This window comes from Rousettus aegyptiacus, unplaced genomic scaffold (assembly GCF_014176215.1).
Source record: "Rousettus aegyptiacus isolate mRouAeg1 unplaced genomic scaffold, mRouAeg1.p scaffold_m13_p_3, whole genome shotgun sequence".
NCBI classification, from domain to species: Eukaryota; Metazoa; Chordata; class Mammalia; order Chiroptera; family Pteropodidae; genus Rousettus; species Rousettus aegyptiacus.
In genome coordinates this window covers 82,804,872-83,093,229 of record NW_023416306.1, presented here as the reverse complement: position 1 = coordinate 83,093,229, position 288,358 = coordinate 82,804,872, and the positions used below count along the sequence as shown (strand labels likewise).

The following is a 288,358-nucleotide window of genomic DNA, read 5'->3' as shown; positions in this document are numbered from 1 at the left end:
AGATGGCCCAGGGGTAGACTTGGCTCACAGCCTCCCCCGTCTCCCAACTCTGGGCCCTCTACGAGCTTGGCTCATGCTTTCCTCTCTGCCATGCCCTTCTTCCTCTACATTTCCCCCATTCTCCCCCATTCCTCTACATTTCCTTCTTCCCCCAATTTCACATCATTCCTTTTGTTTGTTCATTCACCCCTTTATTTATCTAGCCAACTTGTGGAGTACCTACTGTTTGATGCTGTGCGTTCAAGCCCCTAAACTCCAGGCTCCTCAGCTTATGGCAACAATAAGACAGATACAGAAACTCTCATAAGGAAGCCAGGGACAAGGGTCGTGTCATGTGGACAAGTGGCTGGAGAGCAAAGGAGGGACGAGGAAAAGCAGAGAAGCAAGGAGTAAGGGAGACAGTCATGTTTGAATTGACCTTCGAAGAAGGCATGCGTGATTTGGAAAAGTGGAGGCAGAGAAGAGGGGAATGCCAGGAGAAGGGGAGAGGGCGAGCAGAGGACAGGCACAGGGGAATTCGTGCGCTGGGATGAGTGAGCCGTCTGGGAGACTGCAGCCCTGGTGGGTTGGTTCTGGAGGAAATGGGGAGTGACTGGAACCCACTTAAGGCAAACCAGGACTTTGGGGGACAACAATCAGATTGTGCCCTGTGCTCAGCTCTGCGGTGAGTGAGCAAGAAAAAAATAAGACACAGTCCCGGCTCTTGGAAGTTCACAGCAGGGTCAAAGAGATTAAAGTAATGTCACGAAAGCATTCAGTCATTCTGCCAGAGGCAGGGACCTGGACCCCTGACCCCCATGGGCATATAGAGTGAGCCACAGCCAGAGTCTGTTGGCTGGTTTCTTTTGTACAAGACCCATGGCCCAGCCTCCCTCCCACAAGCCCTGAACATCAGGATAACCTGCTATTACATGAGCCTTCTGCTGGATGCCTTCCAGAGAGAGACAGTTCCGCTGTGTAATGAGAGCTGTGCCCTGCAGAGTCCAGAGCAGAGGCAGAGGCAGGGAGAGAGTGATAGAGTCTGTGACAGAGGCTGTGACAGGGTCTGTGACAGAGACTGTGATAGAGTGTGTGAAAGGTGCTATGACAGGGACTGTGATAGAGTCTCTGAAAGGAGCTGTCACAGGACCTATGATAGAGGCTGTGATAGAGACTAATGGGACTGTGACAGACACTGACAGGTGTTGTGACAGGGGCTATTACTGGGACTGTGAAGGGGCTGTGCAGGGGCTGGGAGAGCGATTGGGATAAAAATGTGACTAAGTCTGGAACCACAATCAGAGTTGGGACAACAGCTCCTGGATCCCAGGCCCACACTCCCACGGTTGACAGAGCAGTTGGCGGTGACAGCAGCAACACAGCAAACACACGGGCCCAGCCAGGCCCAGGCATTTGTGGAACCGCCAGCAGGCTGAAGCTGCCACACAGGAAAAGAGCGAGAGGGAGGTGAGCGAGGCTGGTTCCTGACGGGCTCTGACATACGTTCCTGTCTGTCCACAGGCAAGTTTCTGGGCCGCGGTTTCCTCGATCATGCCTGCTTTGGGGAGAGGTCAGATGGCAGAGTGAGACAGGTGTAAATGTGGACTGACCGAGGGCCCCTATAAGACTCCAAGGCATTACAGGGGTCCCTAAATCTCCAGCCTCCCCAAGCACAGCCTGCTGACTGAATAAGGAAAGCACCTCCCATATACACAAACAACCATTTCCCTTGCGTGTGGGTGCTAGTGTGATGAATAAAACAAGACGTTGTTTTAAAGTATAACTGAATTCACAGTCATGATAACGAACGTCTAGCTTTGTGCCAGGCACCATGCCAGGTGCTTAGCATGGCTGAGCTCATGTAATCCTTGCTAGAACCCTGTCAGGTAAGTGGTATTATCCCCATTTTACAGATGCTTACGTTGAGGCTATGGAGGTTGCCTAACTTGCCCAAGCTCCCATAGCTGGCAGGCAGTTACGTCTGACCCAGTCTCTGATCCTCCCCTACCCTGGCAACTTTCTCAATCACAACTGCTATTGTGTCAGTTATATTCTGAAAGTTTTGAAGTTAGAAATTTTTCCAGTAGAAAAGGTCCTCATACTTGAATTGGCTAAGGCCTACTGGGAATCCTTCAGTCCATGGGAATTTTTGGAACTCATCCCTTCTAGCCCCAAGTACCAGGCTGGGCGCTAGGAATCGGGGACAAACAGGACATGATTTTCTGCCTAAGGAGAACACAGAATAACGGTAACAATTTAGAGGGCATGGTTGTCTTTGCTCCTGTCACCTGTGCCCTCTCTGACCACCATGCGCTGTAAACAGTTCTGACTGAGCAGTCCTCCTAGCTTGCTGTGCTAACTCTGCAGGCTATTCTGATGAACTCGCCCCGTTGTCTCAATACCTTTCTCAAGTCACGTTCAGGAAGGAAATTCTCTGCCAGGCTCCTTGAGAGGACAGGGGTCCTTGGCCTCTACACAGAAGGCAGCCTCCTCTTCTGTTCCTGAGGGATGAACTCTCATGCTTGAAGACACCCCCATGGTCAGGAAGTGAGGTAGCTGCCTCCTGTGGCTTCTTGCAGACCATTGCTCCTCTACCACCTGTAAAACTCCACCTGCCTCCTCCCCTGGGGTTCCCACTGTGGTCATCTCATGACTGTCACCCAGAGATTGTTCCTACTTGGTGTCTTGCCCATCAAAGTCCTAGAGAGGGCTCCATATGAACCTTCGCTCTGACTCTGGTTTTCAGAAACCTTCTTTTCAACTTTAGTCACCACTTCCATGGCCGCCACCTAGAACTGCTTCACCTCTACAAGCTGAAATTTAGGCTCAGTCTGACCCCAACTCCCTTTCCTTTACGCCTGCTCTCCCAGGGTAGATCAGGCTCTGTCCACCTGCCTGCCTCCTGCTTCAATCTCTTCCTTCTCTGGCTTAGACTCCAAGATCCACAACCTCAACCATTGTCTCCAGTGTCCTCTATTCCTTTGTCTCAGATTCATGGTCTTTTTTGTTTGTCAACCCGGAAACTCTCGCCCTGAATCAATGCAACCACCGACCCTCTCTGAGGTTCACAGGTGACAGCTGCTCTGCAGAGGCAGTCAGAGAAAATTGCACAGCTGCACAGGTTTGTGCTTCCTCGAGTTCATCATCTCTATCGTGCCTCAGTGCTGCCTGGCAATTTCATTGTATTTGTCTATCTGCTTTGTCTTCATCCCATTCCATCAGTTACCACTTCTCCTAAATTTACAACCTCTTCCTACAGGATCCTTCCCAGGAGCTTTATGCCTGATCAAATCTCCCCTATCCAAAAAGGTCCTCCTTGAACCCACTGTCCCTTTCTCCCTTTCCCATCACATCTAATCTTCTTAGATGGGTCTTACTTGCCTTCCTTTCTCAACTCCCACTCATTCCTTAGCCCAGAGCCATCAGGCTTCACTTCTCATCATTTCTTCAGCAAGACTAAGTCCACCTTTTATTATTTTCTTGCTTGGCCTAGGAGTACCATGTGACACTGCTGACCACTTCCCCTTTCTTGAAACATCCTCTTTCCTCGAATTCAGGGACACACACCCTTCTGATTTTCTTTCTACATCTCTGGCCAGTCCTGTTTCCTTTGTGTGAGAAAGAAGGCCTCCTCACCTGTTGGCATCATTCCTGACTCTGTTGTGTGGCCTTTTTTCTCTCATGTGATCTTTACCCTGGCATATGCTCAGCCAGGCCCTTAGCTTCAGTTCCTATCCATACCTTCAGCCCAGACCTCTCCTCTGGGCTCCAGAACCTTTTATGTAACGGCCTCTTACAAGCACCTCACATTCCCCACACTTTTCTACAACCCCCTCCTTCCCCCGCCGCCGCCCCATTATTCCCACACGGTGAATAACACCACCACCCTAACAATGGCTAAAGCCAGAAACATGGGCATCGTTCCTGACTCCTTCCTCCACTCCTAACCCCACATCCAATCTTTTCAAAAGTCTTGCTATTTCTCTTTCATAAATATCTCTCAAATATATCTACTTTTTACCATGTCCACCAACACAACTCCAGATTATTTTTTTGCCTTAACTATGGCCCCTTGAACAAACCCGATTCTGTCTGATCTTGGAAGCTAAGCAGGGTTGGGCCTGGTTAGTACTTGGATGGGAGACCACCTAGAAAAACCAGGTGCTGTAGGTGTAAAAAATTTAAAAAATAAGAGATTGTAAGCTGACAAGGTTTTTGCAATCTGTGAGGTCAACCAAGGGTCACCTTGCCTAAAAAATTAACTAATTAATTAATTAAGTTAAACTACAGCTTCTGCCTCCAACTTTGCCTTACAAGAATTCATTTTCCATGACACTGCCAGAGTGGTTTCCCAAAATGTAAGTCTGGCAGTGTCTGTTTAAGACTTTTCAATGATTTCCATTGGCCTTAGGATAAAGCTCGAACTCCCTAACCTGGCAAATAAGCTACTTTATGGCCTGGCCACCCTTACTTCTTCAGCCTTTTCTCTCACAGGTACCCTCCTTACCTATATTCAGGCACTTTCATAGGTTTTCTACTCATGGCTATATTCCCATGTTGACTCTTGGATATCAGCCTAAACCTACCTATGTTCAATGTTCATCTCTTGCCAGTCTGGACTGAGCCCAGCATCTTGATGAGGAAGCAACAGTGGTGATCATGGAAGAGGGGCAAGGTGATGAATGTGAAGATGATGCTGCTGTCAGCATTTGGTAAAGAGACAGGCGAGTTTAGCCATGGGACCAAAGAAGAGGAGCTCCGATCATTTGGTGGCCCAAACTTTCTTTTTCTTGCTGACTCTCTCATGGTCACCTGGTGGGACTGCTTTGACCTTCTCAGAGGCTTAGCTCTGTAGCACTAATCTGCCACTCACTCTCCGTGTACGCTGGGGACTGGTTTCCTGACTCCCATTACATGGTACCTGGTTTATCAGGCTGGGGCTCTGACACTCCTGATACGGGCAAAATCTCTCCCCAATATCAGCATGTATTTGCATCTATAAATGTGCATAGAGGCTATTTACCTAAACTGGAAAGGTAATTAGAGGCCAGGAAGAAAGGAGATGAGCAATCTGGAAGATAGTGAAAAGGCATCAGCCTAGGTGGCAGTCTGAGTAATTGCCCCAAAGATAATCAAGTCTTAATCCCTGGAATCTGTGAATGCTACTTCACGTGACAAAAAACACCACAGATATGATTAAAGATCTTGAAAATGGGGAGATTATTTTGGATTATCTGGCTAGGCCCTAAAGGCAATCATTAGGGTCCTTATAAGAGGTAAGTAGAGGGAGATTTAACACAGGACAAAAAGGCAAAGTGACCACTGAAGCATGATGCTATGCTGTTGGCTTGGAAGTTGGAGAAAGAGACCATGAGCCAAGAAACACAAAGAATGCAACACTAGAAGCTAAAAAAGGCAAGGAAAATGATTCTTCCCTAGTGCCTCAGGAGGAACACAGCCTACCAATACCTTGACTTCAGCCCAGTGAGACTGATTTCAAACTTCTGGCCTCAAGAACTGTATGAGAATAAATGTGCAGTTTTAAGCCAACAGGTTTGTGGTAATTTGTTATAGCAGCAATAGGAAACTAATACTCTCTTTTTGTGCCATCCCTCTCTGTCTTCTCTGTCTTCCTCTTGAGTTGGGTTAACCCCTGTGGTATTAACAGGTATGCTGGACACCGGACATTGGAGAAATCACCTCTACTTGAGGTTCAGTGCTCTCTGGTTCCACGGAGTACTGGCTTTGGGAACATTGGAAAAGGCATCTTTTTGGAGCAGTAGTCACACATGGGTCACTGTCAGAGTGGCTTTGCTGGTAGCATGTACTGAAGTAGGACAGAAGAGAAATTCCAGAGAAGCCATATGGGGATTGTGGCTGACAGGGTAATGCTTCAGCATATGTAGGCTGCCTTTTTGGAACTCCCAGAAATACTTGTGGCAGAGGAGGAAGAGGGCAGAGGTCCCGGAGGTGCAAGAAGAGAAACAGCAGGAACTTTGGGTGATGGATGTTAATGGAACTTTATTTATAGGTCCAGACTGGAAGGGCCTGATAACATTTGTGTTACATTGCTCTTCTAACTGACTACTCCCTTCCTGTCTCAACACAAGGTGGTTGATTAAACAAATAATGATTCTCGAACTCTTTTCATCCCTTTTCTCCACTTCCATTCATTTTTTATCTTTTCTTATGGAGTCGAAGGAGTGCTCTCTGTGTTGGGGAGAATATTCCCTTTTCTATCATTTGTTGCTACGAATACTCAATCCCCGTTCCCCTGTTTGTTATTAACTTTTAGAGTGTTTGCTGTGCAGAAATTTTCGTTTTTATTCAGCGAAGCATATCAACCTTTCTTTTTACGATCTCTGACCTAGATATAGGTCATCTTCCCCTCAAGAGGAAGGTCTGTCTCTATTTAAATCCCTTGCATCTGAAGAGAATCTTGCCATGGTTTCAGCTGTGGCACAGCCTTTTCTCTCATTTTTGTTTCTTTTGTTCAATTCTGTCAAGTTTGGGGAAGGCATTTTGTAAACCTGCATTTAAACCACCATGATTCCCAGTCTTTAGATTTTCATTGAATTGAGGGTGAAGGCAGGATGATGAGCTGAAGCCGTGGGTGTTGGTGAAATTTAGAAGGAGAGTAAATGCTAAATGAGAAGAACAGAACCTTGCAAAGCTCGAACATTCCTGAGCAAAATGAATGTGGTGGCTGTGGATGAGAGAGTACATGGAAAGGAGAGGTGAAACCAGCAGAGAGGTGCCCAGGGAGCTGGAGGAGGAAGAAAGTCCAAGAATGGCAGAGTCAGTGGAGCCCAATATTGCCGGGGGTTTATGGAGAATGACTGTGATGGAGCCATAGGTTGTATAGGTTGTGATGAGTTAGTGGCAAGGTGACTATATCATGTAATGTTTAAATTAAAGAAGGCTTTGGAACAGGGGAGATAAACCAGGGTTATTTTTGACAAACTGGGACACATGGTGACCATGATTAGTGGTGACCTCTGAGAAAGTAGTCATGGTGGATGATGGCCAAGGTGCCCGTGCTCTGTGGATTGAGGAGTCAAGATAGTGAGAGTAGAATGTTCTTTTTAGAGGTCTGGCTAGAAAGGGAAGAAGAGAGTTGGGTCATAGCTGGAGGGAAATTAATATTGGAAGAGAGTTCATTTGCTTGTTTGTTTTCTAGTCTTGAGAGATTTGTCTATCAAGGGAGGAAAAGAACTTAGTAAAAAGGAAAAAATTGAAGATGCAGGATACAGAGGAGATAATAAAGATAGGAGATATAAGAGGGGGAAGGAAGCACAACCAGCAGCTTATGGAAGACAGGAGATTAGCAGAAGGTGGGCATCTGTAAGGGGCAAAAAGCCTTCAGAAAGAAACACTTGACACTCCTCCCCTCCTCCTTTGGGGGATCAATGTGGTTATACTCTGATGGATTGAGATGGTTCTGAATGAGGTCCATTGGTGGTAGAAAACTAGATTGATTTTCCAAGCTCCTAAGCTGGCAGGGTTCTGGCTGCTGTGTGTTTGGGGCTGGAAGCCCCTCCCATCCTAGGCACTTTGGCACATTAGGGTCTTCCCCTCCATTGGACAACTAACTACCTTAGAAATCCCTTTGGAATCTGGACCAGTGAGGACATCATTGCTTTGGTGGACAAACCTGTAGGGCCAGGTTCTAGAGGGACACCTTGGGGTGGCAGCAGAAGCCACAGCTAATCAAAGGCTCTGGTGCTCTTGTCACCTAGTTTTAGATGAACCAGCCCTTTTGAGGAAGTTCTTGATGTTCATAAACAATTCAGGGTGAAGAAGAAACCCAAGAAGAGAAATACTATAGCCCTTGTTACTTCAGATGGGCTTCAGTGGTTGATATGAATATTTATCTTATTTATATCCCAACTTGATAAAGCAGGTTTATATCATAGAATGGTATGCAGCCATTCAAAATGACATTAGGAAATAAGATAAATAAACTTGATGATGTAAAAAAAATCAGGATTTATTAATTGAAAAACTAGTATAATCACAACAATCTGATTTTTGGAAAGAATATGTAATATTCTTTATGTATGGACAAACATAAGACCGTAAAAATGTATATCAGCCAGCAGTGGCTGTTTCTGGATGGTGGAATTTGAAATTAAGGGTGACTTTTCTTTTTACTTACCTTTGTTTTCTAAAATTTCTATGTTATGTTTGTATTGCTTTTTTTCAGTAGGCTATTTTTAAAAAGGATTGCCAAGCAGCCATGGGACCCCACCTGAGCCTGACGGAGGAATCTGTCAAGAGGCCAGTGCATGAGGCTGGGTGTATTCTCTCCAGCTGCACTCAGCAGCAGCTTCCTTTTATGAAGGGAAAATAACCTGGCCAGATTTAACAATGCACCTACCTTGTGCTACTCTCAGGTCGCTCATGGGATACGGCCAGGCAGAGCTGCCCTACATCCCCCATTTAGGGCTCCACAGACAGCCTACCATCCTCGAGCTGGTGCCTTCAATGCAGATGACATAAATGGAACTTCCCCCCTTCTCTTGACCCTGTGAACAACTGCCTGGAGCCTATATCAACCTAAGACCAAAGGGAGAGAAGAGAGTTTAGGAAAGCTGAAATATTCAAGGGATTCTTGGAAGAAATGGATTACTGTTTGCTGTGGCCATGATTCTGGTTATATGAATGCCATGTTTACCATGCTGCATGAAGCTGTGGTTGAACCAACAGATGGTGGGCAAAGGAGTGAGGACACTGCTATAGTCAGATGGTTTCCACAGCTATGTGGGGGGAAGGCACATTGCCAAACCAGAACCTAACATTCAGGGGGAAGGCCCTTTCGGTGTTACCCAGAGTCCTTGCTGAGTCCTGTACAGCATCCAACCTTGAGTTGGATGGTGAGCACACACATCCTAGCCTGGGATGTTGGTCCATCTTCCATTCATCAGTTAGCCTGACTCAGCAGAAGCCCTTGGGGGCAGTTGGGATCTTGCTCCAGGTCAGCCCCATTAGAGAGGATCCCTATGATGCTTCCTACCTACATTGGGCTGGTGTGTGTCAGGCTGTAGTTAGTGGATATGAGTGGGTCTCTGCTGGGCCATGTGGAAAGGTATGGGGGCTACCTGGCCCTCTGCTCTTTCCAGACCCCTGAGCTTTTGATCCCTGAATCACGTGTCACCACCTGTCCCATTAGGCAGCCAGACTTCTCTGCTCTGTGCATCAGGGCCATCTCTTCCAAGAGCAGCCCCTTTGCTAAACAGCAGGAGGAGTGAAGTGGGGCAGATGATGAGAGAGGGACCTCCCCTGACCCACCTCCATGCCCATGTGAAGATTCCATGCCGTTTCTGGTACCTACTAGCTCTCTCTGTGCTTCCCACAAAAACAGTGACGGGAACACACAATTTGTCTCTGACTCATGATAGGCACTCCATAAATATTTGTTGAATGAAAAAATAAATGAGGGAGTGAATTAATCAGTTAACTTAATTTGTGGGCACAGAGGCCTTATATGGATGAAGGAGGGAATAGACTCTTTTTAAACTAGGGACATGCAGATAAAAATACCTATGGTGCTTGGCCATGAGTAAAAAAGAAAGGCTAAGATGCCAAGTTTTGTGACTGGGATTCAAAAATTTTAAATATTAATCATGATACTTTAAAAAGTCTGTCCTTGGCACTGAAACCACAGATTATCAAGTCCAAGTTTCAAATAAGAAAACTGAGGTTCAGAAAGAACGAAGAGTATCCAAATTCCACCACGCTGGTAGAGTTAAAGCAGGATTCAGATGTCTTGGCATCCAGCCCTGCAGGGTCCTTTCTACCCCTCCATGCCAGTGTGGTTGGGGACCTGCTCTGGGGTGGGTTTGGGCAGTTTTTCTTATAAATAAATATTAGTTGGGCACCTACTAGATGCCACATACCTACTATGTTCCAAGCAAGTTGCTGGGTGCTTGTGATATAATTATGAGGTAGATAGTACTCTGACAAGACAGGAGACAGGTTATTACAATAAGGAAAGAGCACCCAGCTTTGGGAACCCAGATTGGGACGAAGAGTCTGATGGAAGAGCTTATGATCCAGAGCAGACACTCCATATATTCCTCTTAGAGCCTTTCCAGGGGCATTCCCCCAGCATTCCCACACCACTCTGTCTCCTGCCCGCCTGCAAGCACTCACACAGGCACCCAGCCCAGGCACCCAGATAAGAGTCACACCTCAGAGGCTAAGGGGACAGATAAGCAGGACAGGCTGCTCAGACAGAGAGGGCCTCAGGCAGTGATTTCGGATTCCAGGGGAGGCCCTGAGAAGGAAAAGAATTGCCATCCTATTTGAGGGGGTGTGGGGGGGGGATGGTGTGGACCGTGTGGCAGAGGCCTGAGCTCCAGAACTTTCCAAGAAAGCCCTTGCACCCAGGCAGTCAAACTAAATCCTGCTCCCCAGCCCAAAATCTGTCTTGTTTTAAGGTCACAGCTTCCTCATCTCTGCTCTGCTTCCACCTCCCTCCTCCCTTTGGCTGACTCTCCATCTAACTAACAACTCATCCCTCTGCCTCATCAGCCTGCCTGCACCATTTCTTCCTCTTTCACTTGGATAGCTCCTGAAATTCAATCTCTTCTGTAGAAGATTGGGGGCAGAGGCAGAAATGGAGAGGGAGGAATATCTATGCTCTTCCTCTCCTCCTCTGCTCCCTAGTACTAGTGGTGGGGCTAACCTAGACAGGGGCCTCTGTACCATTCAAGGGTGCTGCAGGACAGGAAAGGCATATTCACACTAGGTCATGGGGAGAGCTTAATAAAGAGTATCTATAAAAGGAAACCAACAAGTGACCATGCAGCACCCCCCCGAGAAACAATAAGAAGTGGCTTCTACCTTTGGCCTTAAAGGGGCAAATAAAAGGAACAGTTACTGGAACCTGGAGTGAGCAGCTCTCCAGAGAGGGCAACCTGACAGAAGCTGTGGCCCTTCTCAGAGGGACAGAGACCACCTTCAGTAGCCAGGCAGCCAGAGGACCACAGAACAAATACTCTGACCTCTCTCTGCCTGCCTCTGGTCTATTGTGTTGCCCTCAATGGCCAAATTCAACCAGAGGACAGAGGGCAAGGAAACTCATTGATATTATCTGTAAAGTTCAGCTTCCAGGCACAGAGTAGGATGGAGAAGCATGAAGAGTGGGTCTGGAGGGGCAAATTGAAGTTATCCAGCTCATCCAACTATAAGTGGGACACTGTGCGGAAGTAATAACCATGACAACCCCAGGAGGCAGGCATTATTATTATCCTCTTTTAGAGAGAAGAAACCTGAAGCTCAGAGAGAACCAAGACATCCTTCTTTCTCAATTTATCTAGACCAGTGCTGTCTGATAAAACTTTCCATAGTGATGAGAATATTTTATATAGACACTGGCCAAGGCAGTAGCCACTACCACATATGGCTACTGAGCATGTGAAATATGATGAGTGTGACTGACTGAGGAACTGATTTTAAAATTTTCTTTAACTTTAATTCACCTAAATTTAAATGGCCACATGTGCCTACCCTATTGGACCACAGTGGTCTAGATCTTACTTTGTGGGTCTTTAAGCTGTTGGATCTGGGAATGCAGAATTGCTGCCTGTCTCACTCTGCAACTCACAAAACTTTGAGGAAGGTGGATTGAATGACAAGGTCATGGGGATGCAGGTTGGGATAGACACAGCCTGAGAAAAGATGTAGAGGCATTCAGCTGCCCTCCTCCATCTCAGACTGAAGAAGCTCGTTAGATATATCCTTCCACTCTCACCTGGGTAGGAATATGGTTATGGTTAGAGGTAGGAAATCAAGATGCTGGTGGCAGGGTCCTAAGGGAAAGGAGACAAAAGACACTTGGTCACCTTCCCCAGCTAGACATGCTGATTAAAATAATAGGCTGTGAATGGTCCACTTCTCTGAGATTTTATTGCTATTGCTACTTGGCCTGGGGCAGGCCCTGAGCACTTTTCATGCTTCTTGATCAGGAGTTCTTGACTGGGCTACTGCACTTCTGTGCATTGCTGTTGAGGAGCTCTCCAAATCCCCTGTAATTGTGTGCAAAACATTGCCTATATGAACCGTGGCTTTGTTTCTAGGAGAAGGCCCACAGGCTCCATTAGATGCCCAAAAGCATCTATAACACTAAGGACCCTCATCCAAGTCTTTGAAAGAAGAAGCACCTCCTGCTCTCCTGCTCTCCTGCTCTCCCCCAAGGCCACCCTTCCACCTCTGGGTTTCTTCCACTCCTGTGGTTCTTGCAGGCAGCTTGTCCCCAGAGCCAACTGGGGCCATGTGCCTCTCTGCTCACCTGGACACAGTGCTGTGCCTCTATCGACTGCCCTAATTAGGAGTGCTGAGCCGACTGCAAAAAAGCAGGTCTGCATCTGCCCTTCCAGAGGTGGCCAGGCTTATAGGAAGGAGCATGAGTCCTGGAGCTAAAAAAGACTTGCTCTCCATTCTGGATCTGAGCAACCTTGACAAGTTAATGAACCCCCCTGAGACTCTGTTTCCTCATCTATAAAATGGGGATAATGATGCTTCCCAACAGGGGTTTTGTGGGGATTAAGTGAGGTAATGGTTGTAAAGTGCCAAGTCCTCGATAAACTGTTATCTGGCACAAATGGATCCAAAGATTTTCTCTACAGTGTCCCTGGCAGGAGATCATCTGGTTCTGCCTGGGAAGCTGCCACCTTCTGAGGCAGCCCAGCCCCCATTTGGACATCTCTGGCTGTGAGAAAATCTTTACGTCATTTAGGAAATCTTTGAGTTGAAGTGGCAGAAATTCAACTCAAATGGCTCACCAAAAAAGGGAATTTATTGGCTTAAGAAATTAGGAAGGGTAGGAGCAGAGGTGACCTCACGGGCTCTAGAGAGCCAAACAACATCATTAGGGCCTTCCTTCTCTTCCTCTGCAACTATTGGCTCTGTTTCTACATCCAACTGGGGAGAAGGCAGCCAACAACTCTCAGCATATCTTATCACCAGATAAAAACCAGAGAGAGCTTTTTTTTTCCTACCGACCACACAGATTCCCAGGGAAGGATAGGGACCGGCCAGCCTTGGGTCATGCACCCACCCTGAGCCAATCACTATGGGCAGAGCCATGGGCAATTATGACTGGCCAGGCTTTGTTACATGATCTGAGGATGGGAGACAGTGTACTCTGAATGGTAGCCATATCGAAACCACATAGAGTGTCCCCAAATGGGGGAATGCTGTTTCTAGAAGCCTATGGAAAACCACTGGATGTTCACTACCCTTTTTCCTTACATTGGGCCTGATTCTCTGTCTCTTTGACAACCTCTGGTCCAGCATCAGTCCTAGCTCTGTCCTCCTGTTTAGGTTCCCACCCCAACTCCTCCTCCTACTTCTGGGAAGAAGGCAGCAATCTGGATCTGGTGAAAGTTGGAATGGGGCCCAGACTGGAAAAGCATCCATTGGAATGCTGGTGAGAATAATGGGGGCTTTAGTGTCCCTTGGTGCTGGTCGGTGACCTGGTATTTCCTTTAGCTACACAAAGGAAGGAAAGACAAGGAAGGAGAAGAATGTGGATGGAAAGAGGAGGCAAAAAGGAGGAAGAGAAGATGGGAGAGTGGAAGAAAGAAGAAAGGCAGAGGAAGTAGAAGGAAAGATGATGAGAATAATGGGAAGAAAGCTTCAGTTCTGTAGAAGCTCTCAGGCTGGGAAGCACAATCACATACTTTAAAAGGTAGCCAGCTTGTATGGTGCAGACTGCACATGTGGAAGAAACGCTAGGCTGAGGATCATTTCTCTGGCTGTCCAAGACAGGCTTCCTGGAAAAGGAGGCCTTGAATGAAGAAGAGGATTACAAAGGCTGGCTCTGGAAGCTTGCTGCTAGAAATGCAAAACCACTTCTGATTGTCCATCTGGAGAGTAGGGGCAGGCTGGCAAAGGAAGGGGCTTCTGCTTTCCTTCCCCGTATTTTTCCTTTCCCAAATGGGTTGCTCTGCAGAGGTCACCCCTAGGCTAATGAGAAATCTTCCTAAAGTTAAAACCAATTAAGCAACAAATAGCTTCTGATTAGTTATTTCTCTTGATGTGAATTTTAATGAACAGCCTCCTCACCCCTCACTACCTCCCTACCACCCTGGGGGTGAAACAGCTTTTGGTCTACTTGTAAGAGCCCTCAAGGGAGTCTGGAAAGGCTAGAGAAGAAGGCGAAGGTGAATGGGGTAGGGTCCAAGCAGATTTTCATGGTATAGCCAGCCCTGTCAGTAAGCCTTCATTGCCTCTAACATTTCAGAGGTGGGGACAGGGCTATAGGAGAAGGCAGAATGGTGCAGTGGGCAGAAATCAGTTTTATGGGCATGTGTTGAACAACTCAATTCTAAACAACTGAGCCCTCCACTCTTGCTGCTTGTCTTTCCAAGAATGTAGAGATGCTGGCTATTGCTTGGCCTTTCTCTGAGGACTCTTATGTCCCTCTCATGAGATGACACAGGGGTGGTAAATGTAAACTCTGGGCACACAGTAGGCAGTCAGTAAGTGATAACCTGAGAAAAGCCAAGGTATAGAGTCTTCTCAGCTCCATTTCAAACAGTAAGATCATCGTATTAGAGAAGGAGCCCTTTTAGGCAGGTGGGGGAAGGGTGGTGGGGATTGTATCCCCGTCCCAGGCTCCTGGGTGCAGGTTGAGGGAGACAATTTTGGTTTCCTGTCCCCAGCTAAGCCCACACACATCTCTTCAGGCCAACTCTTGGGAGCCTCTGTTTCCTGGACAAATGTCAAGACCCTGTAAGCCAAAGGGAAACTGTGGGTAGGGTAGTGAGTGTGTGAAGATAGTAGGGCACTGCCTTCTGTATTGCCCTGAACCCTCAACAGGAGAACCCTAGCACAATCGCTGTTGGATCCTATTCAGTTACATACCATCCTCATTTCACAGGCAGCAAACTGATGCCAACATTCTCAACTGAGTCTCCAGTATGGATAGGAGGACACACTATAGAGTCTTAGAGTTTGGCTGTCTCTATCTTAAAATAGTCATCCTCTAAAATCCTTTCCCAGGACCTAGAAAGCCTATCTGGGGTACCTGAGACCCAGTGGGCCCCTCAAGAGCTTTCCAGAGCCTGCTCTTCAGCCGGACGTTGTTGACTACTTCTTCTAGTTGAGAAGAAAGGCTCTTCCTTGAAAGGAGAATAAAGACCATGATGCTGGCTGGAAGAAGGAAAAGGGGGAAGCACCTCTTGGGACCTACTGACAAAAGAAATAAAGATGGATTTTTCTGCAGGTTCCTCATACTGTCTCCCCACCCTCATCTCCTCTCCCAGAGAATCCCACTCTCCTCTCCCTTACCTCCTCTATCCCTCTCTTGTCCATCCTTTTGTCCATTCCCAATCTATGTTGGCTCTGAGGTAAGTCTGGCTGAGGGTTCCAGAGGGACCCCACCAGAGCCTGGCCCTTCAGGGAAAACCCAGTAAGTTTCATAGTGATTCCCTGAAAGGCAGACCTGCTGACCAGGTCAGAGGAAAGGCATCATTTCTGGCTCAGGCATCTGAGTGATGACAAATTTAGAGCAGCCACCTCTAAGCCCAACCTCTTTGGCTTCTGTTTTGGGTAGCAGGAGCCAGCCTGGCTCTAAAGATTGGCTTCCAACCAGGGCTCTGCAGCCCAGAGCTGGGGCCAGCTGTTTCAGGCCTGAGATTCCCTGGCACTTGGCCCTATGTCATCATCAGCCACCTGGGCCCCTCTGGTTGGCTTCTCTGCCCCAACTCTTTGGAACATGCTGGCCGTGTCCTTCTCATGTAGCAATGAAGAGCAAGTGAATAGATTGATCAAATCTCTGAGCGGCAAGGAACAGAGCCCATGTCATACTAACTTGGGCATCAAAACGTGGATGTGGTGGTATCAGGTTGTCCCTTTTGAGGAGCCAGCCAGAGTCTGGTGTGGGTTATTAGCAAATGTATTCCAACCAAAAGAAGAGTTGAACTATCAGCCTAGGAAAAGTGAGGATACTAGTGGCCCTCAGGAATATCTGAACCCATGTCTTGGGTGCTGTCAGGAATCTGTCTTCGTCCTTACATCTTCATCCCTGTCTCTACCTTTTCTTATACCTCTCAAGCTTCACCTCACCCAACCTTGGCTCCTGGAGAGAAATGGGATCTATCTTAGTACCTGTTCAAAAAATACCAGGGAAGTCTGACTGGCTTAGCCTGAGTTGAAGTCCACCCCTAAAGCACTTAACTGTGGCTGGAGGACAGAGTGACAAAACTGCTGCTCCCATGAGAACCCTATAGGTGGAAAGGAGGAGGGAGCAGTTTACTAGAAGAAGACGGTCTCTCCCCAGAAATTGAAAGGGGAGGGATGGAGAGACAAAGCAGTAGGCATTTCTTTCACCTGCTCTCTCACCATGAGGACTGCATAATATTTTTGCAGGTCCTATTATAGAAGCTTAGTGAATATTACTTTCACCAACTCTCATTTTCTAGGGCCACTGGAAAGACAACTGGATGTACTTCCTTTCCTTAGCCACAGCTCCTGACTTGTCATCCTGACCGATAGTCTGCTCTTACCTGTCACCTCAGATGATGGCCCCGTTGACCCACACCTGCCATCTTGTCCTGGCATCCTCTTATCTTGGTCAGCTTCACTTAGCAGTTGGAATAGAGCCCAAAGATAGGAGCCCAGGATCTGGGATTAGATATACCTGAGTTTGGATTAAGTACCACCATTTACTGCCTGTTGGGTCTTAGACAACTTCTCTGAGGTTCTGTTTTTTTTTTTTTCACCTGTAAAGTGGAGAAGATGATAATACCTAACCAACAGTATAGTATAGATTAAAAGAGGTGGTAATAAGCTCTTGGCACACAGCAGGCACTCAGTAAGTGACAGCCTGAAAAAAAAGTCAAGGCTCCCTTTCAAACAGTAAGATCATTGTATTAGAGAAAGAGCCCTTTTTGGCAGGTGCAGGAAGGGTGGTGGGGATTGTCTTCCAGTCCCAGGCTCCTGGGTACAGGCTGAGGGAAAGAATTTCAGTCCCCCATCCCCAGCTAAGCCCAAACACATCTCTTCAGGCCAACTCTTGTGAGCCTCCATTTTCTGGGCAAATACCAAGGCCCTGGTGAAAGCCCTTGGCCTGCCATTGGCCTCAGGGAAATGACTGTTTCCTCAGAGCTTGTCCTGAGAACAGAGTGAATCAGGAGAGAGGGACGCTGCATGGGACCCTGGACATATCCCTCTTGAGGAAGCTCCAGCTTCTAAATGGTTTAGGCCACAGGGAAAACCCTGAACACAGTGTCCCACAGGGCCATGGTCAACACTGATGTTCAAATCAGCCTTGTGTATCAGCACAGGCTGTCTTTTCTGAAGAGCTGGCTGTGACTGAGTATGGGATATTAGCAAACACATCCCATCTTAACCTGCTTTGTTTGGGTCAGCATCCCCGAGCTCCTGGCTGGTAGGTGTAACAGTGATGGAAGTGGGGTGCAACGAAGATGTGGGTACACACATGTAAGCAGAGTCTCATACGTACACGTACTCCCACATATGCAGGCCCTGTGTGCACAGGGAAACAGATGCCCGGGACCAGAAGCCGTACCTGAAGTCTCCCGGATGACTAACAATAGTAATTGAGCCTGCATTTACAGAGCACTTACCGTGTGCTGGCACGGGGCTAACCTCTTTGAGTTTATTATTTCATTGAATCCTTTCTAAGACCCCAGGAAGTGGGCATTAGTATTTCTGTTTCAGAGATGAGGGAATGGAAGCTCCAGGATTAAGTAATTTGCCCAAGGTCATACAGAATGTGACAGAACCAGCATTCAATCCCACATCTGTATGATTTCAAAGCCCTATTACCTTGTTGCTCACTTGAGTACTACAAAAAACAGTTTTCTAAAGGAGAGATTTAAAGATAATGGAAGATTCTCTAGGAAAACTCACTGGTTCTTGGAGGGAAGCCTGAAGAGGACCAACCTCAAAATTACCTGGGAAGTCACTGAAAATACAAATTCTTTGGTCTTACCCCCTTTCTCCGTGCATCCCCTTCCTCCATGTATTAATTCAATGGGTTTGGGAGCCTAGAAATATGCATTTTAACAAGCTGTCTGACTCCAATGAAAATAGCCACCTTCCACATTATAAAATAATAATATGGTTTATTGTGAGATCTTTGAATTCATGTGTAGCTCAGAACTCTTCATTTGAATACATCCTCAAGAAGAGATCTATTTTCATTAAAGTTTGAAAACACTTGCTCAGCATTTTGAACACATGGCCTTCCTTAGGTAAGTCCTGGGGATCTGCTCAGAGGACACTAGAGACTCCACAGTCTGAAGTTTAAGAGAAAGGTGCACCCCACTCCAGCTCACAAAAAGCTCTAGGACCCAGCCTTACATGGAGGGTGGAGGGGGCAGTGAGCTGGGAATGCATCAACAGCTTCAGCAAGAGCCCATCCTCCCTCTGCTGCTCTGCTCAGAGCCTGGGAAGCCTTGGGCCACCCCTTGTCTCCCTACTCTCTGAGATCCTCCCACATCATTCTGCCAGACTTAACAAAGCTCCTTTTCCAAGAAGGTCCTCCCCTGGGTAATTGGACCCTCAGGCCATTGACATTTAAAGAAATGTTCTTGACCTTTTCAGCAGTTCCATAAAATCACAAAATAGAACTCTAAATATTACTGCAGACTCCTACTTCCTCAGACCCTGGCAGAGACTCATTTTCCAGGCTAACTAAGGAATGAGAGCAAAATAGCAAAATTGTTAGCAAAAAAGGGGCTCTTCTCAAACATTTCCCTTTTGGTGATCATTCCCTTATGGAGGGCTATTACTTGCTTCAGGATTCAGCCCTCCATCAACACCATCACCACCAACAAACACATCCTCCCTAGGACCATCATCACACAGTTCATCATCACCACCTTAATTACATCATTACATGAAACATGCAAGATTTAAGCTCTTGAATCTTCAGAGTGTGAAAGGCCTCCTTGTGTTTTGCATATTTGATCCAGGACATCTCTCCACTTCTCTTCCTCACCCATTGGTATAGAACCAGACAAAACAATGAGAAGGAAACAATAGAAAAGAACTAACTACTGTCTCTGGAGGGTGACATAAGAGAGGACATTCTCTCTCTTGGGAAGAAAGAATGAATGTGTTAAAGGCATTTTGGGAAAATCAGGAAAATTTGAAAATAGATTAAATATTAGATCAAGACTGTCTTTAACATTTACAAAGCTTGGGTTAAGATTAGAAATTTAAATTATTTTTCTCATATGTTTCAAAAAAATTGTTATTTTAAGCAAGACTCTACCACTCCAATCTGCAGGTCAAATCCAGCTATTGGCTGCTTTGTGTATAGTCCTTGAGCTAAAAATGATTTTTACATTTTTAAATAACAGCTTTGTTGAAATATATTCAAATATCATAAGGTTCACTTTTTGGGAGTATACAGTTCAGTAGTTTTCAGTACATTCACAGAATAGTACAACCATCACCACTTTTTAATTCCAGAATACAGAAGAATTCTGTACCCATTAGCAGTCACTAGCAATTCCCTTATCCCCCCAGTTCTTAGCAACCAGTAATCAACTTTCTGTCTCTATGAATTTATCTGTTCTGAACATTTCATATAAATGGAATCATACAATATGTGGCCTGTCTTATCTGAATTCTTTTACGTAGAATGATGTTTTCAAGGTTCACCTATGTTGTATCATGTACCATGTATGTAGCATATATGAATAATATTCCATTGTATCAATATATGTGTGGTCTAAACTCAGGTGTGTTCTAAAGGGGCTCTAATCAACGACAAAAGACATTCCTATCACTCAGTACATTCTATTTGAAGAACTAGAGACAAAGACCAAATGTATTTTTTAATTATGCCATATACCACATTCTGTTTATCCATTCATCAGCTGATGGACTTTGGATCGTTTCCACTTTTTGGCTATTATAAATAATACTGCTATGAATATTTGTGTAGAAGTTTTTGCATTAATATGTTTTTTCAGTTCTTTTAGGTATCCACCTAAGAGTAGTATTGCTGGGTCATATTTCACTTTTTGAAGAACCACCAAATTGTTTTCCAAAGAGGTTATACCTTTTACATTTCTACCACCAGCAATATGTGATGGTTTCTCCACATGCTTGTCAACATTTATTATTGTCTATCTTTCTTCTTTTAGCTATCCTAATGGTTACAAAGTGATATCTCATTGTGGTTGATTCCTACATTTTTAAAGCATTATAAAAACAAACAAAAACAAAGAAGAATATGGGATAGAGGCTGTACGTTATATGTAGCTTGTTAAACCTCGAATATTTAAAATCTGGATCTTTAACAAAAAACTATGCAATCTTGGTTTAAAAAATTCTAAATTATCTATTGAATTAAAAAAGAAAGTACAGATCATAATTAGTGAATTAAAATTCAAGTTATTTAATTAAAGCTGAAATTTTTAAAATTTAATTATATTTAAGTATTTTTTTAAAATTCACATTTTTAGCATTCATTGTCTTTCTAGTTGCCAAAGTTAAGAATCACCATCATACATCAGGGATATTACACCTAGATCTAGCATATGCAAATTTACAAAGAACACGAATTGTTTAATTTTTCCAAAAATAGTTGCCATATACAACTATTGCAAATACCATGCTAGTTTGCGAGTGCCTCCAACCCTAACTTTAACCCTAACCCTAACCCCAACTGGAATTTAAAGAGAAACAAGAAATGATGTCTCAGCATTACTGAGACAGACACTTCATTATGCAAGAATCTACTGCATTCACCTCTCTAAGAGGGAGGATTTGACAAGTTAATTAATTTGTCTTTTCTCTACTTTTAGTGCTTCTGCACTAGAATCCTGCAGACTTTCAGCAGTGGACCTAGCTCCGATCCTGGGAGCAGCACAGCTCAGATGCCTCCTGAGTTTTTGAATGCAGGCACCTCTACCTAGAGGCCCAGGGACAAGAAAGGCGGAGGAGCAATTCCCTGGGGCCTCAATTGTCTTAGTTACAAGAGTGATGTAAGGGCTGTGGGTCACTTGTGCCAGGCCTCAGTGCTGTATCAGAGTGGTAGATGTGCACATGCATTCCATAATTAAATTCTTTTTGTGTATTTGAAATATGTGGCACCTCTAAAGAACAGGGTCTTGCTCAGGTCTGAAAGTAATACTGTGTTATTTTTATTGAAAGATGCTGAGGAATTATTACTTTTGCTAGTGTAATAAAGGTATTACGGTAATTTTTAAGTCATCTGCTAACACTGAAGTGATTATGGATGAAATGAAATGATGTCTAGGATTTGATTTATAGTACTCCAGCAAAAAAAAAAAAATCATAGAGGTAGGTAAAAATATTGTCAAAGTATTAATATTAATTGTTGGGGGATCTTTGGAAACATGGCAGAGTGAGAGATGTCCCCAGATCTCTCTCCTTGAAACAACAATAAGCTGAACATCTAAAACTCAACAAAAAACACCCAAACTGCACACCAGCACATCCCAGTGTGGGATCTGTGCATAAGAGCTACCATAGGTCAGAACTCTTGGTGTCGGGTGCTGGTCTGGGAGAAACAAAAAAAGCTGTCTCTCGCAGCCACTGGAGCTACCTGTAGGAGGAAAGGGAGGGGAGAAGGAGAGGCAAGTTCCTGAACAGCCCTGCCTGAGAAACCTGTGAACTCTCCATGGCCAGGTGGCGGCAGGGCCCAGTCATCAGGGCAGAAGGCAGAGAAACGGGGACAGCAGAAAAACAACAGTTGATTTTTACCAGCCGCGGATGCAAAACTGAGGCTGAGCCACAGTCCCCAACCCCAAACCCAAGAGCCCCTCCCCTCATACCCTCTGAGATGGAACACCACAGAGTCCCAGGGGAATCTGAGCAAACACTACTGAAACTGTTGCTAACACTGACAGTTTCTGAAACTGAGGGTAGCGAATGTGATTAAATACCTATAAGAAAATAAAAAGGTATTTTTAAGGCTTTTTATAAAACAGGGATCCAAGAGGCTTAGATGCCACCTACTGGAAACCAAAAGAAAAGCACCTTCTTAGCAGCAGGCTAAAGAGAGACCTTTGTATAATAATTCTTTCTGGGAAAAAAAAAGAAGGCAGAATACATTTCCATTAATGCCCATTTGGAGAAATAGTCCATTAAACACCACAAACAAGGCGACAAGTCATCTTAGAAATAAAGAGAAAAATCTCCAGAAAATAAGCTTACAGACATAGAAATATGCAATTTAAATGACAGAGAATTCAAGATGGTACTTCTGAAAAAACTCAGTGGGTTCCAAAATGAGTCATAACAACAATTTCAAGAATTTAAAAAACAAATAGATGAGCAGAGTGAGGAGATTGAAACCCTCAAAAAGAACCAAATAGAACTTCTGGAGATGAAGAACACAGTGCAAGAGTTGAAAAATGAAATAGCAAGCTTGGAAAATAGAGTCAATCAAATGGAAGAAAGAATCAGTGATATTGAAGGCAGAAATCTAGAAATAAATCAGAAGGAAGAAGAGAGAAACCAATGAATGAAAAATAATGAAAGAGAAATACAAGAACTAGATGATACCATCAGGAGAGGAAACATGAGAATAATGGGCATTACTGAAGGTGAGAAAAAGGAGAAGGGTCTAGAAAGCACTTTCAGACAAATAGTTAACGAGAATTTCACAAATCTAAGGAATGAGCTAGAGCTTGGAATTCAAGAAGTCAACAGAACACCCAGTTATCTGAACCCAAAAAGACCTTCACCAAGACAAATTGTATTAAAATTATCAAAAAGCAATGACAAAGACACAATTCTCCAGGCAACCAGGGAGAAGAAAACAGTAACTTATAAAGGAAAACCCATTAGATTATCTCAGACTTTTCAGCGCAAACTGTACTAGCCAGGAAAGAATGGAATCAAATATTTAAACTATTAAGTGAAAGGAACTACCAGCCAATAATGTATCCAGCCAAGCTCTCCTTTAGATATGAAGGAGAAGTTAAGGCTTTTCCAGATATATAAAAATTGAGGGAATTCTCCACTATGAGGCCTGTGCTGCAGGAAATACTGAAAGGGGTCAGAAAACTTAAAACAAAATGACAAAACAAACAAACAAACAAACAAACCATAATTAGGAGCAAAGTGACTATAGAAGCAGAAGAGTACCACCCTGTCTAAGAACAGGGCACTGTAAGCTTAAATAACAAGAAGAGAATTGCTGTAGTAAGATAGTAATGAACGTTAAGCATACATAGGGACAAATTGAGACAACAATGATTGAAAAGAGGAGGATCAAAAGATCTAAATTCGCAAAGGGGAATGGAGATAAGGTACACGCAGAAGAAGAGGGATGACTGTATATAAATATCCTTTACATATTTGTTATGGTAACCACACACCAAAGATTCAGAACTGAAGTATATATCAAAAAAAGAACCAAAGGCAAAACCCACAAAAGCCAACCAAAATAAAGAAAACAAACACAAGGATAGGGAAGCAATGGAAACACCAAGCTCCCAGAAAGCAAAACATAAAATGATTATAGGAAGACCTCATATTTCAATAATCACCCTAAATGTAAATGGACTGAATTCACCAATAAAAAGGTGTAGAGTTGCAGAATGGATCAAAAAACAGAACCCGACCATATGTTGCCTTCAGGAGACACATCTCAGCTCCAAAGACAAATATAGACTTAAAGTGAAAGGGTGGAAAATGATATTTCAAGCAAATGGCATTCAGAGAAAAGCAGGAGTAGCGATACTAATATTGGGCAAAATAGACTTCAAAATAAAAAAGGGTAAAGAAAGATACTGAGGGACACTTCATAATGATAAAGGGAATCATGCACCAAGAAGACATATCTATGCTCCCAATCAGGGAGCTGTGAATAAAGCAATTACTAACAGAACTAAAGAGAGAAATAGACCAAAACAACTACCGCAGTAGGGGACCTAAATACCTCACTATCAGATATGGACATATTATTCAACAGAAAATCAATAAAAAAATAACATCCTTAAATGATACATTAGACCTACTGGACATAATTGACATTTACAGAGCCTTTCATCCTAAAACAGCTGCTTATACATTCTTCTCTAGTGCACATGGAACATTCTTAAGGATTGACCACATACTGGGACACAGAGATTGCCTCAACAAATATAACTGCAAAAAAAAAAAAAGCAGGAAGAGCCATAAATACATGCAGATAAACAACATGCTACTGAAGAGTAACTGTGTCAGAGAAGAAATAAAAAGAAAATCAAGAGATAGATAGAAACACATGATAATGATAGTACAACATATCAAAACTTTTAGGACATGGCAAAAGCGGTCATAAGAATAAAGTTCATATTATTACAGGCCTATCTCCAAAAACAAGAATGAGCCCAAATAAACAACCTAATACTTCATCTTAAAAACTAGCAAAGGAAGAAAAAATGAAGCCTCAAGTCAGCAGAAGAAATAATCAAAATTAGAGCAGAAATAAATGAAATTGAAAACAAAACAAAACAAGTAGAAAAAAGAAATTCAACAAAGAGCTTGTTCTTTGTGAAGGTTAATAAAATAGACAACCCTCGGCTAGACTCACTACAGAAAAAAGAGAAAGGACACAAATAAACAAAATCAGGGATGTAAGGGGAAATTAAGACTGACATCACAGAAATACAAAGGATCATACAAGAATGCTATGAAAAAGTATACAACACCAAATTTAATAACCTAGAAGAAATGGACCAGTACTTAGAAAAATTCAACCTTCCTAGGCAGAATCAAGAAGAACTGGAAAATCTAAATAGACCGATTAGCAGCATGGAAATTGAAGCAATCATCAAAAACTTACCAAAAAGTAAAAGTCCAGGACCAGATGGCTTCACCAGTGAATTATACCAAACATTCAAAGATGATTTAATACCTATTCTCCTCAAACTCTTCCAAAATATTGAAGAGGAGGCAATACTTCCCACTACATTTTATGAGGCCAATATTACTCTGACACCAAAACTTACCAAAGAGAAGATAACACAAAAAAAGAAAACTGCAGACTAATATCTCTCAGGAACACAGATGCAAAAATTCTAAATAAGACGTTAGCAAACCGAATACAGCAACATATTAAAAAGATTATACACCATGATCAAGTGGGCTTCATCCCAGAGGCACAGGAGTCGTTCAACATATGTAAATCAAGTAATATGGTACACCACATAAACAAATTGAAAAAATAAGAATCATATCAATGGATACCAAAAAGGCCTTTGACAGGATACAGCATGAGCACCATTTATGAGCACCATTTATGAGCAAAACACTTAACAAAATCGGTATAGAAGGAAAGTACCTTAACATAATAAAGGCCATCTATGACAAATCCTAGGCCAACATTATACTTAATGGTGAAAAACTAAAAACCTTCCCTCTAAGATCATGAACAAGGCAAGGCTGTCCACAATCGCCGCCATTATTCAATATAACATTGGAGGTCCTAGAGAGTGCAATCAGGCAAGAGAAAGATATAAAAGGCATCTGAATAGGAAATGAAGAAGTAAAACTTTCACTATTTTTGGGTGACATGATTCTGTACGTAGAAAACCCTAAAGATTCCACAAGAACAATACTAGAAACAATAACAAAATACAGTAAAGTCTCTAGATACAAAATCAATGTTCAAAAATCCATAGCATTCCTATAATAATGAATTGTCAGAAAAAGAATTGAAAAAAATAATTCCTTTTGCAATTGCAACAAAAAGAATAAAATACTTAGAAATAAATTTAACAAAACATGTGAAGGACCTATATAATGAAAACTATAACACCTTAGTAAAAGAAATCAAAGAAGATACAAAGAAATGGAAAGATATTCCGTGTTCTTGGATTGGAAGACTCAACATAGTTAAAATGACCTTATTACCTAAAGCATTATACAGATTTAATGCTATCCTCATCAAAATCCCATTGTCATTTTTTAAAGAAACAGAACAAAAAATCAACAGATTTATATGGAAGCACAAAAGACCCCGAATCGCCAAAGCCATCCTGAGAAAAAAGAACGAGGCTGGAGGCATCACTCTGCTCGACTTCAAATTATACTATAAAGTGATAGAAATCAAAATGGCATGGTATTGGCAGAAAAACAGACACATAGACCAGTGGAACAGAATCTAGAGTCCAGAAGAAAACCCATATTTATATCAATAAATAAGTTTTGACAAAAAAGCCAAAAACATACAGTGGAGAAAGGAAAATCTCTTCAATAAATGGTGCTGGGAAAACTGGAAAGCCACCTGCAAAAGAATGAAACTAGACTGTTGTCTATCATCGCACACCAAAATTAACTCAAAATGGATTAAGGACCAGAATATAAGATGTGAAACAATAAAGTGCATAGAAGAAAACATAGGAACTAAACTCAAGGACTTAAAGAGAATTTTATCAATTTGACCTCAAAGGCAAGGGAAGTAAAAGCAAAAATAAATGAATGGGACTGTATCAAACTAAAAAGCTTATGCTCAGCAAAAGCAGTCATCAATAAGTTAAAGAGACAGCCATCTAAATGGGAAAATATATTTGCAAGCAACACTTCCAATAAGAGCCTAATATCCAAAATATACAAAGGACTCACAGAACTCAATAACAACAACAACAACAACAACAACCAAATGGTCCAACCAAAAAATAGGCAGAGGATCTGAACAAACACTTCTCCCTAGAGGACATGGAAAATTGCAAACAAATATTTGAAAAGATGCTCAACATCACTAGCTATTAGGGAAATGTAAATCAAAATCACAGTGAGATACCATCTCACACCTGTTAGAATAGCTATAATTAACAGGACAAGTAACAACAAATGTTCAAGAGGATGTGGAGAAAAAGAAACCCTCATACACTGCTGGTGGGACTGCAAATTGGTACAGCCACTATGGAAAACAGTATGGAGGTTCCTCAAAAAACTAAGAATTGATCTACCATATGATCCAGCAATTCCTTTACTGGATATTTACCCCAAAGACTTGAAAACCCATATTTGAAAAGATATTTGCAAACCAATATTCAGAGCAGCATTATTCGCAGTAGCCAGGACATGGAAGCAAACAAAGTGTCCTACAATAGATGACTGGCTAAAGAAGCTGTGGTACATATATACAATAGAATATTACTCAGCCAGAAGAAGAGATGAAATACTACCGTTTGCAATAACATGGATGGACCTCAAGATAATCGTGCAAAGCAAAATAAGCCAGACAGAAAAAGTTGAAAATCACATATCACTTATATGTGGGGTATAAACCTAAAAGCAACAAAGGAATAGAACAAACAGAGACTCATGAACTAGTGGTTACCAACAGGTAGGGCGTAGTGGAGGAAGGGGGAGGTAGAGGGTTATAGGGAGTCAAATATAGGTGGGTAGGGGAGGGTAAAGTGGGTAAAGGGGATCAAATATACAGTAGCTGAAGGAAACTTGACTTTAGGTGATAAACACACAATAGAATATACAGATGTCAAATTTAATATACACCTGAAAATTATGTAAATGTATTAACCAATGCTATCTCAATAAACCTAATAAAAAAATAAAAATATAAAATAATAATTGTTGACATTGAGTTCATTTTACCATTCTCTCTACTTTTTACATGTTTGAAGTTTTTCACAATGCAAAGTTAAAAATAATAAAATGAAATGAAAAGGACAGGACAATTTTAGGGGAGAGCAAAAGGTATAGATAAGATGTTTTCTGTCTCCTGGGAGGGCAGCAGTATGCTTCTCCCCAAGAGTGGAGGAGGAAGGCAGCAAAGACACCTATGAAGGGAGCTGGGACCCAGATGCCAGAACCTTTAGAACCAACAAACTCCATTAAAAATGGATGATAGCACTTGGACTTGAAGTAAAGGACTAAGTAAAACTTTTCAGGACTCTAGTTGTATATGTACCCAGCTGATAGTATGGCTACTCTGAGATGGCTTGTTACAAATCCCCTTTTCACCAAGAGGGGTCAGATTACACTAGGAAGACTGAGTGTGAGGAAAAGATCAAGTATGCCTGGGATGATAGAAGAATTCCTGATAACTCATCTGACTCCCATAGTAGTTAACAAAAACAAAAGCAAAACAACTACTTAGCGCAATAAGAAGTGGAGGAACCATCCTCAACCCAATAAAGGGTAATAATAAAAAGCCTACGGCAAATGAGTCAGAACCATTCTCTGTAAAGTCAAGAATAGACAAGGATATCCATTAATACCACTCCTTTTCAATAAGGTAATAGAGATCCTAGCCAGCACAGAAGGAAAAAAAAAGATGTTGGAAAAAAAAATCTCTAATAAAGCATAGGCAGTTGGTACAGAGCTATTACAATTTTTTTGAAAATAAAGAAGCAAAATCATCATTATATACAGAATATTACTTGCAAAAAAAATCCAAGACAATCTACAGTAAAATTATTAGAACGAAGAGTAGAGAAGGTGAAAATAGTCAAATAGCAATTTCATTCATATACAGAAGTATTAAATACTTATAAGTTATAATTTAAAATACAAGCAAAATAGGAAAACAAAGTCAAAACTAATAATTAAGAATAAACCTAATGAAAATATTTATGGACTGTAATGGAGAAAAATTATAAAGCAGTATTGAAATATTTAAAAGCAGACCTAAATAAATGTAGATAAGTAGAGATACATATCATACTTAAATAAGGGAAAACCCAAAATTATGAAGATGCCAATTATCCCCAAATTAATATCTACAATCAATATAGCTGCAGGAAAATATCAAGAGGGTTTTCTGTGGAACTGACCGATTTCATACTAACATTTATATGGAATAGCGAAGATTAAAAATAGCCAAGAAAATGTGGAAGGAGAGATATTCAGATTTCTAAGATTTAGTGTAAAGCTATGGTAACTAAGAGAGTGTGTTGCTGGAATAAACCCCAAAGAATTACAAATCCTGCATAAAAGAGAGTCCACTGACGTGTCTATGTATATATGGATTTTTGATATATGATAGAGGTAGAATTTTGAATCAGAAGTAAGTGGTGCTGAAAACATTGGTTATCTACATATAAAAAATTAGAACTGTAGCTCATCCCATAATCCAGATGGATTAAAGACCTAATCATGAAAGGTAAAACTTTAAATCTTTAGAGGACAATATAAAAGAATATTTATCTGACCTTGGAAGGATGTAATAGCACAAGAGTGGTGGTCAGTAGATAGGTCAGTCAGTATCCACCAATGGCAGTGTAAAGGAAGATCTGAGAAGAACCATGATAACCACATGGGGCGAAGGACCATGCCCTGGGTAACCTTTGGGATCCAAGTATGACCCATTAGTGGGGAAAAGGAGTCAAAGCACTGGGATAGACATGGGAAGCACTTCTTTATATGTTAAAGTGTTTAGGTAGTCAGAGACTGATTTATTTTGGCCTACAAAAATAAATAAATGTGAGATTTCTCACATGTGAGGGCCGTGGCTCTCATATCTATTATAAGAGCAGATCTTTTTGTTTCCTTTGTTTACCTAGATCAGAGCCTACTACACAAACAGCATTCTACATTTCCAATGTTTGTTAAATAAGTGTTTGTTGACTGTTGAATAAAGCTCATACACAAAGCAATTTGCACAGGACCTGGCACAGAGTGATGAGGAAGCCATAAGGGTGGCTCTGGGTGTTGGTGGGAAGGATGCTAGAGTAGAAGACGTCACAGACTTTCCAGCCGAGCCTCAGACAGTTAGTGTCCCCCTGACCAAGTCCAGATGAGAGAGCAGGATGAAAGCATAGCTCCAGCCTCTCTCCTTTCCCTTGACTTCTCTTATGCACACTCTCTAAAGTGCACTGAAGCCAGACAAAAGAAAAGTGACAGGAGCATGTCAATTCACAGAGGCTGCTCCCTGTGGTATGGCTTCCCTCAGCTCATCCATATTTGCTTCTATTTCACTAAGAGAATGAGACACATATGAACATGTGGTCTGCTTTACTCCTTCCCCAGGAGCTGTCAGCTTGTCTGTCAGAATTTATTCTTGCAAAACCGTTGGTGATCAGAAAATATTGTGGATGGTCCCCTTTCCTTGCTGCCTCCCACAGAACTGCAAGAAAAACATTGATCGCATCTCTTCCTCCCTCCCTACATGTTACCCGTCTCCTCTCTTCTCCATGTCCCTACTGTGGAAGATTGGCCTCTCAACTTCTAGTTAGGGAGATAGAAAAGCTAAAAACAATGTCTCTGAGACCTTTTTTTTTTGGCAGCTAAAGTCCTGGATTCAAGGTAACTTTCACCAATAAAAGTACTCAAATTGTATTTGGAAGAAGTGATGGGACGCCATCTTACTGCTACTAGTAGTAAGCAAGTTTGAGAGTATTTAGAGGCTATGGCGGCAGCTGGACTCAGAGTTCCAGTGTCCAGGTCCAGCTTCGTGGGATAAAAGTCCAGTTGTGGTATCTGTAGAGGTAACAGCAGCAGTGGATTCCTGATAGCTTTAGTGGTGTGTTAATTTATTCGATAGCCCGGTGGCAGAACTCTGACTTCCATACCACAAATCTCTTCCCAAAAGATACTTAATTTCTTGTGTTAAATCTCTTTCTGCATAAAATACTTACGAGTGACTTCCATTTATTACAATAAACTGATCAATGCATCCAATCTCTGCTAGAACTCCTAATATTTCGGTTCAGTTCAACTCCGTCCATACTGACCTCCACTGTATACCCAGTCCATTTTCTTGGGCCTTGTCTCTGAGAAGTTCCTAGTCTGTCTAGAACAGACATATTCACAGACAGGGTTCTATAATTATAGCTGCAATTTGTTGAGTAACCACCAAATACAAGGTACTGTTGGGGTTTTACAAATACCACCTTTCATCCTTATTAAAACCCACAACATAAGTGTATAAGGATGATTTTGGCCATGAGCATTAAAAAATTCTACCACTTACGCAGAAAAGTAAAGGGCTTATTTTTTTTTCCCACATTAGTAGGTGTTCAAGTTAGAAAGTTCAGGACTATATGGCTGGTCAAGGCCATTATGAAGAACTAGGTTTCTTCTGTCTACCCGTTCTACCACAATTAGTGCATTTTTTATCCTTGACTATAATAGAATAGATGCTGAACCCCTAAATATCCCATCCAAATTCTGGGCAGAAAAAAGGGGGATTGAAGGAGGCCAAAAGCAAATGGTGAAAAACAATAGCCTCCTTCTTGTCAGGCATTGCCTTTTATTCTGGAAGGGAAGGCTGCCCTGGAATTTCCTTACTGTATCTCATTACTGGAGCTAATGTCACATCATGGCAACATTTACCTGAAAAAGAAACTGAGCTGTAAGTATTTCAATTGCCAGCTTCTGTAGTAGAGTAAAGCAGGAAATAATATGTTTGAAATGGATACTGAGTCAGCTAATTTTCAGTATCTGCCAAGACAAGTAATCCCAATTTTGCAGATGAAGAATGTAAAGCTAAGAGAAGTCACATAATATGCTTCCTAAGGAATAGTAATTAGAAAATGTGGAATATGTCAATCTGTCCTTGTGGAGAATCCATCTGTGCATTGCACTGAGAGATGTGAAGGGGTACATTTCATCAACGTCCACTCCAGCCTCCTTGACCTCAAGGCCTCCTGAAGGTATCCTTAGACCTTAGACAGGAAGTGTAAACTTATAGAATTCTTAGGGCTATGAAATGTAAAGGTTGAGAAACCAACCTTTCTGATGTTTGAGCATTATCATGAGGATGTGCAGCCAAGTAATATGGAATTAAGGACTCAAGTGAAGTTTCCACAGCAAGTACTACCACATCAGGGCCACTTGCCAGCAACTTTGTGCATCATCAGCAGGAAGCATGAGAACTAATAGAGAATTATGCTCATTATTGAGTTGGTGTAGATAGAGGTAGGCTACTGCATTTGGGATAGCTTAAAAGAGAAATGGTAAACAGGTAAATGGCTTGGGAAGGTAGAGGTGGAAGAGTGAGTCTTTGTCTTTGTTGGATTGGCTGAGGAGAGAGAGGAACTGTGGATGGAAAGACCTGAGGTGAATGGTGGTACCAGGAAGGAGTATGGGGATGGTTCTGAGGTCAGTAGCTATTGTGGATAGTCCACTACAAGACCTCAATTAAGATAACTATAAAATTTTGAGAGATTTATAGAAGGCATAAATAAATAGAGAGACATACCATTTCAGCGATTAGAAAGCAATATTGTAAATATATCAATTTTCCCTGAGTTGATCAATAAGTTCAGTGCAATATCAATTAAAATGACAAGATTCTTTTATGAAACACAATGAGCTGATTCTAAAATTTATATGACAGTATAAAATGTAAAGGTAATTCTTTACATTAAAGATAATTCAAGATATTCTTCTTTTTTATAAGTACACTCAAAGTATGTTATCATTTTATTATTAGATTCTGAGCAATGGTTTTCTTATATACACAGTTAAACTACTTTGAAGCTGAATGTTTATATATTTTTTTTATTTTAATAATTTTTAAATTAAAGTTGGCAGACTATGTTATATTAGTTTCAATTATATAACATAGTGATTGGACATTTATATAACTTACAAAGTAATTGCCCTGATAAATCTAGTACCCATATGACACTATACATAATTATTATAATATTGAGCATACTCCTTATTCTATACTTTACATTCCCATAACTATTTTGTAACCACCAATTTTTACTTCTTAATTCCTTGTCCTTTTTCACTCATCCCCCCCAACCTTCCTCCCATCTGGTAAACCTAAAATGTTCTCTGTATCTATGAGTTTGTTTCTGTTTATTCATTTTGTTCTTTAAATTCCACATGTAAGTGAAATCATGTGGCATTTGTCTTTCTCTGTCTGACTTACTGCACTCAGCAAAATACTCTCTAGGTCCATCCATGTTATTGTAGATGGCAAGATTTCATTCTTTTTTATGACTGAGTAATATTCCATTGTATATATGTGCCACCTCTTCTTTATTCGTTCATTCATTGATGGACACTCAGATACCTCTATATCTTGAGTATTGTACATAATGCTTCAATGGACATATGGATTCTCATGTCCCTTCAAAGTAGTATTTTCGGTTTCTTTGATAAATACCCAGAAGTGGGATAACTGGGTCCTTCTTTGTCTCTTCATGTGGCCTCTAAGGTCTATTTTGTCAGCCATAATTATTGTTAACCCAGCTTTTTGTTTGTTTTCATTTTCATGAAATATCTTTTTTTATCTCTTTACTTTCAGTTTGTGTGTGTCTTTTGATTTGAAGTGAGGCTCTTGTAGACAGCATGTGTAAGGATCTTATCTATTCAGCCACCCAGTGGAGAATTTAATCCATTTACATTTAAAATATTTTTTGATAGATATGTAGCTTTGCCATTGTATTATTTACATATTTTAGCTTTTTTTTTGTTTTCTCTTCTTGAAGTCCCTTCAACATTTCCTGTAATACCAAGTTGGTGTCGATGAACTCCTTTAGCTTTTTCTTGTCTGGCAAGCTCTTTATTTGTCCTTCAATTCTAAACGATAGCTTTGCTGGGTAGAGTAATCTTGGTTGTAGGTGCCCGCTTTTTATCACTTTGAACATTTCTTGGCAAGCTCTTCTGGCCTGCAAAATTTCTGTTGAGAAATTGGTTGACAATGTTATGAGAGCTTCCTTGTAAGTAACTAATTGCTTTTCTCTTGCTGCTTTTAAAATTCTCTCTTTGTCTATAACTTTTTACACTTTAAATATGATGTGTCTTAGTGTAGGCCTCTTTGGGCTCATGTTATTTGTGGCTATCTATGTTTCCTGAGTTTGTAATTCTATGTCCTTCACCAGGTTAAGGAAGTTTTCTGTCATTATTTCTTCAAATAGGTTTTAATTCCTTACACTTTCTTTTCTCCTTCTGGTATCTCTATGATGTGAATGTCAACATTCTTGATATTGTCCCAGAGGTTCCTTAAACTCTTCTCATTTTTTTTGCATTTTTTTTTTTTGCTTGTCGCTGTTCTGATTGGTTGTGCTCTGTTACCTTATCTTCCCAATCACTGATTCAATCCTCTGCTTCATCTAATCTACTGTTGATTCCCTCTAATGTAGTATTCATTTCAGTTATTGTGTTTTTCATTTTCGATTGGTTCTTTTTTATGCTTTCTATCTCTGTTTTTATGTTTCCTATCTCTTTGTCGAAGTTCTCACTGAAATTATTGAGTATCCTTATAACCAGTGTTTTGAAATCTGCTTCTGGGGGCTGGGGGAGATTGTTTTCTCCATTTTGTTTAGTTTTTTTTTTTCTGGAGCTTTGTTCTGTTCTTTCATTTAGGACATATTTCTTTGTCTACTCATTTTGGTTTGTTTCCCTTGTGTTTTTTTCTAGGTATTTGGTAAGCTTCTATCTCTCCTGGTCTTAGTAGAGTGGCCTTATGTAGTAGGTGTGCTGTGGGGCCCAGTGGTGCAGTTTCTTTGGACACCTGAGTAGGTGCTGCAGGTGTGTCCCTTGTATGGGCTGTGTGTGCCCTCCTATTGTAGTTGAGCCTTGGTTGCTGTTGGTTTGCACATCAATGGAAAGGATTGACCCAGAGGCTGATTTGCTGTGAAGACTGGCTAGTGACTATAGTGGAGGGGCTGACCCTATGGAGCAGGATTTGCTTTAGCCTGTATAGTCTGCCCTTTGTGTCATCCTTGGATGTGGCCCTGAAAGTGCAGGCTAGGGCCTCCTAGGAGAAGTCCACCACAGGCAAAGTTTAGTGGTAGACTGTACCTTTCCTGGGGCCACCTGGCATGAGCCACCAATAATCCTGCATAATCCACAGATGGTGACTACCCACACCAAGCTTCAATGTGCCTTGAGAGACCAAAGCACAAACTGAGGCTGGCTACCACTAGTGCTGGGCTTGGGGCTGCTCAGCAGAGGTATGTGGCACACCAAGGCCAGATGCTGCTTGTTTAGGTTTTGTAAATCTTTGAGATTTACAAAAAAATCTTTGAGAGATTTTAGAAAAGTCCACAGCATGAGCCAAGACAGGTAATTTGTATTGAAAATCCACTGGAAGCAGCTTGGGTAAGCCCACAAGTTGGGTGGAGCAGGGTCTCAGGAAATCACCAGGGCAGGGCGACTAGTGTTAGCCAGGTTGAAAGAGACTCAGATATGGTGCCTGCCTGTGTCTGTATGCTGAGAAGCAGGAGGGTTCATAAAGGAACAATGCCCTCTGCCAGCACTTCTGTCTGGGAGAATGCTGCCTCTCTAGCCCTTGCCCTGAAGCCAGGCAACTCACTTCTTCCCTGTATGTCCCCAGCACCTTTCAATCTGATACCCCAGCTCTGGTACTCAGGGTAAGTGAGTCTGGCAGCGAGTAAATCTGCCCACAGGCCCCTTATGATGAATGTCTGTGACTCCAGCAGTCCTCTTTCTTACTCAACCACAATCTCCGTGGCTTTTTACAACCCGAAGTTGTGAGGGCTTCTCTTCCTGGCACCAGTAAATTTGTTTGGGGAGCCTGGTGTGGGGCTGGGATCCCTTACTTCTCCAGGGGACTGTTCACAGCCAAGATATTTCTCCTGATTCTCAACTGCCCCACTTGTGTGGGACAAGCTTGTTCTGTATCTCCGCCCCTCCTACCAGTCTCAAGATGTCCTCTTCTGTGTATTCCCAGTTGTAGGACTTCTGTTCAGTTAGACTTCAGGTGATTCTCAATTATGGCTGTTCTGTAGTTTAGTTGTAATTTTGATGTGGTAATGAGAGGCAGCAAGCACAGCATTTACCTACTCTATCATCTTGACTGAAAGCTCTATATTTTTTTGGATTTTAAATTTTTGATGATTTTACTCTAAGATAAGAATTGCTAAACTAAGTAGGGGGCTGTTTTTTAAAATTAATTAATTAATTTTTATGGTGACATTGGTTAATGAAATCCAATAAGTTTCAGCTGTACACTTTAACAGCAAGGCATATATATCTATATCTATATATCTATCTCTCTCTCTCTCTCTCTCTCTCTCTCTCTCTCTCTCTCTCTCTCTATATATATATATATATATATTTACACTGTGTGTTCACCTCCCATAGTTAGATTTCTTTCTTTCACCACATATTTGACCCCAATTATTCCATCTACCTCCCCTGCCCCCCATCCCATACTCTCTGTTAGCCACTAGTCCATGTCCATGAATCTCTGTTTGTCCTGTTCATTTGTTGCTTTTAGGTTTATATTCTACATATAAGTGATATCATGTAGTTTTCAACTTTTTCTGTCTGGCTTATTTTGTTTAACATGATTATTTTGAGATCCATCCATGTTGTCGCAAATGACAGTATTTCATCTCTTCTTATGGCTGAGTAATAGTCCATTGTATATATGTACCACAGCTTCTTTATTCAATCATTGATCATAGGACACTTCAGTTGCTTCCCTTTTCTGGCCACTGAATAATGCTGCTATGAACATTGGTGTGCAAATATCTTTTTAGATATGGGTTTTCAAGTCTTTGGGATAAATACCCAGTAGAGGGATTGCTGGATCATATGGGTAGATCAATTCTTAATTTTTTGAAGAACCTCCATACTGTTTTCCACAGTGGCTGTACCAGTTTGCAGTCCCACCAGCAACATATGAGGGTTTCTTTTTCTCCGCAACCTCTCCAACATTTCCTATTACTTGTCCCGTTGATTATAGCTATTCTGACAAGTGTGAAATGGTATCTCATTGTGGTTTAGATTTGCATTTCCCTAATAGCTAGTGATGTTGAGCATCTTTTCAAATATTTGTTGGCCATTTCTATGTCCTCTAGGGAGAAGTGTGTGTTCAGAACCTCTGCCCATTTTTTGATTGGATTGTTTGTTTTTTGCTGTTATTGAGTTGTATGAGTTCTTTGTATATTTTGGATATCAGGCCCTTTTTATATTTTCCCATTCAGATGGCTGTTTCTTTACCTTGCTGACAATTCCTTTTGCTGAGCAGAAGCTTTTTAGTTTGATATAGTCCCATTCATTTATTTTATGTTTTACTTTCCTTGCCTTTGAGGTCAAATTCATAAAATCCTCTTTAAGTTCAAGGTCCTTAAGTTTAGCTCCTATGTTTTCTTCTGTGCAGTTTATTGTTTCAAGTCTTATATTCAAATCCTTGGTAGGGGGCTGTTTTATTATGGTCTTCATCTGATCATTATTAAGCCTTAAGCTCCTGTCATGTTCCAATGCATTATGTGAATGTTCAATCAAAGAAGTTAGGTTGTTCTTCAGAACCTGTTCTCTCCTAAAGGTCAAAACCACTAAGTTGTCTGAGTAAATACTTTCCAGGAGGAGAACATCAATATTACTTTACAGATTACTTTTTCCCTTGTGACATGTTTCAAAGAGGACTGCGCCAACCCTGGCGAAACTCCATGACTGCCCTTTGCTCGAGGTAATTTTTGGAAATTATTCTAGTGATTTTTCGGTGGAGTCCTAGTGGCAATATGCTCTTGGACAGGTTATCCTATGTCTCTTGCTAGATTGATGAGATCAGGTATGACTTGAAAATGGCCCAAGACATTTTTATAAAAGAACAAGATATGAGAACTTGTTCTAGCAGATATCAAGATTTACTATGAAGTTACAGCAATAAGACCATGTAGTATTTGGTGCAAAGAAAGAAAGTTGAACCAATGGAATAGAATAGAGAACTCAGAAATAGATTTTGTATACATAGACATTTGACATATGACAAAAATAATATTGCAGAGAGCAGGGGAAAAGATAGCCTTTCCAATAAGAGGTGATCATACAATTGGGTTATCCATGTTGAAACAAAAGAAAATATGACCCTTATCCCAACACTATCTATAAAAATAAATTTTGGATGGGTTGGAAAATTCTGCATAGATTAGGTTCCTAAAAACTAAAGATGTAATAATAAAGCCTTTAAACGATAATATACAGAAATACCTCTATGACCTTAGAGTATGAAAAAATTTCATGAGACACACAAAAACTACTAACCATAAAAGAGAAAATTGTTCTATATTTAAGATATTTGTTTATCAAATGCACTATTAAGAGAGTAAATAAGCAAGGCACACAATGGAGTCAGTTATTTTCCGCACATATAACTGACAACAAAGAATGCCTACACATCAGTTAGAAAAAGACAATATAATTTTAAAAATGGTAAAGTATTCGAATGAGCACATCACAATAAAGGAAGTCAAGATGGTGAATATACTTAAGAAAAGGGAGTCAATCTTATTAGTAATCAAAGAAATGCAAATTAAAGCCACAATGAGATTCTATTATAAACCCATCAGTAAGGTAAAAAAGTTTTTTGTTTTTTTTTTTTAAGTCTGGCAGGACTAGGCACTGGCTAGGGTGTAGTGCAAGGAACTCTCTTACATTGTTGATGGGAGTATAAATTGCCACAACTCCTTTGGAAAACTGGCATTTTCTAAGTTAAAGATATGGGTACCCTATGACTTAGAAATTCCTGTACAAGAATGCACATGGGCAAGAATGTTCATAGCAGCATTGACTACAGAAGCCTCAAACTAGAAATAACCCAAATATCCACCAATAGTAGAATGGATAAACTGTAGTATATTCAGATAGTAGAACATTATAGCAACAAAAACAAACCCAGCTACACTCAACAACATAGGCGAATCTCACAAACACAATTTTGATCAAAAGAAGCCAGATACAAAGGAATAAATCCTATGTGATTCCATCCATATGACGTTAAAAAATTAGCAATACTGAACTACCTCATCTAGTTTTGCTTATTTAGATAGGATGTGATTACTGTAAGTATCAGGATAGTTCACATATCTTGGGGAGAAAAGGGTTTGTGATTAGGAAGGAGCATATTGCAGTGGTACTAGAAATATACTTTGTTGACCTGTGTTAATTATCTGGGTGGTCAGTGCATAAGAATAATGAAACTTTACATTCATGTTTTTTGTTCCTTTCTGGGTATTCTATTTCAGAATAAAAAGTTGAAAAAAATAAATATTACCTTTGGAAAGAACTTCAAGGGACCCTTGGGTTTAGGCCCATTCCATCAAGCAGATTAGATGAATCCGAGGCCATTCATTGGTAATCATCAGAACCAGGAAAAGAACCCAGACCTCCTGTCTCTGAAGTAAAGACTCTTATCAATCTACTTTACATTTTTCTCAGCCCAAACATCAATAGTTCAGTTTAGGAAGGGTTAAGCAACACAACTGAGAGAAGAATATTTCTGGGTGGCCTGAGTCATCACTAAGGCAGGTGCAAAAGCTTCATCTTTTCCCCAAGCCAGCCCATGCAGATGGTCCAGGTGGTGTTAGGAAATGGGACTGGAGAGTCGACCTTGATGTTCTTTAGGAATGAGTTCCTCTTATTTCCCTGCTCTGCTCCACGTTCCCTGGATGGCACTTCTGTACCTAAAGGCCCTGACTGGTATGACCAGCTCTTGTGATTTGAATGTTATATTACCTCTCAGTCAAGAAGAGAACAACTAAAAGATATGGAGTATAAGCTCTAAGAGGTTGGGAACTATGTCGGTCTTGTCCACTAGGCAGTGTATTCCCAATATCTAGTACAGGGCCTGGCACAAAGAAAAATCTCAAGCAATACTGATTGGTCTTTTATTGAATGAGGGTTGGGTTAATGACCAGCCTACAAGGGCTGTTGGGGGTGATGGAACTGAGAGTGAGATGGGAGGGATGGATCTGAATAAGGGTTCCGTTCTTCACCCTAGGCAGTCCATGATCACTACATGGATTTTGTAAGCCACCAATGCTTGGGGAAGGAAGAGATCAATATGAGCTATAAGATCCAAAAAACTTACATTTGAACTGAGTTTTGAATAATAAGCAGGAATTGATACACGGAAAAAAATGGAGCTATTACAGCATGATCGATGGCAGTGGTGTGGGGAAACTCTAACCTATTTTGGGGATAAGGTCAGTTTGACACAGTAAAGCAAAGCATTCATGTTGGAGTTCATCAGTTAGAGGTCAGTCAGTGTGTCTCTCTGCCCTTTCTGATATGGCATTCTGCAGGGTTTTGCCCACTGCTCTTTCATCACAGCAGAAGCTTCTGCAGGGCAAATCAAATCTCCTCCATGGGGCCCAGCCCAGAGTGCTGCACTTAGTGGCTTTGTCGAATACCCCTCTGATCATCAGTCTCTCTGTCAGCAATGTTCTTCCCCATGACCATCTGGTTTCCAGATGACAGTTATCCAAGACATTCTGGTTGCATTTTTAACAAGTCAAAGTACAGTATTCCATTCTAACTATCCCAAAGGTCCCAACTCTTCTGCATTTGGTCCCCCTGCCGCCCCTCTGCCTCCAATATTTTCAGCAACCAATGTAATTAATGTGCTATCTAATTTTTTTTCTGGAACTGTGATTATGCTCAAGGTATTGTAAAGCTTTTTACAGTAATTACTGGGAAAAAGCTTGCAGTGTATGAACCGTGTACGTGGAGTGAGATGCAATCTGGCCCTTGGACACTTAGATATTAAAAAATCTCTCCAACTGTGCCTACCTTCATTTGCATTTCCAAATTTTAAGGTTAGAGGGCCTTTCAGTTGATTGAATAATGGGTTAATGGCATCCACTCTTTAATCAAGTCCAGATTGTGTCTTTGTGAAAGTGCGTACTTGATAGTCTCTATCTGGATCATTCTAATTGCATTTTGAGGGTGCCATGGGGGCAGCTCTAAAGAAGCGGCTGTCCTGTATGAGGGTAGAAACTCTGTACAAGAGGTAGAGAAGTGGGCCCAGGAACACTTAGAGGCTGTCCAGTTCTGTGTATTGCCATAACATACCATAACAATGGCTGCCACTGTTCTCAGTGCTGGCCCTTAGTGTCCAATAACTAATTATTGAAGAATGAATGCATGAATAAATATTTGTAGCTATGTTGTTTTACTGACAACCCTGTGGGGTAATCTAAATGGTCACTTGGATATAGTTTTAATCCCATAGGATAAATGGAACTGAGAGCATAAGAAGGTTCTGGACAGAGAGAAGCTAGGCTTGAGCAGCTCCTATATATATCTTCAAATATATGCTCTTATAATGAGCTTTCTGTTGTGACTGGATAAACTATCTCTCAATAAATTCGTGCCTTCCTAATAGCCCTCTCATTTTTGTACCAGTTATTCCATTTGTCAAACACTTTTATGTGAAATCCTCTCCTAATACCAATTCTAGCTAAGTTGAAACATACTGTTTCCTCTAGCCCTGCACCCCTATGCTTAACTCTACTCTAATAATAATCTTTGAATTCGGAAAAAGTCTCTGTATAGTGATGGGAAAAGTATTCTGGGTATGTCCACTCCAAACATTTAGACATAAAATATAATGAACATTATTTTTTAAAATGCATGGTCGAGCTTACAAGACAGAAGAGGGCTCTTGCATTAGCCATCAGGGGAATTTGAATCAAAACTACAATGAAATACTATGTCATACCTACTAGGATAACTATAATTTTATAATAGGTGTTGGTGAGGATGTGGAGGAATCAGAACCCGTATATATTTCTGTTAAGAATGTAAAATGGTGCAGCTGCTGTGGGAACGTTTGGCAGTTTCTTGAAGAGTTAAACATAGAATTACTATATGGTTCAGCAATTGCACACAAGAGAATTAATTGTAAAACACATATTTACACAAAAATTTGTACACAAATGTTCATAAGAGCATTGTTCATAATTGTCAAAAAGTATAAACAACCTAAAAGTTCATCAACTCATGAGTGGATAAACAAAAGGTAGTATAGTCGTGAAATAGAATATTAATACTTTTATCTCAGGCCACTTTTCCCTCCACAAAAGTTGATGAACAGGTATACTGCACAGAGCTCTGTCTTCTAGGAGGTTTATGGCCTTGAGTGGAGTCGTATGTGTCAGCAGTCCATTTTTGGCTCATAGTAACAAATCAAGACTTTCTATTCATGAACTACATGCAATTTTTCCTGCCCGTATTAGCTGATTATATGAAACTCCCCATGAGGTCTTAGGTCTGAACTGAGGAAGAGATTTTAGTGCCACAGAAGGAGGAGGAACAGAGCTGTGGAACACCTAATAATGTAAATTATTTGAATTCTCCAGTTTTGTTTAAGCTCTGTTCCACCATACAATTGATTGCTGCTATGCCTCTCAAGCTTATGACTTGGTGGATGTGACAGGATCTGAATTATGAAGGTCAGATCTGGTTACAGTCACCTGATGCCCCCTGGTCATACACTCAGTGACATGCTAGGAGCTGTTGCTTGAATTATGAATATCTCTCTGCTGCAGATAGCATGGCCTTGCTCCAGAAGTTTAAGGGTCTGTGCTGCTACTCTCCTAATAGAACTTGCCAGAGATCTCATCCCACACAGCATCCTTATCTACCACAGATACATCTAGCCCCATTGAGTCTGTTGGATTACATGACCCCAAGCATTTTTGCTGCAGCCTGGACCTGCTAAAGAGCCCTGTCTTACTCTAGGCCCCACTGAGAGCTAGCAGCCTTTTGATTAATTTGATTTTTAGGTCCTTTAGAGTGGCACTAATCTCTGCTATTCCACCCAGGATGCAGTATTACTTTTAATTTACTATCTTGGTTGGGAGGCAGTAGTTTATGGGCTTCTCTTTGGTCTTCCATACCACAATAACTCTTATCCCACAGGCTAGAGAATGAGTTGCTAAACATATCCATCTCAATTATGCATTCAGGGCTGAGAAAATAGACTTGGGCCAGGACTCCATGTAATACCTGGCCTCCATATAACCTACCCCATCCCTAAGCCTGGGGAACTTGATGGTATTTTGGGGTCCACATGTATTAGTGTCAGCTCAGATCTTATCTCCAAGGGCCTTCAAAGATCTGGATATTCCCCTGCACTCAGTTTAGAATTACTCTGATAAATGTCTGTAAGTTTCTTTGGAGGAAGGATTAGGAGAATATCTGCTGGATACACTCGATGCGACATTGCAGGGTTTTTCTTTAAGGGAGTCTAGGCCCCTTTTATCAAGTGCTCTGAAACTTGGCTCAAATTTGAAAAACAGGTGAGAAATTATGACCCATTGCAATCAACTTTCTGCTTACCCTCTCTGGGTCTATTTTGGTCATGTAGTTAAGCAACATTCTCATTGGTTGTCCATTTATCTCACCCCTAGAAAGATTGTTGTCAGTTAGCCATTGCCCTGATCCCCACAGTTCAAGGCCCTTGATTCCCATATGACCTTGCTGTTCATTACGGTAATTATACCCACATTGTCTCTGACAGTTAAATGCTCCTTCTTAACCTCTCTATTTCAGAATTCTATCATCGTATGGACACTAGGGATCCCAGTACACTAGCACCATCTCTTACCATCAACCCTGGCCTACAAAAGGCAGACATTACTGAACCCCCTCACTAGCATATTCCTCATTACCTTAATGAAGGAAGGGTCTGCTGGGCTTACTAAGGAAACAGTCAGCTGGGGAGCTCTGTGGTATTACATAATAAATAACATGTTTATCTCTCTGAGGTTTTTGACCTCCTCCTTAATACTCTGCTTAGGTATCTCCACCTTTTCCCTATAGACCATCATTGATTCCAAGCTGAAGGAGCTGCAGCATATTAGGACCAGCTCCAGGCTTTCTTGCTAGTATGTTAAATTTGAAGTCATAGAAGTATCATTAAATCTTCCATACCAACCTTATATTTCAACCTCTTTCTCCAGAAATCCTGAGATCTATCCTCACGTATGTTTTTTCATATATTTGCTGTGTCCTGCAGTTCTTTTGGGGGATAATCCTTTTTATTCCATCGCAAGAATAACACCCTTCCACTGGATCCATGCTGAGACCTGAACTAGGGGAGACAATGGGAGGCTGCTCTCCTAGTAAGTGGTGGGGGTCACCTCTGCTGGCACAGAGGATTCCAGATTCTCGAAAGCATCTACTCAAATATCCTTATTCATATATCAGCATCCTGATCTCACCTTACTAGGTCTCTGATTTTAGCACAGACTTATTAGGGCTGTAAATTCATCTTGTTTTGCAATCAAACCTTGGCCTAATTTTTAGTACAATCTGTCCTCTAGCTGAAGGGTCATGTGAAACATTGCCATGCAGGCCCTTTGGCCTTCACAATGAATCTTGATTTGATAATAGGCTGACAAGCTTGCTATTTTCTTCCTTCCAGGTTTTTACGGCAGTTAACAGTAGCCAACCAACTTTACTTTCAGCTGCAAGAATTAGAAAACCCAGTTCAAACTGTCTTGAAAAGTAAAGGAGATTTATTGGCTCACATAACTGGAAAGGTCAGAGGTGGGATGAGCTTCTGGGCAGATTTGGTTCAAAGGTTCAGCAATGCCAGCAGAGCCCTGTGCCCTTCCCTCTCTCTGATCTGCCTTTTAAAGCTCCAGGTTTTCCCCAAGGTTGGTTTTCCTCATTATGCCAAAATGGCTACAGAAGTTCCACACTTTGCATCTATACATCATGCTATCTCAAAGAGAGGACCACCTTCCTGGTAGCTCTTTCAGAAGAAGTAATTTCTTTCTTATATATTTATGCCTTAGGCAATGAGTCTCCTTGGGCATATTGTGTCACATCTCCATCTTGGGATCCATACCCTGATTATTTCAGAATAAGCAGGGTACACTATGGGCTACAGTAGGAAGGGGTAGATGCCTTTAAAAAATGCCTGGGTATTGCTGGCTAGGCAGCTAGTAAATAATGTATTTGAGCATATATCAAATTTTTACAACAAACTTGTGTTTCTTTGGGAAGTTTAGAAACCATAAAAGTAAATGTATAAATAAATGTATTATATACCAATGTATATGTGTATAATACATAACTATGTTATTATGAGCTCTTTAATGCTCATAATAATAATGTTTTATATGCAGGAAAAAGTAACAAACCCTTTTCATTAGGCTTTACCATAATAATATATAGAATGAGCCTAGAAATTTGAAATCAGCCTTAACCTGTTAGTACAATTAGAAGTGATATTTAAAATATTTAGTAACCAGAAAGGCACAATTATCAATCAGTCTGAGTGGTCAGCCAAGTAACCAGGGAGTCACTGGCCATTATACTGCATTGGTGGCCTCAGCCGCAATTTCAGTTATGACTTAAGAGTAACCATCAACTCAGAGTCTCACATCTGTCCAGTCTACCATCGGTCACAAGTTCTGGGCACCCCACAGCCAGAGAATCCTTACTTACACCCAGACCATCACTATGCTAGGCCAAAGAGATCTCCCCTACCACGTAACTTCAAGGGAGGTCAGAACTGTCATTGTCAAACACCAAGGGAGGTACAGCCTAAAGAGAACAAAAATAAAACTCAGCAGAAGCTTTTTGAGTCTTCTGTTTCATTTAGGTAAGAGAGACAGCATCAAAATCAAGACAAACCAATGTCAAAATGAGCTGGATCATTTATAGCTGTGTCATCTTGGGCAAGCTACTCCATCCACCTCACCAAGCTTTGATGTTCACATCCATAAAATAAGTAATATAAGAATTGCCTCAAAATTGGTTAGGAACGTTTAGAGATAGTGTAAATTAAGTGTCTAGCTCTGTGTTTGGCATATAATAGGGAATTAATCAATAAGTATCTCTTATTACTGTCTCAAGAAACTGGTTAAAGAAACTCAGGCAACCGGGAGCTTATAGATGTCCTTGTAGGAAGATTAGCTCTCTGATTTCTGAAGTAAGAAAACTCAGCCACTGGCCCCTCCATAATTTCACTCCCATTTGGGGGCTCGAACTATCCATTCATCCACGCTGCCCCTGTCTCTATAAATATAATGAGTTGACAGCCACGAGTGCTGGAAACAGCACTTCCTGAGCTGAAATTTCTGACAGCTCAACTTCCACAAGCTGTTCATGAGTTATTTCAAGGGGTATTTTACTGTCAATCACTTACCCATACTGTCGACTGCCCAGGCCTGCTCTGCATCCAGGATCATAAGAAGGGCAGGGGCAACATTTGTTTCTTAGAAATTAGCACACTAGTTCATGACTCATAAAAGGAAGGCGAGAAAAAGACTGTGATGCTAAACAAGGAAAGGGAACTATTTTCACCACTACCCTATATGTTAGGCACTGAAATACCTTGCTAAATCCACAAAAGAACCCTAGGAGGCAGGTAATGGATTCTCATTTTACAGGTGAAAAAGCTGAGGTTCAAAAATGCTGACTAACTTGCTCCATCTGACAAGGGGAGGAGCTGAGTTTCAAACCTAGGGTTTTTTTGACTACAAGTTTCTTCCAGTATTTTTCAGAGATGGAGCTGTTGGTATTTGAGGCAAGACATTTTTTTTTTTTTTTTTTTTTTGCTCAATGATTAGCAACTCTGGTCCCTGGGCATTAAAGGTGAGTAGCATGCCCCGATCATGTAACAACTAAAATTGCCTCTGCATATTTTCAAACCTCCCATTCTAGATGGGTGGGATAATCCAGGCTGAGAGCTACTTAGAAAGATAGATCTATAATAAATTTATCTATAGTAGATAGCACAGAAAACACCCTATTTGAGAATGAGATTCTGATAGAAGGTAAGTTGAGAAAGGGAGCTTTGCAGATGTGGCTGTGAGTGCTCTCACCTAGTAGGAAAATGCATTTGTGAATCTGAGTGTGTGTATTAATAATTCTCCTCAATGCATAGTGGGTCCTGGGATCACTTATATGAGGTGTGCCTTTGAGAATGTACAGAAGTGCTCAGGTCCCAGTCACCTGAGCCCCCTACTCTCTTCCTCTGTATTCAGTCACTCTCTTCTGGTGTCTCCTAAGTGTATCTCACACCCATTCCTACTACATTGCTCTACATCAAACCTCTTCATCTCTCACCTAGACCACTGCAACAGCTCTGCTTCAGTCACAGACACCACCAAATGATTCTTCACACCGCTGCCAGCAAACTCTTTTTAAAAGGCAAATAAGATAATATCTCCTTCTAGCTCAGAATTCCTCAGTCATTGCCATTGCTTACAGTTTTAGAAGCAGACCTTGTATCTAAACAAAATCTTCAAAAAGAAGTGCAATAAGCAAAGCAGATAAATGAAGAACTGCTCTTTGGAATTATGTAGACTCCTTAGCAAGGCACAAGGTCTTCATGATCTGTCCCCAGCCTACTTCTCCAGGAACATCTTTTAACTCTACAGAATCAGTGTGGCTTGGTGGCTAAGTTCGAGGACTTTAAAACCAATCTGCCTGCTTTACAGTTTTCTCTACTTACTCATTGTGCAAACCTGGGCACGTTGTTTTACTTCTCTGTGCTTGGGTTTCCTTATTGATAAAATGAGGCCAATAGTACTTCATGGGGTGGTTTTTAAGGATTAGATTACATTTGTGAAGCACTTAAAAAAGTTCCTGGTACATAGGAAGCACTCAGTAAAATAAGTTAACTCTTATGACCTTTCTTACATCTTACACCAAGTTGCCCTAAACTTCTCCAAGTTCCCTGAAATGGTACCCAACACTCCATTACTTTACACACCATGTATGTTTGTGGGCAGGTGTGCAGGGCTTGGCTGCAAGACCTAGAGTCATGAGGCTATTTGAGAAAGAAAGGAGCGTTATTGTAAGGACACATGTGGACTGCATCTGGCGTCAAAAGCTATCTCACTTCAAAGGCCATGGAAGCAAAAGCAAAAATAAATGAATGGAACTATATCATACTAAAAAGCTTCACAGCAAAAAGAAACCAACAACAAGGCAAAGAGGGAACCATCTGAATGGGAGAATATATTTGCAAACAGTGCCTCTGATAAGAGCCTAATATCCAAAATATATAAAGAACTCACACAACTCAAGAATAAAAAACTAAGACTTGAATAACCATATGATCCAGCAATCCCTCTTCCAGGGATTTACCCCCCCCCAAAACTGAAAACATTTATTTGCAAAGATATATGCACCTTGATGTTCATAACAGCATTATTCGCAGTGGCTAGAACATGGAAGCAACTGAAATGTCCTATGATAGAGAATTCAATAAAAAAAGATGTGATACATATATACAATGGACTATTCCTCAGCCATAAGAAAAGATGAAGTACTGCCACTTGCAAAAACATTGATGGATCTTGAGATAATCATGCTAAGCAAAATAAGTCAGACAGGAAAAGTTGAAAACCATATGATTTCACTCATATGTGGGATATAAACCTGAAAGCAATAAACAAACATTACAAACAAAGACTCATGGACACAGACTGTGGATTAGTAGTTACCAGAGGGAAGCAGGAAGGGAGGAGATAGATAGAGGTAAAGAGGGTCAAATATTTGGTGACAGAAGGAAGTCTATCATTGGGTGGTAGACATACAATGCAATATACATACAACAAACTGTTGAATTGTATACTTGAAACTTATTTGATTTTATTAATCAATGTCACCCCAATAATTTTTAATTTAAAATAAGCTATCTAGGAGCAAAGGAGCATCTAGGTAGGTTCCCTCTTCTGTCTTAGTACTGGCTTCATGTCCTTCTTCTCTGACTGACTGGTCCAATCTGCATTCTCTAAATTCTTAAGGGGTCCAGACTGATGGATGAAATTCAGTTTCCAGTGCCTCCTAATTGCGTAAAGATCTTTGTGTTCAAGACACAGTCTACCTGCAGAACGCCACCTCTGGTCCAATTAGTGGCCACTGTTTTATCAAAGGATGACTTTGCTTCTCTCCTCTGAGCCAGGTGCTGTGGATGAGACAATATAGCTGGAAGAGGCATCATGATCATGATTCTAGCAAAACTTCCTGACTTCCACTGAAATGGCCCCCTTCCTACCTTTCCAGTAAACTTTTTAGTGACTTATCAGCTTTCAACTCAAGGACTAGTTCCTTGGTCTCTCTTCCCTTGATTCTTCCATGCAGAACTGGGCACTGTCTTTACATGTGTAGGACCTGGGTACAACCCTTCATTGAAAGACCTGTCTTATTAGCATCTATGTTTCTGTCTGGTCATTTTTTTAAAAAATTGAGATATAATTTATACATGACATTGTATAAGTTTTAGATTTACAACACACCTTTATTTTTCCCTCCTCTTTAATTCCTCTCACCCCGCCCCCCACTTCCACCCCTGACCTATGTATGTTGTATCTTCTTTTTTTTAAAGAACTGGATCTCTGAAGGCGGGGCATCTCCTCCCATGTACTCACAGCGCACACCAGGGCCTGGTGCACCTGGGGTATGATCCATGGCTCCACCTGGGACAGAAGCCCAGGACCTTCCGCATGTAAAGCAGAGGTGCTAACCACTATACTATGGAGTCACCCACAACATACCTATCGTTTCACAGGGGTTCTTCATGTATCTCTAGCACCTGGCACACAGTCGTTGCTCAACCAAAAATTAATTAGGTGAATGAAAGAATATATATATATATATATGCAAAAAAAATTACTGCCCTTTTTTTGCTGAAATTGTGCCTTTTTTTCAGAACTAAGACAAGTTCAAATCAAAGAGGAGAAATAGAAAATTGGGAGAAATAAATGTTTCTGTGACATTTCCAAACTCCCCTACTACCCAGAGGCACGGTTGCCTCTCATGTCTATTTTCGCTGCTTTCTCCATTTGGAATGTCCTTCAAATGCTCCTTATGCCCACCCTTATCTGCCTAGTGAACTACTCTCTACCTTGAAATAGTTCCTCACAGTTAGTTTCTTCAGGAACCTGTCCTTGACTGCTACCGCCTTTCCAACCTAGATACCTCATTTCTCCCTGCTCTGTGCTAAGTTTGCATGGTGTCCTGTAGCTGCTTTAATTATATTTATTACATAGAATGGAGATTTATTTCCTAATATTTGTCTTGTTGCTTAGAAAGGAGCTTGTTGAGAGCAGGAAGAGGGATTTATTCATTTGTACAGCTCCCACACACCCAGGATAGTTCTTGTAATGAAGTAGGTTCTCAATACATGTTTGTTGAATAAATGAATAAATGGACTGTGTAGCTGTTCCAAAATAGCAAAAAATAATAATCCAAATCCTTTAGTCTTTGAAATGTGATTTTCATGTTGCAAACCTCCTTCCTTCATTGTGCTTAGTTCAGCCTGAAGCTATTTCTTTTCTCTTATAGTTTTCACAGTTTTCCTGAGCACATTTCAACTAAATAGTCACTGATGTGCCACTATAGACAACTTAGACCCATCATAAAACTTTTCAAAGTGGTTTTTGTATGATTGCTTTGCCAAAACAGGGTCTCAGAACTCACATTTAAATGAAATGTGAAATTCCCCCACTATCTCTGATTTCTTCATGCTTCCTCCCTTCTTTTCTACCTTTCTGCCATTTCTAGGTGTGACAAATGTGCATCATGCAAATTGACAGGAGGTCTCTGTAAAGAGCATTTAAAAACAAATAAAAGCTTATTCTCAATGCTTGTTAGTTCAAAAACACTGATTCCTCATACCCGCATGAAAATAAATTCCAGATATATTAAAGACCTAACTGTGAAACAAAACTATAAAACTATGAGAAGGGAAAAATAAGTAAATATCATGATGAACTTCCACAAAAACAAGAATTTCTTAAATAAGGCATAAAAAACAAAAACAATAAAGAAAAATAGATTCGATTACATTAAAATAAAAAGTAATTATCATAGGCAAAATTAGAAAATAAGTTAAACATTGGGAGAAAAATATTCAAAACATATTTAACAGATAAAGAATTAACATCTAAAATGTATAAAGAACTACTGAAATCAATAACAAAAAGACAAACGAACAAAACAGAAAATGGGCAAAGGATATGGATAAGCAATTCTATAAGAGGAAAACAAAATAAGCAATTGCTTTGTTAATTTTATTGGTTAATTTTATTGGTAATTAAAGAAATGGATATCAAAACAATATTGAGGTTCTAGGTTATTGGCAAAAATTAAAATCTGAAAACATCAATATTGAAGAATGTGAGAAAATGGGAATTTTCAACAGTGTGGGCAACAATGTAAATTAGCACAACTGAGTGGGAAAGTAACTTGGCAATTTCTAATAAAATTGGAAATGCACACATTATGTGACTCAACCATTCTTCCTTCCTTTAGGTTTACACCCTAGAGAGTAACTTACACATTGTTATGGAAACATATAAAAGAGTAAAGCAGGATTTTTTGTAATCATGAAAAATCTAGGAACCTTTTATGTAATAGCCTAGATTCCCCCAAAAGCAGAGGTCAAGACAATGTCTTACATGCAAGTAGTTTATTTTGGAAAGTTATCCCAGGAAACAGAGGTGGGGGACTAAGAAGAGTGAGAGCAAGAAGGAGGAGAAGGCAATTCAAGGATATGTATCTAGCTGGTCACCCCATAAGCAACTCTAGTGAGGCACCATCACACTAGAGAGTTCTTTAGGAAACACATAGAAAGCACCAGAGTTGTTTGCTCTAGCTATAGAAGATGAGCATATTTACCCAGGAGCTTCCAGCTTTCACTGGTCAAGGATTGCACCATGGATTAACTCTCCCACATGTCCAGGTTGTACAGGAGCCAGAATGGCTAAGTGGGATCCCACTGGAGCTCCTAGACTCTTCTTACCTTTTGTTTCATATGCTTTGTCTCTTCGCCTTTTTCTTCTGCTTTCTGGGAGTTCCTCGACTTTAATTTTCAACTCTTCTATTTTCTCCCCTCCCCCACCCATCTTTATTGAAATATATAGACAATTAGTTGCTTGTATTTATATTGTGTAATTTGATGATTTTTTTCAATTATAGTTGGCATATAATAATACATCAGTTTCAGTTGTATAGCACAGTGATCAGAGATCCACATAACCCGCAAAGTGATCACTATACTAAATCTATTACCCCCTTCCCCTTTACATATTACAATATTAACCACCATTCTACACTCGACATCTCCATGTCTAGTCTGCAACTATCCTTGTACCTCCTAATCTCTTTGCCATTTTTTGTCCCCCCCCAATACTCCTCCAATCTAGTAGCCCTCAAAATATTCTCTGTATCCATGAGTTTATTTCTGCTTTTGCTGTTGATGATTATTTTGTTGTTTAGATTCCACATGTACATGAAATCTTGCATTATTTGTCTTTCTCTCTCCAACTCATTTCATTCAGGGCAATACCCTCTAGGTCCATCATGGCAATATCTATTTCCATCACTTTTCTTTTAGCATGTGTGTGTCTTTTAATCTGAAGTGAGTCTCTTATAGGAAACATGTAGGGGTCTTGTTTTCCTTTCCATTCAGCCACTCTATCTTTTGGTTGGAGTACTTAATTCTTTTCCGTTTGAGGTTCTTGTTGATAGGAATGTAGTTGTTACAATTCTTTATTCCTATTTTGACACATGCTTTTTTCTTTTTAAAGAAATCCCTCCAACATTTCTTGTAATACTGGCTTGGTGTTGATAAATTCCTTTAGCTTATTTTTGTCTGGGAAACTCTTTATCTGTCCTTTGACTCTAAATGATAGCTTTACTGGATAAATTATTCTTGGTTGTAGATCCTGGGTTTTCATCACATTGAATATTTTGTATCAAGCCCTTCTGTTCTGCATAGTTTCTTTTGAGAAATCAGCTGCCAGTTTTATGGGTGCTTCCTTGTAGGTAATAACTGCTTTTCTTTTGCTGTTTTTAAGATTCTCTCTTTGTAATTAACCTTTGGCATTTTAATTATGATGAGTCTTGGTGTGGGCCTCATTGAGTTACTGGTTTTGGGGACTCTCTGGGGTTCCAGGGGTTGTATGTCTATTTCCTTCACCAGGTTAGGGAAGTTTTCCATCATTATTTCTTCAAATAGCTCTTTAATGTCTCGTTGTTGTTGTTTTTCACCAGTACCCCTATGACATGAATATTTTTACACTGAATAGTGTCCCATAGGCTCCTTAAATTATTATTATAGTCTTGGCTTCTTTTTTCTTGCCATTCTGATTGAGTGTCCTTGGTTTTCCCATCCTTTATATAGATCATTTGATTATTTGATACTCTTCTTTATCCACTCTGTTGATTCCTTCTAATACACATTTCATCTCAGATAATGTGTTTTTCATTTCTGACTGGTTCCCTTTTATAACTTCCATTTCCATTTTTATGTTTTTTATCTTCTTGTTAAAGTTCTCACTGAATTCATCTACATTTTCCTGAAGTTCCTTGAGCATCTTTATAATCAGTGTTTTGAACTCTGCATCTGTTAGATAGCTCGACTCCATTATTCCTGGATTGCTGTTCTATTCTCTCCTATGGTTTCTGCTTCTTTGTCTTTTCATTTTGGCCGCCTTTCTGCAACTGTTTCTATGTACTAAGCAAAGCTCTTAAGTCTCCCAGTCTTATTAGCATGTCTTTGTGTAGTAGGTGTCCAGGGCACAGTCCTGAGAGGGGTTCTGCTGCAGACCAAGTTTAGCCCCAGCCCATGCCCCTCCAGGGCCACCTGTTGAGATTCAGCAAGCAATCCACAGATGCTGTGCTTATAGTTGCCTCAAAAGGCCACACCAGAAACCGTGTTCAGCTGCCACCAATGTGAGTCTAGGCGCTGCTCAGCAAGTGGCAGAAAACTCGCTGAGGGCACAACTGGATGTGGTTTGGGTAGGGCCTAGAGTGAAGGAGGCAGAGTTTCAGGGAATCTTATGGGCAGAAGAACCTCTGTTACCAGTTTGATGTCTCCCCTGTGGTGGCACTGAGACCGCGCACTGGGAACGGGGAGGGCTCAACAGGGGTATAACGGATACCACCGGCACTTGTGTACAGAGCAAGTCTTGCCTCGGACTTCACTCTGACATCTCAGTGACCCCTGGTGCCCTTCATGTAGCCAATCCAGAGCTGATGTTAAGGGCAAGCAGGTCCATCATCACAAAATTTCGCTTGTGGGCACGGCCCCTTTAAGAGACATCTGCAGCTGCTGGCTTCTGCTGTTATGGCCTCTGTCCCACTCAGCCCCTTGAGAGCTGGCAACCTCCCATCCCCCACTCCATCCTACCTCTTCCTGTTGCAGGGTGATTTCTTATTTCTCTCCCTAGTTGTATGGCTTGTTCATCTAGATCCCAGGTGATTTTCCTCTCCATTTGCTCTTTGTTTATGTCACAACTTTGATTTGGTTGCCAGAGGGATAAACGAAGCCTCTATCATCTACCATTTTTTCCTCTCTCTCTTCTATTTTCTTTTGTATTTGTCCAACGTATCTTTTATTTTCTGAGACTATTTTCTTTTTTCTAATTGCTGCTTTTTTCGTAGCAACCTATTCTTGTTTTACAGATACAATAGCTTTTTCATGTCTTTCTGAAGGTTTTAATTATCTTTTTATTTTCCCTCTCTGTTATCTCTGTTCTCTGGGGTCACTTATCCTTTCTTTTAGTCTCTTCATTATGGTGGAGATTTTTTTTCAAATGTCTGATAATATTAATTGTTGGTTATTATTAAAGAATGAGCCATTAAAATTCCAATTGGAGCTATGTAATGGGTTGGGCTTTAGGATTGGTGAACTTTGCTGTAGATTATCAGATAGGGAATTTGCTTATACTGTGGGTGGCCCCAAATGCCAGATAAATAGAATTTATTCAATTTATCCATGAAAGAATCCTCTGCCTGGGAAGAATTGCCCTGCATTTTATGCTCAATTTGTGAGAAGATATTTCATTCATAAACTTTCAATTAATCCATCTGTCTTCAGTCCTACATCTTACTCTTGCCCCTTGGGGATACATGCCATCTCTGCTGGGGCTGTTTGCTTTCCTCTAGATTATATTATCCTCCATGTCTCAGGCTGCAGCTTTCCTTGCCCTACTCTATCAGTTACCCTACCTCATGAAATTTTCTCTTTGAAAACTTTTTGAAACCTCTCTTTCACTTTGGTTTGTGACCATAGTCTTTTTTTTCTTCTTGGTGAGTTGACAGCTACACTTATTAATATGACATTTGGTCTTTTAAGTTATTCCTTTGTTTTTAATTTTTTTTGATATTTTACTATATTGATGTTTCACTTTATAATCTGTGATTACATTTTTGGAATATGTATGTATACTGTCTATGTGGGATTTTCATCTGATAATTTGAATGTTTTTTAGTGTAGTGTTCTTCTAGTTGATAACTTTATAACTTTAATTTTATGTAATATAATTAATTCTAGCATTTGGCTAGATTTTGAAACTCCAATATGTTAATTTATGTTTTTAACAGGTAAGTACAATCTATTTACATTTTTATGAATATGCGTATATTTGAATTTTTAGTACCAGCTTATACATCATTTCTGTTTACCATTTTTTCTTTATTCTTTCTTTCTATTGATAGATATATATTTACTCCAATCCTATTTTTTCAGTCTACTCATTTGAAAGGTATAGATTGTTCTTCCATTTTTTAGTACATATACACACTTAAGTCCTCACTTTTCTAAGATGAATGTTATTTAATATTTTTAATCTTACCTTCAGACCTTGTCATACTTTTACTACTCTTTGAATACTCTCAGCCTCCATCATTTAACATTTCTTTAGAGTTTCCATTTTACATTTTTAACACAAATAGTATTCTTTTTACTGTCAATAGTTATATTTCTCTACATTTTAAACAAATTTCTATGTTATCATTACATATATGTCATCTAATAATTATTTTAGTGAGTGTCTAGGAGTATAAATTCTCTTAGTTATTATATTAAAATTTTATTTATTTTTAAAATTGAGCACTGAATTAGTAAATACTGAGCTATTGTTCCTAGGGGAAATACAAGGTTAGGCTCCTGCGAGGTTTTGGTCATAACATTTTCATTGACCAATAAATACATAACCTCATATTATGTGTGTTTCTGTTTAAAGACATCTGGTTTATTTTATATTTTTGATTCATTAACATAGAACTCATGGCTAACAGCACTATGACTCATGTCTAAAGGAAGCTTATATAAAATACAAATTTTCTCCAATAAGGCACATCTCAACTTCTTGAGTTTAAGAACACTTAAGCATTATGCTTGGGGCCATTTTGAACAGTGAAATCACCAACAAAGATCACACACTTGCAAAAAATGTGGCCTTACGTAGAGTACCAAAAGGACATTTGTTTACAATGTGAGAGCTGAAACAATAAGGCAAGGGCAGCACCTTGTTCGAATTCAGCTGGGAATTCCATATTGGAATTCAAGTTTCCATAAGCATCTGATGACTCAAATTTTCTCCCTCAATGCATATGTCCTCCACAAAGGGGTACATATACTGATTTGTGGATTACAAATAAATTTTAGTGAGAAGGCAAATTCACAAATACAGGATCTCCAAATAATGAGGATTAACTGTGTGTATAACACAATGACTTCACAAAGTTAAGGCATCCATGTAACAAACACCCAAGTCAAGAAATAAAACATTTCCAACATCTCTTTGGGTCCTCTTCCAAGGGCAACTACTGATTGTCTTGACTTCAACATCATAGATTAGTTTATATTTTTTTCACATTATATCAGTGTAAGCATGTGTTGTGTACTCTTGTGTCTGCTTTCTTCATTCAATATTATATTATTCACCTATGTTGTTGCAAATCATAGTAGTATTAATCATTTTTAAGCATTTTTGTCAGTCTGCTATATATGATTAATTTTGTCAGAAGTGAATTTGTATTCCAATTGTTTCTTTGGTTGTCTTTCCTAGAATTCTATTTCCTCATGTGTTTTGGACTTCTGATTTTCAAGGTCATTTTAAGTGAGACTCTTTCTGCTTCTTTATTTTTCTCGTACTTTCTAGTAGTGCAGCGGGTGTGCTATAGCTCTCCTCTAAGCTCCCGGACTCTGGTCCAGAACCAAGTCTTACAGGGGTGTTTCAGTATACCTCTTCTGCCAAGAAGTTGGGGATATCTAGTCTCAGAGTCTGCAGGCGACTTGGTTCAGATCCTGCTCATGAGTCTTTGGATGACCACCTGCCTCCTTAGGTCTCTATTTTTCTGGAAACAGTTACACAAAGCAACAAGGTGGCAGTCTTCCTAAGCCCCTTGAAAGGACGGCCACCCCACTCCAACTCCTGGCTTAATGCAGGGTGCCTGACTCTTTTCTGTACCTTGTGTGGAGCTGTTTGTTTCCTATTTCTCTGCTGGAGTCAGTCTTGTGTCTCCACTATCTGGGTCCAGACCTGGAGCCCAGTATGCCTATGGCTTCATCCATGCTCACAATTGTGGATTTCTGGTCCCAGAGATATTTGCCTTGTCTTTCATTCCAACTTTCTGGCTATCTCTTTTTATATTAGACCTGTTGTTATTATGTATCCAGAAATGGGAAAAATTGAGAAGTAAACTTAACACTATCCTGCTTGGACATCTACATTGCTTTGTTTTATCAGAAGATAGAAAAGCTATTTTTATTCTGAAATAAGTAAAGCACTGTTCAAGAGTCCCCACTTAGGTAGAAACAACCGAATGTCCATCAACTGATGAATGGTAAGCAAAATGTGGTATATCTATACAATGGGATATTTATAATTCCATTAAATAACTATTTAACCATTAAAAGAATTACTGATACATGCTATTACATAAATGAACCCTGAAAACATAATGCCAAGTAAAAGAAGCCAAATATGGGGCAGGAGGTGGGGGTGGCAATGGTGTAGATGATAGAGCATCTGCACATCCCTCTGGTGACCAAATCAAAGTTGCGATGGAAACAAGGAGCAAGCTGCAAGGAAAAATTGCCTAGGATCTAGATGAACAAGCCATACAACTAGGGAGAAATCCAAGAAACCACCCTGCAACAGCAGAAGGTAGGACGTGGCGAGGACGTGGGGCTGCCAGGTCTTGAGCGGCTGAGCGAGACAGAGTGAGACGGAGGCTATGGCAGTAGCAGCGGCAAAAGCCTCTTAAAGGGGCCGTGTCCGTGAGTGGATTTTCGTGGTGATGGACCTGCTTGCTCTGATCACCAGAGCCGATTTGGCTGCGTTCAGTGGGCACCAGGGACTTACAGGGAGATACTGTTGGAGTGAAGGTCGAGGCAAGATTCGCTCTGTACAGAAGTGCCGGAGATATCCATTGTTCCCTGTTGAGCCCTCCCCTCTCCAAGTGCGCAGACACAGTGCCACCGAAGCCATGATGTCATCAAACTGGTGGCTCTGCCCAGAGGATTTCCTTAAACCCTGCCTCCCCCAACTCACGGCCCCACCCAAGCCTCGTTCAGCTATATCCTCAGAGAGTCAGGTGCCCTTTGCTGAATAGCACCTAGACTCACACTGGAGGCAGCTGGCCTTGGTTTCTGGTGTGGCCTTCTGAGGCAATTATAAGCACAGTATCTGTGGATCACTTGCTGAATTTTAACAGGTGGCCCCAGAGGGGTAGGGGTGTGGGCTAAGTTTGGCCTGCAGCAGAACCCCTCTCAGGACTGTGCCACTGGACACCTACTTCACAAATCCACTAATAAGACCGGGAGACTTAGGAGCTTTGTTTAGTACATAGAAATAGGCACAGAAAGGCAGCCAAAGTGGGAAGACGAAGAAGTAGAAACCATAGGAGAGAATAGAACAACGATCCAGAAATAATGGAGTCAAACCATCTAATAGATGTAGAGTTCAAAACACTGGTTATAAAGATGCTCAAGGAACTTCGGGGAAGGGTAGATGATTCACTGAGAACTTTAACAAAGAGATAGAAAACATAAAAATGGAAATGGAAGTTATAAAAGGGAACCAGTCAGAAATGAAGAACACATTATCTAAGATGAAGAGTATATTAGATGGAATCAACAGAATGGATAAAGAAGAGGATTGAACCACTGATATAGAGGACAGGGAAGCCAAGGATACTCATCAGAATGGCAAGAAAAAAGAAGCCAAGACTATGATAATAATTTAAGGAGCCCATGGGACACTATTAAATGTAAAAATATCCATGCCATAGGGATACCTAAAGGAAAACAAACATTGAAGAGCTATTTGAAGAAATAATGATGGAAACTTCCCTCATCTGGTGAAGGAAATAGACATAAAAACCAAGGAAGCTCAGAGAATCCAAAAACAAAAACAAGAACAGGGATTCAAAGAGGCCCACACCAAGACACATCATAATTAAAATGCCAAAGATTAAATTCAAAGAGAGAATCTTAAAATCAGCAAGAGAAAAGCAGTTATTACCTACAAGGGAGCACTTGTAAGACTGGCAGCTGATTTCTCAAAAGAAACTATGTAGGACAGAAGGGTTTGGCACAAAATACTCGACATGATGAAGACCCAGGATCAACAACCAGGGATACTTTATCCAGCAAAGCTATCATTTAGAGTCAAAGGACAGAAAAAGAGCTTCCCAGACAAAAATAAACTAAAGGAATTTATCCACACCAAGCCAGTATTACAAGAATGTTGGAGGGACTTCTTTAAGAAGAAAAAACATGTATCAAAAACAGGAATAAAGAATGGTAACAACTACATTCCCATTAATAAGTACCTCGAGTGGAAAAGAATTAAGTGCTCCAACTATAAGATAGAGTGGCTGAATGGAAAGGAAAACAAGACCCCTACATATTATAAGAGACTCACTTCAGATTAAAAGACACACACATGCTAAAAGGAAGGAGATGGAAAAAGAAATACCTAGAAAGTATTTAAGTCAGACAGAGAAAGACAAACACTGTATGATTTCACTTATATGTGGAATCTAAGGAATAAAAAGAACAAACTAATCAAAACAGACTCACAAATATAGTAAACAATTTGATGATGGACAGAGGGGAGGGGGTTTGGGAGGACGGGAGAATGGGGTGAAGGGTTAAAGAAATGCAAATTAGTAGCTGATGAATGGTCACAGGGATGGGGAGCACGGCATAGGGAATGCAGTTGGCATTAATATGTTGGCTAGGTGGAGGGTCGGGGGAGGGACAGAGCAATTGGGGGGATTATTTTCTGAACTATATAGATGTCTATATATTTGAAACTAATTAAAATAAATTAATTTTTTTTTAAAAAAAAGAAGCCAAATACAAAGGGCCATATATTGTGATTCCATTTATATGAAATATCCAGAATAGGCAAATCCACAAAGACAGATAGCAGATTGGTGGTTTCCAGGAGCAGGAGGGTGGGAGAAATATGAAGTGACTGCTAATAGGTATGGAATTTCCTTTTAGGGTGATGAAAATGCGCCGGCATTAGACACCGACGATGATTGCACAACATCGAAAATGTAGGAAATACCACTGAATTGTACATTTTAAGCTGGCTAAAATCATGAATTTTATGTTATGTGAATTTTAACACAAGGTAAAATAGTCTCCACCCCTGCCGCTGTTTGAATGGACCACTTCTTCTTTGCACCAGCACAATGCTAAGTTCGTACCTTTATTGAGCATCTTTCACATTATACCGCAAACTATATATCCTTGTGTCTGTCTCTCTACCAAAATATAAGCATTTTCAAGAGAAAAAGCTGTATCTTATTCAGATTTGTTTCTCTATTACCTTGTTTTGTGTCTGGCACAGAATAAACCCCAAAAATACTTGCTGAATAAATAAATGAACAAATTAGTTGAAGTCAAATGACCATTCGAAAAAAGATTTGCTCTTCCTCTGGGTCTCCCAATTTATTGTTAAAATTATCCCCTGGGGAAATTTATTTTCATTTGCAAATACATTGTGATGCGCTCAGGGCTGAAGCCTTTAGTGTGAGAAAACAACACTTGCAGTTCTGACAGCTCCCTGGGGGTCCCCCTAAAACTTTGATCTTCCAGCTTTTGCCAGTCTTAACCTAACATTTGCTGGAAGTGCAGTTGCGATTGCTTCAGGCTTGATTATTCAAAATCTTCTCAACAGCCAAGCTCAAAAATGCTTCTGCCGAGTCACCCTCCATCCAGCACAAAGCACTTTTTAATGATGTTTTCATCTGCCTTCTGTGGCGTAAATTGCAAATATTGCAGCCTAGCTCTATGGAGGTGGGTTAAATGACTTCACCTGGGTCAGGCAGCAAATGATGGAATAAGCGATGCATCAAATTGGAAGAGACTTCAAGGGGGTCTTCCTCTCTATGCTCCTATGTTTAACTGCTACGTATTTGCGGGCTTCGGGGTTATAAATTTCCCCAAAACACCAGCTATCAGATAAAGATTTTGAGATATGAAAATGTCTTTCTTGGCTTTAGCTCCAATTCTTTATGATATGACTGGAGATGTTTTTTCTTGTTCTAGTTTGTGCGGAGATGAGGTTAGGAGTTATTAACCATTTCCCCAATATTAGCCCTATATACCCTCGAAGAGATTTTTAAATTATCCTCTTCATTCTTCTATATTAAAATTTATAAATCCTTTCATTTAAAAAAATTTGGAACCTATCATATGCCAGGAACTCTGGGTTCCAACATAAATAAAGTATAATCCCTCTCTTCAAGGTGTTAGTTCATAGTTTTTCTTTAGGGTTTAAGCGAAGTTCCTATTTCTGACTCTAATCCGGGTTTGTAAATTTACCAGCTGGCAAATGTTTCTTTACTAGCTTATTATTCTGTGTGCTTTTAATAAATGAAAAAAATCAGTGGTAATCTCTATGTTGTGCCAATAATCAGCAGTCTGTAGACAGGTTGGGATTGTCTGTGCCCAGTCACATGGAAATCCCTTCAATTACCTGAAATGGAGATACAGAGTAGAAACTTGAAAATAATTGCTTTCTAGCAGTGAGTGTAGAATTCCATGGAAATATCCCCTTCTGACACACAGCATCCCCAGGTTTGACATTACGCAGACACCTCGTCTGGCTTGACTATTGCAAACAGGGCTTTTCTGAGAAACTCTACAGCCACCAACAGTGTCCTGAACTTCTAGTCACTCTGTATGGTTCCCAGAACTGTATCTGAGGGATATGGCAGGCAGCATTAGTACATATTTCTCTATTATCTAAAACAGAGGTCCCCAACCTTTTTGGCTCCAGGGGCCAGTGCTCCTATGAGAATCTAATGCTAGATGATCTGAGGTGGAGCTGAAGCGGTGATGCTACTAGCACTGGCAAGCGGCTGTGAATACAGATGAAGATTCGCTCACTTGCCTGCCGCTCACTTCCTGCTGTGTGGCCCGGTTCCTAACGTGTCACTGACTGTTAAGGTCCACGGCCTGGGAGATCTCTAGGAGACCCAAGGAGACTGAAGCCATCACTTCCTTTGCTGACTCAATATCCTAGGGAGAAGGGATGTATGGGGTCCCTGGTCTGCTTTGAAAGGGATGTGATAGGATTCTAAAAGATGCAGCCTGCCTCCAACAGTAATGCTGACTACTCAAGCAGCCAGCATATCTCTGTTATTTAAGCCACCTGCAGAACAGAGTTACACCGTAGAAGAATTTGGGAACAAAAGATGTTCTTTGAAGTAAACGACCATTTTTTTTTTAACTTTAGGGGCTAGTTTTTTTTTTTTTTTAACTGGTAATAGCCTACTAAGAGAGAGATCTATTGGTTCGTAGTTACCTGTCATTCATTAGTTCTGATTGCAAATGCTATTAATCTGCTATGGCTGGTCAGCAAGGCATTCGAGGGTCTGCTTTGGATGTAAAAGTGTCTTCTTCCTCTTAATGCCTTTTGTACCATTTTCTTGTATGTAACTATATCATAGCTAAATATCTGCCTTGTTTGTCACTCTTAGTTTGGGTTTCCCCAGAAGCTGACCCTGTGACAAAGATTCAAGTGCAAGGAATTTATTTGAAAGGTGATCCCAGGAGACACTGGTAAGAAAGATAGGGAAGGAAAGTTAGTCAAAAAAGAATGATTACCAAGCAAGTTACCTAACGAGTAACCAGATCCTGATCTGATGGGTTAACTCTGGGAAACAGGGTGTTACACAAATCTCAGAGTTATCAGACCTGAGGAGTGAGTAAATTAGGGTATTTATATGCCAATTCCCATCAGTCATTGATTGTTTCTGCGTGACATTAATTCTATAACCATATAGGGAAAATGAACCTTAATTCCTTCTTCACTTCACGTGAACAATTTAATGCAAGAAAGAACACATGCCTAGATGTAAAGTCAGAACTTTAAAGTATCTAGAAGAAAACAGGAGGATAAGTGTACGACCTTAGGGTAGGTAAAGATTTCTTAGGCAGGACACAAAAAGCACTAATAAAATGCACCTGAAAAATTAATAAATTGGACTTCATTCAGAATGAAATACTTCTGTTACTTGAAAAACATTGTTAAGAAAATGAAAAGGCAAGTCATAGAATAGGAAATATACACAATATACATATCTCACCAAAGACTTGTATCAGAATATGTAAAGAATTCATACAAATCAACGATGGCAAAATATTTGAACAGACACTTCATAGAATAAGGTATACAAATGGCCAGTAAGCCCTTTGAATGGGGTTCGACATTATTCATTATCAGGGAAATGCAAATTAAAACCACGATGAGATACCATTATACATCCACTAGAGTTGCTAAAATTAAAATGATCTGACAATGCAAATGTCGGCAAGGGCAACTGGAACTCTCATATTTTGCTGATGGGAGTGTAAAATGGAATAACAACAGTATGGAGATTGCTTTGGCAGTTTTTTAAAATAGGGTTAAACATACATCTCTGAAGAACCCAGCAATACAACTTCTAGGTATATATTGAAGATAAACAATAGCACATATATACAAAAAAGACAAAAATATACACAAAGATGTTCATAGCAGCTTTAAAAACAGCTAAACAAACAAAAAAGCAGAAAACCCAGATGTCCATCAACAGATGAAGAATGAACAAATTGTGATACAATAGGATGTTATTCAGCAGTAAATAAAGATGAACTACTAATACACATAACAACATGAGTAAAGCTAAAATTACACTGAGCAAAAGAAGCAGAAATAAAAGAGTACATCTTGTATGGTTTCATATATATTAAATCCAGGAACAGGAAATCTAAGCTATAGTAGTGATAAAAATCAGACCAGTGGTTGCTTTTGGAAGTTGGTGATTGGCTGGAAGGAGAAACTCTTAAGGGAATTTGGGGGTTTTGAAAATGTTCTACATTTTGTTTTGGATGGTGGTTACATGAGTGTATACAAACATCAAATCTTACCTAATTGAACATGTAAGATCTGTGCTTATTGCTGTATAAAATTTTATCTAAATAAAGATTACAGATTTATCTATAAAAAAACACAATGGCATTAAAAATATGAGGTAATTTGCTCCATGTTCTGTCTTTCCATTAGACTGTAAGCTTCAGGAGGGCAGAAGCCACACGTCTTGTTCGCTATTGTATCCCCAGCACCTAGTACAGTTTCTGGGATCTCTTGAATAGTCAAGTCACATTTGTTAATATCAAAGTTTTTTCTTTTTAAAGGGCCTCTGTCATAAGCTGTGGCTTTCTATCTCCCTTTGCAGATATGATCTGTTCTTGGCAGATGCTGGTAACCCCAGAAGCTCAAGCACAGGTGCAATGTCTAGGAAGGGAGCTTGCAGGTGGGAACCCAGCAGGGCCCTGGGTGTCCTTGGACACTGACAGAGTCCCAACTGTGAGCACCATCTGCTCCTGTGAAGGGTGTTTGACAGAATCCACAGCCCTGGACCTGGAAGGTGAGTGCCTCTGAGACCGAATGTCAGAATCTCACTCTCATCCTCCTGCCTGTAGGGAGCTATGGAAAGTCACTTTAACCCTGAAAAAAGAAAGTACCAATATGTGTGCCACTTTGTAATTTACCAAGTATATTCCCCATACGTTATGTTATTTTATTCTCCTTATGACCCTGTAAAGTGGTATTTACTAACCCTGTTTTATAGAGAGGTTAAGTGACTTTCCCAAGGTCACACAGCTGGAAAGTGGCAGAACCGGAATTGAAACCGAGTTTCTGACCATTTACTACTATATTAAATGCAGTGCTGATGTGTCATTTAAGGATCTTCAGAAGTAGTTTCTGAAATCTGACCACTTCAAGCTCTACTGGACTAATGGAAAGATAAGTAACAAATATCCCTTGCCTTGAATGCCTGCCTGGACAACCATTATGATAGTGTCACTGTCCTGTGCAAATTTTCCATGCCCCTTACCACCTACCAGGTAAAATTCACTCTCTTTAGCTGTTGTTCAGTGCTCTTCTGCCCAACTCATCTTTGTGGCCACATGTTTCTTTAAAAACCTTACATTCTAGCTATATGTCACTATCCTCATCTCTGCAACTTTCACTTCTCAACTTGCCCTCCTTCCTCCCTTGGAACATCTTTTCTCACCCTTCAAGTTAGGACTGAAATGTCATTGCCATTCCCATTCATAGATGTTTACTTTATCTGAATCCTTTGAGCACGTAATTTATACCTTTCACTTGGTATTAACTGTCAGGTATGACAAGTATCTCCCTGTTTCATTAAATCCTGAGGTCAGGGAAGACTAGATACATGCCTTACCCATTTCTGTAAATCCTACGGTGACTAGGATAGGTACACATTGTAGATATGTAATCAGTACTGTGTAGAGTGAATGAATTACTGCCTTCCCAAACACCATCCTTACATTTAATACCTTTTGACATGTATAGTTTTTAAAAATGCTTGCATTATAACTTTTTGAATTTGATTAATATAATCTGTATGCATTGCTTCTGATTTGACACAGACTGGGTGAGTGCCTAAATTCTTTGCAAGTGGGGTGGGCACATGGAGAGATTGTGGAGTCCATAGTTCTCTGGCTGTGTAACCTTGGACAGACTGCTTCTACTCTCAGGAGGACCTTATTTTGCCTCCATCTACTCAATGGGGGAAATAGTCTGCTTTTTTATTTGGCACACGGTAATTGGGAGGACAAATAATATAACAGATTTATAAGTGCTTTGTCAACCATAAATCACCCAGACCTGTCATTTAGTTGGACCTGCTGTTCGACTGAGACACACCTATTATTGCTGGCAGCATTCCACCCATTTTCTTCTTTCTTTTGGACAGAACTTGACCATCTGGAGGCAGTATGTCTAGGGGGCTGCAGGATGATTGAGGAAGTAACCCTATTTCCTGAATAGCCAGTGGAATTAGGGCTGTGTTGTGGTTTGTTAGAGGTAGGCAGGGACATTGTCTTCTGAGAGGCTGCTGTGAGGAAGGAGCACACACTTGTCCAGGCAGCCCGGGAGAGCAGCCTAGTCCAGCGCGTAGGAGTTACAAGGAGTCAGCCAATTTTTGGAAATGTCTTAGAGCACTGGATGGTGGCATTGGCTGCCTAAAGTAAAGGAACAGCCCAAATGCTGCAGAGGCGAGACCACGACCCCACTTGAAGGTGGTAGTTACCACCTCCATTTTGTCCACCAAGAAAAGGTATGCCAGCACCAATGTGATGCCCACAACCCGAGAGCCCCCTACAGGAGTCTCTGGAGCCTGCCCATTGGCTTGCACCGAGGGGAGGGTGGGCCTTGGGTCACTGTGCTTTTTGATTGGTTAGCCGCGACGATTGGCAGGTGCCCACTGGCTGGGCGCGCCAGGAGGCCAGACATGGCGGAGGGCGGAAAAGAGCAAGCGGCCCTTGGGCTTCCAGGCGGAGACGCGGCACAGTGGCCTCTGCAGCGATATGGCCGCTTCATGCCGTCAGGCACGGGAGAGTCGCCTGGGCCTGGCCTGGAAGCTGGCACGGCCTCTTCCCCCACGTGGAAGGTGAGGCCTGAGGGCAGGAAAGGCCTCGAAGCACTCACCCCCGCAGGAAGGGAAAACTGCGGCTGTCGCCAGCTAGTCCCTGAATGCCAGGCGGACAGGAGGAGGGGACACCGAGGGACTGGCAGAAATGGTTAACCGATAGCTAATATAGGAGATACATAGATAGATAAGATGAAGTAAGATAAAATAAATAAGATGATTGAAACCCAGTATATTCTCAAGTAATTATGCAAGGGAGCAGTTAACATTCATATGTTCAATAGATATTTATAATGAGCATAAATTATGTCGTAGAATTTGTTAAGGAGACTGGAGATACATCAGTGAACAAGATATAAATGGTCCCATTTCTCGTTTATGTTTTCAGTCTGGTGGAGAATTAGTATTTATCCAAATGTAACTGTATAATTGTGTAAACCAGTTCCACATCCCTTAGGAAAGGTTAAATAGTCGGTAACCAAGTTGTCATGCTACAGGCAGTCAAGCATTCACACAGAGTCAATTTGAATCCTAACTTTGCCACTGAATTCTTGTGACCTTGGTGAAGTTAACATCCTCTCTGTACCTTATTTATCTTGAAATACAAGTAATAATAGTACCTATTTCAGAAGATTATGAGTATTGAATATGTTAATATATATATAAGTCACCTGAAACAGTACCTCGTATAAAATTATTTAAGGGTTTGCTGTTATTTTTTTTGTCTTGATGTTATGTTTTAATGTAACAGGTTGCTAGGCATTCAGTTCCCTTTGGCCTATTTTGACTACTGCATGTGGACTCTAGAGTTTTGGATTATGTATGTTGGTGTGGTTTGGGCAACAGTGGGTAAAAGTGCAAAAGAAACAACAGATATTCAAGGTAGAGGACACAACATGTGCAAAGGCCCGGCACCTGGAGAAACCACAGCATGGGTAATGTACAGAAAAAAAGAGTAGGGCTGGTGCTTAAGGAGAACATGGTGAATGATAGCATGCAATGAGGTTGTCTGGGGTAGTAGGCAGGTGCCTTATGAATATTATCCTAAAACCAATAGGAAGCTACTGAAAAGTTTAAAGTAGGAGCATCTTCATCTGTGAAATATCAGTCTGCCGAAGTGTGGAGATTAAATTGGAAGGAGATATGAGTAGATTCAGAAAAGATCACTTAGCGTGCTACTGCAGTGTGATAGGTAAGAGATGATAATGACTTAAGCTGAAGAGTTGGTGAAAGGGGATGATGGCAGTAGAGGTAGGAAACTGGACATATTAAAGCTATATTTTGGAGGCCAAAAGAGTAGGAGTTGGAGACTGATTGAATATGATTGGCGGGAGTAAAGGACTTCTGAGTTTCAAGCAGGAGCAGCTAGATAGGTGGTTTGGGTATGGGAAACATTAGAGGAAGAACAGAGAGGGAAAGATCTAAGACTTCAATTTTGGTTGTATTGAGTTTAAATATGTTTTTGAAGCATCCATATTGAGATGTTCCGTAGGTAGTTGGGTGTACTGGTCTAGTCTCAGAAGAAAGATCTGTTCTGGAGATATAAATGTGTTCTTGGCATGAATGTGTCATCAGCATAAAGGGGGTGTTTATAGTCACGAAATTATATGAGATTCCAGGACCAAGCCCGAAGGTAGCACCTGTAGGTCAGGTAGAGGGGACAAAGTCTGTAAAGAAGATTAACAAGGGACAGAGTTGGGAGGCACCCAGGAGAATGCAGGTCCATCAAAGCTACAGAAATATCTCAAAAGAGAGAGATTAACTGTTGAATGATGCTGCAAAGTGAAGAAAAATGATGACTAAGGCACGTCCATTAGATTTAGCAACATGAAGTGAAGGGGGTAGAAGCCAGATAGGGGTGGGCTGAAGAGTAAACTAATAGGTGAGAAAGTGAAGCCAATGTGCATAGACAATTCTTCTGAGAGACTTGGCTGTGGATGTGAGTAAAGAGGGAGTTTAATGAATTGTTCACCACATTCTAGAATATTAGAGCTAGTGACACTACTTAAACCTTGAAATCAGTATGCCTAGGACCATTAAGAAAGCATTAAATACCTAGTTGTGCTCTTGTGGAATGCTGTATCCTGGGAAATTATATAGGCTACAGATGCAAAATGAGGTTAATAAAGAGTTAAATTCAAATGTGACTGACCTAGAGGATCTTATTTAAAAAACTGGTAATGTTTGAGGACATTTAATTTTTGAGACTACCCAACAGATTCCTTGATACCTTTTCTTAACATCCTCTAAACGCTGTTTCCTAAGGCATCTGGGTTGGGTACATTGGCTCAGATGCAGGTGGTAACCTTTAGATTCTTATCCTGCAACCCAGAGGCTGTGGGCATTCAACCATGCTAAGGAGTTGATTGTTATTAGAATTTCCTCCCTTCTTTTTGCAGAGCTCTTCATAATTGCTTATACAGAACAGCACTTTTCAACAATTTTCAAATGTTTGGCATAAAGCCATGGCTACAGTGAAAAGAGATGAGGTTGGCTTTTGCAGTGCTTTTGAAAAGTGAACATTTGTACCTTCCTTTGAATCTGTGCCGAACTATCTTACCTGCTGTGATCAGTTTCAGCCTAGGTCTGTCATATTTTTTTGGCAAAATGAAAGAGAAAACAGGATTTGTTCTATTTTATGTGCACTGTGACTATTGTGCAATAGTAATAATAAAAGATGAGCCATCTAAAGAACTGCACTAAGTCCCATGTGAATTTCTTATTTTAAGAATTTATGCTGCCTGCAGTAAAAAAAAAATATTAGGTAAAGCATAAAAATATATTATTGTGGAGGATAGAGTCATTCTGGTCTTTTTTTGTCTAGGGAACTTTGAAGTTCAACTTTAATTGAACCTATTTTGAGTTTTTTCACTTTTTAAATTATGCAGAAAATCTGATCACCTAGTATTTTAGTTGTTTGATTACAGAGACTTTCATCACATGGCCATATGCTAAGGCAAAAATGTTGACTCAAGAAAAAAATGAATAGTACAAGATGTCTAAGACTTGAAGTCCTAGTTGAGAGGTAAGATCAAGTCTGAGACACAAATATTGTATATAGAATATCTAATATATATGTATATTTTTTATTTATTTGTCTGAATTGAATTATTCTTATTTAAAGTTACTATCTAGAGATAAATGAACTACAATTTGGAAGCAAATAAACTCTTGTAATACTGTGAAAAAAATAAAGTTTAGCACTATGCTACTCAGACTTCAGTGTATATAGAAATCATTTGGAGATTTTTTTAAAATGCAAATTCTGACTCAGCAGGGCTGGATTGGGGTATAAAATTCTGTAGTTCTTTCTAACAAGCTTCCAAGTGATGCTGATGCTGTTGATTCTAGGATCACACTCTGTGAGGTAAGAGTTTAAGACCTTAAATGGGTAGCCATGTAGTAAAACTAATAAAATTAATAAAATGAACAAGGTAAGGAAAACAGCTTCATAATGAATATGTAGATGTTTTATTAATAGGATTAATATTTAAACCATCTGTCATTTAAATAGAATAAGCAAATGAAATACAAACTTGAACTTGATTTTAATTCCTTACATCTGTTAGCCTAGCCCTTCTGAAAAAGATTATCATAATGACAGATTAGTCCATTTTATGTTCTTTATATCTGAACATCATTTAGTCTACTAATATGAGAATGATTTTGAAAGGTAATGTTAATTGCAGGTTGCTTTTAAGTTAAAGTTTTAACACATTTTTAAAATTCCAAATATTTCTTAGACATGCCCTAATTAATTGAACCTGAAAACTTATTTTTTCCTTTCAGTAGGAAAAAATCATTTTTTAATTTTTGTAGGAGGAACTTAAATTATTGCCCTACTTAGAAATTAGGAAATAGAATACAAAGTTTGTACTTGAACTTTTAAGTGTGAACTCAACATAAGATATACTTTGGGTCCTCTTAACTGGCCTTTTTTCCTTTTTATTCCTAGTGCTTACATATTTCCTAGCATATGATAGGTGCTCAGTAAATGTTTGAATTAAACAGTGACTTCACTGAACTTTCCTTATGAAATTTATATAACTTATGAAGTGATCCCCCTGATAAGTCTAGTACTTACCTGACACCATATATGTTTATTACATTATAATCGACTATATGTCCTGTGCTGTACTTTACATCCCTGTGAGTATTTTTATAATTAGCAATTTGTACTTTTTAATCCCTCCCAGTGGCAACCATCAATTTGCTCTCTGTATCTGTGAATTAGTTTTTATTTTGCTTGTTCATTTATTTTGTTTTTGTTTTTCTTAGATTCCACATGTAAGTGACATCATATGGTATTTGTCCTTCTCTGTCTTATTTCGCTTAGCATAATACACTCTTGGTTCATCCGCGTTGTTGGAAATGGTAAGATTTTGTTCTTTTTTGTGGCCAAGTAATATTCCATTGTATATATGTACCATATCATCTTTATCCAGTCTATTGATGGACAGTATGGGCTATTGTATGTGAAATGTCCTTTGTTTTCTCCCATTATAGCCTTTGTTTCAAAGTCTATTTTGTGTAATATAAGTATTGCTATCCTAGCTTTTTCTTTTTTTTCATTTCCAACTGCACGAAATATCTTTTCCCATCCCTTTACTTTCAGTTTGTGTGTCTTTTGCTCTGAAGTGGGTCTCTTGTAGACAACATACGCATGTGTCTTGTTTTCTTCTCCATTCAGCCATCCTATGTCTTTTGATTAGAGCATTTAATTTATATTTAAAGTAATTATTGATAGGAATGTCATTATTGCCATTTTATTATTGATAATTTTGATTTTTTTTTTTTTTACCTTCTTTAAAGTTCTTTTAACAATTCCTGTGATATTGGCTTGGTGATGATGAACTCCTTTTGCTTTTTCTAGTCTGGGAAGCTCATGATTCTAAATGATAGCCTTATTGAGTAGAGTAATCTTGATTGTAGGTCCTTGCTTTTTATTATATTTCTTGCAAATCCTTTCTGGCCTGCAGAGTTTCTGTTAAGAAATCAGCTGACAGTCTTATGGGTCCTCCCTTCTGTATAACTAACTGCTTTTTTCTTGCTACTCTTAAGACTCTTTCTTTGTCTTTAACCTTTGGTATTAATTATGCTATATCTTGGTGTAGGCCTCTTTGGGTTTATCTTATTTGGGACTCTGCGTAGCCTGGGCTTGTATGTTTATTTCCTTCACCGAATTAGGGAAGTTTTCAGTCATTTCTTGAAATAGGTTTTCAATTCCTTGCTCGCTCTCTTCTTCTGGTACCCCTGTAATGCAAATGTTGGTACACCTGATGTTGTCCCAGTGTTCTCTTAATCTGTCTTCATTTAAAAGTTTTTTTTTTTCTTTTTGGTCTTTTAATTGGATATTTTCTGCTACCTTGTCTTCCAGATTGCTGATTGAATCTTCTGATTCATCTAATCTGCTGTTGATTTTGTCTAATGTATTTTTCATTTCTGATTGGTTCTTTTTTTAATGGTTTATAGCTCTTTGTGTAAGTTCTTAGTGAGTTCATCTGCTCTTCCCCTAAGTTCGTTGAGCATCCTTATAACCAATGTTTTGAACTCTGTATCTCATAGGTTACTTGCCTCCATTTTGTTTAGTTCTTTTTCTAGAGTTTTACCCTCTTGTTTTATTTGGGAAATGTTTCTTTGTTTCCTCATTTTGGCTGCCTCCCTGTATGTGTTTCTGTGTATTTGGTGGATCTGCTGCATCTGCCAGTCTTGGCAGGGTGTCCTTATATAGGAGGTGTCCTGTTGGGCCCAGTGGTGCAGACTCCCTGTCACCTAAGCCGGGTGCTCCAGGGGTATCTGTTGTGTGGGTTCTGTGTGCCCTCTCGTTGTAGTTTATCCCTGATTGCTATTGATACATCAATGGATAGCACTGGCCCCCAGGATGACGAACCATGACTACAGAGGAAGAGCTCTTTAGTTGGGGCTGATCCCACAGAGTAGAATTTTCTGTAGTGGGGCCCTGGTGCCTACTGAATTCACCTTTTGGCTATTCTGTTTTGTGGAGTTAATTGGATGGTACTTTGGTGTGGTCTGAAGCCAGCCACTGGGTGTGTAGATTCTGAGGCCTCTTGGGAGGGGTTCTGGTGCAGGTCAAGGTCAGCTGCTGCCAGTGCCCAGCCTGGGGCCACCTGATAGGAGCTGCTGGTAGCTCAGCTGGTAGCTGCCTGTGCTGGACTTGGAGGTATCTGGGTGAGGCCATGTTATGAATTGAGGCCAATTTCCACTAGTGCTGAGGGCTGCGAGGAAGAGGTATAGGGCACACCAAAGCCAGCCACTGCTTGTTTGGGGTTTTCAGACCTTTGAAAGATTCTGGGAAAGTTTGTAACATGGGCTGAGGCCAGTGACTTGTAAAAAACAGCCGCTGAAAGAGGTTCAGGCTGGTGTGTGGGTTGGGTAGAGCAGGTTCTTGGAATCACCAGGATAGAGACTCAGATTTTGTGCCTGCCTGCACCTGCAGGCTGGGTGGTGGATGGTCTCAGTAAAGGAACAATGGCGCCTGCCAGCAGGTTAGTCTCATAGAGAACTGAAGCCAGACAATTCAGTTTCCCCCCTACATATCCATAACCTGGAGCTTAGAGCAAGTGAGTCCATCAGTGAGTTCATGCCTGGGCTCTTTAAGAGGAATGCCTGTGACTCTAACAGCCTTCCATCTCACCTGGAAGGTATCCTTGCTGATTTTCACAGTCAGATGTTTTGGGAACTCTTCTTCCTGGCACTGGCAGGTTGGGGAGCCCAGTATGAGACTGGGATCCTCTTGCTCCTCATGGAGGCCTCTGCAGCCAAGGTATCCCTCCTGATTCTTAACCACCACACATGGGTGTGGGACTAACCTGTCTTGTGTCTCTACCCCTCCTTCCAGTCTCGGTGTGACTTCTTTATATCCCTAGTTATAGCAGTTCTGTTCAGCTAGTTTGCAGATGGTTCTAGTTTAGTTGTAATTTTGATATGGTCATGGGATAAAGCGAGCACAGTATTTACCTACTCTGCCATCTTGACTGGAAGTCCAAAAGTTATTTTTAAAATTAGTAATATAGTAATTCTTTGCATGATAGGTAATTTTCAATTAGATGCCTGATGTTGTGAACTTTACCCTGTTGGGTGCAGGATATTTTTATACTTCTATGAATATACTTGCGCTTTTTCTGGGATAAGTTATCTGAAAACAGTTTGATCCCTTTAAGTCTTATTTTTAAGCTTTGTCAGGTGGGACCAGAGCAGCATTTGATCTCGAGCTCATTTTTTTCCCATTCCTAAGGCAAAACTCTTTTGAGTACTCTACCCAAAGCCCCTTAAATTATGAGGTTTTTCACTCTGCCTGCTGAGAACAGGCACTATTCCCTGTCACGTGTGAGCTCTTGGGATTGTTCCCTTAAGTCATTTTAAGTGGTTCTTTGCCCAGCCTCCGGTAGTTGCTCACACATATATATGCTGAAGATTTGAAGAATCTCTGCAGTTATCAGTTCTCTCTGTGTGCAGCTCTCTTCTCTCTGGTATTCTGAACTGCAATCTTTAGCCACACTGACCTTGCTGGACCCATAGTTCTATGTCCTCAACTCAGGAGCATCTTTGCCAGCGTCTGCCTGGGCTCCTCCTCCTCCTCCTCCTCCACTTCCTCCTCCACGTGCCCCACCCCCATCCTAGCACTTTAGCCTGAAAACTATCTCAAGAAGTAACCTGGGGCAATGGTAAGATTCAACTCCTTTGTTTCCTGTTATTTCTCAGGAATCATGTCCTTTATTACCTGATTCCTAGAGTCTTAAAACTTGTTTACTATCGTTTGTCCAATTTTTCAGTTGAGTCAGGAAGGAGGGTAAATTTGGTCTCTATTTATGTTGGCCAAAAGTGGAAGCCTTTAGGGGTCGTTCGATTCATTTCCACTGTCTTTTTCCACTTCAGTTAATAAGTTCAACAGAATTTATTAAGTATCTGCTGGGCACTTGGCATTTAGGCAGTGGAGAGGCTTTGGAAGTATCCTGGTGTTTTATCATAATCTTAAAATAGTGAGGCACTCAAGCACAGGATTGCAAAATAGGTAGGTCCTGATCATTAGAGCAGGGTTTCTCAAGGTGTTTTGGGCAGACTACTTTAAACAGAGTCTCTGGGGCTGCTTGTTAAAAATGCAAATTCATGGGTCCTGCACTACACCTACTGACTCAATCTCAGGGGTGACTCACTAGGTGTTGGATGTATGGCAATGCTCGAATTCTAAAAGAGGGCTGGGGAAGGGAACAATTGACAAAGTAATACTGATAGTATATAGCACTTTACAATTTAGAAAGTATTATTATAAACCTCTTCCCATTTAATTCTCACAACTCTTTAGATCTTATTACCACTTTAGAGACAAGAAGCTAAGGGCTACCTATGTTAAGTAACTTACTGAAGGTTTACATAGGAAGTGGAAGAGCTGATTCTAAAATTCAGGTGTTCCTCAAGCCAGTTCCCACTCTGCTGTACAGTGCTGCTTCTCTTATGATGATATAAGGGTATCATCAAGAGATAGTCTTTCATGCAGCTTGTTTTTTTGGATAAATTATTAGGTTATATTTTATATTAGAATTATGATGGGTTCTGAATGACAGAAAATGTAAAATAACAGTGGATTAAATAAGATGAAAGTTTATTCTCCACATAAAAGTATGGGGCTGGTATGACATTTCACAGTGTCAGGAACTGAGGATTCTTCTGATTTTATTCCTCTGCTGTCCGTGGCCATATTATAGTCACAGAATTGATGTTCTAGATGGTTTTGTGGAGGAAGGGATGAAGAAGTGGATGAAGGATACACACCTGCTTTCTCTTATGGAAGTTTCCCTTAAGTTGCCACATGATACTTCCTTCTATAGCACAGTGGCCAGAAATGAGACTTGTGGCCATCTTAGCTGCATGAACAGCTGGGCACAAGTAGTCTGTTTTCCATGAGCTCATGTGTACAGCTAAAAAATAGGGGTTCTATTACTGTATAAGAAGGAAAATGGAATTCGGAGACCAACTACAAGTCTGCCACACACTTTTCTCTTCTGAATTTGGAGACTGCTGAGAAATGAAGGCTTATTCCTGGGGTTCCTGGTTGGACCTCAAAAGACATTTTTTGATAACAATAGCAACAAACGAAAAACTGCTATTTAGTGTGTAATTATTATATGTTAATACCTAGAACAGTGCTTGGTAGATGTCCCAAAATATTTATTGAATGGGTAAATCAAGGCCAGTCGTGCTGCTAAGCATCTGATCTTGTATTATATCACTTAATTTTTCTGATGAATTTATAAGGTAGTTATTATTAATTTTATAGATGAAGAAATTAAGTATATTTCTAAGTTGCAAAGCTAGGATTTGATCTGACAACAGTAGTGTCTTTTATAAAATACTAGTTTATTTGTGTTGTTTATCAAGTATACTAAGATTGTATATTCTGGTCTCTTGAAGTTGTATGTTACATGACTGGTTTTGGCTGATGACATGTGAGCAGAACTGAAACTGACTTATGTCATGAGCAGAAGGTGTAAGAACAAGTGCATGATTTATGATCTTTCCCTTTGCTATGGTGCTGCAGATATCAGCTGCCCTGTCAGCATAGGTCTTGAGAATGATAGGCAGTGTTGAGACAGGTAGAGTGAGAATGAATCGGTAGCATGAATGAGAAATAAACCTTTGTGTTTGGGGATTGTTAATTTCTATAGAATACTCCAGCCTACACCTAACCGACATAAAATATTTTCTTATAATTGTGTCTGTTTAATTGAATTATATATCACATACATTGGATGTCTATATAGTGAAATATAGCAAAAACTTTTTTTCTAGCTTAGTGTTTGAAGGAGTCTAAAAAGTTGCAGTTTAAAATGAGGCCCAAGAGTATTAAAATTCATTCATGTTTAGAATTTATTCCCTGCCTACTATGTGCTACACACTATTCAGGGCTCTGTTTAGAGGTAATTAAGGCATCACCACTGGAAGAGCTAGTCAATTAAGCTCAAGTACCTGCTCATTTGGAATATAGGGTGCCATTCACCTCACAAATGACAACATGGCATTTGAGAAATAAATTTAAGTATTTCTTTTAACTCAGATTTAGAAATGCAGTTTGGATACTGGAACTATTATGAGCTTAAATGAACCTTGTTTGAATGAATAGAAGATAGTGTCTATGAAGATAGTAAAGATAAGTGTGAAAGTGGCAGAGGCTTAGAATAGATATGTCAGTGGGAGGTACCACTTTCTGGTATACTTGGTGATTTTTATAGGATTTATTAGTTTGAGAAATTTTTCAAATATTTTTAAAATATATTGGAGAAATGTCCTAAGGCTGTGTTTTATAGAAAGAGCAATAACCAGAGGGGCCTTGGTTGATATTTTCAAAGACATAAAGAACTTATTTCACTGTTCATAGGAGGTGTTTTGAGTAAATGTATTCTGCTTATGGCTACTAATCAAAATGATCAAGTTAATTCTAGTAGCTAGGTTTAAAAGGACTAGTTAATTTCATGACCAGTCTTATTTCTGTGTATCAAAGAAGGGGAATCACATCTCCTGCTTTGATACATGGAAATGACTTTTTAGGTTCTAAAGAAAAAATTGATTTTCCAGGTATATATTATTACTCTTTTTTTTTGGTCTGGTTGTTATACTCTTGTAATTTTGTTTGTTATTGTTACTGTTAACACTTTCCATTTCTGTGAAACATCAAAAATACTGACTTTTAGAGTTGGTAATGGGTATGTAGCAGAACCACTTTTGTTAGCATAATATACTCTACAAATTTGTTGAAATAATTTATGAGGTTCTTTAGCTATCAAAAGTAAGTGGGGAGGCAGCTGATAGCCTATTAGCTATTTTGCACATTTTTGCTATTTTGTAATGCATATCAACAGTTTGGGCCAATATATAGAACTGTCACACTTTCTCTGGGATCTTAAAAAGCACAAAAACTCCTTAATCAAGTACAAACGAGTTCTCAGTTAACGTCATTGAGAGGCTCTATGACTAAGCAAAATGACATATAACAAAACCAATTTTACCATAGATAATTTATATAAACAAGAGTTAAGTTCCTACAGTGTCTCTTCTATGTTATAATGAAATGATATTGAATGAAATGACATTATTTGAGGACCTGCTGGACATAATTTAATATGTCACACCTGAGGAATAATGTTATTTTAGCCTTTTATTTAGATATAGTTTACTTTAAAGTAAGTATAATTGAAATACTTTTCTATATTTTCATATATTTTAACTTTTTTTCTGTTAATTTTAAATTAGTTTTATAATACAGTCTTGTACAAGTACATGGATATAAAATATGAGAAGACTCTTTGATGATTTGATGATTTAACCAATAAACAAGCTGTGCAAAAAACCAGCTTGTGATTAGGCAGGCTCTGTATCTCAATGTGTGTTACTGTGTTGATGGCAAAATATCACAATAGACAGAAGTCAGGTTGATGTAAATCTTTTTCTTCCCAGTTTTATCAAGATATGATTAACATACAAACTGTATAAGTCTAATATGCACAAAATAATTCGATATAGGTATATATTGCAAAATGATTACGATAAGTATAACATCCATCATGTCACATAGTTACAGTTGTTTTCCTTGTTATGAGAACTTTTGAGATCTATCCCATCATCTTTCAAATATACAACAGAGTATTCTTACTCACAGTCATCATGGTGTACATTACATCCCAGCACTTGATCTTATAACCGGGAGTTTGTACCGTATGACCCTCTGCACTCATTTTGTGCTGCCGTTCCCTCTCCCTGCCTCTGTTCTCCACTAATCTTTTTTGTTTCTATGAGCTCAGTTTTTCTAGATTTCACATATGAGACCATCTAGGATTTGTCTTTTTCTTTCTAACTTATTTTACTTAATACCCTCAGATTTCATCTATGTTGTTACAAATGGCAGGATTTCCTTCTCTTTATGGCTAATATTTTTATATATGAATATCATTTATATATTATTTATTTATATATCGCATTTTCTATATCCATTCATCCGTTGGTGGACACTTAGGTTGTTTCCATGTCTTGGTTATTGTAAGTAGTGCTGCAGTGAACATGAGGGTACAGATATCTCTTTGAAACAGTGATTTTATTTCCTTAGGATATATACCCATAAGTGGAATTGCTGGATCATATGGTAGTTCTACTTTTAAATTTTTTTTTTAGGAACTTCTGCACTGTTTTCCATAGTGGCTGTATCACTTTTCATTCCATTCAACAGCATACGAGGGTTCCCTTTTCCCCACATCTTTGCCAGCACTTATTATTTCTTATCTTTTTGATAATACCCATTCTAACAGATGTGAATCGATGTCACATTGTAGTTTTGGTTTCTATTACACTGATGATTGAGCACCATATCATGTAACTATTGATCATTTAAACATCTTTTGTCTTTTTAGGTCCTTTGCCCATTTCAAAATTGGATTGCTTTTTGCTGTTGAGTTGTATGAGTTCCTTATATATTTTGGATATTAACCCCTTGTCAGATATGTGGCTTGCAAATATTTTCTCCCTTTCCATAGGTTTTTTTTTCTTTTCTTTTTGGATCATTATATAGATGTGACAAAGCTTATTAGTTTGAGGCAGTCCCATTTGATTTAATGTTTTCAGATCTTACATTTAAGTCTAACCCATTCTGAGTTAATTTTTGTGAGTGATGTAAGATATTCTTTTACATGTGAATATCCAGTTTTCACAGTACCATTTATCTCTTTAAATCTATTTATTTATTTATTTATCTATCTATCTATCTATCTATTTATTTATTTATTTTGGTGATGTCGATTAACAAAATCCAGTAAGATTCAGGTATACAATTTAACAGTAAGGCTTATATATATTCCTTTGTGTGATCCCCACCCATAGTTACATTTTCTTCTGTCACTACATATTTGACCCCTTTAACCCATCCACCTCTCTCCTCCCTCAATGGCCCCTACTATCTGGTAACCACTAGTCCATTGTTCATGTCCATGAGTCTCTGTTTGTCCTGTTCGTTTGTTACTTTTAGGTTTATATCTTACATATAAGTGATATCATCTGGTTTTCATCTTTTTCTGTCTAGGTTATATCACTTAGCGTGATTATTTTGAGATCCATCCATGTTGTTGCAAATGGCAGTATTTCATCTCTTCTTATGGCTGAGTAATATTCCATTCTATATGTGTACCACAGCTTCTTTATTCAATCATCGATCATAGGACTCTTAGGTAGCTTCCCTGCCCTGGCCACTGAATAATGCTGCTATGAACATTGGTGTGCAAATATCTTTTTGGATATGAGTTTTCAAGTCTTTAGGGTAAATACCCAGTAGAGGGATTGCTGGATCCATTCTTAGTCTTTTGAGAAACCTCCATGCTGTTTTCTATAGTGGCTGTACCAATTTGAAGTCCCACCAGCAATGTATGGTGGTTCCCTTTTCTCTGCATCCTCTTCAACATTTGTTATTGTCCTGTTGATTACAGCTATTCTAACAGGTGAGAGGTGGTATCTCATTGTGGTTTTGATTTGCATTTCCCCAATAGTGATGATGAGCATCTTTTCATATGTTTGTTGGCCATTTGTATGTCTTCTTGAGAGAAATATCTGGTCAGGTCCTCTGCCCATTTTTTTGATTTGGTTGTTTGTTTTTTTGTTGTTATTGAGTTGTATGAGTTCTTCATGTATTTTGGACATTAGGCCCTTATCGAAGGTGTTGTTTACAAATATATTTTCCCATTCAGATGGTTGTCTCTTTATCTTGTTGATAGTTTCTTTTACTGTACAGAAGCTTTTTATTTTGATGTAGTCCCATTCATTTATTTTTGCTTTTAATTCCCTTGCCTTCGAGGTCAAATTCATAAAATCCTCTTTAAGTCCAAGGCCCTTGAGTTTAGTTCCTATGTTTTCCTCTGTGCATTTTATTGTTTCAGGTCTTATATTCAGGTCTTTAATCCATTTTGAGTTAATTTTGGTGTGTGATGATAGTAGTCTAGTTTCATTCTTTGCAGGTGGCTTTCCAGTTTTCCCAGCACCATTTATTGAAGAGGCTTTCCTTTCTCCAATGTATGATTTTTGGCCTTTTTGTCAAAAATTTTTTGCCCATGTAAACATGGGTTTATTTCTGGGCTCTCAATTCTGTTCCACTGGTCTGTGTGTCTGTTTTTCTGTCAGTGCCGTGCCATTATGAGTATTGTCACATTGTAGTATAATTTGAAGTTGATCCAGCAATTCCACTTCTGGGTATATATCCTAAAGAAATAAAATCACTATTATCAAATTTTTTGGCCAGATAGCTTTGACAATTCAGGGTCTTTTGTGCTTCCATACAAATCTGATGGGGTTTTTTGTTCTGTTTCTTTAAGAAAAGCCAATAGGATTTTTATGGGGATTGCATTAAATCTGTATAATGCTTTAGGTAATAAGGTCATTTTAACTATGTTGATTCTTCCAGTCCGAGAACATGGAATATCTTTCCATTTCTTTGTATCTTCTTCAGTTTATTTTAATCAGGTCTTAGAGTTTTCATTATATAGGTCCTTCATATGTTTCATTAAATTTATTCCTAGATATTTTATTCTTTTTGTTGCAATTGCAAAAGGAATTATTTTTTCCACTTCTTTTTCTGACAATTTATTATTAGAGTGTAGGGACGCTATGGATTTTTGAAGATTGCTTTTGTATGCAGAAACTATATTGTATTTGCTTATTGTTTCTAGTAGTGTTCTTGTGGAGTCTTTAGGGTTTTCTGTATACAGAATCATGTCATCTGCAAATAGTGACAGTTTGATTTCTTCGTTTCTTATTTGGATGCCTTTTATATCTTTCTCTTGTCTGATTGCCCTCACTAGGACCTTCAATGTTATATCGAATAACAGTGGCGATAGTGGACAGCGTTTTCTTGTTCTTGATCTTAGAGGGAAGAATTTTAGCTTCTCACCATTAAGTATAATGTTGGCAGAGGGTTTGTCACATATGGCCTTTATTATGTTAAGGTACTTCTATACCAATTTTGTTAGGTGTTTTGATTGTAAATGTATGCTGTATCTTGTCAAAGGCCTTTTCCACATCTATTGGTATGATCATGTGATTCTTATTTTTTAATTTATTTATGTGATATATCACATTAATTGATACGCGTATGCTGAACCATCCCTGTGCCCGTAGGATGAAGTCCACCTTGATTGTGGTGTATAATCTTTTTAATATGTTGCTGTACTCGGTTTACTAGCATCTTATTTTGGGATTTTTGCATGTGTGTTCGTGAGAGATATTGGTCTGTAGTTTTCTTTTTTTGAGTTATCTTTACCAGGATTTGCTATCAGGATAAAATTGGTCTCATAAAATGAGTTAGGAAGTATTACCTCCTCTTCGATTTTTTGGAAGATTTTGAGGAGAGTAGGTATTAAATCTTCCTAGAATGTTTGGTAGTATTCACTGGTGAAACCATCTTGTCCTGGACTTTTACTTTTTGATAGGCTTTTAATGGTTGTTTCAATTTTCCTACTGCTGGTCGGTCTATTTATATTTTCCAGTTCTTGATTCAATCTAGGAAGGCTGGATCTTTCTAAGTACTTGTTCATGTCTTCTAGGTTATTTAATTAGGTGTTACCTACTTTTTCATAGTATTCTTGTATGATCCTTTGTATTTCTGCAGTGTCTGTCATAATTTCTCCTCTTTCATCCCTGACTTTGTTTATTTGTGTTCTTTCTCTTTTTTCATGAGTGAGTCTAGCCAGGAGTTTGTCAATTTTATTAATCTTCTCAAAGAACCAGCTCTTTGTTGCATTTATTTTCTTCTATTATTTTGTTTTGTTTTGTTTTCAATTTCATTTAATTTTGCTCTAATTTTGGTCATTTCTTTGCTTCATTTTAGGCTTCATTTTTTTCTTCCTTTTTTAGTTTTTAAAGATGAAACATTAGGTTGTTTGCGTTCATTCTTGTTTTCCAAGATAGGCATGTAATGATATCTTTCCTCTTATGACTGCTTTTGTCATGTCCCAAAAGTTTTGATATATTGTCTTATCATTATCTTTCATTTCTATGTATCTCTTGATCTCTTTTTATTTCTTCTCTGACCAAGTTATTCTTCAGTAACATGTTGTTTAATCTCTATGTATTTGTGGCTCTTCCTGATTTCTTTTTGCAGTTGATCTCTTCTTTCAAAGAATTATGATCAGAGAATATGGTTGGTATAATTTCAGTCCTCTTATATTTGTTGAGGCTATCTCTGTATCCCAGTATGTGGTTGATTCTTGAGAATGTTCCATGTGCACTAGAGAAGAATGTTTAAGCAGTTGTTTGGGAATGGAAGGCTCTGTAAATGTCAAGTATGTCTAGTAGGTCTAATGTGTCATTTAAGAATATTATTTCCTTATTGATTTTCTGTTTGGATGATCTGTCCATATCTGATAGTGGGGTATTTAGGTCCCCTACTACAGTAGTTGTTTTGGTCTGTTTCTAACTTTAGTTCTGTTAGTAATTGCTTTATGTATTTCATGGCTCCCTGATTGGGAGCATAGATATGTTATATCTTCTTGGTGCATGATTCCCTTTATCATTATGAAGTGTTCCTCAGTATTCTTCTTTACCTTTTTTTATTTTGAAGTGTATTTCGTCTGACATCAGTACTGCTACACCTGCTTTTCTCTGAATGCCATTTGCTTGAAATATCATTTTCTACCCTTTCACTTTGAGTCTATATTTGTCTTTGGAACTGAGATGTGTCTCCTGAAGGCAACATATGGTTGGGTTTTGTTTTCTGATCCAGTTTGCAACTCTGTCCCTTTTTATTGGTGAATTCGGTCCATTTACATTTAGGGTGAGTATTGAAATATAAGGTTTTCCTATAACCATTTTATGTTTTGCTTTATGGTAGCTTCGTGTTTCCATTGCTTCTTTGTCCTTGTATGTCTGGTTTGTTTTTTTGGTTGGGTTCTGTGAGTTTTCCTTCTGATCCTTCTTGTTTTATATTATATACCTCAGTTCTGAATCTTTAGTGTGTGGTTACCATTATGAATATATAGAGGATAGTTATATACATTTGTCCCTTTTCTTATGCACATGACTTATCTCCATTCCCCTTTGCAAATTTGGATCTTTGGTTCCTCCCCTTTTCAGTCATTGTTGTTCAATTTGTTCCTATGTATGGTGAATGTTCATTTCTATCTTGTTATAGCAAATCTCTTATCTTTCAAGCTTATTATGTCCTGTTCTTAGTAAGGATTGCAGTCCTCTGCTTCTGTTTGTCTATTAGTCACCTTACTTCTAATTATGTATTTTTTTTGTCATTTCATTTTAAGTGAGCTAATCCCTTTCAGTATTTCCTGTAATGCAGGCCCTTAATTTTTTGTATGTCTGGAAATTAATTCCCTTAATTTTTGTATGTCTGGAAAGGTCGTTATTTCTCCTTCATATCTAAAGGAGAGCTTAGCTGGATACATTATTCTTGGCTGGTAGTTCTTTTCATTTAGTAGTTTGAATATTTGATGCCACTCCTTTCATGCTTGTAAAATTTGTGCTGATAAGTCCAGTGATAATCTCATGGGTTTTCTCTTATGGTTACCGTCTTCTTTTCCATGGCTGTTCTGAGAATTTTTTTCTTTGTCATGGATTTTTGATAATTTTAATACAAAGTGTCTTGGAGAAGATCTTTCTGGATTGAGATAATTGGGTTTTCTGTTGACTTCTTGAATTCTAAGCTCCATCTCATTCCTTTAATTTGGGAACTTCTCATCAACTGTTTGTCAGAAAATGCTTTCTAATCTCTGCTCCTTTTCCTCCCTTTCAAGAGTGCCCATTGTTTCCTCTCCTGATGTCATCAGCTAGTTCTTGTATTTCTCTTTCATTATTTTTCATTCTTCAGTTTCTCTCTTCTTCCTTCTGATTTACTTCTAGATTTCTGTCTTTGATATCACTGATCCTTTCCTCCATTTGGTGGACTCTTTTTCCCAAGCTTGCTATTTCATTTTTCATCTCTTGCAGTGTGTTCTTCTGATGTCATCAGCTAGTTCTTGTATTTCTCTTTCATTATTTTTCATTCTTCAGTTTCTCTCTTCTTCCTTCTGATTTACTTCTAGATTTCTGTCTTTGATATCACTGATCCTTTCCTCCATTTGGTGGACTCTTTTCCCCAAGCTTGCTATTTCATTTTTCATCTCTTGCAGTGTGTTCTTCGTCTCCAGAAGTTCTATTTGGTTCTTTTCGAGGGTTTCAAGCTCCTTGCTAAAGAACTCATTCTGCTCATCTAGTTGTTTTTTCAGTTTCTGAAATTGTTGATATGAATTGTTTTGGATCTTACTGAGTTTTTTCAGAAGTACCATCCTGAATTCTGTCATTTAAGTCACATATTTCTATGTCTGTAAGCTTATTTTCTGGAGATTTTTCTCTTTCTTTCTGAGATGACTTGTCACTTTGTTCATGGTATTTAATAGACTATTTCTGTGGCTGGACATTAATGGAAATGTATTCTGCTTTTTTTTTTCTTTCCAGAAAGAAGATTTATTATATAAAAGTCTCTCTAACCTGTTATAAAGAAGGCATTTTTCTTTTGGCTTCCAGTAGGTGGTGTCTAAGCCTCTTGGATCCCTCAATAACTGTCTCTAAAATGGACAGGGACTGAGACTGAAGGTAGTGAGCATGATTAAATATCTATAAGGAAAAAAAAGGCATTATTGAGACTGCTGCAGACCGCATGATGGTCATAGCTCTCTCAGGCAGGGCTGTTCAGGGAACTTGCAGCACCTTCTCCCCTTCCCCTCCTACAGAGGCAGCTTCTTTGTTTCTCCCAGTCTATTACCCAATTCCTGGGGTTCTGACCTGTGGTAGCTCTTATGCATAGATCCCATGCTCGGATGTGCTGGTATGCAGTTTGGGTGTTTTTTGTTAAGTTTTAGATGTTTAGCTTATTGTTGTTTCAAGGGGAGAGATCTGGGGATGTCCCTCACTCTGCCATGTATCTGATGCCACTCTCCCCAGTACCTTTTATTGAAGAGGTGGTCTTTTCGCCATTGAGTATTCTTAGCTCCTTTGTGAAATATTAATTAACTGTACATGCATGGTTTTATTTCTGGGTTCTCTATTCTGTTCCATTGCTCTACATGTCGGTTTTTATACATATTGCTTTGATGACCTAAGTCATAAGCCACACTTAGTTAGCAACTAGGAAGAAGATATAAACATTATTTATGACACCTTAAAATTAATATCTTTTTCTATGATGACTTGGTCATTAGAGATAACATTTTTCTTTGAGCTTTTCGTATTGTGCTAATGTGGACATTCAAGTTAAATGCTATATTATTAATCATTAAAAGTATCTCCCAAGAGCCAGAAATAAGTAATTTTTTCTTAGTTCCTGGATTATGGTAGGCATTATGATCTCAAAATTTCTCTGTAGAGTTAGGACATTACATATAATATTCTGGTCCTTTGTAGGAAGCTGAATGCTTCTCTTAACCTTGCTCTACCTAGTCAACAAAGAACATGGATGCATTTGTAGAAATTTTATTATAAAGAAATTCAAGCATAATTAAAAGTAGACATAATAATATAATAAGCCCTCATGTATGTATTACTAGCTTCAACAATTATCAGTTTATGGCTAGTTTGGTTTCATTTGTTTCCTATCCAGGCCCATCATGTTATTTTGAAGCAAATTTCAGACATTCTATCATTTCACCAATTATTTTAATTGTCTATAAAAGGTAACTTTTAGAAAATAATTACAATAACATTTTACCTGAAAAAATAACAATTCCTTACTATTATCAAATAGTGCTCAGGTTTCTAAGTGTTATAAGTGTCATGACACTTATTATTTTTTATTTATCCATTCTTTGTTTGTTTAGGATCTTTCCGTTTTATTAGATTAAAAATCCCGAACAAAATCAGTAGGTGCTAGCGGGGGAGATGGTGAAAGAAATACAGAAAAGGGCTGGGCAAAAGCTAGAAATGACAAAGGGAGAAGCAGGGAGAGAAAAGGAAACACTGAGAGCCCCACATCAGGGCTGAAAAGAGGTTTCTAAGTGTTAGACATCTCATTTGATGATAGATTTCTGGTGCAAGTCTGGCCCAGAGCCAGGGAGGGGCTGATGAAGTGTTGGGCCAGAGCCCAGGGCCCAGGTGGTTGGCAGCAGCCAAGGGCAGTGATGTACTTTTTATAGGCCTCACAGAGTAGTGGCATAGGGTATGTCTGTCACAGGGCCCCAGTATAGGTTGGGGCGATGAGTCATTAGGCATACCTGCCAAACAGGGACTTATGGGGGCTTCCCTTGGGGAAAATCATTCTTTGAATGTTGCATCGTCACTAAAAATGATTAAAGTCCAGTGAGCAGCAAGCAGGAGGATTGGCAGGTCCAGCCCCGGCGCTGGGAGCCAATGCAGAAACTATGGGAGCAGGCTTGAGCCCTTCCACATCAACGTTCTCTTTTTTAGGGCCTGGCTCTCCAGCCAGTGGCACTGTCACTGAGTGGTAGGTGATTATGGGCCCAAAGCACTTCTACTTCTTGTAAACCCTCTTTCTGTTGGCCTCGAGCCACTCCTAGGTCTCCAGAGAACTTAAGTTGAGTTCTGTGATCTTGGTCTCCCTGAGCAGCTCCTCCTGGGTCAGGGGCCACTCGCTGTGGGCCCCCTTTTATTGCCATGACTGGCCTTACCTCTTCTGTACCTGAAGGAAAGTTTATCATGTATGTTGGGCTGTAGATTGACACATGGACTTCCGACTGTCAGAGCCATCATCCTGTAGTTATAGCAGTAGCGGTGCCTGCTCTTCTTGGGCCTTCTGAGAGCTACTAGCTGGGGTGCTCAAGTTCTTAAGAGGCTCCTTATATAGGCTTTGATGACTATTCGGTGCTTCTTTCCTGGTTCTCCTGCTTCTCCATCACTGAATGGTTTATCCCCTTCATCCATATTAAAGTCAGAGTCCACCTCCTCTGTGTCTGACTGGTTCCTTTGATACTTTTCATGTCCTGCTTCCTCTGTGAAACCTCCATAAGTCATCTGGTAGAACTCTTCTTCCTCCTCCGCCTCCAGGAGCCCAGAAAGCAGGTTTCTCATGGTCTTCTGAAGGGCCTGGCCCCCAGCCAAACTTATATTGCCTACTGAGACTGCACGCTACCATCCGCCCCTCATCCTGCACAGTACCATAACTCTTTTAAATAGGACCTTATATTGTAATTGATTGGTATATCTTTTAATCTTTAGGTTTTCCTCCATATGTTTCCCTGACCTAACTCTTTCACTTCCTTGAAATTTATTTGTCGAATTAACAGAGTCCAACAGTTTCCGACAGTATGGATTTTGCTGACTCCATCCCTATAGTGCCTTTAATGTGATCTTTTGTCTTCTGTATTTCTTGCAAATTGATAGTTGAATCTAGAGTCTTGATTGAGTACGGTTGGATTTTTTTTTGGCAAGGCCAGTGAAGAGACGTTTTGGTTTCTTCCCATTGGAAGTATGTAATGCCTGTTTCTCTCTATGATGTTGCAGCTGCACAATGTCTAGAGCAATTAGCTAATTAGGAGTTGCAAAATGTTGAAATTCTAATTTTATCATTTTTTTTCAATTATCGACAAATATAAAAATATTTTGTATTCTTCATAGAAAAACCTTTACTAGTTTACTTAGTGGTCAGTTTGTATAGGACAGATAGGATAAATGCTTGATACTTTTGCTTAATTAACACTTTTTTAAAAAATGAGTTAGTTCTTTAGAATCCTCTAGTGTTGAATAGAGCCTTTTTTAAAAGAAAAGACTAGAAGCTTTTAAGACTTTCCTCTATACTTTTAATTTAGAAACTTCATCAGGATGTGTCTAGTTGTTGATTTTTCTCCCCCATCAGTAGCTGGAGCTTGAACCTTTTCCATCTTCTGTCTCGTGTCGTTTCTGCAGTTGTAGGACAGTTCTTCTATTATTTGTTTAATCATTGTCTTTCCTCAGTCTGTTTCCCCCCTTCGGTTTAGCTTCTATCATTAATTCGTTCTCGTGGATTAGAATCTTTGCTTCATATTATCTTGCACATATGATTTGTAGTTTTGCTCTGTGTTTCTGAATATTTCTCCTGCCTGATCTTTCAGAGCATTAATTTGACTTCGCAAGTATCCATCTAATTCCTTAATTAAGCTATTGAAGTTTTATATTTATAAAGCATATTTTTAGCTCCAGGACTTTTCTTATGTGTTTTTAATAATAATAAGAATTTTTTTTTGGTTTAAGCTATTGATCTCCAACAGTTTTGTTCCATTGGGAGCCACCTGTTCTGGGTTTTCTGTTTGTTTTTCATTGCTTTTAGCCTGTTGGGCATGTAGTTATTTTCCTTTGTCTAACTTATACCTCTTTTTACCCTTGGGGCGCAAGTACACAGTGGATACATACCTTAAGTGACAGAAGGTGCATGAACCCCAGCCTTCTGCGCCTTCTGTAGAGGAGTAGGAAGGACTCAGGTAAGTAACTTGTCTAGCTCCATTGTAACCTCTTGGAGGCTGAGAGACCCGTAGGAATTTCAGATTACACAGGCTGGTACTGCTCTTCTTGGGGGTCCACTAAATTCTATGGGCTAGGCTCTCTCCCAAGAACTGGGGCATTTCTAATTTTTCCCTAGGGCTCCTTGCTCAGGCTTGGGCCTCCTTTCTTCTACAGGGGAAGATATCCAGCTCTTTTTATTTGCATCCTGAGACCTCAACCCTTCTGGCCCACTTGGTTGCTAATTTTAATAATTGCTCAAGGAAAGCTAATTGGCATTTGAATTAAATTTGGGAAAGCAAAACTACAGAGATACAATCAAATTATCATTTTCTTCCGAACCCTTTGGAAGTCTTATATTAAACATTTTCTAACTGTATGAGTATACTATAAAGACCTTTTAGATGAAGCATTGCAACAAATATCTGACAAAATAATAAGTATGGTATTCCTGGATATCTTGTTAATCATCTCACATCTTCAGGGCTTTCCTCAAGCCTCACCTCAGTGATGCCTATCCTGGCCATCCTATTTATATGGGTCTACTTTCTCCTTTCATGCCTTGTCTTTATACTCCTATTCCTCTTATCTTGCTTTTTATCCCTAGCTTCTTTCTTACGTACTTGGTAATTTATTTATTATGTTCAGCAGTGTGCCTAGAACATGACAGCGGGCATGGATATTTTTTAACTACTTTTTTAACCTTTCTCCCCTAAATGATGAAATTATTTTCATGAAAATTTTATAAGTGAAATTATTCACTTATATAGACAGTGAAAATTATTTTATCGAGCTTCATTATTATAATCATGGCAGTAAAATAAATAGGAAAGAGAATATACACATTAAAAAGCACAGCTATTTAGCCAATTGTTTTTATATCTAGTTAACCGAATTTTGATTCTTTGGTTAGAGGCTAATATTTTATATAATTAATTACCCGTTAACTAATAAGTGATTAAAAAACTGAAAATCTCCAAAGATAAAGCAATTTAAGTAAGTAGTGATAAAATTGCTGATGTATTTTATTCTCTTCTTTTGTTTTTTAGTTTGGAAATATTTAACATTTTAAAAAGAATAAATTTCAATGTTAAAGGTATTATTCAAATATAGTAAAATATTTTGAGTGTAAACTAAAATTTACACATGCCAAACAAAAATGTTCCAGAGTGCTTACACTCTGTTTAAAAATTTTAAACAAATATAGATACCAACACTTCCATAAAATGACAGCATTGGAGTAACTTAAGTTGTTTCTTTGCCTTCACAATTCCTCTGCTGTCATGATTTATTTTGAATCAGTGGTTTAAATGCAGAAGAAGTAGTACCACAGGGTTGAAGTGCACTGCATACTAAGAAAAGATTAGAGATGACAACTTTGCATTAAGCAGTCTTGTGGTATATCAAAGCATCGTGACCTACTCTTGAAACCAGTGCATGTGGTAGTCTGCATGTATGCAGGCTAGCTTTATAACTAGGCGTTTGTCAAATGAATGTCTATGTAAAAAAATAATTTATTAAAGAATAAATAATAAATCTGAAAATTTGCAGCTTACATGTGTTATTTTAACTCAGCGGTAACTGTAGCAATTGTTTAGAACTTAGCTTAGACCAACAAAAGATGTTTTTCAGAGAGGAGTATTTTATTAGTGACATTGATTAGAATTGTTGGCATATGGTGATAATAAACTGTTTTTTAGTCAGTTTGACTATTTATAATTTTTCTCTTATAGTTGGCATACAATATTATATTAGTTTTAGGTATACAACATAGTGATTCAACTCTATTCCTTACAATGTGATCATTATACTAAATCTATCACCATACAAAATTATTACGACAATATTGACTATTTTCCCTATGCTGTACGTTACATCCCTGTGACTTATTTTATTTTATTTTTTAATAATTGGAAGTTTGTACCTTTTATTCCTCTTTATCCTTTTCACCTATCCCCCTACCTCCCACCCCTCTGGCAACCATCAGTTTGTTCTCCGTGTCTATAAGTCTGTTTCTGTTGTTTAATTTGGGTGTTTTGTTTGTTCGTTTATTTGTTTTTGTGTTTAGATTCCACATAAAAGTGAAATCATATGGTATTTGTCTTTGAATGAATATTTCACTTAATATAATATCCTCTCGGTCCATCCATGTCATCAGAAGTAGTAAGATTTCATTCTTTTTTATGATGGAGACATTGCATTGAGTATATGTATTGCATTGTGTATCTTTATTCATTCCTTTATTGGTGGAAACTTAGATTGTTTCCATGTCTTGGTTATTGTGAAAAATGTTGCAATGAACATAGAGGTGCATGTATCTTTTCTAATTAGTGTTGTCATTTTCTTTGGATAAATACCCAGAACTAGAATCACTGGGTCATGTGGTAGTTTTATTTTTAATTTTTTGAAGAAACTTCGCACTATTTTCCATAATGGCAGTACCAGTTTACAATCCCACCAACAGTGCATGAGGGATCTTTTTTCTGCATCCTTACCAATACTTGTCAATTGTTGATTTATTGATGATAGCCGTTCTGACAGGTGTGAAGTGATTTTAATTTATATTGTCCTGATGTAACTTAAGTGATGTTGAGCATTTTCTCATGTGTCTCATGTGTCTTGTGGCCACCTGTATGTCTTCTTTGGAAAAATGTATGTTCAGGTCCTCTGCCTATTTTTTAATTGGATTTTTTAATGTTGATTTGTATGAGTTCCCTATATATTTTGGATTATTAACCCCTTCCTGGATATATAATTTGAAAATATCTTCTCTTATTCAGTAGTTTGTCTATAAATTCTTGGCAAAGCATTCCCTTATTGCCTGCACCAGGGTTGATGACTCTCACCATCCCACTATTTATATTTATTGTTAGTTGTTGTCTGTGCCATTGTCCTGCATCCCATTCCACATTAGCTCCATGAGGGCAGCTAATGTTTTGTTCAATTATGTATCCCGTCTAGAAAAATGTTTGTTGTCTAGTAGGTTAGGTGCTCAGTAGATATTTGTTGAATGAACAAATGAATAAATGAAGCTCAAGGTCAGGGACATTCCTTTCTATACTTTTTTCTTTCTCACATATTCATGAGAGATCAGTGTATAGTAGGTACTTTGTTAATGTTAACTGACTTAAAAGCTTAGTATATGGTCTCTTTTCTTTGCATTTCCACATGAATTTTAGAATCATCTTACTAATTTCTACAAAAGAATTTAGTATTTAATTATTACTGCTATTACAAATTGCCACAAACTTAATGGCTTAAAATAACCCAAACTGATTAGTTTATATTTCCGGGGGTCAAAATTCTGAAATAGACCTTATAGGGCGAAAATCAAGGTGTCAGCAGGGCTGCCCTCCTTTTGGAGGCTCTAGGGAAGAATCTGTTTCTTTCTTGTTCCAGCCCTAGAGGCTGCCTGAAATCCTTGCCTTGTACCACCCTTCCATCTTCAAAGCCAGCAGTCACATTTCCTTTTCTAACTCTGGCTCTTCGTCCTCTTTCTCTTCCCTTATGAGGAAACTTGTGATTTCATTGAGCCCAATTGGATAATCCAGGATATGCTCCCCATCACATGATCCTTAACTTAATCCTTAACTTAATCCTTAACTTAATCACATCTGCAAGGTTCCTTTTGTCATGTAAAATAGCATATTCACAGGTTCCAGGGATTAGAAAGTGGGCATCTTTGGGGGCTCGTTATTCTGCCTACTTTAGCATCTTAACAATATTAAATCTTCCTATCCATGAAAAATATATCTTTCCATATATTTATGTGTACTTAAATTTTTGTCTTTTTTAGTTTATTAACATGGTGAATAACATTCAGTTCAAAATACTAATTTATCTTTTAATTTCTTATTTACTTGTGTGTTATTAAGAAGTGTATTAGTCTCATAATATTGGGGGATTTTTTTTCAGAGAACTTACTGTTACTGATTTCTAATTTAATTTGTGCTCAGAGAATGTACTTTCACATTGACTAAGCCTTGTTTTGTTGCCCAGAATTTGGTCTGTCATGGTAAATGCTCTGGGTACCCTTGAGAAGAATGTGTGTTTTGCTGATATGGGAGAGAGTAGTCTGTAACATGTCAGTCAGGTCATATTGGTTGACAGTATTGTTCAAGTCTACTGTACTCGCTGGCTTTCTGTGTACTTGTTCTGTCGATTATTGAAGGAGGGGTTTTGAAATCTCTGACTATAATAATAGATTTGTCCATTTCTCCATACAGTTCTATCAGTTATCGCTTCATGTATTTTTAAGCTCTGCTATTGGGGATATAAATGTTTAAGATTATGTCTCAATTGATCCCTTTGTTATTATTAAATGACCTTCTTTATGCCTTTTTGATATTCTTATCAAATATTAATATAGCTACTCCAGCTTTCTTTTGACCAGTGTTAGCATATGTTTTCCCAAAGTTTTTGTTTTTAACCTGTTCATGTTTTTATATTTAAAGTGTTTTCTTGTAGGCAGCATATAGTTTTGTTTTATGTTTTTATCCTAGTGTCAGATTGTCTTTCATTGGGGCGTTTAAGCCATTTACATTTAAGGTGATCATTCATAAAGTTGAGTGTAAATCTAATCTTGTTTTTGGTTCCTTATTTGTCCTATCTGTTCTTTGTTCCATTTTTATTCTTATCTGCCTTTTGGAAGTAGGGAGGGGAGGGAGGAGGATTGAGCATTGTTTATAATCCCATTTATCAATTATCTTTTAAAGAAAATAGGCAGACAGATAACAAATAAGTAAATATAAAGTAACAAAAGTTGTAAGAGCTATAGAGAACAACAAAGCTGGAGAAAGGAATAATAGAATCAATCTGCTCTGAGTAATGGGGGAGTTGGAGGCATTTTTCAGTAGGACGGTCAGGAAAGATGTTACCTGAAAAGATGCCATTTAAGAAAAGACCTGAAGCATAGGGGTATTGTTTCATAAACTATATAAATGTCTAATCAATATACTGTATACTTGAAACTAATAATAAAAAAATTTAAAAAGAAAAAGAAAAGACCTGAAGAAGATGGAGCAAGTCATGTGGATATAGAAGAGAATTTCAGATAGAACAGCAATTGCAAAAGCCCGGAGGTTTATAATCATGAATGGGCCTAATGAGTTCAAGAAGCAGCAAGGAAGTCAGTGTGGTTGGAGCAGAAAGGCAATGACAGGCTAGATTTTGCATGAGTCTCTGAATGAGATGGAAAGCTACTGCAGGGCTGTGAGCTGGAAATGATATAATCTGACTTAAGTTTTGAAAGGATCACTCTGGCTACTATATATTGAAAATAAACTGTTGGAGAGGAGGAGGAAGAACAGAACTGGGAAAAACAGTTAGGAGGTTATTAGAATGATGTAACTAGAGATGATGATAACTCAGACTAGACTTGTGAGAAGTGGTTAGGTTCTGAATATTTCAAAGGTAGACATGAAGGATTAGCTGATAGATTGCATATGGGTATGAGAAAAGGAGAGGATTCAAGAATGTTTCCATACTTTTGGCCTAAGGAAAAATAAGCTTTGAATTATATCCTGAGATGGGTAAACCATGAGAGTCAAATGCCAACTACAGCCTGGCACATAGTGGGTACTTTGTGTTGGGAAAGGCAGTTGTGCATGCAGTTTTTAGCTCCCCTCTTGGCCTTGGGCCTGGAATACTTTCTTACCAAGTGATAGAGTCCTCACAGCCTATGCTCCTTTGTTCTGCTTAACCATTATATAGCACCTGGCCAACACCACTGCTGTAGTTGTTGTCTGAGGGGAGGGGACAGGGTCTTTCTACTGTGGCACAGAGGGATGAGTACAGGCCAATTCCCTTGCATGGCTGCTGAGAGGGACCTCCTGACTACAGGGGAACCACCCCACTACTCATGCTGATCTTGATTAGTTTTTTCTCTATGTGAGTCAAGTACTCTTCTATCCAGTGCTTAACTGTGTTGTGTTTTCCCTGGTGACTCCAGTACCAAGACGAAGTGGGAAAAGTGTTTGGACTTCTATTCCTGGTGATAGGCAACAGATTTCACTTGTCAGACACTTTGTAAATAATGAGTGAATGAATGAACGAATGAGAAGGTTTGTACTTCCAAGTTAGGGGATGTTAATTTTGAGATGACTATTAGACCTTTAAGTGGAGATGGTGAGTGGCCAATTAGATGTAACTGTTTGGAAGGCAGGGGAGAGGTCTACTGGGACTCTGATGGAAGTCATTAGCTACAGCTTGAAAAATGCAGTGTTTCTGCCCTGCAAGAGACATATATAAGAATGTTTGTAACAGCATTGTTTGTGTTAGACCTAAACTGGAAAATGGTATTCTACAGTTATGAAAATGAATGAACTCTCTCAGTTACTTACAACAGCATCAATGAAACTAGATATAAAAGAATACTTTCCATATGATTCCATCATATAAGTAAAACTAAACAATGGCATTAGAAGTCATAATGGGAGATTATCTTAGAAGGATTGGGAGCAGGTAAGTATTGGGAGACAGCACCAGGGTACTTTTTGGAAAGCTGGTAATGTTTTGCTTCTTCACCTGGGTGGTGGTTATATGTTTGCTTTATCATCATTCATTGAGCCGTATATTTAAGTGTTGAATACTTTTCAGGATACATGTTACAATTCAAAAAAGAAAAAAGTTAAACTATCATGTTAACATATTGCCTCCCAAAGAAATTGTTGATCAGACTCTAATTCTTAGCTCTTTATCTTTGCGGTTTTAAGTGGGCATGAAACATACAAGATAATGCATTTAAGCTATGGTGGGAATTATGTCATAACATAACTGAGTTCCTAATACTGGGAAAGGGGCAGAATAACAACCACAGCAGGAAATAGTGCAGGGCTTAGCATACCACCCCCTTGACATCTAAAATATTATATGATCTTTAAGTATGGAATTTAAAGTGAATTAGAGAAAACTCAGTAGGAAATCTTGAGTTTATGGCATTAAAGCTACAAACCCCACATAAGAAATATGATACAACATTATTTCTCAATAGGATGCAATAACATTATAAAATATACTTGAGTTAGGTGTGTGTTATTTTGAGCTTTGAGCATTAAGGTGAGTCTATAATTTCTTATTTATACAAGGATGTTTATTAACGATATTAAAGCCACCTATGTGGTGTAGCCTCTTAAGACCCAAACTTAAGACCTCTCTCTCATGTACCTATCAGTTGTGTCTTCCCTGGCATTTTGATTTCATTGCCTCAACTCCTCCACTACAACTATAAACCAAATCTAACAAGATAAAATATAATGGAGATAAATGTAAGGTTTCACATTTAAGTTCAGATGAAGAAAGTGAAAGTATGATTTACCAACATAGATAATGAAGTTTCAGGAGGTTTGATTAATCTGAGGTCATTCTCGAATGGCACTACGCACTCAACAGGTTAATGTCATTATAGGCTATAAGTAATAGGAGATAATTAGACCACACCAAGAGTATTATGGTCAATTTGGGGCACCATATTTTAAGAGTGACATTGACAAATTAAAGCTCATCCAAAGGAAAGTTCTAGGTTTTGAGAGGATATGAAATACGATTATGTGGCTGAAGAAACTGGGACTCTGAAGTCTCACAGCACCCTGGTAAGGCATTATCCCCATTTTGCAGAAAGGAATTTGAGGCTGAGATGGTTAATGATTTATTAAAATGTAACTGAAAAATGGTTCAAGCCCATCTCTTGATTCTCAATGTAGTATTCTTTCTGTTTCAAAATATTGGTTTTAGTTACATTTTTAAGAAGCCTGACTGTTCGACCTGATATAAGGATAAACTGCCATTTACAACAACATGGATGGATCTTGAGATTACCATACTAAGCGAGAAAAGTCAGAAGTTGAAAAACATGATTTCACTTAGATGTGGAATATAAAACTGAAAGCAACAAATGAACAACATAAAGAGAGACTCATGGACACGGACAACAGTTTAGTGGTTACCAGAGAGAAAGTGGGAAGAGAGGGAGGTAGATAAGGGTAAAGGGGGTTAAATATGTGGTGATGGAAGGAAATTTATTTTGGTTGGCGAACATACAATGTAATACACATATATATAACATTATTGAATTATTTACTTGAAACCTATATAATTTTATTAACCAATGTCACCCCAACATATTTAGTTAAAAGTTAGAAATATGAAAAATTCAGAAATATGAAAAAACCAAACTTGAAACTGTAAGGGAATGATTACAGATCGAATGGGAAGAAAGGGAACATTCAGGGTAGGGAGATCAATGTAAGAAGATAATTTGGTTATCAGTATTATAAGTTTATTAGTATTACAGAAATGTATTGTCTTACACATATTTCTCTCTTTCTCAAGGTTTTTGACTCCAATGAAGAATCTGGACATCTCGTTCTCACCATAGTTATATCAGGTCATTTCTTTATTTCGCAAGGACAGACACTACTGGTAGGTTTTATGCAATAGTTTAATATGCAAATATATTTCTTTATCTTCGTAGCTTTACATTAATTTTTGTATCTTCAAGCTTCATTCTCAATGAAATCCATCAGATTCAACAAACAAGCATTTATTCAATATTCTATAACAGAGGGAAATAAAAATAAATACTGAATATTGCTTGCCCTAAAGGGGTTTAGGATTTTGTTGGGAGTCAAAATTGATCAAAGGATTATTAACCAGTATTATAAAGGATTCTTAATTGGGGAGATCAGGTTGAAAATAGGTTAAGTTTATAGAGAAATGTGTGGAGGGTTTTCCAGACAGGGTAAAGAGCATTTATAGAGGAATAGATTTGAAGAAATAGCTGAAAGAAAACTTGAAGCATGCTATTATTGGTATAGCCCTCTATAGAACTTGAATTTTATAAAGATGCATTTATTCTTTATTCTAAATACACATACATATTGTAGGAAATTTTTGGAATGAAGAAATGTATAAAGGATAAAATAATCATTTTGCTTGAAAGTTTGTTTGAATTTGTATTTAGAAATAAAATGAATGAGGAAACAAGACAGTTATTAACTTCCAGTCAAAGAAATTATAGAAGAAATGTAAGGGAAAGTTATTACAACATTTAGCTGTGAATAATATCTATGTAGACATAAATTTCTACAAATATTTGCTGAATATCTACATAGGCATAAGTTATTAATTTAACAAATATTTACTAAGCAATAACTGTATGCTAAGCATTGTTCTACAAGCTAGGGATACAGTAGTGAACAGCAAAGACAAAAATCCCTGTCATTGTGTAGTGTCATCATACATCATTGTGTAGTAGGGAGAAACAACAATAAACAAATAGGTCAGTCAAATGTATTTGAAAGACATGATTTTTAAATGAATTCCTTGCATATTCTACTATAAAATGATAGCAGCATCCCCCACTTGTACACTGTGACCATTAATCTCTTCGTTTAAGTGAAATATAGCCTTATCTTTGAATGTGCGGTGACCCGCTAAGTCATCTTTGTGTTCCTTGTGGCTTTTAAAACTGAAGCACTAGTTGTACTGTTTTGCTTTATCTGCCATCATTAGAGCTTTTATCAGTTGTAAGACATAACATTTCTTCTTCAGCTTTGAATGAATATTATTCCAGATGGTGGACTGAAGGATGTCTAGCACACAGCTTGTTCTCCCTGTCAATTTTGCGGATCTTCGCTGAATGGTGACATTAATGCAGTTTGGCTTCCTCAGACAATAGGGGGCCACCCCGTGCTTTGTTTCTGCTCCGTGTTTGCACCAGTGGTGAATGTTGTTACAAAATGGTAGAACTTTCTTTGTATAAATTCATGGAATGATTTTTGCACCGAAGCTATAAAACTAAGTTTATCAAATTACAAGACACCCATTGCTAAGAAATATAAGGATAACTCTACAATTTGGGGTAGGTTGCATATACATATTACTTAGATATTGAGTAAATCTTTAAATTCTTTTTAAATATTTACATAAAATAACATTCACTAATTTTAAATGTTCAATTTGATGTGTTTTGATAAATGTGTATAGTTGTATAACCACCACCACAATCATGATATGAACATTTCAGTTAACCTTAAAAGGTTCCTTGTGCCCCTTTGCGGGAACCTAGCAAAAGCGCTTACCTTCTCTGTCATCATAGTTTTGCCTTTTCTAGAATTTCATATATATGAAATCATATAGTATATAGTCTTTTGTGTCTGGCTTCTTCCAGTTAGTGTAATCCTTGTGAGATTCATCTATATTTTTAATTCTGTTTCATAACTGACTAGTATTCCTTTATATGGATAAACCTAAGCCTTTTCATTTCTTAATAGTGTTTTTTGAAGAGCAGAAGCCTAAAATTTTAATGAAGTCCAATTTTTTTCTTATGGTTCATGCTTTTTATATGCTATTTAAGTAATTTTTGTCTATTCTAAGATTGTAATTATATTTGTCTGTTTTCTTCTAGAATTTTTATAGTCTTAGATCTTGTATTTAGGCTTATGGTCCATTATGAATTTTTAGTATTACTTAATATTAATATGTATTTATTATTATTTTGTATAGCATCCCTTCTCCTCAGTTAAAGCAACGTGGTATTGAAATGTGGAATATATCACGGATCTCAGGAATCTACTTCTGGAACCATTGAGTTAATTTTTATTATATGATTATAGAGTTGAGGATCTGGGTTAATTTTTTTTTTTTTTTTGCATGTAGATAACAATTGTTCCAGCACCATTTATTGAAAAGCTAGCTTTTCCTCATTGAATTACCTTGGCATCTTTGTTGCAAATCAGTTTGCTATGTATTTGTGGTTCTATTTCTGGACCCCTTTTTCTGTTCTTTTGACCTATATGTCTGTCCTTACTCCAGTAATACACTGTCTTGATTACTTTAGCTTTGCTGTAGTTTTTGAAATTGGTAGCATAATTCCGTCAATTGTGTTGTTTTTCAAAGTTGTTCTGACTATTCTAGTTCATTTGCATTTCCATATAAATTTTAGAATTTATATAGCTTTCCTACAAAAAAAAAAAAAAAAGCCCACTGCAGTTTTGATTGGGATTGCTTTGAATCTATAAATCATTTCAGGGAGAATTAACATTGGGTCTTCTCATTCATGAACATGTTAAAGCTCTGCATTTATTTATATCTTTTATTTTTTTCCATTTATTTATATACTTTCTCTCAGCTTTGTTTTATAATTTTCACAATAGGTCTTGCAAATATTTAGCTAAATTTGCCCACAAATACTTAAAGAGTTTTTATGTTACTGTAAGTAGAGCTTTATAAAACATCTAATAGTTTGTCGCTTGTGTGTAGAAACACAGTTGATTTTTTTCATGTCGACCTCATATCCTACGATATTGCTAAACTCATTTATTAGTTCTACAGATTTTTTGGTGAGTTTTTTAGGATTTTCTACATAGATGATAATGTTGTTTAAAATTAGGTACTTTTGGATTCTTCCTTTCCCATCTGTACACACCCCTATAATTTCCCCCAGAATACAGTGGCTAGGACATCTTTTACAATGCTGAATAGAAATGGGGAGAGTTGACATCTTTGCCTTTATCCTGATCTTAGGGGAAAAGCATTCAGTCTTTTCACCAGTATGTATAATGTTAGCTGTAGGGTTTTATAGATGCCCTTTATCAGACTGAGAAAATTCCCTTCTGCTGTAGTTTGCTGAGAGTTTTCAATCATGAATAGGTGTTGAATTTTGTTGAATGCTTATTCTGAATCTGTTGAGATGGGTTTTTTTTAATAGTTATGTGGATATAATAAATTGTTAAAATATTCTTTTCTTACTGAATCAACCTTTATTGTGGGAGTGTTTGATTTTTAAAATTATATACATTGTTTAAGTGTGATAAAAATAAGAATGCATATTTTAAAACATTTTACCCCCTAAATTAAAGAAAAAATGTGTCAGTTCATACAATTTATTCATAGTACTTTTTGAGTTTCACAGGAACCAACATGCAGAAAAACAAACACATTTGGATTATAATACATTTCAATTGCACCCTCTCCCCTCATACTGAGTTGTGATATATTTTTAGAATTTTTCCCATAAAAGTTAGGGACAGGACAGCCATGGAAAGCTTTAACCACTTCTGTTTTAGTGTTAGAATCAACTTGTTGGCGTGGATTAAAATGTGCTATATTTGTAGTATCACATTTTTGTGGAAGCTACAAAACAAAAACAAGATTATTTCTTTCAGGGAAACTTATGGCTAGGGCCCAGTAACAGCTCCCTCTGTGACATGTTTTGTAGAAGTCCAATCAGATTAAGAAAGCTTTGGGCTTTCTGCTTGGACCTGGGCAGCTATTTAAACTTAATTTCCCTTAAATTTCATAGTTCTCTGATTGCCGCTTTTTATGAGGTTCCTGGGAACTCAGTGCTGCAGGTTAAACTGTAGCTTTGTGTCCAGTTTCCATTTTGCTTGTTTAATTAACACCTGCATTCAAGGGAGGACATCACTGCCAGAAGGCTCCATGCAGACCCACCAGTTGGCACTTTCAGATGTCATTTCTTTCAAAGAGTTGGTATAGCAAGAAGCTGAGGAGACCTTGGACTTGGGCTCAACTGGCTTCTCTTTTCTAGTCTTGACATCTTAAACAAATTCTCCCTTGGCTCTTTTGGGCTTTTTAAATTTGTTTTTAATTGTTGTAAAATATACATAACATACAACTTACTATCTTAACCGTTTTTAAGTATGTAGTTCAGTGGTATTAAGTACATTCACATTGTTGAGCATTCATCATCTTGGGAATTCTTTTTATTTTGCCAAACTGAAACTCTGTACCCATTAAACAATAACTCCCAATCCCCCTACCAGCCCAGGCCCTGGCACAACCATTCTACTTTCTGTGTATGTGACTACTCTAGGTACATCATATAAGTGGAATCATACAGTATTTGTCCTTTTGTGATTGGCTTATTTCAGTTAGCATAATGTCCTCAAGGTTCATCTAGTTGTGGTATGTGTCAGAATTTCTTTCCTTTTTAAGGCTGAGTAAAATTCCATTGTATATATATACCACTTTTCTTTAGGCATCTATCAATGGACCCTGGGGTTCTTTCTACCTTTTGCCTATTATGAATAATGCTGCTATAAACATAGGTGTACAAATATCTCTTTGAGACCCTGCTTTCAATTCTTTTAGGTATATGCCCAGAAGTTGGGTTGTCGGACCATTTGGTAATTCTATTTTTAAGTTTTTGAGGAACTGCCATACATTTTTCCACAGTGGCTGCACCATTTAATACTCCCAGTTGCAGTGCACAGGAGTGTTCCAGTTTCTCCACATCCTCATTAATGCTTATTTTCTTTTTTTAATTGAAGTAGAATTGACATATAACATCATATTAGTTTCAGATGTACAACAGAAATGATTTGCTATTTATACACATTGCAAAATGATTACCACAATAATCTTGTTAAAATTCGTCACCTTGCATAGTTAGAAATTTTTTTCTCAAGATGAGAACTTCTACGATCTATTCTCTCAGCAGCTTTCGAATATGTGATACAGTAATATTAACTGCAGTCACCATGATGTATATTATATCTCCACGACTTATTTATTTTATAACTAGAAGTTTGTACCTTTTGACCCCTTTCACCCATTTCTTCCAACCCCCCACTCTTACTTTTGGCAGCCACCAGTCTGTTCTCTGTATCTGTGAGCTTGGTTTTTTGTTTTTGTTTTTAAATTCCACACATTAAGTCAGGTCATCCAGTATTTGTTTTTCTCCCTACTTATTTCACTTAGCATAATGCCCTCGAGGTCTGTGCATGCTGTCACAAATAGCCAGATTTCATTCTTTTTTATGGCTGAGTAATAATAGCCCATTGTTCTTTATTCATTCATAAATAGACACTTAAGTTGTTTCCATGTTGTGACTATTGTAAATAATGATGCTGCAAACATGGGTGCATATATCTTTTTGAATAAGTATTTTCATTTTCTTTGGGTAAATACCCAAAAGTAGGATTGCTGGGTCATATGGTAGTTCTATTTTTAAATTTTTAGGACCTTCCATAGTGTTTCCCATAGTGCCTGTATCAATTTACATTCCCACCAACAGTGCATAAAGGTTCTCTTTTCTCCATATTGTTGCCAACACTTGTTATTTCTTGCCTTTTTATGGTAATAGCCATTCTAATACATGTGAGGTGATACCTCATCATGGTTTTGATTTGTGTTTTCCTGAATAGTGATGTTGAGCATCTCTCGATGCACCCTTTGGCGATCTGTATGTCTTCTTAGAAAAATATCTATTCAGATGTTTTTCCCATTTTTTAATTGGGTTGTTTTTTAGCTGTTGAGCTGCATGAGTTCTTTTTACATTTTAGATATTAACCCCTTATCAGATATATTGCTCGTAGATATTTTCTCTCATTAGGTATACTGCCTTTTCATTTTTTTTTTTTGATGGTTTCCTTTGCTGTGCAGAAGCTTTTTAGTTTCATTTAGCACCAGTTGTTTGTTTTTGCTTTTGTTGGTTTTGCTTTTCACATCGGATTAAAAAAATCATCACCAAGACCTGTGTTTTCTTAGAAACTTACCACCTATGTTTTCTTCTAAGAGTTTTATGGTTTCAGGTCTTATGTTTAAGTCTATCCATTTTGAGTTAATTCCTATGTATGGTGTAAGATAGTGGTCCAGTCTCATTCTTTTGCATTTGGCTCTCCAGTTTTCCTAGCGCCATTTCTTGAAGAGACTGTTCTTGGCTCTTTGGTTGTAAATTAATTGACCATATAGGTGTGGGGTCTCTGTTCTGTTATTATATGTATCTGTTTTTATGCAAATGCCATACTGTTTTAATTACTGCAGCTTTGTAATATAATTTGAAATCAGGAGCGTAATGCCTCCGGTTTTATTCTTTCTTAATATTGCTTTGACTGTGGTTTTTCGTGGTTCCATTCAAATTTTAGGATTCTTTGTTTCATTCCTGTGAAAAACAGCATTGTAATTTTGATAGAGATTCCATTGAATCTGTAGTGCTTTGTATGGATATTTTAATATTCTTTCAATGGAATATCTTTCCATTTTTTGTGTCTTCAATTTCACTAATATTTTATAATTTTCAGTGTACAGGTCTTTCACATCCTTGTTAAATTTATTCATAGATATATTAATATTTTTAATGTAATCATAAGTAGGATTGCTTTCTTAATTTTTCTTTCTGATAGTTCATTATTAGTATATAGAAATGGAACAGATTTTTATATAATGATTTTGTATCCTGCAAGTTTACTGAATTTATTTATTCTAACAGTTTTTTGGTGGAGTTTTTAGGACTTTCTGTATATAATATGTCATTTGTAAATAGCGATAATTTCACTTCTTCATTTCCAATGAGGATGCCTATTATTTCTCTTTCTTGCCTAATTGCTCTGGCTAGGACTTCCAATACTATGCTGGATGGTGAGAGTGGGTATCTTTGTTTTCTTCCTAATCTTAGAGAAAAAGCTTTCAGCTTTTCACCATTGGGTATGATGTTAGCTGTGGGCTTGTCACATGTGGCCTTTGTTATGTTGAGATATGTTCCTTCTATACTCACCTTGTTGAGAGTTTTTGTCATAAAAGGATATTAAATTTTGTCAAATGCTTTTCCTGCATCTACCAAAATGATTGTATAATGTTTTCTCCCTTCCTTTTTTTAATGTGGTGTATCATGTTGATCAATTTGTGGATGTTGAAACATCCTCACATCCCTGGATTAAATCCTACTTGATTGTGGTGTATTATCCTTTTAATGTATTATTGAGTTCGGTTTGCTAATATTTTGTTGAGTATTTTTGCATCTGCGTTCATCAAGGATATTGGCCTGTAATTCTGTGTTTTTTTGCGTGTGTGTTTTTTGTTTTGTTTTGTTTTTTATCATCCTTGCCCGGTTTTGTTATCAGGGTTATGCTGCTGGCCTTACAAAAATGAGTTTGGAAGCATTTGTCCTATTTATGGGAGAGTTTGAGAAGGATTGCTATTAATTCTTTGTTTGAATGTTTGGTAAAATTCATTAGTAAAGCCATTTGGTCCTGGACTTTTGTTTGTTGGGAGGTTTTTGACTACTGAGTCAATCTCCTTACTAGTATAATGATCTTTCCAGATTTCATATTTCTTCATGATTCGGTCTTGGTTGATTATATGTTTCTAGGAGTTTATCCATTTCTTATAGATTATTAAATTTGTTGGCTTACAATTTTTCATAGTAGTCCTTTATTATCCTTTGTATTTCTGTAGTATCGGTTGCAAATCTCTTTCATTTCTGATTTTATTTATTCAAGTCCTCTTTTATTCTTGGTGGGTCTAGCTAAAGGTTTTTCAATTTTATCTCTTAGTGTCATTGATCTTTTCTATTGTCTCTTTAGTCTCTATTTTCTTGGTTTTTTTTTTTTTTTTTTTTTTATAGTAGCCATCATAATGCATGTGAGGTAGTATAGCTTTGTGGTTTCAATTTGCATTTCTCTGATGATTAGTGATATTGACATATTTTTCATGTTCTTATTGTCAATTTGTTTATCTTCTTGTGGGAAATATCTATTCAAGTTTGTTGCCTATTTTCTGATTATTTTTTTTGAGTTGTAGGATTTTTTTAAAAAAAAACTATAATACCTCTTCAGACATAAAATACAGACACATATACATCAGCTGGTAAATGCAGCTTCTTTTTTGCTAGGTCTCATATGATTTCCATCTGTTCCCTTCTTTCCTCTTTCACCTTGGGCTAGGTGTATGATGAGCACTGTGAGCCCTTTTAAGGGTGGAGACATTGAAGTGTTGGGGCACAGAGTTCTGCACCTTGCTGTACCCTTACCCAGTCATCCTTAAGTATGAGCTTGCTCCAGGTACCTGCTTCTTTGCTGTCTGCTCAGTCCTGTGTGGCTCCTTCCCTTTTGAAGCTGGAGCTCCTGATCATATTGAACTTATCCTTCAGTGAGCTACCAACCATTTCCCTTTTCTCAAAACTCTTTTTTAAAACTGTGAAATTCATAATTCCTTTTGCTATATTTCTTTAAATTCAAAAACATATTTATAATTGTAAATCTACAAAGATCCACCTTTTATCAGCATCCTCCTTCTCAGCTCAGAAGTTGCAGAAGCCAGAGTCTCAAGCCAAGATTCTAAAGATATCTAAATGGGGGTAATTATTTCTTTAGACTTTAGCCTCTATTTCCAACCACTCCTTTTTTTTTTTTTTTATCTCAGTTGGTTCTGATCCAGCACAAATGTCTTCACCTAAATAAAAGTATGTCTTAAACACAGAAGTTAAATGGCCTCTAGACAATATGAAATCTGTTTTCTTGGGAAATATGGGTCACCTGGGAATGATGAGGATTATAGTTTTTGTTTTGTTTTCCTTTTTACTTTTCACATGCAGCCTAAATATTCTTCCAAAAGAAATTGTCTTACTATTTATCAGTGAAAATATTATACTTCTATTTAAGTGAACTCTGAAACCTTCAAAAACTAACTTTAACCCAGTTAGTTTAAAAAATATTTGTCCAAATTATAGGCTAGACTTCACAATTTTCTGAGAGGAAAAGTTTAGCATAAACATTTAAAGTCAAGTCATTCACGTAGTTAAACTCTTTAAATTAGCACCAGTCCTTTCTTTGGCCACTTATTCTGGAAGGATCAAGGAAAATAAAGATCTTCCTAACTTTATTACCACCCACTTCCTGCATTTAAAACCATTGGCATCAATTAACATCACTGTGTGTGTGTGTTTTGTTCTCTTATACATAGAGAGTTGAGTTAGCAAGAGTTAAAGCATTTTGCTGCTCTATTTTTATACTTTCCCATATCTAAATCAACTTTAGCTCTTATGCATTACTAGACTAAAAAGCTGCTGACTACCCATCTGAGAGGCACATAAAGGGTCCTCTATATGCCTCATACCTCTTAACTCCCTGGCTTTTCATATCTCTTTAGGAATCTCTGATCAGCCTTACCACCTTAGTTAGTGAGAGACCAGTTAATTAGGCTTTAGACTATCTTGACTTTCCTCTTATAAACGATCCATTGGGCTCAGTTTGTCAGAAGAGAATAGTCTGTGAACTCTGCTCTTAATGACTACTCCAGAAGAAAACTCACATACCTGCTCCAATCTATCTCGTCTCCACCCAGACTTCCTCAGGCAGCAGTTCCCTCATTGCCTTGTCAACACTCCTTCCAAACTTGTTTAACAAGGGTAGTGGTGTGTCTGTCCAAGTCTCACTCTGATGCCAAATCGTGAATTTCAGGTTGGTGGAAGGAGAAAGCACACTCATACGCGATGGAGTTAGATTATGTTCCTTGCTTAATTGGCAAAGGGAATATAATCTTATTTGAAGCAAGGAGACCACACATGATTATAGTAGATACAGTGAATCTCATCAGAGTTTTCCCTAATCTTGTTGTATGGTGACACTGGTTTTTGCCAGGCTCTGGAAATACTCACTTTTTCTAAGCCATAGGCCTTTTGTAATTGTAATTTATGTTACCACACTGGAAAAAAAATTATCTGGTAGCTTCTGGTTAAGGGAATGTTTATAAGGATTGGATTCTCATCTGTGCCTTTTTCTAAAATTGAAAGCTGTCCATGCTCAAGTGTTTCTGCAAGCTTTTTAGCATTCTGGAAATCCATAGCATCTTTCACATTTTCTATTGGGATACTGGGATTTTGTTGTTGGTATTGCATTATCTCTCTAGAGTAAGAATATTTAATCTTTGTATATTGAAATCTTTTTCTTAATTTGTTATGGCTTTTTTGAAAATAAGTTTTATTGGCATATAACTTATATTCAATAAAATGTACTCACTGAGTTTTGATAAGTGAATAAAACTATACAAACCATCATCACAATTATGATATGGAACATTTCTCTTATCCCCCAGATTTCCTCATGCCTGCCCACCTTCATCCTCAGGCAACTACTTTCTATCTTTCTGCTCTGTTTTCTGTCATTATAGATTAGTTTTGCCTTTGGTAACAATTGAAACAAATGAAATTATGTAATATATACTTTAGCTTCTTTAACACAGCATAATGTTTTTGAGATTTGTTCATGTTATGTATATCATGTTCTCTTTGATTGTTGATTAGAATTTCATTTTATGGGTGTACCACAATTTGTTTATCCATTTACATGTTGATTCACCTCGGGCAATTATGAATAAAGCTGCTGTGGATATTTGTATACAAGTCTGTGGAAATACATGTTGTAATTTCTCTTGGGTGTATACCTAGGAGTAGAATTTCTGGGTTGCATGGTTAGTGTATATTTAACTTTATAAGAAATTTCTCTACTATTTTTCAAAGTGGTTGTATGATTTTGCTTTCCCACCAGCTCTGTTTGATAGTCCATGTTGCTCTACATTCTTGCTAACACTTAGTATTGTCAGCGTTTATAATTTCTGGTATTCTAGTATGGTGTAATGGCATGTCGTTGTGGTTTAATTCTTATTTCTTGGATGACTAATGACGTGTATCTTTCATATGGTTATTGGCTAGTTTAAGAAACAGAATTTTTTTTGCTGTATAATTGTCATTTAACATTTTATTAGTTTTGGGTGTACAGCATAATTATTTGATATTTGTATATGTTGTGTAATAATTACCACAATGCGTCTAGTTAACATTTATCACCTTATATAGTTACAACAATTTTTTTATGAGGAAAGCTTTTAAGATCTACTCTCAGCAACTTTCAAATACACAATACAGTATTATTAACTATAGTCATGCTGTGTATTACATCTCTAGGCTTATTTATTTTATAGCTGGAAGTTTGTACCTAAGAAGCAGAATTTTTTGAGTACCGTAGAAACCTCTTTCTTTTTGCTTCTGGTTACTATTATATGCCACCACCCTCCCAAAGGCTAACCACCATCTTGACTTCTGACAGTACAGATTAGTTTTTCCCATTTTTGTTCTTTAATATATATAAAATGAATAGGATAGGACTCTTCTGCATCTGGCACCTTTTACTGATTATTATATTTATGAGACTTGTCCATATCATGTGCAGTTATAGATTACCCATTTTCGTTTGGTGAATATATTACAATTTACTTATCTATTGTATTGTTGATGTGTATAAGGGTAATTTCCAATTTTTAGCTATTAGAAATACTGCAAGGTCTTTCAGTCAAGAGGACAGAATAGGTAGATTCTGTGCTTACCTTTTCCCACAAACACATCAAAATTACAACTAAATTATAGAACAACTATCATTGAGAACCACTTGAAGACTAGCTGAACAGAATTTCTATAACTAAGGGTATGAAGAAGTCATGCTGAAGCTGGTAGGAGGGACAGAGCTGTGGAACAGGCTGGTCTCACACCCACCTCTTACCATTGAGAATTAGAGGGGTATCTTGGCTGCAGAGATCTCCCCTGAGGATCAAGGGGTCCCAGCCCCATACCAGGCTCTCTAGTCCAGGGCTCTAGTACCAGGAAGAGAAGTCCCTATAACATCTGGTCCTGAAAAGCAGTGAGGTTTGTGTCTGAGAAACACAATGGGCTGCTTAGGGACCAAGAAGCTGCAAGTCTTAAAAGGCCCACTCACAAACTCACTGGCTCAGAGCTCCAGCACAGAGGCATCAACTCAAAAAGTGCCAGCAACATATGGAGAGGAAATGAATTGATGCTTCAGGGTGATGCTAGAGGAGCAGGGGTTAGGGCAGCTCTCTCTGGGACAGAAGTGCTTGCAAGCACCATTGTTCCTTTGTTGAGCCCTCCTCCAACCCAGACTGCAGATGCAGATGAGTACCAAATCTGTACTCTCCATTAATGTGGCTAGCACTGTTTGTCCCACCCTGGTGATTCTCTGAGATCCTACCCTAGCCAACTCACATGCTCAGCCCCAACCTCTTTCAGTGGCCTTTCCACATAAATCACCTGCTTTAACTCATGCTAAAGACTTTCCTAAAATCTCTCAAAAGTCTACAACCCTCCCCCAACCCTTGCAAAATATTAGAGAGATTACTGCTTATGTTTTCTTCTAGAATTTTTATGGTTTTGGGTCTTACATTGAAGTCTTTAATCCATTTTGAGTCTATTCTTCTATACAGTGTAAGGTGGTTCAGTTTTATTTTTTTTGCACGTATCTGTCCAATTTTCTTAGCACCATTTATAATACTGTCTTTACTCCATTGTATATTCTTGCCTCCTTTGTCATAGTAAATGAGTGCAGAGGCATGGATTTATTTCTGGGTTCTCTATTCTGTTCCATAAGAGCTACCACAGGTCAGAACCCCAGGTGTCAGGTGGTGGACTGGGAGTTATAAAGAAGCTGCTTCCTGCAACTGCTAGAGCTCCTTGCAGGAGGAGTGGGAGGGGTGGAGAAGTGGGAGGGGTGAAGGAGTGGTGAGTTCAGGCGGCAAGTTCACTGAACATTCCTGCCTGGGATAGCTGCGGCTGAAGTGCCCAGTCATCAGGGCAGAAGCAGAGAAGAGGGATGGGACTGCAGAGGAACAACAGCTGATTTTTGCCGGTCACAGTTGCAAAACCGAGGCTGAGCTGCAGCCCTCAACCCCCAAAGCAGAGGGCCTCTCCTCCGATACCCTCCGAGACCAATCACCTTGGAGCCCCAGGGGAATCTGCCGAGACTGTAGCTGACATTGATAGGGATTGAACTGAGGGTAGTGAGCGTGATTAAATATCTACAAGAAAATTTAAAAGGCATTATTAAGAGTTTATATAAAGCAGGGATCCAAGAGGCTTAGATGCCGCCACCTAATGGAAACCAAAAGAAAAGTGCCTTCTTTGCAACAGGCTAAAGAGAGACCCTTATATAATATATCTTATTTCTGGGAAAACAGAATACACTTCCATTAATGCCCAGGTGGAGAAATAGTCCATTAAACACTATTAACAACCAAGATGACAAGGCATCTCAGAAAGAAAGAGAAAAATCTCCAGAAAATCAGCATACAGACATAGAAATATGCAATTTAAATGACATAGAATTCAGGATGGTATTTTTGAAAAAACTCAGTGAGATCCCAAACGACTTAAATCAACAATTTCAGGAATTGAAAAAACAAATAGATAAGCAGAGCAACAGGATTGAAACCCTCAAAAAGAACCAAATAGAACTTCTAGAGATGAAGAACACAGCGCAAGAGATGAAAAATGAAATAGCAAGCTTGGGAAATAGAGTCGACCAAATAAAGGAAAGGATCAGTGATATCAAAGACAGAAATCTAGAAGTCAGAAGGAAGTAGAAACCAAAGAATGAAAAATAATGAAAGAGAAATTCAAGAACTACCTGATACGATCAGGAAAGGAAATATAAGAATAATGGGCATTCTCGAAAGGGAGGAAAAAGAGCAGGGATTAGAAAGCATTTTCAGACAAATAGTTGATGAGAACTTCCCAAATCTAAGGAATGGGCTGGAGCTTGGAATTCAAGAAATCAGTAGAACACCCAATTATCTCAATCCAAAAAGGACTTCACCAAGACAGATTGTATTAAAATTATCAAAAATCAACACAAAGACAGAACTCTCAAGGCAGCCAGGGAGAAAAAAAAACGGTAACATATAAAGGTAAGCCCATTAGATTTTCCTCGGACTTCTCTGTGCAAACCTTACAAGCCAGAAAAGAATGGAATCAAATATTTAAACTATTAGATGAAAGGAACTATCAGCCCAGACTAATGTATCTAGCTAAGCGCTCTTCTAGATATGAAGGAGAAATTAGACTTTTCCAGACATACAAAAATTGAGGGAATTTTCCACTACGAGGCCTGCACTACAGGAAATACTGAAAGGAGTCAGTTCACCTAAAACAAAATGACACACAAAAAATACATAATTAGGAGTAAAGTGACTATCAGGCAAATAGAGGCAGAGGAGTGCAACCCTTCCTAAGAACAGGGCATTATAAACTTAATAAAAAGAGAATTACTATAAAAAGATAATAATGAACGTTCAACATAGGAACAAATTGAGATAACAATGACTGAAAGGGGTGGAGGATTCAAAGATCCAGATTCGCAAAAAGAAATGGAGATAAGGCACACACAAGATAATGGATGACCGTATATATATAGCTATCCTTTACATATTCGTAATGGAAACCACACACCAGAGATTCAGAACTGTTGTATATAACATAAAACCAGAAGGAAACCAGAGGGAAAAACCCACAAAAGCCAACCAAAATAAAGAAAGCAGAAGCACAAGGACTAGGAAGCAATGGAAACACTGAGCTACCAGAAGGCAAAAGATAAAATGGCTATAAGAAAACCTCATATTTCAGTAATCACCCTAAATGTAAATGGATTGAACTCACAAATAAAAACGCTCAGAGTTGCAGAATGGATCAAAAAACAAAACCCAACCATACACTGCCTTCAGGAGACACATCTCAGTTCCAAAGACAAATATAGACTTAAAGTGAAAAGGTGGAAAATGATATTTCAAGCAAATGGCATTCAGAAAGAAGCGAGAGTAGTGGTATTAATATCAGATGAAATAGACTTCAAAATAGAAAAGGTAAAAAAAGATACTGATGTAAAGGGAATTATGTACCAAGAAGAAATAATACTTATTAATACCTATGCTTCCAATCAGGGAGCCCTGAAATATGTAAAGCATTACTAACAGAACTAAAGGAAGAAAGAGACCAAAACACTATTGTAGTAGTGGACCTATATATCCCACTATCAGATATCGACAGATCATCCAAACATGAAATCAATAAGGAAGTAACATCCTTAAAGGACACATTAGACCAACTGGACATAATTGACATTTACAGAGCCTTCCATCTCAAAACAGCTGCTTATACATTCTTCTCTAGTGCATATGGAACATTATCAAGAATCGACCACATACTGGGACACAGAGATAGCCTCAACAAATATAAGAGAGTTGAAATCATACCAACCATATTCTCTGATCATAATTCTTTGAAACTGGAGATCAACTGCAAAAAGAAATCAGAAAGAACCTCGAATACATGTAGATTAAGCAACAAGCTACAGAAGAATAACTTGGTCAGAGATGAAATAAAAAGAGATCACGAGATACATAGAAATGAATGATAATGATAGTACAACATATCAGAACTTTTGGACATGGCAAAAGTGGTCATAAGTGAAAACTTTATATCATTACAACCCTATCTCCAAAAAACAAGAATGAGCCCAAATAAATAACCTAACACTTCATCTTAAAAAACTAGAAAAGGAAGAACAAATGAAACCTAAAGTTAGCAGAAGGAAAGAAAAAATCAAAATTAGAGAAGAAATAAATGAAATTGAAAACAAACAAAAAAATGATAGAAGAAATAAATGCAACAAAAAGCTGGTTCTTTGAGAAGATTAATAAAATTGACAAAGCCCTGGCTACACTCACTAAAGAAAAAAGAGAAAGGATACGAATAAAATAAGGAATGAAAGAGGGGAAATTATGACTGACATTACAGAAATACAAAGGATCATACAAGCATACTATGAAAAAAGTATATAACACCAAATTTAATAACCTAGAAGAAATGGACTGGTATTTAGAAACATACAACCTTCCTAGACAGAATCAGGAAGAATTGGAAAATCTAAATAGACCAATCAGCAATATGGAAATTGAAACAATCATCAAAAGCCTACCAAAAAGTAAAAGTCCAGGACCAGATGACTTAACTGGTGAATTCTACCAAACATTCAAAGAAGATTTAATACCTATTCTCAAAATCTTCCAAAAAATTGAAGAGGAGGCAATACTTCCCAATACATTTTTTGAAGCCAATATTACTCTGATACCAAAACCTGGTAAAGATAACACAAAAAAGAAAACTACAGACCAATATCTCTCATGAACACATGCAAAAATCCTAAATAACATACTAGCAAACCAAATACAGCAACATATTAAAAAGATTATACACCGTAATCAAGTGGGCTTCATTTCAGAGGCATAAAAATGGTTCAACATATGCATATCAATTAATGTGATACATCACATAAACAAATTAAAAAATAAGAATCATGTGATCATATCAATAGATGCAGAAAAAGCCTTCAACAAGATACAGCATCCATTTACAATCAAAACACTTAACAAAATTGGTATAGAAGGAAAGTACCTTAACATAATAAAGGCCATATGTGACAGACCCTCAGCCAACATTATGCTTAATGGTGCAAAACTAAAAACCTTCCCTCTAAGATCAGGAACAAGGCAAGGCTGTCCACTATCACCACTGTTATTCAGTATAACATTGGAGGTCCTATCATGTGCAATCAGACAAGAGAAAAATATAAAAGGCATCCCAATAGGAAACGAAGTCATACTGACACTGTTTGCTGATGACATGATTCTCTATATAGAAAACCCTAAAGACTCCACAAGAACATTACTAGAAACAATAAGCAAATACAGTAAAGTCTCTAGATACAAAATCAACATTCAAAAATCCATAGCATAATAATGAATTGTCAGAAAAACAATTGAAAAAAATAATTCCTTTTGCAATTGCAACAAAAAGAATAAAATACTTAGAAATAAATTTAACAAAACATGTGAAGGACCTATATAATGAAAACTATAACACCTTAGTAAAAGAAATCAAAGAAGATACAAAGCAATGGAAAGATATTCCGTGTTCTTGGATTGGAAGACTCAACATAGTTAAAATGACATTATTACCTAAAGCATTATACAGATTTAATGCAATCCCCATCAAAATCTCAGCATTTTTTTTAAAGGAATAGAACAAAAACGTATCAGATTTGTATGAAAATGCAAAATACCGCGAATTACCAAAGCCATCCTGAGAAAAAAGAATGAGGTTGTAGGCATCACTCTGCCTGACTTCAAATTATACTACAAAGTGACAGTAATCAAAATGGCATGGTATTGACAGCAAAATAGACACACAGACCAGTGGAACAGAATCGAGAGTCCAGAAGTAAACCCATGTTTATATGGGCAAATAATTTTTGATAAAAAAAAAACATACAGTGGAGAAAGGAAAGCCTCTTCAATAAATGGTGCTGGGAAAACTTGAAAACCACCTGCAGAGAATGAAACTAGACTATTGTCTATCACCACACACCAAAATTAACTAAAAATGGATTAAGGACCTAAATATAAGACCTGAAACAACAAAATGCATAGAAGAAAACATAGGAACTAAACTCAAGGACTCTGGACTTTTAAAGAGGATTTTATGAATTTGACCTCAAAGGCAAGGGAAATAGAAGCAAAAATAAATGAATGGGATTACGTCAAACTAAAAAGCTTATGCTCAGCAAAAGAAATCATCAACAAGGTAAAGAGAGAACTATCTGAATGGCAAAATATATTTGCAAGTAACACCTCCGATAAGGGCCTAATATCCAAAATAAACAAAGAGGTCATACAACTCAGTGACAACAAATAAAAACAAATGATCCAATCAAAAATGGGGTGAGGACCTAAATAGACACTTCTCTTCAGAAACATGCAGATGGCCAACAAATATATGAAAAGATGCTCAACATTGCTAGTTATTAGGGAAATGCAAATCAAAACCACAGTGAGATACCATCTCACACCTGTTAGAATAGCTATAATCAACAGGACAAGTAATAACAAATGTTAGAGATGATGCAGAGAAAAAGGAACTCTTATACACTGCTGGTGGGACTGCAAATTGGTACGAACACTATGGCAAACAGTATGGAGTTTCCTCAAAAAGCTAAGAATTGCTCTATCATATGATCCAGCAATCCTTCTACTGGATATTTTCCCCAAAGACTTGAAAACCCGTATCCAAAAAGGTATTTGCACACTGATGTTCATAGCAGCATTATTCACAGTGGCCAGGCCATGGAAGCAACTGAAGTGTCCTATGATAGATGACTGGCTAAAGAAACTGTGGGACATATATACAGTGGAATATTACTCAGCCATAAGAAGAGATGAAATATTGCCATTTGTAACAACATGGTAGGTGAAATAAGCCAGACAGAAAAAGCTGAAAATCGCATGATATCACTTATATGTGGGATATAAACCTAAAAGCAGCAAATGAGCAAGACAAACAAACAAACAGAGACTGATGGACATGGACTATAAGCTACTGGTTACCAGAGGACTATATACTAGTGGTTACTAGTGGAGTGGGGGAGGAGAGAGGAGGTAGACGGGGTAAAAGGGTTCAAATATTGGGTCTAGGGGGAGGGTAAAGTGGATCAATTATGGTAGCTGAAGGAAACTGGACTTTGGGTGGTAAACATACAATAGAATATACAGATGTCAAATGATAATGTACACCTGAAAAGCATATAATTGTATTAACCAATGTTACCCCAATAAACTTAATTAAAAATTATAAAATAAAATAAAACCACAATGAAATATCACCTCACAACTTGTCAGAATGGCTATCATTAATAAATCAACAAACAAGTGTTGATGAGGAATGTAAATTGTAAGTATTGGAAATGTAAATGGTATAGCCTCTTTGGAAAACAGTATGGACGTTCCTCAGAAAACTACCATATGACCCAGCAGTGCCATTTCTAGTACTTATCCAAAGAAATCCAGAACACTAATTCAAAGAGACATATCACCCCTATGTTCATGGCAGCATTTTTTACAATAGACAAGATACGGAAGCAGCCCAGGAGTCCATTAATGGAGAAGTGGATAAAGAAGATGTGGTATGTACTAAGTGAAATATTACTCAGCAATAAAAAAGAATGAAATCTTGCCATTTGAGATAACATGGATAGTATTATGCAAAGTGAGAAAAGTTAGACGTAGACAAATGTCATATGATTTCACTTAAATGTGGAATCTAAAAAACAAAATGAATAAACAAAACAAAAACTCATGGATTCAGAGAACATATTGAGGATTGCCAGATGACCTGGGGACCTGCAGGGGGAGAGTGAAAAAGAGGAAGGATTAAAATGTACAAAATGCAGTTGTAACAACAGTCATGGGGATATAAAGTACAGCATAGGAATATAGTCAATAATAATGTAAAAACTATGGTGTCAGTTGGGTACTAAACTTAGGGTGATTACTTTGTAAGTTATGTAAATGTCTAATCATTACGTTGTACACTGAAACTAATATAATATGTCGACTGTAATTGAAAAATAAAAATTTAATAGTGCTTTATGAACATCCTAGTATATATTTTTTGGTGAACATTTATATATATTTTTGTTAGGCATATGACTAGGAGTGGAATGGAGGAGTTTGAAGTAAAATGGATGAGTTATAGAACAGCACTTCTCATACATTAATGTGCATATAAATTACTTGGGCTCTCAGTAAAATGCTTGTTGTAAATTCGCAGGTTTTGGGTGTGGTCTAAGATTGTGTATTTCTAAGAAACTCCTAGGTGATGCTGTTGCTACTAATCCATGGACACCTCTGATAGACAGGTCATAGATTATCCTTACATTTAGCTTCAATCGTTTTTGCCAAGAAAGGTTTCCAAAGTGATTATGCCCAGTTTACTCTCCCACTAATAATATATGAGACTGCTCCACATTCTTGACTACACTTGGTATTTTGTTTTTATTAAGGCACTTTTTGTAGGTATGTTGTAATATGGTTTTAATTTACTAATTATTAATGAAATTGGTTTTTTTTTATGTTTATCGGTCATCTGGATATCCTCTTTTGTGAAGTGTCTGTTGAAATCTGCTTATTTTTTTATTAGGTTGTCATTAATGTAGTTTTTACTTCTGTTATTACAATTTTTGTTTTCTTATGTTTTTCTACTGTTACATCATTTATTCTTATTATTCTTACTTCTTCCTTATTTCAGTTTCCTACTTACATCTGCCTTACTCTTAACCAAACCTCAATCTATTACTCAATATTTGATCTTTCATCTATTGCAAAGAACCTGTTTGTAAATTTTTAAATTAAATTTTATACAGTGTAATTTTAATTAAAATTTACTTCTATTTCCATGTTTTTTCAAAACTAATGTCTTTTTTATATCTTAGGTGTTGTGTTTTCCTCTTTTATTTTTGTAGTAGAATGATTTCATAGACCCAGTATGGTTTTTTCTTTCTTTTTTTCTCCCTTCTGCTGCTGCTAACCAGCCTCCACCCCTGCCCATCCATCCCTCCTCTTTCTTCCTCTTCTCCTTTTATTCATCCTTATGCTTGGAGAAGTCTCAGCTAGAAATCTGTCCTTGGATACTAATAGATTTTTCTTTCAAGTATTACATAAGAGACCTGGCTAATAGAAATTTACATTTCTGTTCACCAACCCCGAAGCCTGAGAGGAGTGGATTGGAGGGGAGTGATGTCTCTGTCCAATTTCTTCTATGAGGACTGGGTATTTTGCTGGCCACAGTTGTATACTATACTTATCTATTTACCTTCCTGGTGTAACTGCCCTCTATTTATGAGAGAAATGTTTAGATCATTGTTTGGTATGCAGTATGCATCCTGGGGCATAGTTGCTTCCAGTGCTCTTAGTTGGTAGTGGTAAAATGGGTCCAAATGGAGGGTTTCTTATTTTTTCCTACAGCTCATCCATTTCCTAGCTCTTACCCTTCTTATTAATTGTGTTTTTGCCAGTATCTACTCTGCTTTCTCTCAAAGTCACAGCATTCCTTTCTCAGGAAGATAAGTAAGTCACTAGTTGGCTCTTGACATCTTCCTTCTATCCAGATCTATCTTACCATGTCTTGCAGAAATTCAACAGTTTCGTCATACGAATGACATCCATTCCTAGTTTCTAATATTAGTGTAGTTCTCTCCTATTTTAGATTTGTTTTGGCATTTTAATTGTGATGGGTTGAAGGCGTGAGTTAAATGCCTCTATTTAAACTGTTACCATACCTGGAAGTATAAAACCTTTCAGATAATTTTTCTGATCTTTTGCTCCACTAAAACACTTTAAGCATGCCACCAAAATATACCTTTTCTCACTATAGAGTAACAAATGGTTAAAAATTTTGTAGTTTTCTGTGATATTTGGTTATTCAGGGTATCTCAGATGAGGTTATATTTTAGTAATTGAGTGATCTGCTCTTAGTGGGCTGGAATATCCAAATACAAGTCAAGAATATTAATGTAGATGAAAGTAATTCACTTTCTGTGTACAATGGATCAGACAAATGAGGCACTGTAATTGAGTGATCTTTGACCTGAGCCTGAGTCACTTCGTTATATTAAGTAGAAAGTAAGAATGTATATCTAACTTCACTGATAGGGTAATGGCTCTGATAGGGGATTTAAGGACTTATCTAGTATGCTTTGCTTTTAAAACTATAATTATACTTTTGTTCTGTTGTACTTCATTGTAGCCTTCTGTGTATTTCTTGTTATTCTTTCTTTAGGGACTAATTCTTGATTTAGTTTTTAAAAGAGCTTCTATTTTGTATTTAGTATGAAAATATTAAGCTCATAAAGCCAACAATATTGACCATTTCATGTCTTCTCTTTTTCATCTTTTCTCTCTAAAGCAAGTTATAACTTTGAAATAATGCTTTTGAAAGGATATCAGCTACTCACAAAGAGAATAATTTTGACACTTAAGACCCAGGTATCTTTCCCCCCCTCCTTTTTTCATCTTCTAACATCATGTCAAACACATTTGTGAAATTTTATAATTGTGCCTTTATTTTTAGTGCCCCTATTTAGTTTACTAGATTTGTAGTTTGGAAGAAAAAGTGCTTTGGGGCTAAATTCTGGTTGCTTCTTATGGCTTATGTTGAAAGTTTGCATAGATATGTAGGTCGCCAGTTATCTGTCATGTGTCTTTTTTTTTCCTGTACGCCCACAGCACCCAGTCTTCCTAGGTGGTCTCCCATCCAAGTACTAACCAGGCCCGATCCTGCTTAGCTTCCGAGATCAGACCAAATTGGGCATGTTCAGGGTGGCATGGTCGTAGACTTGTGATGTGTTTTATCATTAATGTCATCAAAACCAAACATTGTAAATACTAATCTTAAATTTTTTACAGTGAAAATCTTCAAAAATAAAGTTTTCTTCTGTTATTATTTTTGACTGCAACAAAATAATTCTTGGTTTAATTTACAGCCCTGTTTATCATTTTATCAAATGACATGGCACAAATTTAGTCCCAGTGCTGCCAGACTTCTAGATTCCTTCTCTTGTTAAGAGGTTATAGATTTTAGGGTCTTTCTGAAAGTACCTTAGATCTAAGGTTCTTTTCCCACTGTGTTTGTCTACACCAGTTTCAATTGGAACAATGTTACTTGGATTCTTTTAAAATGGTAAGTCTTTTATTATTATTGGGGGAAAAAAAGTTGTCACTTATTCATATTACTAATCATTAATGAAGGGGAAATGAGCAGATTTTACTTTGACTATTACTACTTAAACTCTTCTTTTGAAACCTTCAAAATAATTTAATCTTGTGAATGTTTAATCCTTCAGTGGAGCTTATTGAAGAGACAAAATTTATACACTTGAAATAAAGAAAATACAGTTCCAAATGATGTGGTTTAGATTATAAGCACCAACACCATAATCTTTTTTTAAAAACCTTTTTATTTGTAAATAATTTCAGACTTACAAAAAGGTTACAAAAATAGTGCAAGACATGCCCATATACCCTTCACCCAGCTTTCCCAAATGTTTAAATTTAGCATAGAACAGTGATCAAAAACAGCAATTTAACACTGGCACAGTACTAACTAATGTAGACCTTATTCTTATTTCACCAGTTGTCCCACTATCTTTTTGCTGGCCCAGCATCTAAATGAGGATCCCACATTGCATTTAGTTGTCATGTCTCCTTGAGTGCCTCCAATCTGGGACAGCTCCCCAGTCTTTGTTTTTTATGACTTTGCACTTGTAAGAGTACTGGCCGGTTATTTCGTAGAATGTCTCTGAAAGGGAGATATTTGGCCTTTCTTAGTTTATCTCAGGAGGTATATGACGTTGATTAGTAGTGATAATAACCTTGATCCCTTGGTTAAGGTGGTCTGCCAGCTTTATCATTTTTCCCTTTATAATTAATAAGTATCTTGTGGGGAAATATTCTGTGGTATGCAAGTTTCCTGTTTCTCATTTTATACTTGCCAGTTATTTTAGCATCCATTGATGATTCTTGCCTGCAACAGTTATTGCTCTAGGGTTTGCCAAATGGTAATTTTTTATTTCTTAAATTCTTTCTATATTTATTAATTGGAATTTTACTATAAAAAAGTCATCTATTTTTCCTCACTTATTTATTCATTTATTCGATTATATCAGCATGGACCCATGGATATTTGTTTTATTCTGTTCATTATCGTACATTGCTATTATTACTTATTTTGCAACTAGCACCATTTTATGAGGATGTAAGGGTTCTTTAACTGCCCTGTGTAACACGAAATTCAACTCTAGGTGAAATATTCAACTATTCTCATTCTCCATGCCCTTAGTAGCATGGGGGTGGAGTAAAATGGAAATAATATCTGTCCTGCTGTATATAAAGTAGATTTGCTGACTATAAAATGTGATACAAATGGTATCATTGTCATTATTTTGTTAAGTGCCTATGGGTGTTCAGAGAGCAGAGGCCGTTTTCAGAGGCAAACTTAAGAGTTAATTCTCTTAGACTGCTCACTTACTTCTATAGGGAGGACCAAAAATGGAGGTGGAGAGAAACAATTACATGGAGATCGGAGGCAGAAGAAAAGTAAAAGTAAATCATAGAAACACAGAGCAGCATATATTCTCACATTCTGCTATGTGCAATAAATACTTTCTGAATTCCCTAGAATACTATGCAATAGAAAATGTATTCCTTTGACTAACAGTTTTGAAAATTTTGTTTCATGTAACAAAATATGTTGCCAAGCTAAATATGACTTATAAAAACAACATTAACTTAATTTTTCTTGCACCTTAAACTGTAGTTTCGTTTGGAAATGTTATATTTCTGCTGCACTTTATTAAGGATGTGTGAAGCACACAAACCCATAAGGTGCTGTGAATGCTATTGCTCTTGGCTTTTGTTCCGATTTGCTTTCTGAGTCTTTTAGATACTTGTGACAATACTTTGTGCAGAGGTCCTTGATGTGACTTTTCCTTATTAAGTTTCTGAATCAATACATGTAAGCACTGTGCAGGATCATTTGTTCCTTCATGCTCTTTGCTCTAGGTATTTGGAGGATCTATTGAACACTAAATTTGTGATTTAAGGTTCTTTTTTTTTTTTGTCTTTGGGGATAAAGCTTGTATTTCTCCCTGTTACAACAATCAGGCAAAAAATAGTAGACCAAGCTGCTAAGTAGGTCAGTCTGCCTGAGCATGGTGAGGTGGCAAATTCTAGTGAGAGTTCCTGACTTCAGCAGTTACTAGTGATGGGAAGAAGGCCTAGAAATAGCAGTATTTGAACTGCAAATAGTCAAGGAAGGATAGATGGGTTTCCACTTTGTCCAACATTTGTATCTGAGGAAACCACCTAAGATTTTACACCACATGCCTTTTCTACTTCATATTAATGAATATGGCCAAATAAGGCATGAAGCCAGAATGAAATAAAGAACAGATCGCAGTAAATGATTATATTAATGGCCGCAGGCTATTTCAGTTGGCATTTTCTGTGTTCTCATACAGTGTAAAAGATTAGAAATAAACTTGCCTTGTTGTATGCATTTATAAAAGCTAACATGAGGTGTTGAAGCTATCAAAGATTGCTGTTTTATGCCACTCTTTTGGTGAATGGATGTTTTGCAAAATCCACGGACATCAAAACCAATAGTAAATGGCATGAATTTTTGAGTTTAGCTTATGTTATGGTTTTAGCTTGAAATTTCATCTTTTTTTTTTTATTATTGGTCTTTGGCTGTTGATTTGTTTGTACAGTGGCGCTCTGAACTCTCCCCCTTGTCACTGCTGTTCTAACCGGGTCTACCGAGTACCTAAAGCTCTCTAGCTGACAGGTAGGATGCAGGCACTCAGGGAATACCTGCTAAGGTGTTAGCACTTCTAAGTCAGCTATTTATTCCTTTTATTTAGTCGAACTGAAACACCTAATGAAGGGGAAGTATTAGGGAAAAATATTTTTAATTGCTGCAAGGCCATGTAGAGAAATTTAATTTAAATAGAAAAATTAAATATTCACCAGAATTCATTTTGCCCATTCGCTGGTTAATGCAACCCTTTGTGCTAAACCTTTCAGCTTGGTTGACAAAGAACAGGCTAATTTTAGTAAATATAGTAAAAACAATATTTTACACATGTGTTGCCTTTATCTTTATTACCATTACCTCATTTAAGATCCTCATTATTATTCTTCTTTCTGTAACTAAAAGTTTATTTTGAAATAATTATAGATTTTAGTCCCTCCTTATCTCCTGCCAGGGTTACTGCAGTAACCTCCCACTGATTACTTTTGTTTCTTCTTTCACGTAGTGTCTGTACTGATATCTGCATGGTAATTCTAAAATATAGGTTTTACCAGATCACTCTCTTACAGTTACTTCAGTGGCTTTCAGTTGCCCTAGGAAAAGCCCAGCTTTCTTAGGATCTTCCTGATCAGGCCCCTGCATGGCTCTTCTGTCTTAATTCCTCCACTTCCCCCAAAGACTTGTGGTTCCCTGGGAACTCTGTAGTTTTCCTTCTCATCTTTGCTTTTAGTATTTCTATGCCTGGCATACTGTTGTCTCATTGTCTTTTTTTTTTTTAATCGAACTTTATATATATAAAACATACAGTAAAATAAATAATAAAACAAAGATTACATATAAAAAAGAATAAACGTAATGAATTCTCTTTAGTTACATTAATTTTAAGGGAAAATATTGAACCTACATATTGCTCTTTTAAAGTAATGAACAATAACATTAGAGTTTAACTGTAATTAAATAAGAAGAATCCAACTAAAATAAAGATATTCAAGTTAACTGAGATATTTCAAATATGAACAAAAACTTGTTAGCCTCCTGCTCAGGAATTCCAGCCTGCTCCAAGTCATGCATTTCAGTGTTTGCTCCCAAACCTTTTATATGATCAAGTCTTTACCAGACAAACATATTTCACCTTGCAGTTCTGTTTCACTCTTTAAAACTTTAAACCCAAATCATGACTCTTAAGTGGCTATATAGAATAACAAGATTGAAGTCATTCAGATTCCTTTTTTATTTTTATTTTTCAATTAGAACTGACATTCAATATTATTTTATGTTAGTTTCAGGTATGCAGTATAGTGCTTAGACATGTATATGATTTACAAAGTGATCCCTCTGATGAGTCTAGTACCTGTCTGGCCTCATTGTCTTATTGTTTAGCTCCTATTCATGCTTTAAGACACGATTTAAACATTTATTATAGGTATTTTCAAGCACACAGAAAAGTAGAGAGAACGATATAATGAATCCCCCACGTATCCATCACTGAACTGCAGATTATCAAGAGTTAGCAAAACTTTCAACTTGGTTTTTTTCTTATTTTTTCAAGTCCTTTTTGGAGCCTTCCATGACTTCCCTAGGCCACTCCTTTCCTGTATTCTTAGTACATGACCATCTGCTCTTAAAATGCTTATACATCGATGTATTTACTCATTTACCTGTCTGCCCCTCTAGAGTGTAAGTCCTTTAAGGGTAGGTACTAAGCTTTTTCTACCTGATGTTCTCTGTGCCCCGTATACATACTGATACATAATAGGTGTTTGATAAATACGGAAAGTAATAAAATAAGTCCATCTTCCTCATCCCCACTTGCTACCACCCCATCCTCCCCTGTTTCTCGGAAATACATACATAACAGTAAATGTTTCCCTCGAAGAAGTCAGTACAAAAGCGTACATACATTCAAGAAGAGGCAAAACTACTCTATGGTGACAAAAGTCAGAATAGTGGCACCTTTGGCAGCAGGTGAGGTGGGAACGTTATTGACTAGGAAAGATCAAGTACGACGGACACTTCTAGGTCCTGGATATGTTCTAGCTTGTTCTGGATGATGGTTTACACACACACACACACACACACACACACACACACACACAAAATATATATCAAGCTGTAAACTTATTTTTGTGCTTTACTGTATATAATTTGCACCTCAATTTTAAAAACCCCATTCTCTTCAATTATTTTTCTTGCCAGTGTCCCATTTTCTTGATTACTCAAATTGGAAACTACTAATTGCTCCAGATTCCTCATACTCCCTTCTCTAAATAAATAGCATTTGAATCCTTCACTTCCTATTCATCACCAGCATCTCTGTCCCTAGAATGCATAACAACTGTGGATAGGGTTCACTCTGTGTCGGGGTCACCCTCCCCCAGTCTTATGGATTGAGGGAGACAGTCATCAGACTTACTACCCATTCAACAGGAGTTGTAGTTTGGGAAGGCAGTGACTCACTTGCCAGTACAAATTATCTGAGAATTTAAGGTGTGCCCAAGAAGCCATTTTTAGGACCTGGATAAATGTATCCATGTAAATGAGAGATGATATTTGGAGTAAAAAAACACCCAAAACACCACTTTTGCTAATAGTATATCTTATTGCCTTCCACAAGGGTATAATATTCAGTATAGTCAAGTAAATGTTGATTGAAGTTTAAAAGAAACAATTTTTAGTACATGTAATGTGGACGTGTATACAGTCATGCACCGCTCAATGTTGGAGATACGTTCTGAGAAATGTGTCATTGGGTGATTTTGTCATTGTCAAACATCGTAAAGTGTACTTACACAAACCTAGATGGTATAGTCTACTACACATCTATGGTATAGCCTATTGCTCTTAAGCTACAAGTCTGTAGAGCGTGTTATTGTTTAAGACAATATGAGATTAAATCAAGCAGAAGAGAAAATGATGCAGTCAAGAGACACTGTAAATATGAGATGCGTGAGGCTCCTGCTGGCATAATATGGCATTCTGTTGTACAGCACACTTTTTTTATATAAATAGAAAGAATACACTCTAACAACAAAAAGTATAGCATAGTAAATACGTAGACCAGCAACATATTTATTATCATGATTGAGTATTATGTAATTCCATATACTATACTTTTGTATGACTCACAGCAAAATAGGATTGTTTACAATAATGTCACTACAAACAAATGAGTAATGCCTTGTGCTAAGACTTACCATGGCTACAAAGTCACTAGGTAAGAGGAATTTTTCAGCTCTATTTTAATATTATGGGACCACTGTTGTAAAATCATCCATTGTTGACAAAATGACCTCATGAAGCACATGACTATAATAGAATTTAAGGCAAGATGCATTTTACTCAAGTATTCCTTGTCATTTTTCTTCTATTGGAGGAAGGGTAGTAAAAGTAAAACTCTATAGAAAGATCCAAAATAAATGGTCAGAGTTTATCTTGTGGGTCATTGCCAGTTTTATATAAATATTGAGGAACAACAGGATTCCCTTTAAGCAAGCTGATTTCTTGTTTCATTTTTTCAGAGTAAATTTTCCATCAGATAATCAGAGAGCAGGTGCAAAAGTACAGTGCAATGCTTGTAGCAGTAAATACTTAAATCTATATAGTTTATTTTCTTGAAAATTTGATTAAGATCATATTCTTTTGTAAATATGCTTAGGATTTAATAGAGTTCTGTTATGAAAAGTGCAACTTTAAGAGTAATCTTAGTGCTGGGAAAAAATGGCATAGATGATAGAAGCTTTGCTCATCCATCTTATGACCAAATCAAAGTTGTGGCAGAAACACGGAGCAAACAGCAAGCAAAGTCATCTGGGATTAGACGAATAGAAGCCCTACAACTAGGGAGAGAAATAAGAAATGACCCTGCAATGGTTGGAAGCAGGAGGAAACGAAGACGTGAGGCTGCCCAGTTCCTAGTGGCTGCCCAGTCCTAAGAGGCTGAGGCAGTTGCAGATGCTTCTTAAAGGGGCTGTGTCTGTGAGCAGACTTTCTCTATGACTGACCTGCTTGCTCTGAGCGCCAGAGCTGGGTCAGCTCCAAAGGGGCACCAGGGACTTACTGGTGGACACTGAGATGTTGGAGCGAGAGCCGAAAGCATGGCTTTCTCCCAGGCAGAAGTGCTGGCGGTATCCATTGTTCCTCTGTTGAGTCCTCCCCACTTCTAGTGTATGGACTCAACGCAGCCATAGCTGGGATATCATCAAACTGGATAACAGAGGTCGCTCCTTCCAGATGATTCTCTGAAACTCTGCCTCCTTCAACTCCCAGCCCCACCCAAGCCACATCCAGTTGTGTTTTTGGGGGGAGCCCAGTGCTTCTTGCTGAGTAGAGCCAAGACTCACACTGGTGACAGCAGGCCTTGGTTTCTGGTGTGGTCTCTTGAGACAACTGTAAGCACAGAACCTTTGGATTGCTTGCTGAATCTTAACAGGTGACTCCGGAGGGGCACGGGCTGGGACTGAACTTGGCCTGCAGCTGAACCCCTCTCAGGACTGTGCCACCGGACACCTACTACACAAAGTTGCACTAATAAGACCAGGAAACTTAGGAGCTTTGATTACTACATATAAATAGACACAAAAAGGCAGTCAAAATGGGAAGACAAAGAGCAGAAATCATAGGAGAGAATAGAACAGCAATCCAGTCAATCTAAGAGATGCAGAGTTCAAAACACTGGTTATAAAGATATTCAAGGAACTTCGGGGAAGGGTAGATGATTCACTGAGAACTTTAACAAAGAGATTGAAAACATAAAAATGGAAATGGAAGTTATAAAAGGGAACCAGTCAGAAATGAAGAACACATTATCTAAGATGAAGAGTATATTAGATGGAATCAACAGAATGGATAAAGAAGAGGATTGAACCACTGATACAGAGGACAGGGAAGCCAAGGACACTCAATCAGAACGGCAAGAAAAAAGAAGCCAAGACTATGATGATAATTTAAGGAGTCTGTGGGACACTAGTAAATGTAAAAATATCCATGCCATAGGGGTACCTAAAGGAAAACAGACGTTGAAGAGCTATTTGAAGAAATAATGATGGAAACTTCCCTCATCTGGTGAAGGAAATAGACATAAAAACCAAGGAAGCTCAGAGAATCCAAAAACAAAAACAAGAACAGGGATTCAAAGAGGCCCACACCAAGACACATCATAATTAAAATGCCAAAGATTAAATTCAAAGAGAGAATCTTAAAATCAGCAAGAGAAAAGCAGTTGTTACCTACAAGGGAGCACTCATAAAACTGGCAGCCAATTTCTCAAAAGAAATTATGCAGGACAGAAGGGTTTGGCACAAAATATTCAACTAAGAATACTTTATCCAGCAAAGCTATCATTTAGAGTCAAAGGACAGAAAAAGAGCTTCCCAGACAAAAATAAGCTAAAGGAATTTATCAGCACCAAGCCAGTATTACAGGAAATGTTGGAGGGACTTCTTTAAGAAGAAGAAACATGTATCAAAAACAGGAATAAAGAATAGTAATAACTACATTCCTATCAACAAATACCTCAAATGGAAAAGAATTAAGTGCTCCAACCAAAAGATAGAGTGGCTGAATGGATAAGAAAACAAGACCCCTACATATACTGCCTACAAGAAACTCAGTTCAGATTAAAAGACACACACAGACTAAAAGGAAAAGGATGGGAAAAGATATTGCCTTGATGGACCTAGAGGGTATTGCACAGAATGAAATAGACACAAACATTGTGTCTATTTCAGATAGAGAAAAATATTGCATGATTTCACATACATTTGGAATCTAAAGAACAAAATAAACAACAACAAAATGGAAATAAACTCATAGATGCAGAGAATATTTTGGGGCTACTAGATGGGAGGGGTATTGGTGGGGACAGTGAAAAAGGGTGAAGGAATTAAGAAGTACAAATGAATAGTTACAAAATAAACAGGGAGATATAAAGTGTAGCATAAGGAAAATAGTTAATAATGTTGTAATAAACATGTAAAGGGGAAGGGGGTACTGGATTTAGTGGGGTGATCACTTTGTGAGTTATATAGACCTCTAGTCACTATGCAGTACAACTGAAACCAATATTGTATGCCAACTGTAATTGAAAAAAAAAATTCATTGAATTGTACAGTGTAAAATATGAGCAACTATCTATTTTATTTCAAAAAAGCCAGAAAAAAAAGGGGGTGGGGAGAAAGCGACAATAATTTGGTGCTTTTCAAAGTCAAAAAAAAAAAAGTGATCTTAGTAATGAGAGAAAGTATTTTTGGTTTATATAGAATGTAACACTTGTGCACTTTGTGTTCTCCATATCATCATTACATAACAAATCATATGAGAAAAGTAATGACAGTACAATATCAAGCTGAAAACTTAATTTCCTCAGTAATATCATTTTACTGCACTTAATTAAGATTAGATTCCATTTAAGGAAGTTTCTAGTCCTAAAAATTTGTCAGGGCATAAAAAATTGAAAATTTTGCATTTCATCCTATTATTTATCCAAACTAAATTGTATTCTGTTCCTCATTCACGTCATCTTCCTCTGCTCATCTGTAATGTATATTTGCTGTCTTTACTTCCTGGAATGACTTCTTTTTCCCTTTTCTGCTTGGAAAACTCCTACATGTTCAATCTTCCTCACTAGTCAGCCTGTTAGTTCTGTTTTATTTATTTTAATCTCATGTACCTTGCACAACTCCTACAGTGTAGTAGGAACCCTGTAAATGTTCAAGAATGATATTACATTCACTAGTTTTGTAGTATTCTTCATGTATCAAAGTTTTTAAGTTTCTCTGTAATTTGGTTTGACCTTTGGTCAATGTAAGTTTACCAGTTAAATATGCATGTATTGTTATAGGTTGGGTCCTACCACATACACTCAACCTGTTTGCCTAAAATTTGCTAAAACCACCAAGATTCTTTTGAAAATAGTTTTTTGTCCTATTGCTGTGTGTGTAGTTTCTGAATATCTCTTTGGTGCAGGCTAGTTGGGACCCTTTTATTATTATTTTTTTAAACCAATGCCCTTTGCCCTAAATAGGGCCTTTTCATATCCAACATTCAGGTCCAGTTCTCTTAACCTGGTTATACTTCGTAGAAAATCCCAGTTATACCTTGCTTCTTGTAGCTCTCATAATATTGTACTCTTGATTTGAAAAGGCTTCCTTTTTATTTTCATTCCTACCGATAGAGCAGTTGAGAAGGCCTGCCTGAAAATGTGGTTTAGGCTGAGCATATCCTCTCTGAACTGACAAAGAACTGACATCTCACTACTTTTTAAAAATTTTTATAAGTAAATATTTTCATATCGAGTTAGTCATTTTATGCAGAAAACTTATAGTAGGCTCCGTATATTAAAGATAAGGAAGGCTTCGTTATTTCTTAGAAGCTAAAATCTTTTACTTTTCGCATTTGGTTTTTTGTCACACATATTTTCTAATAATGGAAGATAGTGTGAACTGAGAAATAGGACTCTGGATTGTGACTTTTTTAAAGCTTTGCCATGTTGTCTTGATTCTACTTTTAATATCATTTAGTATTGTCTTAGCTATGCTGAAATAGCGAGAGGTGGCATTATACCTAGCTCAGCTGGTTCACTGCATTGTTATAATTACTACTACTTGTGAAATCTAAAAATTAAAAGTTTAAAAAGATGCCTGTGGTGCTGCTATAACATGGCTGAAGTGCCACTAGAAATAAATGCAACCGGAAGTCCTATCTTTAATAATTCAGGAATTATATCAGAAATTGATGTTAACTGTGAACAATGTAGATTTACTTGGTTTAATAAGGATCGAAATTTAATTCAACCATACATATTTCTGTATAAAAACTAAATTCAGTTATATGTAGAATCATCGTTACAGCTGTAAATATTTTGACGGGTAAATGTAAATGAATGAATGTTTTACAAATCCTTCTATATACCTGAGAAGCCCATGACCACATCAAACTTAGAGGCGTCTTAGAAGATCAAAAGACATACAGAACTGAGGGGAAGGAACTTATATAAATTCGTGTACTAACTCCATAGCTCTCTCACCTTAGAAAATATTTTCTAAACCACCAGGGAAAAGATCAAGAGATACTGGCTACATAGAAGCAAAAAACTTTTCTGTGTCCATCAAAATCTATAACCAAACTAGAAAAATCTTAAAGTATAGTGAGGAAGGCCTTTCTAAATCAGATATAAAAACCCAGACTCCATAAAAGATTTCTGTGTGGAGAAAATACTACAAAGAAAGTTTTAAAAAATGACAACAGAAATAAAATTTCAACTTAAGACAAAGTGTTTACTTCTTGAAAATATAAAGAATTCTACAATTTCAATTACTAAAATAAATTATAACGATTAAAAATGGGCAAAGGATGTAAAGAGGTAATCCACAGAAACTGTGTATGTGTGTGTATAACTTCAATAAAAATGTATCATATATACATATCTGCTTTTGCATGTGTATAGAGTATATCTACAGGCTTTACAAGAACTTGATCTCAGTAGTTTTCCCAGGAGGGGAACTGAGTGGCTGAGGACAAAGACGGGAAGAGGACTTATTCTTTCCTTTGAAATGTTTTTCACCTTTTGATTTTTTCCATTACATATTAAATAGATACACCGTCTATATGTATATACACATATATAGGTATTTTGATGTTAAAATCCTAGAAACAATATTTAGAACACAAAATGACATGTTTTTATTATAAGAAAGTACTCATGCAAGTTAACAAAAGCAAGATTGTTATAGATAAGTAAGCAAACATACATGAGCAACCAGTTAACAAGAAAAAAGAATGGATAAACAGACTTGCAGAAATATGTCCAATCTCAGTAGTAATAAGAAGGAAACTTGGATAAACCTTCTGAGGAAGCTGCTTCCAAGCACCTGAAGGCAAGGCAGGAACCATTGTGTGTGTTCCTGCACCATCTTGCACTTGCCCTTGTTGTGGTGCTTATTTTCTGTCTTTACCTTTAAACTAAAAGCTCCCTGAGGTCAAATTGTGCCTGTTGTCATTTTCCCCAGTGTCTGGCACATAGAGGCCCATTTGTTGAATGAATACATGAACAGAGTCAACAGATAGTTATCAAAGATAATAGATAGTAAAACAAGATGTTCTAGTTTCTTTAATAAGGGGAAATTAAATTTTCATATACAGTGTGTTGATAAGACTGTCATGAGTGATTATGCTCATATTGCTGGTGGGATGGCACATTTTTTTCTAAAACGTTTTCATCTTCCAGTATTATCAAGACCTCCCTACAGGACACAGTTGGTAACCTTTAACTCAATCCCATTTCTCCAAATCTGTCCTAAGATGATAATCTAAACTATATTTCAAAAATTACATCTCCAAATAGGGATAAAATAGAAGTGTCCATAAGAACCAACACTGAAGTAATGACGTTTTAAAAATTATTAGGTTCATATAGAAAGCATTAAAAATTATTCCTACAAAAATGTAACAGCGTGAAAAAGTCTTGTGTTATAATAACATTAAGTGAAGAAGGCACAATTCAGAATATAAGTATACTTTAATAATATAAAATGTAAAGAAAAACTAGAAGGGAGTACTTTAAAATGAGAAAACATTTGTTGTAATTAGAATAATTTTAAGTACAGTGGCTAAAACATTTTTTTCTAGAAAGTTCTTATATGGATACTACCAATATTTGCCTTTGACACTGACAGATTTTTTCTTTAGATTTATTAATATATTCAAACTACTTATGTATTACCTTTTATTATTTTTGGTATAATAAGTATGGGATTCTGGAAGACTTCTTTTCCAGTAGCTCTATAATATGATTATATTGTTTTTAAATTAAAGAATATTGGCAGAAAAACAGATGCATAGACCAATGGAACAGAATCGAAAGTCCAGAAATAAACTCACATATATGTGGGCAAATAATTTTCAACAAAGGAGCCAAAAACATACAGTGAAGAAAGGAAAGCCTCTTCCAAAAATGGTGCTGGGAAAATTGGAAAGCCACATGCTAAAGAATGAAACTAGACTGTTGTCTGTCACCATATTCCAAAATTAATTCAAAGTGTATCAAAGACCTAAATATAAGACCTGAACAATAAAATACATAGTTACTAAAACTCATGGGCCTTGTTTTTAGAGAGGCTTTTATGAACTTGACCTTAAAAGCAAGGGAAGTAAAAGCAAAAATAAATGAATGGGACTATATCAAACCAAAAAGATTCTGCACAGTAAAAGAAACTATCAACAAAACAGAGACAACCTTCTGAATGGGATGAGATATTTGCAAACAATGCCTCTGTTAAGGGGATAATATCCAAAATATATAAAGAACTCACACAACTGAACAACAACATCAACAACAAAAACAATTCAATTAAAAAATGAGCAGAGGACCTGAATAAACAGTTCTTCTAAGAAGACCTACAAATGACCAACAGACATATGAAAAGATACACAACTTCACTAGCTATTTGGGAAATGTAAATCAAAATCACAATGAGATACCACCTCACACCTGTAAGAATGGCTATTACCAACAAGACAAGTGTTGGAGAGATTGTGGGGGAAAAGGAACTCCGTACAGTACTGGTAGGAATGTAAATTGGTACAGCCACTATGGAAAACAGTATGGAAGTTCCTCAAAAATTAAAAATAGAATTACCTACCGTATGACCCAGCAATCCCTCTTTTCAGGCATTTACCCCCAAATTTTGAAAACATTTATCTGTAAACATACATGCACCCTGCTGTTTGCTGCAGTATCATTCATGGTGCCCAAGACCTGGAAACAACTGAAGTGTCCTTCAGTAGATGATTGGATAAAGAAGATGTGGTACAATGGAATGTTACTCAGCTATAAGAAGAGATGAAATACTGTCATTTGTGACAACATGGATGGATCTTGAGATAATCATGCTAAGCAAAATAAGTCAGACAGAAAGGGTTGAGAACCATATGTGGGATATAAAACTGAAAGCAACAAACAAGGCAGACTCATGGACATGGACAACAGTTTAGTGGTTACCAGAGGGAAAGGGGTTAGAAAAGGGTGACGGAAAGAGATATGATTTGGGGTGGTAAACGCACAATGAAATAAACAGATGTTGTATTATTGAATTGTAACCTACATAATTTTATTAACCAATGTCAACCCCAATAAATTTAATTTAAAAATTACCAATACTGGGGGGGGGGGAAAAAACTCACAATGAGATAACACCTTACATCAATTAGAAAGATTACTACAAAAAACAATAACAGAAATAAAGCGTTGAGGCTTTGGAGAAACTGGAACCCTTGTGTACTGCTGGTGGGATTGTAAAATGGTGTACTGCTGTGGCAAACAGTATGATGACTCCTCAAAACATTAAAAAAAGAATTACCATATGATCCAGTAATCCCACTTCTGGATATATATTTAAAAGAATTGTTTTCAAAAGCAGGGTTTTAAGGAGTTATTTGTTTCCCTCATGTTCATAGTATCATTATTCACAGTAGGCAAAAAGTGGAAGCAACCCGACTATCCATCGACAGATGAATGAATAAACAAAATGTAATATATCCAAGCAATGGAATATTATTGTAAAAAGGAGGGATATTCTGACACATACTACAATATCGATGGACCTTGAAGATATTATGCTAAGTGAAATAATGAAGTCACAAAAATACAAATACTGTATGATTCCACTTAGGTGAGGTACCTACCTAGAGTAGTCAAATTTATAGAGACATAAAGTGGAATAGTGGCTGCCAGGGGCTGGGGGAGGAGGGGAATGACAAGTTGTTGTTTAATGGGTAGAGAGTTTTACAAAACAAAAAAGTTCTGGAAATCTGTTGCATGTATAACAGTGTGAATATATCTAACACCACTGAACTGTACACTTAGTCGTTAAGATGGTAAATTTTATGTTATGTACTTTTTATCACAATTAATTTTTTAAAAGATGCATTGACTAATTCAACAAATTATGTAAATTGATATTCCTTAAGGATGAATGTATTATATTTCATAAGAAGGATTGGTGCCCTTAGCTAAAGACAAGGGGATTTTAGAGGTTGAATTTATGAGAAGCTGTACCTAGCACCATCAGCACTACTGCCCCTGCCCCATTTTGCCCTGGATATACCTCTGAACTCTGTGGTGATTTTATTTTGCAGTGGCATTGATAGATTTGTATAATTCATTAACCTACTTTTTCCTGGTCTTCTCTTAAATATTCCACTTGCATTATGTGTTATTACCTTTTAAAGGGATATTTTTCATCTAGTTTCTAGGAGTTTTTAATTCATCATTATACTTGTTTATAAGAAATCAACCCACTTTTTATGCCATTAGACATTATTTAATAAACATTTTTAAAAAGTAAACATTTATAATTGCCTATTGAATGTCATTTTGAAATTTTTATTGTGATATGATTACCATATAACATTAGTTTCAGATGTACAACATAATGCTTGTTTTGATATTTGTATACATTGTGAAATGATCACCACAATAAGTCTACTTAATATCTATCACCTTACACAGTTACAAAATTTTTTTTCTTGTGATGAAAGCTTTTAAGATTGACTCTCTCAGCAGCTTTCAAATAATACATTATAGTATCATTAATTGTAGTCACCATGCTGTTACATTACATCCCCATGATTTATTTCGTAACTGATAATGTGTACATTTTAACCCCCTTCACCCATTTGAATGTCATACTTGAGGTAAGAAAGAGATAAAAAGATATGAGATATGGTCTTTGTTTTCAAGGGCCTCACAGACTAAGCAACTATGCAGGACAGAGTTGTAAGTGCTGTGACAACAGTGTGCACAAAATAAGGGAATCAGTATCTCTTTCTGGATGGGCCAAGATATAAAGAAAGTCTTAGCAGAGATAATGGCCGAATTAAACTTTTTAAATTTTTTAATGTATAAAAAATACTTAAGAAATAGATGAATCCACAATTTTAGTGGGAGACTTTAACACACCTCTCTAAATAGCAAATAGAGCAGACAAAAATCAGTAAGGATGTGTAAAATGAAATGAAATAATGAACAATCTTGACATAATCGATGTATGTAGAACCCTGTACCCAAGAATGATTGAATGCACATTATTTTCAAGTACATGTAATTAAATATTTGTTAGCCTAAGTGCTTAAAGAAATTTTGTTGTAAAAGCATGTTAGAAACAAGACCTAAAGTCAATTATTTAAACATATCTAAAAAGGTGGAAAAAAGAACAGCAAATCAAACCTAAGGAAAACAGAAGAAAAGCAATAGAGAAGAAATCAATGAATTAGAAAGCACATATACAATAGGAAAAAAATCAACAAAGCCAACAATCAGAGCTTTGAAAAAAATAATAAAATTGATGAATGCTTACAAAGACTGATTTTTAAACAATAGATAAAATATGTTAATGAAAAGAGGTATATGACTATAGAGCCTACAAACATTAAAGAGATAAAGGGATATTTTTTAAAACATCTTTATATAATGCCATTTGACTGAATGGAATGCACAAATTTCTCAAAAAATAAAACTTATCAAAGCTAACAGAAGAAGGAATAGAAAATGTAAATAATACAATGTCTATTAAAGAAACTGATTATTTAAAACCTTCCCACCTCAAGAACTTCAAGTCCTGTAACTTGTTGGTGAATTCTTTCAGATACATAAGAAAGAAATGCCAACCTTGCACAAACTTTTTCAGATAACAGAAAAAGAGGGAATAGTTCCTAATTCTTCTTATAGGAAAGAAATTATAAGAATAATTTACAAGAAAGAAAAAGTGCAGACCAATCTCTCTATTGATCTTTTTATATGATTGTGAAAATCTTTAACATAATATTAGCAAATTGGATGCATAAAATGGATCATTTGTTACAACAAAGGTTTATTTCAAGTATGCAAAGGTAGCTATTAAAAAATCAATGTATTTCACCACACTGACAGAAAATAGAAAAATTATATGATCATTATGATAGAGACAAACTTTTTAGCTTAGCAGAAAAGACTGTTCAAAAAATCAACCTATCTCTCCAGCTTCATCTCTTTGCATTGTCATACATGAACAATTTACACTTCATGAATTAAATGTTATTTCTTGCCACCACCGCAGTCAGTATGTAGAACATTTTTACTACCCTCAAAAGAATGTTCCTTCTCTGTAAATACCCTAACATCTAACCCTAGACAACTACTGATCTATCTGCTTTCCGTTAGTATAAATAAATTTATATTTTCTAGAGTTTCATATAATCGAAATCATATAATATGAACTCTTAGGTGTCTGGCTTTTTTCACTCAGTATGTTTTGAGATTCACTCATGTTGCATCTGTAGCTCATGCTATGCTATCGCTGAGTTATATTCCAGTGTATAAATATTCCACATACCCAGTTGCATGTTCATGGACATTTGAGTTGTTTCTAGGTTGAGGCTATTATGATTAAAGCTGTTATGAATATTAGTGTACAAGTTTTGGTGTAGACATATTTTCATTTTGCCTGGGTAAATTCCTAAGAGTGAAATTGCTGGGTAGTATGGTCGCTAAGAAACCACCAAACCATTTTTCCAAAATAGTTGTACCATTATACACTGATCAGCAATGCATGAGTATTCCAATTGTTCCATATCCTTGACAATTGGTATTGTCAGTCTTTAATTTTAGCCAATCTAATGGATATGTGGTGGTACCTCATTATGATATTAATTTGTTTCTCTTATAATGAATGATGTTGAGTATCTTTTAATGTGTTATTGGCCATTGGTTTATCTTCCTTTGCGAAGATCTTTTGCCTATTAAGTTGTGTGTAAGGTTTTTAAAAAATATTCTGGCTTCAAGTCCTTCATTAGATATGTGTATTGTGAATTTTTTTCCCCAGTCCATAGCTTATTTTTCATCTTAACTTTGCATTTGGAAGAGAGAAAGATTTAAAGTTTTCAGAAGTCCGATTTATGAAATGTTTCTTTTATGGTTTGTACTTGTGTGCTATGTAAGAAATCTCTGCTGATCCCAAGGCTGCAAATATTCTCTCCTATATTTTATTTTAGAAGTTTTATAGTTTTAGCTAGTATGTTTAGGCCTATGACTTATTTTCAGTTAATTTTTTATATGGTATGAGGTAATGGTCAAGGTTTATTTCTTTCTCCCATGGATAATTCCATTGTCCCAGCACCATTTGTTGAAAAGACTATAATTCATTGAATTATTGTGGCACTTTCATTGAAATCAGTTGTCTATGTATGTGAGGATGTTTCTGGACTCTATCCTGTAACATGTGCCTATGTTTATGCCCAAACCATATTGTTTTGATAATTCTAATTTTATAAAACTCTTGAAATGTGGTATCAGTCTTCCAGCTTTGTTCATTTTCAAGCTTATTTTGGCTATTCTAGATCCTTTGCATTTCCCTATGAATTTTAGAATTAGCTCATAATTTATACAAATTTCTACAAGATTTTAAGTGGGATTTCATTAAATCCATATATCATCTTGGAGAGAATTGAATCTTAATGCCATAATTCAGTCTATGAACATGTATATGCTTCCATTTGTTTAAGGCTCACTTTGTTACCCTTTTATCAAGCATTATAGTCCTATGCTACCTGTTTTCATTGTATGAAAATAGTTGTTTCCAATAGTTTGTCTAGTTTTTTAGTTGTTTATGATAGGAGTCTGACTTTTGACCCTCTCATTCCTTCTTGGCTAGAAATGGCATCATAGCTTTTGAATCTCCTCAGTTCTTCCCATAAAAAATACCTCAAACAGGACTGCAAAGCCTAAGACCCATGGATAACACTTAAAACAAACTAGATGTCTAAGCATTTCTGTGACCCTCCAGATATGAGTGGGTAAGGCTAAGTTACCCACAGCTGACGATCTGTTGTGATATTGTTCATGCAGAAAAAAACAGGGAGTTTCTGATACTAAGAGCAGGTCAGGACTCAAGGGTCAACTTGAAAAGGTTCTCACTAGCCAAAGAGAGATAATTCGAGGATCAGTAACTGCAGTGGATTGATACAGCAAATATATTGAAATTTGTGTTTCAGATGATACTTTTTATAAAACCCTCTTTGTCATCTTTGGAGTATACTAGGGAACCACCTCATTACATTGAAAGCTAGCAAATAAAAGAAGCATTATTCTTGCCTTTCCTATTTCTATCTAGAATGAAAAACTAGTAGATGAGGCGAAGTTTCTCTTCATAGACGTAATTTATAGATGTACTTCATTCATAAATGAAGAATGAATGGAAAACTAACCCATCATTTTGCAACAACTTGATGAAATTAATGTGTCTAGAAAGTGATGATCAGTGGCTACTAACTTTACAAAAAAAAAGATGGAAAAAATTGAAAAGACATTCTTATGAAATCATACACCACCACCGAGGAAGTAGTTTTGAAAATTCAGGAAAAAAAAATCAAACCTGAATCTGATCAAGCTTCTTGATCTGAGTACCAATCTACAAGAATTACAAGAGACTGAGACACATATTAAAAGATTCCACAGGGATACAATAACCAAATTTAGTGATAATAACTCTAGAGTAAGGGCCAGCATATTATGGCCTGTGGAACAGATCTGGTCCATTGCCTGTTTTTAGTATGGCTTGTGAGTTAAAAATAGTTTTTACATTTTCATTTTATTTTTATTTATTTATTTTTTGAATTTCTTTTTTTTTAATTTACTTTTATTATGGTGACATTGGTTAATGAAATCCAGTAAATTTCAGGTATACAGTTCAACAGTAAGGCATATATATATTGCATTGTGTATTCACCGAAGTTTTTACATTTTTAAAAGGTTGAAAATATACAAGATAATATTTTGTGAGATGTGAAAATTATATGAAATTCAGATTCTAGTATTCACAAATCAAGTTTCATTGGAACACAGTCAAGCTCTATTATGCATTGGCTATGGCTGCTTTCATGCTACAGAGTTGAGACTGTAGGGGTCTGCAAAACCTAGAATATTTACTCTCTGACCCTTTACAGAAAAGAAATGTGCTGATCCATGATCCAGAGGACTAATGATCCAGTTTCTTTAACAAAAAATTGCAAGGGAAAAAAAGATGAAAGGAAGAGCAAATACAGTAAAGGAGACTTAAGAGACATACTAATTATCACAATATGTGCATCTTATTTGGATCTCTTAAAAAATGAAACAATGTAAAAATTTTAATAAAATATTTGAGAAATGTGAACAATGACAAAGATATTTGATATTAAAGAATTATTTTTTTTAAATGCATGATAATGATTTTGTGTTTGTTTTAAGAATGGTCCATAGCTGTTAGAGGTGCATTCTGAAATACTTACAGATGTCTGAATTTGCTTCAGAATAATCCAGGCAGTGGGAGTTAAAATTGGCCATGCAATGAAAATTGTTATCACTGGAAGATGGATGCATGGTGGTTCATCATACTATTTTACTGTTTTCTCTACTTTTGTGTAAGTTTGGAAATCTATATTACAGAGATAAAAGTAGATCAGTTATTTCACAATAAAAGATTTTAAAAGTCATTTAAGAGTCATTTCCCCCAGGCCTCATAATCTAATGCCTTTTTTTCTGTGCTTCTGTAGAAACATGGAACTTGCCACATTATTACTGTTAAATGGTTATTTATTGGATTTCCCCTAGACTGTCAGTTCTCTAAGAGACTTTGACCTGCTAGTGTCAGTCATAAGACCTGGCACAGAGCCTCGTACATAATTGATTCTTAATAAATTTTTTTGGAACAAATTGAGACTTTTCATAGCATATCATAATTTCTAGATGTTAAATGTTCTAAAACATAGTAGTCCTTATGTGTTAATAGTATTTATTAATTTTATTTATCTTACTCCTCCAAACAGACTGTTTTACTATGAAACCAAACTATTTATATATCTCTTATAAGTTAGGAAAATTATAACTCCAAAATAAATTATTGGATGGGCATGTTAGTTCGAGCCATCTCAGTTTGAGACAGAAAGTTGTTTATCTTCATGCTAAGGAGTAAGACCTTCTGAGTAAGATAATTATTTCTTCTCCAAGGTCAATATTATGTATTTCTGAATGTAGCAGAACTATCTATATATAAATCTAAGATGAAAATCTAATCCTTGAACCCAGCTACAAATTTTTATTATCTACCTTATTGTTTCCTTTTATTAGCTTAATAAATAACAATTGGTTATGATTATTAAAATTTTAATTTTTAAAAATACCAGTTCTTTTGTTTGCTTTCTTCTCACTGCACATTATCTTCACATTCTGTAGCAGCTCTTTTATGATGGATTTTTTTTGTCCTGTTTTCAGTGTAATTTGAACCTCATGAATCCTGAGCTCCCAGGAAAGTGAGTCAGAGCAGAACCCTGAAGCTTGAGCCAGGATCTAATTTTTAAATAAATCACCAGGCACCTAAACACCTCATATTCATCAAGAAGTTTTTTGGTACTCTGGGTTTGGTGACTAGGTGGATTGTCAAGTGACTAGGTTAGTTATCAAGTTATTTTTGTAATCATATTCTCCTATGCTGTTTTCCTTTAAATCAGTGTATTTGTAACAGGTATGATCATTTTTAATTTTTCATAAAAGTAAAATGCTATGTTTTCTTTAAAGCATTTATGATCATCTCTGGCATGTCTTTAAAACAGATTACATAGCTAAATGCCAGTGATCCCTATGATACCCTCCTGGCTTGCTTGCTCAAACTGGTAGGTAAAGTCAAAACTGAGAGGTGTCTGAAGCACTAAAGAAACTAGCTCCATGATAGAATCAACAGCAATGGAAATAGACTTGGTAAGGGTGAGGGCACAGATAGTTTTTCCACCATCTTTGGACTTTAGATTCTCTAAATCTAATCTCTGCATCTGTTATTTAGAAGAGCCATCAGTTGAGCTAAACAGAATTTACCAGATGGATAAGTCTTAAAGGAGATTCAAAGAGGTAGATTTTCAAAGACAGGGATTTCAATTATTAAAATCTAGCAATATATAAATAACAGGTGATTACGAAATCCCAAAACATTAGAATAAAAAATGTTCTTTCTGACTCTTGAACACAGTTAGTATAAATCACAAATAAGATGTTCTATATCATTGGACAGGTAATAAATTGATGGACCTCACTACCCCCAAAAAATGATACTGGCATGAAATATTGTTAATTAATTTTAATAAAGTTTCATTCTTTAATTCATCCACTGAATAAAACTTATTTAAGCATCTTCTGGTGTCAAACACTATAATAGGTGCTATATATACAGAAGTGAGCAAAACAGACATAACCCCTGCCTACATGGGGCTTATTAGTCTAGCAAAAAAATAAGCAATAACCACATAATTGCTACACACACACACACACACACACACACACACACACACACACACAGAGTGCTAAATGCTATAAAAGAAAAAAGTGCTATGGGAAAGTGTAACAGAGTGCCCCAGTTGAGTTTAGGGGTGAAATGAACAATGATTAGAGGCTAATTAAGCAAAAAGTCAGTGTTAGAGGGGAAGAGGCAGAGAGAAGAGATGTATAGAGTCTAAGACAAAATAATTTTGACAAACCAATGAAGAAGAGCTGTAAAATGGCTCAACTAAGGGGTGCTATCAGGAAGTAAGGCCACAGTCTTTCCCCGCATAGCCATAGAGTCTTAATCTGAGTGGCTGCTGGGCTGACCCAGTAGCAAATATTTGCTAAACATTGTGATAGTTGCTGGAGACTCAAACCTGCCGTGCCCTGCCTAGAGATTCCTCCTCATTCTAATTAGGGAGGAAGAAATGTAACTATCATACAGCACGACAGACACAACAAAATCCTGGGAGAGCATAGGATTCTGAGAGGTCAACCAACTTCGTCTTGTGAGGAATGGTCGAGATAAAGCTGGGTTTTAAAAGTTGAGTGAAAAAGGAAGGCCACTTCAGCAATCAAGGTGTGAGGAGCATGACATGTTTGCAGAACTGTGGGGAGTTTGTTATGGCTTTAATATAAGGTTTATACAAGAGCTGAAGGAAATAGTCACTCATGAAAGGCAGAAGCCAAATGTTAGAGATTTATATCCATTGAGGAATTTGGACTTTATCCTGCAGGTGTTTCTTGTGATGGGGTGGGAGTGGGACAGGGGTGTGGAAGAGGCAATGATGGGATGCCTGCATTGAAAGGCAGTGACTTATTCAGATTTTTGTTTTACGAAGATTATTCTGGCAGTAGCATAGATAGAGAAACTAGGCCTGGAGAACGGGGCCCAATTGGGAAGATATCGCAATAATTCTGGGGAGAACTGCTGGCAGCCTGATGTAGCAGTGACACTGTAAATGAGGAGAAGGGTCAGATGAAAAGCTGTTTGGGGAAAAAATCTCTAAAGACTTGAGGACTGATTGGTGTTGCAGGAGGAGTGAAGAAAGACGGGGTCAAGCATGGTACCAGGTTGACGCCCTTGGTAACTGACTGGTGTGTGAAGCCATTAACTGAGGCAGCAAAGTGTGGAGAAAACTGTTGAGTTCCAGTCGGGCAAGTTTACATGGGGAGGTCTGTGGAATAGCCAAGCAGAGAAGTCCCATAGGACCCAAACTGGACTAGAGCTAGGAAGAAACGAGATCAAGCGAGGGCTAAGAGCCGATCGTTTCTTTTCCTTTTTAATAAATTTTTATAGTTTTAGAATTACAGATAAGTTGTAAAGATAGTACAGAGTTCACATAGAAATAGCATTTCTTTGGGTCTTGCTTCCACCTCTTCCTTGGGTTTATGCCATATTGGAATGGGCATCCTTATTTGTACAAGTATTTCTGTACATGTGCATAAAAAGCTGGTGTGGTTCACAAACTCAAAGCAATGTAAAAAGGCATAAAGTAAAAATTTTTACTCCTGCCCCTGCGCCGTTCAGTCTCACTCCCTACAGGTAGCTATTTTTTTTACTAGTCTCCTATATACTCATTCTGTTTTTTACATGTAAATGCAAGCAAGCAAATAATAAGTAAGGTTATAGTCAGGGACTGCTTAGCTACCAGGATACATTCTGAGAAATGCATTGTTAGGCAGGTTCGTCATTGCACGAATTTCGTCATTGTGCGAACATCATAGAGTGCACTAACACAACCTTGTAGAGCCTACTACAGTAACTGCATGTGATATCCTTTTATGCAACTGACAGTGCAGTAGGTTTGTTTACACCAGGACCACCACAAACATGGGAGAAAAGGATTGCTCTAGAATGTTACCATGGCTACGATGTCACTAGGCAATAGAAATTTTTCGGCTCCGTTATAATCTTACGGGACCACCATGTATATGCAGTCCGTTATTGACCAAAATGTTGTTATGTAGCACACGACTATATACATCATGTGTCCTCTACCTTTCTTATACAAAAAATAATGTATTATGGACATTATTCTGTAGCTTGCTTTTTTGCTGGACAGTATGTACTGTAGAGATCAATACATTTAGAACTGTACCATCTGAGAAGGTAGCTAGGGACTATATGTAGCTACTGAGTATTTGAAATTTGGCCGGTGCAACTAAAAGGCAGTTTTAAATTTAATTTAAATTTTGATTTTAAAATGGAAGCAGTATAAAATATTTTCCCATAAAACTCAACTTTATTGTTTTGCTAGAACTATATTTCATTTTTACCATGGAAAATACAGCATCCAAATTGAGATATGGTGTGAGTTTAAACTACACAGTGGATTTCAAAGACTTTGTTTACATTATTTTTGTGCTGTCATATTAATAATGTTTTACACTGTTTACATGTTTAAATAAGAATATTTAATTTAAGTTAAATAAAATATTAAATTTTACTAATTCCTTTTTCTTTTAAAAATATGGCTACTAGAAAATTTTAAAGTAAAATTACATAAGTGGCTCAAATTAGATTTCTACTGAAGAGTGCTGATATAGTGTCTCCATTATTTTTTACAGTTTTATAGTATTCCATTGTATAGAGAACCACACTTTATTTAACTAATCCACCGTTATGCATACTTAGGTTGTTTCCCGTATTTTACCATTAAAAATGCAGAAATGCTTAACCTTGTCCATGCATCACTTTATACATATGCAGGTTGATCTGAGATTCCCAGTATTGGGATTGCCAGATTAAAGGGTAAAAGCATTTGTAATTTTGATATTGCCAGTTGCCCTCCATAAGAGATGTACCAGTTTGTACTCCCACCAACAATGCGTTTGAATGCTAGTTTCCCCATATACTGCCATTTAAAACTACAGCATCTGCATGTTTTGGGATATAATGATGAACACATTTCTTTTTGCTAATTCCAAGGGAGTTTTAAGAAGAAATAATAAATGGTTTACCTAACTTCTTTTTCTGTTAAAAAAGAAAGAAAACTAACCATTAATAATAAAATTCTTAGAATCAACATTTTAGAATTGACTTTTTTCTAATGAAAATGTTAAAGAATTAACCTACACGTTTTTCCTGGCTGTGAATTTCTGCAGAAGTTTCATCATATTAGGATATGGGAATAGAGATTTTGTTATGATTCCAGTGGATAAGAGATAACATTTTTTTGTTTTTGTTTTCCAAGACTTAGAGATTTCTCAAATGCCTACAGCAGCCTTCCCTGGTTGGGTGGACTGACATTACAAGGTAGAAAGGCAATGTGCATGCAGGTTTTATGTATTGTCAGTTTATCAGTTCCCTGTATTTGTTTCACTAAATGCTAAACACTTTCTACCTTAATGGGCTGCTTAACTGAGGAAATCCACTGAAAACATAATTGGAGCTTATGAGCTGCCATAATCATTAGACGGTCAATTCTATTTCCTTTTTAATAAGCTGCAGAAAAAGATCATCTTTCCACCTTTAGGATTCAACTGTTATCCCTCTTAGGTGACTTGTGTGCTTTCTACTGCTCTCTTTGCCTTTTTTGTTTGTTTGTTTGTTTGTTTGTTTGTTTGTTTTTCAGATTGAAATGAAGAACTAAATATCGAGCCTCCAAAAAAAAATTGTTTCAATTTTTCTATTCATAGGAATCTGAAAATAAGGTTCCCATGAAGAGAAATCTCACTATGTAGTTAGGGATGTGCCAGGTAAGTTACTAAGTTAATATAACAGAATCCTTGGATTTCAGGAATATAATCTCATATTTTGGCAAAGCCTAGAGGCATGGAAGAGTATTTTATAGCAAATATGACTGTAGGCATTTACCATCTTTAATAGTTTATTGTTTTTCAATATGAAACAATTATAAAAATGAATAAAAGGTGAAACAGCGTTAACGTGCAGGAAGAGCTCTAGGACATGGAGACTTATCAGAAGGGTCATCCTTGGCAGTTGGTGATATTGAGTCATTTCTCCTGTGTTTAAGTCATAGAATAAATAATCATACAACTTTCTAATAGGAAGCAGCTGCACTACAGCTATTCTTCATGTCCTGTTTTTTTTGTTTCTCTTGCTAATTTTGCTTAATTATTTTGTTTCAGGAAGGGTTTTCACTCATCGGTAGCAAGAACTGGTTGAAGATTGTAAGACGCATGGATTGTCTGTTGTTTGGAACAACAATAAAGGCAAGATACTTGTGTGGTCAGCTGCTTTTAAGTGCACCCTACTCATCTTCTATGTGCATATGGGAGGTGGGGGTGGAAGCTTCTCCTTGTAGGTGAAATGTTCCTGAGAATAACACACATGTTTAAGAAAGGTTTGCATGGTGAACAACATGAAACAAGGACTCTAGAGGCAGAAGCCTAGTTTGTAAGAGGACGTTACTGAAAAGCCAGGGTTGGGCTTGGTCTGTCAGTACCTGTCTGAAGGAGCTGTGCAGCCATTCTCCATCACCTGGGTGCCAATTCAGTGAAGATGGAGCATTTCATTGTTTGTCTTGCTACTGAGGTGTTAAAAAGTTGTGTACTTTCAAGTGCTTCACTGAATGTCTTTTCTTTTTTTCTCTCTTTAATATTAAAAATTAAATTCCCTTTCATTTGCTTTTTACCTGTATTAAAGATAAAGTATGATCCTCATCAAAGAAACATGTGAACTAATCACCTGGATTTTTTTTTTCATAAATAACTATAAAAAATCAATCTGTTAACATGCACTGAGTAGGCAATATTAAAATTTAGGTGAAAGATCCTAATTTCTAATGGGCTCATAGACTGAAAGTTGGAAGAGGTCTTCAAGAGCATCTAATAGAAGGATCTTAACCTGGGGTCCACAGGCCATCCAAAGGTTCCTCAAAAAATTCAGGAGTCCAGGAAATGCATGGATTTTCACTGACCTCTAATTGAAATTTATCATTTCTTCAATGACGAATGTAGGCATCAGACCACAGTATTAGAACTTTACACCAAGAGAAGTCACAGATATTTTCATATCACATTATAGTTGTTTCAAATACCTTAAATGTCGTTTATGCTCATCACTACCTCAAAATTATGGTGGTTATTAGCACCACTAGAACTCTTTATTGAATATGTTAATAAGCATATATGTTATATACAAATTAGTGTTTTAATATTATAATAAATCATTTTGGTACAATTGGTTTCCTTTGTAATCTTATATATTTTGTGCGATTAAAGATATTGCTCTAAGAAGGGGTCCACTGGCTTCACCAGATCACCAGAGCGGTCTGTAGCACATACTCAAAAAATTCTATAACTCTCGTTTTCATTTTTACACGTGAGGGAACTGATTTCAACTTAAGTCAATAGCCAAAGTTATAAATAGCTATCAGAGAACTAGGCCACCCATTGGGCTTCTGACTCACAGCCCCGGACTGTGTCATGCTGAATGAATGTATATGTCTTTTAAAAAGTTATACCATGCCATATGTATTTGAGTTTTAAGTTTTCTCTGATTATAAATTATTATTTAAAGTTTTAACTATTAAGAGCAAAATAAAAATCAGTCATAGTTTGACACTCAAAAATAATCATATTACAGACGACAGAATGTTTGTTACCAGAAGGGAAGGGGGTGGGGTGGTGGGTGAAGAAGGTAAAGGGGGACAAACATGATGATAGAAGAAGACTAGACCTTGAGTGGTGAGTATGCAGTAGTGGGTATACAGATGCCATATTATAGAGATGTACACCTGAGACTTACATGTTATTACTAACCAATGTCACCCGAATAAATATGATTTAAAAATAATCATTGTAGAGAAGAAAAAGAAAATGGCATAGATGATAGAGGCTTTTTTGGTCCCTCTTGCAACCAAATCAAAGTTGTGACAGAAGTACAAAGTGAACACCAAAGAAAGTCCCCTGGGGTCTAGACGAACAAGCCCTACAACTAGGGAGAGAAATAAGAAATCACCCTGCATTAGGAGGAGTGGGGACGTGAGGCAATTTAATATGAGTTAAATTGTGTGATATTAAAGATTATATTTCTTTTCTCTGGCAGAAAGATTGTATTTATTTCTCTAGCAGAAATAATAGAGTATATAAGTTCTGCCTACTTTTACTTCCTTTTTTTCAGTAATTCTGATCAAAATGGCCGTGGTAATTGGCTAACAGTTGACCCATAATTCCCTTTCTGCAAGGACTTTGGTTCAAAGAAGTAAACCCAAACCATTGTCCTCTTTACTTCTCACTCCCAGTAACTAGCTGAAGAATCTTTTCATGATTTCGTCTGGCCTCGGCTTTGGTTTCAAAGCAAACAAAGAAAATGCTGAAATCCCATCTCTGGTTAAGTCCTTTCTCTGTACTTTCCCCCTTTACCCCATTTTTTACAGTAGAGGAATTTACTACTGGAGGTGGGGAAAACTGCTCTGGTGGGGCCAAAGTGGTGATGGGAAACTTCTTACAGATCTGAGTGATGAACGTTAAACCAGCATGAAGAGTCAATGGGTTTGTGAGGTCTCTGATATCTCCTTGGCTCTCCTCCAACTTGGTGTTAACTGGGCCTCATGTCTTCTGTATATGTGAAGACCATGTAATGTTAGCTATATTGCCTGTGGCTTAAGAATTTCCACATGGCCAAAGTGAAGAGACAAAGAAACATGTCCCAAATTAAAGAATAGAACAAAACTCCAGATAAAGAACTAAACAAAATGGATACACGCAATCTACCAGATGCAGAGTTCAAAACACTAATTATAAGGATGCTCAATAATCTCAGTGAGAACTTCTTCAACAAAGAGATAGGAAGCATAAAAATGGAGATAGAAAACATAAAAAAGAACCAATCAGAAGTGAAGAATACAGTAACTGAAATGAACAATACTTTAGAGAGACTCAACAGTAGATCAGATGAAGCAGGGGATTGAATCAACGATTGGGAAGATAAGGCAGTAGAACACACCCAATCAGAACAGAAAAAAGAAAAAAATTTTTAAAAATGAGAATATTTAAGAGGCCTCTGGGACATCAAGCATACTAACATTTGAATCATAGAGGTACCAGAAGGAGGAGAAAGCGAACAAGAAATTGAAAACTTGTTTCAAGAAATAATGACAGAAAACTTCTCTAACCTGGCAAAGGAAAAACATATAAACCCAGGAAACACAGAGGGTCCAAAACAAGATGAATCCAAGAGGCCCACACCAAGACACATCATAATTAAAATGCCAGAGGTTAAAAGCAAAGAATCTTAAAAGCAGCAAGAGAAAAGCAGTTAGCGACACATACAAGGGAGCTTACATAAGACCGTCAGCTGATTTCTGAACAGAAATTTTGCAGACCAGAAGGGATTGGCTTGAAATATTCAAAGTGATGAAAAGCAAGGACCTACAACCAAGGTTACTCTACCCAGAAAAGTTATCATTTAGAATCGAAGGACAAAGAGCTTCCCAGACAAGAAAAATCTAAAGGAATTCATCATCACTAAACCAATATTACAAGAAATGTTAGAGGGATGTCTTCATTAAGAAAAAGATTAAAAAATATGAGCAATAAAATGGCAATAACTACATATCTATCAATAATTACTTGAAATATAAATGGATTAAATGCTCCAATCAAAAGACATAGGGTGGCTGAATGGATAAGAAGACAGGACCCTTACATATGCTGCCTCCAAGAGACTCACTTCAGATCAAAAGATCCACACAAACTGAAAGTAAAGAAATGGCAAAGATATTTCATGAAAATGGAAATGAAAAAAAAAAAGGGGGGGGGTAGCAATTCTTATGCCAGACAAAATAGACTTTAAAGCAGAGGATACACCAAGAGACAAAGAAGGACCCAGTAATCCCACCTCTAGGTTTCTATCCAAAGAAACCCAAAACTAATTCAAAAAAACATATGCATCCATATGTTCATTGCAACATTATTTGCCATAGCCAAGATATGGAAGCAACCTGGGTGTCCATCAATAGATGAGTGGATAAAGAAGTGGTATGTATATACAGTGGAATATTAGTCATAAAAAAAGAATGAAATCTTATCTGCACCAACAGCATGGCTAGACCTAGAGGATATTGTGTTAGGTGAAATAAATCAGACAAAGACAAAAATCATATGATTTTACTTATATGTGGAATTTAAAAAACATAATGAATGAACAAACAAACAAACTCACAGAGAACATTTTGATGGTTCCCAGATGTGGGGGTTTGGGAGATGGGTGAAAAAGGGGAAGGGATTAAGAAGTACAAATTTGTAGTTACAAAATAGCATGGGAATGTAAAGTACAGCATGGGGAATATAATCAATAATATTGTAATAACTATGTACAGTGTCAGATGGGTACTAGATTAACCAGGTGATCACTTCTTAAGTTGTATAAATATCTAATCACTATATTATACACCTGAAACTAATATATGTCAACTATAATTGAAAAAAATAAAAATTATTTCTAAAAAAATCTTCACTCAAAGATGCCGTTCACAACTGTGGTTAGAATTTAGTGGGCCCCATATCTCCCAGAAGGTGAATTTTCCTGTGAGTACACAAAGTCAGGGGGAAAGAGAAGCACTTATCCTTAACCGTTTTTTCCTCAAGGAGTCTGTGAAAGGGATTTTTTTTTTACTTGAAATTAAGTGTTTTGAAGTAGTGTGGGAACAATTTAACATGTGAGCCACCATTTAACATACAGTTATTTTGAGCTAATCTTAGATGATAGGAACTGAGAGTGTGTATTTGGGACAGTTCCCGGCTGTTAGTATATACTTGAAAACTTTTCATTTCACAGCAAGTGAATTTAAAACATTTTTGACTTTTAATTATGGCCTAAAAATAAATCTCATCAGGATCTTCAACCTAGGAGTCCTTTCTGTTAACCCGGTGGTAGGTTTTCCATTGCGCTACCGCAGGGTGTGAAGGATGTGGGATGGAGACGGAACTCATTTTCAGACTTTTCCTGACGTACCTTGGTTTATCTTGGGTCCTCACGCAATGAAGTGGTATTTCTGGCTTCAGATGATAAGCTTGAATTCTATCTGAGAATTTTACAAAAGGAAATATGGAGCAGTGCTACAGTCAAGCTGTCAGACATAAAATCCTCCTTGTCATTTCTTGGAACTACATTCCAAAAAAACCCTAGATATCCAGATTCGTTCTATGTACATTCACATGTAGACACCACTAGACTTATACAATTGATCTGAGATTTTTCTCTGTTTATATACTTAATAATTGTCTGTTTCTGCATATAGTTATTCATCTAGCTATGAGGTATAGTTTTTAATGTATTGCTTCTCAAAGGTTATGTAATTAGAGAATCATAATAGAAATAGCTACTATAACTTCATATACATATCTTCACACAGAGTCTGAACTAGGGTGAATTGAAAACAGCTCAATTTCAGAAAAAGAAGATTCATAGTCTTATCAGAAACTGAACTTACCAGTTCTTTTCCTTTCCTCAGGGAAAGTTAGCTTTCAGTGACTCTTGATAATTTGGCGATTTTCATCTAAGAGAAAAATGGCTAAGGAAATGAGTAGGCACTAAAAAAAAATAGTAATAATACAGATGACCAATAAGTATAAGAAAAATATTCAACCTCACTTACAATCAAAGAAATGAAATTCTAAGATAAAAATCTCTGTTAACCTAGTAGGTTAAAAAATTTTTTTTAAAGATTAAGAATTCCTGCTGTGGACACAGGGCACAGGGAGACGGGCATGTGAATGCGGGGTGGGAGAAAAATGGGTGCTATCTCGCCCAAGGCATCTCGCCATTGGGTACCAAATTACACAGATCCTTTGACCAGGCAAGTCTGCTTTCAGGCATTTGTGTATAAAAATGTGTGTATAAGACTGCTTATCAAAGCTTTGTGGTTTATAATAGGAAAAAAGGCTGGAAATAAATGTTTGTTAATAGGGGGTCAAAGGAATACTCTTTAACTATTGAAAGTAATGAAGTATGCATCTATTTTTATAGTTATTGCTAAATGAAAAATTAGGTTACAGAACTAGTGTAAAATATATATGTAGTATATATAACCTGTATATTATATAATATATAAACTATAATACATACATTTTTATATGAGTATGTATATGTTCTAATATATAGGTATATTTAGAATATTTCCTTTTCCTAGTTTTTTATTGTTGGAGGGAGTAATAATAGATTACTTGTATATTCAGAGGGGGAAGAGTACATGAATTAAAAATGAAGAGAAGCCAGCAGTGGCAGTAAAGGGGTAGCAGTGTCTGCTCTCCTAAACATGGCACCTGGCCACTGCTCAGCCATGCCAAGAGTGTTCTGTAACCTAAATATGGGGCTTTACTTCGTGGCTTTATCTAAACATTTAAATTGTGTACATTGTAAACAGGAGAATCAAGGAATTTTGCCTATGGGAACTTACAGGATTTTGCTAACTGTAGTTAGACACATTTTCCAGTTAGCAGTGTGATTTAATAAATGGAAAGTGCTGTCAATTATGCTAAGCTAGTATCTGAATTTCTTTATGGAGGAAACTGAATAAAGGTACAAAATATATACAATCCCATTTGGGGTGTCTTTTTTGTAAGGCGACTTCTCTAAACTAGGCAGAATATTATGCTAGAAAAAGAGGAAACTTTTTAAAACTTATTTAAAGTAATGGGTTTATTGTTGTTATAATTTAGTCTTTTTTAAACTTACAAAAAAATTTGATGTAGCTGCCAGATCTTTAAAATTTTAATTCCATCTCTCCTTCACTTGCTGATTTGTTAAGGGATGTAACTTACACAGCCTATTAAAAACAACATATGACTCTGTGTGTGCTCTGAATGGTACTCTGGCCTCTTTAAAGGTAAAAGACACTACATACAGATCATTGACATGACACATGAGCTTTTAGCATCAGCCTTTCCCCTGTTCCCCAGTCTTGTTTTTCAGTTTCACTGGCTTGTTTAATGGGGCATCTACATAGTTTAATCTTTTATATACTCAGGTTCAGAAAATTTTTGTTGAGCTGGGAATATGCTGTATTAGCTTCACTGATTTTTCAACTAAGGAATTAAAAGCTATGAAATCTTTATCTCAAAGTAAGACAAAAAACATTGATCTTTTACTACAGTCAGTATAGTCACCTTCTTTGTCTGCATGGTATGGGGCTTTGCCATTTTTTACTGAAGGAAATGAACTTTAGTATGAGGAACAGCTCCCAAAAGTGGGAAGAAAACTAATTATTGGCTTTTCTATACCCACATCAATAATTTACGGTACGTGCTCCCTTATCCACACTGCCCCTCCTCCAAGCAAAAGGGGCACTCACTAGAAGACCCTACAGTACATAAAGCTGAAGTGATGCAACAAGAGTCACTTAGAACAACTTCTGATTTGTCAAACAGAACAAGAGCCGCATGTTCCGGGTACAGTTTAGTGGAGAGTCAAAGGAGCAGTCGCTGGAACGCTGCTGCAGCTGCGTGCAGAGCCTGGCCCAGTACATAACCGTCCAGGTGCCCGACAGCATCAGCCAGGAGCTCGGGCTATGCTCCAGCTTGCTGAGGGAGGATGAAAGCCAAGGGAAGGGCTGTGTGCAGAGCGTCCCGCTGCAGCACCAAGTAAGTAGGCTCGTGTGTGTGTGTGTGTTGGCTGTACAAGAAACCTGACGAAGTAACCCTCTACAGGGACCAGGATCACAGTGGAATTTGTCAAGTCTGTCAGGTTTGTAGGTTGAAAGATATCTAATATTGAGTGACTTGTTTAAGTTGAAGTTTGATTCTCATTGTAGCTACCTATGATTTTAGAAATTAGACTGGGAGGGGGTCCCAGCTACATTCTAGTGTCACTATGGGACAGCGGCAACCAAAGTATTGTCCACAGGCCCCTCCCTGAAACCTTTTCAGGGATCCACACAGTGCATGTAGTAATATTAAAACATTATTTGCCCCTTTCACTTTGACGATATTTGCCTTAATGAGACAAAAGCATTGTGAGCAAAACCGTTGTCACCTTAGTGCAAATCAAGGCCATGGTACCCAGCTGTACCAGTAAACACCATATTCTTCACCAATCACTTGCAAATAAGAAAAAACAGAAGAACCCTACATTCTGAAGCACAATACTTGTTCCCAGGGACAGCATTTGTGTGACTGCATGAGGAGCTGAGCTAGCCTTTCTTCAGTGAACACTGTCATTACTTGAAAGAGCAACGGACAAACCATGGTTATTCAGGTTCGGGTATTTGGTGGACATCTTAAAAATAAGTAAAGTGAGTCTGTCAGTCATTTCAAGGCAACAACTGATAGTATGTATCAACAATGATGAAATAAGCTTCTCAAGTAAAAATTAGAATCTCAAGATAACTTGTATTAGCCACTTGAGCTTCACAGCTTCCTAACCCAGAAGACTTTTCTATTGCTGCTATTAATGAACTCGAGTTTTTTTTAAATAATTACATGACAAAATGTTTCAACATTTGGAAGATCTGTATAGTTCAGTGAACCAGTAATTTCCAAATGGCCATCTGTATGGTGCTACAAAATCATGCATAGATGAAAGATCCATTCGAAGTACAAAATAGACCAATGGATTTTAATTGTAACAGAGTTCATTGCTATGATTTCAGATTCTATGTTACAAGTAACCTTTGAGAAACTATCACTTGTTGAGTTTTGGTGTCATATCAAAGAATGTCCACGATTATATGAAAAGACTATTTGAAAATACTTCTGCTTTTTTCCAACTACGTATCTGTGTGGAGCCAGATTTTCTTCAGCCAAAGCAACAAGTGTCAGCAGATTGAATGCAAAAGTAGAGTCCAGCTGTCTTCCATTAAGCTAGACGTTAAAGAAGTTTATACAAATTACCTTTTTTAGAAAATATATTTATCATAAAAATGTTTTTAAATATTAACAGTTTATTATTTTTAATGAATTAATATGACAAATTTTTGTTTTAACTTCTAACATATAAATATCAGATAGATGTAACTGAGACAAAAGCTGTTTGAGGGCCTAAGTGTGTAAAGTGGTCTAGTGATCATAGTTTGAGAATCATTATTATAGACTTTCTTCAAGGAGTCCATATTCTCTCATTTCTTTGGCAGAGCCTCGGATGCTGTTAGAATAAGCACCTACCTCTGCTCTTGGAATGAAATGCCAGTTTCAAGCTGTTTTGTTTTTTTTCCTACTTTGAAAAATGACTGTCCGAACATGGTTTCCATCGCTTTATCTTGCTAGGTCTCCTTAAACTCACTGGACCAAGATGATTCATTTTTGCTGTTTTATCACCAGAGTTTCTTGTCATTCATAATTTATCTGGAGTGAACATAAATTTACATTATTTATTGTAAAGTCTGTTTCTTTAAACAGATGCCATATGATTTCCTCTTAAATGTGTTCAGTTTGCCAAATCGGATTTCGGTGTTATAGAATTCTTCCCCTTCATTTGTTTCTGCATGATCTTTTTTGTGAAGTCAACCCTAAACCGCTTTTCTCACAAACCCTGGTTCTTTTCAAACATTATGCCTCATCAACTCCTGCTATATTCTTAAAGAATCCCCTCTCTACAAATGGGATGGTGTAGCTTATTACAAGGGACTTTATTGCTTATGATCCTTTGCCCTTTAAATAGATTTCCTTTTATGTAGGTTTTATTGACCAGTTGTTAGAGTTTGATTATAGTACCCAGTGCACGGGGTACAACAGGAACCAAGTAGGGTCCCAGAATTTGGGAACTAGGTCTGGAATGCCATATAAAGGTAATGAAGACAAATCAGGCTACACAATTATCTAAATGTAAAAAGATAAATCGTAAATGTAACATGGAGTAACAAATGCTGGCTGGATGTTGTGAGCTACAGCAGCAGATGGCTCTAGCTCTGTGATTTTAAAGGCTGGTCCAAATATCTAGATGGAAATATCCCAAGTAGCTGGAAAAGTTATATGTGTTTTCTTGATTTTGTGTTCAGGGACCTTACTGAGCCACACAGTTTGGTGTTCTGAGTAGATGAAGAGAGCACAATGCGCAAAGACCACAGGCTTTGGAATCAAAATGGATCTGAGTTTGAATCATGGTCCAAGTAGGAGCTGCATGATCTCATGCAAGTCACTGAACCTCATCTGTAAAATGGGGAGACTTAAATGCTGTATATATAGAGGCGCCTAGTACAATGCCTTGCCAATATCTAAATAACATTATCCATTATTACTATTACTGACAGTACTGTTACTCTTTCAGATCTCCCTTCCTTTTGCAAATGAATGAATTAGCATCCTAGTCAATTAGCAAGGGTCAGAACTCCAGAGTCAACAGATAAAGCCACTGTGTTACTTCACCAGAGTGCAGACCTTGTGAAGTGCTGCTTAGAAGAGTCTAGTCGTCCTAATGACAACTTTGCCCTTAGTTGCTGCTGTGCAGATTTGGTGTCATGCTCCCTTTCTCGGAATTCATCTCACGAAGTATAAGCTGTGGCCAAGCTCTAGTCACCTTGCTGCCTTCTTGTATTCAGGTGTGTCATTTTCCCAATACCTATATATTTCTTTAGCATAGTTTTGTCACCAGTGAGGTGACGTGAAATCCAGCATCTCCCTAATGGTGTGGGGGAGGAGGAGGTGGATAGTGGAAAGTGGGTTTGTGTGCTGTTGTCCCTCGGTTCTTACCTGCTGACGCAGCAAAGAATTACAAGTCAGCGAGATTTAGAAAAAGATTAAAAGTACATTTTAGAAGGATGGGCCCTGCTAAGGAAGGCTGCAGTCCTTATGAAGAGATAAGATAGTTCGCCCTGAAGGGAGGGGCGGGTTTCCAGCCAGGAGAGCTGTAACATTGTGGAGATGGGAAAGTCTGCTTACATTTGGGCTGTGAAAGGAGAGCCTAGATGATCCCTATGTGAGGTCACCTTGACTGAGAGCTGGCTGCTATATAAGGCTTTGCCTACTGCACAAGTGCTTTCCCAGAAGTCAGTCTGTTATAACTAGATTTACCAACTTCCAGGCATAGTCATGAGATTATGATGATGCTATAATGAGGCTGAAGTTAGGGGCAGTACTTTCTGTGCATGCGTTTGTAGCTGGTTTAGGCCAGCAGCTTTTATGGCCTTTGTGTGCTAGGATTTAGGGTAATTTCTAGCCTTAAAAGAGAGGTATTTCTGCGAGGTGCTGAAAGGTCTTTGAGGGAAGTGTCCATGGTTACAGGGCTGGGCCTTGGCTCCTGTCTCTCATGCCTACCTACCTAACAGTTTCTTGTTGCAAATAGAGATAATTCTGTATCTATTTCAAGTTCTTGAGTCATTTCCTGGCTCATATTTTACTTTCATCAGCCTTGTAATTTTGCTAATTGTGGCTTAAGCAGGTGTTTCTCGACCTGAGGGCTTCTAGGTCAACCCAGCCCACCCAGGAAGGGGGCAGGAAAGACAGGAAAGAGGATGGCAGTTGCTAGGTGAACTCTCTCCTCTGTTAGCACAAGAAGTCCAGAGGAAAGCAGCCAGGGGGCTCCAGCTACTGTATACACAATATCCTCCATCCCTGTGCACTTGGGTAGATCGACTGTCTGTCTAATCCTGGAGCCACCCCATTAGCCTTAGGTGCTTGTCACACATGGCAGTGTTTGTGGCATATGGCTTTTGGTTGATGCCTCTTCTGGTTTGAAGAACATGGTGTTAGCTGAATTGATATGTATCCTAGGAAAATATCAAATATTAGGGCTGGAAGAAACACTAGGCACTAGAGTCTGACTTTTTTTTATATAGATGATGAAGCTGAAGAGAGGAATGGGGCTTGCCTAAGGACTCCTGATTCATTTCCCTTTTGCTCATTTTGATTTTAATCTTGACTAGTTTTCTCCTTGTTCTTTCCTTCATCTCGGTCCTTCCAACATTTTTGATGTGTCCAGATCTACTTTTTTGCTAATACCTACTAACAACAGTCAGCTTCCACATAGGACAGGAAACATTTGGCACCTCTGACTTCCTGCAGCCAGAACAAGCTGCTGATAGGCAGAGGCACCTTCCAGAGAAAGCCTTGGTTTCTCCCTATACACCACCAGCTCACATGTGGTGCGGGAACACCTGTCTGGAGATGAGCACTGCAACAGCCGTGAGTATCTGAACAGAGCCAGATCTGCAGACCTGTGGCCAGGCTGGAGGACTGGTGGGGATCTCCTGAAGTGCTGGTTGGTGGAGGCAGCCCTCAGAGCCCTTTACACCCCCAGGCCTCCTCCTACACCTTGTTCGTGGTATTTGCCTAGAACATGCTAGAACATGCTACGTGTGTTCTGAGAACCCCTCACATCATAGCTTCCTTTGAAATAGCATGCACTCTGGAGCATCTTGCATTTCATACTCAGCACAACCCCCTCCAGTTAACCCCCTCCACTACGAGCCCAAAGTCCTACACGCGGCCTCCATCCTAGCACTTCCTGGGGTAGATTCTAATCGATGTTTTACATGTTAGGGTCTCACTGGGCTGTGGGTTCTTGATGGCTGGACCTCTACCTTATTCTTTATGGCTCCCTTCCCTTCATCACCAATGTCTAAGAACTTGTTCTTTCAGAATGTCTAAAATGAGATTTTTTTCCTCCATTAGCAGTGTATGAGGGCTCCTACTGGTGGGAATGTACACTGGTACAGCCACTATGGAAAACAGCAAGGAGTTTCCTCAAAAAGTTAATAGAATTACCATATGACCCAGCAATTCCTCTTCTAGGTATCCGCCCCCAAAATTTGGAAACATTTATCCATAAAGATACATGTACCCCGATGTTCACTGCAGCATTGTTCACAGTAGACAAGATATAGAAACAACCAGTGTCCTTTGATAGATGACTAGATAAAGAAGAGGTGATGAGTGTATACAATGGACTGTTACTCAGCCATAAGATGAAAAACTGGCATACAACATGGATGAATTTTGAGGTTATCACACTAAGCAAAATAAGTTGGATGGAGAAAGTTGAGAACCATATGATTTCATTCATATGTGGGATGTAAAACTGAAAGCAACAAACGAACAAGACAGAGACTCATAGACATGGACAAGTTTAGTGGTACCAGAAAGATGGGGGAGGAGGAGGTGGATAAGGGTAAAGGGGGTCAAATATAACGGGACGGAAGGAAGCTTAATTCTAGATGGTGAACATGCAATGCAATATACATATGACATATTGAGCTGAATACTTGAAACCTATATAATTTTATTAACCAGTGTCACCCCAAATAAGTTTAATAAAAATACATAAAATGCTTTTTAAAACCCAGTTTTTATTAAAAACGTGGTTGTCTTGCAATTTAGAGTATTTTTTTCCTGCTCTGCTTTTCTGCAGTCTACATGTATTACCTGAGTAATAATTTTTAAGTAACCAATATCATGATAATCAGAAGCTGGCAATGTCTTCTGCCCTCCGGTACCAGCATGTCCTGGGCTGGGTCCTCAGCTGGGCCTCTGAAGATAAGTACACCTCAGTATTGGACAGAAAGGAGCAGTAAGTCTGTCAGACACTGAGAACTCCAGGTACAGGGCAGGAGCCTGATTTAAACTCTGTGCATACCTCTGTGTGCTAAATTAAGTAACAGCCCAGCTTAAAACAGGACAGACTACACCACCAGTGATTTTACCACCTTTTCCGATACTCTTCTTTGATCATGAATGCATGTGTTTCCACTTCTTTAATGGCCTGCGGTGCTTATGATCACGTTCAGCTCGTCTCCATATTGCGGTTGTTCCGTTGCAGTCACACCAGCACCCGGAGCAGCAGCAGTGTGGACCAGCCCGCACAAGTGTTCCAGCAGGAAGGACCTCAGTAGCCTGCTTAGCTCAGGTAGGGCTATTTCCATGTTTAGTTTTCTTGTGAAAATCTGTATCCTTCTGGCACTCTCTTGTTGTAGATCAGTAACCTAAAGTCTGGTTAGAGAAGGTGTTAGAGACAGGCCATTTTCATCTACTCTGTTGTGAGATTAGACACAATGGTGCATATTGAGGAACTACTTGCTCCTAAGGAAATGAAAGAATGAGCCTTTAAATGTGTGAAATAAAGAATTTCATTACCACTTTCTCAAAAAGAGAAATAAAGGGAAGAATTTCAATTTAATTGAAATTTGGTAACTATTCTAAGACAAATATCAATATGAATTTGGAGTCAGATCACCAGTGGTTTCTATAGGAACAAATTTTCAGTGCCAAGATCCCAGCTAGGATGTGTGGAAACCCAGGATTCAGCTGTGCCCACACACCTGCCTTCAGACTTCCCCGCCCTCACAGTGTGCTGTCACCAGAGTCCTGCATAGCCTCTTCCTTCAGACTGTTACCTGGCGTCTGCTCTTCAGGGAACTCCCCGAGGACTGTCTCCTTACTGCATGCCCGGCGGCGCTTGACAGGTTCGCAGGCCAGCAGCTTACACTTCCCACAGAATTCTGCATGGAATTCATCATTATTCAAGGATGAATTTTCTCTTTAATGTATCAAACTGTACTAACAGTGGTATGAAAAAGAAGATAGGGTATTCTCTCCATCTGGCTTACCACTAACTCAAAATAAATGGACAATCAGAATAAAAAAACTTAGAGGTTTAATAACTGCAACTATGACAGGAGAAAAAATTAAAAGTTTCTTGTCCAACAGCAGGGCAGACTTCATAGTGCCAGTCTGTTGCCTCATATTGGCATTGAGGGTTAGAGATTAATTGAATCAGAGTGGCTGAGGACAGTAGAGGCACAAAAAAACATGGAATAAGGCAGGGTGTGATTCAGGAAACATCAGCTGCTATAAAAGGTCTTCCTTAGCCCAGTTTGTTTTACATAGTATAGAAGAACCATGTACAAATAAGAAAAACCAGCAGACTGAGCTTGGATATGTTACTTGTTTGCTCTTTCTGGACAGTCTAGAAATATGAATATTAGTAAAACTTTTTGGAAAGCAATTGAGCAATACAGGTCAACTTTAATATCTATAATTCTACTTCAGCTACACAATCATACATGTAAGGGTGTTGTTCACTATTATTTATAGTAACAAAATTGGAAACAACATAAACGCTCACTGATAAGATACCGAGTGGTTCAAGTGCGTAATCACCATGGATGGCATGAAAATGCAGTTGTTAAGAGGGATGTACACACCATCTATTGACATGGAAAGATAGTCATAGTAAAAAGCTTTTTTAAAGGCTATAAAGCAGCACATATAACTTGATTTTTTTGTAGGAAACACGTATACACAGTAAATTTGGAAAGAAATAAACTGACATGCTAACAGTGGCTCTTACTGGAGAACAGGACTCCTTGTTACTTTCTTTTTCCTCTTTCTACCTCTATGTAGAGTCTGAAAAGCTGGTTTCAGTTTAGAAAAGTAAATTTCTATTGTACATAATTCCTGGAGAAGTTGTATATTACACACCAAATCTTGCCATCCATGGAGAGTTATAAAACCACTCACCTGATAGCATCCATTTGAGGAGCAACTAAGATGGACGTGTCCAAGAACCAAGCCCAGGTGGACGCAGCAGAGCCCACTGTCATTACACTGGTGTCGCTGCCATACCTTCTGAACGGCCAAACACCATCAGACTTATTTGAACTCTAATAATCAAGTACTGGCAACTTACTCAACTGGTTTTAAAACACTGCAAGTTACCAAAGACATACAGATGGCAAATAAATACATGAAAAAAAAAAAAAGGCTCAATTTTGTGACTTCATTTATGTGACAGTCTGGAAAAGATAAAACTGTAAGGTATGGAGAATAGATCAGTGGTTTGACAACAAGATAGGGTATCATGAGGGGATTTCCTGAGAAGCGATGGAAATATTCTGTTGTGATTGTACTGACAGTTTCATACCTTTCTATATTTGTCAAACCTCATGGAAAAGGCCAGAAAAAGACACCGTTGAGTTATCCCTGTCCTTTGGACCAGGGGTCCCCAACCACTGGGCCACAGAACAATACCAGTCAGTGGCCTATTAAGAACCCGGCCACATAGCAGGAGTGGCATGCTTGCGAGTGAAGCTTCATCTGTTTGCAGCGGCTCCCTTGCATTAGCATCAGCACCAGCACCTCAGCTCCACCTCAGATCATCTGGCATTAGATTCCCACAGGAGCACCGGTTCCCGGTGCCAAAAAGGCTAGGGACTGCTGCTTTGGATGGTCAGTTTATGGCTGCTCTTTATTACATTCAGAGTCCTTTTCCACATGGTGAACTCACAGCTATCCCTCCACGTGTGAGGTGGGAAAGATGAACTAAGCTAGGTTTTCTTATCGATCCATTACCAGCACACTGTTCTTCATTAAAGCAGGATCTTTGCAAATCATTTCATTAATACACTTAAAATACCTAAGGATGCAAGTTTATCTAACAACTTCTTATGTGTATTTAGAAACATTACGTAAAGGAGCCCTGTAAAGCTAATTCACACTAATTTTTAGTGTGTATTTCCCTAATCGTTCCTATGTTCTGTTACTCAGGCTGTTGCTTTCACCTGTAGTTGCTAATAAACTACTCTTTTGGAATCCCCACAGTCTCTCCTGGCGTCAGAGGGGCTGCCCCTTGTCTATGAACAATCCACGTGGAATGCTGAAGAGTTAGGCCCCTTTCTACGCTTGTGCCTCCTGGATCAGAATTTCCCAGCATTTGTGGAAGAAGTGGAAAAGGAACTAAAAAAGCTGATGGGGTTGAGAGATTAGTACTCTATGTACATGTGGAATTACAGAACTTGAAAGCATTGAAAAATCCTTCCTCAAGATTAGAGAAGATACTAGAATAAAGAATATTACTCCAAACACCTTTTATCAATATTTTATTTTTAAAAACAGGTGATCCACTTTTTTATACATCATTGCACTTCAACAATTACACAAAACACAAGTACATGCATCTGCGGTTACATACCGTGTGAGCACCCTGCCGGGTGAGAAAATCTACACTCAACCATTAAATCAATGTGAAAAAATACAGTGTCAATCCCAAAGTATAACTAGTTGCATAGAGTACCATGCTAGAACATTTCAAGGTCACTGGAAACAAAAGATAAATTATAAAAGTTTGCCTTAATTGAATGTACAGTAAGGTTCAACACATCAGTGCAAAAGGATTAATGAATTTACATGATTTAATAAAAGAAAAATAGTCACTTAAAAAGCAATCATACATATATACTGCAATTCATTATACCCAATCAGTGGACTGTTCCAGCTTCTTACCAGAATCATAGGTTAAGCCCTTAAAATTACAGATTTCAGTTTATATTACTCATCTTTTTGTACCAGAACCACACAATTTTCTCATCTGACAATATACAGTAAGGAATGAATATCAGCTTAAAAATGAAACAAGCATTTATTTTATTTTGGATTTCTCCCACCCCAAAAAATATAAATATATATATATATATTTATATACTGTATATATCTGTAGGTTTTGCTGTACTTTACAAAAGTGTATCACTAGATGGCAGCAGTGCATTTTAGAACTTTGCCAATTTAACAGCTGCATTAAAAAATGGCGCATGCATGATCTGATCCTCAGAGGACCTTTTCACTTCTATTTAAATATTTTAATAAAGGAAAAGAAAGCAACATTCACAGCACATCAAGCCCAAAATAGTTTATACCTTCTACACTGAAGCACTGTTTAAAATGTACCTGCCTAGGTCACCCTTACAGGAGAGGCTAAATAAGGCATGCTTTAGACAGTCATTGTGTGTTGCTCACTTAAAGGGGAAAGAACCAAAGAGGTCTGAGCAGAAAATGTAGCAGGTCATGTTTCCACCAGTTTCAGGAACCTAAAGATCTGTTAAAAAAAAAAAAAAGTATTTGGAAATTAAAAGGTTATATGTATGTTTTGTCACTTAAGAAGTGCATCAAGTGCCACATAAAGCTTCATTTCAAGCATGCTCAGGGATGTGTGAAATTCTGATCTCCATGTGCCTGACAGAAGGCAGTCTGGCCCAGCTCCACCTGGCTCCCATTCTTGCCTTGCCCTCAGAAGCAGAGTGAAACTAACTGGCCTCTGGGAATAATCCACCTAAGGAAGGTGACAATTTAATCTTTATCTCTTTTAAAAGATTTGAGTAGACAGCAGCACAAAATGTTTGTTTTGAAACATCATACATATTCTGAAATGGCATTTATGTAAATATGTGAAACATCTGAAAAATGTTCCTTTTCAGCCACTACAGTGGACAGATATAATGATTTCTATCGGTATAAGCTGCTCTGAAATGAATGCTGAGATCTTGCAATATAATAACCAAGTACTGAAGAATTTGTAACAAGGTCAACAGAGGCACATTCATTTGAATATAATTTTTAAAACTTCTAAAGAAGACCATACTTACATTATAAGTAGTACTTAATTTGTGTTTCTCTGGCGCAAGTTTTTATCTTTGTGATTGTTGGTAGAGTTGGTTTTCCTTTGGAGGAAAAATTGCATTACAAGAGTTAAACTTAAAAGTGATTAGCAATTTTTGAAAGTATAACACATGGAAATACAGGGACTCTTTCACTTACTGCCATCCTAGTATACTAAAAAATTTTACTGCAGAATATTAGTATATTAAAATATTCCCTGTGTAAAAAGTACCTACACACCCTTAATAAACATATCCATTTGACTCCCAAGGCAGACAACATACAGGTAACTTCCCCTTTGATTTATAAACTATAATTATTATAAGGTGAGAACAGTAGTTTTTTTTCTACTGAATGCTGCTGTCTCTCTTGAATGATAAGAGATACTCACATACAGGCAGTGCTGTGCCCTCTGGTACTTAACTAATTTAGGTACTGTTTGCCTGCCTCACTCCTTAGTCCCCAACTCTAGGAGATTTTGCTAATCTTGGATCGATCCAAATTTGCAGTTCTATATCTTGGATACACTGAATTGTTAATGGAACCAATCGTTTATTTATGCTACAGTTCAGCTTAAAATTAACTTTAACAAAACCTGAAGTCTCGGATATACCAATCACTTCCTCCACATTATCAATTTAAGCATATGGGATGTGCAAAATTTTAAACTGTACAGCCTGTCCTGGAAATCAAATAGCCATCAGTCAGCCATATGTCAGGCTGAGAAATCTTCACTGCAACATTTATTCTCACTGTCATCCCTTACAATCTTAGCTACTCCATTTGATTAAACCACAAATGCAAAATAATTCAGTCAGAAACTATTGAGTCAATGGTCAATAAAGTACTTACATTGGCCCAGCTGGTTCATCGTCTACATAGGCATTCAGTTTTTTAATAATCCATTGAGAGACAGGAGAAGAAAGGAAAAAATCGTGAGACTCGGCATAAGGATTAACAGAAGAGCAAACGGCAAGTGGCAAACATGGCTATTCATAGCATTTATTCAAGGCCATTCCATCTGGAGGTGCAAAACACTCATGGAGTTATTATTTCTAGATTCAAGTTTCTAATGGCAGGTATGTTGTTTCAATGGTTTTAGTTAACACTTTGAATGCTTGTCATGAAAAACTGCAACTGTAGCGGACAGATAGGCTGCAATATCATTATATTCATCTTGTCCCCAAGTTCCAGTGCTTCACTCTTAAATAGATGAGAAGACAAACCAACATTTCAGTTGTAAAATCCTGCTGTTTGTTTTCTTGTGGGGAATGCATGGACAATTTTAGCTCAATCCTGCAAATGTAGATGGATGTGTATATTCTATACATTTAGCCACACATCCTCACCTCCCCAAAGGACACCGTTCTTGCTGTTGTGTAATCTTTAGGAAAGTCTAGTCTGGAGAATGAGTTTGAGAAGGAGGAAGCCAGGCAGGGCTATACCAGCAACAACTGTATGCATACCAGAGGATGTTCTGTGACACACGGGGGAAAGCTGAATAGTGGTGACATCTTCAGATAAAGACAGGTTCATTGTTGTGCCTTGGCCAAAACCAGAACCCAAACCCAGACAAGGCAGGAGATTTTTTAAATCAAAAAGCTTCCATTATTTGAGTTTAGAAGCCTTCTTAAAATTGGTATTTTATGGTTTTGATTTCTAAGTTTTTCTTTCCTGGTTCAACTAAGGGCAACTTGGTCCTCTTTAAATAGGTATATACATACACAGATTTTTTTTTTTTTTTAAAGGCCCACAAAGGGGGAGGGAACAAGTAAATGCTCTTAGTTTCTTTTTATTTTACAAAAGTTAGGTAGACTCAATGATTCACAATGGGTTGGTTTCACTGAAGGCTTCCAGAAAAACTCTCAGCAGGATTCCACAAGGGGGCTTGGTGCACATGAAGCAGTTATGGAGGTTACAGCCTCAGTGTCGGCATCTGCAGGAGCACACGTCAGGAGGAATGTCTGTCAGAGGGAGACATTGCTCCACCTGTTCCTTTAGGGCAACGGAGAGGCAAAGCCACCGCCAGCACACACAGTGACTGGAGCAAAAAAAAGATTAAAAAAAGAAAAACTAACCACAAACCAATGACTTATCAGCCAAAACAATAGGCTAGCGACACACCAGTGTCCACAGGATTCTACTACTAACAACAGTGCACTATCAAACAGATACAGAGAACAAACTAAGACTTAAGGACACCCAAGACATCTGTGTGCTATGTATGCAGTGGAGATAAACAAAGACATATCAGGTACTAAGACACACAAGCCCAGCCTAAATCCTCCCTCACCATGACACCCTAATGCTCTCACATCCCTGCCAAGCCAGCTCAGCTACATGCTAGGAATAGGAACTAAGCACTCGGGGACTTAAATGAAGACATCGGAGCAAATTTAGAATATTGTTAGTGCTCTAGCTATGCACCTGAAAATACAAAAGTCTAAAGCAAGATAGCTGATTGAAAAATATCACCAATCTACTCCCAACTTGAAAAGAAAAAGCAGGGGAGGGGGAATCACAATAGCCAGGCTAATCCCTTTCAAAGCATGATGCTGTCTGCACCAACCCAAGCACGTCACACCACAAGCTTCTTTTTCTTTTGTAGGGGGTGTGCCCTGGGCTCTGACTAGTAACAGCACTGTCCAGCCCAACAAGCCAATTACGTGCAAAGGGCTGGGGTAGGGTTTTAGCAACTGTGGCTCTGGTGTAGCGGCCATGCCTGCAAGTGGGAGCAGCTGTTAATCACGCCAGTGTCTAAATCTCATGAGCCCCTTCATTTCTGTCTTCCCAAATCCACTTTCACATTTACAAGGAGCAAAGAAAGGAGCCTTGTGCCTCCTACTTTCCAGGACTGAATCGCTATCTGCAGCACCACTCTCCCTTTACAGGTCAGACAAAAAACAACCTGACCGCTAACAGGGCAATCAGGAGAGGGGGAAAGAACAGAACTACAGAAAAAAGGTACAAAAATCAAAGTAAATGAGGATTAAACAGCAAACTGAAATCCAAATTAGTTGTGAAAGTGAATGAAGTAAACTTGAAGAAAAGTGTTAACATTATGAACTGTGCATCGTATAGACTGAAGCGGAGATTAAACAAACTCCAAAGCATGCATATCGCTCACTTACCACCATGTTTTAAGGGTTTGATGCAATTGAGGGGGGAAAAAAAAGAAGTCATAGTAACCGACAAGTATCAACATACCCCCAAACCCTCAGGCCAAAAGATAGCTGCTTAAACAATGACTGTTCTCTCCACCTGGGCATTACTCACAGCCACTGGCTAGATGAGAGGAAGAGGACGGTGGGGGGGAGAATGGAAACAAGACGCTTCTGGAATCCATCTTATGAGTGAAGTTCCTGGTGGAGCTGTTGCACAGACCGGTTTATCTGAATCTTGTCTTCCCAACCGAATGCACTAGAGCCCTCACTCCCCTATATCTGCCTCATATTCTGGAGGGGTACTCTGCCATGCCCAGCAAATAACGGATTACCTGACTCAATATCACCTCCAAAAAGATGGCTTTAAAGTCAAAATAACCAAGAGTGGACAGTTGGTTTAAAGCTCCTTTTTCATTGCCTTCATGTCACTGAGGATCGGGTTTTATGTTTTCTGAACCCACTTAAATTCTGCCTGATCTCAGCGGAGAAGATTAACTGAGAGAAACGGTTACTTCCAATTTCCTTTCTTGTTTGGTCCTATTGTTAGTTTCTCCATAAGGTAACTTGGTACTGATCCAATGACCCCTAGTTAAGAGACAATGAATGCATGCTTTGCATGTCATTTAAAAAAGTCACATTTCTTTTTCAACACTCCTGACATGTTGTAAAGCTTCATATGCTACCAAATGTTTTATCCAACTAATAGATTTTAGAACATTAGAACAGCTTTTAATTCTAAGTGTCTAAGAGTTTAGATACACGAGAGCCACTAAAAATGGTCCACCCCCAAAACCTAAACTATCTTCTCTACCAGTACCTAAAGGAAAAGTTCCTCTGACTTGCTTATAAAAATTATCCTCCCAATGTGAAAATAGAAAACTCTTTAGATACCAGCACTTTTCTTAAATCAGCTCTTATTATTTTCATTGGAGGTTTCTGAAATGTCTGGTAACCTGAGGGCCGGGCCCCAACAACTAAGCAGATTCACTCCCCATCACCACAGGGGCTTGAGAAAGGGAGACTGGAAAGGATACACTAAGCACTCTCTGGGTTCAGTCTGCAGGGAACCAACACAGAAGGTGTGCTCCAAGCATGTGTCCAGCTATAAGATGGATGGAAGGCTAAAGGATGCTAGCTCAACCTAGATTTTTAGAGAATTAGCATTTAACGTCTTAAGAGAAAGTTGTTAAGAGGTGAGTAAAGCAAAAAAAAAAGCCCTTATTTGGCTCCATGATTCACCTGTTACTAAAAATACCGAAAGTAAAAGGTGACAGGCAGATAATTTACCTACAAGTCAATGGACTACGCCCAATCCCCAAAGAGACTCTGAAAGAGCCTACAGAGGTCTAGGTGTGTTTCACTTATAAGATATCCTGAATATACTCTATGATACAAAAAGACAGAGGCCTCTTTTTTTTTTTTTTTTTCCTGGAAGCAGCTAACCCTTAACCTTAAGCATTTCCTATGTAAGAATTCTAAAGCAATATTTGCTTTTCTAGGAACACATTCAGACTAAACTTTGTAAGTTCAAAGTTGTGTTCACTTAGTACTTTTCTAATGAGGGGCTGAGCCACCAAGAACTCACAGACTGCTCAAATATGAATATTGAGTTTTATATGAAATCTTTAATGGAAAAAAAGTTATATAGTGAGTCAGAAATAAATAATAGGTGTATCTTGATAATAAAGTACCTATCTAACAGGAAAAGCATGTTAAGCCTATAAAAAGTCCATTTTCATAATAGCATTAATATGTCAACACAGAGCCACAGACTGTAAAAATTTGTCACCTCTAAAACTCCAAATTTGTATCAGATATCATGTTTTGAAATCATTTATTCTGAAAAGGAATATATATATGTCTATACGTAAATTTAGGGAGGGGCATATTAGAAGACAGCATATGCAGTTAAGTCCGCTCATACGCTCATACACAAATCGCATAGTAGTTGAGGGGAAACTAGCTAAAAAAGAAAAAGCCACAGCATAAGGAAACTAACTGAGGAACAATCAACTTTTTGTTAATGATTACTTACGAGAGAGGAAAAGAACAAAGAGGGTCAGGCAGAGGGAGGAGTTGGGGAGGAAGAGGTAGACAAAGGAGAAAACTATGGGATGGAAATGCTGGAGCTAGGGCAGGGATGTGGAGATGGAAATGGAACCTGGACCACGCTGGCTGTCAGGAAGGGAAGGAGAGAAGGCGAACACGGTGGTAATTCCAGCATCCTAGACTTTTCACCCCAATTCAACAACAACAAAAAAATAAAAGCTGTTATGTTACTCTTCCAAGAGATTAGAGCATGACTAGATGTTTTACTTTGCACCTATCCTGGTCATCTCTTTATGCAGGATTCATTCACCTTCTTAAAAATTTAGCTTAAAAGAGGTATTTTCCCTCCAGGACACTGTTCAGAAGATCTGCCGGCCACAGATGTCTCCTATAGCAAACTGACCCCATTAGAGTTCAATAGCCATGGAGCCCTTCAGATAAGAGTGCTGCTTGGACCAAACCTAACCTGAAGGTCTTTGACATGTGCTGGGAAGCGCCTCCTAGAAGGAAGACTGGAACCTGATGAAGACGTGCTAAATCAATGTGTCTCTCTACCAAGAGTGGTAGCCAACTTGTCTTAAAATGAAAAATCTGGTTTTGAAGCCCATCTTTGCCTTTCCTACCTGACTTTTTGCGTCTCAACCTTTCCAAAAGGAGGACTGAGGAAAGGTAACATTCAGCAAAGCAAAAGCATTCTAAGAAGTTGAAAAAGGCCTTTTCAGGAGTGAGGCACAACTGCCCCCAAAGAGCCAATGCTGAAATCACACAGTCAACTCGCCTCCTTTACTCTCAGCTGTAAATACAGGTATTCTGCCTTGGGAGTCCTAATTTGTAGCAGGAAAGAGAAAACTCTAGAGAAAAAGTATTATGCATATATGAAAATCCGAAGAAAGCAGTTTTGCTTCACAGAAGAGCAGTTTTATGGACTTAGGAAAAGGAAAGTAAAAACCCTGGAAACAGTCTTATGTTGCAGGGAGCTGGCCCGCTTATATTTACGAAGGCCTGTCTGCTTCCAACTGAGGCCCACCCCACTTCTCCATCAGGTCCACTGCTGAATCTGAAGCGGAGTCCACCAGGTATTCCCGAACACCGCTGTTAGCATTAACAAAAACCTTTTCACAAGCCTCACTAGAATACTCACTCTACTTAGTGCAGGCAAGGAGAACTAGGAGTTGTTGAGAAGAAAAGAAGGAGAAGTGGCAATTGCTCTCAAACATGTCCTTCCAGCGAGTCTGAATCCACTGCATGCCTTCAGGGCTGCACTCTTTCTGAGGGAGTACCAGACCTCCTTTAGTATTCTCTCCTGACATACATGGTGTGTGTTACAGTCCCCACTGGTCAGTCACAGGGACAAAGCCAACTCTGTGGGGCAGGGTACAATACCACAATATACAAGCACAGGCCCAGAACAGTCAGACTAGGGCTGGCATCTTCGCCGTCACCCAAGGTCGGGCTCTGCTAAGCTTAGGAGCACACTCTTCTAGTCTAGTCACTGAAAGGCAAGTGGTGGTAATGGCTGGCTGGACAATTAATTTGTTTTTGCTGGTGATATTATAGGGCAGAAGGGTGGGGATGGGGAGATAGTCAGGCATCTGAAGTACTACTGATACAAGTGTCCATCAGTAGTTCCCCCGACTGTAATCACAGGGTTAGAAATGGAATATCCACGACAAAAAAACATATAAAAATCTCCCAGGACTTTTCTGATTAAGCATGTCCAACAATCTGAGATTCTTGTTCTTTCCAATGCTTAACAATTCTGTGGTTCTGCTTCTACTATCAATCCCTTCTCTGGTCCTAGGTCAGCTTGAGGGGGCTGCCTCGGGCTTGGACTCCAGGTGTTACTGCTTAACTATCTCTGTCCTAAACTGGCAGGGGGTGGGGGGAGGGGCAGCGATGGATGGATCAGATGCTATCATTCTTGTCTGTGAGACACAGAAAAGTCAAACGGTAGGTACCAGCTTCACCAAGAACCTTGAAAATCTATTGAAGGAACCAACCAAGGGAACCAAATGCTGGCTTGTTCCCATGGCTCTTCCCAAGAACGGTCTGACTGAACTGGGGCAGTGACCTACAGGGGCTACACCAGGCAACCATGTGACAACCAATTAGATACCTTAAATCTGCCTGAAAGGCCAGGTGGCCTGCGATCTTGGGGTGGCTTCTAGGCTTGACTTGGATTCTCCTCAAGCTCAATCTGCCTGATGATCTGTATTGAAGGAGGACAGAGCTGAACAAAGAGACTGACAGCTGCCCATTCCCCACACGGGGCCTGAAGGGCAGATGGGACTGGGGTTTGGAGAACACCCAAGTGAAAGGACAGAGCTAGTAATTATAGCTCTAGGTGGCTGATCTTAGGGGTAGGGGATAAGAAATCAATATAAGAATTTTCCTTCTCTCCTTTTGGGACTGAATCCCAAAATCCTTAGAGTCCTCTCTGGGTGCTTGGACACCACCCAACGAACCAACCCCAACATCACAGCTATTTTGCAGGGATGCTCTTACCATCAGGAACTTCATCTGGCCTCTTCCTCTTCTCATAAACAACAATGATCACCACGAGAATGATGATTTCGGCCAGAATTCCCAAGAAAGGCCAGAGTGGGGCCAGGTGGCTCCGTACCCTGAGGATGGTGACAACGGAGGCAGAGCCAATGGAGTTGGTAGCATTACATTCATATTCACCAGGATCTTCTGTGATCTGGAGGTTCATGATGCTCAGCTCTGTGTAATTTTCCTTGTTGATAACAAAGAAGCGGCCAGAGGTATTGACAATCTCCTGCTCAGGGCCAGAAAAGTGGGAATACAAAAAAGTAAGAGAAAGTAAGTTAGTGCCCAACGCAGAGTGACACTGTTCTCCATTCTTAGCAGGACATTGGCTGAGATGAGGAAGTAGTGCTTAGAACAATCTTTGTCCAAGAAATTTTGAGCATGCACTACTGATTTCTCTTCAATATCAACAACGATAAGAAGTCAATGAGCTTCTGACAGAGCCAGAGTAAAAGCTTCCCTCCGTTGGTCTTCTGGACTTTTCCAACGTATATGAGTGAATGGAGGTCCTACCCTGAAGACCTGGAAAAGACCAATTCAAGATAGAAAATGCTGCTTCAAATACCGAGTAAGTAACTGTAACAGGAAGAGGATGGAGAAGGAAGGGTGTGACCTCCATGTTAGTCATGTCTGGTAATCTCAGGCCTGTCTGATGATTTTAGCCAGTTTATCTACTTAACACTTGGTCTGGAATGCCTCCTTAAACTTTCCAGAATCAATGGTAAGAACTTGCTCTTAGTCAGTATTGGGGACATTCATAATTTCCCTTTCTTTCAGAATTACAGAGTTAAAGGAAAGTTTATTCAGTCAATCAATAAATACTTACTAATGTAAGCTACATGTTTCCAATCCTACTAAGGGAAAGGTGAGATAAAAAGGAAAAAAGTATAATTCAAAATAAACAAGGAGGTGGGCTTCAACAGGGAACCAGACCTCCAAAGGGATAGTCACAGGGATTCACAGGGATGTAGGGGAAAGCCCCAACAGAAGGTATCTATAGAGCATTGTAGGGCACAGAGTGAGTGGCCACTGCCAGAAAGAGTCAGTGAAAGCTTCAAAGAAGAGTTATATTTTAACCGGACTGTGGGGAAGAGAGCTGATCATGTAGGACAGGAAAGCTCCAAGCATGTATGGGATGGCAGGGGTACGAGTGCATGACCAGGGATCTGGGTGGCGCTAGGTCAGGCTTACAGCACTGATCTCATGGGCTACAGGCAAGGAAAAAACGGACTTGTGTCAGTTGTTATGTAACAACTAAAGGAGAATCAGAAATAGGAGAAGAAAGGGGAAGATAATCTTCAGAATGGTCTAGGATAGCATATAATCATGTCTTCATGTGAGTGTGAACTATCCTCTAAAGAACTCACACAAGTTCCCATTAGATTCAACATCTGGATACCTGCCACACAGAGGACAGTCAGTTGAGGCCACAGAAGCATCAACAACCAAGGGTGGACTATAAGAGATACTCGTCTCCCCTCCTGCCCCATACAAAAGAAAGCAGAACACAGAAGACAGAGCAAGGACAATCCTCTGCTCCCCCTTGCAGGCTGTGGGAGAAAGAACAGGAGATAAAACTCGTATTTTGGAATGGATTGGACTAAACTCTTTAAAAACAAAAAGGTCCAAGAAAGGTATGTAATTTGTCCAAAAAAAGAAGTTACAGCATTGCTGAAACTAGCGTCTAGAAAAAAATTGAAAGCATTTTATCTCAGCATTCAATGAAGTTTAGGCTGTTCAACAAAAGTTTTCAGAGGCATCAACCTAGAAATAGCTCTTTTCCCCCATCCCTTTTTCATAAAAGTTTTCTGTCTCCCAAATGATATATAGTTTGAAAGTAAGAGGAAGTAATGTTTGCTTTTAAATGTTTTTTCAAATACAACAGCTAATTAAGGGTTTGTGGGCATGAGAATAGGAGAGATGAAAATCCCCAATGAGGACTCCCAACTTGCCTTGACAAAAACTCAAGGGTTTTTCTGCCAAGGACCAATAAAGAGAAATGGGCATTTCCTTGCCAGCATTTCAGAATACTAAATGTTTTGTTTATCTTTCAGGGCCTGTTCTGAAAGCCCTTTCATTCCTCATTCTAATCTCCTTATGAAAGGGTTTCTGAAATCTAGTCATCATAGTTCATGTTAGAGTCCTCATCACCACTTGACACATTACTGAGAGGTCATGGAGTGTGAAGAAAAATAGACCTAAAAAAACAAAACAAAACTGTATTTGACCCTTTGTGTTGTCATTAATTTACCTTGATTAATATGTAACCTTTCTAAAGAAGCTAGATTAGATAGTCTCCAGGGTCCCTTCTGATTCTGAAGACTGACAATCAATAAAGATGTCTGAAAAGTATAGTGCTGGACATACAAGGCCTAGGGACAGGAGGAATGTGTGACACCCTTGACAGAAAAGAAGACAGGTCAAACATCATTAAATCAGAAAGGGAGAGAGTAAACCTTTGACACCTCCAATATCATCAGGAATCATGCTATGGATTGGAAAAGATGTTTTCTTTTACCTTTTTTGGAATAGATACTGTTCTATTTCTAATGTCTAAGGCTGCCCCTGGGCATCATCAGGTTGCCTCAATTCCTAATCAGTACTTCCTGTGTTCCAGGAATATACTAATAATTGTTCTCATTGCCTTATCTTACCAAAAAATCAGAAAGGTACATTAAGACCACTTTAAGAACAGTGTTTTCTTTCAATAAACAGGCTAAAATAATAATAAAAGTTTAAGCGTGGAGTTAACTCTTTTAGTGTTCTATTTTGAAAGCAAACAGTTTAATCCCTTACCAGACAGACAGCTTTAACAAATAATGGATAGGGATTCCATGCTGAACAGAGACAGTCAGTGCCCTCCAGATTCATGACCCTAGAAAAGGTGGCCCAAGCCATGCCAGCATGGCAGTCGTAGCAATTGGCTCAGCTGTCTGGATCTCCCCAGGAGAAACTCCATAACCACAGAGACTCAGGGCTGCTTCCTACTCACCATGAACTGACCGTTCTCCTTCTTGCGCCATATCCACTCTGGGTGTGGGTAGCCAACTGACTTGCAGTATATTACGGCATCCTGCCCTTCATTCTTGTTCTCACTCCGTTTATGGCCAGTGATGTCAGGAGCAGCTGTGGAAAGAGTACTGAATGTTACCATGGGAGCCCACTCAGAACAGGATACAAAGGTCCCACCTACTGGCTCAGAGAGCCCTGCTTCATTCTTTAGGCTCACCCTCAAATTCAGCTTTGATAACATGCATTTCAGGTGAGAACAGGGCAATGGAACCCATCCCACCCCCTACCGCCTGTCCACCAAAGCATTCCAAGCAGACACCTGCATTACTATACATGGATTTCTACTAATAATGTTGGTGGTTCTCCAATCTACTTGAAGAGGGTAGAGGCTCAATTACCCTAAATTAAGCCATGCAAACAGAAGCTATTATCATCTCTACCAGTCATGGTTTTTCTTAAAACATCCACACACTAAAAGCGATGATGGATTATGTCCACTGTCATATATTCCTTTAAGGAAATGAGGGGTCCCTGAGATCAAACACCTAAAATCATTTGCATATCTACTGCAAGGTATGTAAAATAATGACTGCCTAGAGAAGTTATCTAATGAATATCAATGACCAAGGCTCTCTCATGAAAGAGCCTCCAGCAAACTAGCTTCATAAGGGAAAGAAAGGAATGAATAGGAAATTTAGTGTCCCAAGAGAGTTTATAACAGCTTCAGGACCTGATTTTGATTTATCCACCTGATCTGCAGTAATCTCAATGAACATAATCTTGGAGGAATTTCTAGACATGCTAGGGACTGCTGGTCCTCTCTGCTTTCAGGAATTGGTTAAGAAGAAATAAACTGCACCTGTGATTTAAAAATTAGGACTAAGTTTCAAGGATCCAAGAAGGCTGAGATGGAGGTTAATTCTTTGAATCTGGCCTTCTTTGATCTTAACTATATTTTCCATCACATCTAAGTGCAGCTATGGAATGATCACCAGTTAACAGCGATCTGAAAGCAATAAAACTCAAAGTAGGCCAGACATCACTTTATTGGCCAAGATGGAAAAGGGAATCAATAGGCCTGGTCCAAATTCCAGTTTTCATGGTTCTTTAATTACTCTGTGCTTTGGTTCTATACCCATTATCAAATGGAGATAATTCTAGCCCCTGCCTATATCTAGTGTCCTTGGATAGATAAGATGTCAAAATACAATCGCTAAGACTGTAAATGCCTATGGATGGAATTGTATTATATCATGGGCTGATCTCATGTTTCCCCTCTGACTAGCTTACCTTTTTTGGCTTAAAAATAATCCAGTCCTGCTACTCTCAGACTGTGCTTCCCAGGTCAGTTCCAGAAGCTACTGAACAAGAATGGACTGAGCAAGGCCCTACTCAATACTACTCAGTGTAAGGTTTTTCTAGATAGGATGTTATAAAACAAATGTCTTTTTGTTTTTCTAGGTAAAATTCCTCACTACAGAAGGGAGTAGTGGGTCAGGCTAGCTCGTTCTTGTTCTCTCCACACCAAATCTCTCCCAGGTCACTTCTCAGGCCTACTGGTTGACCTGGTCACCTTTCCTTAAAGATTCATTCAATAAATATTAAGGACTATCTCAAGCAGTCCAAGGAGTAAGTTCCATGGCCATACACTAAAACAGTATTGGGGAAGGGCGGGGGAATGAGAGACACAACAAGCAGAAGAGCTATCACATTTTGACTATAGTTGTGTTTCATTCATCTGACAAACCTTTGTTAATCATCCACAACATGCCAGGTATAAAGTAAGAGTTACGGGGGAAGGCCTTTCTGATGAGCTGAATTTTAGCACAGTCATAAAGAAAACAAGAATAGGCTACTCATATATCTGTGGGAAGAATACTTGTAGAGGAAAGGCCAAGACCTTGATAAGTGTGCTTATCATGCACAAGGAACAGCATGGCAGAGTTTGTCAGAAACACAGTAAGCAAGGGAAAGTCAGTAGGAGAGGAAATCAGAGAAACTGGAGCCTAGATCATATAGGACTTTGTAGGCTACTGAAGTGAATTTGGAATTTACTCTTGAATTAGGTGGGAAGCCACTGGTGAACATTAAGTGCAGTTATGGACTGATCTGTGTGTTTTAACAAGCTCCCTCTGCTACTTATGTGGATGACAGTTGTAGAGAAACAACGGTGAAAGCCAGACTAATTTGGTGGCTTAGTGAAGTAATCCAGGCAAGGAATTCAGGCACGGGAGAGAGTGGTTTGGATGAGGACAGTAGCAGAAGGGAGGAGAATCTGGATATATTCTGGATACAGGGTGAGTTAATATATTTGTTAATGAACTACATGTGGGATGTGAGAGAAAAAGGAGTAAAGAATGGCTCCAAGGTTTTTGGCCTAAGCAACTACAAGAATGAAGTTATCAGTTACTCAGATGAGGAGGACTGAAGAGGCATCAGGATTGGTTTTTTGTTTGCTTGTTTTATACTGTTTTGTTTGGGGATGAAGCAATGATGGTGTAAAAACCAGGAGTTCGAATTTTAGGACACATTAACTTCAAGATACTTATTTAATTAACATCCAAGTAAAGCTGTCAAGTAGGCAATTGAATATCAAGTCTGGAGCTCAGGAAATGGTCTAGGGCGAATATATAAATTTCAGAAACCGGCTTACATGTAATATATTTTCCCATTTCCATTCTCCTTTGCCCCACAGATAATACCCAGTCTGGCCCGGTTATCTGACTAATTGCAAAATTCAATACCATCAGCTTTTATTGTGGGGACTCATCTCCAAGATTACACATTAGAAACACATAGAAGGCTAAAGTTGAGTTGGTTTATGGCTCCACAGCCTCTAAAAAGTCTATTCTGAAAAGACACAAACATGAAGGTCAAGACCTAGGGAGAAAGGTGGGGATGGTCTTCACTCCTGCCTTGAGTGTTTAGGAGAACACCACTAGGAAACTTATCTAACCCCTACTACACTTTGTTAGCCATGTTTAGACAATGTAACCCTACAGGAAAGCGTTTCCAATGGTTAGAGCCATTGCTGCTTTCTCCTCAATTTAGCAAAAAATACTAGGCAAAGCTTAACATTCTCTCTACCTAGTGTAGTCAAACGAATAATGCCCACATTATTCACCCTTGGGATAATGGAAATATCACTAATGCACTGAGCAGAAAGAGAAAATTAACCCAACCCACACCGCTCTATCTGTATAGGGGATGATCACAACTACTATCACTTTACCTTTGGGTCAATGAAAAGTTTTTTTTTTTTCCACTTCTCCCTATCCTTTATGGTAGCTGCTCAATCGGAAAGCCTGTTCCTGCCCTTCCTACTGAGCAGGACAGCAGAGCCATAGCAAGGATAACCAGGCTCTCAGAGCACATGACCGGAGAGAGGGCCTCTTAGGGCTCAGAGTCCACCTGTGGTGGTTTAATAGTCTAGAAATTCTCTGATACTCTTCTCTTCAAGAGGTGGAGCCTAATTTCCCTCCCCTGGAGTGTGGGTTGGACTTAGTGACTTGATTCTAATGAATAAAATAAAGTGGTAAAGGTATACACTAGTTCACAAAAGACAATAGGGTTCTCCTTGTTCTCTCTGGGATCGCACACTCTGGGGAGGTTAGCTGCCGTGCAAGGATGATGCCCAAACAGCCTATGAGGAGGCCCATGTAGTGAGGAACTAAGGCCTTCTGCCAAAGCCACGTGAAGCAGCCACCTAGGAAATAGACCCTCCAGCCCCAGTCAAGCTTTCAGATGACCAGAGTCCCAGCCAACAGCTTGACAGATCCTGAGCAAGAACCACACCACTAATCTGCTAATTCCTGACACACAGAAACTATGAAGTGGTATTTGCTGTTTTAAGCCACTAAGTTTTGGGTTCATTTATTATGCAGCAATAGATAACAATCAGCCACCAGGATGAAGCACACATTACCTCATTTTTATAGACCGGAAAACTCAAGTTTGGAAAAGTTATTTAACATCTAAAAACATACTGATTCCATAAGCTAGAATCCAAATTCAGGGCTGTCCGATTCGAGATACCATGCTTTTTGTACTTTACCATATAGAGGAGAAAATAAACTGAACTAGAACAGGGTCCACAAAAATATAAATATACAACATGCATTACTGGTAACTGCACAGCAAACTGCCCAAATGTTATCTTTGCTTGTATATGTACCAGAACACTCTAGACCTAAGACCTAAGGCGAGACTGATTTTCCTGTCAAGAGTTTAACTACTCCATATACTAAAACATAAAGAAAAGAGTTTTAGACTTTAAGTCTGAGAAATTTGGGCTCTATGGAGATTTCTATTACTCATCAACTGAGTAACCTAACAGTGGTGGGGAGGTCATTAAAAATCCTTTGAGCTTTAGTATTCAAATCTGTAAAATGAGAATATTACCCACATACTTTATAGAGGTCTTGTGAGGATTAAATTACCTCTCTTATCAATCTAGCACATGGTTGGCACTCAGGGCCAAAAGTAAACATTTAAACTAAGCTATTAGGGCAAGGAAAGGCTTGGGTTAGCCTTAGGTATTGTTGAGTTCTAAGAAATCAAAGAGATGCCGATTATTCGGTGTTCTCTCCATGTTTGTGCTTATATAAGCAGGACTTGTTTGTGACTTAAAGTTTATCAGGTCAGACACTGACATTTAATAATGCCAGGTCCTGCTGGGTCTGAAGTAAGTTAGGTCTAGGGTCTCACAGAGCAAATACTCCTTACTTCCCTGTACTCTCCCAGGGAAGAACAGACTGGTCGCAAGAGTGTGGGTAGATGTGGCAAGGAGGTAACAAAGAGATTCTTAAAAGAGATCACAGACCTGCTGGAGATAAACTCAACCTCTGCCTTGTTAGCCATATGCAATAATTACGTCAGTTAATGGATAGCCTTCCACTGTCCTAATAAATGGCAATGCAAAAGACTCTTGGGTACCCAACAACACGTGACCCAATTTTATTACCTGGGCCTTTGGCTGAGAACAAGTGCATGTTCCTCCGTACGCTCTGTTGCCTGACTTGCATCCAGCTCCTCTGCCAGGCTGGTGGCTGCAGAAAGTGTCAACTTAGACAACGGAGGTATGTTCAGCTGAAGCTGATGATAAAGTTAAACACAACAGAGCTAAGAAAGGTATGGAGCCTCTTAGATGAAATGCTTATTTGGTACTCACTTTTCAAAGTAAATTCATAACTTTGCAACTCATTTTCAAAGAAACTCCATACTTAAAGATGCTGTCAATGAATGGGCTGTCCCCCAGTAAACATAATGGTACTGTATTGATGGTCTCTTTGTTTCCTTTATGCAAAATATTAAATCCCAGAGACATCTTGCCTTTGCTGTAAGCAAATTAGAGACTTGGCTAAAGGCAGAGGGAGACTTAAGATTTACTGCTAGCCAAAGGCTAACCCAATAAGCAATATGAGATTGGTCAAGATAGAAGCAAGAAAGATGTTGGCTTTTGGACTCAATAAGGCTTCTCTACACAGACTAGGTTCATTCTTGGTTGTGAAGATGAGCTGTCTGGGATGTGTGCTGCCTCTTGCAGGGGAGGCTTTTCCCTTTCCTGCAGGTGAAATCACTGAATGGAAGGCACCCAAATCTCCAAGACAGTGATTCTAACCTTGCTGTATACTATAATCACCTGCAGTGCTTTTAAGAAGCCTGATGGCAAAGCCATATTTCATACACATTAAATCAAGTTTGAGAAACACTGTTCAACACCATTCCTGGTACCAGTGTTTGAGATTAGGGGATTACAAGGAGAAAGTGTCCCATAAGACAGGGAGATGAGTGAGCAGAGGAGTGGGAGGCACTAAGGTGACATTCTCAAAGTTAAGAAGCTGATAGTCACTAACACTAGGAAAAGCAGCTTAGAAATAACTTCAACGATCCAACCTCTCAAGTGTCCATGGAAGGAAACTATAACCCATTAGACCCCTACACGACCTTAAAGACCATCTATCTCATCATACTTCATCATACACTGGGCAGCTGAGGCCCAAAGAAGGAAAGTGACCGGTCAGGGTCATGGCAAGTTTAATGGCAGGCCCCGAATTTGAGCCCATTACTTCTCTCATTTTGAGGCCTTTTAATTGTCATGTACTGAATGTAGCCGCATGGTTTAGTGCTTTGGTGCATGGGCTCTGGCACTAGAATGCTGGGTGAGAACTCTGGCTCCACTGTTTAACTCTATCTCTCTGGGCAAGTCATTTAATTCCCTTGACCCTTGATTTTCTCACCTGGAAAGTAGGGATAATAATGGCATTCACCTCAGAGAGGTGTGAAGATTAAAGGAAGAGAATTAGTAATGCACTTAGCACATAGTAAGTGTACAGTATTAGCCATTCTTAATCTTATTAAGGAAAACCAGGGTAGACCCTGAAGAAAGGTAAATAAATAACAGGTACAGTTATTTGGGTTGATATTAAGAATGTTCTAGCAGCTTCGACATGCTATTATGCTTCCAAAGACTTTTTAAGTATGGGCAATTCTGAGTCAGAATCAGCTTCAACAGCATCTCTGACCTCAAGGATATCACAACCTCTAAGCATCTTCACCTGTCAAACTAGCTGCCTATCCTACCAAACAAATTAATAACCATGAAAACGCTCTACACGCTGAAAGTGCTGTACAAATGTGATATGTGTATTATTCTCTTAATGATATCCAGCATCTCACCATACAGGCCATCTCAACCAGTTTGAACTTTAACACCTCACTTGTAAGGCTATGCAACAGAGAAGCAAACAGGGAAATGGGGCAAGGTCACTCTTAGAAATCCTAACATTTAGTCATAATATTCAAATAGAAAGCTAAGAAGCCAGGAGGAGAAAAGCAAATTTGATCCTGGCTCTCACAGCCACCAAAAGACTGAATTTCATTTGAAATGCCCAATGAGTAGGAAGAGAGAATGATGGGCCTAAGAAGATGAGAGACCCAAGCTTTCCTAGGGCGGGTTGTACCTTTTCAGAAGAGGCACTGGCCTGGGTGCTGCAGAGTGTTTGATGACCACCAAAATCCTTTTCTAAAAACAGCAATAAAACTAAAACTCCTTGTTTCTCGGAATAGTCAAAATGGTTGAGGGATAGGGATAGGGTTCAAGAGTCATGACAAAGATTTTTCTCTTTCTTTGTAAATTACATAGAAATTTTACTTGCTCTTTTATGAGCACTATTTTTTTTTTTTTAATTTTAGAAAAGGAAGAAAGGGGAAGAGGGAGGAAGAGTTAGAAAGGTTAAAGAATTATGGGATTAGGAAATCCAACACCTAATTCATTCACAAATGCTCTATGATAAGGTATGGAGTCTCTGGAAGAGAGGGGCTCTGAAGAATCAAAAAGCTGGAAAAAGTGATGTGTCCTCAGAGTTATCTAAGTGGATCCCCAGAGAGGCTGGGCTATGGGACAGAGGTCCTACTAAAGTCTAGTCACTGCTGTCCCTCTCCCTTGGCCAGCCCTGCTCCATCTTCTACCTTCAGTATTTGTTCAGGTCACCTGCCAAATAACTAAGAAATGTAATCCTAAATAGTAACAGTATCTTCCTGATTACACTATGCCTCATCTTTGTCCTTTAAAACAAGAAAAAAAACCCCAAAACCCTAATTTAGATGCAAGGTCTTCCTCACTACATGCAGGTACTACCATCCTCAGAAATCCTTTCTTGACAAGGATCTACAGACAAGGGTGGAAAAGCACTGCCACCTCATGTCTATTCCCAGACACACATTCCTCCCTCTGATTTTTTTAGCCTTCTTTTTTTGGAACACAAGTAACTCAAGATTTGGTAATGTGACATATAATGCCTAGTCCTTGGATAGTCCAAGTCCTTTGCTCCCCACAGTGCTGAGCCCAAACAACACCCTAGGGAAGCTCTGAACTGCAGGAAAAGCCGGATGGAGAAGAAAAGGGCTGAGCATAGAAGAGGTGCTAAAAATATATATATTTCCCTGAACTGTCGATTTAGGTAAAACACAAATGAAGATTCTCAGGAACTCCTTTCATTTCAGCAGAGGTCCCTTATGTTTCCTGAATCCCCTGAATTTCTCTGTTCTCAAGTATAACCATCTCTCATCTATTACTCAGCAGATTTTTCAAATCACTATTAGCTATAAAAAGAAAACTCTCTTACCCCACTCTGGAGGCACTGAGGAAATAAAAAGTTTATATAAAAATGCTTTGAGAATAACACACACATACACCACACTCTAAATTCAAGGCAGTTTTGTACTCCCACTACAATCGAGAGCTAACTTAGAATATGATCTTGGGCCTACAGCAAACCTTTTTAGATTTACACAAAAAAAGCCAAATGTTCAGTCTTTATCAGACTAAACTATCTATAACCTGAAAGGCATTAATTGTACAGCTGTTGTTCTGTCCAGATGTTAGAGAAGAGAGGGATGAAAGACTAGAATTCCTTATGAATTTTTTTGAGAGACTAACGTCTCTAAGCGAGTCACAAACTATGTTTTAGGATTATATAAAATAGAATTCTCTTATGGTCTACTTCTTTACAACCAGGATATCACCACCTGCCCAATCTTCCTCGCAGGGCTGTTGTACAGTAAAAATGCAACTGTGCACAGTACACACCTTCACTATGGTAAAACACAATGTAAGTTGTAATTTCTTCTGAAAACACTCTTGCCTGTAGTCTCTTCTTCTCTGTCCCTCCAGACTGCTACTTCATCTCTGCTAAATAGAATATGAGGAATGATGCCTCTAGGGCCAATGAACCCCACCTTCTCAAGAAGCCGCACCAATGGAAAAACAACATCTGTTTCTACTCCTGAAAGTACTGCTTAGAAATCATTAAAGACAAATCAATACGATTACAGTTAGTTAGGACTTGCAATTGTATGTAATTATCCTTTAGGCTTAGAGAGGACTATTATTATTAACTTGAACACCACTTACCTTCTCTCGCCTACCCTGTCCCCTGTGCATTTGGACTTTGTGCCAAAAGCTCAGCCTGTAATGTAGGACTTCAGGTCTTACATTGATGAGTCTCCCCACATAGCTCAGCTCATCCCAGCGGGGAAAAGCCTTTGGCTGGCTGAGAGAAAATGTTTTCTCACACCTTCATCCTCATGTTGAACAAATGTGGCATTCTTCAAAATCAGAGATAAACCCAGATCGCTCCAAGAAAAGCCACTGAGTTAATCAAATCCCAGGTTCTTTGGCCTATGCGGACTGTAACCATGCAACTGTGACTCAACCCCTTCAGCAATTTAGAACTCAATCTAGCAGCAGAGAAGGTACTGGCCATCCTTTTGTCAACTCACTAATTAGGGCTGTGTCACCAAGACACCACTTTCATATAATAGAAACTTTGTATCTAAGCCTTTCTTGAATCTGAGTTTTTAGTCTTCCAAATATTTTAAGGAACACCTGAATACTTACTATACAGGCCTTTCCTATTTACTAAATTTATCCTTCCAGCTCCTAGGGACTGCCCTATGGATCTAAGGAATAAGGCTGTGTCTTTCCTAAGTGGAAAAACAAAAAACAAAAAACAAAAAACAAAAAAACCTGGGAAAAAAATCTTTCATCTCTTCAGTCTGATCTCAAACAGTAGCCCCATCTCCCCATGGTCATTTTATAAAATGGAAAACCTTGGGACTGGCAGTCAGGACCTGAGTTCTATGCTAGCACTGCCCCAAATTCACTGTGTGACACTAAACTAATGGTTTCATTTTTCTGAGTCTCAGTTGCTTCTTTGAAATAATACAGGAAAGCTAGGATTAACGATGTACGTAGTAAGTAGCTCCAACTCTTATAATTCTATTGGTATTTTTTGTAGCTTTCAGCTACAGCCTCATCTCTAAGAAGCCATGCACCCAGAGTTGCTATCAAAATTCTAATGAATTATCCAGAAAGTTTCTTTACCCTGCACACTGTACCACCAAATCCTGCTGGACCAGTGGAGAGACCTATGTAAAAATTCTCAGAAGGCACTAATCTCAAGAGCTTTTCATGAGGCTGAACCATATGAAGCTGACAAAATTCACACATTTTTAACATACGAAATCAGCAATTTCATATGGTTCAACCTACTAAATTAACTTATTTAATCCCCCTAACAAATCTATGAGGTAGGTTAGGTTTTACAAATGAGGAAATAGAAGTACAGACAAGTTAATAATTTGCCAGTCGCAAAGCGAGTAGGTGATGGAGTGTGGATTTAAACTCAAGACAGCTGAGCTCCTGAGTCTGGGTCCTAACCATAATGTTATATTGCCTCCCATAATGGAAACAAGAAGAGCTTGATGACTGGGAGTCCAGACAAAGGTAGTGCATCAGAAGAAGAGTGAGAAGCTCACACCACAGCCTCTGTTGGGTTGTACCTTTCACTTCAATGGTGGCATTTGCTTTAGGAGCACTGACAAAGTGATATACACAGTGGTATTCGCCTGAATCCTCAGCTCTCGGCTTATTGATCCTGCAGAGATGAGAAGAAAAATCATGTGAGGAAGCTGGGAACAGTCAAAATACACAACAAAAGGAGAATCCAAGGGGCTACTAGGGACGCTACTCTCCAAATCGTGCCCCTGAATGCAATTCACCTCTCCTCTTAACTAAAAGGAAAAACCTTCCCTTTGTATATCCCAAAACATTAATGTTTTACTCCTTACTGGGTGCCATGAATACAAAAGAATGATATATGGTCCCCAACCTTAAGGTGCTCTGGTCTATTGGGAGAAATAGACTACAAAACAAATAATCAAACTAGAGGGCCGCACAAAGTACTATAATCTATATTCAGATAAAGAAGATGGAGCCATCACAAAAATTTCTTGCTCATCTGTGGGTTCCAGTCAAATAATAAAGAGCAAGAAAAAAAGCAAACCTTTGTCTGTTCTTCCCCAAAGACCTTCTTTTGGTAGGCTTGTTCTTCCTACCCTGTATTTCAGTAGCATGCCTTTCAGTAATTCTACTAACAGGACCCAAAAATATTTTTAAAAAAATAATCTGCCATCAGAGAATCAACTTTTAAGGATTTTGGATTTTAGGGGTAGCTAAAACTCCAGGGTCCTGCATGATCTGGCCCTGCCTACCTCCCTAGCCTCATCTCAGCCACTTTCTAGCCCTGCTGATCTCTTTTCAGTTTTTCAATGTGCCGAGCTTATTCCTACCTCAAAACCTTGACACAAGAAGTTCCCTTATGTAGAATGTTCTTACCACTCTCAGCCTACCTAAACTCCTTTTCCATCAGTCTTAACTTACATGTCACTTTCCTCCCACCCCCAATTTAAGTGACATCCCCCTCCCTGACATTCTCTCTCATACTACACTGTAATTCTTCACAGCACTTATAGTAACATGTAATTATATATTTATGTGACTGCTTCATGAATGTCCATTTTCCCAACAGAACAAGTTCTATGTGGATAGGCACTGCTTATTTGGTGCATAATATATTTAGTACATAACCTGGTATCTTGAATACAGTAGGGGGATAAATAAACAAATGAATGCAAACTCAGAGTGAGCAGCTGTGCACAGATCCAGATCAAGTTAGGCAGAGTGACAGGAATGAATGTAAGTAGTATATATATGATGGCCAGAACAGCACTTCCTCTCAATCACATAGGGTGATCCCAAACAAGTTTTTTTGCCCCTGCAGACCAGTTGCACACCAGCTCAGTACAGTATGTCCTATATACACCCCCAAACATGTCCAGAAAGGCTGGTGTGTAATTATAGAAAACAGAGAAACAACAGCCTCTATAGATGAGAGGATAAACAGTATACAGGTCCTGCTCTTTTGCTCAGTGGTTAAAATGATACTTATGTACATCTCCACTGTATCAGCAAATGTCTGAGAGAAATTCCTAACCATGCCACTGACTGGTCCAATGCATTTACCCATCTTACTGTTCATTCCAAAAAGAAGCATGGATTAAGAGACTATGGATAAGGAGAGATACTGCCCATCCTCAGGACTGTCTCAGCATATCCATGGCAGCATAATACGCCCATAGTCAAGAGTCTTCTCAATTTGGCACAAGTGCCTCTTCTTAATCAATATGCTCACAGTAGAAAAACAGACACAAATCAGCTGCTCTTAGTACATGTTCCAGAATCTGGAGGAGGAGCAGAAGCTCTATCTTCAAGTCTTAGACTGACTCTAAGTTTCTCAAGAAGACTTGGGAAAATGAGGCCACGCCTCTGGGACAAAATCTTTCCACAACATTCCCTTTGACTATTAATTGGGAAGCAACTGAAGCAAATGGGAAATGTCCACTACAGGCTACAAAGAAGCAGGGTCTGAGGCTGGCTCCATGGCTGACCTATCAGGTGTCCCAAGGGACTCATCAGTTATTATTCCATGAAATGTGGGAAAACACAGATTCTCTGAAAAACTGTCATGTAGAATACCCCTGGAAAGCTTTAAATGAGCTTAAAAAAAGAGGCATTTTAAAAAGTCAAGGTCAAACTTTATTAAGTTACAATTCAAAGCTTTGTGGGTGACACAGTACAAGACCCAAGGAAAAAAATGATTGGATGTCTGGTACCTTCGAAAAGCTACTGTAAAGGAAAAAAAAAAGAAAGAAAAAGAAACACACTTATATAACCAATGGACACACCTTGAAATAATACCTTTTATTCTACCCAACATCTCTATTTCATTAACCTTTTTGAAACTATAAAGATACAGCTGAGATTATAGTTCTAAATTTTTGTCAGAGGAAACAGCAGTGACAGATTAACTAACTCACCACTAAAAGGTATGAAACAGACTTATTGGGCAGAAAAAAAAACAATGACCTAGATTCCAGAAAGTCAGAAGACCTGGAACCTAATCTTGGTTCTGCAACTTATTAGATACAGTATTTGAAAGCAGTCAGAGTTATATGAGTCTTAGTTTCCTTATCAAAAAATAAAAATAAAAAAAGAGGAGGATCTACAAATTAATGTGGATTAAGTAAGTGTATAAAAAGATCTCAATTCTGCAAACTACTGCAAAATGTCCTTCCCACTACTAGGTACACAGGTTTTCCTGATCTCACTTCAGTACAATCTTTCTTTGCACTGCATCATGCTGCCAAGCAGGATTAGCTGATCCTTTTCCAACCAGAAACAAGCTATTCTGAAAGGTGAGGTGCTGTGTTACTAGATATTTCAAAAAAGCACCAAACCTTTGGGTACCAGGTAACTTCAGCCAGCAAATATCTCCCTTTCATCAAAGGATATTTCCAGGCTACTAACCTTATTCCAGGTCATTAAATGACTGGTCCTCATCAGCTTATGGTTAAACACTCCTAAAAGGTAAGTCCCTAGGAAATCTACCCAAAGATCACAGGATGATCTTGCTCTAAGAGTCCTAAAGCAAATTTCAATCTAATTTCTCAAATTCTAGGTTAAGTCAAGAGACCTGCATTCTAGTTGTCTTTTCTACAGACTAGCATTGTTACCCTGAGCAAATCACTCCCTATGCCCTTAGCTTCTTAGTTATGATAGAGCGAGGGGGTCATCCATGGCTTGCAAACCTGGTTGCTCATTAGAATCATTTGGAAATCTTTTATAGGTTCCTGGGCCTCACCCCAGATAAACTGGATTAGATTCTCCAGAGGACCACCATTTATATCTCATGTCTCTCTCACATAGCATAATTATAGATTATGAATGTCAAGGAAGCTCAGCCATACTCCCTCCCATCTTCCCAGAAGTTGCTAGCCCCTCTCACCTGTATTCCATGTTGCTGGCATTCTTACGAGTGGCAGTCAGTTCTACCCCATTCTTTGTCCAGTAGCTGTATGCAAGGGTGTGAGAGTTGGAGGTGAGGTTACACTGCAGGGTGACGGGGAGAGCAGGGCTGTCCCGAATAATGACCTCTTCACTGGTGACAATCCTTGGCTCTGTAATAAGAGTACACAATGATAGGGAGCCATAGCCTTCCATTCTCTGCAGCCCTGGCCTGAAAGTTAGATGGGGTAGGATGGGGAGACTAGAAGAAGAGGGAGGGCAGACAGGACCACATAAGGAATTTCACTTTATCACTTTGAAGGAAGTCAAGAAAGGAAAAACAATGATTATAAGCAAATGACCACTAGCGCAGACAACAGCCTGAAGACCAGTTGGCCTAGACGTGAAAAGAATGGGAGTATTACAAGTGCTTGTACTGGCAACAATCCACTAACACTTTTGAATACCACCGTTTTATAAGAATCACCAACTAATTCGGCTTCAAATAGAAAACCAGGCTCCACCTTACAGTTCTAAAGACAAAGACATCATTTACATAATAAACTTCCTATGGAGTCACTAGGCCTTGGAACGACAGTAGCAATTATTAGATAATACATGCGTGCATTTTCCCACATTTAAATCTGATAAACCTATGGCAAACTAGTTATGGCCATTAGTTATGCAGAAAAAGACAGTGTACATCTTAAAAGCAAATTTCCTGTTGGAAGTCTATTGCATTTTCCAATTTTTGCCTAAGTAAAATTCTTAAGGAACGATCAGTTCTCTCCAGCCCATATTTATTCCCAAAACAAATTTTTTTTCAGGATGGCACTTTAAAACACACATTCCATTTTGAGATAACTAGATGTGTTATAATAATTATAACTAGATTCAATTTATGTTGGTATTATGGGCTCCTAGAGTTTTAGAGCTGAAAAGCCCTTAGAGTTCACTGAATCCCACTCTTTAAGAGCTAGAAAGGTAAAATGATTTCTGCAAGGCCATAATTATTATTAATGGCAAATCTGGGCCTAGAAAACACATCTGGCTGAATTTTTTACCCCTGCCCACCCAACCCGAAAACACTCCACACACCTTCCACCCTAGGGCAAATTATATACTTTATCTTCTGGTTCTATCCTGGGCTAAGATAACCTGGAATCACTACTTGAGCACCTACAAAAATAACCTAAGTCAAATATTATAACACAATGAGTAGAAATATTTTAAGGCACATTGTATCATTCCTGGAAGGTTCATCCTTAAAGCACTCTGAATTCCATCATTATATTAAAGTCAAGATGTTTCTGTTTGTGTCTTTTGTTGTTGTTATTTTTGTGGTTTTTATTTATCTTTGATCCTTTCCCAGGTTTAGTTCTTTTTCTACTTTTGGTCAAACATTTTGGGGTTGGTCAAACATTTTGGGGTGAAGCCTAAATTAGCCATCTTTTCCCATGCACAATTAGAGGTATTTGCTCTTTTATTTTTTTTTTTCCAATTCTTTCTCGGAAATCCTTAACTGACTTCCCATTTCCCTGCACCTGGCTACCTTCTGTCTATAACTGGATAGCAGCTCACTGACACCATTTTATGCAGTGTAATGCTGAGTTAACTATTGAGAACAGAACTCTCTCTCCACTACAACTACACTGTGCTCATTTTGCAGGGAGAAGGATAAGATGGAGAAGTCATGGGACACAAAACATAATGCCCAAGGACGTTCTAATCAATGTAACATTTCTGATTGTACAGCTCATATCATCAAAGAAACATCTGAAAAATAAAGCAAATCCTTAAGTTTGCTCAATTAAATTGGTTCTCACTATTTTCCAATTCTGGCAAAAAGATAGTGGTTATCTTCCATTCAGCACTGGTCCTTATTGATAACATCAAACAGGGTCTCTATGTACAGATAATGGAGGCATAGCAGCCACTAAGACAGAAGCAGATGCATGTAAACATGTTAGCGCAGTGGTGTCCCATGGTTTCCAAAACACACTGGACAGAAGCCAAATCCCTGGGCCTTAAAGTCAAACAGAACGGCTGCAAACCCTGCAATGGAAGGCGCACACACACCATCAGCAGAAAGCATCACAGTTTCAAGAAAAATCAAAACCAAGCAAAAACAAAAGAGAGAACCAATACTCCATGGAAATTAAAAAATATAAAGGCAACATTAAAACTCAAACACACTTTTAGGTTTTTACTGAATTTTTATTATCCAATTTCATTTTCTGTTCCACTTGGGACTCTCCTGGATCTTCTTCTCAGACTTCACTGAGAAAAGGCAAACTCTGAGAATGAGGCCAAGAGCTTCCAGATGTTTAAATACAAGGAGGCCAAAATAAATGCTACTCTTACCTGTGGTGATGCAAATGACCACTGCAGCTCAGGGAGATTAAGAAGTTGATGAAAGCAACCTGGTAGACTGGCTGCCAAGAACTCTTGGAAGACAAAAGAAAGCACTTTTCCCCATAAGTGTTAAAGATCCTAGACAGAGTCAGCTGGGAGCATGTGGATAATTTAAATAGGTGTAGGTATGATTCTGTATCACAGGACAGTAGTGAGGTGAAGTAACAACCCTCCTGTGACTGATGTATATTGGAAACCAGTGATAGACACTCCTTGGCAACAGTGTCACTCTGCGTTCTGCACCAGGATAAAGGTGGGGCTTTTATTTCTGTGACTGAGTGATGACCATAAAAGTCCAAGAGAGATGAACATTTAGCAGAAGCTCATAATTTTTTACCTGCCACAGACTACTATTTAGAAGTAATGGGTAAGGAGACCTTTACATCAGCCATCGTTCATATGTAGAAGAATATGCTATGGCCAGACCCCCAAAAACTGGGCACATTTCTTGCTTTACATTACTCAAGGAGCTCTGAGGAAAAGTACTGTCAAGAGGTCATTCTTAGACTTCAACCTCCCTCTGGAGGCAAATGTCCTTGGGGACACTGGGATAATAAAAAAAATCTAATTAGAATGGAATTCAGGGTGTTAAAAAAAAAAAAAGACGAAAAAGAAGAAGAAGTCTGGTTTTCTAAAAACAGTTAACTAGGTTTAACTGACTGATAGAGAAGTCTGGGGAGAGACTGAACTCGCCAAGGTTTCATTAAACCACATGTAGACACCAATTTAGGAAGCTTACTTCCAAATAAACTGGAGGAATTCTATATATTCTCAGGATTGGTAGGCAGGTACCCCAAAGTTTCATCTTCTATTCCCAAGGCATGACCTTTCAACTGTGAGTTTACTTGAGTCAGGCTCCTAGAGTACAAATATCAAATGCCCGGCCCAGTCCATACCTACAAACTTCTGTGGATCTTTGTGGCCATTTGGGTAATTCTACTTTTATAAGGAAAGGAGCAAAGGGGCAGGAGAAGGAGGCGTGCAAGGGAAAAAACTGTTAAATAAAAGAAAAATCACTGGGTTAATGTTCCCCATTTTCACAAAGACAAGGTTTTCTTTTCCCCTTTCCAGAAGCAGTTTCTCTGATTCAACAGTGCCAACTGCAGCAGCCTCTCCTCTCTCCTCAAGGCCTCTCTTCTTCATAGGCATCTTCTGAATTACTATAAAGAACAGACACCAAATTTGCTATTTTCCATATAAGTGTATAGATTCAGGACCCAAGTCATATTACCTGCTTTGTTATTACCAAATTCCTCATAAATGTATTTTACTTACTCTCTTTAAACCAATCAGTTCTGTAAGCCAGAACTGGCTAAAGGTCTCTTAGTCTTTGAAGAGAAGGTAAAATACCCAGAGGATCTTTCAATTAAACAGAGAATGCTCCCTTAGTTATAATCAGGTCAGATATGGAGCTAGAACTCTTCTTGGCTAAGAGCACCAGTGGCTTCTCCCTCCCTCTCCTTCCTACTATACAACTAGAAAGACACTTTCCAGAAACAGAAGAGGCTACAAAAGCTCATGTGTCTGATGTTTTACTTGTACCTGCTACAAGAGAGGAAGGGGAGGATTCTGAGCCAGCCACTCAGCTCACCAACACCACTCAGAGGAACAGAGCTGGAATCTAGTTTCTTGTTTTTTTCAAGACACAAGAAAAGGCTAATGTGAATGGCTTCCAAACTATTTTTTGGAAGTAATCAGCCTCTGAGATGAGGAGCACAGCGCCAAAAATCAGTCATCAGAGTCGAACTGTTTGTGAACAGGAATCAGATGCAACTCTGATTTTGAAACAGCATGATGGCATTTTAAAAAAATACTTTGTGCCTTAGGGTCACCCTGGTTCCATAGCAAGACCTATGGAGGAAATCTCAGGCTGCTGCTTTTAAGAGAACAGGAGACTGGATAGGCAGGACCAGTGAAGGGCACACTGCTGCAGTGGAGGGCTGTTATCAGAGAAGTACATGCCACTGTTTTAGAAAAGAAAAAGAGCTGGAACTATGGAAATATCCAAGTTTACATGCCACCCAACAACCAAACACACCACCACATCGCACCCATGGCAACACTCCCAGCACAGAACAGGATGACACCAAGTTACAGAGAGGGAAGAGGCTGGGCAGACACAAACTTAAAACCATAGAAGTGAAGGCAGTTACTCAGAGAGCTTCAAGCAAATGAACAGAAGAAATAAAAAGTAGTTAGACTGGGGAGAGAAACAAAAATAGAAAGGCACCAGAGAATAAATCAGCAAAAGGATAGCAGGAAACCTACTACAAAATTAAAGGGGAGGGAAAGAAACAATTCAACACTACCCTGGTTTGACTGCCTGGTTTTGAAAGTTTTAAGTGGTTTTTTTTTTTTTTTTTTTTTTTTTTTAGCCTCCCCAGTACTCCCTCCCCACCTCTTCCCAATGCAGATGATTTTGGACAGTCACAGTTTTCCCCAAGTTCTTTGTTCCTGAGGAGAAAGACACAGAGAAGGGTTGAGGAATAAAGGAGGTAGAGAGGACGGCAAAGAAGAAAAAAAAAAAAGTTGCCACAGATGTTTTCATACACTACAACCAGTAGGGTCGTGGGTTTGAAAAAAAACGAAGACAGGGGGTAGGGTGAGTGATCAAACTGGGGAAGAGGGAAGGAAGCAGAAGGGAAAGGTCATCGGGCCACCTCTAATGACTACAGTACTACTACTGTAGGGTGCTGGACTCACTCTGAAGGACGCTTATGGTGGCCTGGGCTCGAATCCATGTTATGGAGGGGTTTTGCCTCAAGTCATTCCTCTTGGGGTCGTTGCTGGCCCTGCACTCGTAAGTCCCAGAGTCCTCCAAGGTGAGCCGGGTTATTCTCAGCACACTCACGCCGTTTGACCCGTAGGCGGTGTTTACGGTGACACGGCGCTTCCGAGCACCGTCCCACAGCTGTCTGAAAGACTCTGCTCGGTTGACTTCTGCGTACCACCACTGGATCTCTGGCGTGGGGCTCCCGACCACGTCACAGTACAGCTCAAAGGCGTCCCCAGTGAGCTTAGTTTCTGACATGGGCGACTTGACAAACCCAGCTAGAGGGAGGGGGAGCAGGAATGCAGTGACAGGCCAATCAGAAAAAAAAAGAATCAACAGGTGTTAATAGTAATTTAAAGAAAAGAAAAGAAAAAAGCAAATGAGTTGCAAAGAACAAAAAGGATTCATTTTTAAACTATAAAGAGACAGTAAATAGCATTTCATACAAGCTTTTAGAAGAAGAACCACCCTGGGAAGCTTATGAAGCAAAGGCAGGCTACTTATAAGCTGGGGCAGCCCAGGTGCTGGCCAGGCAGAAGCAAGCCCACTAGAAAGCGTTTTAGCAATGGGCCCAGCTGGTAGAAATGAGAAAGCCTCAGGTCTCAGGGAAGAGTCTCTTGCCTTAGAACACAAATCATTACCTTTTCAAACTCAGACAAGTGATGAAAGATAACCAGAAGTGGCAATAGGTTTATATTCTTAGTCGGGATCTCTCTTTTGGATGAACAGTTTGTTAGAGATACAGCATCTTTTGTGGGCCTCAACAAGAAGTATTAACTGACCTATTGACAAATTCTCTAGGGAGTCAGAGTTCAAATTTCAACTGAAAGGATAGCAAATTTCTCTCTCATGCAGGCCATATTCTATTCTTCCCTGGGCCTACGGCAAACAAACAACCCATTTATCTGTGATTAGGTGGCCTCCACATGAATGCAGACCTTCAGGCACAGGAGAGAATAAGACAGTCTCCTTCAGACAGAGAATTACTATGGGGGTCAGCTAAGGAGTGGAACCAACAGTAACAGCAACCCAACTCATTACCAGTGAATGGGGAGACTATGCCCTCTATAATCCTGTAAGTGCATTCAACTAGAAAAGTCTCCTGAAAAATCTGTCTTAAAAATAACCATTGTGCTTGACAGGCTCTCTATGCATAGTTTAGTTGCATGGCTCCTAAGAGCCAGCTTAAAAAAATAAATAAATAAATAATGAAAAATGCATAGTGATGAATTAAACTACACTCTACAGTGAAGGCTAGGCCTCAACAATGTTGCCAGGAACTGCCCAGGAACTAAAGCTGATGTCTACTTTCATTTGCACAATATTTGTTTGCGGTCATATTTCCTTGAGACAAAGTGGCAATGGCAGAAAGAGTAAATAAAATAAATAAGACACCCCCCCCCAAAAAAAAAAAGATTTATTTGAAGAACTTGGAAGGGGTTCCATAGGAAACTAAATCACAATGCAAGCACACTTTCTCTGAGCTATTTACTCCACCTAGGGTCCACACTCAGCATTTCTACCAATTCCAGTAGTGTCCTAAGGTATACATAGGGAATGAAGCCAAGAGGGCAATTTCTTTCAGGACCAAGCCAGCCCCTCTGCAGCGATCACAGCATAGGGTTACCAACATCAGACTGAAAACATTAGAGAAGTATGAATTAAATAAACAGTTTTCCTACAGTCAAGATGCCAAAGATGCAAGAGAGCTAGCTGAAAATGGAGGGTGCTTAATGGACAATTTTCTGTTTATATCCATATCAGTATTTGCCTTTGGAGATAAACTCTACCCCATGGATTGCAGAACCCTAAGGGAGGTACTTTACTTACTCAAGTAGAGGTCAAGACCTCCAAATTCACAATAGCTTTTCAACTCATAAAACATTCAGAATCTGGTAAAGAAGGAATATAGTAATTAACAGCCTTAGACTAAATGTTCTGTCTTGAAAATGCCATTCTAAACTACATCTTAGGTCAATGTCAGTTCCTTGTAAGGAACTACCTACAAGAGCTCCTAAGAAGCCAAAAGGATGTCGTTCTCAGATGCAGCGGAAGTTTTAGAATGCCAGAAGGGAGACACCAAGCCTCTACATAAAGAACTGTGCTTACTCTCAGATAAAGTGGTATCAAGGAACCATGTCTTAGTCTCACAAACAGCCACCTGTCCACCTGTTAAATCAATGCCAACTAATACAAACAAGAAGTAAAGGAAGCTAGTTTCATTCACTTCACTACTGGTTCAATCACCAGAGAAAACTGAACTTCAGTAAATACCTTGAAAGCAGCAAAGAGTTATTACTCTGTTTCAATCACATTCTTGATCATTAAGTGGCAATCACAAATGCTCTTATTCTCACATTCCCTGGAGATTTTATGTCCTCTCAAATGCTGTTATTAGGTATTTGATTATGCTCTAGATATCTGTTAGTAGATTTGTTTTGTATTTTTTCCCTTTTTCTGAATTGCACTTTAAAGCAGGCTTAGATTTAAGCCTGTTTATCAATCTGTTGAGCACCCTAATGTAAAAGAAATATCTGCAAATATGCCCAGAACCACCCAGAACCCATCCAATTACAGTGAAATCTCAAATCCCACACAATCTCAATCCCAATACCACACAATTCAAAAGGAGATAAGGAACAACCTGAACACAATTCTCACTGCAAAGAACCAAACAAGTCATTCAACCTGACTCTACCAGCCCTGGGCAAGACTTCTGACTGCTGACTGATGATTGAGTTTAATTTTCTACTTGCATACAGGCAAATGAGACCAAGTCAAGAATGTCCTTTCAATTAGCAAATTAAATGATGTACATACATTTAAACTGACCTAAAAATGAGATCTAAAATCCCTCAAAGTACCAACAGACATGTATCTGTGCTCTTTGAAAGCTATTACTACTATTAGATGTCTACCGACAGGTAACATTTTCTAAGTACATGTTAGACAATGTACTAGACACTTTATCTCACAGAAGTCTCACAACAGCCTTATAAGGTAGGTGCCATTATACTCCCATTAAAAATGTGGAAATTAAGACCCAAACGTTAAGTACTTTGCTCATAGTCACAAGCTAATAGTAGAAGAGTCTGTCCTAGAATCCAGGTGTGTCCAAAGCCAAAGCATGGTCTTCTAATACTTTCCACAACTACAGTCAATATGCCTTACTGGGTTGGAAAACTTCTCTGTAGTTATTTGAAAGATGAAGATATTTTTTGTCACCACTTAAAATTAATTAATAATTTATGGCCATGAAAAACCAGGACCCCTCCATTGGAACATGCAGCACACTAAAATCACTCCTTAAAATTATAATCCTCCTTAAGAATGGAGATAGAGGAGCACAAAATTAAAGAATTCATGACTCAACTGTGTGTGTGTGTGTGTGTGTGTGTGTGTGTGTGTGTGTGTGTTTTGAGGGGCAGGAGAAAAGTGAGAAAACAAAAGATGGTTCACAAGCAAAACTGTCCCCTAGTTCTGATGAGTCCATCACCCTGCTCTTGAGAAAGTTAGCTTCACAGGAAAAAGTTTAAAAGACATTAGATGCATTTCTCTCATGTTGTAGTCAGCATCCAAATTAATAAAGGGCAGCACCCGAAATTTTCATAAAACTTAACATTTTACAAAGTGCTTCCACACACACTGCATCTCATTTCATTCACATAATTTCACAAAGTTCATAGGACAGGTGCAGAGACAGGTTCATGACTTGTACAAGATCACTTGGGCAGCTAATCCTAAGTGGAGCTGGGATAACAACACAGGTCTTCAGCTCTTACTCTGTAATTTTTTCCAATAAACCATACTGCCTCTAAACAAACCAAGTGGAGGATCGCTTGATAACAACACTCAACAAAAATCATGAAAACATCTATTTCTCCTAGCAGTAGGTAAAAGGGGTGGAGTAGGGGGGCTCTCTGCACAGTACAGGCATACCTTAGAAATATGGTGGGTTTGGTTCCAGACCACTACAGCAAAGTATCACAAATAAAGCAAGTCATAATCTTTTTGCTAGTGGAGTCTTACCTTCAATATGTAAAAAAAAAAAAAAAAAAAAAGCCACATTTGTGAAGTACAATACAATGATGTTTGCTGGTACTGTGAAATCACAATTAGCAAGGGAAAGTTATTAGCAACCATCTACACCTCATTACCTATCCAGAATTAGCTCCAGTTCAGGGGAGAACCAACTAGCAAGGGCAACAGCAGGAGGAGGCAGGCAGTTCAGAGCCTGACTCACTGCCCTGCCTTGCATTATCAAGGGCTTTTAAACAAATATGTGCCCTCAACATGAGAGTACACAATTGCTTAAAGGTGGGAGGCCGGCAGAAACATCTGTTTGATTTCCCAAGTCAAAGATCATCTTATATTTTAGAAAAAGCCTAAATATCAGAAAAATAACTTGCCACACCTTTCCTACCATCATCTCCACTCACTGTAACACATAACTGGTCTCAGATTTCAAAGAGGTTTGAGAAAGTACTAATATCAGTGCATTCAGTTCGACAATGATAAAGGGAAACTGAATGGTGGCCACTTACTTTGGTGGAGGGCAAGACTAGAAGCGAGGTGTGTGGGGTGGAGGAGAATGGCAGGAAGAGTATAGGGAAAAACATAATGTAAAATTGTGTAACTGGGGATGGGAGGCAAAGATGACAGCTGGGACTGGCAGCTTAAGAGAGGAGGAGCTCCCCAGCAGGAAAAACTGAATGTATAGAAACATGCAGCGGAGGGTGAGAACACAAAGGGAATGAACACAGAAGAGCAGATTGAGTCCAATCCTAAGAAAACTGATTTTACATATGCCCTAAGGAAGCAAAAGAACTAGCCTCACTCCATAGAAGAGAGACTATCAGTGATTTTTTTTATAGCAGAAATTCTTTGACCTCCAGAGTAATCACTGAACAGGCAATAAGACTAACTTCTCCCCTCTCTCAGCTGACTACTGCCAAGGCCAGGCCTTTAAATCTAGTCTGCTTTTATTATCTTTTACTTTTTTTTTTTTAAACAGCTGTTACCTTTCAAGCCCCTCTCTACTACTAATTCGCTGTGGGTGGATCACACTACTTCATGCCTCATAACAAAGAGGAAATGACAGCCAAGGACACAAGCGCATTTCTCTTTCCTCTTTCTCTTTCTCTCTCTCTCATATCACGTACTTCAAAAAAGAAGAGAGAGCAAGACAAACTAATACTGTGGTTATAGGCACGGTATTTCAAATCTGTCTAAATCACTTGACTGCTACGAAGCTGTATACACAGGCTACTTACTATACAGCATGCCTACCCTTAGGGTTAATTTAAAAAACGAAATCACTTATCACTCACTATTCCTTAACACCAAAGGCAAGTCATAAGTCCATATGCACCACACCAAGGGCAAGGCAGGCCTTAAGTTCTGGGAGTGGATGAAAATAGGCTAACCTCATTCTCCACAGCAGGAAGGAGGTATATGGGTCTGATCTCATGGATTACTCCAATCTGTAGACAGAGATGGCAGCAATTACAAGGCATTTTTCCAAATTCAAACCTGTTCCTTTCACAGCTACCTCCATTAGGAAGACAAAACAAAGCCTTGGAAATTAAGACTGTCTCTATCACTAGTTTCTAAATCATCCAAATTACACCATCCAAACAGCTAATGGAATGAGCTTGGCATATTTTAGCCGGCCTCCTTCGGAGAAAAAAAAAAAATCTAGTTCAAAATAGACTATGTAGTTTAGTGATTAAAAGCAGCAAACTCTAAAATCAGATTTGTGTGGAGGCACCATCACTAACTGTATGGTCTTAGGCTAGTGACATAACCTCTCTGAGCTTCTTCCTATCTGTAGAACAAGACCAATAATAGTAGCAATCTCATAGGGTTATTGTGAGGATTAAATAGTGCAGCTTAAAATAAAATAGCGCCTGGCACATAGTAAACAATAATGTTAGCATTATTATATGTCTTCATAAACATGCTTAGCAGGCCACATGCAGCAGCCTTTAGGACTGCTCTGCAACAGGCTAGGGAGCAGAAACTTCACACTCAAATATATTCTAACTTAGAACCCAAACTTCTTCAAAAAAACCGACAAATTAATCTTAACCTGAGAACCAGAATATAAAAATTGTAGAAGGCAGTGAAAAAGAAGAGAATTCTTTATTCCTCATATCTTTAGAGCAAACTAGAATGGGGAGTGTGATCACAGCAGTATGGACTCAAGGAGTTAAGTTATAAACCATTAACTCTGAGATATTATGAACAATGTAGAGAAAGCCCACAAGTAATGAGAATAAAAAGAGGCAATACAAGATTCTCCTTTTAAAAAGAAAATAGTAAAGAATAAACCTACCAATTACAAACCAAGCTGCTAAGCAATGATATATGGCAAGATACTGGACATTATTAGGCAGGCCAACCTGTAAATTCACAAAATGTAAGATAAGATGGTAGTTATAGGATTTATGCAAGTAGTTTGATTTCAGCCTAAGAAAAAAAATGTCAGCTTTTGGGTCGTTACCTCCACGACTTAAATTCTCTTTACTTTGAGCAATTTCTTCAAATGGAAATGAAGCTACCTACTTTGCAGGGTATAGTTGTGAAAGTCATGTAGTATATGTGGAAGAGTTCTGTAAATTGTAAAGATCTATGCAAATGTTAAATTACTTTAGGACGAGTAAGGGATAAGCATCTGATTTCCAACAAAGATTTTCATTCAGTCCTATTGTCAATTTCCACTGAAAGGCTAAACAAGTATGATTTACCTAGATCCACGAGTCTAAAAGTTTGTGACAGAAAATAAAAAAAGTTGTAAGTATGATAAGCCATGGGCTTCTCTCATCCCAGAAAACACACACAAACAAAATTTTGCATATAATACAGGGTTATCACAGACAGACCCAAGGTTACATACCCTGCATCTTGATTATACTGCACAATTCCTTTGTAACTTGTACAGCTATTACATGTAATAATACGATATGGCTTTTTATGCAAGCATGTTACTCTGTAATTTAAAGGATGATCTAAATCAGTCCTGGTGTTCTGTTGAGGTACCTCAAAAGCAGTGTGGGATAAAGTGGGGGCGGGGGGGTGACAGACAGGGCTCTGAGACTCACCCATGTGGGGAGAGGAGTTGTCTAACTGTGCTTTTTCTTAATTTTTCAATTTACAAAAAAAAAAAAGGCATTGAAAACCACTGACCCAAATAATTTCAATATGTTTCAAATAGAAAGTGACATTAAATAAAGTTTCCAGCAGTTAATTTAAAAAATTAGAATAATTTTGGTTAAAAAAAATCTGATAAAAATAGAATTTGACACCAGATCTAAGAAATACAAGGGAATGGAAATTTTTAGTAGCGGAGGGAACAATCAGCTCACAAAGGACCACCTATTAACATTTCTTCATGCACGTCTAACATGCTCCAGGGGCTCCGCAACACTTGCCTATGACTCTGAATATCCTCAAATGGGCTTACAACAGATTGCAAAATCCTCGTCACTTAGTCTATACTTAAATAGTCCACAGGTAAATAGCTTCATTTTTAAAGACACTCCTTAAGACTGACCATTTCTTCCTCACCACAGGGAGGAAAGAGGTATTTTAATTTAATCTTGAACAAAGTAAGTGAGGCTAAATATAATAGATCAGGTCCCATTTTGACTGTGACATCAAAATGACCACAATATTACTTTTAAAAACTACAGATGCATCCAAGAAGGAAAACGAAGTAGCCACAAACTGCTGTCAAGATAGTCTTTTTAGGAAACTTTAGAAAATCTGCGTTTTAACTCCACAAACAGTACTCAAAGTTTGGTAAGTACGCAAAGGTAAAAATCTAGTTTTACCAGCCATTACAAACTAAAGATGTCTCATCCAAAAGAACCAGACAAATGCTTACAAACAGGCTGTAATTTGAATAGTGTTCTTAACGAATGATTTGGTTTCAACAGTGAAACCCTATGTATTTAAGCAAATGTTCACAAAAGTTTTCTTGTCCTAAGAGACTGTCAAAAATAGCTATGAGCCAATCTAGAACTATTCCCAAATGGAACCCTGAAGCCAGAAACAATTTTTTGAAGGGGGTGGGGGGACAGTAACAGAGTATATTAAGAGCATGCCTCAGTTATCCTCCAATTATGATTAAAAGCAAAATGAAAACAGTATGCTAGAAAGGTTGAATACTCCAGCTAAACAAACCATTCTCAAAGCCATGGGTAATCACTAATCAAAAGTTAATCTCCACTAGTCACTTTTTCTGTGAAATTCACTTGTCTAGATTCAGTCTAACTTTTGATAACAAGCTCACTTTGTCCCTGATAGCACAACAATCCAGATTTAAATGTTAAAAATAACACAATTCAGCTCATTCTTCCAGAGAATAATATAATTCAGCTCATTCTTTCATCTTCATATATCTGATGAGAATGACAATGAACACAAGTTGTCCAAGATGAACACAAATAGTCTGGATATAATCTAGAACAGGGGTCCCCATCCCATGAACTGTGGACCAGTACCAGTTTGTGGCCTGTGAGGAACCGGACCACACAGCAGGAGGTGAACAAGCAAAGCTTCATCTGTATTTGCGGCTGCTCCCCAGTGCTAGCATCACCACTTCAGCCCCACCTCAAATAATCAGGCATTAGAGCATTGGTCCCTGGTGCCAATATGGTTGAGGACCGGTGATCTAGAAGACATTTTAACTAAAAAGGTAAGAAGCTCTTTCCCCAACTTTCTTTTAAGCAGCTATTCCCAGAAAGCACAGAGCTTTCTATGCACACATTAGCCCACAAAGCTCAAATATTCTGCACACAAAGAAATTCAATCTTTGAATCACATCCCAGGATGTCAGGTAACATAGTTCCAGTATTCCCAGCTGATCCATTATCTTCCAAAACATAAATAGCTTATAGTCAAAACCACACTAAAAATGCTGTTATTATGTATCAAAAGCAAAACTTTTCTTAGATGGCAAAATCCTAGAAGAGTGATTCTTAAACTTTATCAGGCATCGGAATCATCTGTTTAAACATAGACTGCTGGGCCCCATCCCGAGATTCTGATTCAATATGTCTGAAGTGGGGCCTAGGAATGTGCGTATCTAAAAAAAAGTTCTCAGGGGATGCTGGTGTTGTTCCACAAAACATACTTTGACAACTAATGTCTTAGTCCGAAATTGCTAATGTTTTCAACTATTTCAAATAGAGGAAAATAAGGGTATAGGAGTCACACAGATGTTTCTGAATCCACATAGACTCATAGCAGCTGAGTCTATGTTCATAATCAAAAGAAGAAATGTAGCAAAATAGTAGGTAAAAAAACTATTATGACTTCATCATGACTTCAGAATAATGACTTACCAATCCACAAATAACTAATTTGCTAGGGTAGAGGGCTAATGTGTGCACAGAAAGCTCATGCATAAAATCTAGGTCCAGCCTTGTCAATTTTGGGGAGAGGGGAGATAGTCTTGCTCTAAGACAAAATAGTTATAAGAACAGTGTTGAGAAGTGGCAGGAAGAGTAGTTCTAGACAAAGCTGAAAAAATCCAACATTTTTATTGCTTTATGCCAAGCAACTATTAATTGCTCGTACTACTCAGAAAGATAAGATAGTCCATAGCCAAAGATCTCATAACTTAGGGAGAATGATAAAAGAATTCAGTAGGCTAAACAGCTTGGGTTTCTTTCTACAGAACAAGTGGCTTAACTGATCTGACTGGTGGCAATATAAAGGATGAATGGAGAAGTAAAAAAGGAGGTAGGAAACACCTTCAATTATCCAAATGGAAAATGAGTCTGAACTAATTAAGAGGAGCTGCAGGAATGGTGAGATGGCAATGGATGTGAGAAATGTTTACAAGAGAGAATAAACTGAAATTTTTTACCATGGGGTGGATGGAGAGTTATACTGTAAATGAAATAAAGGAAGACAGGCTGAGAGTTGGTTTTGGAGGTGCATACAGAACAGACTATCCTGATGAGAAATACGAATCTGGTATTCAGGAGAGAGGTGGAGGCTGGAGATACACTTGGGAATCATCAGCTTAGGTGGAAGTTGAAGCCATGGGAGGAGATGAGATCACTCAGGGAGGATGAAAAGGGAACTGAGAATGGAACTTTCTACATAATTATAGTTTTTTGCAAAAGATTCACCACTGAATGCAGTGCACTTTTACTAGGAGAAAATATACCAAAATAGAAATTAAATCCCTCCCAATATCTGAACACTTTTAATAATGTCAGGTAAATAATTTATTATTTAGAAGATTTTAAAAAAGGGTCTTCTCATGCTCTTGTTGTCATTGACTTGGATACAAGGCACAGTATCCATGCCAGAAGCCCCCAAAGGAGCTCTAGATTTTACTTGAGCAGCATATGTAATGCTATTAGCTTTTATATAAAAACAGCACCTATTTTTCTTGGGTAAAAAGCTAATTTTCCCAACCAAATTTCCTCAACTTTTAAAAAGGAAAATGTATGGAATCTCAGCCTAAATCACAAGGCTAAACCAACTCTCAGCCTGCACTCTACAGTACAGTACTAAAAAGAAAAAAAGCCAATATGCCATAGACCAAGTGATTCCAGAGAAAAAGTTCACAGAAATAGTAGCTCCTATTTTAGAGTGTGATAAAAGTTCATGAAATACCGCTACATTTATGTTCCTTTTCCTACCTTTCTGGTCCTCTTCAGTATTTCTGTAAAGATTAACCAGATATGGTTTTTGAAAAATAAGGATAGCAACACACAGGCAAGTGACCAAGAAACCATTCTCCACTTCAACAATGACATGAAATGGGAAATTTCCTTCCTCCTTCTAGGCCCCAATTATCTCTCAATCTAAAAAATTAAAGATACTCAATAGAACTATACTGAGTCTTATTCTGATTTTTAAAATGAGTTATGAAATGAGACAAATTTCACACCTTTACCATATTGATAATATGTTGAAACTGCAAACTTTCCCACTACTTAAGTCATCACAGTGGCATATTCATTTATATGGAAAAATTAAATGAATGAGTTCAAGGAACATTAACATGCTGTTAATGGAGATCTATATCTTCCCCAAATTCACAACGATTTATAAAATTATAGTTCATTCCAATAATTTCTTGCATCCCCAAAAAGGGAAGTAACATGGTTTTACATTTAAAAATGATGAAGAGGGGAAAAAAAAAAAAAAAGGGAAGCCACCTGGCAAATTATTCTTAAAATAAGTTATTTCACCCCACCCCACCACAACTCCTACCCTCGTCCCTCATCTCCTCATTCCTCTTATATGGGAATTTTACATTCAATCTGCTCTTACAAAAATTAAGATCCTACTTGTGGAATTTAGTAAGCCTATCTAGAAACAGACTATCAAGAACACTTTCTTAAAATAAAATAGACTTCCAGACAATGAAATATTCAGTGCTAAAATCTCTCGGCTTAGGGAAAACAATCTTACCCAATATAGAAGAAAATTTCATAAGACTTCATCATATATAAGTACCCAAGGGCAAATATTACACTAGGGGTAAAGTAACCACATAATTTATCATTTAAACCAGAAAACTTTAATGAGTAAAAGAGATGCTATGGGTAATTCTGATGGGACAAAAAGCATAAGCTAAGAATTACAGTTACCCCACTTATGGGGAACCTGGAGGTTGTGTTGTACAAGACCAACCAATTATAGTAGAGCTATTCCAGAATAAAATTCCAGGTCAGTTAACTTCCTATTCTAAATTGAATAGATTTATGATTCACAAACTTTTCCTAAGAACTCGGAGCAATAATTTCCCAAAAACTGCTTTACGTATCTATGTATCCGATTTAAAAATATCTAGTCCTACAAAACACCTCCAAATTCCTGGGGTTTTTCCCCCACTATCAAACATGATAAATCCTCAACCCTATTCTCCTACAGTCAATATCACTTGGTAGCTATACCACCATTGGCTCAGATATTTCCCCATTAACCAAAATGGTAACTATAATGCCTTACTGTAAGGTATGTAGTATATAAACAAGCCCTACTTCCTTGATTTCAATTGAAAGTATACAAAGATCAATGAACCCTAATATTTGCAAAAGATAGTTCTCTGATTAGTCTGATAGTATTACATCTAGTAAAATTATAAACTCAGGTAAAGAATAGGTCAAGATTGTGTAGGTTAGCACTGACTCTAGAATGTACTCTCTGATAGTGTTTCAGAGATGAATACCAAACTGTATGGTAATAAAATGCTAGACATATCAATTTAAATTGTGACATTAAAAAAAGGTCTATTAATGTATAGAAATTGTTCCATATAACAACATTATGATAACATAACAAATATGACATGTTAAAATCTGAAACCTCAGTTCTCTTGTGTGTACAATCAGAAGATCTAAATCAATGCTTTCTAAGGTCCTTTCAGCTCTAATATTCTATAAATCTACATTATAAATGGTCAACTGAAATGCAGTATTCTATGAATTCATGAAGATGCATAAGGTGACACTGTTTGTTAGAATGTATATTTTAATAGATTATAAATTATTTTGAAACCAAGATGTCTGTAATTTTGTATCCCCACAATGCCCTGCTGTATTCAAATATACTCAACAATATCTGTTAAAAGAATAGTGAGAAAAAACAACTCTCATTAATTGAAGATTAAGAAAAAAGCTTTTTATTAAATTTCAGCCTATTAACTTGAAATGTACTAGTTATCCTTATCATGCTAATGAGCAGTATAATAAATGAAACCATTTTTCTTTGATTAGGAGGACTTCTCATGATATCAGAGTCATCTTTCTGCATATCAAGATAAAAATAAATTCTAGGAGATTAGACTATGATACATTTGAATTTACTTTTTATTTAAAAAAAAATAAAATCCCTAATATCAGTTTTTCTTGCTTTGCATCCACTAATCCTAACAAGAGAATAAAAATTGAGTATAAAACAGATTTTTGATATGAGATTTTATTTCACAGTTAGAATGCAACTTTCCCATTCGTTTCCAAATTAGGTAATGATGCTACCCATCATCAATTCTAAAAGAAAGTTCAGATTCCCTGTAAACCTCCTAGAATCAAAACCAACAGCCTAGAAATCTCTTTCTTAAAAAGATAAGTTTTAAGAAAATCACCTGTGGGGGAAGGGACAGGGAATAGGACATTTTCTAACTATTCTTTAAAAAAAAATTCAAAAAGATTGCTGCACATATAACTCGATGTCTCTGAAAGTAAATTTATAACAGCAGTAGCTAATTTTTATAAGTTATTTATATATGTCAGGTATAATACAAAGTATATTACATAATTTAATTCACTACATAAAAATACAGTCTACCCCTTAAGGTTGTTATTGCCATTCTACAGATGTGCAAAGGCAGGATGTATACCCTAGCAGTTATAATTGCACAGCTCAAAACACTGCACTATACTGCCTCACTGGCTGTAGTGCTTTGTTTACATTTAGATCTAAATGATACTCTATATACATTATTTTATTCGAAAATATGTTTATCTTAGAATGACTGACACACAGCATGTTCTACTTCTTTCTCATCAATGTTACCAGTTCAGGCCTTTATCACTACTCATCCATCCCCAATTATCTGAGATACCTATACAGAAATTCTAGGCAGGCCTGTTAGTTTAAAAAATATTGGGCATTACTAACTGTAACCAATTGTTTTAAGCTGGTATTCCCACCTAGTAAACTGGAACTTAGTAGTAGATCTCCAGTTCTTACTGGCAAATCTCTAAGGTGGTTGCTAAAACCACACACATTTAAGATGTTCTTCCCAAGAGAAATTAAACTAATAGCAATTTCAATCTTTTGCCAGGCAGAGACTTAACAGCGCACCTCTGCACTCTTCTATCTCATGCATATATTTGAATTTCAAAACTCAGGGCAAATAACATAGCTTTTCTCACAAATAAGTCCATTTTTCACAAGGTGATTGATTATCTTTGTGCTATTTTAAAGACTCTTCCTTTTCTTTTAGTCTTATTTCATATATGGACACATGTATTAATATAAATACAGATAATCATTAACTTTGCAAAGTATCTACGAGACCTCTTCCACGCAGATATCGAGATTGACCAAGTAGACTGTGAATCAAAGGTAAGAAATATCCTTGTGCAAAAACTTCAGAAGTAGGTCTACAAAGGGATCACCCATTTTATCAATTTGAAAACCCTATTCCTCATACCCTATGGATTCTTTGGAACAACTAGGGGGCTCACTCTCCCCTAAACAGCAATACTTTCATCCAATTAATAAATTGAGAATGACTGTACAATTTACAGTCTTTAATGAGTATTTAGTCCTGTTCTGTTAGATCAAATACGGTATTGTGTTCAAGCTGATAAAATATAAAATGCAATATATGCTTTAAAAAGTATTTTTAAAAAACCACAAATTGAAATTCTACTCAAATAAATCTAAAATTTAATAAAAATTTTAAATTAAATTAAAAAAGAAAAAACTTTCTGTTGCTAGTCTGAAAATACCTAAATCTTATTCTTACCCCAATCTAACAGATATACAATGGTCTAAAAGAAATTGTAATTTAGTTGCAGAACCCTTACTGAATCCTGTTCACTAATGTTCCATCCATTAAAATCTGCTACCTGCTCGATGTCTCCGGAAATCCCTAAAGTGAGTCAACAATCCAAATCTATTCTCTTCTCCTTCCATAATTACTTTTCATTTGCTTTCTCATCATCTTGTTTCAGGTCTTCCTCTAATATCTCCATGATGAGGTGGAAGATCAGGTTATGTTACTTACCTAGGATCCCAAACACCAGAAAAATACTGCTGCTTCTCTTGAAAAGGGACAGCAAAATTGTACCCAGAATGCGTTAACAAAAAATTAGCAGAGTTGTACCAGAAATTATCCACATAGCTAAGATATTACATGTGTGAGCATTCAAGATTTCCACCAAAAAATACACCTAAAGATAAAAATACAGTAATATATTGTTCTTTTACATTTAATGAAAGTTTTCCGTTTGGAATGAGAAAGGCCTTCTCACTGGGCCATTTCTACATCAAGAATTCAGTCATCATCAACATAATTCCCTTCAATTACAATTAGTAACAAAAGATGAATTCTAGAGGCTCCATACACTTATATAAGTGAAAAATATGCCACTCCAATTACTATCTTCAAAATAAGAAGGCTATCAATACCACAATGAATTATAATTGATACTCTTAAAACACTACAGTCTGTAAATGATACATCTATACAGAACAAGCTGTGAAAAGATACACAACAAACTACTAACTGCTTATTCCTAGGGAATGGGAATCAAGGGGTAAGAGGAGTAACTTTAATATTTTACTTTAAACACCTGGGTACTGTCTGAAATTATCACGTAAGCAAGTCCTTTCATAATTTTTCAAAATCCAGTAACTTTCCCCTTTTTTCAAAAACTTAAAATAATTCCATGTCAAAATGCTAGTTAAACACTATCCAACACAGTAAGGTTCATTCTCTCTTGTCTGTTAATATTCCCTCCTGTAGTTGGTTATATTTATCCTTTGAAAATTCAACCTGATGAAAACTTCATTAGATTCTAGGCAACGATGGCTGGCAAACATGCTTCTGGTAACCTCAGTCTCACCTGGTACTATTGGGCCTGTCAAGTTTTTCCAATGGTGTATTTTGAGAGTTTAAAACTTGATACAATTCTAGAGCATAGCCAAATGGATAGTGTTGCAGAATGGTAAGGTGACACTCTTAAGACATAACTAAAAACAAATTCTATTCAAATTCTTTCCCATGATGACTTTAAAAGTTGTTAAACTATACATACCTATTACCAAAATACAAATGCCAGCACGCTCATATTTCTAGTAGTAATTTGTAAGCAATTTTCACTATAGTTTAATGTTATTCCTACAGTAAGAACTACTACTCTGCATACTCTAGTGGGGTTTTCTTTTTTCCTTTAATGCATATCAAAATTTGCCCTTTCATCATACAGCTATAAAATCTGATTTCTCCTAGCACCACCCCCACATCACAATTGACTTTTAATGTCTACCTGCAACTGGGTAGCAAATTATATGCCCTTTGGGCAGACATTTCAGAATGTTTCATGTGCACTCCACAATAAGTGGTAGACTTGCATGAAAGCACTAAAATTTACCAGTCTATAGCAAGTCCCTCTTATTTCACAATCAACATTTCGTTGCTAGCCGCCTGCCTGGAATTCTTTCTGCCTTGATGTCCTCAGTTCCATTGGAAATTAATTTCCTTTATAACTAGGCCTAGAAGAATAGCTGATCTGTTTCTGAGAAATATGGACATTATGACCCTGTGGGGATTAAGATTCAAAAAGCATTTAGCAAAATCTCCACCATAAAAAGGAAACCATTAAAAAGCTACTAAGAAAAGCAAAAATAACCAGAAGTCACAGTATACAAACACTGCAGCTTAAAAACTAGTCAAGTAAACTTTGTGTTTTACAAGTATAATAAAATCTGCCACCCCCTCTGCCTCAAAAAGATTCAAACAAAACAGAACAAAAATTGTAAAAATGCCAAGTATTTACCTAAAAAAACTGAAGATACTAGAAAAGACAAGACCAAGTAGGTATGTGTAAGAAGAAACTAAAATTAAGATAGGAAAAATAGAAAGAAAAAAAAAAGGAGGAGGGGACTTTACAAAAATAATATATACATATAAAGCACAGAACTCTGAAAAGGGTCTCAAAATCGATTGTACTGTGGAGGAAAACAAAGATGAACAACAGAATTACGAGGGTAGAAATAAAGCACATTTCTTTTACTGCTTTAACCATTTAGATCATTATCCTAAATACCAAATTTTCAAAAAACTTTCTGCTGCTAAAGTCTGAAAACAAAATGTACAGAAAGATGTATATGCCTCTAATGTATTTTGTAAGAACCAAGAAAATGTGGAACTTTCAAAACATTCACTGGACAACCCGAAAAAAAATCATACATCAGGGATTCCTAGTAAAAATCATGTTGCTAAATTTCTAACTAAAGCAACAACTACGAAAATGTCTTTTTATGGCAAATCTTATTTTGAAGGTGCAATAAAGTGCTGCAGTACTAGCAAAATTACCTGCTCCCACATCACTTCAAAAGCAAGTATGTGGTGACAGGAAAAAATCTAACTATGAGCAGTGAACACATAATACAATATGTATATAGACTTACTGTTGAACTGTATACCTGAAACTTACTGGATTTTGTTAATCAATGTCACCATATTTTTTAAAAAAAGAAGTAAATACCACACTAAATAATGTTCATTGCTATGCTAAGGTTGAGGACTAACCTGAAAGACTAAGGAGGCTGATCCGTTGAAGTAATTTGGAAACAGCACGTTCAGTGTTATAAGTATCAGGCTCCAAATAGCTTAAAACGAGCAAGGACCAAATGCCTTAAATGGTAGGTAGGTTGTGTGTTAATCAAAAATAAAAGTTTTTAATTACTTCCTTGCTTCTGTTAATAAGAAGGGACTAATGCCCCCCGTATTAGAGGTTTCAAATTTCATAACCATTTCACTATAAAATACACAGTTAGCTTTCAAACAGATTAAAAATAAACCAAGATAATTGAAAGGATATTAGTAGCAGAAAGAAAATCTTATTGAGTACATATTTTGTGTCAGGTATCGTGCTGTGTGATTTATGTATGCGATCTCATTCCAACCATCATCCTGTGAGGTATTATTTCTAATAAACAGATGAGGAAGCAGAGATTAAGAGACTTGCCAAAAATCAAGACTCCCATCCAATCTCTCAGTCTTCAAAATTCATAATATAATCCCCTTTGGTGAAGAGGATGCAAAATGGGGTCCCTCTGACAGTTTTATTTGACCAGCACAGTATCTTTGAAAGTCCAACTTTCAGTGTGTTCAGTCAAAGCATGTATTGTACTCTCCAATTTAGCCAATGGTACTAGCCCTGTGGTGAGTGAGTTTGCAATCCCTGCTTTAACGCATGTTAACAAAAAGAATAAAAACAAGTGAACAGCTGCTCTCACAGCCTTTACATTCCTAGAAGAGGTATGGCTTTGACCAGTGGTTGTTCTGGGGACTAGATGCTGTAATCCTGTGCCAGAGGACAACTACAAAATGGAGACATTCTCAACAGGGGTTGCTCTGCCTTTTAATGGAGAATTCTGAAATTTTACTGTATTTTTGGTTGACACAAAAATTGAGATGGCACTACCGGCCTATAGTGGGCTGGGATCAGGGATCCTCAATATCCCACAATGTAGTAAGTCTTGTACAGCAAAGAATTGTCCCTCGTCTTACACAACTTTCAAATGATATTCAAGATGAAAACCTTGTTCTGCGTCAAGAACCTAACTCGATTTTAAATATACCACAATGTATTCTTGCATGGTTTTAAAAATCAGTTTTCCAGGAATGCAATTACTGTGTAAAAAGTGAGGAAAGACTGTACTTTGTTTCATTTAGAACTTTACCAAGAGTTGTTCGCCTTTCATAAAATCAGATTATCAATAGCCTGTAGTATTTGAATTACCATATAGTAAAGATGTAGTTCTCAAATTTGTGGCTTTTGTAGTTATCATATTCTTGGTTTTTCTATATATGAACAGCAGACTACTTCATTGTCTTTGTCTGAAGCTATGCCTTTACAAAGCTTTTACAAACTGAACTATTTTATTATAAGTTATTTTCCCCTTTATATACATTTAAAGCATTATATATATATTTTTTTTCCTTAATAACGTAGTGAATTTCACTTGAGAATTACAAAAAATGTGTTATAAAAAGAGGACACAAGATAAATACTTGGCTTTACTTCTGTCACCTACCTGGGGGAAGGAAGCAATGACGATGAGGAGTAACAGGGTGTCCCTATACCTAGATTTAATTTGAGATGAGAGCAGTACTGGGAGGCATACTTCAAAGATTAGGGAAATTCAATATCTACCTTCCCTAGGTAGAATGGATAATTCAATGAAAAGTCTAGTCTGCTAACAACCATCTAAAATGCACTTTATGATACAATCATCATTTGTTAGAGAAATCAACCGTAAAATAATCTGGGCCTTCTCTTTAGTACCTCTCCTGTTCACTTTTCTATGAACTGCCAGAGTTGCAGTTAACCCATTAAAGGTAAACACTTTATAGGTAGCAGGCCCTACAACTCAAAGCTATACATTTATGTCACTTCACAATATAGCAGTTTAAAAAATTTTTCCATACATTACCATTTAATCTCATAAAAACTTTATGGATTAAGTGTTATACTAATTTAAACAGAAACCAAGGAAACTAAAATGGAAATAGGTTTTAGGCTACCACTAAATCCAGTGCTCTTTCTATTCAACTAAGCTGCACCACAAAATGACCTTTTTAACAGTTTTTTATTCCCACTTTACAATAGTAACAGAATATATCAATTTACCTCCCCTGTAATATTGTCTCCAATTGAGTTTAGGCATTAAATTTACACTACATAAATTTTCTGGTTTCAAAAAAACTATGTTAACACTTCTTAAAACTGCCTTAAATATTTCACATAAATATGTATGTTTTTGATTATGCTTTATGTAATTTAATATTATTCACCCTGGAACCTATTATATTGTTCAATTTTTGTTATTCTTATAGCCACCTAGCCCCAGTTTACACTGATAAGTAGTAACGTCTCTGGTTAAAAGGCCTTATAATAAAGCTCATGAAACTATTATTTCTCTTAGTACTGAAATTTAACCATAAAGAAATCACATCCCCAGTCTGCAGAACATACATCCACTTTTTCTGACTCTCTAAATCAGATGGTTATAACTCAGCAAATGAAAATTATTCTGAACCCACTAGGAGGAAAAGGGTGAGCTCAGTCATATCTTCATTCATACCTTTTTTTCTTCTAAGCTAAGAATACAAATATATTCCAAGCTCCCAAGCAAAAAGCTGAAAAAGGAAATTTTTGAACCAATAGCCTCAGAAATATCTTTATCATATACCCTACTGTCTTTGAACTATTTCAAGTGAACTCCCATCTCTACCAAAGTATTACAGCACCTAGCTCCCATTTATAAAGAACAAGCCTGGGCTTCTATCACAGCAGAATTTTGACTGATTAAGTGGGCTCGAACCCGTCGCCAAGGCGGATGTACTTGAGGGAATTCACGATCTATTTGTTCTTGGGATTCTCCTGATGTCCGAACTGGTTGCACGGGAAGCCAAGCACCACTAGGCCCCGGGGCCAGAAGCGCCGCTGCAGCTCATTCTCTGGGTGTAGCCTGGACCGTTGTGCCTCAGAGCTACACCACATTCTCAAAGAGCAGCATCTTGCCCCGCAGGGAGCTCAGGCTCACAGGCTCCCCGCCGGCCAGTGGGCGGCCAGTGGGCGCGCAGAGAAGGCATATTCAAAGCGCTCTGGCCAGCCGCCAGCTGAGTGTCCCACAGGTTTTGGGAATGACAGGGGAGCGCTGGGGAGCCAGACGATAAGGCTTTCTTAATAGCTGATATTTACTATATAAATGAAAAAACCTAATTTCAAGGAGCCAAAGGTTAAACTTTTACCAGGTTTCATCCAGGCTAGTGAATGAACTTTTATGCAGCTTATGCTTCTGTGTATCACACACAGATGGAAAATAATTCATAGTGTAGGTTTTTGTTAAATAAACAAAAAGAAGTTGCTTATGAAGGTTATAATAAACAGAATCCTATTTTAATGAATTCCAAAGTTAATCTACCTTTTTCTTGAATTCATAATCATAGAGCTTTAGAGTTAGAAACAAATCTCTGACTCTTCAAAACTTCTGGAAATCCCATTTCATTTCATATTCATTTCCATAAAGGTTTTTTTCCTCCTATTGAGCTCTTAAACAAGTACAGTAGTCCCCCTTTATCCATTGTTTCACTTTCTGTGGTTTCAGTTACCCATGGTCAACAGCAGTCTGAAAACATTAAATGGAAAATTCCAGAGATAAACAATTCATAAGTTTTAAATTGCAAGCTCTTCTGAGTAGTGTAATGAAATCTCAAGCCATTCTGCTCATTTTCTCTCAGCATCCGTTTGTCCGGCATATCCATGTTATATATAAGCAACCCATCAGTCATTTAGCAGCTTTCTAGGTTATCAGATGGATTGTTCTGGTATCACAATGCTCATGTTCAAGAAACCCGTTTAACTTAATAATGGCCCCGAAGTGCAAGAACAGTGGTGCTGGCAATTCAAATATGCCAATGAGAAGCCTTAAAGTCCTTCAAGTGAACAGGTGGAAGTTCTAAACTTAAGGGGAAAAAAATCTTATGTCGAGGTTGTAAAAATCTACAGTATGAATATTCTATCCATGAAATTGCCTAATTTATAAATTAAATTTTATCACAGGTATGTACATATAAGTAAAAAAAAGTATATATTGGGGTCAGTACTAGTCCAGTTTCAGGAATCCACTGAGGGTCTTGAAATATAACCCTTGAAGATAAGAGACTACTGTACTAGATATGAGAGAGTGCTTCCCTTTTCTTTTGAAGTCCCTCTCAACCAGCTCTTTGCCCTACTTATAATGGCTCTGACAATGAGTGAGTGCAAATAACTACACTGCTAGTTTCATTAAAATGATCTTAATACTAAACCTATGCTTTTCTTCCCTGTGCTCTAAGCTATTGCTCTTTGATACAGCCCATCCATCTTTGGAGACTGCCTAATTCCCTTACTTCATTTACACTGATACCTTGAAGGTATTAAAATAGATAATCACATCCCCCTAGCGCTCCCTTTCCCTAAATTTAGCTTCTCAGGCTTTTCTCTTAAGTCTTAGGCTACCATCAATGTAAAATTATCTGCATCTTTTCCTAAATGTGGTTGGAAAGTGTTCATGATTATTTGGAGTTCAATAGTAGGACGAAAACAATTACACTGTTAATAGTACCACACTTCTGATATGTGATCATCAGTATTTGTCTAAAGGTAATCCAATGACAGTTCACTGCAAGTTATCTGAAACCTCTTTATAGTTGCTCTTTTCCAGGTAGCAGTTTCCTGGTTTGCCTTAAGGACATTTATTTCATCCTCTTTGGTAAATGATTTGAAATTCAGCATTAACGAATATAATTTCAATGCTGGAACTGTTATGCTTTTTTTTTCCGGTTGTTCCACAATGGTTTTCCAACCTGCTAAACTTGCAGAATCAAAAACTTATGAGTAAAATTTAATATATTCCATCAACCAAAAAATCTTATCTAGCATATTCTTTCAATCTATGGATTGAAAAGTATTTCACAGATAGTTGCCAACACAGGATATCTTGCTGCCTTTTTGTCCTCCAAGAAGCAACATCTCTAAAAGCAAGAAAATAATCTTCTCTAGGATTTTAAACATGAAAGGCAAATGATTCTTCTGTGATGGTTCTAACTTTCCCTCTCTCCCCCTTCCCTCGGCTAGTGTTCAAGTCATTCTGTACTCACAAGAAATATGCCTCAAACAACAGCATCAGAGTAATAAGCACTCAGCTCAGAAAAAATAATGTGCTCCCAGCCCTGTATGCAACCAGTAACTCAAAGGCAGGGGGGCTAAAGAATAAGGAACATATGCCCTAACATGAAAGGACAACAAAACTTTTCAGAAAACTTGTGTTTTGTTTATGAAATTCAAATTACTGTACTTCCCCTTTTTTCCAAGTTCAAATAGGATAAACAAAAAAAAAGTCAATGGAACTAATAGCCAATGTGTTAATTCAATAGTGCTGTATTTTCTTTACTAATAATGACTAGTAGCGGTACATGTTGATATTACTGATAAATGCCTCAAGAAAATCCTTATTGTTTACAAAAATCATGAGATTGTTTCAGATTATATGGCAGATAAAAAATAAAGCAAAAAAGCAAAACTACTCAATACTTGAAAATGCTGTTTTTCAAATATGAGTCTCATAGCCAATAAATTATGAAATCAATTTAGAAGGTCACGACACTTCTTTAAATACACTATAGAATAAGGATTGATATTGTTTCACAAAACATTACATATTTCTGCATATACTTAGTCACAAATAAAATCTATTTCTCTATCTGGGTCACAAACAAAAGTTTGAAAGTCTTTCTAAAGAGCCTTTATATGTTTAAAGTCATTTCAACATGATTACGTATGAACCAAATTATCTCTATTTTACTAATATTAGCTAATCCCTAATATATTTCAGCACCTAGAAAATTTTACCTTGTAATGTTAACTTTTCAGGTTATTTTTAAATTAACAAGCAGCAAGGATGTGGCTGATAACAGATGACGATTATATGGGAGTTTATTACATTATTCATTCTACTTTTTATATGTTTGACATTAACAAAAATGTAAAAAAAAAAAAAAAAAAGGAAATAAATCTACCTAACAGATACAGATAAATATAAGAAATCAGTATATAAATTGAGACTGACACATCGTTTCTAAGGAATACCAATCTAGGAACTTTCTCAAGATTTAATTCAGATAACACTTGGGTTGCCTTGTTCAACTATAATGGACAGGTTTAGAAGTCAAAAAAAAATACATAAGGGAAAAGAGAAACTAAGGCGTAAACGAAAAACAAACCTCAAAATATAAAATAAAAATACAATTAGTTAAGTGTGCTTCACTCTGTCTTCATTGCCTCTTCAACAGTCAACTACTTCTCAACCAACAGAGAGAACACAAAATATCTACCTATCTGGTAGTGACTGTCATTTAATCATTTAATTCATCTGGCAATTTTTCTGGCAAGTTTAATTTGAGACCTCTATAACAGACACCATTCTGCCCTCCTCGAAACAAGAACTACAAATGTAGTCTGAAGCAGATTTATAGCCAGTTGGATTTCAAAACAGTGCAAACCTCAAATTCAGTTTTCCTTATTTCCAAAGAGTAAATTTCTAAAAACTTACTAAAACAAAGTATTCTCTCTCTAGACCCTTTACCCATCAGAGGCAGTACCTAAGCTGTAAGATAAATAGAGTTTTGCGATGTTAGAATTGGAAGGAAATTTAGACATCATCTAGTCTAGTGGTTTTCAAATACTATCAGGAAGAAAAGAAGAATCAATGTTATAATTTATAAATGCAAGCACACTCTTACCTTTTGTTAACGTATCTTACTGCATATGGAACATTTTGCCTTGTACTCGGTCAGAAAGGACTTGATATTTTGTCTTGTATTTTATATTTAATCACTTTTAGAATGTGAATATACATTTGGATATGATTAAAACTATTGTCACAATTTGTATTTTGTTTTCTAGTAACAGAACCTTACATAATATATATAGACCCCTAATACTTTCAAAGTGATTTCATATCATCTCATAATTCATAGAAGCAATATTCATAGAAGCAATATTTGGGTGTAACAATGATTAAAACACACACACACACACACACACACACACACACACACGCACAATAAAACAAAGTGAAGAAAAGCATATCCAAAGTGTTATACTACTGGAAAATACTATAGAGTATACCATAAGGTTCTAGTAACTAAGATCACTTGGAAAGACTAGTCTTAAAACATTTCATGATTTTCAGAAATGCAAAAGAATACCATTCAGTACTTTTTAGTACAAGGAACTTAACATAAAATGTTTCCATCAAAGTCTGCTTTAATGAAAAAATAAGAGTTGTTGTTTTTTTAATTTGAAACATTAACAAAAACAAGAAACAAAACAAAAAACCAGAGAGTGCCTGAGGAACATTAACTATGTCTCCCACTAACCTACTGTACACAAATAAATGTAGATACTTAGGAAATTCTTTAAATATCCAGTAAACTCCATTTCTACACAGAGCTCTGAGCAGTCAAGTAAAAATAACCTCAATCTAATTAGGTTTAATTAATAAATGTATACTTTGTATATATGTAAAATCAAACAAAAAAGGCCACTTTTGACTTTAGATAACTTTTAAATAAACTCTTGAGGAACAGAAGTATTTTACTTACATATTCAATTTTTTAAATTTAGACATCAATACCACTGGAATGATGTTTTTACATTGGATCACAGAAGTATTTCACTTTAAATTCAGTGAGAAGTTTATGGCTATAATCAACTAATTTTATTGAAGAGTTTTCCTGCCTTCCTAAAGCTATTTCGTTGGTAAGGACCAACTAAAATTGGGAATTCTGAAAGAAAAATCCACAAAAATCTCACAAATTTTAAAAGCATTTATCTAAGGTGCTTAGAATTAAACTCCATATCATCAAATGCATTTTTATAAATTCATGCCAAATGACGATGTTTTGTTTAAAGAAGCACACTGAAAGCCAAGCCAATTGTTGACACAATGGTGATTTTGTACTATTTTAATTTTGATGTGTGAATTTACTTGAAAGATCCCTATTTACTCTTTCTGATATATTCTATTTTTCCAGATGCTCCTCATTTTTGCTTCCTGCTTTTCTCCTTGTACTACTGTAGACTTTCTTCTTTTTCCTTTTCTCTTACAACTTCATTCTCTATTTCTGATGCTGTCCAGATTGTGTTCTCACTGTAAATGGAATGCATCAGAAAATTTTTCACAGAATTTACTTCTGCCAAATGTCTTTGCATAATTTTATTCAAATTTTTATTGAACATCTGTGTGATATTTAATATAGTCATTCATTGTTTTTCTACACATTTCATTTGTATAGATACTGGCATCTTATCTCCTTTCCAAATTCTTGTAAAAAAGTTTTTTACAGACATCCGGCAAAGTTTCAGATTTTATATATGAAACATCTTATTTTGAAGAAGTACCTCAAACTAAATAAAAATAAATTTATATTTAGTAAAAAATAATAAAGACAACACAATAACATTTTGCTTTTTATTAATATATAAAGGTATACTCCACGAGAGAAAATATTTCACAAAAAAACTGAATTAATGAGAAAAATAAAAGGATTCCTTCAAGACCATATAGTCTAATTTCTCATGGGGATTTGTATACTCAGACAAAGTAAGGTCTGTAATGAACTTCAATCCTAATTTATGGCAAATATTTGGACTGTAGAGTACATTTATATTTAAGGGCTTTTATTTCCTTTTGTTGTTTTAAACCTTGGTACATTAACAGGTTAAACTATATTATGTCTGGCAACATAAAATCCCATCTGCATCTCTTTCTAATTTGGATCCGGTAACCTTGGAAAAAAAAAGACTAAGAGCCCAGCAACAGGTCCTGATGTAGTAACACGGCCTTTCTACTCCAGATCCCTGAAAAGTTTCTCATGCTTGGGTGCTCCATTATGTCAGTAGTGATACTTTCTTTGGTCAGTTGCCTGAGAGACTGGAGGCTTATGATCTTCTCAGAAAATGCTTTATTCCAAGGCAAACTATTTCTTCTGGTCATTTAAATTTTTATTTGGGTTAATTACGTTAAGATCTCTTGCATGACATTTGGCATGTCATTCGTGCACAGATGCCATAGATAACATCTGTCTTCTGTTACTCATTTCACTTCACCCAAAGAGTAAATGCACAATAGCAAATACACATCTAAAAAACGACTCAAGGAGAGAAAACTGCCAAACCACTGAAGCAAACAGCACCTGACAGAAAAGAAAAAAATGTGTGTATTATGTAATGCAAATATTGACATTGTTACAAAATAATGCTCACACCTAGCTAGGATCACCCAAGCAAAATGGTTTCTTAAAATTTAGCTCATTAATAATAAAATTCATTAGACTCTTCTTTTTCTCCCACTACACTGTGTTAATTATCCAACTTTATATTTTCAGTATCACATTTTTACACTTCACTCCACATTCATTCATCAGCTAACATCTCCAAAACTCCCACTGTGTGCCAGGAACTACATTCTATTTCTCTTATTACCAACTAAGGGATTCTATGAAGAAATATTTAGTTCACTGAAAGAAAAAGAAAGTCATGAAATCTCCCAGACAATGAAATGGACATACAAACTTTCTTGCCAGATCTGAAATTGTAGCACTGCTGATCACTTTTCTTAAAAGTTACATGTGCGAAAGTGCAAATCTCTCTGTTCAGGGCCTTCAAATGAAGTTAACTTCATTCAAGGTAATAGTGAGTTACCATTAACAATTAAATGTTCAATATATATATGAAGAAAGTAAGTAATAATGCTACTCTTTACACACAGTAATATAGTATATTACAGTACAGTAACATGTTACCTATAATAAAAATGGACTCTGAACTGAGACTCACTCACTATATGCCAGGCAGAAATCTACGTGCTTTATGGCCATTATCTCATTTAATCCTCACATCATCCCCAAGGGATTGGCATTATTATAAACCCCATTTTACAGATGATAAAACTGAGGCTTGAAAATACTAAGTACTTTACTTATTCAAGTTCATTTAGCTACAGAGAGCTGGGACTCAAACTCAGGTCTATCAGGATCCCATGTCTGTGCTCTTGACTATCATAAGATACCACTTGGCTTATACTTGTTCAATTTAATTCTAGTCTAAAGCTTCTGAATGTCTTAGCATTTTAGGAAAACTTTCTTCCTTTAAAATGAACTACATTTTTCACGATACATTCAAAAATCAACACTTTTCCATAAGGATTTTACTGGAAACTGTGGTCCTTCAAGTTTAAATATTTGGATGAGAAACAAAATCTATCTGAATGGAAAGTCTTGAATCTCTATGGTAATAGGTCACAGAGCTGCAAGAGATCTGGAGGGTCATCTAGTCCAAATTCTTCCTTTTAGGAATAATGAAACAGAGACCTTTTGAAAAACATCTACACTCAATTTATAATACCACATACCCAATCCAGAAACATGTAAGTTTTGGGGGTTTTTTAAGTCATCATTTTGAAATCTAACATTTCAATATCATACAGAGCGCATGGTATCCATTTCTGAAGCACTGTTAAGAAAATGCAAACTCCATAACACAAAAGGTCAGACTACTATAAGGCTATTACCAGTTGAAAGTTTGAATCTTATTATGTTATAGAAAGCTATAAAAAAAAGCATCCTTATCTATGTGTACTCAAATTCAGATGATAGCCATTTCTTCCTTGAATTAAATTTACATTCATTTAGGTCAACAACAAGTTCAGCTTCACTTCACCGGTCATGTCATGTGACTGAATTCAAGCTCATTTCAAGGAAAAGGCTGAACGATGCTGTATTTGGAACACATATTACTGAAAACAACCAGATGAGTCTTTGAAGGCCTATCCAAAATCCTTGCTTTAGTTGCTAAGAAACTACAATTTCACTGTATTATCAATCATTGAAAGATGCTATGCCAGCAGAGAGATTGTTAAGATCAAGAACCTCTCACCTATGGTGCCAATTGAAACCATGCTATTTCCACAAATCAAATAGCTCAAATTAGTATTAGGCTTAAGTCATATTGTCAAAACAGACTGTTGGTTAATTGGTTAAGACAAATCAATCTAGCTCTACACTGCCTTTCACAGTGGCCTATGCTTTGGAGGAAAACAGGAAAAATACACAATATACTTCACACATATTCAATGCTAGAGACAGAAAAATGTTTCCTTCCTGACCCTTACAGTGATAATTCAAGGCCATGAAGCATACACAGGATTTGATTGGTACAATTTGGTATAACAAATGCATATTTAACTGATGGTGCTTTTTCAATCCTTTATTGATATATTTTCACTGTAATCTTCAGCACTTTAAGCATGGATTTGCCTTAGATTGCTTAACTCCATTGGCTCTATCACTGATTTTTTTTCAAAGTCATTTAAAATTTCAGATATTCCAAAAGAGTAATTTCAAATTGTTCTAGCATAACAACAAAGAAACACTGAAGGAGTACCAAAAATACTTTATAGTTCACTCTCTAGTACTGACTTCTTATAAATACTATAAAAATATTTTTTAAATCTCTTAAAGGCTGTTTCCACAAGAGCAGAAACTGATTCACAATACTTTGTCTCACCAATGAAAGATCAATTCAGCAGCTGAACCGTAACACATGCCTTCGACAATCAGAATCTTTTAATCTAGATCTGATACCCCATCAGCGTGATTCCCCACCACTTCTCCATCCTCTCTAAAGAGCCTGAATTCAAAACCTACGTCTCTCGTTTTCACTGTACACTGCACGCATCCCAGGCAGGGATTACTTGTGTGTTCCTCAGAAATAATGTCTCTTCTGTCTTGAAACTTTTAGATCTTAAAAACCCATTTTCTCCATTTCCTTCTTTCCAATCACTGTCCTCAATCCCACCACTGCAGTTCCAGCTATGTGTCCCTGCCTTCCCAAAGGCCCAACCAATACCATACAGCGCTTGCCACAACTCAGCTCTTTCCTTCCCGAACATATCTTTCACACTGCAAACAACGTTACGATCCCGGTTTCCCACATTTCACTCTCTTCGTTTATTCTGTGTTCCCCCATCTCCAACTCTACTCCCAGGCACCCTTCTTTCTCTAATAAATATTACCCGTACCTCATTTTCAACTCTTTCTCCCCATCCTTCTGCTCATTTTTTCTCTCCTTATTTAGAAACTCCTTTTTGCTCTCCCAACCACTACCCTAGAATGCCCAACACTCCACCCTCCTCTTCAAACCCAGCCCTCTTCCCCCCCCCACCCCGCCCATGTCGTTTAAAGCCACTGCTGCTTCCCCTTCCAGATCCCCAACTGCAGTCAACCCACTACCTTAGCTTTCCACCCACCTTCCGTCTACCTCTATATCCAAGGTTCTCTGATTCTTCACTCCCTTCTTAGGGCTCCAGTACTCTTGCTCTTGCTCAGTTTTCTCCAGGACTCCTTTACCCACAACGTGTCCTCTACATTTTAGGGATGTCATCAGTCCTACAGGGCCCCAGTAGAGTCCTAGACGACCCCTACGCCGGGGACCCCCGTTCTCGTGGGAATCCTGACGACACCACTTCTCGTCGCCTTGAACACAAACGCCGGTCTCCTGCTGTCTTCTTAATAGCTGCGCCCCCTCCTCATCCGCCCCCGCTACTCCAGCTCCTCACGTCGGCTTCCTGAGTGTCCCCGACTCGGAGCGACGAGCCCCACGATGTGGCGCCTCTAAGTCAGCAATACACCTCAGGCTCTTATCTGACGCCCCCACCTCTCACACTGGCGAATCCCGTTCTCACACCCGCGCCTCCAACTCCGACCCGCTTCTCCTCGCTTTAGCTCCGCAGTCCCTCAGACTCCCCACCAGCCCCCTTCCCCTTACTCCCGCACCTCCTCAGGCCCCGGACGGCCGCCGGCGCTCCACAGCCCCCGCCCGACCCGCCCCCGGCGCCCCGCTTACCGTTCTGAGCCGCGCCTGGCCCTGGAAGAAGGGAGCCAGAGACCAGCAACAGCGAGAGGGCCAGGGCGCTGGGGAGAGACGAGCCCGACATCCTCCCAGCAGAAGAATGAACAGCAAATGGGCCAGGGCCGGAGCCGGGGCCAGGGAAGGGAGGGGAGGGAGGGAGGGGGCGGGCGAGCGCGCGAGGGAGTGAGCGAGGGAGGCAGCGGTGGCTTAGCGCCGTCCTTCTCCGTCCTCCTCCTACCGCCGCAGCACCCAAGCCTCGCGAGACCTTAGCTCCTGGTCGTGGGCGGCTGAAGAGTGATGGTGGTAAGGCTCGCGAGAAGAAGCGACCTCAACAGATGCTCCCGCCCCTTGGACTTCGAGTGCCCGCCCCTGCAGAACTGATTGGCCAGGCTCTGGGTAGGTCACGTGCCCTGGGCGCTTCTGCCCACGTGACGGAGCGAGGTTGTGCTGGGGCTGGGGGGGTGGGGGTGTCCCTCCAGTTCTCTTGGCCTGGGGGAAGTGCGAAGTCTGCTTTCGCTAATCCCTCTGTGAAATGTGTCTCCCCTAAATAAGAGGAAGCTGTAGGAACCTAATGTATTTCCTCCACCCGTCCTGCTCTGCAGTTTGAGTTCTTGGCTGCGGAATTTGATGCATCAAGTCTTGTTTCTCGCCTTCCTCTCATTGTCCCTTATCTAGCTCCAACCTGCCTCTTTAACCTATTGTTTTAACCTTCCTTGCTAAGTGCGGCACTCCCCAATGCTGGATATCACCTTTAACTTTTCTGCCTCTACACCTGCTCCCTCCACCTGAAATGTCCTTTTTTAACTCTTCTGTTTTCCTCTCCCCCATTTTAGCCTTATTTTAGATTCATAAAATCAACTAACCTAATTGCTAGAGTTTAGTTAGACACTAAATTCTACAAGTAAATCATGTATTAATTCACATGAAGACTATTCAGAAGCATTTTCATACAGTGAACCTTCGTCGAGTACTTGCTTTGTACCAGGTTGTTCACACCTGCTGTGAAGTCCAAATGTAAAGATGCTCCCCATTCTTACGAAGCTCACAACCTAGTCTATCGGAGGAGCAGGAGCGAGGAAGAGGACAATTGACCTAGCAAAACGACCCATAAGAAAGAAGCCAGCGAAATGCTCTGGCAATGTGGCCACAACTTTTTGCGTGGAAGTTTGGGACTTTCTCTTTTTAAGGGTACCTTTTGTCCTCTCCTCAGCGCTACCATTCCTTGGTTGGCAAAGGAGTTTCCGAGGCTTAGCTCATCCCTGACTCAGAGCGGACATCCTGGGGAGAATCTATCCAGTGTGAAACTGAGAGGAGCCAAGTAAACAATCTTGATGACCTGAGAACTCAGAGAACCTGAAGGCAGGCATTCTCGCCATGACCCTCACATGCTCAAGCCTAAGTAGGCACAAGCTTTAAACATGAACTGAAACACTGGTGGTTCCAGACTGAACTTTCTAGCCAACACTAGAATAACAATTATGGCATGTTGTTTATTGAAATGAAAACTGTATCCCTCACAACCTCAGGTGTGTGAATAAAAAAAGGTTCTCGTGGAAAAAGATTGGACAGAGGCCATTCCAAAGACAGTTCTGTATGAAGGGCACAGAACCACCTGTGATGGAACCAGGCTTTTCAGCTGATAGAAATTTTGGGTTAGATGCAACTATTCTGCCTTATTGTTGGTAACTAACATCCCTTTTTGATCCTTACAACGAGAGATCTTTACAAAATGATTATGGTCATTTTGTGGGTAGGAAGATTGAGGCTTAAAGGAATATAACCTGGCTAGGGCCTGAATGTTTGTGGTAATCATTAATACCAAATAGTCTGGATTGCCTCTTCGAGGCTCATGGCAGGAGTGCATTTCTCCCTTGAAGTGAGGAGGGATATGTGGCTTGTTTTTGCCAGTGAAATATGAGAAGTGACATGAATCCTTTTAGAGCAAACATATTTCATTCCAGTTATGCTATGGCACACGCTTGCCTTTGTGGTAATCAGTTCAGTGGTCCCCAACCTTTTTGGCGCCAGGGACTAGTACTCCTATGAGAACCTAATGCCTAATGATCTGAGATGGAGCTGAGTCAGTGATACTAGCACTGGGGAACAACTCCAAATACAGATGAAGCTTTACTCACTCACCTGCTGCTTGCCTCCTGCTGTGCCGCCCAGTTCCTAGTAGGTCACAGAGGTTGGAGACTCCTGATCATGATGGTGAAAGCATGTGTGAAAATGAAATATGTCAGTTTGAGTCTATGAGTTAACATAATAGCCTAGGTCTCTGCCAACCCACATAGAAAAGGTAGTGTCTGTTGAGCTAAGCTATTGAAATTCAGAGGTGTTCTCTCCTACTGCATAACCTGGACTATTCTGATTAAGGGAAAGATGAAATTCAATTTCATCTCGCTACCCCCACCACCATTTACTAAACGGCGTGGCTTTTAGCAAATGACCTAAGCTCTCTGGACCCTATTTATCTGTCAAATGGGACTGATGATAGTACCTACTTCATAAAAAGAATAAATGAGTAAATTTATGTACACTGTTTAGACCAGTTATCTTTTAGTATACAGTAAATACTCAAATGTTGATGATAATGATAATAAATATTATTGCTGCTGCTACAATTCTGACTCCAACTCTAGTGTTCTCCAGTACTATGCCATGCTTCTTACAAAAAGTAATACGGGAAGAACATTTTTAAGTATAGTATTATCAATCAACGCTCAAAACCCAAAGTAATGAGTAATCCTTTTACCCAGGAGAAAATGTCATCAAATCCTACGTGATAGTAGCTGTACTTTTAGAACTTTTTGGTTGGGAAAGCACATCATAGCTAAAACCTTCCAATAACTCAGTAACTTCTTTAAAGGAATTTAGGAATTTGGTGCTTTTTTAAAAAAAAGATTTACATGCACTTAAAAATATCTACAGTTAAATGCAGCTGTGAAAGATGGCTGAGCTCCAATATCTAAAAAGACCCCTAGGGGTCCTCAGTGCTCAGGCTGGGACACTTTCTGGCCTCCAGGGACTGCTTGGAGGTTGGCCTTCCAGTCTTTCCAGTACCGACAGCGCTTCCTAGTGGCAAGACCTATAATAAAGCATTCCACATTGAAAGACTTTCCGTGGTTTTGTTTGCTGTGTTCCACTCAGCCATTGAAGGATGTCAATGAAAATGATAATAGTGTTGGCAGAGTTGAGTTCGAACTTCCTAATGGTTTTCCCCTCCCTCCCTCGAAGATCTCTGCTCTTTTGAAGTTCTTGCCATTCAGGTATACCACCCTGCCCATCTTGATTGCTCCCACCTTCTGACCTCCAAAAATAATCTTTTCCCCTGCTTTTTCCAATTCCTAGCACCAACCTTGAACTTCATGGGTGAGTTCAACATCCATGTTGATGATCTGTTCAATACCCTGGCCTCTCAGTCATTTCATCATCTCACCTCCAACAATGTTCTCCTCAATTGAACCACCCCTTCCAAGTTTACACCCTCCAAACATTAATTAGCCTTAAAAGGGCTCTGTTTTTTGAAATAAAAAACTATTTCACTCTCCATTTACCATCTCCTATCCTTTCAATCTCATGTGCTAAGACCCCATTTGCTATAATTCTTCAACCTCATTGAGACCGCTAATCTATTAATCCTACCAGTTCTCATTGTCCATTCTTCATCTCCCTCTGGTCCAGCGTAGAGCCTACGATTTGTCACTATAATCATTTCCTCACCCACCTCAATTTTCAACATATTTTCTTAGAAAAACTACAACCTGGCTAAACACTACCACCTGAAATGAGATTTTATACCTGTACCTGAGGAGCTGAATGTCACCAGAGAAAAATCACATATAGACTGAATGACTTCATTTTAAATTCCTGTTCTCAAACCTCAAATGAGTACCTAGCACCACCCAGCAAGTCTGCTCTTCCATATGTGGTAAGCAGGTAATCATGAATTTGCAACCACAATAGTCACATACAAGAAACGCTCATTTCTTTCATTTCTCTAAGTCAAATTTAATCCATTCTAAGCATCTTTATGCTGAGATGACAAGAAATTCAATTTTGGTCATTATGAGCCTCCTTCCCCACTTCCCGGGGAAATGTGAAATTCCTGGGGTTTTATGCAGCCTAGGACATTACTTTTTTTTTAAATCTGGCTTTTCTTTTTCTTTTTTTTTTTTTAACTCACTCTAGTCACTGTTGGTGTGTGCATTACCCACATGATCCCTTGAAGATTAATGATTTGGTGCTTCTCACCACTCTTCTCACCAGTCTCACCCTACACCACACCTCCTTTCAGTTCTATGTGATTACCCTGGTCCTTCTTACCTTGGGGTCTTTGCATATTCTGTATCTTTGCCCAGAATGCTCAACACCCAAACCTCTTCACCTGATCATCCTTCAGATGTCAGCTTTAAATTATCCCTCCTTAACATGAAAATTAAAACCACAATGAGATACCACTTCACACATACTCTTAATTTAATAATAATAAATAAATAAAACTGACAATACCAAATGTTGGTGGAGATGTGGAGCAACTGGAACTCTCATACACTTCTGCTATGCATATAAAAATGGCAGAACTACTTTGGAAAACTATCTAGCAGTTTCTCATAAAATTAAACATATATCTAATCTATGACCAGTAATTCTACTCTTGTATTCCCAGTGCCCAAGAGAAATGAAAACATGTGTCCACAAAATAATTTGTACAAGATTGTTCATAGTAGTTTATTCATAATACCAAAAAAAGAAAACAATCCAAATATTTATCAACAGGTGAATGGATAAGTAAACTATGGCATAGTCACACAATGAATACTGCTCAGCAATAAAAAAGAATAAAATACTGACACATGCAATCACATGGATGAATCTCAAAAGTGTAATGCTGAAAGAAAGAAGTGAGACAAAAAAGTATATACTATATGATTCTATTTATACAGAATTCTAGACTAGGCAAAAGTAATATATATTGATAGAAATCAGATAAGTTTCGATGGTTTCCTGAGTTATTGACTAGAAAGGAGCATGTGAGAACGTTGTGGGATAATAGAAATTTTCTACATATTAGTCGGGGGTGATGCTTGCACTGGTGTATGTATTTGTCAAAATTACTTGAAATTGTACATGAATAAAATATGCAAAACAAAACCATCCCATCGTTGGGGAAGCCTTTTCTGAGCTCCATAATTCAACTAACCTGACTATTATATATATATATCTATAAGGCTCCTCATTTGTACCATTGAAAACTGTTATCAAGTCTTGCACAATAGGTTAATTTAACACATCCCCACATCCAGTCTTCCCATCTAGAACATAAGCTTATTATAACAATCTCACATTTTTTCATAGTTCGCCAAGTTTCTACATTCATTATTCCATTATTTCACTTGGTTACCAAAATTCCATTTCATAAACAAGATAACAGAGGCTCAGAAAGGAGAGTGACTTGTTCAATGTTTCTAGTTGGAGGGTAATAAAACCAAGTAGAATTTTCAACCAAGTCCTTTGGATTCCAAAGGGTGGCTGAGACACCATCCTAGCAATCACCTAAGATGTCCCTCTTCAGACAGTATGAGTCTTGCCTGATGGTAAGGCAACCTCCTTGGGCAAGATCTGCTTAGGTTGTTATAAGATTTACTCATGCCCTGGCCAGGACTTTGGGATGCTCATCATTCTTTCAGGAAAAAACTTGGGTACCATCTGTACTGTTACAGCCAATAAAGATGCGGGGCAAGGCAACTTGACAGGCAAGTTAGTCTATTCCTGGTTCTAGAGATGAGGTTTTAGGGGCTAATACATAACTGCTCAAGTTGAAAATAACTGAGAGACAGACACAAATATCTGACTGGATAAGTCTGCCAAAATCAGGGTCAAAGTGTTACTAGTAAGCTTACTTGGCTACCAGGGTAATTCATGTTCTCCAACATCTCCTTTATAGGGGGATATTTTGATCTCCTAGGTGATTTTTTTTTTTTACTCTGGACATTGTTGTAGGTAGCTATTACACCTGAAATTGTGGCAACTATTTTGCCATTGGCTCAAAATGGAAGCCAATGAATGCTAAGAGATGGTAGAGCAGAGATATGGAAACGACCTGGGCTCCAGATGATATCAACTAATTCTGGAATCCTACATATGGACTTTCTGTTTCTTTATTGCTTAAGCCAGTTTCTGTTTCTTAGAGCCAAAATAACGTTTTATGTGGAAAACACTCTTGGCTGCCTGCCCATTATTTTTCCCCTTTATTAATACAAAAACTTCATTTTTTTTTTCATGGAAAGAAAAGCAATATGTACAACTAAAAAAAAGCTTTTTTATATAGTTTTCTTCTTACCTAGGCATGACCATCTGATCCATTTAATTCTAGCTGATGAGATATAGATAAAAATTTCTGAGTAAGGGCTCAAAAAGAATCTTTCTAATTGGAGTAGATTTGGTTTTAACACTCACTCCTTCCTTCTCTCTGGGAATGGAGAGGTGATGTTTGGAGATGCTGTAGCCATCTTGTGACAGGAAAGATGAACATCAAATGCTAGAGTTGGCAGGACTGGAAAAAAATAAATGAAAGGTGCCTAGAAACTTTTTGACTTCCCCGAGCTGTTAAATACCTATGCCAGCCTTTTTGTTGTGTGAGAAAAATAAACCATGTTTATTTAAGCTAACATTAGTTGTATTTTCAGAGAAGACAACAAAAAGGCAACATCTTTCTCTTCCATGGTTTTTATCTTTATTTTGCTTGATTATATCTTAAGGTTTCTCCCTTCTAATAGTATATAGGAGGTGAACGTTCTTAGTCTTTGCATATTTGAAAAGTTCTTACTTTGTTCTCATACTTGTTTGAAAGTTTGATAGTTTAGATGAGTATACAATCTAGCTTGAAAATAAATTTCCCTCGGGACTAAAACATTGTTCCATTTTCTTTTCGAATTTAATGTTACTGATGAAAAGAACACAGTTAACTTAATTTTTCATCAACGCAAGCAGCTTTTTAAAAGAAATGTTTTGGAAGTTTCTTTAAATTGCACTTATTTTTGGTGTTATAAAATTTTATAACAATATATTAAGGTGTTAGTCTTTTCATGCATTATACTCTTTATTTGCTGGGCTCTTTTAATTTGAAAACTGTTTCTTTGCTATTTGGGATAAATTCTGACCCTCTGTGTTTTTTGTCCCTTCCTTTCTGAATGTTCCAATTTTGGGATTTATTCTCTCTCTCTTATCTTTTTCGCTCATATTTCCCATGCCTTTTGTTTTTTGCTCTATGTTATGAAATTTTCTTTATTTATCAATTCTTCTATTACATTTCTAACTTTAATAACTGTATTTAAAAATTTAAGAGCCATTTCTTTTTCCTAAATAATATTTTTCATTTTTTAATTCTATATAACTTATGAAATGATCACCCCCCCAAATTTAATACCCTTCTGACACCATACATGGTGATTACAATATTATTGACTATATTCCTTATGCAATACTTTATATCTCCATGACTATTTTGTAACTACCAATTTATATTTCTTAATCCATTCCCCTTTTTTCACTGATTCCCCCCAAAGCTCCCCATCTGGTAACTCTCAAAATGTTCTCTGTATCTATGAGTTTTTTCTGTTTGTTGTTGTTGTTTATTTGTTTGTTTTGTTCTTTAGATTCCACATGTACATGAAATTATACGGCATTTGTCTTTCTCTATCTGACTTCTTCCACTCAGCACAATACCCTCTAGGTCCATTATGAAATAGTTTTCTCCATTCCTTTACTTTCAGTCTGTGTGTGTCTATTAATCTGAAGTAAGTCTCTTTTAGGCAATATACATAAGGGTCTTGTTTTCTTATCCATTCAGCCACCCTATCTTTTAATTGGAGCATTTAATTTTTTTTCATTTAAAATACTTGTTGATAGATATGCAGATATTGTCATTCTTTATTCATATTTTGATATATATTTTTTCTTCATCTTAAAGAAGTCCCTCCAACATTTCCTGTAATACTGGCTTGGTGGTGATGAATTCCTTTAGCTTTTCCTTGTCTGAGAATCTCTTTATATGTCCTTCGATTCTAATGCTAGCTTTGCTAAGTAGAGTAATCTTCATTGTCTGTCCTTGCTTTTCATTGCTTTGACTATTTTGTGCCAAGCTCTTCTGGCTTGCAAAGTTTTTGCTGAGAAATTGACTGATAGTCTTATGGGAGCTTGCTTGTAGGTTACTAATGGCTTTTCTCTTGCTACTTTTAAGATTCTCTCTTTGTATCTAAACTTTAGCTTTTTAATTACAACATATCTTGATGTGGGCCTTTTTGGGTTCATTTTGTTTGGGACTCTCTGAGATTCCTGGGACTGTATGTCTAGTTCCTTTACCAGGTTATGAAAGTTTTCCATCATTATTTCTTCAAATAGGTTTTTAATTTCTTGCTCTCTGTCTTCTCCTTCTGGTAATCTTATAATGCAAATGTTGCTACATTTGATGTTGTCCCATAGGCTCCTTAAACTATCTTTTTTTTTATTCTTTTTTTTTCTGGTTGCAGTTCTCATCAGGTGTCCTCTGCTACCACATCTGCTATATTGGTATTTGATCTTCCACTTCATCCAATCTGTTCATTCTCTCTAATGTGCTCTTCATCTCAGTTATAGTGTTCTTCATTTCTGACTGGTTCCTTTTCATGTTTTCCATCTCCATTTATATATTTTTTATCTCTTTGTTAAAGTTCTCACTGAATTCATATACTCATCCCCTAAGTTCATTGAACATCCTTATAATCAGTGTTTTGAACTCTACATCTGATCGACTGCTTGTCTTCACTTTGTTTAGTTCTTTTTCTAGAGCTTTGTTCTGTTCTTTCATGTGGGATGTGTTTCTTTGTCTCCCCATTTTGGCTACCTCCCTGTGTTTTTTTCTATGTATCAGGTAGGGCTCCTAAGTCTCCCAGTCTTAGTAAAGTGGTTTTATGTAGTAGGAGTACTGTGGGGCCCAGTGGCACAGTCTTCCCTGGTCACCTGAACAAGATGCTCCAGGAATGTCCTTTGTGTGGGTTGTGCGTGCTCTCCCGTTATAGTTGAGCCTTAGTTGCTGTTTACATGTCAGTGGGAAGGATTGACCCTCAGGTTCATTGATTGTGAAGATTGGCTGGTGAGAGGCTGACCATATGAAGCAGGATTCAGTTTAGCAGGGTTTTGGTGCCTTCCCTGTCTATCCTTTAGGTGTGTCCTCCTCAGATGCAGCCTGGGGTGGTGCTCTGGTTCTGGTGCTGGTCGAAGCAGGCTACTACTGGGTGTGCCAGCCCAAGGGCCTCCTAGAAGGGGTCTGGCTGCAGGCCAAGTTCAGCAACAGCCCATGCACTTTCCAGGGCCACTTGTTAAGACTCACCAAGCAATCCACAGATGACAGTCACCCATGCTGGGTTTATAGGTACCTTGAGAGGCCAAACCTGGAACCAAGGCTGGCTGATGCTAGTGTGAGGTTTGGGGCTGCTCAGCAAGAGGTATAGGGCACACCAAGACTGGATGCTGCTTTAGGTTTTGTGAGCCTTTGAGAGATTTTAGGAAAGTCTGTAGCAAGAGCCCAAGGTAGACCATTTGTATGGAATAAACCCTGGAAGTGGCTTGGGTGGGCCCGCAAATTGGAGAGACAGAGTCTCAAGTAATTACCTGGGTGAAGCGACCTGTGTTATCCAGGTTAATGGAGACTCAGATATGGTGTCTGCCTGGGTCTGCACACTAGGTGGGAGGAGGGCTCAATAAAGGAACAATGGACACTGCCAGAACTTCTGTCTTTGAGAGAGCCACCCCTCCAACCCTCACACTGAAGCCCGACAATTCAGTGTCTCCTTATATACCTCTGGCACTCCTCGAGCTCCTGCCCCAGTGCTGGAACTCAGAGTGAATAAGTCCATAACCGACTAAGTCTGTGTTCAGGCCCTTTAAGAGAAATATCTGCAATTCTCACAGCCCTTGGCCTCACTCAGCTACAATGTCTGCTGGTTTTTCCTAGCCAGAGATTGTGAGGACTTCTCTTCCTAGCACTGGAAACCTGGGCTTGGGAGCCTGCTGTGGGGCCAGGACCCATTGCTCCTCTTGGGGTAAGGGGGCTCTACAGCCAAGATAACCCTCCAGATTCTCAAACACCACATGTGGTTGTGGGACCTGGCTGTTTCACTTCTCCACCCTTCCTACCAATCTTGAAGTGACCTCTTATGTATGTTCCCAGTCATAAGACTTCTGCTCAGCCAGACCTCAGGAGGTTCCCAGTGATGGTTGCTCTGTAGTTTCATTATAATTTTGGTGTGTTTGCTGGAGGAGACATGCACAGCATCTACCGCCCATGCCATCTTGACCAGTCCTTCTTAAGAGCCATTTCTTATTCCATGGTTTTTCCTTTTTCATAGCAATTTATACTTGTTCTATGTATATATTACATATTAAAATGTCTCTGAATATGAAGCTTTTAAGGTTTTCTGTTCTCTACATTCCTTATTCCTCTTCTGTTGGGTTTCTAAATGTATCTTTTAATCCTTTCTTTTTCTTTGATTTATATGTGTGGTGATCTATATTTGCTTTTTTTTTTTTTTTTAAGCAAGAGAAAACATGTTGGTTTTTCTTTGTAGTTGGTATTAGTTTCCTGTGTGCTGCATGAGTCTAGGTCTGCTTTCCCATTCAGTATCTCTCTGAAGGGAAAGGCTGACCAGAGGCTCCAGGCATAGGAATGAGGTTTGTTATTATAGCAAGACTGGGCTTGGAGCTAACTTTGAGAATTGGTGGTGGGGAGAGGTTTCAAAAGGAGAGAACTGTATTCTGAGATTGTTATCCACTTAGTAACTTTTGTTCTTTGTAGCCAATCCTCTCTGGATGAGCTAGAGATATCAAGGGGAGTTGTCTAAGGAGGGATTCTTGGGAAGTAGTTTACAGAAAGACTTCCATTTAACCTCCTTTTAGCTCCCCTTGTAACTCTTCTCTCCTCACCTGCCGACTCTTGGACTCTGCTGGGCATACCAGCCCCCTCCTCAGCTACAGAGCCTTCCTTCACTTATTCTGGAGAGTGGACCTGCTTCTATGTCTCATCCATTAATAAATTCTCCCCACTTACTGCTTTCCAGAAAACTTAGAAAGTCTCTTGGTGATGGTCCAGTCTCATTCTTTTTGCTGTGTGAGGTTAATTTACTTTTACTCTCACTTCAATGGAGTTTCAGGAGGGAGAGAAGAAAAATGAGTGTTCTTAATCCATTATCTTTGCTAGTATTTTATTTTTAATTTTTCGTTTGTCTTTTTAAATGAGATTATTCTAATAGTTGTTTTTTTTCTCTATGTGATCTTTAGTTGGCTCACATTCCATGTGTTTTTCATGCTCTGGGATAGTTTAAACTCATCCAAACACTGGTCCAAGGACTTATTACATCACAGTCACCTGGAAACTATTTTTTTTATTTCAAGATTTCATTTATATTTATAGAAACACAAGAAAAATATAGACGAATGTACATGAATGATAATATTTATTAACTCAGAAAGAGTGGAATTAGGGAGAGAAATGGTGATACTTAATTTTTATTTTATACATATCTATATTGTTGGAGGGGGTTTTAATAACCAGTAAGTATAACTTTTGAAATTAAAAAAAAATTCTTAATGAAAAAAATAGATTTCCAGCCCAAACTTCAGAGACTCTAGTTCATTGACTTTAGGAAACTAGGGAATCTATACATGTATTTTAAAATGTACCCAGGTAATTCTAATGTGCAGTCCAGTTTGGAAAACATTGGCATAAACATTATAGAAAATATCTTTTCCTCAAAGGTATGAAAGTATTTGCATATAGAAACCTGTGGGTCTGAGGTTTGGTTGGGGGCAGGCAGGGCAAGTGAAAGGAAGGTAGTTCTTTGACTTATTTTTTTTTAGTGTTATTTATTTGTCTAGTTTTTCTACCTCTCCTTGAGTCAGTTTTTCTACTTCACATATTTCCTAGAAAATTATCCATTCTTTTAAATTTATTCATGAAAAATCATATGCCCTAATTTTGTATTACCCTTACAATTACCTTTTTATCTTTACTTTTAACCCCTTTTTTATTCTTATTATTTGTGGTTTCTCCATTTAAAGTATTTCATTGTGGTAAAATATACGTAATGTAAAATTTGGCATTTTAGCTATTTTTAAGTGTACAATTCAGTGTTACTGAGTACATTCACAATGTTGTACAACCATCACCATCATCTATTTCCAGAATTTTTTATCATCTTGAACAGAAACTCTGTACCTATTAAACATAACTTCTTATTTCTTCCTCCTCCAAGTCCCCAGTAACTTCTAATCTACTTTCTGTCTCTACGAATTTTCCTCTTCTCAGTACTGCATGTAAGTAGGATCATACAATATTTGTCCTTTTTCATCTGCTTATTTCACTTAGTATAACATTTCCAAGGTTCATTCATGTTGTTGCGTAATGTTTTCAAGGTTCATCCATGTTGTATCAGAATTCCATTCCTTTTCAAGGCTGAATAATATTCCAATTTATGTATAGGCTACATTTTGTATATTCATTTATCAGTGCACACATGAATTGTTTCTATCTTTTGTCTATTATCAATAATGCTGTTATGAAGATTAGTGTGCAAGCATCTATTTGAGTCCCTGCTTTCAATTCTCTTGGGTCCGTACCTAGAAGTGGAACTGCTGGGTCATATAGTAATGCTATATTTAACTGTTGAGGAGCTGCTTAACTGTTTTCCACAGCAGCTGTATCATTTTTATCAGCAATGCACAATGGTTCCAATTTCTCCATGTTTTCACCAACATTAGTTACTATCTGAGTTTGTTTGTTTCTTTCTTTGACAGCAACCATTCTAATGGGTGTGAAGTAGTAACTCATTGTGGTTTCAATTTGTATTTCGCTAATGGCTAGTGATACTGAACATCTTTTCATGTGCTTATTGGCTATTTTTTATCTTCTTCAGAGAAATTTCTATTCAAGTCCTTGGCCTATTTTTGGATTAGATGTTTGGTATTTTGTTGAGTTGTAAGAGTTTCTCTATTTTTTATTGATCTGATTTATTATTTTGTCCCTCTTGAACCCCTAAGAAGCATGTAGTGGATGTTCTATATTTGTGTTGTCCAATATGATAGTCACTAGCCACATATGACTATTGGAATTTAAACTCTTTAATTAAAATTAAATAAAATTTAAAATTTCATTTCATCAGTGACATTAGCCACATTTCAACTTATCAATAGTCACATGTGGCTAGTAGTTACCATACTGGACAGCATAGAATTAACACTCTTATACAGAAAGTTCTACTGAATAATTTTGTTCTAGATCTATCTTCCACATCTCTTTTTTTCTCTCTAATATTCTTCATCCCCATTTTATGGTCTTAATTCTGAAAGATGTTCTTGACTTTATCATTCAGACCCTAAGTAGGTCTTCAACCATGTCTATTACATTATTAACCTTTAATATTTCATTTTAAATTTTATTTGGCAATTAGCTGTATAAATGTATTTCTTTTGTTCTCCTGTTGCTGGATTTTCATACCAGCATATTCTTTATACATGCAGTTTGCTCTTGATAATCTCAAAGAACACTAATTCACTTAAAAACATTTTTAAGTTGTCTTTCTCCTAAATGAACTTTGTTTTTTCTAGGGCTAAGTGTCCTCTTTCTTTATCTCGGTTCTTCTCTTTCATGCTGTTGGTTTTCTTAATGTCTAGTGATTCTTAATTGTCCATTTGTATCTTTTAAATTTAGAGTACGTTGATATACAGTATCAACCTCTTATCTGTGATTTTGCTTTCCATGCTCTTAGTTACCTGCAATCAACTGTGGGCCAAAAATATTAAATGGAAAATTCCAAAAGTAAACGATAAATTTTAAATTATGCACCGTTCTGAGTAGAGTGAAGAAATCTCAAGCTGTCCCCCTCCATCCTACCTGGACATGAATCATCCCTTTGTCCAGTGAATACACACTGAATATGATACCTGCCCATTAGTCACTTAAAGCCCTCTCAGTTACCAGATCGATTGTCGCAGTATTGCAGTACTTGTGTTCAAGTAACTCTTATTTTACTATTATAATTGTTCTATTTCACGATTGTTGTTGTTAATCTCTTACTGTGCCTAATTTATAAATTAAACTTTATCATAGGTATGTACGTATAGGAAAGACATAGTATATATGGGATTTGCTACTATTGGTGGTTTCAGAAATACACCGGGGGTCATGGAATGTATCCCCTAAAGATAAGGGGAGACTACTGTATAGCTTATTTTCATTCTCTTAGCAATTGAAGTTCCATTTACACAACTGGCCTCTCTCTTTAATTGCAAGATTGATTGAAGGCTCTAGGTCAGGAACAGTCAGATAAGCTTCCACAATTGCTAAAAAAAGGCTTTACTCTAGAGGTGAGTGCTATTTCAGTGATGGGTGGGATGCATTTCTTTATTTTCTTTCTTCTCTTTTTTTCATTTACATTGCAAATATACAGAATAGTCTTGGGCCTAATTTGATTCTTGGTCCTAAAGCCTGACTAGGAGTTTCCTCTCAGGCAAATTCTTCAGTTTGATTAGAGAGTTGTAATCATGGCTTTATCCTGGGGACAAACACTGCAGCCAGTTGTTCTATATATAGAGAGAGGGGGGATGATGGCTTGCTCAGTTGTTCCAGGGCAGACCTTTAATTAGTTACTCCACGATCTACTCGTGCTCCCTGCCCTTGCTGACTCCTTGAAGCTCTTTGAGAAAAAGCATCTCTAATTTATGTTTCAGATCTCTGCTATATTTGTTTAGGATGTGAATTTCTCTGCTGTGCTTTCTCCCTCAATTGAATGCTATCTTCATTAAGTGATCTTTGCTTTTATGGACTTCTGGTACATTGTATTGAATCCATATCCATAGTAATCAATTAATATACAGTACAATGTTCTGTTATTATTATTACTATTATTTTGGTCTTCATGCACCATCTCAACTCCTTCTTTATAAGATGAATGTATTTTTGCTTCCTGTATATTTGTATTTTTAACTTATATAAGTGGCACAAAAAGATTTGTTTCATTTTTGGGGGGGGGGCAAAACTGTGTTTTAAATATTTATCTATGATATCTATATCTATATCCATATCTATATCTATCTATATCATCTATATCTATCTATCTATATGTGGATAGATAAATAGCTAGATAGATAGATGATAAATATTTGAGGGGAGGGATCCAATTAATGGTTTAGAATGCAGCTTGGTATTCCATTATAATCCTACTAAATCCTACTACATTTATTTATTTATTCTCTGGTGTTGAATACTTGATTACCTCCAACTCTCTTCAAACTCCGACAAACATGTCATAGGAATTTCCCCATAATTTCAACACTTACTCTTTCCCCATAATTTCAACACTTACTATTTCTCTACTTTCTAATTTTTGTCTATCTGATGGACATGGAGTAGTATTATTTCATTGTGCTTTTAATTTGTATTTCTTGAAAATCTCTTTCTATTTACGCGTTAACTATCTGGATCTCCCCTTTGCAGACTGCCTGTTTGATTAATCAGAATATATTAAACTATGCTGCTCTAATAAACAACCAAAACATATTGTTGACTTAAACAAAGAAATGTTTATTTCTTGTTCTTGCTATATGTCCATAGTAGGTTATAAGAAGGACTCTGGTCCTCAGCCACTCGGGGACCCATGATGATGGAGCAGCCATAATCTTAGACATTGCCTGTCATTATCCCAGAGGAAAAGAGAACAGAGTGAATTTTGCACTGGCTCTGGAGCTTCTGCCCAGAAATAACGTATATCGTTTTCACTCACATTTCATTGTCATAGCTAGTTACATGGCCATATTTAACTGCAAGAGCGTCGAAAAGTATAATCCTACTGTGTGTCCATAAGGAGGAGAACTGGAAATAGTTGGTGAACAGCGCTAATGATAATCGTTATCTGTCCTTCTAGTCAAAAAATCTTCAATTTCAGTTTTTTCCCCCTCATTAAAAAAATACACTCTTTGTTACTGTTTACGGGCAATTTTAACTCTGGTGCTGCCTTTGTGGCATGGGGGTGGAATGGTAACAACGCAGGAGTGCAATTAGCATTTTTTCTCAGTTCTTCCTCACTGACGCAGCAAAGAATTACAGTTCAGCAAGATTTAGAAAAAGTAAGATTTATTAAAGTACATTTTAGAAGGAGATGGACCATGCTAAGGAAGGCAGTAGCCCTGTGGAATTTGGGAAGTGAAAGATAAAAGGTAAAAGACAGAGTGCACTGCAAGAGAGGAGTGAATTTTCAGCTAAGAGAGCTGTAACAATGCAGAACTGAAAAGGTCTGTACTATATGAGGGCCAAGATTGGTGGTTACAAAGGTGTTCCTAAGTGATTGGCACTCAGCTGCTATATAACTCTTTGTTTACTGTGCTTACCCAGAATTCAGTCTCTTAGAATGAGATTAATGAACTTCCAGGCATAAACATGGTATTATAATGATGGTATAATGAGGCTGTGATTGTGGGCAGATTAGGGTAGTACCTTCTGTGCATGCTTCTGTGGCCATATTAAACCAGCTATAGGTTATAACCCTCCAGTCCTTTGTCTCTCAGAATGCAGGAGTGATTCTTTAACTACAAATGGGGTGTTCTTTGGGTGGTCTCTGGACTATCTCTGGGCTGGGCCTTCGCTCCTTTGTTCCCCTATTGCTCAGGTCTGACTACCTGCCTAACATCCCTACCTAAATATTTGTAGGGTAGAGAAAAATTTTTTCATCTACCCTTCTAAGTTCTCTTCTGGGGCTCCTGTAACAAAAGACAGATTAACAAGAGAAAAACAAACAGAGGGTTATTAACTTGTATATTTCATATACATGGAGAGATTTAGGGAAGAGTAAATCAAAGAGGTAGTTTAGAACTCCAGTCTATGTAGCATCTTTAACAAAGAACAATGAATTTGTAGAGAAATTACAGGACAACTGAAAGCACTTTTCAGGTTTCCAAGGTTGACAAACTATGGGAAGGTACATATTTGGGAAACTAATGGTAGTTAGAGGCTAGTTAGTAAAGTTTATTATGTAGACTCCTCTGGTAATTCAGGCTGATACGGTTTAAAGTTACCACTGGTGATTGACTTGTGTGCTGGTAGAGAGGAAGGAGGGACACCTTTGAAAATTTATGTCCTGTTTTTAGGCAAATAGGAGGAGAGCAGGGAGCTTTTCTTGTATTTACTTCTTCTAAGTTACCTTCAGCTCAAAATAATCCTTATACTAAAGTAAATGACATATTCTGATTTCCTACATATTTCACACAGTCATCCCCACTTTATACCCCAGGAATGTGTATATTCCTTATTTTGGCCCTGATTTCCTGCCCTGGGAGTAGCTACTTTATCCTTTCTTCTTTATAACATTTGGTTCTACCTTCTGGAAGATTCTTTTGTCTCCATCATCTTCTTTGGCCTTATCTAATATAGGCATCAGCACATTTCCTTGCCCATTGATGGTTGGGGACTCTAAAGTTATTTTAAGTCTCAAAAGGTTACAGATTTTTAAGGTTCCTACTCACAATTTCTTTGGAAATACAGTGCTCTTTTAAAACTGAGCAGCTTCCTAGGAAGAACAGGTGTTATAGGCATAAAAAATAAAAAATAAAAAATAAATAAGGGATTGTAAGCTGACAAGTTCCTTGCAATCAGTGAGGCCAACCAAGAGTTGCCTCACCTAAAAATATAAATAAATAAAAATAAATAAAACTTAGTAGCTTTCATATTTATTTGATTTTTATGCAGTTCCATATGGCAGAGCTCATCCATGGTTATTTTCAAGATGTACTTCTTGGATTCGCTAAGTTTCTCTTTCATCCCGTTCCCCGCCCCTTCATTTTCACTTATTGCAGGTAAAGTATTAAGCTTATCAGGATTTCTTGGAAGAGCTGCAAATTTAGTCTCTTTTCCTGGAGCTATTTTATTAAATTTAAAGGACTTATTGAATACCTTATCTTTAGTTGAACGCTCACTTGGAGACATCTTTATCCATACAAATGTTTGTATCTATGGATGAAATGGCAATAAGCTTGACTTGGTCCTTGTTAAAAGTTTGAGATTTTAACTGGCCTTTGTCCTTCCAAGTCCTTCTTTTTTTTTTTTTTTTTTACTTGTTAGGGTTGAGAAGGAGTTGTCTCTGGGCTGTCTCTGGGCCCGGCCTCTGTTCCTTTGTTCCCCTGTTGCTCAGGTCTGACTACTTACCTAACATCCCTACCTAAGGGAGTTGTTTAAACATTTGTAGAGTAGAAAAAAACCTCAATTTTCTGGTCCCTCTCCATTTCCTTCCATTCTTGTTTTGAAATGGGCCAATTATTTTCTGAGCTCATTTCAAATTCAGTCAACAGAAGCTAATACTCACTACTATCTTCCTTTCCTCTAGGGTTAAGTGTTTACTAGGCATAGATCTACCTTCCAGTTGTTGCAGGCAGCAGTTTTATCCAATATCTTGCCATTGCATAAGATGGATCACTATCCTTCCAGCATGTGCTCACAGTTTCCTTGCCACCTGGTGACCATCACCTAAACCATTGCCACATATTTTAGATGTAGTGCCATACTTCTGTATCAGCCAGGATAAAATAAATTATACTAAGGTAACAGTCAACCATAAAATCTTAATGGCTTAAAACTACTAAGGAATATTTCTGAGTCACTGCAAGTCAACAGGGCATCCACTTATCATAGGCACTCAGAAAGCCAGGTTGATGAAGTGGATACTATCTCGAACATTGCTTGTCACCATTCCAAAGGGAAAGAAAATATAGTCAACTGTAAGATGGCTCTTCAGCTTCTGCTTAGAAGTATCATTTCCATTAAAATTTTGTTGACTAAGTTATATGGCCACACCAAACTGTAAAGAGGCAAGAAAGTATAATCCTATCGTATACTGAGAAGGAGAACCAGAAATATTTGGTGAATAGAACTAATGACTATCTCACATACTTTGTCCATTTTTTTTTGTAGTTCCTGCCATTTTCTTGTTGATTGTTAGAGTCCTTGGTAAGTTCTAGAAGATGTTGCTTCATCATCAGTTTTAAACTTGAAAATATCTTCTCTCCACCATTCCTCTGTTAACTTTGTCTATGGTGTCCTTCACTAAGTAGAAATCCATTCTGTTGCTGTAGATCAATTCACCAATTTTTCCAGTTATGCATTCTGCATCGGATTCATGTTTAAAAACCATTTAACAGCAGCAAACAAGATTAGTGAATTCAAAAGAACATATGTACAAATTATACAAACTGAAGCCCACGGAGAACAAATGAATGGAGAGAACTATATACAAGAGACATGTAGGACATCATCAAAAGTTCAAACATGTGTACAATTAGAGTCCCAGAAGAGAGGAGAGAGAGAATGAGAGGGAAGCAGAATTAGAAGAGAGAATGAGTGAGAACTTGGCAAAAATTACCAAGATATCAATGTACAACTTTATCCAGCAAAGCTGTCATTTAGAGTCAAAGGACAGATAAAGAGCTCCCCAGATAAAAATAAACTAAATGAATTCATCATCACCAAACTACTATTACAGGAAATGTTGGAAGAACTTCTCTAAGAAGAAAAAATATGTACCAAAATCATAAATAAAAAATGGTAATAACTATATGTCTATCAATGAGTACCTCAAATGGAAAAGAATTAAGTGCTCCAACCGAAGGATAGGGTGGCTGAAGAAATAAGAAAACAAGTCCCTACATATGCTGCCTACAAGAGACTCACTTCAGATTAAAGGACACACACAGACTAAAAGGAAGGGGATGGAAAAAGATATTGCCTTGATAGTTCTAGAGGTTATTGCACTGAATGAAGTCAGATAGAAAAAGACAAATACCACATGATTTCACATACACATGGAATCTAAAGAACAAAATAAATAACAATAACAACAAAAATGTTAACAAACTCATAGATAAAGAGAATATTTTGAGGGCCACTAGACAGGATTGGGGTTGAGGAAACAGTGAAAAAGGGCAAGGGATTAAGAAATACAAATGCATAGTTACAAAATAGTCATAGAGATATAAAGTGTAGCATATAGTCAATAATGTTGTGATAAATATGTAAGGGGGAAGAGGAGTACTAGATTTAATGGGGTGATCACTTGAGGTCTAATCACTATGCCATACAACTAAAATTAATTTATTATTATATGCCAACTGTAATTGAAAAAAACTCATAGGATTGTACAATGTAAATATGAGCAACGAATTATATTTCAATAAAGCTGAGAGGAAAAAGACTCGGAAAAAAAATAATCAATGTACAGATTCAAAGTGCTCAGTGAAACCCAAGCAGAATAATACAAAGAAAATCATGCAAGCACTTACTGGTCAAATAGCTGAAAACCAAATCTAAATAGCAAATCTTAAAAACAATCAGAAAATAAAGGCATTACTTTCAAAGGAGCAACAGTAAGAGTTGACATTTTTGCATTAAAACTATAGAAACTAGAAGGAAACTAAATAACACCTTTAAGCTGATGAAAGAAGAAACCTGAAAACATATAGTTCTATCTCCAGCAAAAATACTCTTTAAAATATAAAGGCAGAATAAAGGTATTTTCAGATCAAAAAAAAAAAAAAAAAAACCGTAGCCAAAATAATGTACTATTCATGAAAAGATAGTTAAATAACCAATGGAATCAAATAGAGTCCAGAAATAGACCCACACATATATAGTCAAATGATTTTTGATAAAAAATATCAAAGCAATTCAAAGGGAAAAGGAAATATCCTCAACAAACAGTGATGAAACAATTGAATATTCATCTGGAAAATAAAGGGCATCAACCTCTACCTCACATCATACACAAAAGCCAATTTGAGATGGATTATGGACCTAAAATAATGAAGCTACTTGAAGTGCTAGGAAAATATCTTTGTGACCTTCGAGTAAGCAAAGATTTCTTAGGGAGGATCCAAAAAGTATAAACCATGAAAAGATTGATAATTGGACTTCGTCAAAATTAAAGAACTTCTATTCATCAGAAAGCACCATCAAAAAATAAATAAATTGGCAAGCTACAGACTGAGAAAAAATATTCACAACTCATATCTGATGAAAGGCTTGCATCACGACATATAAAGTAGTCTTACAACTCAATAATAAAAACACAAACCATTTTTGAATGGGCAAAAAAACTCAGACATTTCACAGAATAAAATATACAAATAGCCTATAAATAGGTAGGGGGGAAGAGCTGAAAATCATTAGCCATTAGGGAAATGCCAGTTAAAGCAACAATCAGGCACTACTACATGCCTGATAGAATGGCTGAAGTGAAAAAGATTTTACAATTTACACTTTGTTTTTCTGCATCTCCCCCACCCTGCCCCCAGTTTCCTTTGCACTCAGCAAATATTTTGTAGGAGAAAACCAACTGTGCTTCATGGGCTCTTTTCAATCTAAGGTCCCACATCTTTAGTTATAGGTAATAATTGGACATTGTGTCTTAAATATTTTTTAATATTTTCTTTTTTTGAGATTCCAGTTAAATACATGTAGGCATTTCTACTTTTGTCATCCATATCTCTTATCTTTTCTTTGTATTTTCCATCTCTATATCCTTCCCGATATTATTTATGTTGGTTTTTGTCCTTACGGATCTTCCAACTCTCTCATCTGTTCTTTGACTGAATACATTCTGCTCTTTACCCTATGAGTTGTTTCAATTATCAATGATAATATTTGTTATTCTTAACATTTCTGGGTATTTTCTATAATTGCTCTTCTCGCTTCATATTTATAATGCCTTCCCTTATATCCTGAAGATATGTATTGTCCTTATTGTAAATTCTTCTTCTGCCCAGTCTGTTCATTTTACTTCTTCTACAGTCATTCATTTAGTGGTTGTCTTTGGAAGTGTCAGTTCTCTTGGCTAATAATATGTATTTTGGGAAGAGGAGTGAGATTAAAGAACAGATGCCAGCTTTGGCTCCTTTTGATGAAGTTGTGAGGAGAGTGCCTCAGGGAGTAGAGCCTCTGAATACTTGTTCTCTGTTTGTCACTGTCCAGATAAACCAGAGAACTCTGCTTTCCAGAGACCATGCCTGAGCTTTGCCCTGATTACTCCTCTTTTCTAAGAGCTGCCTCACTCTATGCGGTACACTTATCCCAATCAAGGTGTGGAAGACTGGTCAGTGGCTGCCTGTCAGCCTTCATTTGTTGAATCTATTTCCCACCTTAGCTGCCTCCACAACTGCCTTGAGGTTACATTGCATTTCTATCTGGTGCTGCCTACACAGGTGATAGGGCAGGCTTCCTACCATACACCTAGAGAATTGTGGAAGAAGGAAAAGTTAATAATTAGAGGGTCTTACCCCAGATTCTCATTAAATCTTGATATTCAGCTTTCTCTATCTCTATGTTGTAGTATTCACCTAGACTGGGATCTGTCTGGCTTCTGGTTTCTTCAGGGGTAAGGTTCTCAGATACGTCACTCATCTAGTGTATACAGTGTATCCAGAGTTGAGTTTGGGGGAAGGAATATGCAATCCACTTAATTTAGCATCAAGATAGGAATTTGACACTCCATCTACTGCTTTCCATCTCTAGAAATTCCTCAATATGTCTGGTCTGCTAATGGTTCTTCACGTTGTTTTCTATTTCTCCTATATTTGTTTTAAGTCATTTGTCATTTCAAATGCAAGACTACATTCTGAAAGCCTTCATTCCTTTCTTCTGAAAGATCTCATACTTAGTAAGAAGCTGGAGTCTCATCCTCTTTCTCCCCAGTATTTCCCATCTGTAAAATGGGACCGAATGGACTAGCTAACATTTGAGGGCCTTTCCATTTCCCATGGGCTATCACTTCAAAAATCAGGCCCAACTATTATTTGACTTTGTTTCTTCTTTACATTCCACATTAGTTCAAAAATGTGGGTGGTGACACCACATTCTTCCTGATTTCACTCTGGTCATGAGTAGTCAGAGGGCAAAATATAGAACTGAGAAATGAAAACTGTTTTCTCTTAGAAAAAAAGCATAAACCATCCATAAAAACAATTACCATAATGAGTAGCTAAGCTAGGTGAACACAGGACTACCCCGTTCACATCCAATTGGTTCACATCCAATGTAAACCTGGTGGCAGGGAGTGGCAGGGAGTGAAGTTGGGGATAATTTAAGGATTTCTTGTTATTCCCAAAGAAAAGAAGACAGAAATTACTTCGATCTTGCCCTCTGGACTTTCAAAGGCCCTGAAGCTTCTAGAAGCTGCTAATGGCTATTGCAAAATTATAATTCTCTAATAGATAGAGGTGTCTCTGTATGTCCCGTGATGCCAGAAAAGAGTGATAAACCGAATGACCTCTAAGAATCTTGCTCAGCAAACATTTAGTGATGTCTCTTTGCAGAGGCAGAAGCCATAACGATTCTGGGAAGAGCTAAAATCCATTCTGAAAGGGGTTGGGGAGTTGAAAGGTACACCAGACACTCATTCTCTCCTAAATCTATCCTTGGACTTCTATTTGATTATTCGGCCTGTGACCCCTGGTCATAAAGACCTGAGCCTAACAGTACTAGAACTGAGAGGGCTAGGGTGGTGAGTGGGGCCTTTGGGGTCCAAGAATGAAGGCTTACTCCTTGCTGTCCATGATTTTAGGTATCACAAAGCATGGCCTATTTGGCAAGGACCTCAACTCAATCCTCACATACGGATGGAGAAACTGAGGCTGAGAGAGGCCAGAGACTTGCCTGTTGTCACATAGTGAGCCAATCACTGACCTAGGATTAAAATCCAAGGCCTTTTACTCCTATGCAAGAGTCTGATACCTGTACCCAGGTACCTCAGGTAAGTTAGAAGATTCCAAGCCCCACATTGAGTTTGAGGGAGATCCTTGCCTGGGCATAGAGTAAGGACTAACTAAAGATGTATTACTATGGTGGATACTGCAGTGTGCTGCCGGGATCCTCCTTCATAACTGAAGGACTTACTACCCCAGCTGCTAAGTGTACTGCAGGAAGACATCTCTCAGCTGTAAATCTTCTTTGGGGATTGCCTCTGCCAAAGAAAGTAATCTGAATCATGTCATTCTCCCTCCCAGGAGATTCACATCCAATGATCAGTGCTTGGATATAAAAGGAACCCTGGCCCCAACACAAGACAATTCTAAAGAGGTCATCCTAGCTTCAGAGTGTTCTGGGGGGTTGACCAGATCGTTTGTTGAGACTGTATTGTGCCCCATCATCTCCCTGGGCCCAGTCCTGTTTTCTCCCCTTTTCTTCTCTTGGCATTGAGCCTAACAGTATCCCTAATAAACTTCCTGCACATTAATCTCCATTCAGTCGCTTCCCAAGAACCCATCCTACCACACTTGGGTTGAATTAAACTCATGAGGAAGCCAGACCTTGGGAAGGAGCTGGGGTCAGGTGGTTTCAGTCATGGTGGGAGAGCAGCTGAAGAGAGATGGGTCATGAGGTAGGGCATAGACTCTAGATCTTGAGGCTGAGATTCCTGTCTCCCCATAGCAGGTCTCTGCCCTTTTTGTGATTTTGCCTGCCACCCCAAAGCAGACGGGGGAGAGGGTATGTGATTATTGCTGTTCCAAACTGATCTTTCGTCACTACTCAAAAACCATGCTACTCAGAACCTTCACGACATGGCATTCAACCCTTGCTGCTCCAGCCCCCATGGTACATCCCCTATTTCAGCCTGTTACCAGCAGCAGAGAAAAAAAATTACATATTTTCTTGCCCTGTACATACTTTGAGGGGAGCAAAAAAAAATAATTTGAACCATGAGGGAAATTGTGCACACCCAGGCTGGCCAGTATGGCAACCATATCAGTGCCACGTTCAGGAAGATGATCAATGATGAACGTGGATAGCATCCACCCAACTGGCATCTACCACAGGGAAAGTGACCTGCAACTGGATCACATCTCCGTGTACTACAATGAAGACACAGGTGGAAAATATGTTCCTTGTGCTATTTTGGTAGCTCTAGAACCCAGGACCACAGACTCTATTTGCTCAGGTCTTTTTGGCTAGAATGTCAGACCAGACAACTTTGGTTTTGGTCAGTCTGGGGCAGGCAGCAAGTGGGCCAAGGGCCACTATACAGAGAGTGCCAGCTGGTTGATTCACTCCTGGACATGGTGTGAAAGGAGGCTGAGAGCTGTGACTGCCTGCAGGGCTTCCAGCTGACCCATTCACTGTGCAGGAGCACAGGCTCTGGAATGGGTATTTTGTTCATCAGAAGATCTGTGAAGAGTATACTGACCATGGCCATATCATGAACATCTTCAGTGTGGTGCCCTCACTGTGATTGAGCCCTACAACACCACCCTCTCTGTCCCCCAGTTGGTAGAGAATATTGATGAGACCTACTGCATTGATAACGAGGCCCTTTACATCAACTTCTGTACCCTCAAGCTGATTGTGGAAACCTATGTGTACCTGAACCACCTCATCTCAGCCACCGTAAACGGTGTCACCACCTGCCTCCACTTGTCTGGCCAGCTCAATGCTGACCTCTGCAAGTTGGCAGTCAACATGGTGGTCTTCTCATGCCTCCACTTCTTCATGCCTGGCTTCATGCCAGTCGTGGAAGCCAGCAGTATCAGGCCCTCATTGTGCCCAAATTTATCCAGCAGGCATTCGATGCCAAGATCATGATGGCTGCCTGTGACCCCAGTCATGGTGAGTGCCCCCACATGGCTGCTGTCTTCAGTAGGCAGATGTCCATGAAGGAGACAGATGAGCAGATGTTCAATGTAGAAAACAAGAATAGCAGCTACTTTGTGGATTCCCAACAATATCAAGATGGCTATCTGCAACATCTCACCCCATGGTCTGAAGATGTCACTCACCTTCATCTGTAACAGTGGGCCATCCAGGAGCTGTTCAAGTGCATCTCAGAGCAGTTCACTAGCATGTTCCACTGAAAGGCCTTCCTCCACTGGTACACAGGCGAGGGCATGGACCAGATGGAGTTTACCGATGCTGAGAGCAACATTGAATGACTTTATTCCGAGTACTAGCAGTACTAGGGTGCCACCATAGGAGAGGAAGATTTCGGTGAGGAGGCCAATGAGGAGATCTAAGGTCCAGCCTTGTCACTTAGGTTTCTCAGTTCCCTCAGCCTTCTTCTTCAACTGCCCCTTTCCTCTCCCTCAGAATTTGCATTTTCTGCCCCTATCTTTTTTTACTTTTAGGGAGGGGTTCTAGAACAGTGCCTAAAACATAATAGGCCCTCAATTAATATTCGTTGTTTGTTGAATGTCTCTTCTCTCTTTTCACTCTGGGAAATCTAAATTTCTGCCATTCTGGGTAAACTTGTATTTCCTTCTCATGCCCATTCCTGCCATCTGTCCAGTTATTTCCCTATTTTCAAGATAATTTTCCAAGAAACTGGGTCTCATCCTGATCCCATTTAGAACTGTGTGCTGAAAACCTAGATGGACGGCCACCATCCTAAACCTATGTGGTAGCCAAGGGGAAAAGAAACCATACTGACTATAGGTGGTAGAGGTCCCTACAAGGAAGAGGTGGGATTTGCCATCCTAGAGCAAGTTAAGTTTTCCTTTTATCCTTGGTTTTCAGGTTAAAGTCCTAGTTTCCAGGTATTTCCCTGCTCCTCTTTCAGTTTTGGGGTGGGTATTAACAGTATTACCTCCATTTTCACTCTCCCTCCAAGCTTTGTCCTGGACTCTGTTTCCTTTGAAGGGGTCAAGTGAGATCCTTCCCTCTTCCACTTTATCTCCCTCTCACATTGAATCCCTTCTTTTTTCTTGTTGGAAAAGGGGCTTAAGGAAAAAAAGAGACCAGCCTTGGTCCCTAAGCCTCCAGAAAGGCCTTCCCCACCCCCACCATTTTTTTTTTTTTTACCCAAGAAAGAAATTTTACCCAAGAAAGTTTTGCTGTATGTATATGGAAAGGTATGTACTGGCACCTAAATGTTTCTGTTATTCCCAAGAGGAGAGGGGACAGGACACCATCTTATTTCTTCTTTTCTTACTACCTTTCCCCCCTTACCCTTGGTTTTGTCCTATCCAACAGTTCAAATTTCTATTTTGTGTCGAACTTGCTTTTTTTTTTTTTTTTTTTTTTTTTTTAGTACTGAAAAAATAACATTGCCTCAAGAGGCAAAAATGAATGAGAATTGGGAAAAAATACCACACAATGTGTCCTGGAGGATTAATCTCGCCCATTCTTCATAGCCACTACCCAAAATCTTCATCCTTTTTCTTAGACTCCTCCCACTCTCACTTCCCTTGTTCTCAGATGATCTCGCCTTATAGATTACAGGAAAAAAATGAAGCCTTCAGTGGGATTCCATTGATTTCTTATCTCTCATCCTTATTACTTCCTTCCCTTCAGTCCAAGGAAGGAGTGGCTCTCTCCAAGCTCTGAATCCTGTCCCTTTCTGCCTTTTCAGTGATCTTTCTGAGCCACGTATCATACCCCTTCTCCCTCAGGGGACTTATCTTCTTCCTTTGCCTTCCTACCTTCCTATGGGCACATGAACATGCTTAGGATTCTCAGATCTTGAAAAAAGCACTGCAATCTTTTCTCAACCATGTGCTCTTCAACTACTGGTCCTTCTATTCACCCATCCATCCACTCAACAAACGCTAAGAATACCTACCATGTGCCAGGCACTATTCTAAGTGCAGGAGTACAGCAGTGAACAAAAGAAAGTCCTGATTCTCATGGAACTTATATGGAAGGAGATAGAAAATAAATGCATAAACAACTAATATGTAATATTGACAGAATAAGTGCTAAGTGGAAAAAATCAGAGTAATGGAGTTGGGGGATGACTGGGGATTGGGGGGTAGGTGGGTATCACTTTACATGGGTGGTCAGGGAAGGCCTCCCTGGTAAGATAATATTTTAACAGAGACTTAGAGAAAGTTAGGGTATGAGCCAAATAGACATCGAAGAAGGAGTGTCCTAATCAGGGGGAATAGCAAGTGCAAAGGTCCTGAGGCAAATGAGCTTGGTGTATTCAAGGAACAGCCAGGAAAGAAGCATGGAGTAAAGGAAGAAAGAAGGACTGTGGCAGGCGATTAGATCAGAAGGATAGCAGGGGCCAGGTCATATAGGGCTTTATAGGCCAATTTAAAGACTCGCCTTTACCCTGGAGAAATCTGAGGGGAGGAATGATATAATTTGACCATGCTTTAAAGGATAACTGTAGCTGCTGTGTAGAGAGTAAACTATAGAGAAAAAAGATGGAAGCAAAGAGACCAATTAGGAGGCTATCACAATACAGGCAAGTGATGGGAATGCCTTGCACCGAGGTTCTAGCAGTGGAGATGGAGAGAGGGCCGAACATATTTTGAAGGTTGATCCAATAGAATTGGTGATGTAGGGTTTGCAAGAAATAAATATCAGACAACTAAAAGACTTTTGGCCTGAGCTACTGGAAGAATGGAGTTACTATCACCTGAGATGGGGAAGGCTGTAGGAGAAATGGTTTGTTTGGGTTTTGTGTTGTATTGTTTCTTCTGTGGTGGAGGATGAAATGGAAATTATGAGGTTGATTAGAGACAAATGGAGATGTTGAGTAGGCAGTTGGATGTATAGAATTTAAGGACAGTCTAAGCTGGAAATTTGAATTGGAAAGTTGTTGGCACATGGTATTTAAAGGGATGAGATAACCAAGGGAGTGGATGTAGACCCAGAATAAAGGACCTTAGAGTACTAAGTCCTGGGGTTTCCCAATATAAAGTGGTTGGGGAGACTAGAAGGAGCGACCAGTGAGGTGAGAAGGAAAGCAAGAGAAGGGAGTTCTAGGAGCACAAAGTATTTCAAGAAAGAGATTGAATGAATCAGGGGACAGAGTGAAAAGGTTGATGACGCAGGGGAGAGAGATAATGGCTAGAGTGATACCCTTGAGTAGCTGAGAGTGCACAAGAGGAAGGCTGGTCTCAACAGGAGCACCTACCCTTCACCCACAATACCAGGGCGGCAGGCAGAATATGTGGGCACAGATGCTTTATTACCCCTCTTAGCTCTGCTCTTCTCAAGAGTGAATTTCTCCTTATACTTTCATCACCTGACTCTTTTCCTGGTCTCAGACCCATTAAGTGCACCACCAGGGTAATCAGATCAAGGTCTTCTCAACTGTGCATTATCTTAGAGAAGCGCCTAACCTCGGCAGAACTCTGATGCCGTTCACTTGTCAAATTCTTCCTATCTTTCAAGGATGGCTATAAGCCCACATTCTTCTGGAAAACTTCCCTGACCTCCACAGCCCAGTCCACACTGCATCCTCTTCCCCTTCTGCCTCCAACTCTAAGACTGGCATTGAGGAGCATCCTTGTAGAGATCTAGGATGGAGAGGATGGAATGCCTCTTCAGCTGCATTTCCACTTATCACCATGAGGGAGCGAAGGATAGCAAGTGCTTGTGTCAGCCATGCTAGGGAGAGCTTGAAAAAGAGCAAGAAGTGTCTATTCAGGTCCTCTACCCATTTTTAAAATCAGATTGTTTGGGTTTTTTTTTTTTTTTTTTTTGGTGTTAAGTTGTAAGAGTTCTTTATATAGTAAACCCTTATCACATGTATCATTGGTGAATATCTTCTCCAATTCAGTAAGTCGTCTTTTAGTTTTGTTGATGGTTTCCTTTTCACTTTGATATAATCCATTTGTTTATTTTTTCTTTTGTTTCCCTTACCTAAGGAGTCATATCCAAAAAGATATTGCTAAGAGCAATGTCACAGAGTTTACTGCCTATGTTTTCTTCTAGTTTTATAGTTTGGGGTCTTACATCTAAATCTTTAATTGATTTTGAGTTTATTCTTATATATGGTATAAGAAGGTCGTCCAGTTTCATCTTTTTGCATGTATCTGTCAAGTTTTCTCGACACTATTTATTAAAAAGACTGTCTTTGCCCCTTTATATATTCTTGCCTCCTTTATCGTAGGTTAATTGGCGACCATTATTACTCAACCATAAAAAAGAATGAAATCTTGCATTTCTGACAACATAGATGGACCTAGAGGGTATTTTGCTAAGTGAAATAACTCAGACAGAGGAAGATATATACCTTATGATTTCACTTATGTGTGGAATATAAAAAACTAAATCAATGAACAAACAAAACAGAAACAAACTCATAGAACAGATTGATGGTTGCCAGATGGGAGGGGTTTGGGAGATGGGTGAAAAAAAGTGAAGGGATTAATAGCTAGTAATAAAAACAGTCATGGGGATGCAAAGCACAGAATAGGAATATAATCAATAAGAATATAATCATTATGTATGCTGTCAGATGAGTAGTAAACTTATCGGAGTGACCATTTTGTAAGTTATATAAATGTTTAACCACTATGTTGCACACCAAAAACTAATGTAATATTTGTATATCAACTATAATTGAAATTTTTTTTAAAATTAAACAAAAAGAACAGGGAATTTGCAAGCCAACGTTAGTCCCTCCCTGGCTTTGCAGGCCTGCTTCATTAGTCCTGCCTGCTATAGGGCGGAGAGGTAGATCTTCTGGTGCTCTCAATGAGAAAGCCAGTAGCTCAGCAGGCTACACAGGAAACCAGAGAAAACTCTTTTGGAAGAAGAGGAGGCAGAGGCCCGGAACAGCTGACCCACTTCCTCCGGCCACATGGCCACTACTTGACAGGCTGGGAGGTCCGGGTTTCTAGCCCACTCTCTTGTCTTCATCCCACTCCCACCAGCCATGGTTAAGGCATTCACTCCAGAGTTCAAATTTTCAAGTTCAAATTTTCTTAACATGGGAGATGGGGTAGGAGGTAGGGGTGGGCCGGGGAGTACTAGTGGGGAATCTGGAGGATAATGAGCTGGGGTTTCAACCCCAAGGTATCTATCAAAATGCCAGAGGAGATATGACTTGGGACAAGCAGAGAACACTGGACAGTGCATGTTAGAACAGACCAGGGTTGAAGCTGGCTCCTGTGCCAGGACACTTAGGACTTGTGTAGTTTGACAGGACCACCTCTGATAGATTCCCTTTCCCTGAAGTGAAAGGAATGAGACTGTATGAACATTTACATGGAGAGGGACCATGTTTTGACAGCAATGCTGCCAAAGGGTCGATTGGGGAATTTCTGAGGTGAGGGAAGAAACTTGGTGGCTGCAGTCATTCAGAGGTGGTCACGCATCTCTGTGAATAGATAGTCATCACAGCAGCTAAAATCCTATTTGGAAACCCAAGGCCCATCACCATTTGTCTGCGAAGATGTCAGGTTTCCTTGGACAGTCTGGCTGTAGAGGTTTCTTTAGAAGTTATATTTGTGATGATCTCATCATGGGAAATGAGGAAAGAAGAAGAGGTGCCAAATATGTTATTGTGCCGAAGGTCCTGTTTAAAGAAAACAAACACAAGATTGTATTCATTAGCAACTGCTAGCCACAAAAGTGGAAAAGGCAGTTAAGCCAATAAGAAATAATACCCACATGTGAGGTAGTAACCTTGAGTGAAGTGGGCCAGTAGGAAGAGAGCCTCATTTCTTGTGGCAGAAGCAGGATGGAAGGACACTGTAAGAGGACTGGACCTTGGTTGCTGACAGGGGATGCTGCAGTTTACACAACCTGCTGATCTTGGATGGGGCTTTTCCTCAGGAGCAGTGACCCAGGTGGAGACCTAGCAGCAGCCAAGACATGGTCCAAGAAGGGCCACTTCCATCACACATTGTATTTCACCACAATAGAGGCTGAGAGAAGCCAAGGAGAGAAATGGGGTTAGGAATGGCAGTCAGTGGTCCTGCCTCAGAAATTAGAGATTGACATGAAGATTAAGAATACCTTACCAGGGAGAACTGAATAAACCGTTCTTACCATTGGACAGTTAATACTTCCCTGTGTCCATACTAGGCCTGGGACTATGGATGTCCTGAAGAAACTTGGCATAGTGTCTCAAGCCAAACCAAAAACAATATTACTACTAATAAGGCTGTTTTCATGCACAAGGCCTGACAGGGTAGGATGAACAGTGTGGATTGCTGGGGAGGCTGATGACCTCCAGAGATACTGGACCAGATGCCCTGGCCTTCATTCCCCACTCTCTGCCCCCATCCCCCGAAGCAGTCAGACACAGCCACTAACAAACTTATATTCAGAAATGCATATATACACTGACTCAAATACAGTGTTGCTCATCTGTTCACAAATATATATATACCCTTGCACCACTAATCAATCGCGTTTGTGCGCTCTCTCTCTCTCTCTCACACACACACACACACACACACACACACACACACACACAGAGTAGAGTTTGAATTCAGCACTAAATTCAAAGGCACAAATCCTGGTTCCTCCATGTAATAGTTGGATATCCTCAAACAAATTACTTAATCTCTTTGTGTCTTAATTTCTTTATTTGTAACAACGAAGATGATAATAGCATTTACCTCACTGAGTCGTGAAGACAGAATGAGATAAAATGGTAAAGAGTTTATGATATGCAGAGACACATATATTCATGTATGTTTCCTAACCCCTCCCCCATACTTTTACCCCTTGGTGTTGGGCCTGGAGAAAGCACAAGGTTAGAGCCCCAATTTTCTCCTCAGTAAAACGGAGATAATATCTACCCAGTGGGCTGTTGTGAGGATCCGAAGAGGCCCAGCATGAAAGGACCCAGGCCCACAGAAGCTGGTTACACTGAAGCTGTTACCCTCTGTAACTGATAAAGAACAAGTCACAGAACAGGTGCAGGGCCCAGATGAGCCACAGCAGAGACTGGCCCCCGTCTCCTTTTAGGCTGGAGCTGGGTCTTAAAAGGACAGAGCCCAAGGCCACAGGGGATGAGGGGAGTCAGAACTGCTTCTCCCTCCCCTTTCCCCGTTGGAGCCTAGTCTGGCCAGCGCTTGGCGTGGGGCTGGGGGCAGGGCTGGCCGGGTGGCCGTGGGTGGAAGGAAACGAGGAAAACCAGCTGGGTGGAAATTACTCTGTGGTTGGCTCAGGCACCCACGACACTGTATTTATAGAATACTCCCTGCAGTTCTTAATTCTTCTCTGTATAAAGTTAACCCTTTACTGGCCCCGGTACTAACCTAGTGCCCAAGGAAAACGCAGACCTAGAGTCGGACAGTAGAATCTGAGCTCCGGCTCTCCTATCAGCAGCCTGAAGGGTGGGGGTGAAGGGTGGTCAGTGACTGGTCACCTGTCCCCCTAGCAGAAAATAAACTTTGGATACTGGGAATGTGGGAACGGGGTGGGGGAGGGGCAGAAATTAGACCAGCTCTCCCTTCCTGGAGCACTGGGTCTCCCCGCTAGGTCTGGACTGGGGTCAGGGGCGGGGTCCAGGCCCTGGGATCTGCCCAACGGGCGGGCTCAGGCCTTGGCCCCATACTGCTGCCGCGGGTCCAGTCCCGGCTCTGCGCGCACCCGGCTGCCTTTCCGGGCCCAAGGCTTCCTGCAGCCCGCCCCGCCCCTCGGGCTCCCCAGCCGCCCCCGGCCCCCATTAGGGCCCGGCTCGCGGCGGCTGCGGTAACAACAACGCAGGCAGCGACTCTGAAGCTCCGAGGAGTCTTGGATCCCGGGAGAGGGTGCGGCACGGTGAGTGCTTGCGTGGCGCGGGCGCGGGCGGCCTTTGTCTGCAGCCCTTGCTTGCTGCAGGGCCGCTAGAGTGGGCAGTGAGGCGTCCCCTCCCTTGCCGTGTGCTCTCCCCCGTCCCCCCTCTCCTCCCCCACTCCACCCCCACCCGCCAGGTCTCGCGCCAGACTCTCAGCCGGGAGCATCGGGAACCCGAGCCGCATTCCGGACTCCAGGGCCGGGAGTTGGCTGGGGGCGGCTGGAACCCAACCCCGCCCCCGACCTGGTCTCCCCCTCCTCCTCCTGTCCAGGGGGCTGGGGAAGTGTGCGACCTGTCCTTACCCGGGACGCCACAAGGAGAAGATTGTGAGAAGATCTGTCACTGTGTTGGTGATTCTGGAAAGCTTAACCCGCTGGCCGGAGCTGGGAGGGAAGCGGTCTCCCGCGCCCTGCAGAAGAAAACACCGTGACCACGAGCGCTGAGGAGGGGAAGCTGCCAGGGAGGGGGGGAGGGGTTCGGGTCCACTCCACTTGGCCTTGAAGGATGAAAGAGTCGGTGACGGGAGGACTGCCACAGTCAGCAGTGGACATGGCAGGGGGGTGGGCTGTGCGGATAGATTCTGAGAACAGGTAGGGACAGCAAGCCTGGGTGAAGGGGAGAATAGGTGTTGGGGGAGGGGAGGAGACAGAAGGAAGCCAAAGAACAGGAGGGCGCAGGCATGGGCGGTGGTTTGGGTTTCCGAAGTCTCATAGAGATGGTGGATGCGGTAGGGTGGGGAGAAATAGGGACCGGTGGAGGGAAGGTAGAGACCAGGGTGGGGCCACACTAGAGGGGAGGGGATTGAATCCCAAGGCCTTCACTTGCTGTTTATCCAGCAATGGGTAGGTCTGGAGGCCTAAGGCAGTGAACTGCCAGAAAAAGGGATTTATTTCTAAGGGAAACCTGCCCTAATGAGAAATGCGTGATGGGTGACTCAGACATGAGGTCTGTCATTGAGGAAAACGTCAAGCAAATAGTAAAGCAAAAGTGGTTGGGGAATGGGGGTGGGGGAGGGGATTGACTAAATTGAGAAAGGCTATTTACTTTCAAATTGGCTGTGGATCATCATAAATAAGTCCGATTTCATCATTCAGTTAAAGCCCCAGGTCCCTTTCTCACAGGCGTCTTTAGCAGTTAGCTTCTGCTTTAGAAAGTATTGAAGCCAGTCAGTCTTTAAAGAAGAGTTCTTTATTTAGTTCGATCCCCTGGCTAATTCCCTCTGGCCTCCCAGAAATCCCTAGGAAATCTGATGCTGTGCAGCCTTCCTTGTACTTTGCGGGCCTGCACATAGGTAGGGCACTTCTGGAGGCTGAGGGAAATTGAAGTCTAAACTTGAAATTGAAGTTTAAACATGTCCAATGGGTCAGACCCATCTGAGTGGCAGGGCGGAGTGGGGGGCTGTGGGGATGTGGGGTGTGAGTAGAGGCTTGTAGTTCCAGCTTGTTTGGGAGTAGAACTGTTTGGGGTAAGTACATTTCTCTGACATCTGAAGTTCCTGAGCTTAAGCAGTAACACTGCTGTTAATTGTTGAGCGTGGAGATTTTTCTCCCCATATTACATATAGCACGATCTGACGTCAGGACACTTATTTTCCTTCATGACTTTAGGTCGGCACTGTGTGCATCAGTTTTTGCACTAAGGGGTAGTACGGCAAGGGAACTCTTAAGAGAGTGAGCTTTGCACTTAGTGGCTTTAGTGATGCTTTTAATTGGTCCCATTACTGATCTCTGGAGTTCTTATCTCTCTTCAATGACCTCACTAGTGGTTTCTCCTGACTGCTGATGCGAGCTTTCCAATTTACTCCAGACTCCTGTGCTCCAAGAAATCAGACAATCCAGCTTGTTAGAGGTGAGCAGCCCAGGTAGATAGATATAACCCTGAAGGTGAGAAGAGTGCCAGACTTGAGGACTGCTTCCCTTCCAGTCCCTGATCCTCTTCAGCTCTGCCATGCACCTGATGGGAGTAGGTTGGCTGGAAGCCTGGGTTGCTCAGATGCCTGATATCTGGGTGCTTGAATGTTTGTGGAAAGGACAGTTAGGGAAGTATTGTCCTTTCTGAGGAGGCTGGGTTCTTATTCTGGAGAGGACGACTTCTAAGCCTTCCTGTGGGAATTCCCCCATCCTTAAACTGTAGCCTTCTCCAGAGTCATAAATCTTCATTCTCTGAAGGAGAATTTGGGTTTCACTGACATGAACAGTACAGTTTGGGGTTAGAGATGCAGTGGGATCATAGAGCCATGAGCTGGGACTCCACAGCACCCAGAGAGACTCCTCGAAAGTGTTGTAGGACAGGCATCTGGCCTGTTGATGGCTACTTCTCAGTTAGACATGTGGAGTTTGGGCTGGTGAAGAAAATGACCCAGATCCAAGAGGCCTCTGAGATTATGACCACATAGAGCCTGAGCCTGTGACCCTGAGTCATGGGGTCGGGAGGGGGAAGAAGGGCAGGCAAGATGAGGTCACTGCCCATGAGCTTGTCCTCTGGGTGGGAACTTCTCATTGCTATTGTTTTCCCACACCCCCAGGACTGGAATGACAGGGTGGTCCACCAGCAAAAGAGGGGAGGCATATCCAGGACCCGAAGGAGAGGGAAGTGGTTGGGAATATGTGATCCTCCAGAAATTTCCTTTGGCTCGGAATGAATCAAACATCTGTGAGAGGACCGCATGTACTGTTATGCAACGCTCCCTCACTTGGCACCCTTAGTTCTGCCTCCCCTCTAGTATGAGGTTCCATACGGGAACACTGGGTTTTCAGGTTTAGGGGTAGAGCTGTGCTGGATGCTCAAAAGATATCATTTCATTTAATCATCATTGCAGTCTTATGAGGTAGGGTATCATTAGCGCTCTTGTATAGATGGGAAAACTGAGGCTCAGAACTGAGGGGAAGTCACATGCCCAAAGACTCACAGATGGCAAATGATAGAGCTGGGATGTGCTAGAACTGGTTCTTTCTGCCACTCGGAAGGCTGGCATAGGCTTCACTCATTCTGTATCCTGGCTAAGGGTCCCCACAGTGAGGGCAGGCTTGACCTTTGTGTCCCAGACTAGTCTTGCTGGCAGCCTTGTAGGGGCCATGGCTGGGTCCTTGTTCTTCCGGAGGCCTTGTCCTCAGTACCCTCATGCCTCTAGGGACCCCTCCTATGCCCTCTGGTTCTGACCTGTGCTCCCATTCTCCCTGCCCTCTTGTCTAGAGAATGGGTTCCTTCTCTACGCCCTTAATGCCTTTGGGCATTCGGCCTTCCCAAGGCATCACAAGAGTATGGGAAATCCATTGGGAATGGGGAATGAAAGCAATTTTTATTGGGAGCCTTGGAGTTTGGAGCAGGGAAGGATACTACCTCTGGAATGCAGGATTCCCATGTCACCTTAAAGTAAACATAGGCCGTGAGGACCTGGGACTCCTCAGGGGAGACCTGGAATGTGTGTTTGATGGAGGCTCTGTACTGGAGGACATGACAGCAGCAGTGGCAGTAGGGGCTGGATCCCACGACATATAGTGCTGTGACCTGGCTTCCAGAAGGAGGAATGGGGAGAGGACCACTTGGGGTGAGCTAGGCACAGAGATGGAGCCAAATTGTGCGTTTGCTGCTTTGGAGCTGGGGTGCTGGTGGGATTCCAGGTGGAAAGGGAGTCAGAGGAGGAGTAATGGTCCCAGGGACATAGAGGTATAGCTTGACAGTGGGAGTCTTGGCTGTGAAAGGTGGGGTGGGAGGGAAAAGGGAGGATCAGTGTAGAGGGGCCCAGGAGGCCTTGTCTCCATGCCCATGGCAATGATAATAGTAGTTATAATTGTTACCACTGTTGAGTGCTGGGTGCTTTCCTGTCTTCTCTGTATATTGTCTTATTTTATTCTCACAACAGCCTTGTGGGGTAAGGATTGCAAACCTGTTTTAGAAATGTGGAATTGAGTCTCAAAAAGGTTAAGTTATTTATACCCGGTCATGTTCGAATTCTGAGTCAGAATTTGAACACAGGCCTGCCTGCTCCTGAGCCCATCTGTACCCTGGGGCAGACAAGGCAGCCAAATAAGTCCATTTAACAGGTGAGGAATTGAAGCCCCAGAGGGCACTTGTGAGCTCTCAGTCACCACTGTTGGTGACTGATGACTGAGTCTGGGCCCTTGGGCAGCCTGCCCTCCTTCTCTGGGCTCAGGTTCTCATCTATACAATGGGTGTGGACTTGGGCACTAGGTTAGAGGCATTTAAGCTCTGGGGACTGGAATGGGGGTGGGGGGTCATGCAACACTCCTGAGGGGGAATCCCTGAGGAGCCAGAGAAGCTGGTGCTTAGGTGGATGGGGCTAGCAGAGTTATTCCACTAGGATGAGCCTCTTAAGATAAAAACCTAAAGAATTTGGAGGCAGATAGGCATTTAGACAGAATACATCTAGAGAAAGTGCATCCTTCCTTGAGTGAAGTCTGGAAAGGCTCCTGAAAGGGATGGGATTTCCAAACATATTTAGGTGGACACCTAGCAGGACTCCACAAAGGTTGAGTGAATGCAGATGTGTGTGCCACAGGCCTGCCAGGGACCTACTCTTTGATTTGGTCTTAAAATATCTCATTTCTTCCCTTCCTCTCTGTATTCCCCTTGGGCCCATCCCTTCTTCTGGCTGGACCTCTTCTGAGTTCAGTGTAGCTTTACTTTCTTCAGGGTTCTGTGCCTCCATTGATGTGCTCACATATCTGTGCACCCATGTGTGTATGGCCTCTGCACACACTTCCAGTTCTGAGATGGTGTCACGCTGCCTTGTCAAATGGCGTTGAGCCCTGGAAGATGTAGACTCATTCTGTGGTGGCTCCCTAACCAGAAGAGGGTGTGAAAGGCAGGCCAGCTCCTGCAGTAGAAGTCTCACTATGCTCTCAGACCCGCAGAGATGGGCTGGGTTCTCTCTCTGTTTTTGCCATCTCCTATTCTGATGCCCTGACTTCATTGTGGAGAGGGTGCTGTGGCGCAGATGGTGAGGCTTAGAAAGGCTAGAGGCTCTTCTCTGTCCTGTTCTCCTCTCTTGCTTGTTCTCCCTAAAGCCATGAGGGAAGCAGGCGGAGGATGCCAAGAAAACCTTGGCCCCACTCTGCTGGGCTGGCCCTGATGACACACTGCTGTCTTGACTCACACAGGAATCACTTTGAGAGGAAGAATTGATTTTTTCCCTGGGGTGGGATCACAGGGCTGTGGAACGGTGCCCAGTGGACAGCCTTGAACACAAAAGGCCTAAATTGACTCAGCTTGCCAGGAAAAGGGAAGGTCAACATGGAGCTGTTCCTAGGGAACTCTGGAGACCACTCTCTACTCCCCAGGCCCCTACTCATTTATAGAACACCTATAGGTTAGTTTAGACAATTTTGTTCAGTTGAGTCCTATAATCATCCTATAAGAGTAGAGTTTATAATCCCTATTTTACAAAAGAACAAACTGAAGCTCAAAGAGGATGGTTTCCCAGTCACATGACTAGGAAGTGATAGTCTGAATTTGAACCTGTCTCTCCAACTCCAAAGTCATCTGAAAGGGCTCACTTCTTCCTTGAAGCCCCTTGTGACTACACCAGCCCAGCATCTGGTCACCAAACTAGATGGTGGCCAGGACCTTTCTTTGAGGGTTCGGGAGATGAAGACCCAGAGAGGGAATGCATTTGCTCCAGAGAACCTAGCAAGTGAGTGACGAAGCGTGGTCTAAAATCCACATAAATTTTTGATGTAGCCATTTTTCTTTTTCCTTATGTTAACTGCAAAAGAATTACATGCTCATTGTAAAAGTTACAGAAGTGCATGAACTAGAAAAAGGAAGTAAATTTGTACTCTCATTCCCACATCCCAAGGCTGGGTTCACCATCATGCTTCCAGACCCCTCTCCCATATACAAACATTCATCCATCCATCTCTCTATCTACCTAAACACACATGCACTCATTTATTCATTCATTTATTCATTCACTGAACAATGCATTGAGCACCCATTATGTGCCAAAGTCACAAGAGAAAGTGGGGAGACTGGTGAACGGGCTTTTGTGCTCATCTCAGCAAGAGATGATGCTGACTTGGCAGATCAAAGAGAGAAGCAGAGATGGAGAGAATGAGAGTAAATATATATCAGGATTTAGCAAACTTTTTCTGTGAAGGGCCAGGATGTCAGTATTTAAGGCTTTGCAACCACTGCAGCTGCTTGTCCTGCTGTTGTAGTACATAAGCAGCTACAGACAACACATGAATGAATGAAGTGTGGCTGTGTGCCAATGAAACTTTATTTACAGATGCTGAAATTTGAATTTCATATAATTTCCTTGTGTCACGAAATAATCTTCTTCTGATTTTTCTCAACCATTTAAAAAGGTGTAAAACTTAACTGGCGAGCTGAGCAAAAATAGGTGGTGGGCTGGATCTGGTACTCAGGCTGTTGTAGTTTTCAGACTCCTGGGATATATTTTAAAGTGAGGAACGGCTGTTCTTGGTGATGGATTGTAGAGGTGAGAGAAATTCATGTTTCTGGCTTGAGCAGAAGGTGGGGAGTAGTGCCTTTACCAACTGAGAAAGGATCAGGAGGGACATGCTTTGGGGGAGAAATCAAGAGTTCGAAGAGGGACTTGTGAAGAGGGAGATGCCTGTGAGTCACTGGAACGGAGATGTTTAGGAAACAATTGGGTTTAAGTTTGGAGCTCAGATGATAGGTGTGGACTAGAGAAGTAAATTCAGGAGTTGCTAGTATATAAATGATATTTAAAGCCATGGGAGTGGACAAAACCATCTAGGGAAAAAAAAGAAAGCATTGAGGAGAGAGCCTAGATGACGCAGGGGGTTCAGCCCTGGAAAAGGAAGGGCCTGCTATGAAATATAGCTGATAGAGAGATGGAGAGATAGGTGACTAGATCTGGAGCCATAGGGCTTGACTTTTTGTTAATACAGAAGTTAGGGCATACAACTTGCAGTATGGTTTGTTTGCTCAACAATATGTCATGGACTTATTTCCATGTTAGCACACGTTCTTTTCCAAAGCTGTATATTATTCCATTATCTAGATGTGCCATAGTTAATGTCCATCATTAATGTACCGGATTCCCATTGTTTCCCATTTTTGCTGTTACCTGGGTATCTTTGAGCAGTGGTGCTAGTGTTTCTGTAAACCAGTTTCTAAAACTATGGCCCATAGGCCCAATCTGCTGCTGTTTGTTTTTGCGTAGCCCATAAGCTAAGAATGGTTTTTACATTTCTAACATTTGGGGAAAAAATCATATGATTCATGAAAATTACATGCAATTCAAATCTGAGTGTTCATAAAGTTCTATTGGAACAGAGTTTTGCTCGTTCAGTCACACATTATCTACGACTGCTCTCCTGTCACAGCAGGGAGTTATGACAGTTACTGGATGGCCTTCCAAGCCTAAAATATTTTCTATCTGAACCTTTGCTGACCCCTGCCTGACTTGATCTGACATCTAGGACCAGTCCACACACAGGTTGAGTGGGGTCTTTTGAGAAGCTTTAAGAAGGTACAATCTAGAAAAGAAATTCTTTGATGCCCCAAATTCCACCATCAACTCTCTTTTATTTTCAGTCAACAATTGCCCTTTTGAAATATCTTCCTTTAAAATTCTAACCTCCTCAGCAAGGTTAGCATTACATATTAATCCATTAATCAAGGTCGAACCTACCTATAGCTGTAATGTTATTCCTCTACTTTAAACTCTTTCTTCCTTATCACCTTTAAACAAAGTCCAAAGAAAACTTCCTGCTCTAGCCCCTGCCTGCCTTTTATCTTCTCCTCTTCCTGTGATCACCACTTTGCACCTCATGTCAGTCCATACTGAATTGCTCATAATTCCTCCAGCTTGCCATGCTGCTTCTTGCCTCAGTGCCCTTGCACAGGTTTCTCCCGCTGCCTGGAATGGGCTTTCCCAGCCTTTCTACCCAGGAGACTTTGGGTCACTTTTTCAGGTTCAGCTCCAGGATTACCAAGTGTCTGAGGTGCCGTCAAGTACCCCTCACTGCATCTTACATAGTATAGTATGATGAGCTATAGTGATTCATGTGCATGTCCACCTTCCCTATTGGAATGCAGGCTCCTTAAGGATAGACACATAGTTTAATCATTTCTCTGTCTCCAATGTCTTCCTAACAGATACTTAGTAAATAGTTGAACGAATTACTGAATACATGAATGAATGTATATTCAAGGACTCCTTCAGCTGCTGGTAATAGAAACCAAGCTCACAATGGCTTAAAACAAATGATTGGATCAAGTATCTGAGCAGTCTAAGTGTGCAGCTGGCTTCAGGCATAGGAGCTTAAATGAAGTCTTCAGGGCTCTCTATCCCTCTAGTTTTCATCTCTGCTTCTGTTTATTTGTTTGGGTCAATTTTTTATATTGTCAGTAGTCAATAGATTCATTGCTAACAGCCCCAGAACACATCCTTCTTCTTAGCAACCTCAGCAAGACAGTCTTTTCCAATAGTTCCAGCAGAAATACTCTGGGAAGTCGCTTGGCTCACAGGCCCATTCCTGGGCCAGTCACTGTGTTGTGGTGACGCAGGGGTTCACCAGTACGTCAGGTCTGGTTACATGCTGAGCCCTGAGGCTGAGGGTCAACCCTGCCAGCACCAAATGGACTGGGTTCTTTTCAGGAAAGTGGGGCTCTGTTAGCAGAAGGAGCTAGTCGAAAATGAGGGAGGGGGGCACTCTAGAATAAAGGATGTAGAGCAAAATAATTAAGAGTATCAAGACTAGCAACTGAAGACAGAAGATTTGCTTAGCATCTATTTTGCTTCTTTGTCAAGGAAAGAAGGAGCAGAAGCTATGAAGAAGGAACGGAAATTGGGGCTGTATGAGAGACAGATTTTGGCTCAGTATAAGGTAGAGCTTTCCACCAATGGGAGCTGCCCAAGGGCCAATAGACCGACTTGGGAAGTAGTGGGTGTCTATCACTTGAGGGGACAAACAGAAGTTGTGGGGGTGGCCAGAGAGAGGTCCCCTGTTCTAATACCTGGCCATTGACTTCTATAGTTTCTTTGGCATTTGTTGGGGGACCTCTTCTCACTCCATGATCTCACTCAGTGATCTCAACTTTGGCTTCAGTTACCACCAATGCATGCATGGTTCTCTTGTCCCTCCCTGTCCTGAGCTCCAGCTCTGTGTGTCCAGGAGTCCATTAGACCTTTTCACATGGATGATCCATAGCTTAAGCCCCATAGAAACTGTTTTTCCTCCTAAACACACTTCATTTCCAGGGCTCCCTATTTTAATATGTGTGCCTGCATGAACCTGTTTGTTCAAGACTTCAGTACAACCTTGACTCTTAGCCTTCCTTGTCATACAATCCTCAGACCAGTCAAATCCATCCTTGAAATATCTCTGATTTAGGCCAGGCATCACTAAGTGACTCTGATGAGATAGTGTCCAGTTCATATTTTGAAATACCTATTTTAGATGTGGTTTCTTTTGCTGCGCTGAGCAGTGACAATTTTCGTGGGGTGAGAAGAGTTGGGAGAGAAGGAGGGAAAGTAAGGAAGGGACAGCTCTCTGAGTTAGTCACTTCAGGTGCTGTAAGAAAGACCTCAAATTAAAGTGACTTAAGCTAAAATAGATGTTTGTTTCTTACCCATGTGACAGTCCTGGGTATGCCCAGGGTTGGTACTGCAGCCCCTCAGGGGCCTTCTGTCTTGCCACTCTACGGTCCCCAGGGTGTTGCCGTTGGCAGCTTGGTCCCAGATGTCTCCCCACATCTGTGTTCCAGACAGTAGGAAGGGAGAAGAGATATTAGAGGGTATGTGCCCTCTCTTTAAGGGTATGACCCAGAAGTTGTACACATCAGTTCCTCTCACATACTATTAGCCAGAAAATGGTCTCATGGCCCCACCTAGCTGCAAGGCAGGCTGGGATCTGTAGTATTTAGCTGAGTGGCCATGTACTTAACTAAAATTTTACAGAAGAGGAGGAGGTTAGGTGTAAAGGGAACATTGGCGGTTTCTGTCACAGTGATTTTGTACATTTCAGTGTGACCCATCTGGCAGCTAATTAGCTGGACCTTAGGGATATAATACACAAAGGCTTAACATGCTAATGAGGTTCTACTAGCATCTAGCAAAGGTCTTCTTTTATAGGTGGGAACATCGAGTATAGAAAGGGGAAGTTATCTGTTAATACTGCATAGCAAAGTGTCAGAGCTAGGACTAGCACTCCAAACTTTGGGCTCACTCTCTACCTTTTCAAAATGATCTCTACCTGTCTGAAAGGCAGACAGGCAGTACCAGGAGGACAGGTCTCTTGGGGCTGGGAGAGGTCACCTTTCCCAGTCTGTCTATCTGGGGAGTGCAAATCATTTTTCAGGATTCACCTTTAGGGTTATTATATATCTGAGGTACTTCCAAATAGCCCTCACCACATCTTAAATAGTAAACTGTACTGAATTGCAGTGATTTCTGTGCATTTCCACCTTCCTTATTGGAATGCAGACTCCTTGATTTTGGTCATCTCTCTGTCCTCAGTACCTGCCTAATAGTTAAATGAATTACTGAATACATGAATGAATGTATATTCAAGGACTCTTTCAGATGAAGGTAATAGAAACTTAGCTCAAACAGGCTCAAGAAAAAAAAAAAAAAGATTGGCTCAAATACCTGAGAAGTTGTGTGCAGTAGGTGTGCAGTGTGCTTCAGGCATAGGTGGATCCAGAGGCTTAACTGCTATTTTCAGAAGCGGGGCTTCTGTGCTCTGCTGGTTAGCATAGCTTTACACTGGTTGTATGGCTGGACTCTTCTTGTCCTCTTTGTGGGAAGTGTTGCCCAGGCAGCCCCTGCAGAAATTGAAAGCAAGACAGGAGAATATGAGGTGCTGCTAGTGGTCATGATGGGGGCAAGGAGTCCCTCTTTGGTACCCCCACGTCCAAGGCATCTTGGTATAGAGCTCAATCTCAGCCTCTGTTTTTGGTTTTGGTTTTGTGGGGGCACAGCTTGGGTCATTTCTCAGGAGATTCCCTGTGGCTCTGCCTCTGCTGGAGTTGGATGTGCCTGCGGCACCCTCAAGTCAAAGGTGGCCTGGGCCCCTCACTCCTGCTTCTCTGGGAAATCCAAGGCATGCCTGTCTTTTCTGGCAGGGCTCCTTGGAGTTCCCACCTATGGCTGGGATTGGGACAGGGGAAGAGGGGAAGAAGAGGAAGAAGGAGGGCTGGCTGGCTGGTGACTCACCGGGAGGGGTGGTGCGTGTTGACTGCTCGTCGGTCCGGCCTGAGGGTGAGAATTCCCCTCTGTGGAAAAGGTAGGCAGGGTGGTGCGAATGCAGCATGAGGTCTGTGCCTCTAGTGAAGCTCTGTGTACAGGATGGCCCCTCTGTCTCCACGGGCAGTGATTGGCTTTCTGTTCCTGGGCCATGTTCCCATTTCCTGAGCAGCACTTCTCCCAGATGTATTTCTCCCTTCAGCCTTCTGCTCTTGGGGGCCCAGTTGTTGTGGTGGGGCCTCTGGGTGCTGTGGAATTCTCAGGTCTCCTAGGTTCTGGGCTGTCAGGCTTCTCCCCAGGGTAAGCCATAAAGGCGGGGACTTTCTTAGGTCCAAAGTCTAAGAAAGGAGTCAAAGGCAGCAAGCCCAACATTCACCCATCGGACATTCATCTTCCCACTGGAGGGAAGGACAGTTTGGTCCTTGGGGGGCCTTGATAGGTCTGATCAGGAGAAAGGCACTCCCTGATCCCCCACATTCACAAAGGTGGCAGTCATTCCCAAGAGACTCTGGGGAGTAAAACCTCATAGCAGGAATTAGCTTGTTGTATGGAAGAACTAGTCATAGGAAAGGTCTTGAGTGCTGGGCAGGGGACAATGGATTAACTTGGGTAAGAAATGAGGAGCTGCAGGAGGTTCTTAAGCAGGGAGAAGGGTTCCTGCTTTGGGTCCCAAGAGGAAGCACTATAGAAAATGGGGTTGGTGGTGGGGACAGAGTGGAGATAACAGGGCCAGTGAGTAGGGGAGCAAGAGGGTCAAAGGGAGATGGCCACACAGGTCGGGGTGGGAGATAGCAGGCGTGTTTCATTTGGTGACAAGCAGGCATGGCAGGCCACTAGCTTTTCCTGTGGGCTGTGGTGGTGGCCCTTGTAGGCAGGATGTGGTGCTGGCCAAGGGTGCTTTTATGAATGGAGCAGGGAGGGGCGCTGACTCAGCAGGTGGTGAGGCTTTGCAGCCACCAGGTTTGGACAGGAAGCATCCTGGAAGGAAGTGGCTACTTAGGGCTTCCCCGCTGCAGACAGCTGCAAGGGGGTGCTGGCAGGATGCACCCAGTTTTGCTGAGGGACTCCCTCAGTCCAGCTGCTGGGTGTGTTGGGGTGGGAGACTGCTCGGCGGGGATTGGAAGGGTCGAGGCCTGGTGCCTATAGCTGGAATTGATGCTAATGTCTGTTCAGTTTTGCTTTGTGGAAGAGCAGAAAGGTGTGGCTGGGAACCCAAACCCTTCTCAGCTGTGCTAACTGGCAAATTACATCATATTATGATATCACTTCACTTATCTGGACTTTAATATTTTTTCCCTACAAAATGGGATCAAGTAGTGCAACCTGTCTCCTTGGGGGGTTATAAGAATGTGAAATCATTGATAGGCTTGTTGATCAGTGCTGGAATGTCGACGTAAGAAACGTCCAAACCTGTAGAGAATTTTTGAGTTTATGTGAGCCAAACTGACAATTGCCAGGAAGTAAAACTTAACAGATTGAGAAAATGCTCTGGAGAATGGTAGTTTTGCAGTTTATTTTATACATTAGAATAAAAGGAGGAGACATAAGAAGGTTTACATGAAATCCACAGGTGGTAGATTAAGGGAGTGGAAGGAAGCAAAGGGGGCGGGGTATCTCTGATATTGGATAAAAAGTAAAACAGAGACACATACTTCTTTTACAGTGGGGTACAGGTGAGTTAATAATTAACATTTACAGCACATACAGATGCTGTGTGGGAAACAAGATAACAATGAGAGTTCTGTGGTCTTGTGCTCTGGTGGGTGGTTGTGCCATGAGGATGGAAAAGGAGATTACTCTGACATTTTTAAAGATGTTATCTTAGATGCAAAAAGATAGTAGACAGCCTCGCTTAAGGTGAAGACTGACCTTTGTCAATGAAGCTACAGGCCTACATGTGACCACCTGCCCTGATCTGCTTTTAGTTAGGAATTTTTATGTTCAAACCATCTTATGGTTAATTTCAGTGTCTGAGTTTATAGGAAGGCCACCATGCTGGCCTTCCCTGAGCTTGTCAGGTTTAGTATGTGGCCCCTTCTTTGTCCACAGTATCATAGATAGACACTGTGCATGTAGCTTGATCAAGATGTGCCATGAACAATCAGGCAGCAACTATGGGACACAAGGAAAAGGTTCGAGCAGGCTGCCCAAGTTAGACACGTTGGGCACAGCCAGGACTGGGAACAGGGCTAGACCCAGGGAGGTCTGGGCTCCCCAAGGCTGAGGTCTGACCTGTGGTTACAGACCAACTTCTCAGTCCTGCCTCTAGCCTTGGCGGTCAGCCCCAGTCCTGGCTTCTTCCATTTCTAATCCATCTTGGTCACTCAATCTACATGTTTAAATTAGCAAATGTCCTCTCTTTCTCAGGCCCCATGCTCATACACCCAGCTGTTTCCTAGAACTCTCCCCTGGGTTTCTGCACAAACCCTGCTAACTTTACACTCCTTGCACTGAACTCTTTCATGTTCTCTGTCTCAGTGAGTACCCCACCTGGTCACTGGGCTCAAAACTGTGGACCCCTAACTGCTTGCTCCCTTTCTCTTTCCCTATATCCTCCAGTGCTGTCACTTTCACCCAGATCTGCTTCATCTCTTCTGTTCAGCTTTTTTTTGCTTATCCTGTAGATACCTTCGGAGTAATCTTTACAAAGCATAGCCCTGACCGTATCTCTTCCCCTAGTCCAGAATCTTTGATGGTTCCCAGCTGCCTTCAAGGTAAAAGTCAGACCTCTTAGTCTATCTCTAAGTCTGGCTCCAGCCTCAGCTTCTCTCCCCAAACTGATCTGTGCACATCCTTGCCCCAGCAGGCCGACCTTGCCTTTACTTGCCACCTTGCCTGCTCTTCCTTATATTTGCATCTTAGTTCTGAAAAGGCGGTTCCCAGACAACTCCCCTGGTCTAGCCTCTACCGTTCGTGAATTTCCTCCTGCTAGCATCTCTCAAAAACTCTCTTAAGCTGATTCAGCAGAGATGATGTGAGAGTGTGCCTGGGGAGGAACTTTGCGGACAAAGGTCTCACTTCCTCTTCTTCACAGACAGGGGCAGCCTTCCACCACAGAGAGCCCAGCTGTCAGCTGCCCCAGAGGAAGATGGGCAGCCCTGCCACTGGTGTGCATGTGGCCACGGCCCTGGGAGGGCTTTGGTTCTGCCTCACAGGTGAGGAGTGCAGTGTGGGGACTGGAGGTGGGGGAAGGGCACACTCTCCCACCAGGGGTCCTGCAGAGCCTCTCTAATCTAGCAGGCATGGGGAGGGTTTTGGTGAACCTCCTCCCAGTCTCCTTTGTACCCTGTCCATGCTCATTTCCACCTCCTGGAGCCACCAGGCAACTTATTTTACATTTCTCGGCCTCCATTTTCTCGTCTATAAAACGGTAGTGTGAGCACTAACGTGTCAAATGTCACTTCCTCAGCAAGGCTTTCCTAGCTACCTTTTATAAAATAGCTCATCTCTGCCCAGCCTTGACCTTACTTCATGCTTCTTCCTAGCATTTATCTCCACCTGTTCACTCGCTTATTGCTTGCTCTGCTCAAAGAACAGGGTCTATGAGCAGAGCAAGCAATAAGCAAGCAAGCAGGTGGAGATAGATGCTAGGAAGGGTCTATCCGCAGTTCCAGGGTTGGTGCCAGCCACATAGTAGATACTAAATCACTATGTTGAATAAATGATGTAAATCTTCCCACACAGTGTTTGGCACGGAGTTGGCATTCAACAATGGCAGCCACTTTCATGACAATGTCCTCATCCCATATTTCAAATCTTAATCAGTGCCTCTGCTCTGGAGACCTACCGCCTTCCTCTGTGGAGGAAGATAAAGCTCAGTGTTTGGTGCCGTCTAGTGGTCACAAATAGGAAGCATCTCTCTACCCACCACTTTTCTTTCTCTAGAGAAAGGGTTTTGGGGGATTCCTCAGGTTTCCTCTCCGAAATGTCCCCTAAAAGGGGTTTTCTGTTTCAGTTGGTCTCCAGTTGGAGGGCTGGCCTGGGGCACCTGGGGTTGCAGCGAGATCCAGGGCCAGCTTAAGACCTTTAGAGATCTCTCTGCACTGAAAATATTATGGTACCCCCTCCTCTGTGTAATTCACAATAAAAACACTACCATAAAATGTTATTTTTCTAAATGCAAGAAATCTTTTGGGTGCTGTATTCAGTAAGTTTTGTGTCAAGACTGTTTGATCTTTACACTTTTTGACTGTACTTGCTTTGCTGGTGCCCAAAGCACACAATCTAACCATTACCCAAGTATGGCATTGCCAGGGTAGGGGGCACACCTCTCCAAAAGAAAGCCTACCAGGAACCCCTGCATAACTTTTCAGGGCTCTAAAAGAGGAGCTGGAAGGAGTTAGAGGTGACAGGGAAGGCTGCAGAGTAAATCCACAAGATGGAGGGCAAGGGTGGAGCAGGGGAACCTGACACTGGAGGCTTGTCTCTGGCTATGTCTGGGCCCTGTCCCTGGGGATGGAGTTGACCCATGCTGCTGAGATCCATGCTCCTGTATTCCCCTCACCTCAAATCCATCAGCAAGCCCTGCTCATTCTCCCTCTGAAATAACCTTGAATCTGTCCCATTCTCTCCATCACCACTACTGCCATCCTCTGAAGTTAAGCCATTGTCACTTCTTACAGGGACCACTGAAATAGCCTCCTAATCCATCCTCCACAGAGGGATCAGAGTGAGTTGTAAGCATTGTTACCCAGATTATGCCTGATTAAAACCACACAAATGACTTCCCATTGCATGTAGAAAACCCTTAATTCCGTACCATCTCACAAAGCTGTCCCATCCAGATGCTTCAGCCACACTGACAGCTTCCCGATGTTGTTGCAGAGCAAGCTGGATCTCGCCTCAGGGCCTTCTCACCCACTGTTCCCCTTACCTGGAACTCTTACACTGGCTCTTTGTATGTCAGGCTCTTTTTTATTCTCTTTAAATCTTAGCTTAATAGCTCTAAGAATGTACTTCACTACCATATTTAAAGGCATGGGTATTCTTTCTTGTATAAAAAATAATTATGTTTGTTTAAAAAAAGAAAAAAAGAAAAAGCTCTTGTGGTTCTTTATCTTCTAGAGAAAACCACTATTAACATTTTGGTGTATAGTTTTTTAGACTCATCTTAACAATTTATCAAGATAACATATACTTACAGGAAAATGCCGCCAGCACGGACAGGAGTAAAATGCTGGCCAGGTTTTTGAAAAGTTACCACCTTACTTTCTAATCCGTTGATTTATTTTCTTCCTTCTACCCCAAATCACATGCTAATGAGGATTTGTGTGCTAGTTTATCCTTTCTCTCCCATTAAAATGTCAACTCTGTAGTGGCGTGACTTTGGTCTTATTCTCTGTTACGTTAGACCTGGCAAATAGTAGGTGATTACTGTATTCATGTTGACTGAATGAGGAGCGCAGGCAATAAACTTAATTCAGGTCTCCTGCCTTAAAGGACTGGTGGATGGGGCTTGAAGTTTACCCGGAAGGAGAGGGGGACTAGGGAGGCCCGAAGTGTCCACGCCCCTCCTCACCGCCCCACCCACCGACTCCGCCCCCAGGCACCGCCTTGGTGGTCCAGGTCCCCCGAGACCCCGTAGTGGCCCTGGTGGGCACCGACGCCACCCTGCGCTGCTCCTTCTCACCCGAGCCCGGCTTCAGCCTGGCGCAGCTCAACCTCATCTGGCAGCTGACAGACACCAAGCAGGTGGTGCACAGCTTCTCCGAGGGCCGAGACCAGGGCAGCGCCTATGCCAACCGCACAGCGCTCTTCCCCGACCTGCTGGTGCAGGGTAATGCATCCTTGAGGCTGCAGCGCGTGCGCGTGGCCGATGAGGGCATCTTCACCTGCTTCGTGAGCATCCGGGACTTTGGAAGCGCCGCCGCAGTCAGCCTGCAAGTGGCAGGTGAGCGCCTGGGAGAGGTCGCACTCCCCTTGGCACACCCCTCACACTTCCCTAGCCCTTTACCCAATGCTCAGTACTGACCCCTGTACTCTCAGCTCAGGTGCCCTGTTCTTCCACTGTGATCCATCCTCGGCCCCCGCCCTTACCTTACCTTACCTTGACATCTACCCTTTGCCCTCCCTCCAGCTCCCTATTCAAAGCCCAGCATGACCCTGGAGCCCAACAAGGACCTGCGGCCTGGGGACACTGTGACCATCACGTGCTCTAGCTACCGAGGCTACCCCGAGGCCGAGGTGCTCTGGCAGGATGGGCAGGGTGCACCCTTGACCAGCAACGTGACCACGTCGCAGATGGCCAACGAGCAGGGTTTGTTCGATGTGCACAGCATCCTGAGGGTGGTGCTGGGCGCCAATGGTACCTACAGCTGCCTGGTGCGCAACCCGGTGCTGCAGCAGGATGCTCACGGCTCCATCACCATCACGCCGCACAGAAGCCCTGCAGGTTTTTTGTTTTTTGTTTTTTTACTTTGATGTCCCACTGAGGGAGGAAGGTTTTGGTCCTATCAGGAGGGTGCACGGCATCTGAATCTAGCTCCCCACTTCAGTCTGCCAGAACAATGAGGTGCCTAGTAATAATGGGAAACATGACCAGGGTGGGAAGGGGGGAACCTTACCGTTGTGGTAGGGGGTGAGGATGGTCATGGGTCTTCTTGGCTCTGCGGGCCTCCTGACTCAGGGCTCCGGAAACCTCCGGAAGGATGGAGAAGCAGTCAGAGCTCAGCAGAGATGAAGGGGAGGAGAGGGAAATGGGTCCTGGCTGGGAAGAGGGCTTCGCTAGGGTTGGAGGCTGCCTCAAGTCTGTACACTGAAATGTACCTTGTCAGGCCAAAGCCAACCTGCTGTGATTCTTGTCAGAGGATTAGGGAGACTCCAGATATGGGAGTCCTGAGACAATCCGCTTTTGCATGTAGAAAGAAAATGGGAAAATGAACAGGGAATGGGGTTGATGGGGAGGAGATCTAGGAGGCTGTGCGGTGGTAGCGCGGAGCGTCACCACCCCCTCCTCATTACCCTGCCCCTCCAACCTCACCGTCAGGCGCTGTGGAGGTCCAGGTCCCGGAAGACCCCGTAGTGGCCCTGGTGGGCACCGACGCCACCCTGCGCTGCTCCTTCTCACCCGAGCCCGGCTTCAGCCTGGCGCAGCTCAACCTCATCTGGCAGCTGACAGACACCAAGCAGGTGGTGCACAGCTTCTCCGAGGGCCGAGACCAGGGCAGCGCCTATGCCAACCGCACAGCGCTCTTCCCCGACCTGCTGGTGCAGGGTAATGCATCCTTGAGGCTGCAGCGCGTGCGCGTGGCCGATGAGGGCAGCTTCACCTGCTTCGTGAGCATCCGGGACTTTGGAAGCGCCGCAGTCAGCCTGCAAGTGGCAGGTGAGCGCCTGGGAGGGGTCGCACTCCCCTTGGCACACCCCTCACACTTCCCTAGCCCTTTACCCAATGCTCAGTACTGACCCCTGTACTCTCAGCTCAGGTGCCCTGTTCTTCCACTGTGATCCATCCTCGGCCCCCGCCCTTACCTTACCTTACCTTGACATCTACCCTTTGCCCTCCCTCCAGCTCCCTATTCAAAGCCCAGCATGACCCTGGAGCCCAACAAGGACCTGCGGCCTGGGGACACTGTGACCATCACGTGCTCTAGCTACCGAGGCTACCCCGAGGCCGAGGTGCTCTGGCAGGATGGGCAGGGTGCACCCTTGACCAGCAACGTGACCACGTCGCAGATGGCCAACGAGCAGGGTTTGTTCGATGTGCACAGCATCCTGAGGGTGGTGCTGGGCGCTAATGGTACCTACAGCTGCCTGGTGCGCAACCCTGTGCTGCAGCAGGATGCTCACGGCTCCGTCACCATTACAGGTAAGGGGGCAGACGAACAGCTGGGAAGGATGGAGGGAGTCACCCCTTTTTCTAGGACCTGAGCTGGAATTTAGGTAAATTTGGGTGCTCAGAAGACTTTTGAAAAATCATTTTCATGTGTTTCAGGTGTTTCGAACTCTCCCCCAAGAAGTCCTTAAGGGACTTGTCTTAATGAGCTGATAAGAGGCATTTGTAATATTTGCTCTCTTAGGATCACCTCAGGTGGCACTTGTGCTTATACAAGAGTACCTGCCTGGAATCTGAAGTATGGTGGGAGTTCCAGGGCAGCCCCAAGGCATGGCCCCGGGGACCTGGTGACAGGGTGTTTTCCTATGGAAATTCCTCTGGGTGTTGGGAAAGTGTTGCTGCATTTATGAGCATCATCTGATTCTGAGGCCCTGATAGCTAGGCCTCTACAGGTGGTCAGTTCCCTTAATCCCATCAATGTCAGCAGTTGGAATGGCGAGGTGCTCTCTGCTTCCCCCATGTGGTCAAACAGTAGATAGAGGCCACCCATTTGGCAAATCCTTCAATCTCTGGTTTGTGGTTCTAGCCCAGACACCCTTTCCCTTCCTTGAATGTCTTCCTCAGTGGGCACCCCTTGTGCCTGGAGATGTGAAGCAGGCTCAGGCCCACATTCAGGCCAAGGGAGGCAGTCTCCATTTGTCTTTGGACCACAGGCTGGCTCCTCAGTCTCTCCCCAAGGGCCAGCTGAGCTCTCCCAGGGCCTCTCCACATACTCTGGGACAGGACAGCAGGTTCTATTTGTCTGGTTCTCCTGTTTTCTCTTCCCATGACTTCCACAAAACCTAGTCCACCCAAGTCCTCATCTGCACCTGGTCCCAGTTTCTGCACAAGCCTCCAGGATTCACTGATTTATTCCTGTCCTCCCCCTGAGCACACCCGGACCTTACATGGGCTTCACTGCTGACAAGCTCAGAGCTGGTGGCCATCACACTTGTCATCTAGGCATTCAGCCTTGTTCATTTCTCCTTCTCTGGCAAGTAGCCCCTCCCCCTGTCCCCAAGATTGACCCTACCCTCTTCTCGGACACCCCCCGGATCTGTGCTCTTTGTGGAGAAGTCACTGCTCTGGGCTCTTGGATGTTCTGAGTAGTCTCCTTGACCTTTTAAAGAACAGCATATGGTCTGCTGTGTTCACAAGAAAGAATAAGAACTATCAGATAGAGTGAAATTGACTGGAGTGGTCAGAATTCTCCAGGGACCAGTGGGAGTTGAGAGGACCTTGAAGGATAATTTGCACACTGGGCTGAATTGGGTATTTGCCACACTGTGCAGAAAGAGCTTTTTGGTATAAATGTAGTTGCAAGGAGAACGTTTATCCCACCAAAAAGAAAAATCGTTATTTTAAACTTTAGTAACTAACATTTACAGTGCTTTCATTTCACAGATGAGGAAACTGAAGCCCCAAGAGAAGAGAGAACTTTCCTGAGACCACAGACTATAGCACAGTGGCTCTGGCTTTTTTAGGGGTCAGGCACCTCTTTTAAAATTGGATAAATGACAAATGCAGTAATTTGCTTTTGAATTTTGAGGGTCTGTGGACCCTCTAAACTCATACATGGGGGTCTGCGGGCCTTGGCTCCAGCACCCTGCAGTGAACAGATGAACCAGGACCAGAATTCAACTTTTAGCTTCTCAGCCTAATTTTCTCTGCTCTCCACCACCCAGTCTCCTGTTTTTGTTAGAGCAGGTCTGGCCTACTTTGGAGCCCTTGGCCTGTATTTTGCTTTCGGCAGCTTTGTGCCCCGTAAACATTCTAGGATTCAGACTTTCAGTCCATCAGCCTAGTCTCTCCCACACCTGCTGGACGTTAGTGAAGTTGAGTGTGCTGTGGGGACGGGGCTTTATGGAGCAAGCACTGGACATGGAGCCTGAAGAAGCAGGTCTGGGCCCTGCTGTCCTTTACTAGTTGAATGAGGGGAAGTCTGACCTGCATTCTAGGAACCAAACCACCCTAGGGGTGAATACAGAAAGAGAGCCTTTCTCTCTTGGGTATGTCCATCTCCGCTCTGTCCCGCACTGCAGGAGCCCACCCTGGGCTCCCCACGGGTTTCTCCCATGTACTTCATGGACTGGCCCTCCTGACCCCTCAATGTCAGCTGCTGTCCTCCTCTCTTCCTTTTCAGGGTGATGGGTTCCTTTGCTTCCAATGTCCACAGCAGCAGTTTTGCCAGCCATGCTGGCTGAAGGTAACATCTGCGGCAATGTCCGCAGGGCCTCTGCTGCTGAACGGTTCATGGCACTGCTCTCAGTCACTGACCCCCGGCTGCTGATGCCGTCGGTGCTCATGGTTTCCAGAGAGCACAGGAAAACAGCACTCTCCTTGGTTAGATCTGTTGTCTGCAAGGCCTCTGTCCAGGCCCCAGCATGGGTGCAGGGGCTGGGCTGGAGGATGGTGTGTTCAAAACAGGTGCTGGCCCTGACCCAGACGTGGGCACCTCAGCTCCTTTCCTCTGCCGTGAGATAGTTAACAGGGAGGCCCTCAGCATTTCACAGAAACCTTCCTCTGGCAAGTCTTCTCACTCTGGCACCTTCAGTACCCACCCTCCTTGCTTTGCAGGGTCTGCAGACACTTTCTGTAAAGGTCTGGATAGTAGATATTTTAGGCTTTGTGGGCTACACACCATCTCTTGCTGCTGCTGCTTTTCTCCGTCTGTTTCTCCTTTTCCATTTTTTTGTAACCCTTTACAAATGTGAAAACTATTATTAGTTCATGGACTGTACAAACACAGGCCACAGGCCAGATTTGGCTGCCAGGCCTTAGTTTGCCAACTCCTGACCTGGATGGAGAATATCACCAGGTGGTGCTGGAGCAGTCAGGGAGGGCCTCCCAAGGAGGTGGATCTTAAGCTGTGTGGAGAGCTCGGGAACACTTTTTAGGTAGGGGAAACTGACAGCAATGGTGTAGAGGCTGGAAGGAGCCAAGTGTCTCTGCAGAGAATGGCCAGGACACTCTTTTGGCTGAGATGCAAAGCCTGGGGGAGGGTAAGTGGCAGGCCGATTATCGAGGTCCTTGAATCATCCTACGGAGATGGAAGCAGGGAACCATAGAAGGTTCTTGAGCTTCATCAACTGCAGACTCTTCAACCTTGCCCGGTTGGGACATGTCCACATGGCTGTGTCAGGGTTTGGACGGTGTATGGATGAGTGAGGAAGGACGTGAAAACTTAAGTGAACTCTCTTCTTAGTGTTGGGGTCCGGTGAGGGTGGGAGCCCTCTGTTCACACCTTGGAGTCAGAGGAGGATGCTGTCCTCATGGCCGTGGGACCCAGACATAATGATATCTTTTCATTCTCCCATTTCTCATTTCAGGACAGCCCATTACATTTCCCCCTGAGGCCCTGTGGGTGACTGTGGGACTCTCCATCTGTCTTATTGCACTACTGGTGGCCCTGGCCTTTGTTTGCTGGAGAAAGATCAAACAGAGCTGTGAGGAGGAGAATGCAGGTGAGTGAGAGAGGGGGCGTGTGTGATTGTGCATGCCTGTGTCTTTGGTATGTTGCTGTGTCCGTGACATCAACATGGGTGTCACTATGCAGTGACAGAATGAGTGCGGGTGTGCAAAAGGGGCTAGATTTTGATCTAGAGGCTGAATATGTCTTGTGTGTGTGAAGAAATACGAGCTTGAGTGTGCAGATATGGCAGGAGTGTGTATGTGAGTGACTGGAGGTGAGTGGTAGACATGTAAGGCCGGAGTGTGAGGAGGGGATGAATATGTCTGTGCAAACAAGTGTGGCTATGAGATTGTAGTCCATGAGTGTGTCTGAGAGTGTAGGCTTGAAGCATGGAAATTTAGCAGCACAAGTGTGAATGCTTCATGCATTTGGTGTCACTATGAGAGGGTGAGAGGGTGTGTCTATCTCAGAGTGGGTAGAGTCTGAAGCCACTGCCTTTTGCTGGCTGGGTCAGTATGAGCTGACTTTGGTGCCTGGTAAGTAGTGAGCTGATATTGGTAAATGGGTGGCTTGACCTCGGTAGGTGAGTGAGTTGACTCCAGTGAGTGGTGGGTGAGGAAGTGGACCTTGGTGAGGGGGTGAGTCGACCCTGCTGGGTGATATGTGGGTAAACAGAGGTTTTCTTGGGTAAACATGAAGTAGATGGTGAGAAGTAGGAGAAGACTGGGCATCAGAAATGACAGTGACTATGTGAACGGGGAAGAGGCTGGTCATTTGACAGACAGGTGGCTGGGTGGGCTGGTAGAAGGATCACTGGACTGATAGATGGGTGTGTGTACATGTTAGAAGGTGATAGTTGACTGGATTGGTAAGTGAGTGGATGTATGAGGCGATGGGATTGGCAGATTTGTGGAGGCAAGTAGCTGTTTCTTGGCTTGGTGAGTGGTGGGCTCTAGGCTGGGAGCCCTTTTATCCTGCCTTTTATCTGCTCTGTGATGACCTTGGAACAAGGTCAGGCCTGCTTCCCATTTACCTGCCTCTTACACCCATAGGTGGGAAAGTTCAGTGATGAAAATGGGTCTGAGAACGTAATTTGTTCATTCTTCCAGGAGCTGAGGACCAGGATGGAGAAGGAGAAGGATCCAAGACGGGTAAGTCTGAGCTCAGAGCCAGTCTTATTGTCTGAGGGAAAGACAAGAAGGACAGGGGAGAGGACTCCAGGACCTGGAAAAGCCATGTTTGCTTGAGGTTTGAATGAAGTGTGCCTGTGGACTGAGGCCTCCCCACCCAGGTGAGTCTGGTCCTGCTCAGCATTAGTCTTGGAGGTAGATTTCCCAATTCCTTCCTAGGTGCTGCTTCTCCTCTCCTGCTTGCCTTCACCCATCTATCAGCCAGCTCCACCCCCATGGGACCCTGCACCATGGAGTCTGGTGGCTTTCTAGGGGAGGATGAGGGCACAGGAAACAGGGCAGCCTGGGTTTAGTTTCCAACCCCAGGTCATAAAAGCTGAGTGGCCCTGAGCTAGTCACTTTGTTATCTCCGAGTCTCACTCTCCTCATAATAACTGCTTCCCCTCATTGGTTGTGTGGTTTCCATTAGATGAGACAATGTTTATAAAGGGGCTAGTACTATACTTGATGCCTAGTGAGTGCTTGATACCTTGGAGTTCTGTTACTAGGCAGACAGTTGAAGATAGTCCCATTCTGGTTAGAGGTTAGGTAACTCTGGTCAAAGTGCTTTGCTCCTCTGGCCTACAGTTTCCCATCTGTAAAATGTCATCCTGCTCCTGCCCCAATAGCCCCAGAGGGTTGTTGCCAAGCTCCCCGGAGTGACTAGATAAGAAGGGGGCCACAAAGGTCATGGTACTATGGGGACACAAACTGGGAGCCCAGTGTGGAGTGGCTACTGAGACACTGGTGTCTCATGACCACTGGAGCCCTTCCTGCCTTCCCCTCCCGCTCCTGGGCTGGGAGAGGCAGGTTCCTGCTAAGCCATTTGGGACGGTGCCAGTTGATACCAGTTCCCTCCCCACCCCCACAGAAGGAAGGGCAGGAGATTGACACCTGGGACTGCTATAAATTATGCCAATTAATTCTCTGCCTTTGGTGTCCGGGTATGGAGACAGCTCTGGGATCAGGCCTCATTTTTCATTCTCAGAGGCAGAGGTAGTTGACAGAAGGGAGGGAGTGAGGAGAAGCAGGTGGCTTAGAGATTTGGTCAATGTCCGTTCCACATGATATCGGGCCCATCTGGGGACATCTGCAGCCTCCTTCACCCTTATTTGTAGAGCAGACTCAGTGCACCTCCACATCTCTAGCTCAGTAGAGGGCAGGGTAGTTGTTCTCATTCTATAAATGCAGAAAACTGAGGCCCAGAGAGGGGAGCGACAAGCCACAGAGTGGAGCTGGGACTTGGGGCAGCAGCTTAGGGCCCTTGTCCCTGCTGCTGTGATGTCACTTCCTCCCTTCTGACCTCTCCCTCTTGCCACTCCTCCTCCTGCCAGTCCTTCTTGCCCTCACTTCTTCATCAGCTCCTGTCCCTGTGCCCCACCCCTACCCCACCACTTTCCACATTTTACCTCTCATCATGTACTCCTTCCTTTTTTGCAGTCCTGAGGCCTCTGAAACACTCTGAAAACAAAGAAGGTAATGACACGTGGTGCTTGAGATTGCATGAGTGTTTGTGCACCTGTGTGTAGGAGGCAGGGAGGGTTGTGGGGAGGGGATTGTCACCCTTCACTGATGACCTGAGACTCCCTCCTCAGAAGAGCAGCCTCGACACCCTCCTGGTGAAATGGCAGGGGGAAGAATAACCAAGATCCCGGCTGCTCTACTAGGGCACAAATATGATGGAGGCTTAACCAGGACAGGAGCTTATTTCTCTTTCCTGTAATAGTCTAAACATAGGTGATCTTAAGGTCACCAGTGTCCTAGAGCCAGCTTTCCTTTGCCTGGTTTCCAACCTCTTCAACTCAAAGCTTCTGTCCCCAAGTCCAGCGTGGCTGCTCCAGCTCCCAGGCCTTCCACCCCCATCCCCCCGAGGCAGGGGGAAAGAAGAAAGAGAGGTACAGTTTTTTCTAGGGCTTGACTAGAAATAGCTCACGGCACTCCTGTTTACATCTCATTGGTCAGAATGTATCGCATGACTCTTAACTCAAGTGAGACTAGGAAATGTGTTTTTCAGCTGGTACATAGTGGGTGGGTAGTGAATGTTAACAATCATTATTCATATTGTAACAAGTAGTTATATTAGGAAATAATTGATTGGAGGTTCTTTTGAGATTCTCCCTTATTAAAAGTAACTAACAGCCACATCTATGTATGTATCTTTGTGTGTAAATATATGTGTATTTGTGAGGGTGTGTCTATGTGTATTTTGAACAAAGTATTCTTTGATGCAGACTTGCCACTAGATCTAAGTGGCTTACACCTAGAAAAACAAAGTTGGCTTTCAAAGGTTATAGAATCTTAAATCTTTTCAAGTTGCCTTGGTGTCCCTGTTAGGAATTCTTGAATGCTCATCTCTGTATTTAGCTTTCCTCTGGGGAGGAAGGAAGCATGTGGGCCCTGTCCTCAGGAAACTTCCAGAGAGAGGGAATGGGGCCCTCAGGAACTTGTCCAAAATATGTGATGAAAAGCTGGGTGATAGACTTTCATGAGAGGCAGCATCGTACAGCAGAAAGAGCCTCCTGGGTGGGACAAAAGGCCTAGGTTCTACTCTCTGCCCTTGACCTTCTGGGGTAGTTTCCTCATCTGTAGAATGCAGTGATATCCCTCATACCTCACTAGATGTTTATGAGGATTAGGCATGGTTATAGATGTGGAAACATCCTGTAAAGTACTTTCAAATGCTGTGGAATGTCCTGTGCAGTAGAAGCAGTAGTGGAGGCCTCTGCTGGCATCCAGAAAAGTGGAGACAGTTATCCCCCTTCTGTTGTTCTGAACCAAATAAGGCCCAGAAGGATCAAGCAGATGGAGAAAAAAATGTCAGCTTGGTTTCTGAAGGGAGCTGCTGGAGAATGTGGCCTGGGTATGTGGAGCAGTGGCTTTCTGATCTTGCTCTCCAGTGTGGCAGCCTGGCTCCCAGGCTCTGGCCATGCTGGACAAGTGAACCGAGGTAATCCTCAGAAAGGAGAGCTACTTTTCCAGACAAACAGAGCCCGAGGAATGGGAGAGGAATGGATGAGGTTGTACACACCCTGGTCCTCCTAAATTCTCCATGCAGGCCAAAGAGTGGAGTAAGGCTGGGGCTATGCATCCCTAGGGTACCCCTCCACAAGGAGTCAAGGAGTCAGGAAAAGGAGGTTCCATACATCGTAGCTCTAGGGAAAGTCTGTGTGGGATGGGGAAGTTGGAAGTGGTTTCCTGCTAGTGAAGGGAAGTGGGCCAGGCTGGAGAAGATGGATCATGGACAGGCAGGGGGAGAAGGGAAGGGAAAAGAGTGCCAGGCAGAGGGACCAGCGGGAGGAAAGTGTGCAGGGTGAGTGGACCCATGGGGATTGAGCCAGGCCAGGGAGGACTGGGCAGTCTCCCTCAGGTGCCTTCATGGTCTGACCGGCATTCAGCCCTGTGTTTGTGTCTGGGCCTTGAAGGCAGCACTTAGCACCGGGGGCTGCTAGTAAGATTGCTGCAGCCACTCTCACACAAATCCCTGGCCTCCAGAAGCATGTGACTGTGTGCCTGGGGTTCTGGCATACTCTCAAGAGTAGAATTCCTGATTTAATGCTTTTTCCTCACTTTTTTCTTCCCACGATGAAATGCAGATGATGGACAAGAAAGAGCCTAACCACAAAGACCAGGGAGCTGCCGCCCCTGCCCTGGGCCCCCACCTCCAGCTACACTGGGGCCTCAGCACAAGCCCTGGGTTGGGGCTTCCTTGTCCTCAACAGATGGTTCCTACCCTGGTGGGTCTACTCATTCTGCAAAGGACATGACACATAGACAACCCTGCAGCCTTATTTCTCCGATGGACATGACTTCCAAGTCATCCTGCTGCCGTATTTCTCCGGTGACACAATATTTAAATCATCCTGCTGCCTTATTCTAATGGACACAATACACAGACCACCCCACCACCTTATTTCTCCAGTGGATATGCTACATAGACCATCTGGCTGTCTTTTTTTCTCCAGAGGACACAATAGACTGACCCTCTGCCTTATTTCTCCGAAGACATGACACATGGTCACCCCTCATCTTGTTTCTCCAGTGACCCTGATACACTCACTAGTGAACACTTCTCAGCCTTTCCTGACCTGTCTGTAGTCCCATCTCCTCAGAGAGCACTACAGCCTCGGCGTCTCCTTGAGTCTATCAGTGTCTCCTCCCGCCTCCTCCCACCCTGGCCTAACTTTGGCCTTTCCCTCCCCAACTAAGTAAAGACAGGTCCCCTCTCGAAGCATGCAGAGACATGCAGCTGCACGTGCTGGAACACGTACAAACCTCCCCTGGCCCATTCTCTTCCGTGGTGCTCTGGGTTGTGCCCTGTGAGCCCCACTCTGCCCACCCTCCCCACGGGGAGCATGTGCTGGTCACGCTGGGTCTCTAGGGGTCAGCTTTTGTCCATCTGCTTTTCCCACTTTTCCTTTGTTTATCCATTCAAGTAATGTTCACTGAGCACTCTTAGGGTGTCAGCACTGTGTTAGGTGCGGGGGACCCTCCGTGAAAAGACAAGCCACTCCCTACAGGAGCTTGCCCTTCAGCTGGAAACCCTTATGAAACCCTCATGAACTCTCATAAACAGTGGTTCATGAGGGTAGGTTCCTGCCTTGCTACCTACTGTACCCCTCATCTGTGCCCATAACCTGGGTACCTCACCCACATTGCATCCCTAGTCCTTACCCAGAGTGGTGGGGAGGGCAGGGCAGGGGCAGAAACTGGGAGAGAGGGATGGAGCCTATGGCCACAAATGGAGGAGCTGATGGTTCCCAAAATGTCTTTCCAGAGCAAGCAGGTGGGCAGATAGCCAAGGCCTAACAGATCCCGGGAGCCCAGCACAGGGGAAGCCTTGGGCCTCTGGGAGCAGAGCTACAGCTTCTCCTCCCCACCATGGTGCTATTTTGGGGCCAGGCAGACATCTCTAGCCTGCCGCTGGCTGGCCCCCAGCCTCCGGTAGAGTAAACTGATGTTCTCCCACTGACATATCTCCCTTCTCCAGCAAGGGAAGACGTGGGGATTTCTAATTTAAATGTGGAACTCTGAGGAGTTTTGTTAACTGGGGGTGTATTCGGGGGAAAATAAATGCCTTTGTACAAAGTTTTTTTCTCTGCGAAGTATGTGGAAGCAGGGCGGGCATCAGGACTCTAGGAAGGGTTCCCTCCTGGACATCCAGGCCGAGTCTCCTTTCTCTCACCATCCTTACCAGCACTGGGTCTCAAATGACCATGGTACCCTTCCTGGCCTCAGTTTCCCTCTTGGTAAAATGAAGTTGGTTATGCAGAAAGGCAGGTCCTTTGGTCACTGTATGTGTCTCCACCCACTCCTGGAAGCATCTCCTAATTTCTTTGTCTCAGAAGACTCTACCGTAGGCTTGTCGAGGGCCTCAGCTAATATCCCATTTTGCAGATGGGGAAGCCGAGACTCAGTGAGAAGCTGACCGGAAAGGAGTTCTGCATGCTGTTCTTGGCTGACCCAGTAGAATGGGTGCCAGATCTGAGTCAGAAGTCCAGGTCCAGGACCTCATTCTCCCTCATGCCCCTGAGCAGGGCGTTCATCTTCCCTGTGCCTTACTCTTCCTATACAAAAAGAGGGCCTGTGGTTTTCTCCACCTTCCACCTATAAAGATTGAGAAGAGGGAGTAAACGTGGCAGGCAAACAGGTTTCCAGAGAACCTGATTCAGATACGTGGCAGCCGCAGAGTGTACTGTGCTTGCTCATTTGACTCCGAGGGACCAGCTAGTTGGTCCCAGAGCTCCATAGGCCTCGGGGTGGCAGGAGGAGCCAGGACTGGGGGTCAGGACACATGGTTTTTGTTCCTAGCTCTGCTACTAACTTGTGACCGCCCCCTTCATACCTCTGAACCTTAATGTCCTTATCCATTAAGTAGATGTGACAGGTCCTCTTCTGTAGTGTATGCGACATTCTTTACAAACTGGAGCACCTGTCATAAAGTCCATGGCCCTAGGAATGAGATGGTCTCCTTGCTTGAAGTCTCACCACTGGTGCTCTAGGTGGGTTTTAGGACCAAAAGATCTGTGGGAGGTTCCTCCTGCACCCCCACCCCCCATTTGCTGACCTCACTGGGCTTCAAACCCTGTAAGGCATAGTGATAGTAATTCTCGTAGGATTGTTGTGAGGGTTAGACAAAGCAGTGGTAAGAAGACACTGCAAGCTATAAAGTGCTGGGCACACAGGGGGGCTTGTCTTTCCTTCCCTGCAGTGAAAAGGAAAAAGAACTCTTGCTCTCCAGGCGGTTGTGAAGAACAAACCTTCTGAACCTCAGTTTGCTTATCTGTGAAACAGGCACGGTCACCGGTGTTTTTTCTTTCTAACAGGGCTGGGTTAAGGCTCAGATATGTATCAAGTGCTTGTGGGAGCGACCTAGCAGGTGAAAGACTAGCCTGTGGGGTGAGGGGTGAGGAATGTGGCCACTAAGTCTCTGGTGACAAATGCCCCAGAGAGCAGTATTTTTAGCTGCCCTTTCTGGGCAAAGCTCCAACTCCTGCATTTTAAAGGAGAAATAATTCTCACAATGCGGCAAGCTGTAGCCTGCAGGTGTCACATCCATATTAAAAAGGGGATAGAGCAAGGGTTCATTTGCCTAGCTCGAAGTGTGACCGGAATTCACCTCCAGGACCATTTGTAACCAAAGCTTGAAGACCAATTAGTGGATTTGAGCACTCAGAAGGAGGAAACTGAGTGGGAGTGAAAACAGCAAGGCCAGGGGCCCTGAGTCACCCTGCCTTTCCCTACCTTCTCGTTTCCTCTTTCAGAGCACTCTGCTTCTGCTCACAGGCATAAACGGATACAAATTTGGATACAAATAATGCAGAGTCTATTCAGGGGGAGGCACCTGACCTTGCTCATCCCAGAAGGCAGTTGCTGAGTGGGATGCTGGTCCATAGTGGCCAATGAGCAGAGACCCTGGCAGACTCTGAGCCAGATGATGTCCAAACATCCTGTTGCCAAGCCCCAGTCTTAAACTGAGATGTGGAGCCTGCTTGCCATAAGTAGCCAAAAACCCAGGCATCCAAGGGCAGGAGTCTCACAGAGACGCAGCAGCTGGGGGCTGCCATGAAGTGAGAAGCTGCGGGGAGGGGATTCAAATGCTACAAATGCGAATGATAGGGAAATGTGTAAAGTGGTTGTCCTCATCTCCAGTCAGCCTCCCAGAGGAAAGCACTGTTAAGGGTTTGCT

General features: G+C 39.5%; 3 protein-coding genes, 2 long non-coding RNA genes and 3 pseudogenes across 12 annotated transcripts; 3 read left to right on the top strand and 5 right to left on the bottom strand.

Moving 5' to 3' along the window:
• The first annotated feature begins 66,204 nt into the window (after positions 1-66,204).
• On the top strand, positions 66,205-162,556 carry REC114 (REC114 meiotic recombination protein). Its single transcript, XM_016124972.2, has 6 exons — positions 66,205-66,363; positions 97,126-97,215; positions 145,989-146,072; positions 153,234-153,446; positions 159,553-159,639; positions 162,333-162,556. Exons 1-6 carry the CDS (start codon positions 66,205-66,207, stop codon positions 162,495-162,497), a joined length of 798 nt encoding a protein of 265 aa, XP_015980458.2. The 3' UTR covers positions 162,498-162,556.
• Positions 86,879-88,731, bottom strand: LOC107500101 (annotated as a pseudogene).
• Positions 119,482-119,600, bottom strand: LOC118600546 (annotated as a pseudogene).
• A 37-nt stretch (positions 162,557-162,593) lies between the features above and the next one.
• On the bottom strand, positions 162,594-224,312 carry NPTN (neuroplastin). 6 transcript variants are annotated; one of them, XM_016124967.2, is made up of 9 exons: positions 224,040-224,298; positions 193,743-194,090; positions 188,626-188,797; positions 185,282-185,376; positions 174,918-175,051; positions 171,881-172,154; positions 165,015-165,036; positions 164,150-164,224; positions 162,594-163,602 (listed from the first exon to the last, which is right to left on the bottom strand). In XM_016124967.2, exons 1-8 carry the CDS (start codon positions 224,128-224,130, stop codon positions 164,164-164,166), a joined length of 1,197 nt encoding a protein of 398 aa, XP_015980453.1. In that variant the 5' UTR covers positions 224,131-224,298; the 3' UTR covers positions 162,594-163,602; positions 164,150-164,163. The 6 variants fall into 6 exon arrangements, 5 of the variants coding, with proteins under 5 accessions (XP_015980453.1, XP_015980454.1, XP_015980456.1 ...); XM_016124968.2 differs by having other exon boundaries at positions 165,015-165,024; XM_016124970.2 differs by lacking the exon at positions 193,743-194,090 and having other exon boundaries at positions 224,040-224,312.
• Positions 198,793-223,917, bottom strand: LOC118614997. Its single transcript, XR_004956238.1, has 2 exons — positions 223,444-223,917; positions 198,793-220,330 (listed from the first exon to the last, which is right to left on the bottom strand). It is a non-coding gene; the product is annotated as an uncharacterized LOC118614997 (long non-coding RNA).
• A 24,498-nt stretch (positions 224,313-248,810) lies between the features above and the next one.
• Positions 248,811-250,118, top strand: LOC107500105 (annotated as a pseudogene).
• A 4,254-nt stretch (positions 250,119-254,372) lies between these two features.
• On the bottom strand, positions 254,373-258,427 carry LOC107500113. The gene is made up of 4 exons (XR_001594453.2): positions 257,878-258,427; positions 257,055-257,125; positions 255,454-255,710; positions 254,373-255,358 (listed from the first exon to the last, which is right to left on the bottom strand). It is a non-coding gene; the product is annotated as an uncharacterized LOC107500113 (long non-coding RNA).
• Positions 257,453-286,258, top strand: CD276 (CD276 molecule). Of its 3 annotated transcripts, XM_036239482.1 has the most exons (11): positions 257,453-257,559; positions 257,847-257,925; positions 271,813-271,933; positions 274,324-274,668; positions 274,855-275,169; positions 275,764-276,102; positions 276,289-276,585; positions 279,921-280,055; positions 281,113-281,154; positions 282,613-282,648; positions 284,766-286,258. In XM_036239482.1, exons 3-11 carry the CDS (start codon positions 271,867-271,869, stop codon positions 284,786-284,788), a joined length of 1,599 nt encoding a protein of 532 aa, XP_036095375.1. In that variant the 5' UTR covers positions 257,453-257,559; positions 257,847-257,925; positions 271,813-271,866; the 3' UTR covers positions 284,789-286,258. The 3 variants fall into 3 exon arrangements, with proteins under 3 accessions (XP_036095375.1, XP_015980467.2, XP_015980468.2); XM_016124981.2 differs by lacking the exons at positions 257,453-257,559; positions 257,847-257,925 and adding an exon at positions 258,990-259,423; XM_016124982.2 differs by lacking the exons at positions 257,453-257,559; positions 257,847-257,925 and having other exon boundaries at positions 274,218-274,668.
• The last annotated feature ends 2,100 nt before the right edge of the window (positions 286,259-288,358 follow it).

Excerpts from the sequence above, each read along its gene's own strand:
- REC114 (XM_016124972.2), top strand. The coding sequence starts at position 66,205 with ATGGCGGAGGGCGGAAAAGAGCAAGCGGCCCTTGGGCTTCCAGGCGGA. Across the intron at positions 97,216-145,988 it reads CGCAAGGACAGACACTACTG|GAAGGGTTTTCACTCATCGG; the intron begins GTAGGTTTTATG and ends ATTTTGTTTCAG. Across the intron at positions 153,447-159,552 it reads GCGTCCCGCTGCAGCACCAA|TCACACCAGCACCCGGAGCA; the intron begins GTAAGTAGGCTC and ends GTTCCGTTGCAG.
- NPTN (XM_016124967.2), bottom strand. The coding sequence starts at position 224,130 with ATGTCGGGCTCGTCTCTCCCCAGCGCCCTGGCCCTCTCGCTGTTGCTG. Across the intron at positions 175,052-185,281 it reads TGCCACCATTGAAGTGAAAG|CTGCTCCTGACATCACTGGC; the intron begins GTACAACCCAAC and ends CTCTTTCCACAG. Across the intron at positions 164,225-165,014 it reads GATGAACCAGCTGGGCCAAT|GAAAACCAACTCTACCAACA; the intron begins GTAAGTACTTTA and ends TTTCCTCCAAAG.
- CD276 (XM_036239482.1), top strand. The coding sequence starts at position 271,867 with ATGGGCAGCCCTGCCACTGGTGTGCATGTGGCCACGGCCCTGGGAGGG. Across the intron at positions 275,170-275,763 it reads GCCGCACAGAAGCCCTGCAG|GCGCTGTGGAGGTCCAGGTC; the intron begins GTTTTTTGTTTT and ends CCTCACCGTCAG. Across the intron at positions 281,155-282,612 it reads AGGAGAAGGATCCAAGACGG|TCCTGAGGCCTCTGAAACAC; the intron begins GTAAGTCTGAGC and ends CCTTTTTTGCAG.